At 38.3% G+C, this 248168-nt stretch overlaps 1 protein-coding gene across 3 annotated transcripts; it reads right to left on the bottom strand.

Annotated features, from left to right (window-relative positions):
- Positions 1-11987: 11987 nt before the first annotated feature.
- Positions 11988-232357, bottom strand: VPS13A (vacuolar protein sorting 13 homolog A). Of its 3 annotated transcripts, XM_008142061.3 has the most exons (72): positions 232107-232357; positions 198829-198872; positions 197888-197930; positions 192688-192783; positions 192313-192414; positions 184340-184449; positions 183388-183447; positions 179089-179148; positions 178834-178914; positions 170410-170467; positions 169464-169591; positions 168889-168995; positions 167262-167433; positions 165530-165592; positions 164910-165042; positions 164036-164130; positions 163579-163721; positions 161714-161903; positions 161511-161625; positions 160055-160191; positions 156328-156460; positions 153661-153778; positions 149987-150125; positions 144634-144715; positions 142258-142412; positions 141813-141969; positions 136829-136908; positions 135004-135063; positions 134640-134793; positions 133819-133932; positions 133637-133740; positions 118308-118475; positions 116448-116752; positions 113981-114128; positions 108325-108475; positions 105638-105765; positions 105115-105284; positions 103068-103285; positions 101936-102168; positions 97593-97685; positions 96457-96813; positions 94985-95086; positions 92290-92448; positions 91864-92119; positions 90304-90464; positions 80653-80756; positions 76751-77033; positions 73365-73760; positions 73000-73104; positions 72747-72893; positions 68269-68397; positions 67732-67865; positions 66661-66790; positions 64280-64512; positions 59959-60112; positions 59332-59478; positions 59041-59122; positions 58142-58211; positions 56944-57049; positions 56040-56153; positions 54841-54986; positions 53536-53617; positions 51337-51450; positions 50425-50500; positions 50174-50337; positions 48740-48785; positions 48507-48630; positions 39187-39301; positions 18490-18575; positions 17592-17715; positions 15156-15230; positions 11988-13393 (listed from the first exon to the last, which is right to left on the bottom strand). In XM_008142061.3, exons 1-72 carry the CDS (start codon positions 232204-232206, stop codon positions 13343-13345), a joined length of 9519 nt encoding a protein of 3172 aa, XP_008140283.2. In that variant the 5' UTR covers positions 232207-232357; the 3' UTR covers positions 11988-13342. The 3 variants fall into 3 exon arrangements, with proteins under 3 accessions (XP_008140283.2, XP_008140285.2, XP_008140286.2); XM_008142063.3 differs by lacking the exons at positions 11988-13393; positions 15156-15230; positions 17592-17715; positions 18490-18575 and adding an exon at positions 35992-36656; XM_008142064.3 differs by lacking the exons at positions 11988-13393; positions 15156-15230; positions 17592-17715; positions 18490-18575 and adding an exon at positions 38940-38997.
- Positions 232358-248168: the final 15811 nt, after the last annotated feature.

The raw sequence follows: 248168 nt of genomic DNA, 5'->3' as shown, positions 1-248168 counted from the left end.
GGGAAATGAGTAATTGTTTCATCTTGTTCACAAAGGTTTACTTACCAAATTGCTCTAAGTCACAGATGGTTTAGGAGAAAAGGAAGAAGTTTCCTTAAATCTGGAAAAACAAAACATTAAAAAAGTTATAAAAAATTATAATCATCCTTATTCTTTCATTCAGTCCCAGATAATAAATTCGTGTTGATCTTGATATTTTGTGAGGAGTTTTACGAATCCACTTTTTCCTTAGAGTTTTCTTGTTCAATGGTATGATCTGAAAGTTATCAGAAACCTGTACTTTTCAGAGTCCTTTCCATGAATCTCCCTGAAGAAGAAACACTTTTGCAAAAGCAAAACGATACTTTCTATAGATGGCAAAAGATTTTAAAATGTCATAGTTAAAGAGCTGAGGGCATTTGGTGGTTTCTGTGACATACATTTTATGATAATACCTGGAGTTACCAGTGATAACATTATACTAGGACATATCAGATTTCCAGGAACTTCATACAATTTCTGGAACACATTAATAACATGTTTCCCTACAAATATAACTTAAAATATTTTTGCATTACTTATTTGCCAATTCTGCCCATTTTATACAACAAAAGCCTAATTAGTTTTGTTTTTCCCCCCCCCCAAGGAGAGAGTAATCTTGAGATGTTCTAGGGATCCTTTGATATGTTCCAAGTTAGTTCAATGTAAAAAAAAACATTAATTTAGAATTTGATTTTTCAGTTTTCCTAAAATATCAAAAGTTTTGGATACTTGACACTAGGATCATAGATCATTATGAAACAACTAGAGACCCAGTGCATGAAATTTGTGCACGGGTGTGGTCCCTAGGACTGGCCTGCAATCAAAGTGCGAGTGTCTGGCATGGAAGGGCAGGCCCCAGCTGATCTCTGGGCCTGGGGCAGCACCTGGGTTCCCGGGCCCCTGCACACCCCCCTCTGCCTGAGTCACGGCACCTGAGTCTCCACGTGGAGATGTGGTGAGCGCGGCCGGACACTGCAGGCCAGGGAGTAGCGTGGGCCTCTGGGCCGCCCAGCGGTGCCACACAGAAGCCGGGTGGGCAGCGCACTCTCTCCCAGCCAGCCTCGCAGACTGGCTCCTGTGCAAACCCACAGGGAGCCCAACCGGTCCCAGTGGCTGCGGCCCAGCTCACCTGGAAGAGGCCATGTGGATGTGGGGCAGGCTCTTTGTGGGCGCCTGGCACCTGAGCCCTGGCATCTTGGGGGAGGGTAGCAGGGGGAGTGAGAGTGAGCTGGGCGGACACCCCGCATTCTCACCGCACCTCCGTCCCTGTCACCCCCACCCCCAGGTAGCCAGTGAGATGTCGCAAACCCCTGCCCGGGCACCACGGGAGGTTGGTCACCGCCATGCACCCCAGTTCCCTGTCTCAGCCTGGGGCCCGGCCCCAATCAGGCAATCAGGACCTGCTGGCCACTGCCGCTGGCTGCCATCTGCAGGGTGATTAATCGGGGCTGGGCCCCGCGCTCCCCCCTCCCCCCTCCCCCCGCCCGACTCCCTCAGCACCTGGGAGCCAGGCGGCGGCCCTGTCCCCTGCTGCCGTCTGTGGGGCAATCAGGCCCCCTCTCTCCCCCCCAACTCATACTTGCCTTGGCCTGGCGCTGCCCACTCACCTGATCCACTATCCCACCGCAGTCCCACTCTCATAGGGGCCCATCGGGGCTGGCAGCACCTCCACTGCTGCCCACTGCCAGCGCTGCGTTGCTGACGCTTGCCATGTTCCGCACTGCCCCTGGTGGTCAGCGCGCATCATAGCGAGAGGTCAAACTCCTGGTTGAGGGGACAATTTGCATATTAGACTTTTATTATATAGGATACTTAATTACCTATTTAACCAAAGTGACAATAAAAGATTTTAAAGGCAGATACAGAAAGTTACACAGTTGTGAGCAAAACTTAGCTCTTACTATTGAGAAGACTTGGTTTTCTTAAGTAACCAAAAACCGGGTGATAAAGATAACATGAAGCACACAATTATTTTAGAAAAGCACAAAATCTTTGCTTTCTTAGGCAAATTACCTAAAAGTAGAAAACCCTTCACAATCTTTTATCAGGAGCAGACCAACAGTACAAGACAATCCTGTGAGCAGATGGAAGAAAATGAAGTTTCAGTTTTACATTAAGTACAATATTGATATTAAAGCTTATCTTTAAATCCTTATAATAAATTAATCCCACTTTATCTACCTTAATAACACAAGGTTCCCTCTCTCACTTCCAAACTTTATATAATCCATTATTTTGTCATTTATTCTTTTTGCAATTTTGAAACAGCTGGTTATATTTCAGGAAAAATTACTCTCTTTCCTTAACAAAAATTCATTTCTGTACCTAGTACATTTTTTAATCAAAAACACATCTTACTTTCCATGCATAAAGAGATGTTGCCCTTACTAGTTCTACAGTTTTAATTACATATACTAATTAGAATTCCCAACCTTTGAAATCTTAATTTCTATTGAAAACCAAGAAGTTAGCAATTTTGAACTGCTACATACCAACATTATGTAGACTGGCAAATTTCTTAGCATTTCCTAATTTCTAGGAGCATGTGCTTCTTCGTAGTACAATTATTCAAGGTGGCACAAGACATGTTTACTCACAGACACAGAAAGGTTTAGTTTCTTTGTAATAAGAAGCCAAGAGTAGATGAAACTATATTCAGTAATTCATGTTTCAGTACTTTATCTTATTTGAAAGTGATCTACATATTGAATGAATTTCCATCACTTAACTTAGCAAAATTTTAAGGGTTCAAGTTACCAGAAAGATTTGGAAGCTATTTTAAAGTAGACATGTGTTTTGAAACTTCCTAATTATTTGAAGTTCATTGCACTTAACATCTATTTAATTCACTTGGTCTTAAAAATCATATTTAGATTACTCCTGAAAATTTCTAAATAGTTTTTTTCCCTTCAGATGAAAAGAAAATTTGTATTTCAAAGAGTTGGTTCTCAGGTCCTAAAGAAGATGGGGGTAGAAAATTTCCATCTCAAAGCCACAAAGAAAGTATCCAGTTTTCTCTAAGGAGTTTTGGTGTATTTCCTATTGGACTAATAAACCCTGGTGGAATAAAAGTTGTATGTCTGCATTATATCCAATTCTGACAAATCTAAACACATGCTCATTTGATTTAAACCAACATAATTTATGGAATATTTCCTCAGATCATTATATTAGAAACCATTTGGGTTAGTTTCCATATTTCTGAGAGTCTAGAAATACTTATCCTATCTAATAAAAGAGTAATATGCAAATTGACTGTCACTCCAACATACAAGATGGCTGCCCCATGTGGTCAAAGATGGCTGCCCCCATGTGGACACAAGATGGCCACCATAAGATGGCCAGCAGGAGAGGGCAGTTGGGGGTGATCAGGCCGGCAGAGGAGGGAAGTTGGGGGCAACCGGGCCTGCAAGGAAGGGCAGTTGGGGGGAACCCAGGCCTGCAGGGGAGGGCAGTTAGGGGTCACCAGGCCTGCAGGGGAGGGCAGTTAGGGGTCACCAGGCCTGCAGGGGAGGGCAGTTAGGGGCAAACAGGTTGGCAGGGGAGCAGTTAGGCATCAATCAGGCTGGCAGGGGAGTGGTTAGGGGGTGATCAGACTGGCAGGCAGAAGTAGTTAGGGGCAATCAGGAAGGCAGGCAGGCAGGCAAGCAGTTGGGAGCCAGCAGTCCTGGATTGTGAGGGCAGTTGGACATCCCTCGAGGGGTCCTAGATTGGAGAGGGTGCAGGCTGGGCTGAAGGACACCCCCCCCATGCACGAATTTCGTGCACCAGGCCTCTAGTCTATATATATAAAAGCCTAAGTGACTGTTATGACCAAATGACTGGTTGACCAGTTGCTATGACGTACACTGACCAACAGGGGGCAGACGCTTAACGCAGGAGCTGCCCCCTGGTGGTCAGTGCATTCCCACAGCCAATCTCCTGTGGCCCCTCCCCCCTTTCTCCCACCCAGCCACCTCTCGTGGTCCCTCCCCCTGGGCCCTGATAGGGGGAGCTGGCAGGCCAACCTCCCGTGGTCCCTCCCCCGAGCCGGCCCTGAATGGGGGGCCAGCCAGTCAACCTCCCGCGGCTCTACCTCCCTTTCCCCCCTGGCCTGGCCGGCTGGCCCCCAGATAGGCTTTGATTGCCGGCCAGGCTGAGGGACCCTACCCATGCACGAATTCGTGCACCGGGCCTCTAGTTTCATATAAGTGCACATTTCTATGCCAAATGAATTGGACTTTTTTACAAATTAATTTTGCCATACCATCTGGAGGTAGAAAAATATCACACATTGACAATATACATATATAGACATACATGAATGTATAGACAGAGACAAACACAAAGACCTTACTGCTACTGTTACAAAATTTTAACCATAAATCAGGTGTATTTCCATGTATTAGATATTTCCATGTATTTAATTTTTTCCTCTTCATAAGGGCAGGACAATTCTGTTAGCAGTGACCCAATCTTTTACAATGTCTACAAACATTTTGAGATGGAGAGTTTTTGGAATTGGTAAGGATAGGTGGGCTTTGTATTGCTTATAGAATTGCCTTTCTGGTTTGGTAAAGATTTGTAAGACAAATACAGTTGCTTCCAATTCCTCAAAAAATTGGGTGAGCCTGAAAAATATCTTGGGGCTGACCTGCCCATCCAGCTACATAACGTCGGAATTGGCTTCTTTATGTGGGGAGAAGATTTTCATTCTAAGATGGAAATAAAGAGTCCTATGTTCTGAAATTTCAGGGTGTAATGTAGTATGACTACATAGGGTTTGTATAAAGCATTCAAGAAAGGCCTTCAAATGCTCTCCTTTTTGAGTGTACAAATTCAACCTTGGACCAACTCACTTTAGGGGGAAAAGCCTGTTATTGTTTCTACCAGTTCCTGAACATTGCCTTCCAGCTGATCCATTTCCTGATGATTTGTAGGAGGGCCTAGGAGACATTCTAGTCCTGTTTCCTCTGTGAGGTCGTTTCCCTAGGAGCTGCCTGGCTTGTGTGATACCTGCAGTATAATCATAGGTGGGATGAACACCCCTGAGCAGCCCATCAAGGCTCCTGTGAGTGGGCTTGTGAATGGCCACTGATCTCTCTCTTTTCTAAATCTCATAGGCTCTCCTAAAAGTGTAATTTCATCTTGTTATGAAAGTCCTTAAAGCTGGATGCCATACTCTTTCATGTCCTCTTTTCAACTTGTTCATTCCATAGGAACTTGTACGACAAATGCTTAGAAAGTGAGCTAAAATGTTTTTTAGAAGTTTCTTCAATTTAAAGGATCCATCGCCTAGCCACTGATAAATAGGATCTTCAATGGTATATTAATTTCAATAGCAATTCAAACCAATAAGCCTTTTTATGACTTAACCATGGACACAAGAGGCATCCCTAAAGAGGTTGCAAAGATTACAGCCCTCACAAGATCCAGAAAGTTCACGCCCAGAGACAAAAAGGCCCATTGTGGACCGGGACCCCATAAGACGTTGTAAACTCTCCTGAGAGCTGGCACTGTGGGACCAAGAGGATGCTGCTTACCATGTTGTGTGTGTGATTCTCAGCCTATTCGATTGGCTGCCAGAGACAAGCCCATTCTGACATCTTCTGGCTGGTGGAGACCACAGAGTATTCTTGAACTGGTCAAAACGCCAAGCTCTTAACACATAGATTAAGACAGGAGGAAAACCTCGTCTGGCCTATGGTTTTCCTCCTTATGACAAACAACACGAAAGACAGAGATAACAGAAAACATCTCTGGGAGGAGAGGGATCAATAGAAAACAAGAGTATAATACAATCTTTACCAGAATTTATACCCAAGGGACTAGTACACACAAATATTGTTTCCTGCTTACCTAAATTATGGGAAGGAACAGGCAGATGATTTTTTCCGACCTCTCTCCATGGGGCAGTAGAGAGATTCAGGAGAGCGGACTTGAAGAATTCTTATCTCGGGCTGCTTCTGCCAGTGTTCCAGGGTCCTATCTGCAGGCTCCAGAGCAAGAGTGGCATCTCAGCGGGTCCCATCATGAGTTGCCAAACTGTGAGGAAAAATGATTCCCCCCCTACCCTTTTAGGTCTTGACTGAGACCCCATCCCTGCCTAATAAAAGATAGATTATCCTTAAATACTTTCTTCAGCTGAAGACACAAGAAAGATGTTGGGGGTGGGGTGGGGAGGAGGCCAGTTAAGGGAGGTTACTGGGAAAAGCACAGTAAACAAGGGTGAGGTTGTCACGCAGATTTAAATTGGAGCCTTCTCCACTGGTAAGAGTTTGATTTACAGTCATCTTCCTCCAGGTCCAGAGAGGGAGACACCTTTATAAATGAGATTTTTCTTATAAATGTAAATTTCTCTTACAAAAAGATAACATCTACTAGGTTTTCAAAGCTGTGTTTACTGTTTCTCAAAAATAATCAGCTCAAAAAATCCTTAGTCCAAAGAGGCATATTTTGGGCTGGCGTATTCTGCTCCTTTTCAGGGCAAGCCTGTATTCATTCATCATGTAAACGTCGGAATTCCCTGAGTAGCTGGCTCAGAAAAGAAGCAGCAGAATCGCCTGGAAAGTGACGAGTACTTCACACCAAAGGCCCAAGATATTTCTGCTTTTTTACTTTGAAGGTGTGCACACACACACAAGCACATCAGGTGGGGTTTAGGGTATCACACGTACTATCTCCAATCCGTCTACAAGACATACCCAGATTAGTGAGGTGTGCTATGGAACAGTGTGTCGGTGTTCCCAGAACAGTACTAAGCCTTCCATCAGCAGTTAGGACAGCCGGGTTCTCATTCTGCTGGAGCTCTTCCAAGTGTGAGGCTATTAAAGGCAAGAGCATCAATGTTGGGAGAGACAGGAATTATGCTGATAGCAAGCGATTCTACTGTTGCAACATTAAGCTTTATAAACTTCAGGAAATGAATGCAAATGCAACAGTTTTTGTGAAGCCTGAGACACTGATGTAAAAGTTTTATCTGGAATAGTAAAGGCCCAGAAATAACCAGGAAAATTTGCATGAGAGAACAAAGATGGGAAAGTAGCTCTTAAAAATATCTAGAAACATAAACAAGAAGCAAGACAACACTGGGTACAGGGAGGGGGGTGGGCACCATGCACTAAACATCATGAACTGCTTCTGATCGCCCAACTAACAGGAAAAGGGCTCAAGAGAATCAGTAATGAGGGGAATTAAAAAATTTAAGGCACTTTCTAGCATCAAGTTATTGTTATTTTAAACTTACCTTTGGCTGACAAAGCATGCAAGAAGATGATGGCTTTCGATCACTTCTAATTGCAGGAGGGCTGTCAAATAAATCGTAACCAAAGGGAGTGAAGAATTTTCTTTAAGTAAGGGAAAGGCTGAACTCTCCAGATGGAGGTGAATTAACTATTTCTGTCAATATTAATTCTGCAGGAAGAAAATTCCCTCCTAGCCCTTCTTTCAGAAGATATTCAATACTTACTGCGGAAATGAGCCATTTGAAGTTTTCTGAGGCTGAGAGGCACAGTCTTGATGCTTTCAAGCTTTTAGTCAGCAACAATCATGCTGGGCTGGATGCTGTCACTGGCTTTGACTGAAAAATCAGGACCTTGGCAATCTAGTATATGTCCACTCTTATTTAGGCCCCCAAAAGGGTAGAGTTTAGGTAGGCGAGGAAAAGATTATTAGTAATTTTTCTAGTTTGATCCAGTTAACTAAAAACAGAGGACTGAAAAATCAGAAATCTTTATTTGACTTAATTTATTTAAAAATGATATACATAATTAAACCAGGCAATCACCTGACCAAGCAATTTAATTATGCCAATAGCAAGAAATAATGATTGTTTAGAAAAATTAGTCATTAGTGAGCAAAGCCAACCAAAGGGGAGGGGGGGAAGACATCAATTTCAAAAGGAAGAACTTCACTGTAAACATTTGTGTTTATAAACTATCTTATCAGAATACACAAAAGCAAAGAAGAGACTGTGTAACAGGCAACTGGGCCAGGAGCCCACATAAAAGGGATAAGGAACACAAGAGTGGAGGAAATACTGCAGATACAGAAATAGCCATTTAATAAACAAATTATCATCATCAATGACCATATTTTTACCAAAGAATAAGCATTCCAAAGAAGCACTAATTAATACAAAAATTAATAAGAAAGTTTTGAAGTGCACATTCCCTGAAAAATTCATTTTTATATGTAATACACATATTTACATCCAAAGATGACTATTTTAAAAAGTCTATGACAATCAATCTATCTGACCTTGCAACAAGCCCCAGATACAGTTTGTGATAGTTTTTGAGTGTGGATATGAAATTATTGCCAGTGAGAACATTTCAATGTCATCTACATTTTCACTTGGATGTTTTTCAGTCCCCAAATTTGTAACCTTGGGGTAGCCAATGGGATGCTGGTGGTATGATAGCATATTAAGAAATGTTGGGGTTTTCCAACATGTTCTACTTTAAGTACAGTTATGATTATTAGACTTTTTATTATACTACTCACACAGGGTTTCTTGTTGCAAGGACACCCTTAGGAGGAACATATTATTAAGGGAGCAGAGCAATACTAAATGAATGGTGTTCAGTGGCAGGTTGACAGAAGTCTATCATAGCAGATGTTAAACTATAATATAAATTAATTTGTATAAAATAAAAAGAATTTAAACACACTCATTTCAACTGATAAAATTTGAAGTTACACCTCTCATATAGCTCTTTGGGTAACTCAAATTATATTTTTTGGAAAATGTCATAATGCTTTTAAAAAAGAACGAATCTGTAATTCTAAAGTAAAACTTTAAAAAATGATATAGAACAATTTATTTTACAAAGGAGGCAATAAAGTTGTTTCAAGTAAAGAAACATGAAGGAGGTTTGTAATAGTGTAGGACTGTCCTACTTTGGGCACATCACGAGAAGGCAGGATTCTTTGGAAAAAACAATGATGCTGGGAAAAACAGAAGGCAACAGGAAAAGAGGAAGAACAAGTAGGTGGATTGACTGCACAAAAGAAGCCATAGGCAGGAGTCTACAGGAGCTGAGCACGGCTGCCGAGGCTGTGGACATCACTCATTCAGAGTCGCCATGAGGCAGAGCCAACTCAAGGGCAAGTAACACTCACATAAGATCCAGCACTTTCTCAGTACGTGTGCTGAGCTGCTTTCAGGAGAGCCCTGAAACAAGTACTACTTTATACCAATTGTGGCAGAAAAGTGGCGGGGGGGGGGGGGGGGGCAGGGGGGAAGTCTGCACTAATAGCTGCACTAACAGCCAATTATAAAAAATGTAGATAATAATCATAAAACATTTAACGAATTAACACCCACTTGATTAGGTTAGCACTAGCAGGAAGGCATCATCTCAAAGGCGTGGCCAAGAGGGTAAATGATTCCCTTGAGAATAAGGAGAGGAGCTCTAAGTGATAACAGGGTAGCACCGAAGAAAATCAGGATGAATAAATTTTGTATTGAATACTGCGTAAGGAATGCAGGTTATCTACATTTCCTACTTGAATCCTACAGAAATGAGGAAATCCAATTATTTTCAGCTAAATTGCATTGGCATTTTTATAGCACCCTCCAATGAATGAGCAGTTTGGCCCCAGAAGAATGTAACCTATGTATAAACTCCTTATTTTTAAGGGCTTTTGCTACCTGTATGATGAATCAGAGAGAAGGTACTAGTAGATGAAGCAAATTCAAAGGAGAACCTCTGTCCCCACTCCTAGTAAAATGCTTGGTAGGAGAGGCTGAAATGCATAAAGTTAATATCCTGTGGCCTTTTTGGGTGCTATTTGTGGATCAAACTTTTCTATGCTTTTTCTGGTCCCACTGATGCCTGGTTTTACACACGATGGAAGGAAAACATTTTATAAACCAAAACAAGAGCTATCCTATCTTCTCACTCTAGAGATCAAGAGCGCTCACAATCTGCAGACTCCCTGAGTTGTGGCTCTCTGAGCCTATCTGAGCTCAGGCTCCACACAGTCTGAATGTTTCAACCATCACTGGCCGGCCCGCACCTCCTACAGCAATGGCCTCCAAGGTTTTCATTTTTTAGTGTTGTTGTTTTTTAAACTGCAATTCACAATAGGAAATAACATTTTATATTGTGACCTAGTATACACAGTATATAGAGTATTTAACCAAAACAATATTTTGGAAACAATGTTTGATCTTGCTCCATACACTGCTCTCTTTTCTTTTCTATTCCACTTTTGAAATATTCAGGGCTTGAGCTGTTAAATTGATTTCATGAACCACTAATGGGTTAAGACTTGTAGTTTAAAAAACAGTGCCCTTGAGGATGTTGGTTGATCTTGAGAAAAGGTAAAAAGTAATGGCCCTGGAACCTGAACAGATTTCTCTGAGTGGTGTTGGCTGGCACACAAAACACCCGTCCCACATGGCTACTTCCATTTTCAGGGTGTGCAGCACACACCTTCCAACTCCTACCGGCAAACTGACCCAGTACCTTCTCCCAGTCTTCCTTGTACAGGGGCTCTGGCTTGGCCTGAAGGGTCAGTGGACTGGATGACAAGGTACAGAAAAGTCAGCACTGTGTCTCCTCATTGTTTACCAGACAGAAATAGGACACTATGTAGAGGATATTTCTATGGGTGCATATGTGTTCATGGGGATAATATCACTGCTACTCCCATCAGAAAAAAATGAAAGAATTATGATAGAAAAAGTTAAAAAAATTTCTTACTAATTTGAGGCCACAGGATAGTTGGAATGGATTAGGACTGTAGAGGAGAAAGGGCCAGGGAAGGGACCAGAAAATAATTCAGCTGTATTACACAGATGATGGGAACATCCCCCCCTCCCCCAATCTCACTTGGGAAGGAGCAGCTGACACTCCCACTGTAATAGGGGAGCCTTTGGAGACGTGCACATGTTCTTTGGTTCAGAAAGTATTTTGTAGAAGTGAGGAAATCACAAGCTTCTTTGTGTACCAGAAATCAACATTTTTATCTCTAGTAATCACAGCTTTCTGGAGGAGAGTTGGCAGGGAACCGAACTCTGCCTTGGGTATCATACAACAACCATGGACCAGAATATATGCTGGACTAGAACTGAGGTCCTGGAGCCACAGCTGACACATAATACAAAGAAAGAACTGACCTAAAACTCAGGACCTCATTCCATAGCAACTACTCAACAACAAGCTTAACATTCTCAACAAGTTTATAGAACTCAAACTACCAAACAACAAGCTTAAAGTTTTCAAATAGAAAGACATTAAGTGTAGTAAAGTATAATTCAGGGCATTGTTTTCAAATATAATAAGATTATAGACTCTATAACATTCAAGAAAAAAGAATATAGAAATAAATCCATAATTGTAAAGTGTTAAAAATGCTAAAAAGACAATGCATCAGATCTACTGTTTCAATAAGAACAACCTAAGACAATTGGAAAACTACTGCTCTTGACATTGTAGGTCTTTCTACTTTAGGAACAGAAGAAGGGCCAGGAGGTGGTGACAGGTAGAGGACTGGTGAGAAAGAGTAAGAAAAGACATTTGGAGATTCCTCTTGGTGAGGGAACAGAAGAGGCGTACTGGCTCTGCAAAGGGTGACAGTTATAGGACCCACTCCTGCTGTCCTCCTGAGGGCACCAGAAGACTCTCGCTGCTAGTCTTTCAGGCTTCTCTCCTTTATCATGGGGCAACCAAGGAGTTATGGGCCTGATTTTTATTTTTCTGAGAATAAAATCATGAAACTGGAGTAGGTAATGAGGAACTTGGCTAATGGCACTGAATGGAACTCGGGGAGAGCAGCACTGCGCAGGACAACCTGCTGGGATTTCTGACTACCCTCTGCTCTCGGGTTTAATTCTAATGTCTGCAGAATCGGAAGAGCTCAGCAACAGAGAAAATGTGTCATCAAGGGATTGCACAGTATCATGTGACTTGAAATTTGTCATCTTTCGATTCAATTTATGTTCAGCAAAGAAAAAGAAAACATTCTGGAGGAAACTATTGATAATAAACAATGCATTTTTATAATAAGAGGGAAATCAATAGTAGTGAGTAGCAGGATTTGGTCAGGGATACATATAATTACGGTCTGGCATGCTGTTTATTTTAGCTTTTACAACAAAGCAAAGGGTTTGAGGAACCTGAGGAGCATTTCACAAGTCTCTAATCCAAAAAACAGTTTATAACAATTTCATGGCACATACAACATGCATCAAATACTCTGTAATATTTAATAACTAAATAAGACACTATGTCATTCTTTTCATGGTTCATGATTACACATTCATCTTCTTTCACTTGAGAAAGCCCATTAATATTATTTTCACTAGTGATTTTTGTTCTGACGAGCTATACATTTGAAAGAATGATTCTCATTTGAGTAACTGTAGAGAAAGCAAACTGTAAATTTCCAATCTGTTACCAACAGGACAGGTTCCTGGGTTAGACTGTAGGGTGCATACCTACATTGTGAGAGGGGTTATCTGGTCTGAAGCATAACTCCTATTTAAGATGGTGGGATTTTTGTTTATTTCATCATTACCAGTGAGTAGAAAGTGGGTGTTGCTAAGGCTTCAGGAATTTTCCTTTAAAGTGGCAATCTATCAAAAATATGAGCTGGGTACACCATCTCCTAAGGAGATGGCATGAGGAACTATTTCTAAGGCGTCAGAGTTCTGAGGAGGGTTTTCTCTTTTGGGGTATGACACTCATTTTACAAGCCTTTCTTAAGATGAGGCTTGAAAGGATATTATTCAATCTGGATTAGATATAAAACGATTTGTTTTTTTTTATATTCATGCTGTGTATTTGAAGTACAGTTCAAACCTATCCTTTATAAAAATAAGGAAAATATTATCAAAATATTTATCTGTAAAAAGAACTACATGTTTCTAAAGAAATCACCACTAAAGTTCTCTTGATACTACTGAGGCAATGTTTGATTTGATCATTGATTTGATCACTCCCATCACTTATTCAGAGAGTTGGAAGTAAGCATGAGAGAAGTTTAAAGTGTAAACTCGGAACATTAATCTTAGCTCCATATGAAGGCTAACTATAGGCAATTTCTCCACCAGTGCAGAGAATCACCTAGAGCAAATATTTAAGATTTATTTTTAAAATGTTTCTCTTATAAAATAATTAGAATTTTAACCCAATGCATGATTCAAGTTAGAAAACCAGATAAGTTGAAATATTTTAATCACATAGCTGTTTTACCTGATTATAACCGATATACACATATATATTTTATGTACTTAAAATTACTTCTGTACTATGATTCCCAAACAGGTTTAGGAAGGTACATGGTAGAAGCTGTTAGGATTAATCACTGTGTCTTCGGGCAGTGTTCTCCGTCAGAGGGTCGGGGAAGGCTCTCTTGCTTCTTCTAGCTTTGTGAGGATCCACTGTTGTGAGGAAATAAACCAACATATGCTTACTTCTATGAACTTGTAATGAAACTCAAAATGTACTGAATGAAAATATAGAAGTGGGCTTTCCAGTTTCGTTAGGTATATTATCATAGCCAATAATTCAATTTATCTTGTGTAAGAGATCATTTACTCACTTAAATGGCCCAGATGGCTCAGGGTCAATGGCACTGACTTTTATTTAACAGTAATAATAATATTGTTTTAAGGTCACTGAACTGGAATGTTCATCTTTAGAATAAGAAAAGTAAAATAAACCATCCTGAGAGAAAGGGTAATTTTGCAAAATTCCTTCCAACCTATCCCAATTCTATGCCACAAACCTTCATGATTCCATATACAGGATTCTACTGATTAAGAATAATTACATATTCTACAGTGGGTAGGAGGATCATAGCAACATTCTTGAGCACTTTAGTAGTTAGTAGTTTTGAAAGGTTTGAAATGACAAACATAAAACACATATATAATGCAAACCTTTCTATCAATAATGTCTATAATCACTGGGCTTCAGTGACAGATAAAAGCCTTGGAGGTGACATGGGTCATCCCACTACAGTATCTGTGCTTCTTTACCTTAAGAAGAACCTAGTGGAAATAGCTCTAGGATAAGGAGAGAAAGAGAACTGAGCTCAGTAGCCTTTTCTGGATGTTTCCAGCAGAGCAGGAAGATTAAAAACACATGGTGACAGAGATTACATGGAAAACTTATTGCAGAAAAACTGAAATAGGAGGTAATGCTCTTCAGCAATGCGAAAAAGATGGACTCAAAGTCACACTGTTATCATTCTCTATTCTGTCTCCCTGTTCCAGGCAACAAACATATCGAGGCTCTAGTCACTTTCTTCCTTTCTTTGTAACTTGACCCCCTTTCAGCTATCTACTGGTAGTATGCCAGTGTAGCCTTGTATCCCAATGTCTGGATAGAAAATTGTGCGGCACATGCTAAATGGTCCAAGGTTCCTAGTTTGGGGCCCAGATGTGAGAGTGAACTGGTAAGTAGTCACACCCAATCAGGACCAATACACTATGAGGTCAGGAGGCCCAGGGATTCAGTAAAGGAGCCTTGTGTTCTTATTATAAATTTCATGATAAGAGAGAGTACAAATCAGTATCAGAAATAGCAACTTCGTTTGATTAACAAGGTAGATAATCAGTCCGTAATCTTCCTTTTCTTGACAGTACACCTCCTTGTAACTGCCCAAACCCCTAACGTATGCACAGGGCTTTTCAGCTCACATCATTCCTATGTTTTGGCAACTAAGGTTAAACGACTTCCCCAAGGTGCCACGGTCAAGAAGGATCAGAACCTGTATTCAGACCTGGATTTTCTGACTACAGGCGTGGCTCCTTCTGCTATGTGCCAGGCTATAGTAATTGTTTTTAAATCACCATAGCTACACAGAGGAGAAATCTACAATGTGGGGCATCCTTTCCTGCTGGAGCTGGTAGATTAGCATTAGAATTAAATAACTTCTTTTGTTTGACTTTCACAAGTATTACAGTTAGGATTTAAAATCAGATGGCGCCATTTGACACAAAAAACAAGTAGGTGTGTTGAATTCAATCTAATGAAAAGCAGCGTTGGGGAAATATTATCTAGTCACATATATTAAAACAGTCAAAGCAGAAGAACATAACTAAAAACAAACAAAACTTGTCTGCCTTAAAAACAGTCCAGCTTCCAGGACTATGAAAAGCAAAGCTGCTGTTTATGTAAAAGATCTGTTATATTTACCCTAGCATCCTCTGCGGTCTTGAAGTTAATTATTTTTCCAAACTCTTTGGCATGGAATACAGACTTCACCCGTTCCTATAAACAGAGTAAGTGACTTCATTAAAAATGAAAAACCAGTTGTAGAAATATGATAAAGAAATGGCATGTAGTTTTAAAAATTGTTGCTTCAAGCGTCCATTTTACACAAATCACACACCTTAAAAAAAAAGTCAAGAATGGGAAATCAAGAAGATTCAAAGACAAATGGAAAAAAGAAAAGGCTAAGCATTAACACATCCATTATCACCAAACCTAAGTTAAAAAGCCTTAGGTACAATGTTATAGCTAAAGCCATAAAGGGTTAAAACAAAGGATGGGAAGGAGGTAAGTCTGGGAGGAGTGCCACTGTTATTCCCTTCCAAAAAACTTTTAGGTGATTCTTGATATCTGGCCATGGAATAATGATGATTTTAGCTCAAAAATGATATACACATATGTTTACATACATACATGCATGCATGTTTATGGGGGTGTGTGCATGTTTATATGTATCCATGTAACTTCTGACATTTTAAACCACTCATTGAGTAAGAATGTAGCTAAAGATAAAAGAAATCAGGGTGGGTCCAAGATCATATATGACAGTCTTCCAAATTTTGCACTCCTTCAGTATTCTGTTCAGTGTCTGTAGGGAGAACTGCCTCATGTACATACTAAATATTAGAGGGACAAACAGAAGAAATGGAATTCTTGAGGTAATAGTGCTATTTACCGCTATTAACTAAGCGTAGGGTCATAGAAGATGCAATGTGGAGGTTTTTACTAGTCTAACAATTCCTATAAGTCATTCCAACAGCCATGCAAATATAGACTCCAAAAGAAATCAGATTCTTTTATTAAAAAAAAAAAGGATGACTGCTAATACAATGTTTCAAGAATAGGTAGAAGGGGGGAGAAATCAAGGAGATAAGAAGTTCATTCTTGGAAAGAGAAAAAAAAATATGGGAAAAAGCCAGAAAAGCAGTATAGGCTAGAACAGAAGCTAACAGCCACTCTTTGTTATTTCATAGGTGGCCACAGGGCCTTTCATTTTCTGAATGAATCAGAGAAATTCTCAAGGGGAAAAGTTGGTCTAACATCCCCTGGAACTAATGTCTGGTCCACTCCCCCACTCTCTGGACTGAGTGGTAAGATTGGAGAAACGCTCTTCACTGGCTATGTATAGGGAAGGGCAGTTTTGCTCTGGAGGCCAGCCCAGAAGACATCTGCTGCTTCTGCCTGCCTGCGCCCAGTGCCACTAATGCATTAAGCACTTTCTGAATCTCGTCTGGGTAACTATTTCTCACCTTCTCTCACACCAACACTTCAGACAGAGATGACCCTTCCTTCCTGGGATTGATTTAGAAATAAGCAAGTGACCAAAGGTGCCCCAGTGTGAAGCTTTCATTCTGCTGAGCTGCCAGGATAGAAGCCTGGAGCTTCCCTGCCATCTTGCCATGAAAAGATAGCCAGCTCGAGAATGAAGCTGCCACTGAAGAAAGCAGAACCTAGAGATGAGGGTGGCGCAGAAGGGGAGCAGGAAGGAGGAGCGGAAGGCAGGGAGAATAATTACTAATGACATCATTTGAGCATATCTAAGTTATGATATAGACTTAGACTTTTCACTTTACATGAGTCAATTAAGTCCCTCAAAATCAAAACAAAAATAACAAAGAAAAAACTTACCTCGGTTGAGTCACAATATTTCCTAACACAGTCAGTGCCAAAGTGGCCCTACACATACGTATTCAGTCAAATACCTTGAGGTCAAATGCATTATTTTTTATCACACATACCTACTATATTATTATACCTATATACTACTATATCCTACAATGCCTAGTGCAATCATTACAACTTACAATGGAGTCTCTATTGATTTACCAAATTACTACAAATTCACTGTATTGTACATCAACATCCAATGCCAGGCACCGTGCTAGCTGCTGGAAATCAAAACAGAGAAAGAAATGGTCTCTGCCTTCAAGATTATGACTGAATTGGGATAGGAATGGGCTAAGAATATCTATAAAAAGAGAAGGAACTATCAATTATCATCTGTTACTTTGCAAGTGTCCTTTTGTGAGATTTTCAAGGAAAACTATTCTCCATGGCACTGCTAGGGATTTTGAGGTATGCAAATGATTTTCTCATTTTGGTGTCTTGGACAGCAGTGAGAGGGTAACGTTCTATTACTGAATATAAAATAAGGACCAGGGAATGTTGTCAACGTAATAGCATGCAACGTAGCATATTTCTTTCTTTTCTTTAAACCTGTGTAAGACAGCAGGTATAAAGGAAAGCCATAGGAAGACAAAGCAACATCTATAAAAGAGAGGAAACTTACAAAAGTAAAGAGGACTATTTTAATATGCTATGTTCAGTTCCAAGTTAAAAAAAAAAATCTATTCCAAGTACCTTTGCTTCAATTCGCAATCTTCTTCCATGAACAATGAATGGCTCTTTGGTAAACTCATCAAAACTGTACTGCCACTCACATGTAAGCTGTCCAAATGTTCCTTTTGTTACAAACAATACCCCACTGCAAAAAAAATCACTTTGAAAATCGATACACTTATATCCAACAATATAATAATATCAGGATACACATTCTTTTCAAGTGCACACAGAACATTCACTGAGATTATATTCTGGGTCATAAAAAACCTTAATGAATTTAAAAGAACTGAAATCTTATGAAGTTTGTTCTCAGATCATGATGAAATTAGAAACCAATTAACAGAAAAATAAGAATATTTTTAAATGCTTGAAATTAGCATACTTCTAAATAATCCAGGGGTCAAAGAATCTCAAACAAAATTGAAAAATATTTTTAACTGAATGAGAATGAAAATAGATTATAACCAAATTTATGGGCTGCAGCTTAAGCAATATTAGTGGGGAATTTATAGCATAACATACTTATATTAGAAAAAATAAAGTAGATATAAAGTCAAATATATAAGGTACTTTATAAGAAAAAAATTTTTGTGCAGAACCTATTATCAACCAATATTTTGGGGAACTTTCATGTCATTAATACTTTAGAATAAACACTTGTATTACTCAGGCTCCATGTAATATGTTTACCAACCTACAAGAGAAAGAGACTTTTAAAATTATACTTGTTTTCCCTCTTTGGAGGGGAAAAATAAAGCAATGAAAATGCATTCTATGATAATCCTATTTAATCCTCCCTTCAAAGGCTTTTCTTCCCCAATTCTTCCTTCTGGTTGAGACATCAATTACAGGTACAATCAGAGGTTTCTTTAAGTAACATACACATTAAGGAATTGAGTTAAAGAAAGAAATTTACCTTCTGGTTATCATTAACATATCTGTTTTATTAATCATGACATGGGTAAAATATTTGTATTTTGCAAATCTTCCATTTTCTATGACCTAGAAAAGGTGAGAGAAAAATCAGTAATTATTCCTATTGTAATGTAAGAAATCCCTTATGATCTTCTAAAACCATTTCTTAATGGGGTCAAGTCATTAACATATTTATACAATAATTATATCATCAGAAAACTGAATATTCACAAAATAATTGCTCCTACTTGTTTAAAAACACCTAGGTTCAATGCTTTATTCAAGATTACTCAATTGTAGCTATACCAATCTTTAATGCTGAATTTTCAAAAGAAGTCTTAATACCTTACAAACTCACTGAGACAGTAAGTTTACTATTAAACTATCACATTCATTTTATCTTGGGAACTATATTAGTATTTGATCACATCTATACAAAAACACACGTAAACACACGTATTTAAATATATGTATCACATAAATTACTATTAACTCTCATCTTGCCTCTTCCCTGGAATTTTCCTACCTGCCTTATATATATGCTTTTCTTTCTCAATCTCACAACTCATCTCTCTATATAAAAGGCTAATATGCTAAGTGTCCCTCTGACCGTCCGACCGGTCACTATGATGCGCACTGACCACCAGAGGGCAGATGCTTAAAGCAGGAGTTGCTGGCCATTTACAAAGAAACAACACTGTGGAACTGGTGCTGACAAAGAAACACTCAGCTTCCCCCAAGTGGGACACAGGCCCCACCACCACCCCAGAGTGACAGCCCACCAAATCGCAACCAATGCTGCCAAGACCTGATGGCGCAAAATGTGGCACACAACCCAGCCCAGCCCGGTGACTGTGGGTGCCAGGTAATGATGTCACATAGCAACGCCCAGCTTCCTCTCTCTAGTGAGTAGCCTCCTTAGAGTTTCTTCAGCCCAGGAACATGACTTTATAGCCATGTGCAAACATTTCACACTTTAACCAAATGTCTGTGAAGCATTTTCACGTGCCTCATCTCATTTGATCCTCACAGAAGTCCTGGAGTAGGTTGATAGGAGACTCGATAGAATCCTATTTTCTTTTCATTAGCCGGAAAATGGAGATTTAGAAAGTTTAGAAACTTAACCCAACTGAAAAGAAATGGTGGACCTTAAAAATGACTTCAGGTTTTCTCACTGTGCAGAATATAGTCAAACACTGCTGCAGTTAAATATTTTACCCTTTCTTCTCTCTGTGTGATCTACAATAATAATCTGCTTCATGTTGATATTTACTGCTGTGTTGCTGACAATTACCCAAAAGAGAAGTTGGGGTGCTTCACTGGGCTGGAAAAAGTTTAGCTAAATCAGAAAGCAGGTCTAATTAAGCAAGTTTATTCTAGATCTATAAAAGGCTAAGTTGACTTGAGCATGTGCGATACATAGAAAGCTCTTGCTGGCACCAATCGCATGCGTGTGTTTCAATCTGTCATTGTTGAACGTGAATTTGATTGACACTTCCATTATAGAGAAAGGGCGAATAGCAATATTAAAGTATTTCTTCTAAATAATTTTCTTTCAATGTGCACAAATCTGTGCACTGGTCCACTAGTTAAAAAATAAGGAGTAGAGTATTTCTGGACAAACAGGGAACCCCAGGACCTAGTTAACCTATGCACTGGCCTTTAAGTTTATTTTCAAGACTGATTAAACACTATCTATCCATGACATTGTCAACAATCCTCTGTTAGAAAATTATGTTCCATAAGGCTATATATATATTTAAAAAACTAAAAGTATTTAGCCTACAAGAAAGGTAATGAGTGACTTCTTAATAATTTTGGTTGAGAAGCCTGATAGAATAGTTTTCATTTCTATTAGAGACAGAAGTTAAAACGACGACAAACAAACAAACAAACAATAAAATAAAGCCCCAACTACAACATCAGGGTGAGGCATACAAATGAATTAAATGGAAAAACTTTCTAACTTTAAATTTTATAATATTGAGGAAAGAGCATCTTTACTATTACTTGTGGTAGGCAGGACACGTAAACACAAATTTCTTGAATTACAAATAAAAAAGGGACATAACCACAGATTCAGAAGAAAGTAATAAGAATTATTAGGTCACAAATTATATGAATTTGAAAACAGCTTGGTGTTGGTAGAAGTTATAAATTGACCAAAATGCATATAGGACTTTATAAAATTCTATATATACAAATATAGTAATTTATGAAATCAAAATAGCATTTTAAGTTCCTGGGCAAAAAGATGTATTATCAAATAAATGGTGTTTCAGGGTTAGGGATCCCTACTTCTCTCCATATACCAAATTAATTCCACATGGATCATTTATTTAAGCATATAAAGCAACCACATAGAGGTACTAAATAATAACACTTTAATAATCATAAAGTGGGAATGGCTTAAATATAAAATACAAAGTCCCTAAAACTTAATGTAAAAGAATTCCTGAGTACATGAAAATTAAATACCTCTAAATGGCAAAACAATAAGTAAATAAACAGAAATAAAATAACACAAAACCCAAAAAATGTTTGGAAAACATTTGTCAATACAGAGTTATAGAGCCAATTTCCAAACAAAGAGAATTCTAGGAATATGAATAAACCAATGTAAAAAAATGAGTAAACCAATAGGAAAATGTGTAAAGTCTATTAACAGGTAGGTCAGCAAAACACAAACAAAATGTGACCAATAAACATATGAGAAAATCTTCAACTAATTTCAAAATAAAAAAATGCAAATCAATTAAATATATTCTTTGAGTCTCATTTTATATAAAATTATCCCAAGATATATATATATATATATAAATCTTCATGGCAATATTGTGTTAAAAGCAAAAAAACATAAATGTCAATTAGTAAGGGACTATTTAGCTCTGACTGGTTTGGCTCAGTGGATGGAGCATTGGCCTGCAGACTCAAGGGTCCCAGGTTTGATTCCAGTCAAGGGCATGTACCTTGATTGCGGGCACATTGATGTTTCTAACTCTCTATCCCTCTCCCTTCCTCTCTGTAAAAAAAAAAAATCAATAAAATATGTTAAAAACAAAAAAAAATAAACAAAAAAACACCAGTCAACATTTGCATTTGGCTCCCATATAGACAACCTTTCACATTATTTATTTTAAAAAAATAAGGGACTATTTAAGTAAATTATAGTATAGCCATATAATGGGACATTATGCAGTAAGGAGCAAGAAAAAGGTAGATGTGTGTACAGATATAGAAAAATATGTCATCTCGTGGAAATACTGAGAATGAATGGGGGGAAAGCAGGAACACATACATGTATACTTATTTATATGTGCACAGAAAATTTCTGGAGGGTTGGTAGTAATACACCAATCTGCTCTTTGCACTTATCTCTGGGCTTCCAAAGAATAGTAATGGAGGTGGAAATGAAGCTTTATTTTTTACTTTATATCCTTTTGTTTCAGTTTAGTGGTAGTTGAAAAGAAATTAGCTTAGAAGTACTTACTTTCTTTTGTTTTATATAGCCAAGTTTTAAAAGCAAGAATACAAATGTTGATCTCAAGAATATCAACTGCTACTAGGAGTCAAGAGTCTATATATCCCTATTTTAACAAAAATAATGTTATTTCATGAACAAATTTTAAAAATTAGCCAAGTTGCTAAATCTTCTTGCTATAATTATGTATTATCCATATAGCAATTCAATAAAAAGGTTTCAAACTTTTAAAAAAAGAATCTATATACCTCATTAAAAGATCTAAACCTTTAAATCAATTAAAAGCAATTGTTCAACTCTGACCTCAGTACCTAGCTTCTATTTCTTTTTTTTCTTTTTTAATTCTTTATTGTTTAAAGTATTACATGAGTCTCCTTTTTCCCCCATTGACCTCTCCCCGGCCGCTCCCACTCACCAGCACATGCTCTCACCCTGCTACTGTCTGTGTCCATTGGTTATGCTCATACGCATGCATACAAGTCCTTTGGTTGATCTCTTATTTCAACACTAGAGGCCTGATGCACGAAATTTGAAATTCGTGCACTTGGGGAGTCCATCAGCCCGGCCTGCACCCTCTCACAGCCCGGGAGCCCTCAGGGGATGTCCAACTAATGGCTTAGGCCCACTCCCTGCTTAAGCCGGCAGTCAGACATCCTTAGCGCTGCCATGGATGTCCCGATACCACCGCTGTGCTCGCTAGTCATGAGCTGGGCTCAGGGCTTCTGGCTGAGCGGGGCTCCCCCTGTGGGAGCGCACTGACCACCAGGGAGCAGCTCCTGCACTGAACGTCTGCTCCCAGGTGGTCAGTATGCGTCATTGTGACCCATCAGTCTGCCATTTGGTCGACTTGCACATTAGCCTCTTATTATATAGGATTGTGTTAAGTTTGGGCACTGCAGTTGAGCCTGCCTCACATCACTTTCCACTTTTCAGACCCAATGTAAATCAAATCTAACATGCGCATATATGCAATTAAACCAATTTCAATAGTCACAATAGCATCTAGTATAAATAAAAATTATAAAGTCCAAAAAAGTCGTTCATGCGATGTTTTTCTGGAGTTCATGAAAAACTTGAGCTATTACACTTGAAAGACGAATGGACATTATAATCCAGTCTACTCTGAAACATAAAATGAACTGTATTCTTTGTTATTAAAATGGATATACAGGTGTTCAAAAAATGTATAGACACTGTAATAGCTGATAGTTCAATTTTGAAAATGAAATGTATTTTAATAAACACTGCCTTTATTCAAAGTATGGTATACATTTTTTGGGACACCCTATATTTGAATATGTCAAAGGTAACTCGTTATATAGCAAAATTTTGCTGGTCAGTCTCCATTACAAATATGTGAATATGAAATAAGAACAGCACTATGAGCAGAAGATAGAACTTCAGAACTAAATCCCACAGAAACATGAGAGAGAATGGCCCCCTCTTGCTGTAGAGTCTACAAATATCATGCTTTAGTAACAATTTCCTGACTTTGTAAATTCCTTGCATATGAGGCTTTATAATTTTCAGAACGTCATTATATATTACTTTATGGGAGAAAAACAACAGAATTTTAGACCTGAAGGAATATTATTGTTCATCCAAACCAATCTTTTACTTTTAGAAATCGAGGATCAGGTGAGTGTCTTATCCGTCTAATCTTTACAACAATCTTGTATAGTTTGTAGAGTTAAGTGACTTGATTGGGGTCATAATGTCAGTTGCAAAAGTGGGCTCAGAGAAGTGGTTCCTTTATTTCTAATTCCAGTGTTTTCACTGTATTATGATGTCTCCTCTTATGGTGTCAGTCATGTTTTCCCACGGTACCTCAAAAATACCTTCAATATTCCTGGGTGCGGGGTGTTGCAGAAGCAGACTGCTAAAGCCACTTAGGCTGCCAGGTTTTTGTTTGTTTTAGGTTAACAGGGTCCAAACAGTTTAGTGTTAATATACTACCTTTCTCCATCCCAAACAGATGTTATGTAAGAATTTTACTACTACAATAATTTGTGATACCCTTTAAAACAAATGAACTAGCAAAACTCGGGCTAGGAATCATTATGTAGAGCCTTTGCATAAAGACCAAGATTTGGCTGAACTACCAAATGATTTGGCTGAAGTATCAAGTACTAGCCAGTACCTTAGATATGTTAGCCTCATTTAACATGATATAATGTTAAAGAAAAAACAATTTTTTCCTTATTCATAAAAATACATATGAATTACCTATCATTGTTTAAGAATCTTCTTAAAGAAATAAACAGAGAAACACCAAGGTAACTGCATTCATTACATATAACTGACAGAATCTGTAGACAACAATTCAAATGTCTGGTTATTGCTCAAAGAATCCCTTGTTTTGCATTAGGAAATATGTGTATGTAAACCTTAGTTTATTAGATATAAATACATCCAAACCAAATTGATCACAATCTTACAAATGCACACAAAGTAGGAACTTGAAAGATGGTGGTGTTAGGGTTATCTTCTGCTAATATCTGTACTTCCTGTCAGGTATGCCCCGATACTTTAGAAAGAGAACACAAGCTAGAAAGTATTATGCAGAAAATATTTCTAACTCTCAAGTCACACAAACACTATGAAGTAGCAGAGTGATACAACAAAAATATTTCTGGAAAACACAAAGTAAAATATGGATAGATATTAGCAACAAACCACTAACATGAGAGGCTTAAAATCCCAAACAATATCAAGTTGTCCCTCAGTATCCACAGGATTGGTTCGAGGACCACCTCCCTACTACCAACACCACAAAAACCTGGCAGTGCTCAAGCCCCTTAGTTGGCCTTCCATATATGTGGGGTCCACATCCAATGATTCAATTCAGTGTGCTTGGTAGAACCACCAGATACGAAGGGCTCACTGTAAAGTGCTAATATTAGTGGGAAATATATTTAAGAAAATTGGATAAGGGAGAAGGGCACATAGTTTGGCTAAAAACAAAACTAAATTTGATTAATAACTAATTTTTTAAAGATCATGGGGGATAAAAGAAAAATGAAATCCATCTAGATGAAAGATAATGCTATCAAGCAAGAAAATCTACTGGACAACATATAAATGGTTTTATAGATTGGTTAATTTAATATTCAGGATATTATGAATAAAGAGAAAAGGTTAGGAATAGATTATGCCAAAAAATTAAACTTACTTTTAAAAAACAACAGAATTCAGGCAGGTAATTATAAATTAAAATAGTAAATGCTACAATGTCTTAATTGTTTAAGAAGTAGACAACTTGTTCAAGACAATCTTATCTTTAGAGAAAAATGTAATCAATAAGTATAACTTTCTTAAGAGTTCTGTGATTAAAGGTATGGATAAAAATGGTTTACTAACTCACTTCAAATGTGAAAGACTTTGAGGACCATGGCCAGGGAAAACAGGCATTCAACCAAGCTCCATGATCAACTAGTAGAAATCCATTGCCTCAAAGTTCAATGATTTCAATATATATAATAGAATAAATGTAAACAAGAGTGAAAAGTGATATTTAGCTTATTCTAGGAAACAAGTTGGTTAAAAACAACTACAAACAAATCTCATTGACTGACATCAAATCTGAAGAGGAATTACTCCCCCATACCTTTGTCTCTTCCCATGCTAATAAGCTATTTCATTTGGCAACCAAACTATAATCTATATTGATACTTAGACAGGGCTGAAAAGCCGAGCACAACTCTGTGACATAAAATAAAATAAAATAGCCCTAACCAGTCTGGCTCAGTGGATAAAGTGTCGGCCTGCGGACTGAGAGGTCCCAGGTTCGATTCCGGTCAAGGGCATGTACCTTGGTTGCGGGCACATCCCCAGTGGGAGGTGTGCAGGAGGCAGCTGATCGATGTTTCTAACTCTCTATCCTCCTTTCCTCTCTGTAAAAAATCAATAAAATATATTTAAAAAAATAAATAAATAAAAAAAAAATAAAATAAAATAAACGATTCCTTAACAAATGTGAACTGTCATCAACTAGTCAACTAAGGCAGTCTGGAGAAAGGAGAGAATTATGTTCATGACATAATTACGTGCACTGACAATAATAAACCATTAATTAACCTACCTAATGCATTCTAGAAAAAGGGCCAAGAGGTGAGTTAGAAATAAAAATGTAAATGAGTAGTTACATTATTATCTAATGAACCTCTATGAGCATCATTATGACACATACTAAATATACTTGAAAACAATATTTCTTTTAAAATACTATATAACTCAGAGAAGTCCAAATAACTGAGGGTTTTAAAAGTTTTATTATTATTGCTCACCAATTAGTGTGTGAAGTTGTCCTGGTATTTTAACTAAAGTATTCTATTAACCTTGAAAGGAAAAAGAAGGATAATATTTAAATTACTTTTATCTTGATGAAGAGGAGACAAATGAGGAATATGGAATTATACAATGATGACCAAGAATTAGCATCAACTGGTATTCATCGGGAATAACAAAAATATAACAAGTTCTTATTAGACATTGTATTAATAATTATATACTTCATTTGTTTTAATTTCAGCAACACCACCAACGTACTCTTATCTTGGTGTTATGTATCTCAACATCAAGAGACTGTTAACTACAATAATTAATTCTATTTTACAGTCTGGAAACCGAGGTCAGACAAGCATAATAAAACATTAAGCTAATAAAAGGTTGAAATTGAACTCAAGTTTACTTGGTTCCAGAATCTAGGCCCTGAGCCATAGGTTATTGCTACAACTTAGATAATTTTACTGTCAAGATGAGCCCAGAAGAAATGTATATATTCCAGTTGATGCAGTGGGATTCCATTTTTACAACTCATTGGAATATGGGTTCAGATATCCCACGAGCTGCATCTTGTCTCTGGCAATGCTTCATTTTCATTTAATATGTAGAGATCCCTATTCTTTGGAAGATTGGGCATATCTTATGTGTCTTTTGATTCCTACAGTTCCTCAAAGCCTTACATGTAGTAGCTAATCAACAACTGGAAATGAGACCGTGAAGATCCAACATTACAGGGTTGGACCCTTAACATGGCATGTGTTATATTCCCAGTCACCAGAATTATACAGCTCATTATGATTATAATCTCATGAGACAAGCAGGAATCTTGACCACTCTCTTTAGGACTGTAATCTTAAGATCTAGAAGAGTGGCTAATACATCACTAACAGGAGCTTGACAAATACTTGTATTAAAAAAATACACAGCATTAAATTTTTTTCTTGTAATCATATAAACTGTGCTACCAAATCATCCAGCAAAAATGCAATTATACATATATAATTATAAATTTACTCTTTTGGCAATTTTAAAATTCAAAGTAGCCTGGCAATTATTTCAGAAAGATTAACTTTACATGAAATATCCAATCACTTATTTTTTGTATTCCAATACTGTAGATTCATGAGATCTCTACTAAAATACCTACCTAGACCCAAAGTACCACAAAATATCTAAATGTATCTAAATTTCTCCACATTGGTTCTTATATGTGTCTTTAAGGGTTAATTTTCACTGAAAAATGGGTGTCAAAAGTTCATTAGCGTCATCATCAATAGTAACCAGGATTGCAATTTCATTTAGATTTAAAACTAAAGACTCTTAACTGACAAAGCATACACGGTGCTTCCTTTCATAGGTAACAATAAATTTTGTTTTTAGATGAAAGAGGATTCTAATTTTGTATGAAAATAAATTGTTTTAAGTTGACAAAAGAACAACCTTTTATTATAAGACTAGAGGCCCAGTGCACGGGGAAGAGGGTGGACTGTAGATGGTTGGCTGGTTGTGGGAGGTTGGCTGTGGGAGCACACTGACCACCAGGGGGAAGCTCCTGTGTTGAGCATCTGCCCCCTGGTGTTAAGTGCATGTCATAGCGACTGGTCGACCGGTTGTTCCGGTTTTAACAGTCATTTGTCCAATAAACAGATATTTGGCCAATAATAAAATAGACTTTTCATACTTGCACTATGATAGTATTGATAGAAAAATCTGAATTAGTTTTACTTAACCTCAATTTATACTAAGAATCTCTGTGCTGTCTAAAGTAACCAGGGAAAGTTATAAGGCCCTTTCAGAGAGTTCAACACATTAGTAGCGAAGTCATGTGTTGAGTCTCAGGTTACAATTTAGCACCTTTGGTTAAATCAAGGTTAAAACTAATACTAATTCAAGACTAATACCTACTGCAGACTTCAAGCTCTACTTGCACATCCTCAATATGAAGAAAGACTCAAGTTGAATCTACTTGAGCTTAATATTTCAGAATTTCTTTTAAAGTAAAATGTGTTAGTTTATTTCAATAGTATTTAACCTTCCTTAATATATTTAAGAAATGCAATGATCATAAACTTTTGAAAAAGAACTAGGAATCAAATGAATCTCATTCAAGTTACTGAATTAAAAAAGAGAATTTAAAAAAATCATTTTACACTTGAGACAAAGAAAAACTGGAACCTCCCTTAAGTGGAACCATTGCTTCTAGAAAAAGACATGATTTCAAAGTTCTTTTAAAAATATACATATGTTTTTATCGATTTGAGAGAGGAAAGGAGGATAGATAGATGAGAATCATTGATCAGCTGCTTCCTATACACCCTCTACAGGGGATTAAGCCCACAACCCAGACATGTACTCTGAACAGGAATCAAATTGTGACCTCCTGGTTCATGGATCAACCCTTTACCATTGAGCAATACTAGCCAGGCCATCATTTCAAAGTTTTATTCAAAAAGTATTTTAATATAATTCTGGAAAGTTCAGTGGTCAAAATAAAGTTCATGGGATTTACTACTAAATATTCAAAATAATAGGCCTCCAAAAATGATGTGTCCAAGACTCCAAGAGATTTATGCCAAATGAATAAATGAGGTATCAGAATTGTACCCAAGTTGGATAAGTCATCTCTATTCCCATGTGATCTGTTTTATTGGAGATGCTAAGAACTTTAATGTGCCTGGACAACAGAATTTGGCTCTCTTCATTTTTCTCATCCCATTTAGAAGTATACTTCTACAGAGGAAGAGTTCCAAAATGAAGAGTGAAGTCCAATATGCCTTTGTGTCTCCTAGTTCTTGTGCACTTACTCAAAATCTCAGATGAAGCCAGGAAGACACTCTGGTGATCTGACTGCCTATGGTAAGCCCTTTTCCCAGATCAGTTGTAATTCTCCTCCAGAAGTAAAAGGGAAAGACCACGTTGGCTGAAGGCAGTTATCGTCCAACTGCTACTAAGGCAGTGTTTGAAGCTAATTATAAAGATCTGTCATTTCTGAAAGAAAAGAAATACACAACAAACAAAAACAGCCTCCCTTCTGTAACAACTTACATCATAGCAACTGATATATTTGTCAGAGATGTAAGAGATTCAAAGACAACATAGATCAAATTTTTAAATACCTGAAATGGTTAAGAATATACTACCCCCACAGGACAACCCAGCTGTCAATACTCATACACAATGAAGAAAGAACCCAAGGGTCGTGTGTGCATACACACACACACACACACACACACACACACACACTTATGGGCTAGAATTTTTTTTTAAAGGTATAAAAATTTTACTGGCTATTTATGTATTCTGAAAATAAAAACCAGGTTTTCCATATTAGAGATGACTCTATAAATGGGTCACTTTAAAAATCTTTGCAAATTAATAATTGTTTAAAAAATTTACAATAAAATATATGTAATAGACATTTATATATTTGGACCAGAATCACATGAATAAAAAATTTTAAAATGAAATAAACGATCAATGGTGGGGAGACAGGATAACATTTTTCTTTAACAATGTAGAAAATAATTTAATTTTTAAAAATTTTGATGTCTCCTGTAAAATACTAAAATTGTATATTGTGAATAGTATTAGTTGATTAATAAGATGAATTTAACTTTATCATGAATTATGGGTCTCTAAATTTTTAACTTAATAGAAACACCAAGAATATATTCAGAAAATCTTTGTAGACATGTAGTTAGCAGATTATTTATAAACTAGAGGCTCAATGAACGAAATTCGTGCAAGGGGCTCGGCCCTCGCAGCTGCGGCTTTGTCTGGAAGGCCGTCCAGAGGGTGTCCAGAAAGTCCTTGGGCTCTCTGGTCTAATTAGCATATTACGCTTTTATTATTATAGATGATAATTTATGGTAGAAAAAACAGCATGCCTAATTAAGAAGGGTATACTTAGCTAAATCTGTTTTTAAGCACAAACAATGATTAAAATATTTTGAATGCTCAAATATTTAAGCATCTTTAAGATCCAGAGGAATGGCATAATGCAATTTAGTAGCTATGTTACCATTTCACTGCTTAGAATATGTATATGCAATGAAAAAGGTTACATTAAAAACTAACTTTGCAACATTATTAAATATTTATTTTAAACCTGATATTTGGAAGAACACAGCTACTATATATATATATATATATATATATATATATATATATATGGGTTGATATGAAATAACTGGAAATAAATTTACACTGATTGAGAAATAATTATGGACATGAAAATGGTCTATTATATTAAAACAAACCATGAACAATTACATCTGATCATCATGAAGTATTCTAATTACCTCCCTAACACAGAAATATTTGAAATCATGTGTTTTATTTTTCTTTATTACTCAAGACTTTCTGTAATGTTTTATATAGCACTGCTTGTACTTACTGTGCTTCATGAACTCAATCATTTGTCTGCTGAAATTAAAGATTAATGATCTAAATATTTTTTAAAGTATATTTTTATTGAATTCAGAGAGAGGAAGGGAGAGGGAGAGATAGAAACATTAATGATGAGAGGGAAACATTGATTGGCTGCCTCCTGTACACTCTTTACTGGGGATTGAGCCTGCAACCCAGGCATGTGCCCTGACTGGGATTTGAACCAGGATCTCCTGGTGCATGGATCGATGCTCAACCACTGAGCCATGCTGGTTGGACTGACCTAAATATTTTTAATTGATCTCCATGTATCCCAAAGGTACAGGGAAATAATAATAAATAAAACTGAAATTCTGTTATATATGCATTCCTATGTTTGATGCAGTGTTATTTACAATAGTTAAGACATGGAAGCAACCCAAACCCATCAATAGATGAGTGGATAAAAAAGTTGTGTACATATATACAATGAACTATTTCTCAGCTATAAAAAGTAATGAAATCTTACCATTTGCAACAGTGTGGATGAACCTAGAGAGTATTATGCTAAGTGAAACAAGTCAGTCAGAGAAAGGCAAATACCATGATTTCACTCATATGTGGAATCTAAAGAACAAAATAAACAAAATAGAAACAGACTCATAAAGAGTACAGAACGGTGGTTGCCAGAGGGGATGGTGGTTGCCAGAGGGGATGGTGGTTGGGGGGTGGGTGAAAAAGGTGAAGGGACAAGTACAAAATGCAGTTACAAAACAGTCACAAGGATGTAAAGTACAGCATAGAGAACATAATCAATAATCCTATCTAATAAAAGGGTAATATGCAAATTAACCATCACTCCATCACAGATGGCAGTGGCCATAGCCACAAGATGGTGGCACCCAGTTCTCTCATCCCCACCAGAGTCCCCCAGTCCCAGTGGGGCGGCTGCTGAGAGCAGGCAGTATGAGTGTTCTGTGCCCGGCCGCAGATGGGCCTCTGGGCTGTGGAGAGCCTCTGGGCAGTGGGTGCAGAGCAGCCAGGCCCTGCAGAGAGCTACTAGTGCATGAATTCGTGCACAGGGTTACTAGTATTATAATAACTATGTATGATACCAGGTGGGTACTGGAAATATTGAGGGGAATACTTTGTAAAGTATATGATTATCTAACCACTATACTATATACCTGAAACTAATGCAAAATAATATTGAATGTAAACTATAATCTACACTAATAAAAGAGAAATATGCAAATTGACCATACCTCCGCGACACCCACCAGCCAATCAGGAGCGAGTATGCAAATTAACCTAACAAAGATGGTGGCAGCTACAGAGCTGCAGTGAGCAGGAGGCTTGGGTTGCCCCCCGGTGATGGAGGAAGCCAAGCTTCCCGCCCACCCGCCCTGGCCAGCCATGGACTCTGCTCAAGGCTACAAAGTTTCAATTATAGAAGATAAATAAATGCCAGATACCTGTTTCCAGCTGGCACTGGCCTTGGCTCAAGGAGGTGCTGAAAAAAAAAAAAAAAAAAAAAAAAAAAAAAGGGAGGGGCTGGGAGCTTGGGTCACCAGTGGGTGTGGCCAGCCTGAAAACAGCCCTCAGCCCCTCACTCAGGCTGGCTAGACACCCCAGTGGGGACCCCCACCATGAAGGGGGTGTGGCCAGCCTGCAAACAGCCATCAGCCCCTCACCCAGGCTGGCCACACCCCCATGGCCCAATCCATGTGAACGTGCAGTCAAACATCCCTCAAGGGGTTCCAGATTGGAGAAGGTGCAGGCTGGGCTGAGGGACACCACCCTACCCCCCGTGCACGAATTTCGTGCACTGGGCCTCTAGTTAAAAAATAAAAGACATTCTTTTTATATACCCATCATAAGTATTTTGTGATCTAAATGAATAATCTGTGTATCTTATTTAGACCCCATAGTATCTTTAATATTTTGGTCCTATAAATTATAAATTTGCAAGTAAATATATAAAATAAAAAACAAAGGCCTGAAGGAGCAGTCGTAAAAGGTACTCAAATAACATTTGAGATGGTTGTTTCTAGTCTTCCTCCCATCAATACAGAAAGAATAATGTAAAATTTCACCAAAGGGTTTATATCTGACAAACCAGTATAGTAGCTACTATAGCAGTCATCTGTCTTAAGTGTATATGACCTTTGGATAGAAATACAATAGCAAATATATCATGTTGAACATTGACATCCTAGTCACAGATCAACAATGGTTCCATTTGTAATTTTTAATAACATGACTTTAAAATCACTTAACATTGCATTGATGATAGGAGTTTTGAACTATTTCAAAAAGTTTGCAAAAATCCTGATTATTTTAAATAAAGAAACACATTGATATTTATTCTTACTTCCTTTTCTATAAGAAATATTCAAAGTTGGCAATATTGTTCTGGATTTATATTTCTTTTATCTATATGAAATGTGAGCACTAATTAATTTGATTTACAGGCTTGTTTTAAAAACTTATCCATGATGATAGGTATCCACAATTTCAGGTAAATTCTTCTTCCTGTCAGTTTCAATATTATTCAAGTGTCAGGTAGACACAAGCAAAATAAAAAATGGGCAATTATTCCCTTAAAAAAGAGAGAACCCTTCTCTTTTTCTACAGGTAAACCATGAAAACATAGAAATTCGGGATATAAATAAAGTTAAAGGACATGGAAAGGAATGGAATTACATACTCTTCCAAACATAGCTTTCTCAGTACACTTTCTTATTATATGGATACTTCCACTTTGTTTCTAATTATTTAGAGAACCATTAACAAACAAACAAATGACCTGTTTATCTCATTGAAGTCCCAAACTTGAACTCTTGTTAGATGAGGAATAAGAAGATATTTTTGTCTAGGCCCTATTTCTCCGTTACGAAAACACTGGTGTAAAACAAAAAACTCATTTTCTATATATTTGATAAGGAGTAAACTATATTTTGTCCAGGTCCTAAATCTCCATCAAGAATACATTGGTGTAGCCCTGGCCAGTATGGCTCAATTGGCCAAGCAACATCCCATGCACCAAATGGTGGCCAGTTTTGATTCCCAGTCAGAGCACATACCCAGGTTGCGGATTTGACCCTGGTCCGGGAGCTGCAGTAGGCAACCTATCGATGTTTCTCTCTCTGTTTCTCTGTCTCTCTCTGTCTCTCCTGCCCTCCCTCCCTCCCTCTCTCAACCTATTGATGTTTCTCTCTCTTTCTCTCTCAAATCAACAAAAACATGTAAAAAAAAAACAACAACACATCGGTGTAAAACAGGGTTGGGGAACATTCGGCCTTTAGTATAAGGCCTACTAAATCATTTGCTCTGCCCTGCCAAGGCATTAGGAGTGAGTTAAGTAAATGTCTGACCAAATATAGCAAGCTAATTTTTTAGCTGATAATCTTGTATGGCAAATTATGTTATAAATATCCAAATGGCCCTTGGCAGAAAAAAGGTTCCCCAGCCCTGGTGTAAAACATTCAAGTTATCCTTAGTCTTAAACATTTCCCTAATAAAAGGAACCTAGAGAGCATTATGCTAAGTGAAATAAGTCAGCCAGAGAAATGCAAATATCATATGATTTCACTTATATGTGGAATCTAAAGAACAAAATCAACAAAATAGAAACCGACTCATAAAGAGAACAGAACAGTGGTTGCTAGAGGGGCTGGAGGTTGTGGGGGGGTGCTGGATGTAAAAGGTGAAGGGACAAGTACAGATTGCAGTTACAAAACAGTCACAGGGATGTAAAGTACAGCATACAGAAGACAGTCAATAATACTGTAATAATTATGTGTAATATTTTTAAGAAACTATTTTTAAGAAAAATAATTAATATCTGTGGTCAACTTAAAATTATTTTTAAGAAAAATAATTAATTCAAATTATTTTTAAGAAAAATAATTAATACCTGTAGTCAACTTAAAAAGAGGATTTCTCTGTAACAGGAAAACACAACGTACAAGGGTAATTATACTATCAAAGAACATATTTCACTTCTAAGAACTAAAACTTAAGAATGATGAATCCTTAAGACCACAAGAACTAAGTTTACTAGTTGCCAGAATATTGTTTTAATCTTTTTTATTGTTTAAGACATTTTAAATAAATATACTCCTACTTCCAATTTTCTTTTCATTAAAATGGTATGTCACTGCTGAAATATCCAGAACTTATGAAACCTGTACCATAGAATTAAGTATGACAGACCAACCACATGAAGTTTAGCATTTCCTCTTTAGAAAAGCCTTATACCTAGCAAAGTTGGAATTTAAGAAGCCAATGAAGACATTCCTCAGGCATATACAATACATAACAATAGGCTGTATTCTTTATAGCTTCTAGTAGAACTAGCAGGCTTCTATTTTGGCCAAGGGTGACAGAGTAGTGAGTGTATGACAAATACAAATGGTCTCTGATACCAGTAGTGACTATTTTAATGGACACTGTTTTCACATTCAATTATTCCAAAAAAAAGGTAAGAAAATTACTCTGATGAAAACAATAATTAAATTCTTTGTTATTCACATATTTCTTAGTCCTAGTACACATGATCTTGGTTTCTATTTAATTTGAATGAAAGCTAGGCAGGTAGTAATTTCAAAAGAGCTTCCTTTTCCATGAGCTCAATATTGGAAATTTTAAATTTTTATAAAAACTTTCTAAGAAACAGAAAACAGTGATTTACAGAAAATCCTGATAAACTTAAGAATTAGAAGACATTCAGGCATTATGGGCTGAATCAAGCCCAAAGTTGAATAATTATGGTAAGTATTTACTGCAATTTAATGCAAGTCCATTATGAACAAAGTGCTTAGCATGAATCAAGGTAAATGTTCCTTTGTTGAACCAAAAGCACTGCAGTCATTAGGTATTAAACATTATACTAATAATAGTCATTCACTTTTTAGAGGATTTAAAAAATAATAATATATCTTATATACTAGGGAAACAGGACAAGACACCTTCACTAAGTTGAAATTACAAAAAAAAAAAAAAAAAGAAAAAACAACCATCCCTCAGTACACAAAACATAAAACATTTGCTCACAGGGACATAGATAACATTTCCCCAATATTATCAAGAAAAATTATGCTTACTATAAAAATATTTCTATGTCCTGAATTAATTTGTATCATTTTATAATAGGGGTATAATATATATATATATATATATATATATATATATATATATGTATATATATATATGTAAGTTAATAAATATAATGACTATAAAACCAACTTTGTTCATTGTTTCACTATATATTATATATATAAAATGAAATAAAAAGTAAACCAAAGAAAACTTTTTTCATTCTCAGACTATAAATTATCACTTCCGTGATAAATCATAAATGTTCCTTATAATAGCAGTCCAAACTATATGATTTTGGAATAGAATAACAAATTCATATTGCTTCAAGTTATATGTTTATTATTATTTTAAAATTTTGACAAAAATACTTTTAAAATGCTAAATAAATAGGAATTTTGACTAGCTATTGTTTTTCTTTCTTCCTTTTTCTTTCTTCCTTTTCTTTCTTCCTTTTTTTCACAATGGCATTACATAACAACCCAAAACATATACAAAGAACATTAAAAACAGCATTTTGCTAACAGAAATTTAAAATAAGATAAAACTAGTTAACATTAACAAAAACTTTGAGTCTAACTAAATCTTAAAGACAAACTATTACAAAACTACAAAATATATACAAACAAAATATATAGTATGCCCTACTTTGGATGTATAATACATTTTTCTGTGCTTAAATAATGAGATTATTTTACTTTTTGAAACTGTGTAGAGAAAAACGTTTTGAAAAGAAAAAATATTTTAACTTGCTAAAAATGAGCATATGGGTATTATGATAGCAGTCATACAAAACATGTTAATTAAACATTTCAAATAAAATTAACATATTAATTTTAACATTTGAGATCTGACTAATTTACATCATCATCATCATCATCATCATCTCTACTGCTACTGTGAGTCATAATCCATTCCCTGTAGACCTGAATTTTCTGTAAGCATGGTAAAGGAAAAAAGAAGCACAATGGTTAGTTAAGTATGACAAATTCCTTGGAAGACATGCAAACTTATGAAATGTTCAAGGAATCAAAATAATTTTGAAGCTGACACCAGCTCTGAGTAGGACAGTAATTATGGATATAATATTCCACATAGACTAAGACTAAACTCTACTGGTTGCTACATTTAAAATCGTTTGGTGATATCAATAAGGTAGTCTGGGGATACATTAGAATTATTCTATTTCTCTAGTAGGCAACTTCAACTTACTACTAGGAAGCACTATGATAATGTACTACTTTCCAGATAGGTACATAACAAAAGTGTGTGTGTGTGTTTATATTTAATTATTATACAGGGGCATATAGAATTTGTGAACACAGAGCACTATTTTTAGAAAATAAAAGGAGAAATATTTGATAGTATTAAACTTTTTCTAAATGCACCACTGTTAAATAGATTAGATCTAAGCTGATGAGATTTTAAATCCTGTTTCTATGACATCCAGTTCTTTACCACAGTATTTATATATTTTAAAGTGTTAGCGAATCATACAGTAGAGTTTTGATTCAAAGAAGCACTATTACCATCAAAGCAATAACCCAGTTCTTACACTTATTAAGAGAATAATGCCAACTGCAAACATCCTAAGGCATCTGGTAAATTCCTAAAGGTATTCCAGCTATACTGTGTTTACTGTTCTTGAAAAACAAGTAATGGCTGACAAGGATTGTGAGCTTTTAGACCTTTAAATAGCTCTTTTGGCAATTAATGGTAAGACTAACCTACTAAAAATAATATATTTATTTTTAAAAAATATAGTCAAAAGTAACGACCTTAAATCCCAAGTTTTAAAGCTTTATAAAACCAGGAAGGTGTAGAATAAATTTACTTGTCAGTGAAATCAAGTTATCAATCACAAGAAACATTTGGTATCTCATGGCTTTCTTATGTATTATAATCTGTTTTCTAATAATGACAATGTATTTCTAAACTCTCCTTATCATTCATCTTTATTTCCTATTAAGTTTATTAAAATAGTGTCTCAAATATTTTTAGTTTTTTAAAGATGATTTGATAACTACGCATTCAGTCTACTAAAATGTTAGTAACTTGTTGTGTTCTAAAAAGAGAAGGCAGATAGTAAATAGGAATATATGTTTCAAATGTATGAACCAGAGGTTAGTTCTGCAACATTTCCATCTTGCTGGATTTCCATCCAACATTTTCCAAAGAAGGTTAAACTGACACTGCAGAGACTGTACAAAATGCCCTTGAGAGCACAGTCTCTCACTTGATTGCCAGTTCCATCCCAATATGGTATTATTTTGATGCTTTAAAAACATTTTAAACACAATGTAAAATCACTTTACTAAATATCACACATTAATTCAATGGTTATGTTTTACTACATTAGATGAAAGCACATTTTATGCAAAAATTACATACTTTGCATGTAGTGAGCAAAATATTAAAGTTTTAAATCTTACCCTAATCACTTTAAACTTGACAGTATTTAAAATTTTAAGGCTTTATAAAGGAAGAGTCATATTCCCACAGTTCATTATTACCTTGAATATTTGCAAGTCTATACAACATAATGACTCTTTGTTTTCAAAAAATAATTTTAGTATTCCACATCTAACCCACACAAACTACTTCAAATTGGTATAATTTTTATGGTATATATTACCTACACTATCATCCAGATTTTTAATAAGTCCAACTTACTAGTAAGAAAATTATCTAACAGATAAAATATTCTACCTCCAAACTGCCTATGTTCCAAAAGCTACTTTTCTTTACTAAAAGATGTTGGCTTTCTTATGAACTACTTATCAAATTCCAAAAGATTTTAAATGGATGACACAAGCAGAAAGCAAAAAGGGGGTTTTGGCCACTTGAGCATCTATAAAAGAAAAGCACAAGAACCTAAGAATTGGAATAGCAATGGTCCTGATTTTTTCCCTACCCATGCCTAATTGGACATGAGAATTATACCTGGTATAAAAGCACCTATTTGTTTGATAAAGAAAAGGAAGTAACCTAAACAGAAATGGTTTAATTGGCTAAAAAGTACCACCAACTATGAGGGTATATAGGCACAATAGTTTTCAGCAAATCTAGCAAATCCAGCACAGAACTAGAATACCCTATAAAAAGATCAGATTCACTAAAAATCCTATACAAAAGTTACCAATACAAAAGCTTTTCTTTGTTTTCAAAACACTGAAACAGCTGTACGTAGTTTGTAAATTTTAAGACTAAAATCTACTGTTGGCTTTCAGTTGCAAAGTCATGCATTAACTGTTTTCATATCAAACTTTTTGATGCCTGTAAAAAAGAAAAAAAATCTTATAGTAAATAAATGAACAATAAAACCTAGGTAAAATAAGGAACTTATAAATGGAATTAAGCAAAACATAGAAGTTCAAATAATCTAACGTATGTTTAAAGCATTAAATATAGTTACTTTTAATAAAGCTAAATTAATCTTAACTTATAAGATACCTCTTCACCCACCTGCAACATTTGATTTCCAGTACCATCCCTCAACCTATAAGGTCTGATAACTCCATCTTCATTAAAGAACCGAGGTGGTCGCAGACTCTCCACTTCATCAGAAGTCTCTGTAGCCCTAGAGGAAAAAAATATAACTTAGTTTTTAAAAATATTCAAAAGTTGTCCTTGGCTGGTGTGCTCAGTGGTTACAGCACCAAAACATTGTGGATTTGATTCCTAATCAAGGACACAGACATGGGCCTGGATCCCTGGCCCCAGTTGGGGCACTTGCAAGAGGCAATCAATGGATGTGGTTCTCTCACACTGGTGTTTCTCCTCCCTCCTCCACCACTTCCCTTCCATTCTCTCTAAAAATAATGGAAAAATATCCTCAGGTGAGGATTAAAAAAAATTTTTTTTTCCCAAAAATTCATCGTCTTTAAAATGGAATTACTAAAAGAATCTTCTTTTGGATAAAATAAGACTGTGATACTTCTCTTTTAAAATTTATCTTTATGACACTAATAATGCAAGTTCTCTAGAAAAATGTAGTACTGTGAATAAGTTTGGTTATAGCATCTTTTGGACTTTCTTTGTAGATCAAAGAATCAGCAAATGATGAGTATTGCTGTTTCTTTTCCATTTTAAGACCTTTAAATTCTTTTTCTTTTCCTATTATACTACTTCGTTCCTCCAGTACAATGCTAAATATAAGAGAGGATATCAGGCATCCTTTCTCATTCCTAAAAGAAAGAGTTCTCCATGAATTACAGATATTAGCAACATTTTTGTTCTGTAAGAATTTGTTTTCCTGATCATTGTTGTGATCATATGGTTTATTTTCTTCAATATAAATGCTAAAAATCACATTACATGGTTTTCTAATGTTCAAATACCTTCACATCCCTCACATATCTTCTTGAGCTTGATATGTATTATTTGAAACACATATATGCATTGTTGAATTTGCTACTGTAATATTTTATTTAACATTTTGACTGTATGAACCTATGTGAGAATGGTCCATGAACTGTTCATTCATTCAGCAAATATTCACACATTCAATAAAAATTATTATATAAACATACCTTACCACACAATGTGTCTACATGTATAGATACATATATATGGATAGTATCTCCAATTTAAAGCAGAGATCGGCAGAATGGATAAAAATATGATCCAACTATATATATACATATACATATATACATACATATATATATATATATATATGAAAAAATCATCAAAAAAATTAGCAAACTAAACCCAACAGCACATAAAAAGGGTTATACATCATGACCAAGTGGAATTTATGCCAGATATGCAATGTTGGCTCAACTTATGAAAATCAATTAATGTACCACATTAATAAACCAAAGGGAAAAGCAAACAATATCAACTTAATTGAAACCGAAAAAGCATTTTATAAAATCCAACATCCTTTCATAAAATACTCAACTAATTCAAAATAGAAGGGAACTTCCTCCACCTAACAAAAGACATTACAAAAAATCCATAGCTTACGTCAGAGTTAATGGTGAAAGAATAAAAATCTTTCCCCCTAAAATTAGGAGCAAGACAGATATCTGCTCTTGGAACTCCTTTTCAATACTGTACTCGAGGTTTTAGTAAAGGCAATTAGGCAAGAAAAAGAAACACCAATGATGAGAGAGAATCATCTGTCGGCTGCCTCCCATATGCCCCTATTGGGAATCTAGCCTGCGACCTGGGCATGTGCCCTGACTGGGAATCGAACCGTGACTTCCTGGTTCATGGGTTCAATGTTCAACCACTGAGCAACACCAGATGGGCAAGTGCTATTATGTTTTCATTTCATTTTTAGGTTGTGTATTGCTAGTGTATAAAAATACATCTACTTTTTGTATATTGACCTTGTATTATGCAACCTTACCAAACTTATTTGTTATCCCTAATAGTCATTTTGTGGATTTACTAGGGGTTTTCTATATGTAAGATCATATCATCAGAATATAAAGGTAGTTTTACTTCTTTCTTTCAGTTCTGGATGCCTTTCATTTCTTTTTCTTGCCTAATTGTCTTTGCTAAAACCTCGAAATCATTAAAAACGTATTTAAAAAACACATAATAGCACCTGAAACAATAAAATACTTAGGAATAAAATTAAGAAGATGCATACTGAAAACTATGAGACATTATTGAAAGAAATCAAAGACCTAAATAAATGGAAAGACATCCATTTTCATAGATTGGGAGACTTAATGTTGTTAACATAGGATTAATCTATACATCCAATACAATCCCTATAAAAATCCCAGCTATTTTTTCGCATAAATTGATTTTGGAAAATGGTACTAAGATCAGTCAATGGGGAAAATATAGTCTTTTCCACAAATGATGTTGGGACTAGATATACACATGCAAAAGAAAAAATTTGAACTCAACCTCTCTTCATACACAAAAATTAATTGAAATGGATCAAAGACCTGAATTGAGAAGATAAAACTATTACTCAGCTAGAAGAAAATATAGGTGTAAATATTCATGACCTTGGATTAGGCAATGCTTTTTTATATATGACACCAAAAGCATAAGCAACCAACACAAATACAGATACAGATAAATTAGACTTAATAAAAAAATGCTATCAAGAAAGCTAAGCCAAGAGTGGGGAACTTTTTTTTCTGCCAACGGCCATTTGGATACTTATAACATCATTCACTTAATATAACTCACTTAATATAAATTTACTAGAGGCCCGGTGCATGAAATTTGTGCACAGAGGGGGGGGGTCCCCTCAGCTCAGCCTGCACCCTCTCCAATCCGGACCCCTTGGGGGATGTTCAACTGCCGGTTTAGGCCTGGCAGTCAGACATCCCTCTCATAATCCTAGACCACTGGCTCCTAATCACTCATCTGCCTGCCTGCCTGGTTGCCCCTAACTGCCCCCCCACTGCTGGCCTGATTGCCCCTCACTGCCTCTGCGTGCCGGCCTCATTGCCCCCAAATGCCCCCCCTGCCGGCCTGATCGCCCCTAACTGCCCCCCGCTGCTGGCCAGGGTGCCCCCAACTGCCCCCTCCCTGCCGGCCTGGTTGCTCCTAAACTGCCCCTCCCCCCGGCCTGGTTACCTCCAACTGCTCCCCTCTGCCAGCCTGGTCACCCCTAACTGCCCACCCCCTGCTGGCCTGGTGCCCCCAACTGCCCCCAACTGCCCCCCCCCAGTCTAATTGCCCCCAACTGCCCCCCCCCACTGGCCTGGTTGCCTCTTACTGCCCTCCCCCTGCCAGCCTGGTTGCTCCCAACTGCCCTCCCTGCTGGCCTAGTTGCCCCCAACTGCAAACCCCGCCGGCCTGGTTGCCCCATGCAGCCGGCTGTCCCTCACTAACCCCCCTGCCAGCCTGGTCGCCCCACGCAGCCTGCTTGTTCAGTCATTTGGTCGTCCCTCACTAAGCCCCCTGCTGGCCTGGTCATAGGCAGCCATCTTGTGAGGGTGTGAGGGTTTATTTGCATATTACCTCTTTATTATATAGGAGGATGTTGCTATGAAAAAAGCTCCTAGATTTATTGAATTTTGAGTCCCGTCAGACCAAATGATTGACAGGGCCAAACCAAATGATTTTGAGGCCCTTATATAGCCCTCTGGCCAGGCATTCCCACACCTGGTTTAAGCCATCAAGTTTGTGATAGTTTGTTACAACAGCCATAGGAAACATAATATTAGTATAGTGTATGAAGAATCTCTCTGCATTATTTCCTGCAAATGCATGTGACTTTACAATGATCTCAATTAAAAAAAAAAGACTACCACATGTCAAGCAATATTTGAAGTGCTGTGGAAACAAGAGCCACTGCATTCATAGAATTTACATACTAGCAGGAGAGACAAATAAACAAGGGAAAATGTGCTGTGTGTTAAAGAGTAATAAGAGCTAAAGAGAAAAAAAATAAAGGAGGGAAGAGAGATATGAAGTATCTGAGGTGGGGATAGGGAATAAATTGAAATTTTGGGATGGCAATGGAAGGCCCCATTGGGAAGACAACTTCTGAATTAAAAAAAGTGACCATGCTGACAACAGAGGGAAGAGTGTTCTAAGAAGAGGGGGAATAATTCCTCTAATGAATTCCAGCTTTTAAATCAATGCTCTCATATACGATGAATGGGCTGTGGTGTGGTGGCGGTAGGTGTGTTTGGGGGCGGTGTTGAGATTTCTCTTAAACAATAGGAGGAACTGGGATGGTCTATTTATTGGCTTTTGGAACACCACTTTCTTGATTATCCCCTTTACTTTAATTGCCAAATCTTTTTTGGCCTCCTTTGCTGGGCCCTCCTTATTTCCCTCACCGCTAAGTGTTGCTGTGACTGAGGGCTAAGTCCTTGGACCTTTTTTTATTTTGGTCTCTTTTTTCTATTCTCATTCCCTAGATGATCTTATCCAATTTTACGGCTTTTACCACCTTATTATGGGTACATGAATCTCAAATTTTTAACTCTAGCTAGAACCTTTCTCTTGAACTTCAAAATCAAGTACTCATTAACTACTTGATGTCCCTGTTCAGATAGTTAAACTTAATACATTTAAAACAAAACGAATTCCTTCTTTCCCTAAAAGGAGTAACAATCCCATCCTTCCAATGGTTCAGACAAAAACTTTAGAATTATCCCTGATTATTCTTTCTTTCATATCCCAGATCCATTTTATCAATTCATCCTGTTACCTTCATCAAAACACATGCAGAACATGACCCGTTATTACAACTTTCAGCTTACAGTAGTCTAATCACCATCATATTTATTGCAAAAGCCTCTTTAGTATTCCTGTATCTGCAAGTTCCGCCTATGATTTATTCTCAATATAGCACGAGTTCACGTCATTCCTCTTGTCCAAAATTTTCCAAACCTTTTTCTTTTTGTGTCTTATTTAAAAACAAATAAACAAACAAACAAAAACACCAAAGTCCTTGAGTGGCTTACCAAGCCTTATGTGACCTGATCCTCTGCTCATTTATGGTACTGTAGCACCTTTCCAACCTTCTCCTTTGCTCACTCTACTCTAGGTGTACTGGTCTAGCTGTTCCTTAAACTGGCCAAGAATACTATTGCATCAGGGCTTTTTTTTTTTTTTTAAATGGGCCTTTTTAATCCTCACCGGAGGAAATTTTTCCATTGATTTTTAGAGTGGAAAGGAGGAAGGGAGGCAGAGAGAGAGAGAGAAACACTGATGTGAGAGAGACACATTGACTGGTTGACTCCCGAAAGCACCCTGACCTGGGCCTAGGATAGAGCCATAACTGAGGTACATGCCCTTGACCACGAACTGAACCCAGGACTCTTCCGTCCATGGTCTGAAACTCTAACCACTGAGCAAAAATGGCTAGGGCCTGCATGAGGGTTTTTTATTACCTGCTGTTCCTACTGCCTTTGACATTCTTCCCACATGGTTCACTACCTTGCTTCCTTCATGTCTCTCCTCAAATTTAATCTTGCCAATGAAGCTTCCCTGAACATCATATATGTATTAGCCACCTTCCTCCCCACTACTTTGGACCTCTTTACTCTGCTTTATTTTCCTTCATAGAATTTTTCACCATTTAGTATACTATATATTTATCAGTGTACTCATTTCCATCTATTACCTTCCCACTGGAATATAAGCTGTACGAGGACTTTGCCAATTGTGTTCACTTCCTGAGTGATTAAAACAGTGTCTAGACATATAAGATGCTCTCTAAAATGTGTTCAATAAATAAATATTCATATGTGTGTATTAGATCAAGTTTAACTGTTCAATCATTTTACTTTAATTTTGTTCTCTTAATATATTAATTATTCAGAGAAATGTCATGGAAGATTTGGAAAATGTTTGTAGTTTTATCAATTTTTGCTTTATAAAGAGTGAGTCTATTGTGAGTACAAGTTCAAAATTGTTATCTTATTGGTTAACTGTTCTTTTTGTCATTAGCTCATGACCTTATCCAAAATAATGCTTCTTTTTGGCTTTAAGGTCTATTTTATCTAATTTTATATAGTAATCCTCTCCAGAGAAATAATGTATAGCTTAAAGCCAATCAGTCCCTTCTCAAATTGTATCTTATTATCCTAGCCCAGTGGTCGGCAAACTCATTAGTCAACAGAGCCAAATATCAACAGTACAACAACTGAAATTTCTTTTGAGAGCCAAATTTTTTAAACTTAAACTTCTTCTAACTCCACTTCTTCAAAATAGACTTGCCCAGGCCCTGGTATTTTGTGGAAGAGCCACACTCAACGGGCCAAAGAGTCACATGTGGCTCACGAGTCACAGTTTGCTGACCACGGTCCTAGCCTATATAATAAAGAGGTAATTTGCAAATTAACCATCACGCACATGCACAAGATGGCCACCCCCATGTGGTCACAAGATGGCTGCCACAAGATGGCCAGTAGGGGAAGGCAGTTGTGGGAGATCAGGCCAGCAGGGGAGGGCAGTTAGGGGCGACTATGTCAACAGGGGAGGGCAGTTGGGGGCGGCCAGGCCAGCAGGGGAGGGTTGTTGGGGGCAACCAGGCCTGCCAGGGAGGGAGGGCAGCTGGGGGGGGGGACCAGACTTGCAGGGGATGGCAGTTAGGGGCGACCAGGCTGGCAGAGGAGGGCAGTTGGGGGCGACCGGGCCAGCAGGAGAGGGCAGTTGGGAGCGATCGGGTTGGCAGGGGAGGGCAGTTGGGGGCAATTGGGCCAGCAGGGGAGGGCAGTTAGGCTGGCAGGGGAGTGGTTAGGGGGCGATCAGGCTGGCAGGCAGAACTGGTTAGGGGCAATCAGGCAGGCAGACAGGCGAGCGGTTGGGAGCCAGCAGTCCCAGATTGGAGAGGATGCAGGCTGAGCTGAGGGACACTACCTCTAGTGCACGAATTTCATGCACCGGGCCTCTAGTTTTTAATATTTTGATTCCAATGTTTTCATACAGTTCAATTAGATTTATCCACCAATTTATATTCTTACATTTGATTCTTGTAACTCACTTCCCCTTTCTGCTTTCAACATTCTTCTTCACAATTATATCCTTTATTAGTTTTTAGTCTTATTTTTATAAAAATGTTTTATTTTGCTGAAAGGGAATATAGCTGGGTATAGATTTTAGATTAATGTAGGAGTATTTTAGCAGTTCTGCATAGGTACCTGTATAGATCTCTATATATTTTGGATTCCTTATGTTTCACGAACTTTTGATCTTCTCTGATGATTATGACTCCACATTTTATATTTGTGAAACAAAAGTTACAGGTAGAAGAGACTGAACCCTTTTTCTCAGTCTTCTAAATTAGAAAACTGGGAACACCCACAATTGTGGTAAAGCAGTATGAAATACTGACTTAAGAGGAGCAACTCATACAATGACAATAGTTTTCTCTATACAGCAGTAAGCAAAAGAAAATACAAAAGGAAATAGATTAGAAACATATCCAGCCGTCTAATTTTCTAAATTAGGTCTCATTAAAAGGAATAAAATAGAGAACAACAAAAAATAAAAATTGTAAAGGAAAAAAATAAATTAGGTCTCATTAGCATGAATTTAATCAATTGTGATGCATACATGTGCAAATTTTTAGAATAGAGGTAACAATAATGCAAATACTAAATTTCAGTCTTAAATTACGTTTAATTTTGAGGAAGAGAAGACATATTTTAAAATTTGTACCAATGAAGAGACATAGAGAAAATAGATGCAATAACCTTTAACAAAATAATCCTACCTAATAAAAAGGTAATATGCAAATTGACCGTACCTTCGACACACCCACAAGCCACACCCACCAGTCAATCAGAGCAAGTATGCAAATTAACCCAACCAAGATGGCTACAGCCACAGAGAGCAAGGTTTCCCAGGTAACAGAGAAAGCCAAGCTTTCCGCCTGCCCTTGCCAGGCCTAAGCCTCCACTCAAGCTACAAAGTTTCAATTATAGAAGGTAAACAAATTCAAACAGAAATGGCGGTAGAATGGAGCTTGAGAGAGCAGGCCAGGGTTGCTCCCGGCAACAGGGGACACAAAGCTTTCCGCACACCCTTGCCGGGCCCACCCGCTTAAGGCAACAAAGTTTCAATTATAGAAGGTGAATTAACTGCCACAGAAATGGCTGCCGGCCACGGAGGGAAGCAACAGGCTTGGCTCCGCTCCAGGCTACAAAGTTTCAATTGTAGAAGGAAAATAAATTCCAGATACCAGGGCCTCCGCTTAGGTTGCCAGGGGGCGTGGCCGGCCTGCAAACCACCACAGGCCCCTCGCTCAGGCCACCCCACGCTCTAAGGGCACCCCCACCTGATCCGGGACACCCTTCAGGGCAAACCAGCTGGCCCCCACCCGTGCACCAGGCCTCTATCCTATCTAATAAAAGAATAATATGCAGATTGACCATCACTCCAACACACAATATGTCTGCCCCCATGTGGTGAAAGATCCTGCCCCCATGTGGACACAAGATGGCCACCACAAGATGGCCAGCAGGAGAGGGCAGTTGGGAGGCACCTGGCCTGCAAGGGAGGGCAGTTGAGAGGGACCAGGCCTGCAAGGGAGGGCAGTTGAGAGGGACCAGGCCTGCAAGGGAGGGCAGTTGGAGGTGATCAACCCTGCAGGAGAGGGCAGTTAGGGGTGACCAGGCCGGCAGAGGAGGGAAGTTGGAGGCAAACAGGCTGGCAGGGGAGCAGTTAAGCATCAACCAGGCTGGCAGCAGAGTGGTTAGGGGGTGATCAGGCTGGCAGGCCGAAGCGGTTAGGGGCAATCAGGAAGGCAAGCAGGCAAGGAGTTGGGAGCCAGCAGTCCTGGATTGTGAGAGGGATGTCCGACTGCCCGTTTAGGCCCGATCCTGGATCGGGCCTAAACGGGCAGTCGGACATCCCTCGAGGGGTCCCAGATTGGAGAGGATACAGGCTGGGCTGAGGGACAACCCCCCTCTGTGCACGAATTTCGTGCACCGGCTTCTAGTATTATAAAGAAAGGTGAACACAAATGAGTTTGAACCCAGAATAGAAAAAGCCATTCTTTGTTCCCCCTAAAAGGCAACAATATAATATTTGCTAATTTTATAACTGACATGTAGCATTACATTGTTGTAATGTATTCTGACAAAGATAATGAAAAAGCTTGCTTGTCAAACCTTTTCTGCCAAGGCTGCTGGGAATGGATGAAAAATACAAAAAAAATTCTATCAAGTTGAAGTGATGCAATGGCAACAACTTAAAAAATATATCAAAAGGAATTAGGAAGATCATATGCAACTTGTCATATTTCAGGTTTCATAACTGAGTGCCTCAAGCCAAATAGCAGATTTATTTCATTTCTGATGGTTAAAGCATTTTACTCATACCCTACATCAAAGAAAGGTTACCTTTTTATTCCCTGAAATGTACTGCTAGCCATGTCTATGATGCCTCCAGTTGGCCTTGCCACTGCTCCAACTAAACCTTTCCCAACACCTTTAAAGAAACCAGCTGCTCCTTCTTTTTGAGCTCCTGGAAATAAAAAAGACAAAGCTTTAGACAATTGAATTAAGAGTGAAAATTTAATCAACTTGTGAAACACTTGATAATATATATCACCTAAAGAAACTATTATACTTGCCTTTGATTGGCTTTGTAACAATTCCTGTTATGCCACTTACAAAACCCTAAAAGGAAAGCACAATTGAAAATTTATAATACTTTCACACAATGCCTTGACGAACCAAATCTGGTTTACAAAAAAAATAAATAAATACTGAGTTGTGCTTTCTAGATACCATAGGAAGTAGTATTTTCTAACTATTTTATTTAAACAGAATGTTTTTAGAGGTTACTGATATATTTTATATAGGCCACAACACACTACTCCTTCAACATGCAAATAATACTTGAAGGAGTGTAAGTTATATATCTATTTCCTTATTCACAGAATATGGCTTTAAAAGATATTTCTACCCAGCTGGCGTTGCTCAGCGGTTGAGTGTTGAGCCATGAACCAGGGGGTCGTGGTTTGATTCCAGTCAAGGCGCATGCCCAGGTTGTGGGCTAAATCCCCAGTAAGGCAGCCGATCAATGACTCTCTCTCATCACTGATGTTTCTCTATCTCTACTTCCCTCTCCCCCTTCCTCTCTGAAATCAACTTTAAAAACCCCACAAATCTTTAAAATAATAATCTATATCTATACTAATAATCTATACTAATAAAAGGGTAATATGCTAATTAGACTGTGCATCTTCTGGACGTCCTTCTAGACAAAGCCATGTTGGCAGGGGCCGAGACAGAGGCAGTTTAGGGGTGATCAGGCCGGCCGGGGAGAGCAATTAGGGGGCGATCAGTACTGCAGGGGAGGGCAGTTAGGGGGTGATAAGGCTGGCAGGGGAGGGCAGTTAGGGGGCAATCAGGCTGGCAGTTAGGGGCAATCAGGCCGGCAGGGGAGGGCAGTTAGGGGGCGATCAGGCTGGCAGTTAGGGGCAATCAGGCCAGCAGGGGAGGGCAGTTAGGGGCAATCAGGACAGCAGGGGAGCAGTTAGGGGGCAATCAGGCCAGCAGGGGAGCAGTTATGGGGCGATCAGGCAGGCAGGCAGGCAAGCGGGTTAGGAGCCAGCGGTCCCGGATTGTGAGAGGGATGTCCGACTGCCAGTTTAGGCCTGATCCAGACATCGAATATCCCCCGAGGGGTCCCAGATGTGAGAGGGTGCAGGCCGGGCTGAGGGACCCACCCCCATGCCCGAATTTTATGCACCTGTTCTCTAGTATATATATATAAGGCTAATATGCAAAGTGTCCCCTCGGGAGTTCAACTAGGAAACCGGGAGTTCGATTGCCTGCTATGACATACACTGACCATGAGGGGGTAGTAAGAAACAAAGGAAGGTCCCAGCCAGCAGCCAGAAGGCCCCAATAGGCTGATCACCGGCCAAGCCTAGGGACCTTACCCATGCAAGCATTTTGTGCACCAGGCCTCAAGTAATAATAATAATGACAATAATAATAATAATAATAATAAAAATAGGTATTTCCTATAATATTCACAACACCGGGAAATGTCTTACAGAAACTAAGCCTTTTCCTCCGCGAGTGATGCCTTCTCTAAGACCAGCCGGTTGCTTGTTCATGGCTTCTCTCCTCTTCTGTTGGTAGTCTTCATCCATAGTTATAGCTGCTACCCCTTTAGCCATAGCACTAGTGATTTTGGAAGCAGCACCAGCTAACCCACCTAGGAGAAATTAACATATCTTTAGTAAAAGCAAATATATCATTACTTTCCAGCATAATCATATTCACGAGGCATTCTGTTTCTTACCAACAGCTCCACCAACTAATGCCTTCAGTCCTAGTGCCATTCCCTCCACAAACTCTTCAGGACCCTGGATGGCTCCCTAAAAGGTCAAAAATAACAAATAAGATTATGTTTACTTTTAAAAGTGCACTAATTGAAATGAAGAAAATAGTAGCGACAAAAAAAAAAGATGTCCCTGAGAAAGTGACACCAGAAGAAAACTTCACATTAACAGAAGTCTCAGATATTTCATAACATTGCAAGTGAAAAGGATTAAGTGTTGCAAGTTAATTCAAACTTAGAAAGGAGAATGACTATTCATCAAAGTGTACAAAAGATGTTTGTTCTGTATGTTATATGATAAGGTGAACACACACTACTTTTGATAATTTTTATGAAATAAATAAAAACACTTTAATTCCTAATAAATCTAATGTTTTAAATTACATTGTACAAAATAAATATGTTTTGCTATTTTTTTTCATTATCATCTACTCTTTTAAATGTGAAAGTAGGAACATTTTTTAACATTCTGACAGAAATTTTTAAGGGACATAGAAAAATCATAATTTTTGCCATTGATTGAGACTGCTTTGCACAGTGCTAGCTGTGCATACTATTATGCATAGCAAAACTGCCTGTCTATAATACTCTTCCTTCTACTAGAGTGTGAAGCTTATCCACCTTTAATTTTACAACAGAACACTTAAAATTCAGTATATTTGTTTAAAGTCTTAAGTTTAAAATCTGAGGGAAAAGGTAAAAATTTTCTCTCACATTTCTCAAAAACTGTTACCACTGTTTGCTGCAAAATAATGTGCCTCTGTGAGTCGCAAAATCTATTTACATCTACAATTCAAGTTAACAATTGGAATGCATTATTTTTTCAACAGTATTAGTGTGATATGTTGCACAATGCAAGAATAACTGTTTTACCTGGTAAGGTTCATAGAAAAATGCTTCTACACCTTCAGAAAATTCTCTAATCAAGCCAAAGGGATTTCCCAAAACTTCAAGTCCAAGAATGAGTACATACATTTGCTTAATGGCCTATAAAGAAAATATAAACATTAATTAATTTGGATTATCAGACTTAATATTTTTTTCTTAAGTTTAGTACGCACATCCAATTTTTCAGACTAAATACCCTTATCATCAATTTCAACACCTAAACCATATATTACCTTATTCGTCACTAGTCACAGTTTTTAAAACATAATTCAGTGTTAGAGTATTAGAAATAATGTGAGATTTAGATAATACTTTAGAATATTCAAAATACTTGTACTTTTACAACTATGTGTGAAAGTTGTTAATACTACCATCATTTTATAGACTGGAGAAATATACAGGTCAAATGATGCCTAGGGCCAGACAAAGGTTGAATGGCAAGTCTGGGATCCAAACCCCGACCTCTTGAGTCATGCTCAGTGATCTATCCACTGCTCAACAGCTGTCTCAGATGCCCTGTAAGTTATATAAAAACTAGAGGCACGGTGCACAAAATTTGTGCATGGTGGGGGGAGGGTGTGTGACCCTCAGCCCAGCCTGCATCCTCTCTAATCTGGGAACCCTCGGGGGACATCCCTCTCACAATCCGGGACTGCTGGCTCCCAACCGCTCACCTGCCTGCCTGACTGCCCCTAACCAATTCTGCCTGGCAGCCTGATCACCCCCTAACCACTCCCCTGCCAGCCTGATCGACACCTAACTGCTCCCCTGCCAGCCCAATTGCCCCCAACTGCCCTCCCCTGCCAGCCCGGTCACCCCCAACTGCCCTCCCCTGCCGGCCTGGTTGCCCCCAACTGCCCTCCCTTGCAGGCCTGATCTCGTCCCAACTGCCCTCCCCTGCCAGCCAATTTGGTTCTGATTGATTTCTATGCCAGTTAATGTCAAAAGCTCCACCTCCTAGGCAACCATTGGCTCCTCATAGTTCACCCAGATTTGGTTCTAACTGGTCAGTTTCTATGCCAGTCAGCAACTCTGGGCCTATCAATGGAGCCTGATCAGAAAGGCGGGGGCTGATCAGCAGCCCCAGTGGAGGCCTGGAGAGAAATGGAGGCAGGGCTGCTGACCAGGCTGGGAAAGAAAGAGAAAGGCAAGTACTGATCAACAGCTGCCACAGAGACTATGGATCAGGCTTCTCTCTGGGCCTGTTTCGCAGCCCCCTCAGCAGTCAGTGTTGGGTCACCATGCCTGCAGCCGTAGCAGTCAGTGCTGGGTTGCCACGGCAACCCAGCGCTGACTGTAAGACTGACTTCCGGTTGGTCGAGCCTCCCGGTCATTGTGGATGTGACAGACCCAGGGTTTTTATATATTAGGATACTGGAGTCTTTCCAAATGTGGGAAAAAAATCCACTAAAATGACATATCTAGCAGACTTAGTAACTCAATTACATTGAAAATATCCTGTGTTCCCCTTGCCAATTTGGCTCAGTGTGATAGAGCGTTGGCCTGCGGACTGAAGGGTCCCAGATTCAATTCCAGACAAGGGCACATGCCCAAATTTTGGGCTCGATCCCCAGTTGGGGGTGTGCAGGAGGCAGCCGATCAATGATTCTCTCTCATCATTGATGCTTCTCTCTCTCTCCCTCTCCCTTCCTCTCTGAAATCAATAAAAATATATTTTAAAAAAATACTGTGTTCATCAGTTACTGTTTCCCTTGAACCTAGTTTTTTAAGTAAGTGTGGTGAATTACTTAATATTTTATGTAAAGGTTTATGTGTAGTATACATTGTTCCAGAAAAGATTTGGGTACACAGCTAAAAATTATAAGGACAGAAAATTGAAATGGCCATTCTTTTTTCTTAATTTTTACTTATTGAATTTAGCAAGAGAGAGAGAGAAACATCAATTTGTTGTTCCACTTATTTATGCATTCACTGGTTGATTCATATATGTGTCCTGACAGGGGATCAAACTTGTAACCTTGGCATATTGGGATAAAGCTCTAAAAACTGAACTACTTGGCCAGAGCCTCTTTCTACAATTCTGAAAATAAAAAAAAAACATATCTTAAATTTTTGAAAATGGCTATTAACTTCCTTGCCAAATCTACATTATATAGGTACAGACACATACAGTTTCACTATTTTATATCACTCTGCCCCTTTGTAAAATAATCTCAGACAAACCTGTTTTGAATAGTGTCTTATTACTTCAGACTGCAGTTCAGATGTTGTATGAAACTGATAGTTGAGTTCAAAAAATGCAAGCCTGAAAAAGAAACATTAAAAATGTGTAAATGTGTAGGTATGTACATGGAGAAAGGAAGAGAGGAAGAGAGGGAGAGAGTGGGAGACAGGCAGAAAGGAAGGGTTTTTAATATTAAGATTTTATTTTCTTTAGAATTTTTCTCCAAATCTTTCCTTTCAATCTTTTCCCATGCCAACCAGAAAAACCTACACTTTTACATACTTCTCTGCACATTCTGGTCGGAAAAGCTCTAAAAATCTGGTGAAAGCTATGGATCTTACCCTCAGAAAAGCCACTAACATACATACATTTTCCACATAATTTAGAGGATCAGTCAGAGAGCCCTTGGATCCATGGACATGAACTTACATTTGTCAACTTTGTCCTATCATGGCCCACATAGAAAATGTTTGACACACTGAGATAAATGTAAGTGGTTGCTCAAGAATGACCAGGCTTCATTGCTGCAGGGCCTGCCTGAACAGATGACCGTTGAGAAATGAAGATATGTTTACTTGTAACCTGTTCCCAACATACACCCAATCAACTAATTGGGAAGCTCTATGCTAGCAGATAAGATAGTAGCAAGATTAGAATTCTCACTTAATTCCTGATGTGATGTCTTCAAATCTATGTTCTTTAATTTGACTGTTACCTAACTTTACCCAGACTTAGAGATATCTCTTACTGGCCTCACTGATTCTTACTATTTTTAGTAACAGTTCTAGGTGGTAGTTAAAAAGGGCATTCTTATCTGAAGTCTCCACTCAGACTGGGACTCTCTTTGGTCAGATACTCTAATAGCTCCTACAATGACTCAAATTTAAGTTCCCGATGGTAGCATTTAAACTGATCCCTTCATTTCCCCCGTCATGACATTCACTTTTTCTAGTCACATATACTTTGAAGAGTCTTGATCTCATAGGCTTTAAAGTCACATCTTTTAAGCACCACACCTTTGGGCACACACAGCTGCTTAGGATTCTTCCCTAGACCAGACAAGCCTTAGGAGTGCACCAACATGTAATACTCCTGTCTCTATTTTAAAAGGAAATTATTTAAAATTTGTTTTTTTAAAAGTTAAGGATTAACAGGTGTATGTTACCTAAGTTATTGTACACTTAACAGCAAAACCATATTGTGCCTAAGATCCTCAGTGTAATTTACACATTTTTCACTTATAAATTTTTTGGTGAATATAAAATGGACTTTTCATCAGTTTATAGATTTGAATTTAAACATACTTAAAAACTACATCTTGTACATCTGTAAGAGTGGCGCCAATACTCTTCAGCAAGAGATTTAAAGAACTAATTGCAATGAATCCTTCATGTTGTTCTGAGTCTTTAGCTGCTTCTTTACCCGAACTCAGTGAAACACTTAAATGCAGCTAAAGAGATAGAGAAATATTTAAATCAGTACCTTCATAATGACAATATTAATTTTTAATATTCAATTTTATTTTAAAGTCACTACACCGCAAATAAAATTTCAAAATTAACAGGACTGTGCCAAATTTAATAAGTGAAAAGTTTAAAAGATTTAAAATCTAATACAGTTCTTTTAAAAATTTAAATTCAGCAATGCATAATGATATATTTAGTTCAATTCAATTCTTTTGGTAAATCTAGGAAAATATTAACTTTTATATATTTTTAGTGACAATAATCTAGAAGTTAAAGTTGTTAAATAAATATCTCCACAAGTGAATGTTTCAACTATTAGAACTAAGGTAGCAGGATGTTAAAAAGCACTTTTGTATTGTATGCATATACATGCTGTATACTCAGCTATACAATAATTCAAGTATTCTGTAAGTAACTCATAAAAACTATGTGTTAAAAACTTATATTTAGTTCCATCCAATCTTCAAATCTTAAATTAAGAATAATTTATAAATTAAAATGCATACACTATAGTTAGTACTGTACTGCATACTTGCAAGTTGCTAAACGACGAATCTTAAAAATTCTCATCCCCAAAATAAACAAACTATAATACTGTATACAGACAGATGGTAATATATTATGATGATCATTTCACAGTCTATAGAAATATCAAATCATTACATTGTACAACTGAAATAAATTTAATGTATCAATTACAACTCAATTAAAAGAAAAATTTATACATACATCATATGCAAAATTTAGAAAATTGTCATTAAACACCTTAACACTAAGGAAATCTGTTAGGTCAAGACATAAACATATAAACACATGCTATGGGTAGCTCCAGTATCAATTCCATATAGAGAAAATTATTATAAGAATAACATTTTTACAGGGTTATTGCTTTGTTATTTATATTTGCAATTGTAAAGTTACAGAATTTATAAACTATCAAAGAATATAATTTAAGTATTATGGCTACCCAACAGACCCATTAAATTTGCTATTACCTAGATTATCATAGATAATAAAAATAACTTATTTTCCCCTACCTTGATAGGAGATATATGAAAATACTCATAGAGACTGACTTGTGATGAATCTACTAATGAAACTGTTTTATATTCTTCTTGGAAAACTTCTATATCTTTATGAAAAAGTTCAACCTATAAAGGAACATAAAATATTAAAAACTTAAGGGACCTATCTTCAGGAAGTAGTTAAGCCAATAGCTCACACACTGCAGAACACTCCCCTATAATATCCAGATCCAAGATCATTCATAATTAGGATGATACTTCCTCAGGAGAGAAACCACTATTTCATTTGTTAGGAAAGTTCTGTCTGTTGTTCATAAACTAATAAGCATATCTTCTATGTTTCCATCCAATCCATTAAAAGACGCTAAGCTTTTCCTTATGCGACTATAGATTTTGTTCGAAAAGGCCACTAATCTAATCCATTTATTTTTGTAATGTAATAAATAATGTATTTGTTTTTTTTAAATAGTCAAGTATTGCACGTTTTTACAATTCTTACAGCACACCAGTGTGCCACAGTGCACCAGTTGAAAATCGCTGTTCTAAATTATTAATCTAAACAAAAGTAAACAAGAAAAGTAAAATTGGGAAGAAAAAAAAACAGTAATGTGAACGTGACTGATTATCCTCTTCCTCCTACTACTGACTTAAAACCTTTCCTCTTATTTGCTATCTCACTTTTAAAGGCTATTTTAACTTGTCTTGCGTCTATATAGTCTTGCTTAAGACTATTCGTGTCTTCTATGATCTGAAAAAATGATTTCTGCCAATGTACTCACCAGAGCAGCATAATAAAAATATTTTTTAAATGAAACAAAATGATTTTACACTTTAAGAATTTATCAGGATAGTTAACATTTTTCTCAGTTCATTGTTCCCTAATCCTTAACGTCAATGCTATTATTGTAAGTCTTACCTCCGTTTTTTCAGTTACTTCAGCTTCTGTCATAAGTTCTGCTAATGCATAGACAAACCCAAGATCTAACCTGAGATCCATTTCTTGGATCAACACTTTGAAGTATCTATATTACAAAGTAGAAAATATTAAATGTCATCAATTAACAGTATTAAGAAAATTAGATAAAGGAAAAAGTATTAAATATTAGAATGTTAAAACTTAGAACTTTCTAGAGGAATGTCATGGCAACACTATTCATAATAGCAACAAACACAAGTATGAAAATGCCTAGAGAGGAAATCTATAAGTAAACTGTAGTATACAGTCATCTAACATTATTTATTAGTATTTATAAACTCTAGCTACATACCACAAAATGAATACATTTTAGTAAAAAGCTTAATAAAAAAAAAGCAAGTCCCAGGAGTATTGTACAGTTTGAAAAAAAAATATTTATTTAGGGGGAGAAAAGGAAAACTAAAAAGCATAATGTTTAGGTACACATTAGATAGACATTATTTAAATTATAATAAAACTATAATTTGAAAAGCAAGGGAATAACCCAGGCCAGTGAGGCTCAGTTGGATGGAGCATTGTCCCATATATTGAAAGGTGGTGGGTTCAATTCCCAGTTAGGGCACATACTGAAGTTGTGGATCTGATCCCTGGTTGGGGCACTTGCAGGAGGCAACCAATAGATGTTTGTCTCTCACATCCATGTTTCTCTCAAAAAAAAAAAAAAAATCAATGAAAAAAATCCTCAGGTGAGGATTTAAAAAAGAAAAAAGCAAGAGAATAATGTTTGTCTTGGTAATAGGGCAGAGAAAACAAGAAATAAGGGACTAATACATAGATGAATGTTTCTATAAATGTTAGATTTCTTGGACTGGGTGGTGACTGAATTTGAAAATACTATTTTCTCTTTTGTTTCTAACAATATGCAGTAATTACAGAGAACTTAAGAAAACAAATAAACAAAAAGGAAAATAATAAAATGCCCATAATTTAGAAATAACTATTGTTAATACCTAGGTGTATTTCATTTAGAGCCTTCTGAAATTCCACAATTATAAAATAATTAATAGACATTTTCTATGACCTTTATAATATTGTACATTTAAATCTTTGACTTATTTGAAATTTACTTTTTTTTTAAAGAGTACAATTTAAACCAAAACATTAAATAAATACACAAGGAATGTATTAGGACACTTACTTAATACGTGATATCTGGGAATGCCCTGCAGATCTCATGACAATACTGACATCTGTAAAGGGCTTGGGTGCTGTAAGTGGTAATAAATATGATTAATCCCATGATGCTTTAAAAAAAAGATAAGCAGCATTTTCTTACCATGTAATACACATCACCATGGCTAAATTATTTACTAAATGGTGAATATCAATTAAAATTACTAATATTTGCATAATCCATTACAGTCTTAATTTCAGACTCCAGGATTGTTTTTGTAAATTATCTATACTCCCTCTAAGGATTACTAATCCTTTAAATTAGTGAGTTTAAACTAGAAGCAAGCATTAGAACCACCAGGGAAACTTTGTGGAAACACAGATTTCAGGATCTTGCCCTTGACTTCTAGGTGAAAGGGCTTGGGCAAGTATACTGGTCAATAAGCTTCTAAGCAGATTATGAATACTCCTTTAGATAGTTTAGAGTCAGTGGTATGAAAATGGCTGTGGAAAGAAAAGCGGGGGGGGGGGGGCAGGGTAGTGGGAAGGGAAGAGAAAGTGAGGGGAAGAGCAACAGCAAAGAAAGAAGAAGGTGAAGGGAAGAGAGGATGGAAGAAAGGCCTTGTAATCATTCTCATCCGGGGATCAGGACAGTTCCTGTGGTTAGAAAACAGTCTGAATTTGAACTTCCTCACAGTTTACTCAAAGATCTCAGTGGCTTTTAAATCACAGTTTTAAACACTGTAATTTTTTAAAAGTAGCATTTCTAAACATTAAAATACATATTTCTAATTAACCTTTTCTTCAGTATTCAGAGTTTTGTTGAAGTTAGCTGAGTAAAATGGTTTCATTTCATATTATTATAGTAAAATAAACCAAACAGTTAATACAACCATTTTTATAGCAATCTAAAGATATACAAACCTGAATCCATGGTGACTGACTTGGGAGGCTTAATAGGATAAAATACAAATGGAAATACAGCACCATGTATCTGGTTTTGGATCTAAAAAAAAACACCACAAAACAAAAACAAAAAAAAACCCAAATTAGTATATTCATATGTTAATTATAGAACCTGACTAGAATAACAAGATTTAAGAAGAAGAAGGAATCAAAAAGTCTAGTCCCACACTGAAATGGAAGTTTTAAAACAGACCATGGGTATAAATTAGTTTATTTTATAATATAATTTGACTATCTATTCAGACTCACCTGTATTCTATAAATTTGAATTCTAAATGATGATTGATGTGCAGATGTGTTATATTCCACGTTTAATGCTGGCAGATAATTTCTTCGTATAGCTATTATATGTGGTTGCAGAATTTTCATGTTATTGCCACTAGGTGTAAAGCGAACCTGAAAAATATGGCATTCCCCAAAAAACACATGGAATTTCTCTTTACTCAAACTGATTAAAATTAGAAATGTATACCAAAAATTTAAAAATATTAAAATAATAGGCTAAATATTCAATTAGGTTTAGAATGAGAACTTTATAGCCCATATCCATACAATTCACAAAAACATTCAGCTATTCCTTAGAGCTTGGTTGTATCACTTTTTATGTAAATTTACTAAAATTTACCCAAAACAAGTGATAAATATAAAATAACATTACAAATAATTAAAAAATAAAAAGTTACTGGCTTGTTAACCAAGGAATAGATCACTAGTATCTCAAGAGAAAGTCTGAGTTTTTAATATTTTATATTAAGTATGTATGATAGCATTCACTGTTTTGTAAGGAAATAAGACTTTCCTTAAATATTAACTAGTGATTAATCTAATTACAATAGATAAAAATTAAAACTTCATATCAGGACTTAAAAATATTACCGGAATATTAGTGTCCAACTCAATAACCTTATCTTCTGAAGGTGAAGATTCAGTATATTCCTTAAATTCTTTCTCTAACTTCTCAGTGTGCTTTATACTCATTGGCTTCCATCTTGCCTTCTTCTTGGGCTTTGTCTCCCAAACCACATCAGAACTTATATATGAAAACAAAAATCATGGTACTAATTTATATACATTTTCATTTTAACTGGTTTATTACATGAATTACAAAACCTTAAGTAAAAATTTTGCAATATCCTCAATTCAACCAATCACATTAAATTCCTACTTAGGCACCATTATAGTAGGAATACTAGCAGTGAACATTACTGCCATTCTTTAGCTTCATTTTAGCTGAGGAGTGATAGAAAGAACGTCAAATAGTAAATTAGCATATTTAATATATTAGGTGAAATGCTTTTGAAAGTAGAAAAAGTAGACAAGGTAAGGTGGATATGGAGTATTGGGATATGCAAAGTTGTGGGGTTGCAGTGTTAAAAGTGAATAGAAGTGAGATTTCAAGAACTTAGAGATCAGGGAATTTATCCAGCAAAGACTCTGTGAGCACAACGCTTCTAGTATATGAAGAAGAGCAAGGAGCCTGGCATACTTGGAACACATTAAGAGTAGAAGCTGAGCCCTAGCCAGTTTGGTTCAGTGAAGAGAGTGTGTGGGCAGAAACCCATCCACGTGTCTCTCTCACATCTATGTTTCTCTCTTTTTGTCTGTACTCCTCCCTTCCATTATCTGGAAAAGTCAATGGAAAAATATGCTCAGGTGAGGATTTTTTAAAGAAGAGTAGAAGATGAAGTAAGACAGAGGCCAAATAATGGGAAAGCCTTGTAGGATATTGTAAAGACTTTGAGTTTTACTCTGAGATGAATAACAGTTGAAAGATTATGAGATCAATGACATGATCTAACTTAAGCTTTGTTAGAAATACACTGCTGGGATAGGGGAAAGAGAAAAAGGGAATGACGTCTAGAAGCAGAAAAACTTATTAGGAGTTTAATGTAGTAAGCTGCGAGAGAAATGGTGAGGGCTCTGCCTAGGTAGTGATAACACTGAGGCAGTGAAAAGTGGTCAGATCCTATGTGTGTTTTGAAGGTAGAGCCAGTACATAGCTTCTAGATGGATCAGATGTGGGGTGTGAAATAAAGAAATGAAACAAAATTAGTCTAACACTTTTGGCCTGAGCAACTAGAAGGATGTATTGTTATTAACTTCAATAAGGAGGCAGACTTGGAATATCAGGAAATGGTGTTAAACCCATATAAAGTACTAGAGGCCTGATGCATGAAATTCATGCACTGGGGGGTCCCGGGGGGGAAGACGGAGGTGCCTCAGTCCAGCCTATACCCCTCTCGCAGTCCAGGAGCTCTTGGGGGATGTCTGCCTGCCGGCTTAGGCCTGCCTGCTGGCTGTTCCTTCATGCTCGGCTTGCTGCTCCTTAGCGCTGCCGTGGAGGTGGGAGAGGCTCCCACCACCACCACTGCGCTTGCCAGCCGTGAGCCCAGCTCCCCCTGTGGAAGTGTACTGACCATCAGGGGGCAGCTCCTGTATTGAGAGTCTGCCCCCTGGTGGTCAGTGCGCATCATAGCGACCGGTTGTTCCACCATTCAGTCGATTTGCATATTAGGGTTTTATATAGATAGATAAGTCTCTTAGATTTTAGTACGAATTTTATGTAGGCAGCTGGATATACATGCCTGGAGTTCATGAAGAAAAATCTGGCTGAAGATGTATTTCTAGAAAATTCAGCATATATGTGTTATTTGAAATCATACAACTGAAACAGAGAAGAGAATTCAGTTTGAGAGCCTCAGGGCACCCAATGGAGAAGACAAGGAACCAACAAATGAGACTGAGAATGTTGGGAGGGAAAGAAAAATCAAGGTAAGGAATCCTGGAGGTCATTCAAAGAAGGAATCTGTGTTAAATATTATGAACTTTTAAATAACAAGGGGGCTGGAAATTGTACTTCGGACCTGGCAATACACACATCCCTAGGGTGATCTTGACAACACCAGTTTCACGGTACATTGAGAGCCAAAGCCTACTGGGAGTGACAAAGAAAAAATGGGTAAAAAATAATTGAATGTAGTGAATATATTTAACTCTTGTCATGAACAACACTTTTGGGCAGTTTGGCTATAAAGGAAAGCAAAGAAATAGGCAGTAGGTAGCAGAGAAAGTAGGATCAAGAAAAAATTTTAAGTTGAGAGAAATAACACTGATGGGAACAATCCAAAATAGAGTCAGAAATTGTGGACAGGAGAAAGAAAAGAGAGAATTGTTAGATCAGTGTCTCAAGAAGTAAAAGGGAATAGAATACAATGCAAAAGCAGAAAAATTTGTTTAAATAGCACATACGATAAACCTATGATAACTGTGGGTAAGTATGTCAGCATAGTATACAGGTAATAAATGCTGGTGAGTAGGAAGTTGATATTGGGGGATGGGTCTTTGAAAATTCCTTTTTTTTTAAATATATTTTATTGACTTTTTACAGAAAGGAAGGGAGAAGGATAGAGAGTTAGAAACATCGATGAGAGAGAAACATCGATCAGCTGCCTCCTGCACACTCCCTTGACTGGAATCGAATCTGGGACCCTTGAGTCTGCAGGCGGACGCTCTAACCACTGAACCAAACTGGTTAGGGCTGAAAGTTCCTTTTTGATTGCTTCAATTTTCTCAGTAAAATGGGATGCAAGGCAGTGAGCTGAGAGAGGGAATGGGGGTTTAAAAAGAGACAGAGTGTGAAACAATCTAGGAAAATGAGAGAATTAATGAAACAAATCTATTTCAGTGAAAAATTGCCAAAAGAATTATAGAAAATCTACCCACATTCTAAAACTACTTCACTCTTTCTGTTTTAGAATATAAGTTACTAATTTTATTAAGTACTCCATTTGTTTATTCCTTCTAAAATTTATATTCACTTAATTTTAAAAAGATAGGAACCATGTGTTACTGCCACTTGCATTCACACCATAGCATAGGACATAACCTTTAACACGTTGTCCATTTGACATTTTTGTTTAAATAATAAACTTTTTTTAGAAATAAATATCTCTAAGAAAATAGTTTTTAATATTCCTTTTAGAATATATTCTAGTCCAGGCATCCTCAAACTACGGCCCGCAGGCCACATGTGGGTGTTTTAGCCGTTTTGTTTTTTTACTTCAAAATAAGATATGTGCAGTGTGCATAGGAATTTGTTCATAGTTTTTTTAAACTATAGTCCGGCCCTCCAACGGTCTGAGGGACAGTGAACTGGCCCCCTGTTTAAAAAGTTTGAGGACCCCTGTTCTAGTCAATGAAGAGTTAGGGACATTTCTAGATGCATTTATAAAAAAAAAACAAATTTAAATCTGGATTATATATCGCTTATACATTATACATCTTTTATATAAAGATATCTACACTTATAAAAGAATAAGATGTAAATTGACTGTACCTTCGCGATGCCCACCAGTCAATCAGGAGTAAGTATGCAAATTAATCCCAGGCAGCCGGGAGCGGGGCAGGATGCTTGCGTTGTCGCCATGGCGACGATGCAGGCATTCTGCCCCACCCCTGGCTACTCCAGGCCTCTGGGCAGTGTGGGAAGGCGGAAAGGTGGCTCCCGGTCAGAGCAAAAAGGTGGCTCTGGCCGGAGCAAAGGCAGCCAAGGGAAGGAAGGCCCATTCTTGCATGAATCTTCGTGCATCGGGCCTCTAGTACACATATATCTGTACATTAGTTTAAGTTAAAAGATCCGGGTTCTACAAACTAGAATCCAGCAATACTCTCAAATTAGGTACTAATACACATAAATTTATTTTACTTTAAGTATTTATAAATAGGAATATTAAGGGCATAGGGAAAACAGAGTTTTACTAATGGTGACTTATTTGGGGAATAAAAAATACAGTATTACCTTATTAGATCTTAAAGGGTTAAGGTCAAATTAGAACGTGATTGTCTTTATTCCTTGAACCACTATTTAAGGAGCATCAACATACCCTGCATTTTGGTGGGATAATATTATGGCATGTTAAATAAAGAAAGTAGACTTTTGATAAGTTGAATAAATCTAACTTTTTAGAGAGCTTAGAGAATGAACAATATAAAAAGGGATTTATAAATATGATTTTTCATATATCTTTATCTCAAGGGCAAAAAAAAATCTCACAAGCACTTTATAATTAGCATTATCTTAGTATCATGGCTAATCAAAACAAAGATGTTAAACTAAATTATTTCAGATTTTACAATCACCATTCTTGATGATAAAGAACTGATCATTTAAATTTGTCCAAATTGTAATGCATCTAACCTTGTAATGCCAATATAGGCTACTTCTTGCTTTGTGTAATTATTGACGAGAGAAAGTCCAACATCTTGTAATGCCAACACAATTTCTTGCTCTGCTAATTCTGCTTTCTCATTTTCATATGTCACTTTAAATACCTTTGGATCTTCAGTGAATAAAATAATGCGTTGTAAGCCTTCAAAGAATGAAACTAAATAAATAGTCTTTTTCCCCAAATTTATAGGTGTCATCATATCCTAAAATAAAACCACCAAAAAATAAAAAATTAAGAGTATGGTACCAACCAACATTTAAACTAATATTTAAAAAATGAGAATAGTAATGGCACCTCCTTCACAGGGTCAAACAAACTAAATGAATTAATATTTGTGTAACAATGGAAATTTACATAATTACAATAATTTTATATTTGCTTCTGCCATTATTATTATAAAGTTAGTAGCAAGGAAGACACATCAATTATTCTTTTATTTAATATCCTGATAACATCTAATTAAATAGTCTTCCTGTGTAGGCTTATCAATAACACAAAGCATTATTTTCTCTCCTTTATACTAAGACTAAACAATGTATTATTTTTAAGTCAGAAATTAATATTTTCTTACAGAGCTGAATATCTGACATCTCAATTGCATGCTCTACAAAACATGGATATTCATCACAGGTGAGTAATTCTGCAGGAAGCCCTTATATATAAGCATCGCACTGATATCATGGTCTTGAGGTTCAATGACAAGATAAATATAGCAAATTCTAATAATTAACAGAGTTACCCATGAATTTCTAGTTAAGTAAATATTCTGATTAAGAAGAAATTTTAATATATAGTACACATTTATGTTATAACCCACTGTTATTAAAACTGGAGCTGTTACCGTAAAATCAGTATCTAGGAACAATCATGTTGCTTATAATTCTTTCTAAAATAAAGTATATAGCAATAAGCTAACTTATTTTCAAATATTTATAAAGTATTTCTAATATTTTGTAGTGGATTTCAGATTTAGCTTTATAAAATTCAACTATCATTATGACATAAATATGCAAAATTACTAACCAACAGATCAAATAAGTAAGACATTGGAATAGGGGTCAAATTAAGACGTATTTTAAAAGACTAATAAAATTTTAATTATTGTTTAAAAACAATTTCTAAAAAAAAATTCTGCAGCCATTGAAAATATTACTGGAAAATGTTTATGTACAACTTTATCATTATGAAAAAACCATATCAATAATAGCTTGCTACCAGAAATAAATTCTTTAGTTAGTAGATCCTAGATGTTCCTCACAGAAGTCAAAATGATCTAAGATGACCGTCAATGAAGAGTATATCTGTTTATGAGTTGAATGCTAAAAGCCCCTCTCTAATTACAATTTACCTTTATAGCATAACTAGAGGCCCAGTACACGAAAATTTGTGCACTCGGGGGGGGGGGGGGGTGGAGGGAGGGGTACCCCAGCCCGGAGGGACCCCTCGGGGGATGTCCACCTACCAGCTTAGGTCTGCTCCCCGGGGGATCGGGCCTAAGCTGGCAGTCAGACATCCCTCTGGCAGCCCGGGAGCCCTTGGAGGATGTCCAACTGATGGCTTAGGCCCGTTTCCCATGAGGAGCGAGCTTAAGCCACAGGTGGGAGAGGCTCCTACCGCTGCGCTTACAGCTATCAGCCCACCTTGTGGCTGACGGGAGCTCCTCCTGTGGGAGCGCACTGATCACCAGGGGGCAGCTCCTGCATTGAGCATCTGCCCCCTGGTGGTCAGTGCACGTCATAGTGACCGGTCGTTCCCAGTCATTCTGCTGTTAGGGTCAATATGCATATAGTAGGTCCTCGGGTTACATTGGAGATCCATTCCTAAAGCGCGACGTAAAGTGATTTTTGCTGTAAGTTGGAACCCACCTACGTAAGCACCTACGTCACTCACATGAAGCACATACACAGCAGTAATGAAGTGGAACAGTAAAAAAAAAATTATAAGAAAGATAACAATTCCTGACCTTTACTTGTGGTAAATAAATAATAAAAAACATAAAGCACATATGTACATACGTCGAAATGACGGAACTTTTTTTAAAAAAATAAATGGGAGATGGCAATGTAACCACGAAACAACATACATCGAGTCCGATGTAACCCGAGGACTGTCTGTATTACCCTTTTATTATATAGAATGGAAGCAAATTATGATGTAGGCAAAATAAGACTACTTTCAGTTTTAAACATTTTTGGTTAAGTTAAAGTTTGAATACTTTTAAATCTTTGTCAGTTTATTTTAGTAGTGCAGACATATACATGCCTTAAAACTAGTAAGGCTCAAAGAGAATACTATTTGAAAAACAAAGAAATGCTGCTGAGGACATCATGATAATCAGCCCAAAACATACATCTTTTTGTGTTACTTCACCGTGATTTTTCCCACAACTCCACTTCAGCTTTCTAGAGCCCACTGGATCGGCCCATGTATAAAGTACTGCTTTTCCAGGAGGGAGAGAGTCTTCTATTTCACTGAGAGAACTGACACAAATAGTAAAAACAGGCATTAAATTAAGTGTAAGTAAATGAATAAAGAACCCAAAATAATACAGTTCAGTAATTCCAAGTAAATTAATTGAGATTTATAATATTTCTGATTAAGAGTAGACTGAAATTTTGTCCTTATAATATGGAAAAGAGGTTTTCTAAGAAAATAATGAGAATAGCCCAGCTGGTATGACTCAGTGGTTGAGCATAGATCTATGAACCAGAAGGTCATGGTTTGATTCCTGGTCATGGTTCGATCCCCAGTAGGGGATGTGCAGGAGGCAGCTGATAAATGATCCTCTCTCATAACTGATGTTTCTATTAAAGCATAGTAACCTCCATCTTGTATAAAAAACGGCTGTTTGAAACTCTCTGCTATTGTTAGATAGTCCCTAGTCCTATAAACTCTGTCATTATAAACTCTGTCACTTTAAGACAGTCTGTTATTCTCTAAAATGACTTTGTTTTTAGTTCAAGTAATAGAAAAAGATAAACTTAACTGTCTGACCTTGCAAGCTAACCATCCAATGTAACAGACTAATACTGATAATAATTATGCCAAGTACAAACTCATTATGTACTCAAGGTTACAACTGTTTGTAACAATAACTCACACAGAGCCCTTTGTAATATCTGCAAACAAAGAGGCTTGAAAAGTATAAATACAAAAGAACTTCCTGTATGGGTTGCTGAGAGATTTGGAAAAAGACACCTCCCTCTGGGCTGCACGCAATAAACGACTCCTAATTAATTGGCTCATTAAGGCATCTTGTATCTCATTCGATGATTTATAATATAACACTATCTCTCCCTTCCCTCTCTGAAATCAATAAAAATAAACTTAATTTAAAAAAAGAAATCATCATAAAGTCAGCGTCTCATCACCTAGTCTTTGCTCAAATCAGAGGATATTGTATTTGTGATCCTCTTCTTACCTTTGCTTATATTCAATAGTGTCATTCTTAGTGTGATTTATTAATAGGAATGTAGCTGCTCCATCATGATAATCTGAAAATGTAATAACTGTAGAATGCTCAGCCAAATTAACTTCTGCTATAATACCGCCAAGCTATAAAAAAAGTAAGAGAAAATATTCTCTAATGTGCTCATTTTCCAAAGAATATTAACTAACAACATTTAATAACAAAACTATTCATGACATTTTTATTTTATATGGCATGTCTGGGAAACCATGCTCTCAATTATTACATATAGATGGGTCAAATTCCAGATGTATATTCTAAGCACTTCTACTAACTCTGTATAACAAAATTGTTTTATGACTGTTTCCCTTTAGTACTTTTTCCCCCTCACAAAAAGAAATCTTTGTTCATTTTTGGTGAAAGGGAAAAAAATCATGATAAAATTATTTGATACAAAAAAATTAAATACTAGTAAGTAATATTAACTCCTCTAATCACACACACACACACACACACACACACACACACACACACACACAAATTAATTACCTCATTATCCAGACGCAATAAAATACAATTTTCTTGCTTGTTAAAATGTATCTTTTTGGGAGGGCCTCTACTTCTTTCAACTTGAATAAGAAGTTTATTTGACGCATCCTCAGGCCAAAAGGGGATACACTAAAACATATATTACATATATTTATTTTTTTTAGAACCCACAATATATTGCATCATAAAGACCTTTATCATTTTAATAAATCCATCAGAGTAGACAAAACAAAATGAAAATAAATCTCTTTCAACAGTGCTCTGGTTACTGGGTTATTTACGTAAACAGTTATAAACTGCCTTCTTAGAGATGGGTTGCCACTTATGGACAGTGTGAAAACAAGCAGTAATGGGTAGTAAGCCGAAAAGCTATGATAAGCAGAAATTTTAATGTGGTCCAGATCTAGAGAAGGGTTTGAAAAATCAACAAGCTGAGCAGAGAGCACAAGGGAAGCTAGTGATCAGTTATTGAAAATCAGAGTCAGCTGTGGGCAACCCTTGGTAATTAAGCAGTAGTCCAAGTACACCCAAATGTTGATTCAGGGAAGTCAAACAAGGGTACAAAAGTAAAAGATATATTCAAAGTTCAGAACAGGAAATAGTTCAAAAAATTAAAAACCACCTGGACATCGGTTATTTGAAAACCAAACTGAAAGAACAGGAGACAGTCAGTGTACCCAGAAAGAAGACTGGACTAGCAGAAGCTGAAACTAAAAGAACTAAAAGTACAGGAATGAAGATGCAAACTGTCTGTAAGCCCCGGCCAGACTGGAGATGTCACGTATTTCAGTGAGACTGTTCATGTGTGACCTCTGATTATCACCACATGACCTTGGAAAATGTAGCAGAACTGACATGTTAGAGTCAGTTTTATTCAACCATAAAAGGTGATTAACAGAACTAGATGGAACATGGTTAAGGCTATAAGAGGCTTAAAAGGTTCCCCTCAGGATTTCCTGCAACCTAGCAGAAACTAACCTGGAAGAATCAAAAGAGCAGCAATGCTAATCCACATCTACTTCCCATGAGGCACTGATGTGCTCTCTGAACTCCCCTAGCTTGCTACCTTCTCGTAGCCTTGCCTTAAAAATGCTTTTATGCTTAAAAAGATATGCTGCATATCCTTTAAAAATATTGTGTGCTCCACCGCTTGAGACTAGAGAAAGTAGAAAAGTACTTGTCTTTTGTAGTGGGAAAATAGAGATAATAGATAAGTTAAACAAATCTATATAGGTAATAATCATGAGCATAAATCTTATGGTAAGGTTGGCCATGATATGCCAAAATTAAAATATAAGACTTTTAAACTAGCAAAGAAAAGATATCTTAAGAAAGACTGAAATTGAAAATAAGACAAGATCTCTTTTAAAAAAAAGTTGTTATGCAGTTGTAATAGAAATTAATGTAAATATAAACTGTTGAAAGACACGGCTATAGAATATGTTTTTAAAAAGATAAGACCCAATAATGTTATTGGCAATAGACACATAAGTCAAGACATACAACTACTGTAAATAAAAATACAGAAAAAGTTATACCTAGAAAACCTATAAAGCAAAGCAAAGCTGCCATTTAAATCTCTGCAATTAGATATATAGATAGCCCTATATCCAACAAGCCAAGAACCCACATGAAACATTTACAAAAATAAAAACTATGTTTATTTAACAAATATTTATTGAAAGCATACTATGTTTAACTATCCAAAACCCTCCAACAGTTCTCCATTTCACTCAGAGCAAAAGCTAAAATCCTTGCAATGGCTCATAAAGTTCTGCACGATTACCCTTTATCACCATTATACCTTGTCCTCTGCTACTTTTCCTTCTTCCAGTAGTACTGGCCACTTCGCTTTCCCTCAAACATGCCAAATATTCTCCTGCCTTGGGGCACCTACCCTGGCTGATCCTTCTGTCACTAATGCTCTTTTTCAGATATCCACATTGCTGAAGTGCCCAGCTCCTGGCTTAAAAAGCTACATGTAATTCTCAGGTCAGAATATAGTTAATGCCAAAGGTGATTATTTTACCTAGCAAGCCTCACAGGGAAAAGCTGTCCTCCCCACACCAGACCAGGTGCACAGCCAGCATATTGCACTGTCAATGACTCAGCCCTACCTCCAGCCAAGCTCTTACACATACCTGCATTCCTACCCCAGGCACCTTTATTCAGAGGCTTTTTGTAGTGCTGTTGGCATAGGCTCCCCTCAGGAACCTCTGCAAAACCTCTTTATCAAGGTGAGAGGGGGAACCCTGAAGACACATATTCTCTATTCTGACTCAGATTTTTCCACTCCGAGCCTTTCCCTTTGTTCACCGCCATCTTCCAGGTCCATAAAACTGTAAAAGCCTTTTGTTCAGGGCTCCTCCGATTGTGACACAACCCCAGTGTCTTGCTGATCCACCTGACCCCTGACCAATGCTGTTCCATAGGAAAAATGGAACAGGGGAGTTGGGGCTTTCTCCAGTTTAGCTTCTTGCTTATGCAATGTCAGTAAGCAATTAAAGGTTTGACTATGTTCATTTTGGTTTGTTGTCTTAATCAGCTACCCCAATACCTGGCAGCTCAGTTCCAGCTCAGCTGAGCTCCTGACAATTGCTAACTCTCACAATGCCTCCAAGTCTTTCAAATGTGACCTCAATAAGTCCTATCCTTGACCACATTATGTAAAATTATAACTCACTCCTTATTCGCTGTGACTTTACTTTTAATCCTCACCTGAGAATATTTTTTTCCACTAATTTTTTCTTTTTTCTTATTTTTTTAGAGAGAGTGGAAGGGAGGGAGGGTAAAGGAGATAGAAAAAGAGAGAGGGAGAAAGAGAATATACTCAATGTGAGAGAGACACATTGATTGGTTGCCTCTCAGACGTGTCCAGAGCTAGGGCTAGGGATCAAACCTACAACCCAGGTACATGCCATTCACTGGGAATTGAACCCAAGACCTTTGGTCCTTTGGATGATTTTCTAACCACTGAGCACACTGGCTAGAGTATTCATTATAACTCTTAATGCTTCTTTACCTATCTTATTTCTATTCCCCCATTAGATTTGTCACCTTTAAACATATTATATATTTTACTAATTGATCATGGTATTATTCATTTAATGTTTCCCTACACCTCCACTAAAATATAAACTATACAAAGACTGGGACTTGTGGTTTCGTTAGCAGATGTAACTATCACAAGGCACATAGGAGTACACAATATAAGTATTTGCTAAAAGAATGAATTAACAGGCAGACTCGAAAAAAGTGGAGCTTCTGGGAATGAGAAATACAAATAAAAAACTCAGTTGAAGGTTTAAATAGCAGTTTCGACATAGTAAAAATAAAAAATTATGGAAAATATACATAGAATTTATCCAGATTGAAGCACAGAAAGTTATACAGATAGAAAACATAAAAAAGATATTAAAACACATAGGAAATAGAATATGAAAGACTAGAATATGTCTGATTAAAGGCTCAGAAGGAGAAAATGGATGAACAGGAGAATACTTAAAGAGACAACTGTTGCTAATTTTATAGAAAGTATGAAAAATCATTACCTCACAGATCTAGCAGTAAGGCATGTAAGGCAGGATATATAAAAGGAACCCACATGTAGACAAATAGTATGACTGCAGAATATCAAACACAAAGAGAAGTCTGAAGGCAGCTAAGGAGAAAAGAAAGATGACCTCCAAAGAAATGACAGAACCACAGCCAAATTTTCAACAAAAATGGAAACCAAAAAACAGTGGAGTAAAATATACAACATGCTGAGAAAAAATAGAATTCATTATCAAGAAAAGGCATCATAAAAGAAATATGATAAAAACTTTATGGGTAAAAACACACTGATGGTATTTTCCTCCAGAACCAGCACTAAAGCAAATTCTAAAGGAAGTAGCTCAACCAGAATGACTCCAGAGGATGGCTTAAAAGCAAGATAGAATAGTGAATAAAAATAGCAAACACTTCTCTTATAATCCTAACATATTTAGAATAAAATTTCTTCAAAGGTAAAATAGTCTATCACCCTCCCGCAGTCCCTCAGACAGCTCTTATGTAGAGGTTTAACAGCTGAAGATGGAGTAAAAGAAATATTTTACTCCTAAGTCACTACCACCTTAAAATAACTGGCTTAATCTATTCTTTAAAGGCAATACTAACAGCTTCCTGAAGAGGATAAATCATTTCCTTCTCTTTCCTGCATTAATACCTTATCTGGTCTTCTACTGCTCTATTTGACCCCATTTGGTTAGTAATTGCTAAATGTCTACCTTCCTTATCAAGAAATATATTTCTCGATGGCAAGTTTTGAATTTTAATAATTAAATATCTAGGGCTTGGTACAAATACTCAATAAATGATCTGGAAACTGAAATAAAATTGGGGGAATGGAAAGATAAAACATATAGTAATTCCAGTTATCTAACTTCTAGGAAAAATTAAATTCCTAAGAGCTACATTATTGAAATCCATCTACCCACCTGCTCCAAATCGAGAGAGAGCCATTTATCACTCCCCTCTTCAGCCACTGATATACGATACTTGCTTTTGTTTTTGATCATATAAAAAGGGGTAAATGTCACAATTCTGGTAATGTTAAAACTGCTGAGGTCTATAATGACACCAACCTAAGGAAAAACATATTAATTATTACATTATCATAACTTCCTTAATAAATTAGTCAATAGACATAGTTTAAATAAAAATTTCTTGATGAGCACAGAATGAACTCACTTGATACTCCATTTTCATGCCTTTACATTTAACAGCTCCATGACTACCAACAGTATCAATTGAAAACTGATCTGACAAGTCACTATCAGTTACCATAAGTTGAACCTAGGAAAAAATATTTCAAAGATATTACAATGTAAGTACCATTAAAAATTCCAATCTACATTCATACATTTTGCTTTTTAGCATAAATATTGTACTGTTAATGCACTAAACCTTTTCCAATATGAAATTCAAATCTTTATAACCTCAAATATTTAACAAATGTTATTTCTGCCTGTTTCATATTATTTTATTCTTCAAAATTCTAAAGTTTAAAAAGGAGTAATAAGTAGCTAAAAATAAATTTAAAAAACTTTACACACCTTATTGTTATTAAAAAAGTGCTTTGGCTGAAAAGAAAAGAGAACTGGCATTTTATAATTAGGTGGATGCTTTCGATGAATTCCATCTGCTTTATACTGTAACATTCGACCAGTTTTATTGACCATCCAGTAAGGGCTATGAAATGCCACAACTGTCTGGCCAGGATTATAAGTCACATGGATAGCAATATCTAAATCAGTCTTTTCCATTTCTGTAACACAGGTAAAATTGATGAAACTAATATCTTGTTGATTAGGTTTTATATGATATTCACTTTTCCAATCTTGATTAAGATAGTCAAGTAATTTTAAATGTAGTATGGCTTTATCCAGTTGTACGGTACAAATATGGGCAGAAGAGCCTTCATTTAGAGTAAAAACTCTATGTTCATTCCCCTGTAATAAACAAAATATAGTAAATTTTTAATGTCTTAGATTAATATGCCAAAAAATTCTATTTAAGGATTACAAATTTTATATGAACTGCTTTTGAAATATACTTCTGTCTGAACAAGTTAGAAGATATATTCAAGTTCTAACTCTGCCAACTATGTAAACTTCCACATTTCCTCCAAGTCTGTGGGTAAATTATTCAAGATATGAGTTATCGTATTTGTAAAATGGTCTAAATGATCAACTTCAAAGGATTATTGTTAGGATAAAACTAAGTAATGTAATGTAAAACTGTAATGGAACTAGTAAACATTATAATGCACTATAACTAGTAAAACATTTTTAAAAACCTTATCCATTAGTAATTTTAGTTTTAAAACTAAAACATGATGGAAAATGCATAAGAAAAAAGAAGAAATCTTATCCATTAGTAATTTTAGTTTTGAAAACTAAAAAAATTATGAAAAATATATGAGAAAAGAGATGATAATCCAAAATAAGTCCCATTCTTGATTTTTAACAATCCTTCATCACCCATTTCCAATTATCCTGTACTAGAGGCCCAATGCACGAAATTCGTGCAAGGGGTTTAGCCCTCGCAGCCCCGGCTTCATCCAGAAGGTAGGGCCGAGGGCCGGCAGCCACAGTGGCTGTGAAGGCCAATCCAGCGCCTTTGTCCCTTTTGCAGAGGCCATGGGAGAAGGTGCTGCGGGAGAAGGTGCTGCAGGAGAAGGCAGAAGGGAGAAGGCAGAAGGGAGAAAGTGGCGCCGTGGGACAAGGCCAGCACCGTGCAAGAAGGCAGAAGGGAGAAGGCCAGCACCGCGCAAGAAGGCAGAAGGGAGAAGGCCAGCGCTGTGGGAAAAGGGAGAAGGCCAGCACCGCGCAAGAAGGCAGAAGGGAGAAGGCCAGCGCTGTGGGAAAAGGGAGAAGGCCAGCACCGCGCAAGAAGGCAGAAGGAAGAAGGCCAGTGCCATGGGAAAAGGGAGAAGGCCAGCACTGTGCAAGAAGGCAGAAGGGAGAAGGCCAGTGCCATGGGAAAAGGGAGAAGGCCAGCACTGTACAAGAAGGCAGAAGGGAGAAGGCCAGCGCTGCGGGAGAAGGTGGCAGTTAGGCAATTAGGGGGATCAGGCCGATGAGGGAGAGCAGTTAGAGGTATCAGGCTGGCAGGGGAGAGCAGTTAGGGGCGATCAGGCTGGCAGGGGAGCAGTTAGAGGCATCAAGCAGGCAGGTAGGTGAGTGGTTAGGAGCCAGTGGTTCTGGATTGCAAGAGGGAGCCCGGATTGGAGAGGGTGCAGGACGGGCTGAGGGATATCCCCTGTGCACGAATTTCATGCACTGGGCCTCTAGTAGATAATAAAAGGGTAATATGCAAATTGTCCCCTTGACTGGGAGTTCAACCAGAGTTTGACCAGAAGGCAGGGCCAGCCCACCAACCGCTTGGAGCCCCTTCCCTTGGCTGGCCCCATCCCTGATCGTCCCCTCCCCACCCCAATCAGGGGCGGGGCCAGCCTGCCAACTGCCCACAGCCCCACCTCCCGGCCGACCTGGCCTGATCTGCGCTGGCCGGCCAGGCCCCACCTATGCACGAATTCATGCACCAGGCCTCTAGTTGTTTATAGTATTGTATCTATGCATCTCTCAAAACCATTTCTTTTCACCCACACTTTCATTACCTTAGTGCCTGCCACTGTGTCCTCTCACTTTAAGTATCCTAATTGCTCTTGTCTTCTTTAACCCCTTCTTCATACCACAGCTAATCTGTCTTTCTAAAAATTGGTCATACCCATTGGGAACTAGCAAACAGAATGTGATCCCTAAAAGCATCAAATTAAAAGTTCTATGAGAATGGAACATAGATAGTATGCCTGGATAAGTCACCATGTTTTCTAGCATCTCTAACCTGATTCCTTCCTGTTGTTATAACACAGGAATCTCTTCATCTTAAATTAGTTAAAGCAAAAGTAATTTAAGTTGTTGACACCTAGCATGTTAATATCCACAAAATAGAATAGTAGTGGTGGTGCTGTTAGAGAGGTAAATGAATGGTAATCATGTGCCTACTAGGCATGTGCTAAATCCTTTACATATATCATCTAGTTTGATTTCTCCATATTCCAATCATGCAAGATTTATTACTATCTCCCTTTCATAAATTAGGACAAATGATTCAGAAAGACAATATAACTTGCCTAAAGACATATAATTAGTAAGTAATACAGCTAGGATTAAATCTCCAATCTACCTGACAGCAAAGTGCAAATTCTTAACCACTAGAATATCTGCCAAATATAAAGAAAAACAGATATTCTTAAACCATAGATATTAACTTCACCCCCCCAAAAAAATTATCAAAGAAGTGCATACATATAGTAAATCCTAGTAATTAATAATTAATACACTATGACCAAAACAATACTTAATAGATTACAATACAGGAATTTCTTATATTTGATAGGCATGGCAAATATAGTATTAAAATCCTGATGAAATCAGACATAATTTGTTAAAACAGAATATTTAAAAGAAAAAGGAACATTGTAGGGCATAAAATCCTTTTAGAGACCTATCATCAGAATAATATAATGTAGCAGCATTTTCCACTTAAGTCTAGTACTTAAATATTTAACACTAATTCTCATACTTGTTTCAAAAGTTAGAATCCACATCTTAAATGTATGATATATGAAATGTACATGCATATATAGAAAAATATATATTCTAAAACTACAATATTTTCATCTGAAGGGCTACCTTCAGATGATGTGAGTCTAGGAAATTTCTATTATCTCTATTTTCTAAATGACATATCACATTTGTGTAGGTAATTTATAATCAACTTAGTAGCCAAATTTCAAAGGTGAATTAATTGAAAATATTTTTTAATCCTATTTTTACACAGCATGATTAAACATTTATTTTCCATTTGAGTATTAGTACATATCCCCAGTACCAAAACCATAGACACAAAGATATTTAATAAAATTCCAGAATACCTCTATATAATAAACAATTTTGTAAGGAAGAAGATTTCGGAGTAGGATAGGTGGCCACAAATGCATTATGTATGGTAAGTCCCAACCATCTTCTGAATATACTGACAGAGATGTCAAATTATCTTTTTCTGGGACAACATTAATAATAAATGGTTTCTTAGAAGGGTTTATAGGTTTACATTTCCTCTTTAGAAAAGTGCCTTCATTTTTTATAATTTCTTCAAAGTCAATTGCTTCACACATTTGATAGTCCTCATCTTCTGGTTTCAGAAAAAGGAATGATCTGCATAAAACATTAAAAAGGATATGTTGAAATGCTTTAAAAGAAAACATATTAAATTATATGATTACAACTTTAGAACAATGAAATTACCTCCCTCCATACTACTGTAATATATTTTTATATTTTCACATCCTTAGAGATAGGTAAGATAGACAATAGATAGATTATCTTCATCTTAATTTTCAGGAAATTAATAGTTATTTAGCTTTTAAAAGAAAAATATTTTTCTTATAAACTTACTGTCTTAAATGTGTGTTTACAATTAACCATATATAGTGTCATATGGGTACTAAACTTACTAGAGTGATCACTTCGAAAGGTATATGAGTGTCTAAACACTATGTTGTATACCTGAAACTAATATATGTCAACTGCAATTAAAAAATAAATTGTAAAAAGAATGTTTACAAGATAACAACTGGTTTCTTACAGAAAGTAAATAATCATATAGGTCACATATGCAAAGCAAACATACAACTATCTGTGAATTGTACATTTAACTTAAATAAGTTGTCTTTCCTGGCTATGTGGTCCTAATAGGAAGTACATGTCACGAATGATTTCATGAACTAAAAAATTATTTCTATTGGAAAAATTAATCACCAGTTTTTCAAGATTAATGAAATTAAAGCTATTAATAGATACTTAATTTTATTAAAATGTTGGGCATAGTTGCAGAAGTGGTTACAAGAAGATAGTGACAAAATCAATAGGCATCACATATGATTAATTCACAAATTTAAATATCACTGTCTTTGTTTACATTTCAAGTACATTTTAGGTTTAACAATTTTTCAAACCTAAGCTGTGTCCACGTATAAATACTTAAGAAATGTTTTTCTAATTGTAAAACTAATCAATTATGGTGACACTGTTCCTTACAGATGAACAACTGTCAGTACTATCTCTAGCCCTAATTATTTTCCTAAGCTTTAGTCCTAAAATTCTTAATATCTACACATATTTCTGTATTGATGTCTAATGGTGCCCTAAACTTGCTAGACTAAGTTCTGAGCCCTCCATATCCACTTCTCTGTGTTGTTTTCCAGAAACTTCCACTACTGGCACTCTGGACTCTGAAATAATATTAGACACTTCCTTCTCCCCTGCACACACAACTCTTTCTAGGGTGGCTGCAGAGTATTCTGCAGAAGTGACAATTTTCCCAAAAATCTTTGTTCTGAAGAAAAAACTTGAAGTAGAGAAATATGAAAGTTTAAGAAATAAATGAAGAGAAAACATGAGAGAAAGATGTTCAGTGGTAAGAGGCTCTGGATGAGAAGAACTGAAGTGAATGGTTTTACAATGGAAGAATGCCAAATGTTCTTAGAGGGAAAGAAAAAAACAGATGACATTACAGATGAAGATAAAATATAAATAAATGGGTGCAAAAAAGTGAAGGAGCAACTACCTCAATGTGAACTTAAAAATATCTTTCAAATTTAATCTTCCAACTTGCACACTATACTCCAATCATATAGACCTATACAAAGCCTTTGTTTTCAAGTCTCCTTATCTTTGTTCATGTAATTCCTTGCACTTAAGATTGTCCTTCTCCACATTATTATATTTTACCTATAATTCATGTAGGTAATCTCTTCTTTGTTTTTCAGTTTTCTGGAACAATAAGTCTTTCTGTAACTCTCTACAACCCATCAATTTCTACCTCTGTATTTACATAATATATCAATCTCCCAAGGGGAATAGCCAGGCCAATTCATCTTGTAATCCTACAGCAGTACCATCCTATATAATAAAAGCCTAATATGCAAATCGACTGAATGGTGGAATGACCAGTCACTATGATGCGCACTGACCACCAGGGGGCAGACACTCCACGCAGGGGCTGCCCCCAGCCCACAGACCCCAGGCAGGCCAACGCAGGTGCCAGCGGGGGGGGTGGGGGGGGGCCCTAATCGCCCCGCCAGTAGTCCCACAGATCAACCCTGATCTCCAGCAGGCCTAGGGACCCTACCTGTGCACGAATTTCGTGCATTGGGCCTCTAGTATACACAATAAAAAGATTTGCTAAATAACTGTTAAATGAATTAAATTTAAGAATCAGTATATGTAAATTCTACAATTAAAGATAGCTATTTGTTAATTTAAGAGCTCATATCTTAAATGTAAGTATACCCATGTCTAAGCATTGGAATAGGAGAATATCTAATGTGAATCCAAGCTGGTTAGTTAATAATGATTCTAATAAATATTGATTAACTTCCATGTAACAAATTAATATTTAGCTTTGAACAAAACAGTATAAAGATAGCTAATGGCTTAATTTTTCTACGAATAGTCACAAAACATAATACTAATTTATTAAAAATAAAACATAGTGCCATTAATATTTACTATCCAAAAACAAAATGAATTTAAGGTTCTTCATAGAAATTTTTAAACATACCTTACATGTTCTCTTTAGTCTTCTAACCCACCCATAATCCTCTCTAGAACATGGTCAGGTACTGTAAATAATTATTTTATTGTTGTTCTCTGAATAATATATAATTTTTCCCTCAGCAAGTCCAAATTAAGTAATAAAATACTCATTATGGTCAGAAGGTCTAAACAATAGAACGTTTATTAGGGTGAGCAGGTCTAATACCTGAAAATATATGTCTAAAACTGCTAGATTGCCTTCTAAACATTAGTGATCCAGTCTTGAACTCCTAGGCATGGGTCAGGATGAACAGAGGGAGGGGATATTTAAACACTACTTGTAATTTTGTCTCCATCCTTCTGTAGCATAGGTCTAAGTGTTTATGTCTAGTATGTGTTCTGGATAGCACCTTAGACAGCCATGATGCTTATTCTGAGGAAGAATTTATTCTCCAAAATCTCCATTTTTCCTTGCTTTAAATTTTCAATTACAAATTAAATATCCTGAACAATAATACTTGTTTGTTATGATATTAAGCCAATAATTATGAAACTAGCCCATCATTAGTATTGTTACAATTTTAATATATCCTTTCTTAATATAAAATTTTACATCAAGTTTAGTCAAGTTACTTTAAAAATTTAAGACTGATTAAAATTCTAAAATAATCAACAGATAAATGTGCAATATTTTGTTTTCTAAAGGAATTCCAAAGAAGTCTATTATATAACTTTAAAAAGTAAAAATCACTTCATAACAGTATATGTAAATCCAGAAACCACCAATTATACACAATTAGATATATTTTTTTAATTGTGAATATACAAGGTGGGGCAAAAGTAGGTTTATAGTTGTTCATATGAAAAGTAATACAATAATGAATAGGTAATAATATAAGAATGAACTCTGTATTTTGCATACTCAAAACTGTAAACCTACATTTGCCTACCCCATATATGATTATGGTTATAATGGCTATATTGCAAGCATGTAATAATTTTATTTACTGGTAAAGCATAAATAATTTATACGGTATAAAATAAATACATTAAATTAAATAATACTTATTTTAAAAACACTTCTAAGTGCCCTGAAACTTATATAAGTCATATAAGGTCAGATAATAACAGGAAAGATTTGATGAAAGTTTGATAATTTAAAGATAGATATCCCTACAAAATCAGAAACTAAAAACTATAAGAGACGTAGAGCAAACAAGTAGATAAAAAGAATCACCGGTAAGATGCTAATGGTATGTTAAATTCATTTCCAGGTGAAGCCATTCCCAATAAAGTATTCCTTTCATAAACACAAAGTGGGATTGAGAAATGATTTCTAATCTAGGAAAGAAAAAAAATAATATTTAGTATCATTAATCTAATAAACTAAAGACATTTAACTAATTAATCTAATTAAAGACATAAACACTCCAACAAAAGATCAAAGCAATATTTAACTTGCTTATATAATACAGAAAAGAAATAAACATGTAATTATTCTCCTAAAAATAGAAAAGTTCGTACAGTTTTATAGAAATCTCAAAAATAAAAATTTAAAAATTCTAGAAAGAAATAAAGTAGTATCTTCTTGACTTCCAGATAAGGAATAACTTCTTTAGACAAGAATAGTAAAAAAGTTCACAGGAAAAAATATTACATCCACGTTTTAAATGTCTAGATGACAAAGTAAAAAATAAGCCTCAGGCTGGGAAATACCTACCTTTTTATGTCTCTGTTGGATGCTATTCATTGAATGAAGAGGTATCTCATCTAATGAGTAGCATACAACAGTGATATAAAGATATCATAGTTTTCATTATTACATATTATCTGATAAACCTACAAACAGTTATATTTACCTTTGGATAGATAAAAACAAACTGGTTATTAAGACCATTTTCTTATCCTTCTATATCTTACTAATATCCTCTAATTTAAACAAATCATAAGAAAACTAAGATTAAATGGATAGTCTTAAATTTACTACATTTTATTTCTATATATATAGTTTGCTCCACCTAGTTAAAGCCATAGAAATACATTTTGATTTCTAAAAATACCTATAAGAAACTTAAAATTAATATTTAACTACTTAATGAAATTTTAAAAATCAACAATGAGGACAGCCCAACAGTCATCTTTTAAAACACTTAATTATAAATCATAAATAAAAGAAAAGGAATTTATGCTTTCAGTCATAATGGAATAATAGGGACCAGATACATCTTCTCAACCTAAAAACTAAACAATGATTTTCAGACACTGGTTAGTCAGCAGCAGAGGAAACAAAAATAAAAACAAAATTCATCAAGAAAAGCCCTAAAACTGCTCCAGCTTGCTGCCTGGATAGTTTTGAAGCTACTGTATAGGAAAGGAGAAGTCAAACAGATCTAAGTAAACTATCTAAGGCATGGTTGGGGAACCTTTTTCAGCCAAGGGCCGTTTGGATATTTATAATATCACTAGTGGCCCAGTGCACGAAATTCATGCACAGTAAAACAAGAATTAGATGAAATCCTACCTAATAAAAGAGTAATATGTAAATTGACCGCACCTTCGCTATGCTCAAGCCACGCCCACCAGCCAATCAGGGTGAGTATGCAAATTAACCCAAACAAGATGGCGGTTAATTTGCATACATAGGCGCCCTGAGCGGACCCCCTGCGAAGGGAGCTGGGGTCCGCTCTGGCCCCAGGCCGAAAGCCTCTGCTGGAGGCTTTTGGCCTGATGCCGAGCAGACCTCCTGCAATCGATCGCAGGGAGCTGGGGGTTGCTTCCACCTGGTGCACCAGTGGACCCCCTGCAATTGATTGCAGGGAGCTGGGTGTCCGCTCCGGCACCAGGCCGAAAGCTTCTGGTGCCAGAGCAGACCCCCGCAATCAATCGCCTGGGCAGGGGGCTGGGGGTCTGCTTTCGTCCTGGGCAGCAGTGGACCCCCTGCGATTGATTGTAGGGAGCTGGGGGTCCGCTCTTGCCCAAGAGGCTTTCGGTCTGGGCAGGCCTGGGCAGGGGCTGAGCCGGTGATCACAGGGAGCTGGAGGGGCCTGCCCAGGCCTAAAGCTTCGGCCAGAGGCTTTAGGCCTGGGCAGGGCCCAGCCCGAGATTGGTGTGAACTATAGAGGAAACACCTTTTCTGACTGCACATTGGCTAAGCTTCCTGTATGCCACTGGTTATATTCTTAGTAACTTGGGTATAAGAATCCAAAAAGATGATCTAGGGTATTCCCACCACACTTCTGGAGAAAAAAATGAAGGTCTGCTGCTAGAGGGCTAAGAAATGTCATATCCTGCCCTAGCCAGTTTGACTCAGTGGATAATGCCTCAGCCTGCAGACAGCAGGGTTTGGGTTCGATTCTGATCAAGGGCATGTACCTAGGTTGCAGACTCCTCCCTGGCCGGGGCCCAGATCAGGGCTCATGCAGGAGGCAACCAATCAAAGTGTTCCTCTCACTTTGATGTTTTTCTCTATCTTTCCCTTTCTCTTCCACATTCTCTAAAAGTCAATGGAAACATATCCTCAGGTGAGGAAAAAAAAAAAAAGAAAGAAATGCATATTCTCTGAAAGACACATCTTGAAAATGCCTAAAGAAAGTTGTCATTTTTTCTTGGTGAAGGGACTGGAGTCTGTGTTGATGAAAACACCTTGGTGGCTGCAGTGACTGGCAGTGGCTGCAGCAGCAGGGTGATGGGGCTGGTGCCTTCCCCTGATCAGCCTGGTTGCCTCCTACAAAGGGAGGCCAGACTGAGGCTTAGGCCCGCTCCCTGTGGGGCGAGGGCCTAAGCCGTCAGTAGGACATCCCCTGAGGGCTCCCAGTATGTGAGAGGGGACAGGTTGGGCTGAGGGACCCCTGACCCCCAGTGCACGAATTTCGTGCACTGGGCCCCTAGCCCTATCTAATAAAGAGGGACTATGCTAATTGACCATCACTCCATCACAAAGATGGCTGCACCCACAGCTGAGGCCAAGTTCCCATAAGGAGCCTCAACGAGCAATCAGCAGAGACCTGAGGCTACACGCTCACCCCCCCTGTGGGGCTTGACAGGGGACCTCAGGCCACATCCCCCACCCAACAGGGCTTGACAGGGGACCTCAGGCCATGCCCCCCCCACCCAGCAGGGCTTGACAGGGGACCTCAAGGTGCGCTTCCCGTCCTAGTGCTGGGCTAGGGGACCTCAGGCTGCTCTCCCCGCCCCACGCCAGGCCATGGGACCTCAGGCCACACCCCCCACCAGGTGGGGCTTGACAAGGGATTTCAGGCCATTGCCCCCATCCCAGCACCTGGCTGAGGGACCTCAGACCGCACCCCCCACCTGGCGGGGCTTGACGGGGAACCTCAGGCCATGCCTCCCACCCCAGCACTGGGCCAGGGGACCTAAGGCTGCACCCCGCTGCCTGGATGGACTTGACAGGGAATCTCAGGCCATACCCCCAAACCAGAGGGGCTTGACAGGGGACCTCAAGGTGCACCCCCAGTGCTGGGTCGGGGGAACTCAGGCCACGCCCCCACCCAGCGGGGCTTGATGGGGGACCTGAGGTTGTACCCCCATGCTGGTAGGGCTTGACAAGGGACCTCAGGCCATTCCCCGCACCCAGTGGGGCTTGACAGGGGATCTCAGGCCGTGTCTCTCACCTGGTGGGGCTTGACAGAGGACCTAAAGGCATGCTCCCGACCCCGGTCTGGACTGGGGGACCTCAGACCAAGCTCTCCATCCTGGCGCCGGGCCAGGGGACCTGAGGCTACACTCCCTGCCTGGCAGGGCTTGACAAGGGTGGGACTGGCCGGGTCTGGATCTACCCCAATGGGGGAGGGGGGGAGCCGGGTCTGGGTCTCACGCGATTTTGAGGTGTATGTGGATGGGCGGGCCTTGACTCTGCGTCCTGTGGTGAGCCCCAGACTCTGACAGGAGGAAGGTTTTCATATACATTTTACTAATTTTCTTTCATCTCTAACACTTCTATTATAGAGAAAGAGCAAATAGCAATATTTAATTATTTCCTCTAATTAATCCCCTTTTAATGTGCACGAATTTTGTGCACCAGATCACTAGTATTTTAATATTGCCATTTGCCCTTTCTCTATAATAGAAGTGCTCGGCCGGCCCCACCCCCATTGGACAACACCAAGACCCAGCCAATCCCACCCCTGTCAAGCCCTGCCAGGCGGGGGGCACAGCCTCAGGTCCCCCAGCCCTAGCTCATGCCACGCAGCCTTACCCAGACCCGCCACGCCATGGGACCCATCAATGCACCTCTAGGTGACCTGTCGTTTGGTCATTACGCATGAAAATAAAGTCATGCATTTAAGCATGCACATTCATTTTCAATGCCAGATTTGTCTACATTCTCTAAATTGCAAAATAAATAAGATCTTCATCCAGATAGCATCATAATGCCAAGTTCTTTATATAATGACACATACCATTCTCTCCACTCATTATGCTCCATTTGAATGGATTAAATGTATGTGACTCATATGAAACGCACTGCTGCTTGCTCTTAAAAGAGGAAGCATTAGCTCATTACCTAATGCCATGAAGTGGTTTAAATGGTATATACTGACTTGAAAACAGAAGGAAAAATAACAAAACAAAACAAAACAAAAAAAACAAAAAACAATATTCAATGCTGTGGATGGCAGAATCCTCTCCCTTTCCCTTTGTTTTTTTCTGCTTTTCCCATGAACCTCTTTGCACTCTGCCTCAAAATCAACAGAGAAGACAAAATCAGATGCTGTAACCTGCATTTTATAGTGCCATTTGAGTACAAAGAGGTGCTTTTCAATCTTTACTGTTTTGTTTTTTAAATCAATGCAGCTCAAACTTGCTCCCAACGTTCCAGGAGCCAGGCCAACATGGCTGTGCGGACACACCTTTGCTAGGTGCTGTCAGGCTTCAGGGCTGGGGCAAGGAAAACACTAGTTGTTGCTGGAAACAAATCAGCTCTCCTCTCTACATAGCAGGAGTCCTTTTCATTATAAAATGCAAAGCAGCAGCTGTTTCCCATTACCCCCTCCTCGCCTGGGGCGTAGAAAGGGGCTGGGAGGATATTTACTCTTGGATTTCTTTTAACTGAGCCCAGTGACAGCTTCTTCTCTGAGTGCAATGCCAGCAGGCTCAGGGCTAGCCGCACCTGGAAGGCAAGTGGCAGAGCTGACCAGGGGCTTTGACCAAGCCTGAGCGCGTGGGTCACAGCAACCTTGGCAGGCAGGCTGCTCCCCAAGACTCTAGGTCCCTCTCAGCTCCTTGCTCTCCTCCTTTCACCCACAGGCACCACCGGCATGGTGTTCCCCCAGACTTGGTGTGCAGATGCCAGGGTTGCAGGTTCAAGATGCTCTGCCTCCTCCTGGCACTTTGTGCCATAAGTGCCAGCAGGGACCTTTCCACTCGGTCTTAGTCTTTGGTCACTGCTGAGGTTTTCTGGACTCTCTAGGGAAGGGACAGCCAGGACCTTTGCCTCTGACCAACAACCATGCCTTCAGCCTGCCTGGGGTACCCCCAGCCCCAGGAAAGCGTGGGGGCGTGGCCAGCCTGGGTGAGCGGCCTTGAGGGTGTAGGGGGGACTGGCTAGCCACCCCACCCTCAATTGGGGTAGGAGAGGCTGATCAGGGGTGGACCAGGGGAGGGGCTGGGCAGGGCAGGCATCTTGTGACATCATTATGGCATGAGGGTCAATTTGCATATTACCTCTTTATTATATAGGATTCATGGGCCATACAAAATTATAAATTTAAAAATTAGCCTGCTGTATTTGGTCACACATTTAATTAACTCACCCCTAGTGCCTTGACAGGGCCAGACCAAATGATTTTGCAGGCCTTATATGGCCCGTGGGCCAGGCGTGCCCCACCCCTGCCTTAGACAGTTTACTCCTGTGAATGTGCTGATCAGTACCGAACTGAAGTCTTGAGAGTAGAGCACACTCTTAAATCTCGGGATTCTAAGGCTTAGTAAAGATCTACCTAAAAAGGGCAGGCAGAACAATTTCTGGTGCTGACATATAGTTCCTTTTCTCACCAATCAAAGTTGTTTGGATGTATGGATATATACTTTTTATCAAATTTAAAAAGTTTTTGACATTTTTTTTCTTCAAATGACCTTGTTTAGCATGGAAGGTATTAGTTGCAGTGACTTACTAGTGGTACAAAATTAGCCCTGAACTAAACGCTGCTTGAATCCCACCTAAAAAGTTTAAAAATAAGGACTAAGAGGATCATTTTCCAAGTAACATAACTATATTGGAGAATAAAGTTCAAGAATACAAAAAGAAATACTAATTATATTTCAAGCAAGGTAAAATTCACAATTTTAGGCATCCAATAAAAATTAACAGACATAAAAATTTTTAATAAAATAAATATTAATAAAAGGAAACAGCCCAGCTCGAGTGGCTCAGTGGTTGAGCATCAACCTATGAACTAGGAGGTCATGGTTCAATTCCTGGTCAGGATACATACTCAGGTTGTAGGCTCAATTCCCAATGTGGTGTGCAGGAGGCAGCCAATGGATGATTCTCTCTCATCATTGATGTTTCTATCTCTCTCTCTCCCTCTCCCTTCTTTCTGAAATAAAATTTTTTAAAAAAAAAAAAATAAATAAAAGCAAACAAATCAGATATAATACACATGATAGAATTAGTAGACAAGGACATTACAACATTTATATAACTATATTCAATATGTTCAAAGTTAAGGGAAATATTAATGTATGAATAAAGGAGATGGAAAATATACATAAAAATGCAAATTGAAATTCTAGAGCTAAAAACACATTGGTGTAAATGAGAAAAGATTGGACATTGAAAAAGAAAACTGAACTTAAAGATAACAATAGAAACTATCAAAATGAACACAGGGAAAAAACTAAAAAATATATGTATAGAGCATTAGTGAGTTGTGGGGCAGATTTAAACACTAACAATGGTCAGTGAAGAAGTGAAGAGAGGGGAAAGAGAGAAAAAATACTTGAAGAAAAAAAATGACAATAAAAGGTTTTCAAGTTGTTAAAAGTATATATCCATACATTCAAGAAACTTAAATCAAGTACAAGAAACAGAAAGGAAATTTCACTAAGATTCATCACAACCAAATTACTTAATAGTGATAAGGGGCAAAAATATTAAATGCATATAAAGAAAATATCAACACTTTTCATAAAACAGCAAAAATAAAAAATATCAGGGTTGGGGGGAGGAGACAGGAAGAGATTAACCAAAGAATATTTATGCATATATGCATAACCCATAGACACAGACAATAGCAGGGGAAGGCCTTGCATGGAAGTGGGATGGATGGAAGTGGGCAAAAAGGGAGAAAATGGGAGACATCTGTATTACTGTCAACAATAAAATAAAAGTTTAAAGATAAAAAATAACAGCAAATTCTGGTCAGAAACAATGTAATCCAGACAACAATCAAATAACTTCTTATTAAAAGTATGAAAAAAAAATAACCTATCAATCTGTATTTCTATACCTGGTAAAAATAAAACAAAAGTGAAGTAAAAATGGAAACAATTCATGGACAAATTTCATGAAAGAGACAAAATTACTAGAAGAGTTCACTTAAGAAGAAATAATTTGAATAGACCTTACTCATAAAATAAAGTGAAACTATATTTGAAAACCTTCACAAAAGAAAAATGTTACAAGAAAACTCTACACCAATATTCCTCATGAACATAAATGCAAAAACTATGAACATGATTTTAGCAAATCAAACGAACAATGCATCAAAGGGTTAATAATACTTCATGAATAACTGGGATTTACACTGGCAATGCAAGGTTGACTTAATATTTAAAAAACAATCAAACATTATTTAATACTAGAGGCCTGGTACATGTGGGGAGCGGGCCTCAGCCAGCAGTCAGACATCCGCCAAGGGGTCCTTAGCACTGCAGCAGAGGCGGGAGAGGCTCCCACCACCACCGCTGTGCTCACCAGCCAAGAGCCCGGCTTCTGGCTAAATTGTGCTCCCCCTGTGGGAGCGCACTGACCACCAGAGGGCAGCTCCTGCTTTGAGCGTCTGCTCCCTGGTGGTCAGTGCACATCATGGCGACTGGTTGTTCTGCCCTTTGGTCGATTTGCATATTAGCCTTTATTATATAGGATAACAATTAAAATTCAACTAACATAACTTGCCATATTAACAATTTTTTTTAAAAGATCCTCTCAATAAATACAGGAAATATTTTGACAAAATCCTGAGAAAAACTCTCACCAAAATAGAAGGAAGCATTTTCAACCTGAGAAAGGGTAACTACAACACACACACACACACACACACACACACAAAAAAAAAAAAAAAAAAAAAGCAAAACAAAACAAAATCCCTCAAAACATACTCAATGGTAAAAGAGTGGATATTTTCCCCTTAAAACTGAGAACAAAGCAAAAATGTCTGCTTTCATGATTCCTATTCAAATTGTACTGGAGGTTCTAGCCAGCACAACAGGCAAAAAAATAAAATAACATGCATCCAGGTTAGAAAGGAGAAAGTAAAAATGTCTTTAAGACACTATAAGTAAACATATTAAAAATCCACTACAACTAAAAAGTGGAAATAGTAAGTTTGCACAAGTTAATATAAAAAGCAACTGTACTTCACCTAGCAATGAAGAATCAAATTAATATGAAAAATTTCATCTTTATCCAAAATTTTGAATAAAAATTGAAAATCTGAGTCTGAAAGTAAATGGAAAAGGAAACGACTGAGAATAATCCAAACAACCTCTGAAAAGAACAAAGCGGCACAACTTGTATTACCCGATTTCAAAATTCAAAGTACTAGTATTATCAATACAGTGTGTCATTAGCATGAAGATAAACAGTGCAATAAATCAGAATAGAGAATTCAGAAATAAACCCACAAAGATTTGGTCAGTTTGTGTTTGACAAAAGTGTCAAGGCAATTTAATGTAAAAGTAATAATCTTGGTTGGAACAACTTATTAGCCAGACATATGGGAAAAAAGTGAACTTCAACTCTTTCCTCATATCATAGACAAAATGGTATGTGGTATATCAATTACTACTCAACAATATGCAACTGCATATAACAACATTAATAATAAAAGTTGATACATACAAAATTATGCCTAGTAAAAGAAGCAAGACTCCATTCTGTACTCCATTTCAGTTACATAAATTCTATATTGTGTAACTAAAATACAATGAGAACATGTCAGTGGACGCCTGGGAATGGGAAAGTGGGAAGAGAAGAAACCTTTAGGGAAGATAAATATGTTAATTACTATGACTGTGATAAAGATCTCATAGGTGTATTTTTGTGTAAAACTCAACTTTGAGTGTATGCAGCTTATTATACATCAATTTTACCTCATTAAATCTACTATAGGCCCGATGCACGAAATTCATGCCAGAGTAGGCTTTCCTTGCCCTAGCTGCCAGCACCAACTTCCCTCTTGCACCGGGACCCGGGCTTCCCTCTGGCTGCCTGCAGGCACCTGGTACCCAGGCATACCTCACAGCCCCTGCTTCGTCCAGAAGGTCGTCCGGTCTAATTAGCATATTACACTTTTATTATTATAGATATAAATTTTCTCTCACCATATTTTCTAATTAAAACAAAAGGATATATACATACTATAAAGACCCCAAACAAAATATTGATGAGTTGTTGTTTTTTACAAAATACTCCATAAAAAGATTTTACAAAATAGTCTTATACAAAAATTACAAGTATATTGAACAAAATCCTATCACTGCTCATATTAGAGTAGTACAATTACTGGTAATGATTCTTCTTTTTGATATTAGTTATACTGCTACTATAATTTGTATGCTTTTGGTAGTAATTTGCTTTATTTTACTTTTTTTTTTATTAGCACACAAATATGCATATGACCCCCAAAAAACTATCATTTCCTACCTGCACTGGGGAGCGAACTGTTACCTTCTTATTTCCTTCCACTGCATCAATTTGACAAACAATAGATCTTTCAACTCCAGATTCTCTGTGTCTTACAGTGTATAGTCGTCGTCCCACTTTTGTTAAGGGAATTTTATCAGCAGTAGAGTGGTTAGCAGGTGCTAAATTGAATATAAATGTTTGAAAAGTATTATTGTAAATCATCATATATTAATTTTAAATAGATGTTAAGTATCAAAAACATCAGATGATTTCTTAAAGTTATGAATAAAGAGTCACTCAAGTCTTTGGATTTAAGATTATACAAAGGGATTATACAAAGAGTATTTTTTTGTATTGACATAATGTATACAAAGAGATACTGTAAGAAATCACAATGCATTTCCATCACATTCATTTAAAACCTTCAAGACTTTATTAAAAATTTGTTTTAATTGAAAAAAAATCTCATTCAGTAGTTTGACCTAAGACAACACTTATGAACAAAAAGTTTCATAAGCCTTTTCAAATAATGAGAATTTTTATAAAATATAATAAAGCATCTCAAATTTGCTGTTATAATAACCAGAGCCTAATACCTTCGGGCAATCTTTGGCAATTACCAAGGTAGCTGAAATTTTTCCATTGTTAATTTTCTCATCACAAAAGTGACACTTTGTGACATGTAGGATTTGATTAAATAAAATTTTATATAAATTAATCAATCTAATATACATACATATACTGTATTGAGGGATGAATTCTTTACATTATTTACATTAATCCCCCCACATTATTCCATGAAATGTTAGTTCAAAAACAAGTAGAGGTAAAACTGACAAGAACAATTCAATGACAATGCTTGGACAACACCTGAAACCTAAACCACTGTTATGCATCATTTCTTGACTAGAAGAGCACTAGTTACCAGTTTTGGTACTCCTACCCAAAGTCTAATTAACCTTTCAAATGTGCTCCACCTTCACTATTTAAATGTAAAAGTATCAGAAAGTGGTATGGGTGAGGCTTTGGGACTATTTAGCTCACAGTGAGTATATAAGATAATAATGATAATTTAAGAATTTATTTGCTTTCACTTCTATGAAAATGAAACAGTTCTGGGAATCACAAAGGACAAAAAAATTTCCACTTCAATAAGCATAACATAAAACCACTTACAAACCCATAACCATTAAAATGTGTCATTTCCATAAATTCAAACCTTATTTTGAATTCATTCAGCAACACTGGTAGACTACTACCTAATAATACCAAACATAGTTAAAACAACAATCACCAATAGCTATAGTCTATAAAAGCTGAGTAAGAATGAGATCTGATATTTTTCTTCCCCAAAATATAAAGTAGTCAATTACCATGCTCTAAAGAAAGCAGTGAATAAAGAAAGTTAGAATTTGGAATACAAAAATAGAGTGACAACAGCAATGAAAGTCCTGCAAACAAACAAACAAAATATTAGGAAGGAGATAAAAAACGTGTAAGATATCAGAAATGAGTAAAATGGAATATAAAATATAACTTAAAAGAAATGAAAGCCCTAGGAAGCAATTTATCACTTACTAAGAAGAATGAAGAAAAGCTTGCTGCTTAGGCTGGTCATTGCATTGAAATGATCATTGTCTTTTGTTCGGACATAATCCATACTTAAACTTTCCTCATTTTTCAATATATATGACTTTGCCACTGGCACGTTGAGCACACTAAAAGAATCACTTGGTGAAACAGAGATGGTAAGTCCAAGAGAATTAAAAATCATAAATGGCGCTAGATCCCTCATGAAGACAGTTGAAGATCCAGAGGCAGCTTCTGTAAATGCCTAATAAGAAAGAGTTATCGTAAAATGAAATGTGGAAAACCAAATGACAAGCAGAACACTAATGAACATATGACAAATAACTAAGTTAATAAAAAACTTTTATTCAAGAAAAGAGAAGGGTTTAACTGAGTAGTACAGCCATATTTAAAGTTTCAAATATCTTTTCTTACCTTGACTAAATTATTTAACATTACAAGACCACATTTGGATAATGTAATGTTTAGTTGGTCTTTTGAATAGAAGCTGATGACAGTTTTATATTCTGGCACTCTGTAATGTTCTTCTTCAGTATCTGACTCAACAATAGCCTTTTTTGCTTTCTTTTTCATCTAAAATGACATGTAAATTATAGAAATATAAGGAAAATTTGTTCCTGGAAGCACAACATAACTCATTTTGCAAAGGAAAAACAAACTTTAGACAAATCCCAATAACATTAGAGAGAGCAAACATTTTTTATCATTTCTACTGTCTTATTGGAATTACTTGGAAATCAGCCAAATAAGGTCACCTAGCACAGAGCAGTATTAGGGGAAAAATTCTTCTTATCCTCAGTGATACTAAAATGACAAGCACATTTTAGGAGGGGGAAAAAACACACCAAAATTACTAAATGAATGTGGCATCAGAATGAAAATGAAAAGCACATACTTCATAGCAAATGAAAATTTAGAGTGAGAAAAGTCATTTAATCTATTGGTCATCCTATCTAATAAAGAGGGATATGCAAATTGACCATCATGCCGTCACAAAGATGGTGGCGCCCATAGCCACAAGATGGCAATGCCCAGTCCCCTCAGCCTGGCTGGAGTCCCTCAGTCCTGTCAGCCCTGCTGGGGGGGGAGCGGGTGGCAGGCATGTGGTGTGGCCAGACATGCCCTCAGGCGGGTCTGGCTGCTCCTTGCACCTGCCACGAGAGTCCCATAGTCCTTTCAGCCCAGCTTGGGGGGGGGAGGGGGAGCGCGGCAGGCACAGGGTGCGGCTGGACCCACCAGCAGCCCCCCAGTCCCCCAGGGATGGCCTGAGGCGCAGGCAAGCCTCGGATGTTGTATGCCCAGCCACCTAGGGCTGGCCCAGGGTGCAGGCAAGCCTCGGATGTCGGCTGCCCAGCCGTCCAGGGCTATCCAAGGCTCAGATAACCAGGGCTGGCCGAGGCTTGCGCTGCCAGCAGTGGCAGCAGCAGAGTTGTTATGGGGGCATTGCCTTCCCCTGATCGCTGGGTCGTCTCCCGCCCCTGAGGGCTCCCGAACTGTGAGAAGGGGCAGGCTGGGCTAAGGGACCCCCCTCCAGTGCATGAATTTTCTTGCACTAGGCCTCTAGTGCTATAAATAAAGAACAGAAAATCAGGAACTTCAGAAGTCCAACAACAGTTGCAAAACAGTGCCACTAGAACCCAGAACTCATGAAAAACAGTAACATCTACCTTTTTTTAGGATTCACAGATCCAGGGCCCATGTATATTCCAACCTAAAAACCACCAAATAAGTTCTTTTATCTACTAGTAAATCCTTTGTCTGAAATATGTGGAAAATCAAATGTAGTGATAAAAAAAAAAAAAGATGGACATGCCAAGCTAGTCACATCTGTTGTTACTTTAATTGACTTTAAACCATTGAAAATCTGTTTGGAGGTTGACTGAATTGTCATTAGGGAGGAAACATGCCAGTTATTCCACAGTCTCCTGCTTCAGAAGTACAATTTCATCCATCTAAAGGTCCTGATTTTTATGATTACGTAAACTCAATTATTTTAAACATATTTCAAACAAATAATGTTTTCTTCCATAAACATATCCTTCAGAAGACAAAGGAAACACAGGATAAATAGCAACTTATAAGAAGCTAGCAGCATTTTAATATGAGTAGGGCTTCTGCAGCCAGATTTGCACTCCATCACCTCCACTCTAAAGGTATCATTACTTTAGTGAAGCCCTTTCTAGTCTCAGTCCTTTCACATGTTACAATGAAGTTAGAAACTGTACATTCTTCAGACACTTGTTGTAAGGGTGAAAATAAAAGTACATTGCTGGGGGGAGGGGAGTGTCCCTCAGCCAAGCCTGCACCCTCTCCAATCTGGGACCCCTTGGGATCAGGCCTAAGCCGGCAGTAGGACATCCCTCTCACAATCCGGGACTGCTGGCTCCCAAACGCTCACCTGCCTGCCTGCCTGATTGCCCCTAACCATTTCTGCCTGCCAGTATGATCAACGCCTAACTGCTCCCCTGCCAGCCCAATTGCCCCCAACTGTCCTCCCCTGCCAGCCCGGTCACCCCCAACTGCCTTCCACTGCAGGCCTGGTCACCCCCAACCCAACTGCCCTCCCCTGCCAGCCCGGTCACCCCCAACTGCCCTCCCCTGCAGGCCTGGTCGCCCCCAACTGCCCTCCCCTGCCAGCCTGGTCACCCCCAACTGCCTTCCCCTGCAGGCCTGGTCGCCCCTAACTGCTCTCCCCTGCAGGCCTGGTCCCCCCCAACTGCCCTCCCTCCCCTGCAGGCCTGGTCGCCCCCAAATGCCCTCCCCTGCCAACCTGGTCACCCCCAACTGTCCTCCCTAGCTGGCCTGATCGCCCACAACTGCCAGCCATCTTGTGGCAGCCATCTTATGACCACATGGGGACGGCCATCTTGTGTGAGTGCATGATGGTCAATTTACATATTACCTCTTTATTATATAGGATTATTTGTATTTGCAAAAGCACAGGAGGGCATTGGCCTTTGGTTTGAAAATTACATTCACAGGTCAAACAGGGAAGCATACAGCAAGGCTAATAATTACAAATGTTGAACTTTGTTGAGATTGAAATTGTTATGTTTTATGTGGTGTAGATAACCTCAATTTTTAAATAATTTTTAGACTTCAAATATACCTTGATTCCAAGATTCCATGGTCTAAATTCCTCAGTCTGGTCAATTTCTAAAGGTTCAAGCAAAGGTTCCCATACACCAAACATTTCATTGTAATAATGCACCTATAAAGAGAATTTTTAATTTTTTAATAAGGCATTCTGGAATTTGCTAAAATGATCTTTCATGTTGTTTAGTACTACCATTCCTTTTGGCTATGCTATTTCTCCGATATGAAAATCATACTAAATGCCACTAATTAGTTTCCAACATTCACTCCCTCAGCACTTTCCTCACCTGGTTAACATCATAATTTAGCTTCCATAATTTAATCCAGATAAAACCCTCTTTTAATCATGTTTCCTTAACTTCCAGGCCAGACTAAACATAAAAGACTGTGTTTATCTATTATATATTATTGACATTTTTTAACATGTCTGTCTACCTCCACTGACTTTTCAAAAGACTTCGAAAGCAAGTAACATAGGATTCAATGAGTGTTTATTTATTTGAATTTTTTGAACTTTCTGGACATCCTAGATTAACCTCTGGAAAGTATACAAAATTCTAGCCAAAATTTGAACAACTGTAATCTAGTCAGTCATATCTACCTCTATTAATATATAACTGTATCAATACAAATAATATAGCAGTTTATAAATCTCCATATTTTTTTATAAGAGTAGATTATCAGATTAGTTTCCATTAGACAAACTTGATTAATAATTTGTAAACCAAAGTAGCTTTGGGGGTGATGCTATATAGATAAATTCTGAAGAAAATGTACATTTGTGCAAAGCAAATTTCTTATATAAAATACTCTCACTAGAGTATAAAGATTATGCATTATATAAATTTATATAATTATGCATTATATAAATTTAAAGATCTTAGTGGATTCTCACTAGAGTATAAAGATTGTGCATTATATAAAAGTATAAGACATATCCTTCTAATTCTTTATATTACTCTTTTAGAAGAGATTCAAAAATAGTTTACTTTTCTTTCAAAGGAAGAAAGGCATTCCATTAAATTCCTAAAAACAAGAATTTTGAATCTAATCAACAACAATCTATTAATGTATCATGTTTAACTTGATCAAATCAACTGAAATATAAACTTAGTGTGAACATGTGGCCTAAAGTTAAAGTAAAATAGGGCCTCAAATAACATTTTCTTCAACATTGTTTTGTTACAACACTGGTAAGATGTTGTAGGAATTTAACTCTTTTTCATTATCAATTAGCTACAGTAAAATTGGTTTTGTTCTATATCCTTTTGCTTAAAATGGCAAAACCTATCAATGACACTAAGTGAGGGCTTACTGTATACATAAAACTTTATCAAAGGCATTAACTTGTAAACTTTCTTCCAAAAGGTTTCTGAGCCAACATCATATTTACAATATGCTTAAATATTTAAATAAGATTCTCAAAATATTCTATATGTATCATGATTTGGTATAAAATCTAGAAAAAATAATACATTTACTTACTTCTAGCTCAAGCTGACAGTGGAGATTTATGAGGGAACTCCAGTTTTTGCCTTCCCCTGAAAAACATGATTTTGCCAAAAGCATAGGCACTGTTCTATGACCAACCCCAGCCTCAAGAACTATAAAAATAGAATCAATGTTCATTTTTATTATCTCTCCTTTGGGTACCAATTCAGTTGTGGGAGCTATGTTTTTCACTTCATTTGGTTCTTCAAGAAACCACATTTTTAAAGTCTTTGTATCCTTCTTTTCCCATAAATGTGCTGTAGAAGAAGCAGTTTCTTGTGGGATGGTTTCCTTAGTTGTATAAAGTGCTGCAGTTATGGTAATCACAGTATTTATGATAACTGGTGAAACCTAAGGAAAAAATTTTAAACTAATAAAAAATCTACTCATGCAGCTTTTAAAAATACATACTTCAAGGAAAATTAAATGTATTTGCTGAAGAATAATAATTAATGTTGAAATAATAATGTTATTACCATGAAACCGCAAATATAATTCACTGCCCACAAAAATTAATTATCATAACTAATTTCAATTAAGGTATTTACATTAATCTTATTAAAATACCAGAGGCCTGCTGCATGGATTTGTGCACAGGTGGGGTCCCATGGCCTGGCCTGTGAGGACTGGGCTGAAATCGGCTCTCTGACATCCCCCAAGGGGTCCCGGATTGCGAGAGGGCGCAGGCCAGGCCAAGGGACCCCACTAGTGCACAACTGGGGCCAGAGAGGGACCGCAGGAGGTCTCCAGGGCATGTCCGGCCCATCTTGCCCAGTCTCAATTGGGGCCTATCAGGGGCAGCCAGCTGGGGAGGAACCACGGGAGGGCTCCAGGCCATGACTGGCCAGTCTTGCCCAGTCCCGATTGGCCGGACACCAGCAGCAAGCTAACCTACTGGTCGGAGCGTCTGCCCCCTGGTGGTTAGTGCACATCACAGTGACTGGTCAAATGGTTGAACAGTTGGAGGGACAATTAGCATATTAGGCTTTTATATAGAAAGATTTTTAAAAAATAGCTTCTTTTTTGCTTACTTAACAATTAGAAGACTTGCTGTAATAACTGTTTATTTCTAGTTTTATTAATTTTTTAAAAGTTCACTAAAGATCTAAATGACTGACATTTTAACTTACCTTTAGTGTCAGAGATTTTAGTGATATATCAATCACTTGTGGATCTCTGCCTATCTGAGTAGCTTGATAGAACAAGTCACAGGGCTGCAAAACCTATGAGAAAAATCAGTAACACTAAATTACCATTGCTCTTAAAATATTTTTATTTAAAGGCTTTCCTAGTAATAGCTAACTATATTAAATAGACAAGTTATTCAAAACTGTTGAAAAATAAGAGACTCAATAACACACCTCTCTTTACTTAGTCATTATAATATCAAGTATTAACCTTTTGCACTCGGATATCGAGATTAAAATTACTCTTTGAATGTATCAATAATTTGAAATATAAAAAAATCCAAATAAATAAGTTTGTATGAAAAGAAACTCCAGTTTTTTATTCTACTGCCGCGCTTTGTAAAATCTGGGGTATTTAAAAAATTAAATCCCGAGTAGAATAAAGGAATCGAGAAAAAAGCAAGCGAGTGCAAAGGGTTAATATGAGCAGTATTAATAAAACAATATGTAGGATTTCTTAAATATGCTTAACTATAGAAATATGTAAAATGTGCATTATATATTTTATTTTACTTACTAAAACAAAAATTTTATCATGGCATCTTTTCCATTATAAAATTACAATGAAATAAATTAATCTATATAGAAAAAGCTATAAAAGATGAGATGTAAAACTTATAAATACATTAGATTTACTAAATAATTCTTAATTATAAATTAACTGAGTTTTTCCTGACTGTGGTAAGCAGGATTCTATCCTCTAGCACCCAGTGACCACATTCCTTCCAAACACAAAATATATTCACCTCCTCCTAAGGTTCCTAACAGTCTCATTCCATTATAGCTCAAAGTCCAAAATCACTTATATAAGTCTGTATCTCATCATACCTCTATCTCACCTATAGCTCTCATTGATTAAAATATACAAAATCTCATCTAGTTTTTACCAGCTCAAAGTCTAAAACTAAATCAGCTCCAGGTCCTCATGAAATTCCTGGGTATAATCTATTAAGTGTAGCTGCTAGGGCACAATTTCTCTCCCTTTATGAAATTGTGAAACTAAGATGAGTTATCTGCCCCCACCATTCCTAACATAGAATGGTGGGACAGACATAGGATAACAATAACAGACGTTCCCATTCAAGTTGGAAAAATGGAAGATAAAAAGGAGTCACTTCTCCAAAGCAGTTCTGAAATTCAGCCAAGTAAATAAGTTTCTTGATTAGGTTTCAAAGCCTAATAACAATTGACTGTGGCTCTCAGCTCCACCCTGAGTCATTCTTCCTTCTTTATAAAAGGTAGCACAAATACGAAACTGAGTAGTTGCTTTTTATCCTCCTGCTTCTTGCCAGTAGAATGTTGGGGGTTCAAGACACCATTTTTCAAAGCTTTCTGGGACTACATATCAAGCAATCCCTGTAGTTTCCAATAATATGTCTTTTACCTTCTTTCTGAGTCCTCGTTAGCAGTGTCCTCAATGACCAAGTTTCCACCAAGAGTCTGATCAACACAAGTTAGGCTTTCTCTATCCTTCTATTCAAAATTCCTCCAGCTTCTGCATACTATCCAGTTCCAAAGATGCTCCCACATTTTAAATAATTGCTACATCTTATTTCTGGTAAAAAAAAAAATCTGTATTCTTCTCCTATTGCTGTGTAACAAAGTACCATAAACTTAGTGGCTTAAAACAACACTAATTTATTTTTTCCTTATTTTCATGGGTCAGGAATCTTGCTGAAATCAGTTATCAGCTGGTTGCATCTTTATCTTGAGGCTTGACTGAGAAAGACCTGCTCCCAGGCTCATTCAGGTGGTTGGTAGAATTCATTTCTTTGTGGCCCTAAAACTGAGATCTCCACTGGCTTGTGCTGTCAGCCAGAGACTGCTTTTGACACCTACTAGTTGCTCATAGGTTCTTGCCATGCAGCCTTCCCCACAGTATGGCAGCTTGCTTCTTCAATGCCAGCATTTTAAAAATTAGATTAGGCCCATCCAGAATCTCTCTTTAATTAACTCAGTTAACTGATTAGTAACCTAATTATATTCACTGATCCTATCCACACTCAATGGAAGCAGACTATACTGTGCACATTCAACAGGAGGTAGAAATCTTTGGGGCCATTTTAGAATACTGCTTACATTAAAAATGAAAAAATAAATCAGAAAAAATATGATAAACAAATTCATTCTCCAAAGAAAGCACATTAAAATTCACTATTATTCTAATAAATCAGCAAAAGCAACTAGTACATGACTTACATATTCAATATATTATTTCTTGAAACTTCAGGGATAGGAAATTACAACCATATTACAATACATAATCCACAACTTCCAACATAAAATTTGTGTTATATCTTCATCTTAGGGAAGGCAAAAAACAAAACCAAAAAGTACTATTATAAATACATATAAAAGTTTCTAACTTGATAAATTTTGTTTTTTTACAGTCCATTCCCAAAATAAGTATGAGTGTTTGTTTTGTTCCTTATCCAACTCCTTTATTTTCAAGTCTAATTAAGTTCCCTAGGATTAAAAATGCAGCTGATCATCTGGCCAGTGAGGCTCTTTGGTTGAGCAACAACCTATGAACCAGGAGGTCACGGTTTGATTCCATGCCCGGGCTGCAGGATCGATCCCCAGTAGGGGGTATGCAGGAGGCAACCAACTGATGATTCTCTCTCATCATTGATGTTTCTGTCTCTATCTCCCTCTCTCTGAAGTCAATAAAAATGTATTTTTTTAAATGCAGCTGATCCAACATATTAGTGACAAAACTACACTACAGTCAAGTTATACACAATATATCTATAGAGATCAATTGAAGATGTAGAAACATTATCTTAAAATGGAATTATTTCCCTACTAGTATTATTCTATTATAATACATCCATTATAATTTTAGTGCTACTTTTATTTTTTTCCTTTCTACTCTAATTCTCACCATATAGCTCCTGTATTATGATTTTCACTATTAATGCATTATTTTCCTGCTGCTACTGCGTCCCCTTCAAAGAAGCAATCTTGGGCTATCCAACATCTATAGAAGCCTGTAAGAGCTCACTATACATTCCCTACTTTACAAACACTATCTTGGTGGTGGGAAGACTGCCCCAAGTTGAGAACCACAGAATAACGAGAAAAAGTCAGAGTATATAAATATAGTTGTTGGTATGTGGGTAGATATGGGGTGGGAACTTGTGCTCTCTGGAACCCAGGTTCTCTGCACGTTATACCTTCATCCTGAAACACACTCCCATGACTCCTGTTTCAGTTCTGCTGCTAATAACTACTCATCTTTCAGGCATTGGCATAAATGTCACTTCACCTGACAAGCCTCCCCTATTTACACTTCTCCAGAGAAATCACATACAGACTCAACAAAGAAAATTATCATCTAAAGATCCTGGATTGTGAGCTGTGACTGTAACCCTTGAGGTGGAGGTGAGAAAAGACAAGCATGGATTATCAGTATGGACAAAGGAATAAAACGTTTAGTGGACTGTGGGAAGAGCCTCTAGCTGTCTTGATATCCGTTCTTTTTTCCCCACAGAAATTAATACAAGATTTACCTGGGCACAAGATAACGCAAAAAAATAAAATAATAAAAGAATAAGACGACCACATTCTCCAGCTGTTTTTGCAGATAAGTATGGTCACATAGCTACATTCATGCCAAATGATGTGAATAGAAGAAATATATAAAATTTCTAAGCATTCACCTAAAAGAGAATCAATCAGTATGCCCTCAGTTTTCTATATGCTCTTTTCTTAGTGATGAGCCATCAACCTTGCAAACTAGAGAATTATAGCTTACATTTCTATGTTGATAATTTTTAGACATTTATGCTTCTATTATTCCTATAAAAGACTAAACATTTTTATAAGTGTTTTATAAGAGTACTAGGAGTCAGATAGTTAACTTGAAAATATGTCTTGGAAGAAATAAATTTTAATCAGTTAAACACATACATCAAAGCAAAAGTGTCCGGATGGGAGAGAAATATGAAAAAATGGTAAAATTGCAACAACATCTCAAACAAGTGGTAGATAGTTTTCAAGGCCTAAGAGCAGTGTGGAACTGACACGGATAGTATGTCCGAGTAAGGTCTCAAAAATGTGAAGATGAAAGCAGCTTCTTAGTGAGACTATTCCCACAAATACGTAAAACAATGAGGAACAACTGGAAGAATGAAAAAGAGTTTCAAAGTGGTATAACAGTAATCCAGGTTAGGCTCTCCAAAAAAAAAAAAATTACTTTATAAAGGAAGATTAGAAAGTCTGCAGGTAGGTTCATAAAGTGGTGTATACTAAATACAAAACAGATAATTAAATAGTAAACTCACAGTAGTGATTCTGTCTTTTCTCTTGTCAGGAAGAAATGGGCATGCTCTCATTTGGAGATCTTTAATAGCAGCAGTCATTGTGTTGTTTTCAAGGTCACCCTTCCAACAAATTCCACACTGTGTTGTAATGACTAAGGCAGGAGCATCATTTCTTGTCATATCGGCCACAAACACAATTTCAGGATTTTTAATAAGAATATTCACTTCCCACTTTTCTTGTACCTGTGCAGGTACTAAAATAGAAATAAAGATAAATAATTTAAAATATTTATAAATCTTTGCTACACATTTTATAAAAAACGTATTATTTATGGGAAAATGTTATTTTCATTCTAAGTAAAAACTAAAATAAAGGCATCTTAGATCCCAAAGAAATCTATAATGTAAGATTTGAAGAAGTTAGAGTTATAAGTACATTTTAAAATTTGGAGGGAAATCTCCACCATGGCAGAGCAGAAAACTAACCCAGTTTCGAACTCTCAACATGATACTCTTTCCACTGCACCACAATAAATGAAATATGTAAAAGACAGTAGAAAACCATATATAAAATAAAAATAAGAGTATTTTAAGTTGAAATACTATCTTTAATAATGAAAAGAAGTAGTTGGTTCATTATTTCTCCCTGCAGGTTTTCTTCCAACAAATTCTTTCAAATTATTGTCTGCAGATAAGTACAAGTAATTATTCTAATATAGGTCTCATTAATTTTTGAACCCAATATATAGTTACACCTTGAAAAATATGCAAACTGCACATCTCAGCAGAAAGCACATTTTCCTCTTACCTCTTAAAAATAAAATTTTAATTTATTAATTAATTTAACCTCATCAATTAGAACTGCTATTTTTAACCTTTTTCAACTCATAAACTGAAACAAATTCTGCAGCACATCAAATATATTTTGCCAATCTGACAAAAAAAAATGGGAATAAATTTGATTCATTCATATCGAATGGAAATTGATGTTGTCATTTTTTTACTTGCCCTGATTAAATAGTCAGGTATTTCATGTTTTAAAAATTCTTGTGGCACACAGGTTGAAAATTGCTAATCTAGAAAGCTAATCAAGGTAAGTGCTATTGTAACACTTGATTAACATAGATATTAAATATTTTATTTAATAACTAACCTTCTTCTTTAGTAGCCCATGCTTGAACATTGGTTTCTACAGCAGTGCCTGTGGTGTAGGCTTCAAGAAAGACATTTGCAACTGTCAGCAGAAATTCCACACTTGCACAAATATATGTTTCTTGAAGGACTACATCAGACATCCAACCATCTCTGATTTTCTTATACTTTACATCCATCATATCTTTTTTGTCAAATCCAACTGTCAGTCCTATCATTCTGAAAAACACCATAAAAATTCCTATGAATAGCTTACAAATAACCAAACACACCAATAAAACTCAAAGACTTCTTATCCCTTTCACTGACAGCCAACCAGCATCTGAAGCCATTTATCATAGAAAGATCTCAAAGTACTCCAAATAATAATAGATTTACAAACTTCTGGAACATAACTGTTTTATAAATTAGTTAGTGTGTTTTTAAGAAATTATCAGAATTTGGAATCTCAGCATATTTTTCATATATTTCCCATTAAATTTTGAATGAATTGATAATAATTTTGATAATATAAATTAATTTGAACAAAAAAATTAGATTATTTTTATTTAATTAATATATCAACTATCCAGCAAGAGCACATAAAACAAGACATTTTATGTCTTTAATTAATTATTTATTTATTTTTGGAGACAGAAGAAAGGAGGGCAGGCGGGAGGGAGAGAGAAAAACATCGAAGTGAGAAACATCAATCAGTTGCCTCTCAGATGCACCCTGACCTGGGATCAAACCCGCAACCTGGGTATGAGGCCTGACAGGGAATGCAATCTGCCACCTTTTGGTGTATGAGATGATGCTTCAACCAACCAAGCCACCTGGATATTTAAAATGTTGACTGTGAACCATGACTTCACTGAATTGAAGCTCTGATGATATTAAGGATGTGGCCAAAAAATGAATGTGCAACTTTGGGAATAAGTTTTATAAAATACTAGTGGCCTGGTGCATGAAATTCATGCACGGGGGGAGGGGGGGATCAGGCCTAAACTGGCAGTCGGATATCCCTCTCACAATCCAGGACTGCTGGCTCCAGCCACTCACCTGCCTGCCTGCCTGCCTGATTGCCCCTAACCACTCTGCCTGCTGACCTGCTCGCCCCAAATGCCCCCGCCGCCTGCCTGCTCGCCCCCGAATGCCTCCCCACCAGCCTGATCACCCCCAACTGCCCCCCTTGCAGGCCTGCTCACCCCCAACTGCCCCTCCTGCTGGCCTGCTCACCCCCAACTGCCCCTCCTGCTGGCCTGCTCACCCCCCACTTTCCCTCCCTACTGGCCTGCTCACCCCCAATTGCCCCCCTGCTGGCCTGCTCAATCCAAAGTGCCCCCCCCCACTGTCCTGTTAACCTCCGATCCTCACTGATGGCCTGCTCACCCCCAACTGGCCCCCCTGCTGGTCTGCTTACCCACAACGGCCCCTGCTGTCCCATCCTGGCCTGATCACCCCCTGGCGACCCAAGGTCCAAGCCCCTCCTTTTTTTATTTTTATTTTTATTTTTCAGCACCTCCTTGAGTGGAGGCGAGGGCTGGCCAGGGCAGGTGGGAAGCTTGGTTTCCTCCATCGCCGGGGGCAACCCAAGCCTCCTGCTTGCTCCAGCTCCGTGGCTGCCTCCATTTTTGTTGGGATTTATTTATCTTCTATAATGGAAACTTTGTAGCCTTGAGTGGAGGCCAGGGCCAGCCAGGAAGCTTGGCTTACTCCATCGCCAGGGGCAACCCAAGCCTCCTGCTTGCTCCAGCTCCATGGCCACCACCATTTTTGTTGGGATTTATTTATCTTCTATAATTGAAACTTTGTAGCCTTGAGCGGAGGCCAGGGCCGGCCAGGGTGGGCAGGAAGCTTGGCTTCTTCCATTGCCAGGGCAACCCAAGCCTCCTGCTTGCTCCAGCTCCATGGCCAGCTGCCATCTTGGTTGGGTTAATTTGCATACTCACTCCTTATTGGCTGGTGGGTGTGGCTTGGTGTAGCAGAGTGATGGTTAATTTGCATGTTTCTCTTTTATTAGTGTAGGTATCAACCATATTTCAAGTAAAAACGCAGAACACTATTACCTAGGAGTTGCCTTCTTGACATGAGGCCTTTTATCATCTAAAATACAGTTTTTTAATGAGAAGGCAGAAAATACTGAGTCATCTGTATACATTTTTAAAGTACTTATTATATTCTCCAACTTAAATTCAGCAAGTGTCAGAGAAGGATCACGAACATCTGTAAAGGAAGCCTGCAGAAGAGAAAATCAATATAAATTTTACACAAACACATAAATACAAAGCAATTTTTAATTATAAACTACCACATTCTCTATTTCCAAAGGACTCACTAAGAAAGGCCAAAAAATATATATTGACTTTAATTCAAAATTTATTTTTCACATCACTGACTATAGCAAAGATAACACATTTTAAAGGGGACATGGTTAAAATTATTTTATTACTAAAATGAAGAGATCAATAATTTTTCTCACAGGAACAGATACTCCAAAATGTACATAAAATATTAATGAATGGTATTTTAATAAATATTCACTATATAATTTTCATCAAGTAAAAAATGTATTTTTTCCCCTCAACTTACCTGTTCAGGACCTGGACTATAAAGTATCATGGTGAGATAATCAGTTCTGAAACTCATATTTAGTGTTGTCTTAACTTGAGCGGCACATGAATGTACTTCTACCACAGCAGCTGTCACTACAGTTGTTCCTTGGAAAAATTAAAGTTATTAGATAAAAGAAAAAAAATCAGGAAAGCCAGAACTCATTAAAATAGCATTGAAATAGATTTAACAGAATTATTAATCAAATGGGTATAGAAGAGGAGAAGAGATATAGTAGCAATAAAAGCAGCCATATTATACTAATTGTTGAAATTGAGTAATCGGTAAAAATTTCTAGAGGTGAATGATTAAAATAATATATTTAAATGTCTATTTTTCATCCTGCACATTTTAGACATTACCTTTGCACTGCCTATTATTTTAAGTCCTTACCATGTATTTCCTTTATCGGTCCCATCTTCCTCTTTTCAGCTTTGCTCAGTTAACATGGTTACTACTAGGTTAACATAGCTAATATCATGTAAATTCTTATTTACAGATTAAGTCTTCCATGTCTGATTTAATTATAGCTATGTAATAATTTTCAATGAAGAGACTAATAGTTTATTATAATACTTCCTCTGCTACTACATTACAACTAGTGCATCTCTCAAAAAAGAGAGCATCTCTTCTCACATTCTAACGATTTTTCAAAATCATGCAAAATCTCCTCCACTTCTGCACCTGACTATTTGTAGCAATTTCTCCCTTCCTAGGAACAGAAAGCATGTCTTCCTCTCCATATCACTTATGGAAGGTACTTATAGTAATCCCCCTTATCCACAGCTTCACTTTCTGTGGTATGTTACCCATAGTCGACCAAGGTCTGAAAGTGTTAAATGAAAAATGTCAAAAATAATTCATAAGTTTTAAATTGTGCACCATTCTAAGTAGCATTATAAAATCGTATGCTGACCCCTCCATCCTACCCAGGATGTGAAATCATGCCTTTATCCAGCCTATCCACTCTGTATATACTACCTGCCTATTAGTCAATTAATAGTCCTCTCAGTTATCAGATGGACTGTTGTGGTATCACAGACTTGTGTTTAAGCAACCTTTATTTTACTTAGTAATGTAAAGGTTATTAAGTAAAATAAAGGTAAAGCCATGCACATAACTGTTTTTTACAGTATATTGTTACAATTGTTCTATACTTTATTAGTTGTTGTTAATCATTTATTGTGGCTGATATATAAGTTAAATTTTATCACAGGTATGTATATACAGGAAAAATCATAATATACATAGCATTAGGTACTACTCAGCTTCAGGCATCCACTGGGTGTCTTGAAAAGTATTCCCATGGATAATGGGGAAATTACTGAAATTAATCCCTCATTCTATATATATTATGGAATTTATGCTACTTTTCTTCTTGAAGACATTCTTCCACTTTTTTTTCCTTAAGATATTCTGAATTCCTCTTTAATGATAATGAAGCATTTTTTACTACACATCCCAGTAACATATAATATTTTGGCATTCCTTTTCCTTGTAGTCCTGGTTAGGCCCATTGTTTTTGTATCCTATGTTTTCCTCTTTCCTGAATTCCTTGTTTTGCTAGAATATATTTTAAAACTAATTTATTCAAGAATGAGTATGAAAGAAGTAACTTTGTGGGACTAAACATCTGCAAATTATTGTTTTCACATTTGGATGATGGTTTGGCATTATACAGAAACCTAACTTCAAAATCATTTTCCTTAGAAATTTGACTATATGGCTCCATTGTCTTTTATCATCTATCCATTCCATCCCATTCAGTTTTATTGATGGATAAATCTAATTCTAATTATCTATTCTGTTTATGTTGGTTTCTTTCATGGTCAGGTTCTTGTGATTTTCTTCATATCTGTCCATTAATACTTAACAGTAAAGGACTGGGTTGGTTATTCTAACAAGCAAAGATGGGGTTTCCTACAATGTTATAAATGTATGGTTGTTTGTGTGTTAGGATTCTCCTTGACTGACAAAACTGTGTAAAAATCTCAGGGCTTTGCAAGGGTGGATTTTATGAGCTAGTAGGTTGCTCTTTAAGAGAGGTAGATTTGGGGATCTCCCAAAATGCCAGAATGAGGAGAACTTTGTTCCTGTGAAGCAAAATCATCCCAGCACTCCCAAGTGACCCTATTCTTTGTCTGTACTGATGCTAAACTTAGAACCCAGTCAGGTTCCACATAGTACATTATAGCCAACATTGGATAAACAGCTTTTCTGAGTGATGGTTCCCTCTGTTCTGTTCCTTCCATTTACCATTTATATATTTGTTGAAATCCATAATTCATTCACGCTCATCCTCTCTTGACACCTCTAATACTTTGATATGGCTATTATCAATATAAAATATCTCATCTGGGATAAATGCTGCTATAGGAATGAGAGAAGAGGAAGGAAGGAGAAAAAAACTGAAAAAGGGGACCTATGTTGGGATAGATAAGCATAAATACTAAGGAATTTTGTCACAATAGGACTAAGAATTTTGAATCAAAGGGAAAAATCAACAGAACAACTAATAATAAACAATTTAGAGATAGCTGAATGAGATTAAATAATTCAAAAAGATTTATAAATCTTATTTTATTGCAAAACTAGAAATAGAGAATGGAAGAAAAGAAGAAAGGAGGTGGGGTGGGAGGGGAAAGAGTTTAAGGTCAAGAACTTACCTCCTGAATGATGTGAAGCATTAGGGACTCCACTAGTAACACTACTCTGATCTTTCACTCCTGCTGGTGGGACACTGCCACCTCCTTCATACCATATATTACCATATAATGTTTTAAAGATAGTTGTTATATCTTCTTGACTAAGAATGAACTGTTAAAAAAATAAGATTTGCTTATTTTCTTATTACTACTTCATGTACTAAAAAATTCACATACAATAAAAATAATTGTTTCATTTCAATCCTCTGCAAAACCAATTTTTACACATGAGATATTTCTACTAACTGAATAATCAGTTTTAAATGACTACGTGAGTTTTAGTACCTTGTGAAATACAGAACAAAATTAAATGCCAATATCGATGAAGCTATGAATAATGAACTATTTTTATTACAATTTACCAATAAACTAGTAATTTTAAAACTTTAAAATAAACTTACTTGGTTAAATATTCATCTAGCTACTTGTAAACAAACAGCTAAATCTTTAAATATAGGATAATAAAAAATAATTCATTTGTATGATGAAAAATAGTTCACAATGTGTTTTACATGAATTACTTTATTTGAACCTCACAAGTAGTAGGTGTAAAGAATATAATCCTGACTTTATAAGAAGTTGAGGCTTAAGTAGTTTTAGTCCACTTAATAAATTTAACACAATAAGTAAAAACCTCATGTGTTGGGAATTTAGCCTAAAATCACCAGCGTAGGACCTGTCCTGCAAGTTGTGATGGTTAATTTTATGTCAATTTGGTTGGATCACAGTATCTAAATATTTGGTCAAATCTTTTCCTAGATGTTTTACACTCACACACAAACACCTTATATATACTGCAAACGATCTACAAATGCCCAAGTGCTTTTTGGGGCAGACCCACTAGAATGAAATTGAGTCCATCTCTACCACGACCCACTTAGTAGTAAGCAGCTGTTGTAGCCCACCGTGGTGACCACATACTTGACCCCTCCTAAACCTCAACCTCAGTGTCAGTCTAATGCACACAGGTCAAGTATACACACACACACACACACACACACACACACACACACATACCATATTTGTTTTATTTCTCTAGAGAACTCTAATACAAAAACCGTTTTTGTAAAAATAAAAATAAAAAGACCTATGAGTTTTAAAATAATGTTTAATTACCTCAAGGGGTTAATTTTAATTCCACAAAAATTAACAATTTTATTTTCATCAGGCTTTCTTTGACTTCATTGAAAAGACGATACAGGCATATCTTGTATTTATTGTGGGTTCGATTCCAGACAATCGCAATAAAGCGACTATCAAAATAAAGTGAGTCACACAAATTTTTTTATTTCCCAGTGCATATAAAAATTATGTTGACACTATATTATAATTTATTAAGTGAAAGCATTAAGTATAAAAAAAAAATGTACATAACTTGATTAAAAATACTTTATTGCTAGGAAGTGTTAACCATCATCTAAGCCTTCAGCGAGTCATAATTTTTTTGCTATTAGAAAGTCTTACCTCGATTTTAATGGTTGCTGACTGATAAGGGTTGTGGTTGCAGAAGGTTGGGGGAGCTATGAAATTTTCTTAAAATTAGATAACAATGAAGTTTGCCATATTAATTGATTCTTTTTCATGACCAATTTCTTTGTGGCATGCAATGCTATTTAATAACATTTCATCCACAGAATTTCTTTTAAAATTAGAGTCAATCTTCTCAAAACCTGCCACTGCTTTATCAATTAAGTTTATGTAATATTCTAAATTCTTTGTTGTCATTTCAATAATCTTCCCAGCATGTTCACTGGGAGTAGAATCCACCTCAAGGAACCCTACTTTGCTCATCCATAAGAAGCAAATCCTCATCGTGAGGTTGCAGCAATTCAGTCGTATCTTCATGCTCCACTTCTATTTCTAGTTTTCTAGCTATTTCCATCACATCTGCAGTTATTTCCTCCACTGACGTCCTGAATACCTCAAAGTCACCATGAGAGTTGGTGTCAATTTCTTCCAAATTTGTGTTAATGTTGATGTCTGATCTCTTCCCACAAGTCATGAATGTTCATAATGGCATCTAGAATGGTGAATCCTTTCCAGGAGGTTTTCAATTTACTTTGCCCAGATTCATCAGATGAATCACTATCTACTGCAGTGATAACCTTACAAAATATATTTCTTAAATAATAAGTCTTGGAAGCCAAAATTACTCCTTGATCCATGGGCTACAGAAGGTAGTACTAACAGGTCTAAAAACAACATTAATCTTATTATACCTCTCTATCAGAGGCCTTGGGTGACCACATGTATTGTCAATGAGCAGTAATATTTTAAAAGGAATCTTTTTTTTTCCTGAGCTGTAGGTCTCAACACTAGGTTTAAAATATTCAGCACACCATGTTGTAAACAGATGTACTATCACCAGGTTTTGGTGTTTCATTTATAGCGCACAGGCAGAGTAGATCTAGCATATTTCTTAAAGGCCCTAGGATTTCCAGAATGGTTCATGGGCCTTGGTTTCCATTTCAAGTCAGCAGTTGCATTATCTCCTAACAAAAGAGTCAGCCTATTTTTTGAAGCTTTAAAGGCAGGCACTGCTTCTCCTCTCCAGCTATCCAAGTCCTAGATGGTATATCTTCTTCCAATATAAGACCATATCGTCTATACTGCTGTTTAGTGTAACCACCATCATTAATTATTTTAACTAGATCTTCTGGGTAACTTGCTGCAGCTTCTACATCAGCATTTGCTGTTTTACCTTGTACTTTTATGTTTTAGAGAAAGATTTTTCCCTTAACTTCAGGAACGAACCACTGCTAGTTTCAAAATTTTCTTGTGCAACTTCCTCACCTATCTCAGCCTTCAGAGAATTGAAGAAAGTTAGGGGTTTGCTTTGGATTAGACTTTAGCTTAAGAGACTGTTGTGCCTGGTTTAATCTTCTATCCAGACCCTTAAAACTTTCTCCATATCCACAACAAGGCTGTTCTGCATTTTTACCATTTGTGTGTTCACTAAAGTAGCCCTTTTAATTTCCTCCAAGGACTTTTTCTTTGCATTCATAATTTGGCTGTTTGTTGCAAGAGGTCTAGCTTTCAGCCTAACTTAGCTTTTGACATGCCTTTCTCACTAAGCTTAATTATTTCTAGCTTTTTTTAAAAAAAAATATATTTTATTTATTTTTTACAGAGAGGAAGAGAGAGGGATAGAGAGTTAGAAACATCGATGAGAGAGAAACATCGATCAGCTGCCTCTTGCACACCCCCTACTGGGGATGTGCCCGCAACCAAGGTACATGCCCTTGACCGGAATCGAACCTGGGACCCTTGAGTCCGCAAGCCGCTGCTCTATCCACTGAGCCAAACCGGTTTCGGCTATTTCTAGCTTTTGATTTCAAGTGAGAGAAGTGCAACTTTCCTTTCACTTGAATACTTAGAGGACATTGTAGGGTTATTAATTGGCCTAATTTCAATATTATTGTGTCTAGGGGAATAGGAAGACCCAAAGAGAGGGAGAGATAGGAGAACCAGCTTGAACAGGGCAGTTGGAAGAGAGAAGTCAGAACACATACAACATTTATCTATTAAGTTTGCAGTTTTATATGGGTGTGGTTGGTGGTGCCGAAAAATAATAACAATAGTAACATCAAAGATGACTGACCAAAAATCACCATAACAAATATAATAATAGACAAGTATGAAATATTGGGAGAATTATTAAAATATGACACAGATGTGAAGTGAGCAAACATTGTTGGGGAAATGGTGGCAATAGGTTTACTGCTCGAAGCCGGTTTGCCATTCAATTTGCAAGAAATTATGAAGCACGAAAAAGCAAAGCACAATAAAACAAGATATGCCTCTATACTAACCTAGTATTTTAAGATTAAATCATGTGTACCTTACTTATGCTATTTATGTTGTTTTATTTATGCATACCTACTGCTTAGGTTTTAAAAAATATTTATTCGTGACATTTATTTTGTGATTATTATGCAGCAGTCATTGCAAAAACAGTATGTTCATATAAATTTATAAACTGAAATAAAATATTATAATTTCTAAATCAACGTTTTTCAATTAGTACATGTATATTGAATGCCTGCCAGTTCTTGACGTTAATCATCACTCTCACTCTCGCAAACAGCTCAGTGCAGAAGTTGGAAAAAAAGATAACCCCCAGATTGTTGCTCTATGGCTCCTACATGTCAGGGCAGTCTGTGTGTTATCCCCAAACATCTGACAAGTCAGAAATCACAAGCTGCAGTACTTAGTCTAAATGCATTAGGCTAGTTGATTCCAGCTTCTCTCTGATACAGAGCATGATGTCCAAGAAGGGTCAAATATGTCCACCAAGGGATGGGCTGCTGACTATTCATGTGAGTAAGGATAAGCAAAGACCCAATTTCATCTGTCTTGGAAGGCAGCCAGGCATTTGCAGATGATCTGCAATATTACCTGATACTGCATGGATTCGCCCTGGGGAAGAGTGAAGGAAAACCATGTCCTGCCACCCCACATAAATCTGCCTAATGACTGTGTCCAGTAGGAAGAGGATTTGCTCAGCATGCTACTTATCTATAATAATAAAAGGGTAATATGCTAATTAGACTGGACATCCTTCCAGACAAAGCCGCAGTGGGCTGGGGCCATGGTAGAGGCAGCAGAGGCCCGGGCGGGGGCTGGGGCCAAGGCCCTTGCACGAATTTCATGCATCGGGCCTCTATTCTTTTATAAGTTTCAATCTGTTGTCTTATCAATACAAAGAAACTTCAATTATTTATCTTAAGAGGGTACTTTCCATCTATAAGTTAAGATGCCCATATGATCTTATATACTACAAATTTAACATTTTTCTTCCAGTTGAGAGGTTTTAAATTCTAAATAGACTTTTAAGTTAAAAATCTTAAATCTTTAAAATAACTGTTTTCTTTTTTTAAATACATTTTTATAGGAAGAAGTAGGGAAACTGGGAAAAGGAACTGGGAAAAGAAACCTTCCAGACACAACAGATGTTGCTACCACTGCAGCAAAGAATGTGAAATAGTTCCATCCAGTCAAAAGGGAACAATATGAATTTGTGGATAGGTACATTAGGGATCTGTGAAGCAATGTCAACCAATAGTGAGATAAAGTTATGCCTAAGGTCCTGACCCATTTGCAATTTTCATCTTCAACCTCTATGATCTTCTCTAGGTTATTTCATATATTCCCATGGCTGATAACTTCAAATTCTATACTGCCTAGACCTCTCCACTAAATTCTATATTAATGTATCCAACTGACTACTTATACCATCCTAATATTTGTTTCCTTCATAGAATTTGCCACAATTTAAAACCATTTTAATAATGTACCTGTGTACTTTTTACTATCTATCACACCCCTGGACTACCATCACCACCAACCCCTGCATCAGACTGGTTAAGTCCACAAAGCCAGAGACAATGTCATAGCTTCTTGCCACTGTATCTCCAATATCTAATACAATAGGCATGCAAATATTTGTTGAATGAATGAATGGAGAATATTCAATGAATTCTAGGTTAATATAGCTACTATCTCAATTCTGACAAAGGAGATTAATAAAGATATAACTTCTACACCCAAGCAATATGTCCCCAAGCAATATTTTTTAACAAAAAAAAGAGGAATCAACAAGTATCTGAAAAATTACCTCCATAGGCTTTAGTTGAGCATTTATATTAAAACAAGGAACTTCCTGGAACCACTCCCAGGCTAAATTTCGCTCAACAATCACCTCAAGATTTAATGGCAGTAGTATATCCAGTACTTCCTGGTATGCATCATTACTATACTGAGACCTAAAAGGAGAGATAAAATTATTGTGAATTGTTTTATATGTACTCAGATAGTAACAAAAAATTAAAATTTCCATTTTATATATTACTAGCAGAAATCAATAATTTTGTGTGTATGAACATTTCTATTAGCTGTTTATTGGCTCCTTTAAAGAACCATCTAGCTGTGCTCTTTACCAATTTTTCAAATTATCTTGTTCTTTCTGGTTTAAAATATTTAAAGATTTTTATCCTTTGATAAAGATGCTGCTAATACCCATATTCTTTTTCTCTTATAACTTTGCTTTGGTAATTAATATTCAGAAAATTACATTCTTGTACAGTCAAACCCAATCGGTATTTTTCCCTTATCACTTTTCTTATTCCTTCAATGCTTAAATTAGAAAGTTGTGTTCTACCCTATTACTGATACTTACATATTATTTTCCTTTAGCTTTTTAAATAGTGTTATTGAGACAACTCACATCCATACAATTCATCCACTTTTAATCTTTTATGGTTGTAACTGGCACTATATGGTTGGCAGCAATTTGAACAGCAAAATCCACAACAAAAGCCCCAAAATGCAATAAACATGGCATGCATAAAGAACACTTGTTTACAATGTGTGACCTGAAATAAGGATGCTGACACTTGGCACCGGGAGCCATTTATTTAGTGCAGAGTGCCCATTTGAATCTTGAGTGAAAAAACAAAGCCTGGGAGAGAGAGTGGGGGAAAGGATAGGAGCCAATACTGAGTGCCTACAGCATCTACTTTGTCTTCACTATTAGAAGTTGTAACTGAAATATTTAAAGAAACTTATTTTAATGCAAATTAAAGGCCAAATGTTCTTAAAAAATAAAAAAATAAAAGGACATATGACATCAAGCACTGGACAGTAATTCATGAGATGGGGAAAAAACAAACGGAAAAAAAAACAACAACAAGGTGAGTCCTATTACTGCCCCAACTTCTACTGTTTTGAGATAATTTACAAGCTATGGCACTGAGAATTCTGTGACCAAGGCAGCTAGAGCTCATACAGTAAAATGCTAGAAAGAAGAGAGCTACAGAGAAAAACTCCAAAATTTTAGCCTGCAGTAAATTATAATTAAGAAATGTTCAAATCAACATTAGCTAACATGTAAAGCAAAATTAAGGAAATAATAAATATCAAAGCAGAAATCAATGAAAGAGAAAACAGAAAAATGAGAGAAAGCCAAAAGCTAATTCTTTAAAATCAATAAAACTGATAACCTCTAACCAAATTGATTATTAAAAAGGCATAAACTATAAATATCAAGAATGAGGGAGGCAAAATCCCTGTGGACATTAATAATAAGAAGGAAACATTATATACAACTTTATACCATAAAATTCTTCAATGTGGACAAAATGGAAAAATTTCTTGAAAAAAACTTAAAAAGATCACACAAGAAAAAAATAACTTGAATAGACCTAAGTTTATTAAAGGAATGGAAAATGAGTTAAAAATCTCCCACAAGTAAACCCTGGGACCAGATGGCTTCACTGGTGAATTCTACCAAATATTTAAAGAAAAAATAAAACAATGTACACAAACTTTCACAAGTGTATCCATGTCAAAACTTATCATATTATACACTTTGAAGCCATGTGATTGCTTGCCTTAGATGTCAATTATATCTCAATAAAGCTGTTATTCCTTTCTTATTTCACTGTGCTAAGTGTGTTTTTTAGAAAAGCAAGCAAGAATTTATTGACTGCAACAAAAACACACTTAGCACAGTGAAATAAGGAAGGAATAGCAATTGAGTATTTTTAAAGCAGTGGCAGGGGAGGGCAGTTGGGGGTGACCAGGCCTGCAGGGGAGGTCAGTTAGGGGCAACCAGGCTGGCAAGGGAAGGCAGTTAGGGGCGACCAGGCTGGCAAGGGAGGGAAGTTAGAGGTGATCGGGCCAGCAGGGGAGGCCAGTTGGGGGCAACCAGGCCGGCAGGGGAGGGCAGTTGGGGACGACCAGGCCAGCAGGGGAGGGCAGTTAGGGGCAATCGGGCCGGCAGGGGAGCAGTCAGGCGTCGATCAGGCTGGCAGGGAGTGGTTAGGGGGTGATCAGGCTGGCAGGGAGTGGTTAGGGGGTGATCAGGCTGTCAGGCAGAAGCGGTTAGGGGCAATCAGGCAGGTAGGCAAGCGAGCAGTTGGGAGCCAGAAGTCCTGGATTGTGAGAGGGATGTTCGACTGCCCTCGAGGGGTCCCAGAGTGGAGAGGGTGCAGGCTGGGTTGTGGGATACACATCTCCCCTCCCGCCGTGCACGAATTTCGTGCACCGGGCCTCTAGTACAAATATATTTGTGGAAAGCTTACCTGTATAGTCGCATTTCACTCAGCTTTATCGTAATCAAATCAATAATGGGTGGGGGATTGCTCTGGCTCTCTGTTATCATGTGGAATGTATTGGTCATTGTAATTAATCCAAAATCAGCAACAAGGACATTTTCAGAAATTGAAGACTGTGGGATGACCACAACTGGGGCTTTGATGTTAACATCTAATGCCATTCTAGAACTCCTTTGTGCCAGTTCTTTTACACCAGTAGCAGCCATTCCTGCTGCCTGGACAGTTGCCTCAGCCAAGGCTTCTTTAACTGCTTGAAAATTATCTATAAAAGCCTATAAAGGTAACAGAATTATATTCACAAGGTTACCATTAATGAATAAGACTTATTAAATATATATGGCAGGTAATGATTTTACCTCCATTAAGAAAAAAAATTTTCTTGGTACAACCAAGCAGTATATATTCAAAGTCTGACTGCCTATATTAAATCTTAATCTTCTGCATAAAAATTGAAAAACACAAAGATAAAGATACAAAGATATAGCAGAACATTGAAAATCTAGTCCCTGGAACAAAGTAACATGTGGATATTTCAATATTTCACTGATATCTAATTCCCTCTTGTCTCATTTTTCCTAAATGCTAACCAATTACATTGTGTTTCCCTGTACAAACTCAACTGGCAGAGAGCTTCTTTATGTTTGTAAGATAAAAAATTAAAGTATATTTCCTTAAGAATGCTAAATTTTCTAATTTCTGAATTCTGGGGGAAAAAATACCTCAATGACATAAAATATACCTAAAGTTACACTTAATTTTCATACTTAGAAAAAGATTTCATTTTCAGTAATTTTTTAGTATAAGGCTATCACATCAGTCTCAGTGACAAAATTCTTTTGAGTTCTAAAAATAAATTAGAGCCCGGCCGGCATGGCTCAGTGGTTCAGCATCGATCTATGAACCAGGAGGTCACAGTTCGATTCCCAGTAAAGGCACATGCCAGGGTTGCAGACTCAGTCCCAAGTGTGGGTGTGCAGGAGGCAGCCAATTAATGATTCTCTCATTATTGATGTTTCTCTCTCTCTCTCCCTCTCCCTTCCTCTCTGAAATCAATAAAAATATATTTTTAAAAATCATTTAGCAAATAACTAGGAATTTAAAAAAAGAAATTAGACAAGAAATAGTTGTTCATATTTATGTTTTGGTGTAAAAAAAATTTATGGGTATATGAAAAATTGCATGGTAACCTTAATTAAAAAGATCAAAAAACAGCAACATTATTTACTTAGAATCAACTAGTCATCTATTTTATACACCAACACTAAGAGATAGCATTTTAAAAGGATGAATAGTGAAGCCATAGAGAAGGGTAAGACACTCACCAGAGAAAGCATCAAGTGACAGAATGGAAAAACCACAAGGGAAAATAAACTATGAAAAGTAACTCAAATACCTTAGAGTATATCATATAGAGATTAAATCTAAAGCTCTTAAAGCCCCAGTCACAGAATTATAACATAATAGAAAATATAATTTTAAAAATAATAACCTGAGACAAAACAAACTTCAATTATATTGGAGTTGAAACTTAGGTAAAGCAAAAACGTAAACCAATGATGTATAAAATAAAAACTCAATTAATATATATGACATATAATGTACATACACTTAATATGTTAATATCTAAAATATATATTTCAATTAACTGGATATTCCATGTGAAAATAATACTAAAGTATTATACATTTCAGTCATAATAAATGGTATCCAAACAATTATGAAAAATTAGGTGATAAAAATCAAGCAATAAATTATTATTTATTCTTCATGTATGGTTGATGTACAACAATTTCCAACTAGCAGGAATGAATCAATTAAAATACTTACCAATATAGAATGTAAAAATTTTGTGACTAAAACTACTTCAATGCAACCAACAGTTAAATTAACTTGAATGTCAACCACACTCATATCTGTGTATGCAGAATCAGCAGTTGCATTCACATAAGAAAGGATTTTGAAGCTGAAAACTTCTTTTCCAGTGATATAAACAGCCTTAATGAGAAAAAATTCAAATGTCAAAATCATTTTTGAAACGATGTCTTCATTACAAAAACAAAGCAATGCACACATATTTAGAAAATCTCCCATGTAGTCAAGCCAAATAGAAATAAGGCAACAATTCTAAACCCTTTATTAGAACCTACATTGCAAGTTTTTGAAATTGGTGGTGGTAGCTCCATTTGTGGGCCATGAAATCCATTTAGTAGGTCTGGCCCAACATTTTTATCAATGGGGAGAGAAAAAAAATTATCAGAATTTACATTTTCATTTAGTGTGTTAACTTATGTAGTAAGAATTACCTGAGTGGCCAGATTATTATGATCTCTGAACGCATAATAATCTGGCCACTCAGTGAATGAATTGGTGCATGGGTGGACCGGCCAGCCTGGCCAGGGGAAGGGGACATGGGCGGTTGGCCGTCCTGCCTCCTAGTCTAACTCCTGGTCAAGGGACAAATTGCATATTAGCCTTTTATTATATAGGATATACACTGAGTGGCCAGATTATTATGGCTTCAGAGATAATAATCTGACCACTCAGTGTAAATGTTCTTTTCGTCACTATCAAACTTGGAAAAACTCTGTACCTCTACAACTTAATGAAATTTTCTGTTCCTTAATAGTTTTCTGAAGTCACTCAATTGCAAACCAAAAATTACCTACATATTAAAGTCACAAATTTTGCAATACCAGTTAAAATGGTGGAGCTAGCTTTCAGAGATGGCAGCATAGATAAACACAGTACTCGAAACCTCCCACAACCACATCAAAATTACAATGATACTACTGAACAACCATCATTCAGAACTACCTGAATTATAGCTAAATGGAAGTCCTACAACTAAGGATTTAAAGAAGCCACATTGAGACTGGCTGAAGGGTTGAAGGTGTTGGTCCCACACCCATGTAGGAGGGATAAAAATTGGGAGGAATATCTCGGCTACGGAAGTCTCCCAAGGAGCGAGGGGTCCCAGCCCCACCAGAACCCATAACTTCTGGGTGTAGAAACAGCAGGGATTGTGGCTGGATTCGATGGAGAGCTTATGGAGTCCCAGACAGTTCTTCTTCAAGGACTTACTCAGACTTGCTCCTTCTGAGTTCCAGCACTTGGGCAGCAGCTCAAAAGACATCTGGGACTAGCAGGAGGAACTGAATTGACTGACAACGGGGTGAGAACTGAAGGGGCAGGTTTCTGCCAGAAAAAAAGTGCTGGCAGAGACCATTGTTCTTTTTCTGACACACATCATATACAGAGCTGGGCAGGCAGGTGCCATCTGAGTCATCATCAACCTGGCTCACATTGTTCAGCCCACCTGGGTGGTTCTCTGAGACCCTGCCCCACGCAAGTTAGGGCCCCATCCAAGCTGTTTCCAGTGGCTTTCCCATATGAATGGCCTGTCTTGGCTTGTGCTTCAGACTTTCCTACAATCTCAAACAAGCAGCAACTGGCCTCCAGGTGCCCCATACCTTTTGCTAATGGGCCCCAAGCCTGGCGCTAGGAGCAGCCAACCTTGGTTTACAGTTTGGCTTCACCTGGGCAACTCCAAGCCCATTAAAATTAGCATCCATCTGCAGACCACTTTGTAGCTCATGCTGGGAGGCCCTGGGCAGAACATAGGCAGCAGCAGACCTGGGCCTGTACCTCCTAGGCGACCCCAGTGCCCAGTGTGGGTATCAGGGAGGCTGTGCCACTGGCCCTAGAGAAAACCTACAACATAAGACCACTCTACCAAGCCCGGAACACATAACAGCTCTCTGATACACAGAAACAAACACAGGGAGGCTATCAAAATAAGGAGACAAGGAAACATATATCAAATGACAAAACAGAACAAAATCCAGGGAAGAACTAAACAACATGGAGACAATCTACTGGATGCAGAATTCAAAATACTGTTTATAAGGATGCAAAATGAACTTAGTAGAACTTCAACAGCATTAAAAAGAAGCATGAAAACCATAAAAAAGAACCAGTCAGAAATGAAGGATACATGAGCGGAAATGAAGAATAATTTACAGGGAGATTAAATAACATTTATAAAGCACTTAGAACAGTATCTAGCATCAAATTAATACTATGTATTTGCTCCTGATGCAATGATAAACAAATAAATAGAGAGCTCAGAAACCAATCTATTCACATATCTACATCTAATATTTAATAGACATGGTACTACAGACGAGTGAGAAAAAGACAGCTATCTCAATATATGGTACTAGGAAATTCAGTGTGGAAATAGTGAAATTATAGCCTCAACCATATAAAAAAAGAAATTCCAAGTAGAATTAAAGACCTAAAAGTTTAGGGCAAAATTATCTAACTTTTAGAAAAATCACGTTTTCATCAACACGGACTCTAGTCCCTTCACCACGAAAAAATGACAACTTTCTTTAGGCATTTTCAAGTTGTCTCTTTCATAGGATATGACATTTCTTTCCTTCTTTTTTATCCTCACATGAGGATATTTTCCCATTGATTTTTCAAGAGCGTGGAAGAGAGAGGGAAAGACAGAGAGAAACATCAATGTGAGAGGCACACTTTGATTGGTTGCCTCCTGCATGAGCCCTGACCTGGACCCTGGCCAGAGAGGAGCCTGCAACCTAGGTACATGCCCTTGATCAGAATTGAACCCGGCCCCCCTGCGGGTTTGTGTCTCCACTCTGGCCCCAGCAGCCCAGTGTCGTGGCCACGGGCGGGGGACCGCCCCAACCCTCCCGCGGGTTGTTCTCTCTGGATCCAGGGCCGGGCATGGCCGGCCCTGTCTGTTGTTCTCTCAGGCTCTGGACCCATGCCAGGCCCCTCCTCCTGAGCTGGTCATGACCATTACGGCGTCCCGGCCTAATTTGCATATTACCTCTTTACATATATCGATTATCCAATAAATTAAAATGTTATTGGAACATAGCCAAATCACTTATTTACATACTAGGGGCCCAGTGCACAAATTCGTGCACCTTGAAAGGAACTGTGGGCCGAGAGGCTGAGGTGGGCACAGGTACAGGTCTTGGCCCACCCTCTGCGCCCCTGCCCAGCCCATGCCACGGCCCCCAGTCCCATTTGCCAGCAGCCCTGCTCCTGCCTCCATCGCTCCCAGGCTCTGGCGGCGCTGGCCCCGCTCATACCTGCTGACTGCACAGAGCGACTGAGGCTGGTGCCAGCAGCGGTGCAAGTGGGGCCAATGCCAAAAGCAGGTGTGAGTGATGGCTGCTGACCCAATCGCCCCTCAGGAGCAGGGGAGGTGGAGAAGCCTCAGGGGCAATTGGGGCTGGCGCTGGGTGCCAGCAGTGAGTGCGAGTGGTGGCACCGGGCACCAGCTGCGGGTGTGAGCGCAGCTCTGGTGCTGGCAGCGGATGCGAGCGGGGCCAAAGCCAGCAGTGGGTGCAAGAGGAGGCTGCTGGCCCCGATCGCCCCTCAGGAGCAAGGGTAGGTTGAGAAGCCAGAAGGGGCAAATGGGGCTGGCAGCCGCTGCTTGCACCTGCTGACAGCACTGAGTGGATTGGGGCTGGCGCTGGGTGTTGTCAGTGGGTGTGAACAGCGGCTCCAGCACTGGCAGTAGGTACAAGCGGGGCTGGCGCTGGCAGCAGGTAGAAGTCCCAGGCAGGACCAAGGCACGCAGGAGCAAAGAATTTTCAGTAACCACCAGAGGCTCGCCCCAATGACTGTGACCAGCCTTGGTCTGGTGCCCCCGCTCACCTGCTCTACCATCCTGCTGCATACGATGCCCACCATGTTCCGTGCACACCCCCTGTTGGTCAGCGCACATCATAGCAACCAGTTGTTCAGTTGTTCCACTGTTTGGTCTATTTGCATATTAGGGTTTTATATGTATAGACTATAGATAGATGCATCCACACTTCAATGACTCACATAGTTTCAACAAGAACTGCATGACCCACAAAGCCTATCATATTTGTAATCTATTTACAGAAAATGTTTGCAAACACCTTAGTTAAACTCACATGCATTTTATTGAAAAGCAAGCACAAATAGCCCACAAATATATGAAAAGACCTGTAATTTAATTAGTTAAAATGCAAATTGAAACACCATTTTATATATCCCAGATCTTCAAAAAATTTAATGACTAACAATTCCAAGCACTGAGATTGAAGCAAAACACCAAATGTCTCTTCCACTGCTCCTGAGAGTACATGTGCCACTAAAAATATTCTCTGGAAATGCTTGCATGAGATATGTATAAGAACATACTAACACACATGTATAAGACTAGGTATAGCAGTAATGTTCACAAAAGCAAAAGAGTAGAAAAAGTGTAAACATCCATCAATAGAATAATGAATAAATAATCAGTGGTATATTCATACAATGGAAGACTACGCAGTAATACAAATGAATAAACTATATCTATACACATCAACATGGATACGTCTGAAATATATAACAGTTGGATGAAAAAAGGAAGGCTCAAACAAATACATGATGCCCTTTTAAAAAGGGGGGTGTGGCTGAAACCAGTTTGGCTCAGTGGATAGAGCGACGGCCTGAGGACTGAAAGGTCCCAGGTTCGATTCCGGTCAAGGGCATGTACCTTAGTTGCGGGCTCATCCCTAGTAGGGGGTGTGCAGGAGGCAGCTGATCGATGTTTCTCTCTCATCGATGTTTCTAACTCTCTATCCCTCTCCCTTCCTCTCCGTAAAAAATCAATAAAATATTTTTTTTAAATAAAATAAAAGTGGGGGTGTGTGCAGGATGAAACAATGTGTTATTTAAGGATTCATACATAATTGGTAAAATTTATAGAAATGCAAAAATGAGGACATAGTTAACTCTGTGAGGAAACAATAGAATGCAGTCAGGTTAGGACATGTTGCTGACTTCTGATGTTCTATTACTTTGCTTGAGTTGGGTATAAAGGCCTTTGTTTTACAGTTGTACTTTACATTACATGCTTCTGTGTATATGCTATATTTAAAAATCAGAAAAAAAAAATATGTTTCCAAAGGACCACAAATCTGGGCAAAAATATTGTTTAAGGATACAATTATATGCGGTTAAAAACTATAAAGAAGAGCAATGGAAAAAACGGCAAGGACATAAGATTTGTATAATATTTTGTACTATCTTAATTTTTAATAAAAATGTAAATAATACTAGAAACAAAACCATATATATGCATCAAATTCCAAAATAACCACACATTAGCAAAACTGGTTCAGAAGAAAAGTTAGTTATACCTACATCAAATAATGAAATGAATAATAATTTAAAGTCTTTTCACAAAGAAAACCTGAAGGCCAAATAACTTCACTGGTAAATTCCACCAAACATTTAAGACATAATAACAACTCTACACAAATTTTTCAGAAAACAGAGAAGAAAACCCTTCCAAACTCATTTTATGAAGCCAGTATCACTAAAGTCAGAAAACTCTAGAATAGTTAGATATACTTGTGTATCTACCACCCAGAATTAACAAGCATTAATAACTGGATGATTTTTTAAATGTTCACTTTTAAAAAAAACTTTTATATAAAGAAAAGGTAAGAAAATAATTTACAATGATATCTTACCTCATATGAATGTCGATCAGGGATAGAAAAATAGTTTTAAGGCAAATGGAAATGAAAAAAAAGCTGGGGTAGCAATACCTATATCTGACAAAATAGACCTCAAAGTGAAGGCCATAACAAGAGATAAGGAAGGACACTTCATAACACTAAAAGGATTAGTACAATAAGAGGATATAACTCTGGTAAACATATATACACCCAATGCAGGAGCACCCAAATACATAAAAAAAAATTCTGGAAGATATCAAGGGAGAGATAGACAACAATATAATCACAGTAGGGGACTTTAATACCCCACTGACATCACTGGATAAATCCTCTAGACAAAAAAAATCAGCAAAGAAACAGCAATCCTAAATGGCTCACTAGGTCAGATGGACTTAATTGACACCTTTAGAATACTTCACCACAAAGCTGCAGAACATACATTCTCAAATGCATACAGGACATTTCAAATATAGACCATATATTGAGACACAGGCAAAGTCTCTTAAAATTCAAAAAGATTGAAATCATATGAAGCATCTTCTCAGATCACAATGGCATAATATTAGAAATAAACTAAAATAAAAGCAATCAAAAAATTCAAACACCTGGAGGCTAAATAGCATGCTATTAAACAATGATTGGGTTACCAAAGAGATCAAAGAAGAAATAAAAACCATCCTGGAAACAAATGACAATGAAAACACAACAATCCAAAATCTATGGGACACAGTGAAAATAGTCCTGAGAGGGAAGTTTATAGCTCTACAAGCCTATCTCAAAAAACAAGAAAAACTAGTAATAAATTATCTATCTCTACAACTTAAAGAATTAGAAAGAGAGCAACAAGAAAAGCCCAGAGTGAGCAGAAGGAAGGAGATAATAAAGATCACGCCCTAATCAGTTTGGCCCTCGAACTGAAGAAGGGTTCCGGATTTGATTCTGGTCAAGGGCATGTACCTTAGTTGAAGGCTCAGTACCCATTAGGGGGCACGCAGGAGGCAGCTGATCAATGTTTCTCTCTCATCGATGGTTCTAACTCCGATGGTTCTAACTCTCTATCCCTCTCCCTTCTTCTCTATAAAAATCAATAAAATATATTTTTAAAAAAAATAATAATAAAGATCAGAGCAGAAATAAATGACAGAGATTAAAAAAAATACAAAAAAAATCAATGAAACCAAAAGTTGGTTCTTTGAAAGGATAAACAAGATTGATGAACCTCTAGCCAGTGTCACCAAGAAGCAAAGAGAGAGAACCCAAATAAACCAAATCAGAAATGAAAGAGGCAAAATAACAACAGCCTGCACAGAAATACAAAGAATTGTAAAAAAAAAAAAAAAAAATACTATGAACAACTCTATTCCAACAAACTGATCAACCTAGATGAAATGGATATATTCCTAGAAAAATAAGACCTTCTAAAACTAAATCAGGAAAAATTTTAAAAATTTGAACAGGCTGACTGACTATGGAGGAAATTGAAGCAGTAATCAAAAAACTTTCAGCAAACAAAAGCCCCGGGCCAGATGGATTCACAGGGGAGTTTTACCAAACATTCAAAGAACTAACATCTATCCTCCTCAGATTATTCCAAAAAATTCAAGAGGAAGGAATACTTCAAGGTCTTTCTATGATGTCAGCATTACCCTAATCCCAAAACCAGATAAAGGCACTACAAAGAAAGAGAATGACAGGCCAATATCCCTGATGAACATAGATGCTAAAATCCTAACAAATTGGATCCTTCTTTACATTAGAAAGATCATACACCATGACCAAGTGGGATTTATTCTGGGGATGCAAGGATGGTACAATATCCGCAAATCAATAAACATGATACATCACATAAATAAATTGAGACAAAAATCACATAATCATATCAATTGATATACGGAAAAAGCGTGACAAAATCCAACACATTTTCTTGATAAAAAAATCTCAGCAAAGTGGGAATACAGGGATCATACCTCAACATAATAAAAGCCTTACATGACAAACCTACAGCCAACATCATAAAACTCAACAGGCAAAAACTAAAACCATTTCCCCTAAAACAGGTACAAGACAGGTATGTCCACTTTCACCACTCCTGTTCGACATAGTATTAGAAATGCTAGCCATAGTGACCAGACAAGAAGAAGAAATAAAAGGCATCCAAATTGGAAAAAAAGAAGTAAAACTGTCATTATTCGCAGATGACATGATATTGTACATAGAAAAGCCTAAAGACTCCATAAAAAAAAAAAAACTACTAGACTTAATAAATGAATTCAGCAATGTAGCAGGATACAAAATTAACACTCAGAAATCTATAGCTTTTTTATACACCCATAATGAACTCACAGAAAAAGAAACTAAAAAAACAATCCCATTTACCATTGCAACAAAAAAATTAATATACCTAGGAATACACTTAACTAAGGAGGTAAAAGGCCTGTACTCAGAAAACTACAGGACATTAAAAAAAGAGATAGAGGAAGACATAAACAAATGAAAGAATATACTGTGTTCATGGACTGGTAGAATCAACATCATTAAAATGTCCAAACTACCCAAAGCAATCTATAGATTTAATGCAATCCCTATTAAAATACCAACGGCATATTTCACAGACAGACAAACTCTCTAAAAATTCATATGGAATAAAAAAATATCCCGAATAGCCAGAGCAATCTTGAGAAAGAAGAATAAAGTTGGAGGGATCACAATACCAGATATCAAGTTATATTACAAAGCTACCGTTCTCAAAACTGCCTGGTACTGGCATAAGAACAGACATACAGAACAATGGAACAGAACAGAGAACACAGAAATCGACCCAAGCCATTACACTCAATTAATATTTGACAAAGTAGGCAAGAGTATACAATGGAATCAAGACAGTCTCTTCAATAAACGGTGTTAGAAACATTGGACAGATACATGCACAAAATGAAACCAGACAACCAACTTACACCATATGCAAAAATAAACTCAAAATGGATAAAGGACTTAAACATAAGACGGGAAACCATAAATATCTTAGAAGAATCCATAGGCAGGAAAATACCAGACATATGTGATAGCAATATCTTTACCGGTACAGCCCCTAAAGCAATGGAAACTAAGAAGAAAATAAACAAATGGGACTACATCAAAATAAAAAGCTTCTGCACAGCAAAAGAAACCATCAACAAAACAACAAAAAAGCCCACTGCATGGGAGAACATATTTGCCAATGATATTTCTGATAAGGGTTTAATCTCCAAAATTTACAGAGAACTCATACAACTTAACAAAAGGAAGTTAAACAATCCAATCAAAAAATGGGCAAAGGATCTAAATCAGGGGTCCTCAAACTTTTTAAACAGGGGGCCAGTTCACTGTCCCTCAGACCGTTGGAGGGCCAGACTATAGTTTAAAAAAAACTATGAACAAATTCCTATGCACACTGCACATATCTTATTTTGAAGTAAAAAAACAAAACGGCAAAAACACCCGCATGTGGCCTGCGGGCCGTAGTTTGAGGACGCCTGATCTAAATAGACACTTTTTGAAAGAGGACATACAGAAGGCCCAGAGACATATGAAAACATACTCAATGTCACTAATCATCTGAGAGATGCAAATCAAAATGAGAATGAGGTACCATCTCACACCTGTCAGAATGGCTATCATCAATAAATCAACAAATGACAAGTGCTGGCGAGGATGTGGAGAAAAAGGAACCCTCCTGCACTGCTGGTGGGAATGCAGACTTGTGCAGCCACTGTGGAGAACAGTATGGAGTGTCCTTAAAAAGTTAAAAATGGAACTCCCATTTGACCCAGTGATCCCACTTCTAGGAATATATCCCAAGAAAACAGAAACACCAATCAGAAAGGATATATGCACCCTATGTTCATAGCACAGTTTACAATTGCTAAGATTTGGAAACAGCCTAAGTGCCCATCAGCAGATGATTGGATTAAAAAACTGTGGTACATCTACACAATGGAATACTATACTACTATAAAAAAAGGAACTTTTACCATTTGCAACAGCATGGATGGAACTGGAGAGCATTATGCTAAGTGAAATAAGCCAGTCGGAGAAAGATAAATATTACATGATCTCACTCACATGTGGAATGATCAACATAAATTGATGAACAAGAATAGATCCAGAGACAAATGGTAGGGGAGGGGGGGTGGTTTAGAGAGCAACCAAAGGATTTGTATGCATGCATATTAGCATAACCAATGGACACAGACACTGGGGCAGTGGGGGCTTGCCCAGGATAGGAATGGCTGGGGACGGAGGGGTCAATTGGGGGGAAAGGAGACATATGTAAAACTTTAAACAATAAAAATAAAAAATAAAAAAAATGGGGCAACGGACCTAAATAGATATTTTTCAAAAGAAGACATACAGAAGGCCAAGAGACATATGAAAACATGCACAAAGTCACTAATCATCCGAGAGATGAAAATCAAAACAACAATGAGATACCATCTCACACCTGTCAGAATGGCTATCATCAATCAACAAATCGACAAAGGACAAGTGCTGGCGAGGATGCTGAGATAAAGGAACCCTAGGAGACTGCTGGTGGGAATGCAACTGGTGCAGCTACGGTGAAAAACAGTGTGGAGTTTCCTCAAAAAGTTAACCCTTTGCACTTGCTTGCTTTTTTCTCGATTCCTGCTACCGATGCTAACCATGTCGAGTCACACTCGACATCCGAGTGCAAAAGGTTAAAAATGGAACTCCCATTTGACCCAGTAATCTCACTTCTAGGAATATATCCCAAGAAATCAAAACACCAATCAGAAAGGACAAATGCACCGCTATGTTCATAACAGCACAGTTTAGAAACAGCCTAAGGGTCCATCAGCAGATGAGTGGGTTAAAAAACTGTGGTATATCTACACAATGGAATACTATGCTGCTATAAAAAAGAAAGAACTCTTTTTTTTTTTTTTTTTTTTTTTTTTAAATATATTTTATTGATTTTTTACAGAGAGGAAGAGAGAGGGATAGAGAGTTAGAAACATCAATGAGAGAGAAACATCGATCAGCTGCCTCTTGCACACTCCCTACTGGGGATGTGCCCGCAACCAAGGTACATGCCCTTGACCGGAATCGAACCTGGGACCCTTGAGTCCGCAGGCCGACGCTCTATCCACTGAGCCAAACCGGTTTCGGCAAGAAAGAACTCTTACCATTTGCTACAGCATGGATGGAACTGGAGAGCATTATGCTAAGAGAAATAGGCCAGTCAGAGAAAGATAAATATCACATGGTCTCACTCATTTGTGGAATATAATGAACAACATAAACTGATGAACAAAATTATATCAGAGTCCAAAGCATTGAACAGACCATAAAACTTCAGAGGGAAGGCAGGGGAGGGAAGGGGGCGGGTAAGAGATCAACCAAATGACTTGTATGCATGCATGTAAGCATAACCAATGGACACAGACACTAGGGGGTGAGGGCATGTGCAGGGGGGGTGGGAGGGTTGCCGGGAAGAGGTCAATGGGGGAAAAAGGAGATATTTGTAATACTATATGTAGTACTTTAAACAATAAAGAATTTTTAAAAAAAAGAATGTCAGATCTGTTAGAATCCTTTTCAGCTATGGCACAGATCAATAACAATGGTATCTGTATAATGGTACTAAGGTAAAGGGAGAATGCTTCTCTAGGACGGAGTCATATAGTCTGAGTGACCTCAGGTGTCCTTTACCTTGCTGCCCAGAAAGCTGAGGGGCTCAATATATCATTATACCTAAACCCATTCATGACATCATAGTGTGCCATGGCACAGTACCTAGGAAGCTGTGATCTAATGCAAAAAGCTTGTCCTTCTGGTTCTCTGACATGTAGTGACCTACAGAACCAGGTAGATAGTTTAAAACTCATTTACACTGGAATCAAAGGAGAGGAAAACAGAAGTGGGGCAAAAAGATAGAAGTGAGAAATTTCATTAGCAGCCTTTTTTGTAAGTTGGATTTTTAACCTTATAGATGCATTAAAAATAAAATTACAGGGGAAGAAAGAAAAGGGCATGAGTGATATTGGTTCCATTATTAACTTCTTTTATGACTTTTAGTAAATGCATTTATTTGAGCTTTACTTTCCAGATAGGGCAAATAAAATGGATGTCTTCTTCAATGCTCTAACCACTATAATCTACACTAATAAAAGAGAAAGATGCAAATTGACCGTACCTCTACGATGCCCAACAGCCAATCAGGAGTATACAAATTAACCCGACAAAGATGGCAGGTTAATTTCCATACACAGGCACTGGGTCCCAGGAACATCCTCAAGACCCAGACCATTCCAAGCCTGTAGGCCCATGTATAGGCCCTGAGCAGCCAGGGTCCCAGAATGCCCCTGGCCAGGAGGGGCCTACAGGTGCCAACACTAAGCAGCCCGGGTCCCGGGACAAAGCGGCTGGGGTGCCAAGCGGGCTGGGTCCTGGGACAAGCGGCCGGAGGCGCCAAGCGGACTGGGTCCCAGGACAAGCGGCTGGGGTCACCAAGTGGGCTGGGTCCTGGGACAAGCAGCCGGGGTGTCAAGTGCAAGCAGCCCGGGTCCATGCCCCCAGTCCAGCGGACACAGCGAACGCGCGGCTGCTGGGCTTGGGGGCATGCCCCCGGCAGCCGGGGACACGCCCCTAGCCCAATGGACACAACACAGGGGATCCTCTGCACATGGGCTGCAGAGGAAACACCTTTTTAAAAAAATATATATATATTATTGATTTTTTACAAAGAGGGGAGAGGGATAGATGTCAGAAACATCGATGAGAGAGAAACATCGATCAGCTGCCTCCTGCACACTCCCCACTGGGGATGTGCCCCCAACCAAGGTACATGTCCTTAACAGGAATCAAACCTTGGACCCTTCAGTCTGCAGGCCAACACTCTATCCACTGAGCCAAACCAGTTCGAGCGTAAACATCTCTTCCGACCGCTCATTGGCTAAGCTCCCTGTACGCCACCACTTGCAGTGTTCTTGGTAACTTGGGTAATAAGAATCCAAGAAGGTAATCTAGGGTTTTTCCACCACACTCCAGGAGGAAAAATGAAAGTCCACTGCTGGAGGGGCTAAGAAATGTCATATCCTGCCCTAGCTAGTCTGACTCAGTGGATAGAGCCTCAGCCTGCCGACCGCAGGGTCCGGGTTCGATTCTGATCAAGGGCATGTACCTAGGTTACAGGCTCTTCCCTGGCCAGGACCCAGGTCAGGGCTCGTGCAGGAGGCAGCCAATCAAAGTGTCCCTCTCACACTGATGTTTCTGTCTCTTCCACACTCTCTAAAAATCAATGGAAACATATCCTCAGGTGAGGAAAAAAAAAAAAAGAAATGTCCTATCCTATGAAAGATACATCTTGAAAATGCCTAAAATTGTTATTTTTTCATGGTGAAAGGACTGGAGTCCGTGTTGATGAAAACACCTTGGCGGCTGTGGTGGCTGTCAGTGGCTGCAGCAGCAGGGTGATGGGGCTGGCGCCTTCCCCTGATCAGCCCGGTCACCTCCCATAGAGGGAGGCCAGACTGCGGCTCCCATGGGGAGCGGGCCTAAGCCATCAGTAGGAAATCCCCTGAGGGATCCCAGTCTGTGAGAGGGGGCAGGCTGGGTTGAGGGAGCCCTCCCCCCCTCCCCCTCCCCCCAGTGCACAGATTTCATGTACCGGGCCCCTGGTTTTTAAAACAAAAGCAATAGAAGCTAACCACACCTCATTCTTATGAGTCATGTATCTTTGCTGTTTTGAAACTCTTGTTATCTCATGCTAACAAGCCATAGTTAGGATTTTTGTTTATATAAAAATCAGGTCATAACAGTATCTCATCAGTATTATTGGCGAAACCTATTCATCTATTTCTTTTCTTTCTGTCACACTCCAAACTCTGACTTCCTGACCAAGTACCTCAGCCTTTTCTTATCCTACTATTTGACACTCTTCACTACCTTAAATATACCATCTTACCTGAATGCTCCACTGTTCAAAAATTATATGTCTAACTACGCAGCAGTATCTAATTCAAGAACCTTACAGTCTTACAGTCAATAACAAAATACCCATCATTCAACTACTAGCCATCCAGTTCAATGGACTCTTAACACTATAACAGTTACACCAGTAAGCACTGATGAAAATAAACTTTTTTAAAAAGCTCATTCATGCGATATGACTTCAGACACTCTGCCTGTGAAATCTGAAATGCATTACAAAGTTCACAGTATTTGAAGAGAGAGAAAAAAAAAAAGTGAAAAGGGCATTTACTAGTTACCCATCCCTCCACAACCCCGCCCCCATTCCCCTGCAACTATGTTCTAGGAGTGATTACTTATATTTATCTTATTTTTATAAGATATTTAATCCTCATCTACACTAATAAAAGAGAAAAATGCTAATTAACCGTACCTTAACTACGCCCACACCCAATCAGAGCGAGTATACAAATTAACCCAACAAAGATGGTGGTTAATTTGCATACACTGAGGGAGGGAGGAGTGAAGACTGAAGACAGCATAGAAGGAAGAGGGAGGGAAAGTGGAAAGCAAGGCAGCTGTGGGAGGGAAAGCGTGGGCGGGGTGGGCGGCACGTGCGGCAGCAGCGGCAGGAGACTGCGGCGGGCAGCAGAAAAGTGTAGGGCAGAAGGGAAAGCATGGGGCAGCGGTGGCGGGAGGGAAAGCGCGGGGGGGGGGGCGGCGGCTGCAGGAGGGAAAGTGTGAGGTGGAGGGCAGAGACGGCGGGAGGGAAGGGAAAGCACCGGGCCGCGGCAGGAGGGAAAGTGTGGTGCAGCGGTGGCAGTGGGAGGGAAAGCGCGGGGGGGGGGGGGGGCAACGGCTGCGGGTGGGAAAACACAGAGGGTGGGGGGGGAGGCGGGAGGAAAATCGTGGGGTGGGGGGCAGAGGCGGCAGGGAAAGCACGGGGCGGGGGGGTGGGAGAGGTGGCGGTGGCAGGAGGGAAGCCCGCCAGAAGCCCTGTTCTTGCAGGAATCTTCCTGCAATGGGCCTCTAGTCTATAATAATAAAAACATAACATGCAAATTGACCAAATGACTGAACCATCCAGACGACCACTGAACGACCACGCTATGACACCCACTGGTGCCAGGCCAGCCAAGACAGGTGCGATGCGATTGATCGGGGGCCCGGCTATCACCCCATGATTGCCCTGCAGAGGGAGGCCCAGGCCACCAGCCGGCGAGGCAATCAATCAATCGGGGGGGGGGGGGGGGGGGGGGGGCTCCATGATCGCCCCAAAGAGGGAGGCCCAGGCTAATTGGCGGTGGGTGGGTGGGGCCTCCCTCTGCTGGGGCAATCCATCCCAGAGCCCCGACTGGGTGGGTAGGGCCTACCTCTTTGGGGCGATAGATCGCGGAGCTCCCAGACTGTGAGAGGGCACAGGCTGGGCTGAGGGACCCCCTCTCCCCCGCCAAGTGCACGAATTTCATGCACCAGGCCTCTAGTTTTACATATAAAGAAACAGAATTCAGGATTAGGAGTAGAGATAAGAACCCAATTATGCCTAAATCCAAAACCAAAGACATAATAAGCCACATAGCTAAAATCTGACAATTAATTTATACCCATGACTAAAGAAAATTAAATTCAAAAATGTACTATTAGTTAATAGAAATAAATTCATACCTTTTTATATACAGCTGTTATATCAGAATCCAATACAATTATATTCCTTAGCTTTGCATTTACTTCAGTTACTGAAGGCCTCATAATTATCTCAGAATCAAGCCCTACAAAAATAAAAGAATGGTTAAATGCCTTTTCTTTCATGTAACAGTTTTGGATTTATTTTTCTGAAATGTTATTACCTTCAATCTTAATTTCAGCAATGTTATGTTTCTGATCTTGAATAAAGATCCGTAAACATGATAATTCTGCTAAGATCTGCAAGGTAATATCTTCATGCCTGTATCGTCTTGAAGCTGCAATAAAGTCATATTGTAAAACATAAGGAAAAACTTGTAGCTACCTCACTACACTTTTTAAGTAAATAAAATATCACAACAAATAAAAGTAATACTAGAGAAAAACCTGATTTGCAGTTCAATTGAAAACAAGCAAGAAATTCCCTTATAAATTAGGAATTCTAAAAAACAATCAAATCTAATGAAAACAAAAAGCCAAACAAAAGCATACAAATAGACACACAAAAAAGGATGCTAGATGAGGCTAACATTTGAAACTAAGATATTGCTGGCTGCAAAATGATAAATCTTTTGAGAGTTAATAATTACTAGGTGATACCTGTTGTTATTGAACTTGCAACTTTTCCCACTTAAAAAGTATTCTAATTTAAAAATATACACTGATATTACTCAAAAATTGTTAACTCTGTTTTGTTCATTTAAAGTAATGATATTAAATGCATAAATTTTAATATAAACCAAATACTTTCATAGTATAATCTTCAACTTAAAAGAATGATAGAATAAATAAAAGCCACATTTTCTTCAGCAGTAATCATTTTCCTTTACTATTATTTTCTAAAATTAGCCTGGTATATAATGAATCTTTCTAGATTTTAAGTTAGGCAATAAGATTCTGAAGACAATATTGTAAGTTAACAGAGCCAAAGCCAAATTTATTAATCTACTTGGTTAAAAAAAAAAAGAATTTTAAAGAAACATACCTATTTTTTTAATGACCTCTCCCTTGTCTTCTGTCTCTGCAACATGCACTGAGGCTGACTTTTCCTCCAATTGTGGAAGGAAATTATTAAAATAGTTTATTGTATTCAGGAGTGCTTCCGTATGCAAATGAATATCCAAAGAGGAAAAATTCACCTAAAGAACAAAGTTGGTTTTAGTACTCTGTGAATATTTATTTGACTGCCCTGTTATAAGGCACTAGGCTTTGTGGTACAAAGGATCCAATTTATAATATTCCATTTTTATCCTCAAGGATCTTAGAGTTCTAGCTATAAAATAATTTTCATAATATATTATTCACTTAGAAATACTGTACCTAATTTAAAAATTATTATTCACTTATACCTTAATCAGTTGTTCAACATTGTTATAGGCACTTTTCAAGTTGGGTACATTCTTTTCAGCCTACCCAAAGAGAATAAAAGAAATCTGTTAGAAATCTTTAAAAAACATATGTAAATACAGTTATATAATGGTCCTAATAGACATATATAGAAAACTTCCAGCTATTTATAAATATAATTATCTAAATGAACAACTGCTTCCACAGAGCAAAAGAAATTTGGCAGATGGCAAGTATTAAATTATCAAGAGTAAAAAATTAAATATTATCAAGTATGGAGAACAATCATTGTCATCAACAACTATATAAGGTCCTTCCTAATTCTTCCTGTATGTGAAAACAAAATTTGTGACAGAATTGTCCACCAAATATCTAAATATTCTGCGTTAATTACTCTTTCAGCATTATCTTACTATGAAGTAATTATTAAAATAACTAGAGGCCCGGTGCACAAAAATTCATGCACTCGGGGGTGGGGGGTCCCTCAGCCTGGCCTGTGCCCTCTCCAGTATGGGACCCCTTAGGGGATGTCCACCTGCCAGCTTAGGCCCGCTCCCCTTAGAATCAGGCCTAAGCTGGCAGTCAGACATTCCTCTGGCAACCTGGAAGCCCTTGGGGGATGTCAATTGGACATCCTTCGCATTGCCAAGGAGGTGGGAGAGGCTCCCGCCACTGCCGCTGTGCTCACAGCTGTCAGCCCAGCTTGTGGCTGAGCGGAGCTCCCGCTGTGGGAGTGCACTGACAACCAAGGGGCAGCTCCTATGTTGAGCATCTGCCCCTGGTGGTCAGTGCATGTCACAGCAACCAGTCTTTCCCAATTGTTCCACCTTTAGGGTCAATTTGCATATTACCCTTTTATTATATAGGATTATATAGGACTAGAGGCCCGGTGCACGAAATTCGTGCATGGGGGAGGGTCCCCTCAGCCCAGACTGCACCCTCTTCAATCCAGGACCCCTCGGGAGATGTCCGACTGCCAGTTTAGGGCCTGATCCCACAGGCCCTAAACTGGCAGTCAGACATCCCTCTCACAATCCAGGACCAATGGCTCCTAACTGCTCACCTGTCTGCCTGCTTGATCACCCCTAACTGCCCCCCCAATGGCCTGGTCACCCCCAACTGCCCCCCACCAGCCTGGTCGCCCCTCACTGTTCCCCCCGCCCCCGCTGGCCTGGTCACCCCACACAGCTCACTGCTCAGTCATTTGGTCGGCCCTCACTAATCCCCGCCCCCCCCCCCCCCCCGCTGGTCTGGTCACCCCATGCAGCCTGTTCGGTCATCCATTCGGTTGTTTCGGTTGTGACGGTCGCTTAGGCTTTTATATATATAGATATGGCACTTACATAAAAATAGGTCAATGAAAACATGGACTAAATCGTAAGTATACCACAGTATATATAAAAACACACATGATAAAATAGATATCATAAGTCAATAGAAAAGAGATGACACCAGGAGTCACTGACACCAGGAAAATTAGGTGATTTCAGAACAATTGTAGGAAATATATGATGTGAGATGAAGTGAAAGCATTTCACATCATATATCACAACAAATAGGATCAAGATTAAAGAGTTTCTTTCTTTTTGATACCCTGATGGGGGAAAAAAACTGCAGATTATTTCTACTTAGATGAAGACTTCTCATTTTCTATATGAAGTGTTCTATTTAATAGAGCACAAAACAAAACACTCTTAAAGTTTTAAGCATTATAGAGATTTCAATAGAATCATGATTAAACTGAATATCACTAAACTTACAAAATTTGATTATAACATTTCAGCTGCACATTTACCACAGCAAGCAGATATAAATGGTACTGCTTACCTTCACATACTCCAGTGTTAACAGATCTTCCATTGTGTTATCCAGTGTTGTAATCAAATAAACTGGCTTTTCGTTTACATCTAAAAATAATTTTTAAAATTATTCTCTCATAGTAAAACTAAGTGAGTATAAATGCAGGCAATGATATTAAATATAAAATTGGAAAAGAAGAATTTTCTATATCAGTTCTGAGCTTTGGATTCTATCTTACCCAGCTCAGGTCTATTGTCCTTTATTTTAAACTCTAAAAACATAATTCTCCTCAATTTATTTCCCTTCTCTTATGCAAAATGCTAAAATCTCTATCCTGCCAAACACAGTTAGGAGGTAAGCTTTAAAAAAAAAAAGTAGCAATCAGTTTAAATTAAAAAAAAAAAGCATAATGGCTAATGTGAACAATGAAAAGATATGAAGAGAATTCTGATCCTGAGCTACTGAAATAGCTTCAAAAAAATTTATCAGACTCCCGGAAAACCTAATTGTTGAGAAGAAATCAACTAGGTATGTTATGAGAAACTAAGTTTTTATTAGTTTCCGTATATTAATATAGATTAAAATAAACCCTATAGCATATAATCAGATGTTACTAGTTGTATTATTGCTTCTGTTCAAAATCTATTAAGTGGGAAACTGCTATAGAAGAGTATTATATATAAAGCCCATAAAATTATCATCACCATATTACTTATGCTGTAAGTAATATATTATACAATAGTATCTAGAGACTGGAAGGAAGGATTAAAACAATCATACTACTCTTGAGGAAAAAATGCAACATAATCCACAGAATCCTCCAAATTTAAATAGATTAAATTGGCAAACCTTTAGCTAGATTCACCAAGAAGAAAAGAGAGGACTCAAATAAGTAAAATAAAAGAGGAGACATTATAAGAGATAGCTCATAAATACAAAGGATCATGAGACTTTGTATTCATGAAAAATTATACACCACCAAACTGGACATCTATAAGAAATGGACAAATTCCCAAAACATACAATCTTCCAAATCTAAATCATCAAGAAACAGAAAATAGCCCGAATAGTGTTGCTCAGTGGTGAGCGTCAACCTAAGTAACAGGAGGTCAGGGTTTGATTCCTGGTCGGGCACATGCCCAGGTTGTGGGCTTGATCCACAGTAGGGGGCATGTAGGTGGCAACTGATCAATGATTTTCATCATTGCTGTTTCTCTCTCTCTCCCCCTTCCTCTCTTAAATCAATATAAATATATTTTTTAAAAGAAACATAAAATAGTAAACCAATTACTAATAAGGAGATTCAATCAACAGTCAAAAACCTCCCAACAAACAAAAGCCCAGGACTAGACGACCTCACTGGTGAATTCTACCAAACATCAGAGGAGAATTAGCACCAAATATTTACCAAACTGAAATAAAGCTGAAAAGGGGGGAAAAACGTTCAACTCATTTTAAGAGGCCAGCATTCCCCTGATATCAAAACCACACAAGGATGCCACAATAAAAATTATAAGCAGTATTCCTAATGAACATCAATGCAAAATTTCTCACTAAAATATTAGCAAAGCGAATTCAACAATACGTTAAGATCATACACCATGATCAAGTAGGATTCATTCTAAGGATGTAAAGATGGTTCACTATCCACAAATCAATTAATCAATGTGATCCACCACATTAACAAAATAAAGGATAAAAAGCATATGAACATCTCAATAGAAGCAGAAAAAGCCTATGACAAAATCCAACATCCATTTATGGCAAAACTCTCAACAAAGTGAGTACAGAGAAAATATTTCTCAACATAATAAATGCTATATATGACATGACCCCAGTTAACATCATACATACTAAAAGCTTTTCCTCTAAGATCAGGAACAAGACAAAGAAGTCCACTCTCACCACCTTTATTGAACATGGTATCAGAAGTCCTCGCCAGACTATTTAGTAAAGAAAAGTAAGTAAAAAGCATCAACATTATAAATAAATAGTTTGTCTTGATCATCAACCATTCAGAATTATCTTTTAGGGGAAAACACAAAATTATAAGGAGGAAATATGAATAATACCCTCCTAAATGCCTAACGTAGGCAATGGAAATATTTTCTAAGGTATCATGTAATTTATCCATTATGATTATGGAACATAAAATGTTTGTGGTAGGTAAAATGATGCCATGCTCCCCTCTCCAAGGATGTCTGTGCTCTAATTGCCCAAAACCTAAAAATATCTCAAATGACAAAATGGACTTTGAAAGGTAAAGTTAAGGAGAAATTATCCTGGATGGTCCACATATGCCCAACTAATCACCTTAGTTTTTAAGAGTGGAATCAAAAGCCAAAAGAAGAGGTTAGAGAGATGACAGCATAAGAAAGATCTAATACCCTTTGCTTGTTCTGAGATGTAGGGGATTATGTGCAAGAACCCAGAGATTCCACTAGGAGTTAAGGACAGCCTTTGCCCAACAGTCAGCAGGGGAAAAGACTTAAACCACATGAATTGAATTCTGTCAAAGCCTGAGTGAGAAAGGAAATGAAACTTCCCTAGAGCAGGGGGTGGGGAATATCCAGCTCAAAGACCATATAAGGCCCTTCCAAGGCATTAGGGGTGAGTTAAATGTTTGACCAAATATAGCAGGCTAATTTTTAAGTTGATAATTTTGTATGGCCCACAAATCCTATATAATAAAAGCATAGTATGCAAATTGTCCCCTCAACTGGGAGTTCTTCCGGCAATTTGACCAGGGGGCGGGGCCGGCCGGGGGAAGGGAGGGAGTACCCCGGCCAGCTGCCGCCAGCCACTAGGGACTCTACCAGTGCATGAGTTTCATGCACTGGGCCTCTAGTGATGTTATAAATATCCAATTGGCCCTTTGCAGATAAAGGGTTCCCCACCCCTGTCCTAGAGGCTCCAAAAAAGGAATTCCTTTTGACACCTTGATTTAAGCTTGTTGAGACTCATGTCAGGCTTCTGATCTAAAGATATTCTATATAATAAAGAGGTAATATGCAAATTGACCATCACTCCAACATACAAGATGGCCACCCCCATGTGGACACAAGATGGCCACCACAAGATGGCCAGCAGGGGAGGGCAGCTGTGGGCGATCAGGCCAGCAGGGGAGGGCATTTGGGAGGAACCAGACCTACAAGGGAGGGCAGTTAGGGGCAATCAGGCCTGCAGGTGAGGGCAGTTAGAGGTGACCGGGCCAGCAGAGGAGGGCAGTTGGGGGCGACCAGGCCTACAGGGGAGGATAGTTGTGGGGGACCCAGGCCTACAGGGGAGGATAGTTGTGGGGGACCCAGGCCAGCAAGGGAGGGCAGTTGGGGGGGACCAGGCCTGCAGGGGAGAGGGCAGTTGGGAGAAACCAGGCCTACAGGAAGGGCAGTTGGGGGCGACTAGGCCTGCAGGAGAGGGCAGTTGGGGGAGATCAGGCCTGCAGGGGAGGGCAGTTGGGGGGAACCAGGCCTGCAGGGAGGGGAGTTTGGGGGGACCAGGCCAGCAGGGGAGGGCAGTTAGGGGTGACCAGGCAAGCAGGGAGAGCAGTTAGGAGTGACCAGGCTGGCATGGGAGGGCAGTTAGGGGCAACCAGGCCTGCACGGGAGGGCAATTGGGGGGGAACCAGGCCTTCAGGGGAGGGCAGTTGGGGGGAACCAGGCCTGCAAGGAGGACAGTTAGGAGTGACCAGGCCGGCAGGGGAGGGCAGTTAGGGGCAATCGGGCCAGCTGGGGAGGAGTTAGGTGTTGATCAGGCTGGCAAAGAAGTGGTTAGGGTCAGGTTGGCAGGCAGAAGCAGTTAGGGGCAATCAGGCAGGCAGGCAGGCAGGCAGGCAGGCAGGCGAGTGGTTGGGAGCCAGCAGCCTAGATTGTGAGAGGGATGTCCGACTGCCCGTTTAGGCCCGATCCCACCTGGATCGGGCCTAAATGGGCAGTCGGACATTCCTCGAGGGGTCCCAGATTGGAGAGGGTGCAGGCTGGGCGGAGGGACACACAATTCCCCCACCCCCCATGCACGAATTTCATGCACCGGCCTCTGGTTTAAGATAATAAATTTGTATTTTTAAAATATATTTTATTGATTTTTTACAGAGAGGAAGGGAGAGAGATAGTTAGAAACATCGATCAGCTGCCTCCTGCACATCCCCTACTGGGGATGTGCCCACAACCAAGGTACATGCCCTTGCCTGGAATCAAACCTGGGACCCTTCAGTCCACAGGCCGATGCTCTATTCACTGAACCAAACCAGTTAGGGCAAATTTGTATTAAGACACTGAGTTTGTGGTAATATGTTACAGTATCAACTAGACACCCGGTGCATTGGAATCGGGCCTAAGCTGACATTCAGACATCTCTCTCACAGTCTGGGACTCTCACAGTCCAGGACCCCTTGCTCCTTACTGCCCGCCTACAGCAGAGGTGAGAGAGGCTCCCACCACCAGTGCTGCGCTTGCCAGCCAGAAGCCAGGCTTGCTGCTCCTTAACGCTGCCGTAGAGGTGGGAGAGGCTCCTGTCACCACCGCTGTGCTTGCCAGCCATGAGCCCGGCTTCTGGCTGAGCAGTGCTCCCCCTGCAGGAGCGCACTGACCTGCTTTGAGCGTCTGCCCCCTGGTGGTCAATGTGCATCATAGTGACCAGTTGTTCCGCAGTTCGGTAGATTTGCATATTAGTGTTTTATTATATTGGATAGGAAACAAATTCAGTGTTGAAGGATTAAGTTTAAAAGATTTAAAATGTAACCATGACTATTTTATTGTCCATAATAATAAAAAATAATCTTCATTTTCTATCTGGTCTACCTAGATTCCCAAGTGAAAGATAAAAGATATATATAGATAGATAGATAGATTGCTAGATAGATAGATAGAGATAGAGATATATATTAATTCATAATATAATATTTTTCTGAGAATGTTTTAGCGAATATACTTATTTAATGCCTAGAGTAATAAAAACTCTACAGTAGGAAGTCAATTACTAAAATTACTTATTTTAAAAGAGAGATTCTTACCCAAGTATTCTGGGCATTTTAAGCAGAATTCTTTCAAAAAGGCATTGGCTTTCAAATCAAATGTTCTAAGTTCTACTTCTGTGCCCAATCCTAAGACAACAATTTCTACCACAGGTAGTTCACAATCCTCAACGAGGTGATAAAATTGAACCGATACCTGGAGAAAAGAAACGATCATTATTTAAATCAAACAACTGCTTATGTAGATGATGGTTATATATGGATTTATGAGGTATACATATGACATAAATATGTATTTAAAATTTAGGAAAGATTTTATAAGCACACAAACATACATATACACACACAAAAAGGAAGGACAACACAATAACATCTGGATTCGGGTAAACAGAATGAAAGCAACAGTGCCTATTAGTAATAACACTATATAAATAAGTTGTGAATAGAAATAAGAAACAAATATCAAATTTACAATGGTGCATACCTCTGGCACTTCAAATCTTATTTTATACTGAATCATATTTTTTGAACAATCCAGTTCTGGAAGCTTATTTTGTTGATAACTTTTAACACTAGCTGTTGACTGAAAATATTCTTCCACGGGACTACATGGTGCATCATAAAATTCCTCCTCTGACTCTAAATATCAGAGAACATTGTTTAAGTCAATAACAATGATTTACTTAATAACATTTATAATTTTTCTAAAGTAAATATGAGCACTAATACACTAGGGTTTATTTTTTTATTAATATAAAGATAAAAAAGAAATCTTAAAAATACAGAGATTATATCTGAACAAATAACATTCTTAATGACAAGAAAGTATTGAAAATTATAAAATGCAATGTTTACCTTAATGAACATCACCTTTTAAAATCATTGGTCTATCTAAAACTGGTTAAATTTTATAGCAAATGACAATGCGAGTGATTACCACATTATAAATATGCAAAGGAACACACCAACATGCTCATTCTACCTGGAGCAAAAAAGGACTTAGTTACAAACTCTGCAATACTAAAAGCAGAAGGCAGGTCTGGAAGTTTGAATGAATAAACTGAGATGGAATACTATGTCATACACACACACACACACACACACACACACACACACACACACACACACACACACACACACACACACACGAGGCCCAATACACAACATTCGTGCACTGGGGCGGGGGAGGGGGGGGTTCCCTCAGCCCAGCCTGCATCCTCTCCCAGTCGGGACCCCTTGGGCGATGTCTGCCTGCCAGCTTAAGCCAGCAGGCGGACATGCCCCGAGGGGTCCATAGCGCTGCTGCGGAGGCAGGAGAAGCTCCCACCTCCACCACTGTGCTTACCAGCCATGAGCCAGGCTCAGGACTTCTGGCTGAGCAGTGCTCCCCGTGTGGGAGCACACTGACCACCAGGGGGCAGCTCCTGTGCTGAGCATCTGCCCCCTGGTGGTCAGTGCACGTCATAGCGACCAGTCGTTCTGCTGTTCAATCAATTTGCATATTAGGGTTTTATTATATAGGATATATATATATCCTATCTAATAATAGAGTAACATGTAAATTACCATCACTCCACTACGCCCACGATTGGGCGGCGGGAGGCTGGGGGGCGGGACTCGGGGTGGCCTATCCGGCCATTGAGAGGCACGGATCCGCTGCCACTGAGGGGGCTACCCTGCTGTTGAGAGACGCAGGGCGCGGAACTCCTGCCCCCTGCGCCTCTCAACGGCCAGATCCGTGGCCGCTGAGAGGGCCTGCCGCAGACACCCAGCTGCGCCTCTCAATGGCAGGGTAGCCAGGTGTCTGCGGCAGCCCCCCTCAGCGGCCATTGAGAGGCGCAGGGGGCGGGAGTCCCGCCCCCTGCGCCTCTCAACAGCAGGGTAGCCCCCCTCAGCGGCCGCGGACCATCAAAAGTGGGGGAGCTGGGTGCCTGTCTGCTCGGGCACCAGGCCTTTCAGAAGCCTCCACTGAGCCAGAGGCTTCGGAAAGGCCTGGTGCACCAGCGGACAGGCACCCAGCTCCACCGCGAAAAGCGAAAGCGTGTAGGGGACCCTACACGTATATGATTCAATCATGCACTGGGCCTCTAGTATAGATTATAAATTTCTAGAATTGGTTATTGAAAAAGAACTCAAAAACTAGTAAAACCATTAAAAGAAAGTTTAAAGGAAGCTAAAACCAGCTCAAGTATATCCCTAATAACCTAAGACTGAATTTAGAGTAGATAATCTCACGAACATCCCCTCCCTCCTCAAACCTCCCTCCCCTTCCCTCCTTGTCACCACACACAAAGGAAAACATTCTCTAGAAACCTGAGAATCAACATAGCAATTTCTGTTATTTAACACTTAGCAATTTTAAAAGTCTTAAAAACTGAAAAATACATTTATTTTTATTTCCAATGTAGCCAAGAAAAAGCCGTTTTTTTGATGTCAAAATATTTAGCAGTTTTCATGCGTTAAGTATATATTAAGATTTGATTTTATTCCTTTAATAAAAAAGGAAAATATAAAAACTAAAAACTTACAATAACAAAATTCTCCACATAACTAAGTAACACATTATCAATAGACATCTACAAAGTTTCATGGGATCTCTTAGCTCACAGCAGAATTAAGATAATTTAATTACCAGTGGTCCTTGCAATTGAGTTCAACTTTTATGTACCAAAATTCTCACTGGAAAAGTAACTTTAAGGAACACCCAAATTATACTGTTTTAAAGAAATTTTAGTAAAATTTCTGGAAAACATACAAATATCTGCTATTGCCTGAAATTTTTATATGGTTTCAAAATAAAAATTATTCCCGTAAAGATAATTATAATAAGGAAAATTTCCTAAAGTGGTTTTCATTTTACCATATTCAACACCTGCAAGTTCCAAGAGAGGAATCACTTTCTGTGAAATCTGTGGTGCTCCCAATGAAGTGGACCTCTGCATCTGAAAGAAAAGGAATTCACTGTTTATTAGCACAAAGATTTTTTTTATTCAAAATTCTAAGACAATTGTGATGCCCGGGGAAAAAAAAAAGAGAGAAATCCAGTCTGAATTAGACAACTAAATTATAAAATGTATATTTAAAGAAGTGTTTTTACAGTATCAGAGCTAAATATAAACTGCAGAACTACTTTAATTTTTTTTGAGAGGCTTTGAATAGAAAGAGATCTTAAATATATCTAAACTCAGCATCTTACAAAATAAGAAAGCCACCTTTATGACATCCATCAGAAACAAACGAAAGTCTCAATATTTAAAGCCTTACTAGTTGAGGAGTTGCAGTTTTATTTTTAACTTTTAAAAGATATTTCAGTAAATATCTTTACTGTTCTGGGAAATATAGCATACAAAAACATGTAATACAGTTTAAAAATCATAATAAAAGACACCCCTGAATCTTCCTACCCAGGCCAAGAAACAAAACAATACCATACCTCACCTAGGAGCACTTGATGTGCTCCTTGATCAAATTCCCTACCACTAATCATGATCTTGCTTTTATTTAGTTTATGTGTTTTTTAACCTATGAATGATTTTCTAAATAATGCATTTTACCTCTGCATCTTTCTATACTGCAGAAGAAGAAAATATTGGCACATATTTTCCTGTGCATTACTCTACAAAATAATCTCTAATTTTATCTACATTGAATCTCATTATTGTTGCTATACTATATCCCATTAATGAATACACCATTAATTCTTTGTCCTGATTACACTAACATCAGCAGCAGATTAAAATTTATATGGCTCCATAACCTCACAAATGCTTAACATTTTCAAACATTTTAAATGTTGCCAATGTCACTGCCAATTTCATCCTAGTTTTAATTACAATTTCACAAGAAATAGTTACACATCATAATATAGGTTCATGGGTTATTTGTGTTTGTCCTCTGAATCCTGTTCATTTTGGGAAAACATTTTTATTAAAATGTAAACTACTACATAGGAATACATAACTCTAAGTATAAAATTCAATAAATTTTCAAGAATTAAACACACTCACGCACCCAAAATCCAGATCCATAACATTACCAACAACTCAGTAGCTCCCTCATGCTCTCCAGAATCATTACACATACTCCCAAAAGGTAATGACCATGATGCCCTAATTTTAATTTTTAATGTACTAAAATTTTTGACATCTAAAGTCCAAAAAGAATCGTTTTATTGTGCATTTTCCTGATGAGTAACAAAGGCACACCTAGTCATGTGTCTGTCTGCTCATTTCTTATTTGGCTGTTGGCTTCCTTATACATGTTGGATAAGTCTTTTAAGTTATATGTGTTGCAAACATTTTTTCCCGACTGATCAGTTTGCCTTTTTCATTTTTAAGTGTCTTTCAAAAATCAGAAAATTTTAATTTTCATGAACTGTAATTAATTTTTTTCTTCTTCTATATTTGCATTTTTTTAAAACCCAAGATATCTTTACTTACCACAAGGACTCAAAGGTTTTCTCTTCCATTTTTTTGTTAAAGAAACTTTATACCCTTAGCCCTTTATGTTTAGGACTATGTTCCATTTCAAGCTAAATTTCATTTACCATTTAAGGTTAAGTGTTGATTCTCCCCCGCCCCCCCACACACACACATAATAATTAGTTATTTCAGAACCATTTGTTGTAAGGACTATTCTTCCCCCTACTTAACTGGACTTAACTTTGTAAGAAAACAAATATATATTAACTATATATTACTCGGTGAATTTATTTCTGGACTCTATTTTACCTTATTTACTTATATGACTACTAGAGGCCCAGTGCATGAAATTCCGGCATGTGTGGGGTCGCTAGGCCTGACCTGCAATCAGGGACAATCAGGTTCCCCACCTCCCCGCCTCCTCCTTCCCTCGCTGCCCACACACCACCACCTCGCGATTCCCTGCCTCCCTGCATCCTCCTTCCCTCGCCCCCACACACCACCACTGCACAGTTCCCCACCTTCCCCCATCCTCCTACCCTCGCCACCTGCATCTGCTGCCACCCACTCCTGGTTCCCCATCCCAGCCTGGGGCCCAGCCCCGATAGGGCGATCAGGACCTGCTGGCCGCGGGGAGGGACTGGGAAGTTGGCCAGCTGGCCTCAATCAGGTGATTAGGGCCTGCCAGCTGGGGGAGGGACCAGGAGGTTAACCTCCAGGCCCCATCAGCTATCAGGGCCTGTGGGCTGGGGGGCAGCTCCTGTGTTAAGAGTCTGCCTCCTGGTGGTCAGTGCGCGTCACAACGACCAGTCGTTCCAGGCATTACGTCCTAATGGTCGCTTGGCTTTTATATAATAGTAGCCCTGTGCACAAATCCATGCACCAGCTCACCAGTAGCTCACTGCTGCCCTCCTGTAGCCCCTCTCCCCCTCCTTCCCCCCGCCACCCCCCTCATAGCTTGCTGCCCTGTCCCTTCCTGTAGTTCTCTGCTGCGCTTGTAGTCAGTAGCTCGCTGCCACCCTCCTATAGCTCTCCGCCCGCTGTCCTGCCCTCCTGTAGCTCCCTCCACCCGCCTGCCCCCCTCATAGCTTGCTGCCCTGCCCCCTCCTGTAGCTCTCCACCGCCCGCTTGTAGCTCGCTGCCCCACCTCCCTGCTTTCTTAGAGTAAATGCATTTGGTTATAGTATAATATACATTTTACATATCATAATATTTGATTGTACTATTTGTTAAGGATTTTTACATCTGTGTTAATGAACACATTAGTCTATAGTTTTCTTTTCTCATAATTCCTTTGTCAGGTTACAATAATGCATGCAAAGAAGCAAGAAAGTATGACCCATGCACAGTAAAAAAAAAAAAAAAATAGCAGAAAACAGTGTAAGAGAAATCACAGGTATTGGACTTAACTGCAAAAACTTTAAACTGTCTTAAATACTCTCAGCTAGAAAGAACTGTGAAGAATTAAAGACAAATAAAATAGTGAGGTCACAATAAGTAGAAAATATCAATAAGAAGATAGGAACTATAAAAAGAAATCAAACAAAAATTCTAGATCTGAAAAGTACAATAACTAAAAAAATGCATTAGAGAATTTCAGTAAGATATTTGAGCTAGTAGAAGAAAGAATCAGAAAATTAAGATAGGTCAATCAAAATTAACAGGAAGGAATAAAGAAAAGTGAACAAGCCTATGAGACCGTGGAGTAAATATATACATTATGAAAATCCCAGGGGAACAGAAATGGGACCGAAGAAAAATTCTTCAAAAATAATAGTCAAAAAATAACAGCCAAATATGATAAAACACATGAATCTAAAAAAAAACAAACAAGTTTACTAAAATCAAAGTAACATACACTCAAACAGACCCATACCAAAACATAATCAGTTAAATGACACTCAAAGAGGGAAGAAGCCAGTCTCCTTGTACTAGGTATCATTAAATTAACAGATTTCTCATCAGAAACCAGGACGGACAAAATGTAATGGAATGACAATTAAAGGACTTTTTGGCCATATGTTAGGCAAAGGTTTCAGATGAGATAAAAAGCTTCATCCATTAAAAATATATATATTGTATAAATTAAGTTTCATCAAATTTAAAACCTCTGCTCTTAAGAAGAGATTTATAACCTCTTAAAAAAATAAGCTCAGCAACAGACTATGAAAAAATATAGCAACACACTAAAGTGTTTAGGGTAATGGTACAACATATCAGTAACTTACTCTCAAATGGTTTGAGAAAAAAACTTCTTTACACTACTTTTACAACATTTCTATAAGTTTGAAATTATTTTAAAGAAAAATGTTAAACATAAAAAAATCAGAATGTTAAAAAGACAAAAAAGCAAATGATATTTTCTTTTTGAAATTCATGTGTAAGGAGAAGTAAGGCATATAATATAAAACCCAGAAATCATGAAGGAAAAATCTAATAACTTTGACTATATAAAATATAAAAAGTTTGGCATGGCAAAAATAAATGTATCAGATTTTAAAAAATAACACACTTTTTAAAAAGTGTTAATTTCCTTAGCTAGAAAACCATAACTCAACAAAAGACACAAACAGCTGTTTTCAAAAATAGAAATTCTTATACCCAATATACTTATGAAAATAGGTTCCATATTATTTATAAAGAAATGTGAATCAAAACGACAAGATAACATTTTTTCATTTAACGGAATTTAACATTTGTTAATAGTTAAGATTAATGAGAATGGATAAACATTTACTATTTACTATTGGTGGGACTATAAATAATTACTCAAATTAGAAAAGAAATTTGGCAAAGTTCATAACATTATAAAATTTATAGTTTTTTACTCAACAATTCTACTTCTAGGAATTTATATAATAATTAAAAATATACCCAAAAATATGTACAAGGAAGTTCAAAACCATTATTTTTATAACTATGAACACTCATAACAATACGAATGCCCATCAAAATGGGATTATGTTAGTAAAAGGATAGTATACTCACATAATTCAATACTAAAGGCTGGGGCAAAAGTAGGTTCATATGGAAAATACCAAAATAAACTCTGTGCTCACAACTGTAAGTCTACTTTTGCCCCATCCTGTATATCACAATAAAAAAGAATAAGGTAGATCTGTGCTAACATGAAAATATATTTAAGGTGTGTAACATAGATAATTATGGTTAAAGAATACAGATTCAGAACAGTAAGTGTATTCCCACTTACATAAATTTTAAGAGCACAATATATATACCGTATTTTCTGGCATATAAAACGACTGGGCGTATAAGATTTTCCTGGGTTAAAAAGTCATCTTATATGCCGGAAAATACGGTACCTTATAATTCTTTTGATGTATGTATTGAGACCATATTATCAGCAACATGTACTGTATTTTCCAGCGTATAAGATGACTTTTTAACCCAGGAAAATCTTATACGCCCAGTCGTCTTATACGCCGGAAAATACGGTACTTGTATGCACACATACACACAGGTGCATATGTTTGTATGTGTGTGTACTAGCATATGCCATAAACATTTTAAGAAAACTAGACATGCAGTGGTTAATAGTGTTATCACTGAGGAGAAAAATTAAAGGCTGGAAAAGTGAAGATAGGTAGACATCACTTTTCTTTACGATATGTATCTTTTACTTCATCATTTGCTCTTTTAAAATGTAGTTATTTTTAAAGGTCTATTCATAATTAATTGAGTTATTTTTACCCTAAATTTCTGTGGCTGTTAAAATACTATTTGTGAATTCTTTTTAATTTTTGCTTTTGTTAATTTTGTAAATAACATTACCTGAAATGGCTTGACAGGGGCATGTACTTCAGTTGCAGGTGTGGGTTTTGGAATGCTTTCAATCAATTCCAAAATTCCTTGCAGTTTTTTATCTGAGATTCGCAAAGAAATCAGTGGTAACTTTCCAAAAATCTTGAATCTATTTCAAAAAGAGAGGAATCACTATAAAGCAATTTTCATTCCGATTTAAGTGAATTAATTAAAAAGATGACTATTTCCCTTAAATTATCTAAAAATAATCAAATGTGATTTTACCACTAAAAATTATCCACAGTCCATGGACAAACTATCCCATAATCTCCACTCAAATTTACATTTGACATTATTGACCAGTCTCATTAGATAAAATAATCTCATTATTTTTCAGAAGCTTATTTTTTAATGTTATTATGTTTATTATCTCTTTACTATTTGCCAAGGACAGTTATCAGTGACTATTTATCAAGCGTTAATTACATGATAGGCATTAAGGAAAGCACTTCATATGCATTATGCTAAATAGTCTCACAACCCAAGAGGGAGTCAACTTATTTCTGTTCCCTATTTCTTATAAGTTCCCATATGTACATAGTTCCTATCAGGAAACTAAGGCTTTAGCAAGTTCAAATAACTTGTCCAAGAGATTATATATCTAAAACCAATTTTAAAAATCTGACCTGACCGAAAAGGAAAAATTACATGATCATATAAATAGATCCATGTGACAAAATCCAACATACATTCATAATAAAAGAAAAGGAACTCTCAGTCAACTAGACTAATGGAGAACTTCCTCAACTTGAAAAACCTACAGTTAACATTATACTTAGTAGTGAAGAAACTCAATGTTTTCCAACTAAGATTAGGTATAAAGCAAAGATATCCCTCTCATCACTCCTTTTCAAGATGGTACTGAAAGACCTAGCCAATGCAATAAGGCAAGAAAAGGAAATAAAAGCCATATAGATTGGAAAAGAAAACATAAAACTGTCTTTGTTCAATGATGAAATGTGGTCTATGTATAAAAACAAAATAATAAAACAAAAGCAAAATTAAATAAAACAAAAAACTGGAACTAATAGCCGTTATTGTAAGGTTGCAAGAAACAAACTTAACACACAATAGTCAATCCCTTTCCTATAAACCAACAACAAAAAAGTGGAATTTGAAATTAAAAACACAATATTATTTATATTAGTACCCCCTAAAAGAAATACTTAGGTACAAATCTAACAAAATATATACAAGATCTACATGAGAAAAACTGCAAAACTCTGAAGAATGAAATCAAAGAACTACATAAATACAGATATTCCATTTTCATGAGTAGGAAGATTCAAGATTGTTAAAATGTCAGTTCTTCCCAAATTGATCTATAGATTCAATGCAATTAAGAACAAAATCCCAGCAACTTATTTAATGAATATTAACAAAATAATTCTAAAATTTGTATGAAGAGGCAAAAGAACAAAATAGCGAACATAATATTAGAGGAAAAGAACAAGGTTGGAAGACTGATACTCCTGACTTCAAGACTTACTATAAAGCTACAGTAAATAAGACATTGATACTGGTGAAAGAATAAACAAATAGATCAATCAGCCAGAATAGAAGGCCCTGGAAAAGAACTCCATAAATACAGTCAACTAATCTTGGACCAGGCTCCAAACGCAATACAATGGAGCAAAGACATTCACTTCAACAAATGGTGGTGGACACCTACATGCAAGAAAAATGAATCTAGACAACAGACCTTAACCCTTCAAAAACTCAAAATGGATCACAGACCTAAATGTAAAACAAAAAACGATAGAATTCCAAAAGATAAATCAATAAAACCTATATGACTTTAGTCATGGTCATGACCTCTTTTTATACAAAGGCACAATTCATGAAAATATAAAGATTGATAAGCTGGACCTCATTAAAATTAAAACTTCTGCTCTACAACAGACAATGAGATACCACAAAGGCACTTATTAGAATGACCAAAATCTGGAATATTGATAATACCAAATAATGGCAATGGTGTGGAACAGCAGGAACTCTCATTCGTTGCTGTTGGAAATGCAAAAAGGGGCAGCCACTTTGGAAGAAGTTTGGTGGCTTCTCACAGAAGTAAACATTATTTAAGAATAGATCCAGCTTCTGAGCTCCTTGGTATATACCCAAAGGAGTTGAAACTTATGTCCCCACAAAAACCAGCACACAACTGTTTATAACATCTTAACTCATAATTTTATATGAATGAAGCTTATCCACATAAACTTTATATTCCAACTGTATAGTCAAAACCTGGAAGCAACCAAGATGTCTGTCAATAGGTGACTGGATAAACTATGGTACATCAGACAATTGGAATATTATTCAGAACTAAAAAGAAATGAGCTATAAAGTCACGAGAAGACATGGAAGAACTTTAAATGCATGTTACTAAGTGAAAGATGCCAATCAGAAAAGGCAACATATTGGCCTTAGCTGGTTTGGCTCAGTTGGTAAAGCGTCAGCCTATGGACTGAAGGGTCCCAGGTTCAATTCCAGTCAAGGGCACATGCCGGGTTGCGGGATCAATCCCCAATAGGGGGCATGCAGGAGGCAGCCGATTCATGATTCTCTCTCATCATTTGTTTCTATCTCTCTCTCCCTCCTCCTTCCTCTCTGAAATCAATAAAAATATTTTTTTTTAAAAAGGCAACATATTGTGTGACTCCAACTACAGAAAATTCTGGAAAAGGCAAAACTATGGACACAGTAAAATAGTGTCTGCCAGGGCTTAAGGATGGCAGAAGAATAAACAGGTGGATCACAAAAGATTTTTAGGACAGTGAAAATACTCTATGTGATACACTCTATATGACACCAAAAAGATGAATACATATCTTTAGGCATGTGTCCAAACCCATAGGATGTACCTTAAGAGTGAACTGCAGTGTAAACTATGGACATGGAGTGATTATGATATGTTACTGTAGGTTCATCAACTGTAACAAATGTACCACTCTGGTGGAGGATGTTGTTGATAGGGGAAGCTATGTATAAGTGGATGCAGCGGGTATATGTGAGATCTCTGTATCTTCCTGTCAATTTTTCTGTGACCTTAGAACTGCTCTAAAATAAAGTCTTTAAAAAACAACAATAAATAAAAGAGACTGACTTCAAGGAGAGTAAATTTTCATCCACTGAACAATTTCTTAGCCCTGTACTTTTCCTAAAACTCACCTTTTTCAATTCACGCACATTGATTGCTAAGGTTATCATTCTAAAAATATATATGAATTCCTAGAGAAAATTATAAGCTTTCTTTTACTACTAACAGACTACATGTTTGTAATTAATTCCACACAGACTAGTTTAACTTAGGGACATATTATAGAATAGTCTCATTAATGTACCTAAACTTTTCAGTTTCTTTAAATATGCCTGTACAACTTGAAGATGATGGGGGAGAAGGGAACATTAATGTTTAATATGTATATATTTCAGTTTGTGAAAATAAAGTTCTAGAAATGGATAGTGGTGAAGGTTGCACAACAATATGAATTACTTAATGTCAATGAATTATACAATTAAAAATGGTAAATTTTATGTTATTTATATTTTACCACACACACACAAAGAATCAATGAAATATGGTATTGCCTTAGCTACAGAATTACTGAGAAAATCTATTACCACATGAAACAGATAATACATACTTAGGCATCCTTATATCCATGAAAACCATGGCCTTAGAGAATTCCACATTGAAGTGCAAAGGTACCAAAACATGCTGTGTAGACACATTGAGTTTTCGTGCTTCTTTCCAATTATCACCTAATTATAGAAAACAGTACATTTAACACATGTGTAATTTGAAAGACACTAAACTTAAAATTATTTTTAATACTTCACAGTCACACACTGCATGATATGGATAATCTTTAATTCCACATGCCCAGATACACACACACAACAATTGGAAGGTAAATTCTTTCCCTTTCACATTTTATGTCTGCTACTTCACAAGACTGTTTTTTAATAGGAAAAATGCTTATTAAAAACAACAACATAGTTTTAATCAAATCTACTGTGCATTCACTGGTAATCACTGTAACCAGATACCTTACCAAAAAACCCAACATGGCTCTAAGGCAATAATGCCTAAAGTAGGGAAGATTGCAGTTTTTCAGTATTAACTCACAAAAGCTGCCATTTATTCAAGAGTTATAACTGGTACTGTTCTAGGCAATGTTTAAACTTTCATTTAATTCTCACAATGATGTATAACCATCTCATATTAGAAAACCGGGACACAGAGGAATTTATAACTTGCTTATGGCCAAAAAGCTAGGGAGTGACAAAAGCTGAAATTTACATCCAGGTCTGGCAACATGCATTGCAGTGTTACAAGCCTACATTTTCAGTAAGGCAATGCTAAGTAACTGACAGCATAGTCTTAGAACATTGGATAAAATCATGGACTCAGACCCGGCTGGCATGGATCAGTGGTTAAGTGTTGTCCTATGAACCAGGAGATCACGGTTGGATTCTGTCAGGGCACATGCCCAGGTTGCGGGCTCAATCCCCAGTGTGAGGCATGCAGGAGGCAGTTGATCAATGATTCTCTCTCATCAATGATGTTTCTATCTCTCTCTCCCTCTCACTTCCTCTCTGAAATCAATAAAAAAAAATATATATATATTTTTTAAAAATCATGGATTCAAGTGCCCAAAATATTACTGGTAAGTGAAAGAAAAAACAGGATATAATACTACATGTCATGTTAAAAATGCATTCAAAATACTCTCACTCATAAGCAACACACAAGCATATTCCATATACTCATAGGTACATACATTGAAAAAAACAGCAAAAGAATATGAGGTGAAATACATTACATACAATATCTCATTTGAAACTACTAATTCCATAAGTCAGATAAAATCCTCAGTCAAGAAAAACCAAGTCAACAAAAGATTAGATTCTTGGAGATAGGTAATAAAATGGGTTTTATGACAATTTTTAAATTCTAAACATATTGAGATAAAAGACATATTTCTTCACTTCTCAATTTACAGGTAAAAAATAAGATATTCAGAGCCTGTATTTTAGTATTTATCAAAAGAATTTATGACAATTACAGAAAGTAACCTAATGTCAAAAAACTTTGCTCAAAAAAAAGACTTATTTTTTTAAGAATAGTTAATGCTTCTCAAAAACATTCCAAGGAATTCCAATACTTTCCAGACAATAATGATGTATTTTAATTTTTTTTCACAAGTATCACAATATCTTAAATATAAATATAAGCTAATGGGCTTCAAAAACTAGTGATCAAGATGTATCAAACATACCAAAATTTAGTAATTTATTTACTGAAAAAAATTTATGAATTTTCTATAAATAATTTACATGTGCCACCCCTATACTCCTTTTACACCAACTGGAATACAATAAAAACAAAAACCAATTTCATTACCCTAAAGCAAATATAGTCAGACAAATAAAACAAAAATGTCCCAGTCCTATATAAACTAACATTTTTAAAAACCATTACTTTGGGTTCTCTATTGCTTCTCCTTTCATTAGTTAGCTCAGTTAATTAAAATCTAACCATATATACACAGAGAGATCGCTAAAAACAGTCACCAATCCACCTTTTTTGAATTATCTGAATGTTTACTAACACCAAGGAATTCAAAATCAATATAACACAGTGGAAAAAGGGCTCAAATTCTCCGGGCTCTCTCACTATTCTTTAGTGGCTCCTGACAAGTGAATTTTTGGCTCTGTTGACTAGGTCTCCATCAGAGACTCCTGATTAGTACAACAGAATGAATGGGGTAATTTATGCTTAAGATAGGGATCCTCCTCCATCTTGCAGTAGCTATTTATGGCTGGGGATGCCTAGGCTGATTGCATCCACCCTTGAGCAGTTTCTTCTGATTATCCCACTGTGTAATACAAATGTTTTTAAAAATGTGTCAATGTTTTCTAATCTTATGCAAATGTTGGAGAACACTTGTCTAGATCAGGATTTGTCAATATCAGCACTACTGGAATTTGGGCCAAATTTAGTCTTTGTTGACAGTTCCTTCCTCTACATTCTATGTTTACTAGCATCCCTAACCTTCATCCACTAAATACTAGTGGTGCCCCAACTATCCAAGTGTTACAATCAAAAATGTCTCCAGACACTGACAGTATCTTTGGTGAGGTAAAATCACTCCCAGTTTAGGCATTTCTCTTATCTACTATGTAATTCTAATTAAAAAATATGGAAGCTCTAACATATTTAGAAGGAAGGTCTTCGGAGAAACTGTCTAAACACCTAATTAATCACCGCAGCAAAATGAACAATACATAATGCACTATATACTTACCAACTCTGCTGTAAAGCAGCTGAATGCTTGTAAGGTGAATATCAAAGGAATCATAAGCTCTACGCATTATCTCTTCAAGTCTGGCCCCACCTTGCTTCATATCTGGTAATTGTGAACGACTTTTACTCGTCACCTTGAAGTTAATTTTAATAGTTTAGACTATGCAAAATACTCCAAAATGAAAAGATAAGGTTTTTATCTTTCAGAATATAAAAAGCTAACTGGAGAGGATAAACTCACAAGCTGACATATAAGGCTATTAGAAATGTCTTTAGCCAAGGCCGGTGTGCTCAGTGAGTAGAGTGTTGGTCCACCCACTGAAGGATCACAGATTTGATTCCCCATCAAGGGCACATAATACCTGGTTTGCAGGTTGGACCCCAGCCCCAGTTGGAGCACCTGCGGGAGGCATCCAGTGGATGTCAACTCTCTCTCACGTCAATGTTCCTCTCTCTCTCTCTTCCCCATTCCTCCCTTCTCTCTCCCTCACTTCTACTCTCTCTAAAAATCAATGAAAAAAATATCTTGGGTGAGAATTAATGAAACAAAAAAATAATCTTTACCCATGACACGTGTAAGGAGAAGGTTAGATATACTGTAAAATGAATTTTAATATATTGTTATATTTCCTAATTCTTTATATTAAAAGAAGGGAACCAAGTTAGTCCTGGAGAATAATACATCTAAATTATTTTAAAATCTGATAAGAAACCTTTTTATTAAAAAGAAAAAGGATTATAAAACATTTCTTTGGCATGATGACAGGTATTTAAATAGTTTTATAATAAGAATTAAAAGTCCAGGATTAAATATTAGGACAGCTGAATTTTATTGCCAACTCTGCCATTTATGTAACCCCAAGCAAGTTATAATTGTATCTTATTTATATCTCCCCTTTATTGGTGTACTATGCACACTACTTTTCTTTTTTCACATAAATATCCTGGAAATCACTCCAGAGCAGTATATCAAGATCTTACTTATATATACACTGGTATATACACACATAAATATGTATATAGGTTTTTAAATAAATTTATATACATACTAGAGGCCCGGTGCACGAAATTCATGCACTGGGGGTTGGGGGTCCCTCATCCCAACCTGCCCCCTCTCACATACTGGGAGTCCTCAGGGGATGTCCTACTGATGGCTTAGGCCCAATCCCCACGGGAAGCGGGCCTAAGCCGAAGTCTGGCCTCCCTTTGTGGGAGGCAACCGGGCTGGTCATGGGAAGGCACCAGCCCCATCACCCTGCTGCTGCAGCCAATGTCAGTCACCACAGCCACCAAGGTGTTTTCATCAACACGACTCCAGTCCCTTCACCAAGAAAATAATGACAACTTTCTTTAGGCATTTTCAAGGTGTGTCTTTCAGAGGATATGCATTTCTTTCTTTCTTTTTTTTTTTTATCCTCGCCTAAGGATATGTTTCCATTGACTTTTAGAGAATGTGGAAGAGAAAGGGAAAGACAGAGAGAAACATCAAAGTGAGAGAAACACTTTGATTGGTTGCCTCCTACATGAGCCCTGATCTGGGCCCTGGCCAGGGAGGAGCCTACAACCTAGGTACATGCCCTTGATCAGAATCGAACCCAGACCCTGCTGTGGGCAGGCTGAGGCATTATCCACTAAGTCAAACCGGCTAGGGCAGGATATGACATTTCTTAGCCCTCCAGCAGCAGACCTTCATTTTTTTCTCCAGAAGTGTGGTGGAAAAACCCTAGATCACCTTTTTGGATTCTTATTACCCAAGTTACTAAGAATATTACCAGTGGCATACAGGAAGCTTAGCCAATGTGCAGTCAGAAAAGGTGTTTCCTCTATAGTTCACACCAATCGCGGGCTGGGCCCTGCCCAGGCCTAAAGCCACTGGCCAAAGCTTTAGGCCTGGGCAGGGGCCCTCCAGCTCCCTCTGATCGCAGACACCGCCCATTGGGCAGGGGACCCCAGCTCCCTGCAATCCACCACAGGAGCAGATCCCCTCGCAGGAGCGAACCCCCAGTTGCCTGCGATCCATCACAGGCTCCCCGCTGGTACGCAAGGCCAGACCCCAGCCTCCCTGTGACGGATCGCAGGAGCCAACCCCCAGTTGCCTGTGATCCTGGTGGGCGTGGCTTGTGGGTGTAGCGGAGTGATGGTTAATTTGCATATTACTCTTTTATTAGGTAGGATACATTTTATATAGCTCATGTGTACACGATCAAATTATCTCTTTGAAAGCAAAAGATTAAGCAAATTGCCTAAGATCACAAAACAAGATTAATACCCTTACACCTGACCTTATGCTCGCTCAACTATACCAGACTGCCTTGAACCAATTCCATAACCATATTAAAATATGAATAATTAGCTGTATAAATATTATAACTGTAAATTCAGCAGTTGTCTATATAATTATCAACTGAAAAATAAAACATAGAAAAATGGAGAATGTCAAGAAAAGGCACATATCTGTTAGAAAGCCAGAATGAGCATTCTAATATTATCCATCCCTCTTGGGTCTTTAAATAGTTACAGCTATTCCTCTACATTTAATGATATAGAGCAGTGCTATCCAATAGAACTTTCTACAATGATGAATTTGTTCTCCATCTGTGCTGTTTAATACAGTAGCTATTAGCCACTTGTGACTATTAAACCCTTGAATGTGGCTAATGTGACTAAGACACTAAATTTTTATCTTACTTTATTTTAATCAACTTAATCAACTGTAAATAGTCAGTGGGTACTAAATAAACCAGAGGTGGGGAACATCCAGCCCGCTGGCCACATAAGGCCCATGAAATCATATGATCCAGCCCTGTCAAGGCATTTGGGGTGACTTAATTGAATATTTGATCAAATATAGCAGGCCAATTTTAAGTTGATAATTTTGTATGGCCCACAAATTATGTTATAAATATACAAATGGCTCTTGGCAAAAAAAAAAAAAAAAAAAAAAGGTTCCCATCCCTGAACAGTGCAAATCTGGAAATATGAAAAAAAAAACAAGTATTCTCTATTTAAAACTCAGGAAGGCCCAGCCTGTGTGGATCAGTGGTTGAGCATGGTCCTATGCACCAGGAGATCGCAGGTTCAATTCCAGGTCAGGACACATGCCCAGACTGCAGAATTGATCCCCAGTATGGGGCATGCAGGAGGCAACCAATCAATGTTTCTCATCGACGTTTCTCTCTCTCTATTCCTCTCCTTTCCTCTCCCTAAAATCAATCAAAACATATTTTAAAAAACTAAGGAAGAAAAATATACATAAGTGAATAGAGCTATGTAAATTGGGTAAATGCAAGACAACCATCTCTCAATTTAGGATTATTTAATAGAAATTGAAATATCAATATCTAAAGTTATACACACAAAAAAATTCAGAAGGACGAAGATATATGTGATTACTTCCAGAACTCCCTCAAACTCTATATATTGTAATTAATCTAGTAATAAACTTAAATTGAAAAGGAAATCAACTCCTTAAGCATTACTCTCAAATTCTACATATAATTGTAATTCTTTGGTTTCACCTCTGACCTGCAGAGTTCAATTGATCATTTTGCTTTTTGAAATGTAGGAAAACTACCTAATTAAATGAAATAACTTTATTCACCAGAAAAGATTTCTCATAAGTCTAAAAACCAATATACCAAATAAAACTTACTTAAAAAATAAAACATATTTTAAACAAAGAAATACCTTAAGTACCATATTCCAATATAAATATTATTACTATATACCTTTAAATGACCAAGATCCAAAAGAAGCAGATTTGATGTAGGGCTAAAAATTCCATCTTGTGGGATAATAACATATGAAGCTTTCAAATTAATTCTGAGATCAAGAACTTTCTGTGTTTCAATAATATACAGTAGACCTGCAGAAAATTTAAATCTTCACAATGAATATTTTTCACAAATTATTCAAAAAATTATTTATTAAATGTATGAACTGACAGCACAAACTTAAAATAATGTGAAATAAGAATTCATTTTAAAATGACTGAGCAAATTATTTTCAATATCAAGTAAATGTTAGTTAATATGTACACTCTAATTAAACATAACTAAGTACAAAATTAAAATGATTCTTCAAATTAATGTTTTTAACCCAAAAAAATCAATTTAGGTAATATTCAGGAGATAATATATCTAAAAAATTAAGTTTTATGAAACATTTATTCATAACCCCTATAGTAGGATCTATATAATTCTTTCCAAATCATGAACTTAATACAACTACATCTACCATACTGAACAATAATTCTTTATCCTTATGACATTACTGAGACATGAAAAAATCCTGGATAATTAAATCACCTTCAATAAAACCATATGTAAACCAGAAAAGGCGACAAAACAGAGTTCTTCATTCCTCAGGTATTTCATTCACTTGAGGTGTTTTATTCTAATAAATTCAATCCATTCACTTTCATGTAATTTATATACCAAACTAATCTATTTTATGGTCTCAAATCCAGCACTGGCTTTTAAATCTAAAATTATTATCAACTATCAAATTATAATGACCCCATGAGATGAAATTCTGTAAGCAGCAATACATCAATTTGAATCAATAAACAATGTTAATTTATAAAGTTTAGGACATCTGATATTCAAGAAGAAAGGTACCTTAATTCTCAAAAGACAACAACAACCAAACCCACACAATAACTATCATGAGGACCAGATATTTTTAACATGAATTCTGAGAAAATAAAAATGACAATAGCACACTAATAGGTAAAATTCTGAATAGCTGGATTGAAAAAATTTAAGTGATGTAGTTTATTTAATGTGTATAACCTTATGCTTCAATCAAAAGCATTTTGTTCAGAACAGGTAGTGGTTAGAAAACGTCACAAGAGAGCTGAAAGGCAAAGGGGCAGTAATTAAAACAAAAAGACCATTGCATGAAGCCCTATGATTTTATAAAAGAATTCAAAAGCCAGTTTCTGTCAAACACAATTTCAAAAATCCTAACAAAATTTTGTAATTAACTTGAATGTAGTTAATGGGTTTGACTTGAGTGTAAGGAATAATTATTGTTATATCTGCATTTAAATGTAAGTACAAAATTAGTTTCAATTAAACTGTATCTAGTCTAGAAAGAAACTTAAGAAATACATTACTAAAATCAGCTTTAAATGCCTAAAAGTTTGGTACAGGATTCAATATTTAATACTGGTATTTTTACCTGTTGCTGTCTTATCACGAAATTCTTCAAGTTTTGTCAAAGTCGCTGAAGTGAGCTGTGCTAGATTTACCTCTTTTGGAGGTCTGAAGAATTCCACTATACTATTCACTGTTCTCTGGTAAAAATAAGTATCATTAAAATTAGGCACAAAATCAAACCAAATTGAAATATATTAAAATTAAGAAATTTTAAAAAATGCTTACTGCATCATATATTATTTCTAAAGGTTCAGCTTCTATGATACACCTTTGAGCAACAGTTTCATCTAATGGATTTGTCTCAAATGTAATCTGGAAAAGTGATGCAGTATTATCCAATGAGGACAGGAGGCGGGGTTTTGTTGAATTATCTGGTAGGCCAGTAACATGAAAGGAATCTATTTTGGTTTCAAATCTGCATGAAAAAAAAAAAAAGTATTAGCAATAGATATACTTTGTGCTTAAAAGACTACCATTAAAAATTAAAAGAAAACAATGAATGGGAAAAATTAATTGAAAATCTTTTATGTGATGAGACTTATATAAATAATATAAAAAGAACTCTTACAACTCAGTAATAAGACAATCTAATTTGAAAATGAGCAAAAGAATAGACATTTTTCCAAAAAAATATAGTGACTAAGCATATGAAAAGATGTTCAACTTCATTAGTAATCAGGGAAATAGAAATGCAAATCAAACCAATGAGAGACTAGTTTATACCCACGAAGATGGCTATAATCAAATGGAAAAATTAGTGTTGCCAATGATACAGATAAATTAAAGACCTAATATACTACTGGTAGTAATGAAAAAGTCTGGCAATTCCTCCAAAGGTTAAGCAGTGTTACCATATGAGACAATTCTACTCCTAGATATATACTCAAGATAATTTAAAACTTAATGACCACACAAAATATTGTCTGTGAATATTCATAGCAGCATTATGCATAATACCCAATAAATGAAAATAATCCATTACCCATCATCTGATGAATGGACAAACAAAATGTGGTATATCCATATACTGGAATATTATTAGGGATTAAAAATGAATGCAGCACTAACTCATGCTATACCATGGATGAACCTTGAAATACCATGGTAAGTGAAAGCAGACAGACAGAAAGGCCATATTACATGATTCTGTGCATATTAAATGCCCAAAACAAAGTCTTAGGAATAAGGTAAATTAGTTATTGCTGACACAAGGGAGGGGGGCAATGAGGAGTGACAACTAATGAGTATTAGGGTTTCTTTTTTAGGGTGTAAAAATGTTCTGGAATTACCTGATAAACATAATGTAATGTGGCATACAGTGTCACAAACAAATGAAATGTACACTTTAAATAGATGAATTGTATATGTGAATTATATCTCAGTAAAGCTATTTTTGAAAATCTTTATTGTTGAAAGTATTACATGTTCCCCTTTTTCCCCATTGACCTATCCTAGCCCACTCCCGGCCCCCCACCCTATTGTCTGTGTTCCTGGTTGTTGTTTTAAATTAATCTTTATTGTTTAAAGTATTGCAGATGTACCCTCCCCCCCCCCAAGTAAAGCCATTTTTAAAAACAAAAGTGAAATACATTTCCAGATAAACACCAAACTATTAATGTTGTTTTTTCTTTGTATAGTGTGGCTTACTGAGATTTTTGTATTATTCTTTAGTGTCTTTCTATGTTTCCTGAGCATGCAGTGTTCTATTAATATGCATTATTTTAATAATTATAAAAATACAAAAGGATATATTAAGCCATAGTACTCTTTGGAAAATATGGTAAAATTGTAATCTACCTTCCAATTTCACAGTGAATTTTTTTCTTACAGATAAAAAATAATAGCGCAGCCAGCGTGGCTCAGTGATTGAGCGTCGACCTATGAACCAGGAGGTCATGGTTCAATTCTGGGTCTGGGCACATGCCCAGATTGCAGGCTCAATCCCCAGGATGGGGCATGCAGGAGACAGCTGATAGATGATTCTCTCTCATCATTAATATTTCTATCACTCTCTCCCTCTCCCTTCCTGTTTGAAATCAATAAAAAAAATATTTTTTAAAAAAGATAAAATAAAATAAATGAATACTTACTTCATTGCTTGTGCTCCTGGTCTTTGTACAACCCAAGTGCTAAATTCTTCTACTACAATATTTAATAGCTCACGTTTTCGTTGTTCTTCTCTTAGAACAATAGACATACTTTTCAAGTGCATGTACAACTTCATGGCTTCAAACTAGAGTATATTCAGATGAATGAAATTAAATACACACACACATATGTATGTATATCAAACACTCTTATTCATATCCTATTCACATAATTTATTCTTTCCAAAAACCAGAAAACAATTTAAAAGCAACCCTTATATCTTAAAGAATCACCCCGTAATACTACAAAGTATGGCACAATATTTATCCATACCTTGGAAATTAAAGTAAAAACAATATTTACAGACCCAGAAGAAAATCACAGAACAAATCAGTAATGTAATTCCTAAAGGATTAAAAACATCATTCAACAGTGAGATATAAGGCATGAAAACCTTACTGATTTTGGCAAGGTTGGGTCAACTGCTGTTTCACTATAGCCAATTGCTTCATAGAGTAAAGTTTTTTCTTCAGGTGTCAAGATTTCTTCAAGACCTACAAATTATAAACAAAGTGTTCTATGCTTTTAACTGATAACAAGATAAAACTAACCCATAATTTATTTGTTAAATAAATTAAATGTAAATTTTACTCTCTTTTGATAATACTTTTAAGAAATTATAATCACAATGTTAGAATGGCACTAGCAATTTTAGAAGGATTATTCTCCAAAAATATAAATTTATAAATACTGGTATCAACCAAGAGCTTACAAAATGGCTAACTGTATTTGGCACTGTGCTAGGCAACACACCTAGCACAAAAAGTAAGTAGTACAAGTATCATAATTTCCCCCAGTTTTACAATTAATAAAACTGAGATTCAAAGAGCTAAATAATTGACCAGAGCCACAGTGCTAATAAGTGATAGATTCAGTAAGTAAACCTAAGCCCCTAAGACTCCAAAGCTTTAATCTTAAGCATTTGGTTAGGAAAATCTTTACAAGAAATCATTTAAATAAAAATTTACAATGGTTTATACACTTTTGAAATCTTTATTTATCTGTTATTGTGCTATATGCATTTACCAAATCCCCTGGGCATAAAACTCTTTTGTAAAATAATAAAATTATTTAATTTTTACTTGTCATATATTTACAATGTTTTAATAGTAATTTTATTGATAACAAGAATAAAGTACATATTATATGCATATATACTTACAATATTTATTTAATTAGAGAATTTTCTGCAAAACAATTTTCATACCTGATGATTAGCTACATTACTATATCTGATGATTAACTGCACCACTAAAAAATAAAATGAACATACTTCCAGGTTTAACATCGGGCTGTTGTTCTTTAGTTTTTGGTTCTGACCAAGTCCACAACCAGTTAAACCATCCTTTATTTTCCTCTGAATCTTTTGTTCCTTCTTTGTATATCCTGTACCCAGCTTTTTTTACCTAAAATATATAAATTTTCAAATAAATGACAAATTATCCTTTATTTAACAATCTAAAGAACTATAAGCCTAACATTTCCAAAAGTTGTTTATTTGAGTAAATAAATGTAAACATTATACAAACTGACAACAGAATAAAGTAACTGCAATATTAGCCAAACATAAGAATTTAGTATTACAAGGCAGTTAATCCCACTGTCTTACATGGAAAGGTAATTTAAAAAAAATCAAATTGGCTTTTCATCTTCACATTTACTCTGAGTATAAATCCAATAACCTACAAAGAATATTTTTCCAACAGAATCTGATTTAAATGGATGCGGCAAAACATTAAATCAAATTTTCTTATAACAAACACAAAAAAGCAAATTTGAACCCATTTTAGGAAACAGTATATTACAGCACAATACTAATAATATCACAGCACCTTTCAAATCTATATGGACTCTAGATTTGTTTTTACTAACTGAAAGATAATTTGGAATTACCTCAACTTCTGCCTGTTGTCTCACTATAGTTATATTAAATACATCCAGAGTCTTCTCCAACTCCTAAAAATATATAGGAAATTGTGTTTACATAAACAATTATAAAACAATTATAAATAACTTTAGTATATATAAGCTGTCAAATTGCTGCACTAAAGATATGATAGAAAGCAGAAAACAGATCACCCATCAACATAATATTCCTGGTTAAATTCTGAGAAACAATGTCAGCTTGGAAATTAGTAATGATGAAAAACTTTCTGAACAAAGAAATCTTACATCATGCATATGAGTTACAACTCTATAAGATTTACAGATACATACTAAAAGATACCAAACATGCACTGTTTAAAATGATTTTTATCTGGGTTTTAACTATAGGTAAGGGTAAACAGTGTCACTGTCAACTAAAAATACAATTTATAAAACCTTCATATAATGTGCACAGTTCCTATGCCATCATCAAGATGCTCCAAGTAGATCTAGACACACTTAAAACTTGTTTTTAAATTTTACACTTTCAAAGCTGTTATGGCTATTAAAATAAGTTGATAAAAGCTAAATCTCTCATCACATCTTCATACATTATTTCCATGATTACATTTGGGAGTTTCACGTGCAAAGCACTTTTTCTCCTAAAGACAAGCAACCATGGCCCACTATTATCTAGAAAACAACTTAGGGTGCTACTGTCCAGCAGACTTGGAGGATTTAGGTTAAGGTAAAAATGGCTTAAGTATGGAAATCCGTAACCAACCCAAAGGCCTCTAAAAATTAAGCATTTATATTAGCCTAGGTCTTGAGAAAGTCTCCTACCTCAAAAACAAAAATAAAACTCAATATTTAGAAGTTACAAATTGGAAATTGGCCTGGATCAGAACAGTTACATTAATTTCAAGAAGTTAACTCCTCTTAGTGTCCTTAAGCTGTACTTCATCCATCTGTAAAATAGTCCCTTCTAGAATATACCACTATAATGCTAAAAGATAAGGTCACTAATATTTAGAGAACTCTCAAGATAAATAATTAAAGGTAAAGTTGCTGGTAAAGACTAGAAATGCCACAGGAATTAAAAGAAAAAGAGCTCTATCTGGGCAGAAAATTCAGGAAAGTTCATATAAGAGATGGGACTGAGGCAGAACTTGAGGGATAAGTAAAACTGGAATAAGCAGAGATGAGGAAAGGCAAATGAAATATATGAGTACAGACTTGGCTGTAAGCATAAGCAAAATGTATAGAAGATAGGAAACTGTATTTGATTAATGCACAGTTAGATGGTTTACACAGGGGAAATGCAGTCGTGACATAAAGTAAGGCTTAGGAAACAACACAGAGAACTTGGAATCAATATACAAAAACTTTTTAGCCTTTGAGGTTAAAAATGTCTTAATAATTTAAGGCTTTAAGTTATTATTTGCATGAACCCAAATCTCTCCAGATTCAGAATAATCTCATCTTCCAAAAGCTCCCAGGAGAATAACACCAAAGCTTGTATCACCCAAATGAGTTTAAAGAGGATAAGAAAAACATCTAAGTAAAAGAGAGACAGAGAATGGTTTTTGAGGTAGGAGACTTTCTCAAGACCTAGGCTAATATAAATGCTTAATTTTTAGAGGCCTTTAGGTTGATTACAGATTTCCACAATTAGAACAAATAATTAGGCAGTGTTAGTCCCTAAAGACTTAGAAGTTATAAGGCACAAAATATTCAACTATTTTTTTAAAATGCTAACCTCCAAACAGCTGAGAAGTTCAACAGCTGGCTTCTTATTTATTAGTTTTTTCTTATAGAGTTCTTTATATTGCTTCATTTGTTGCCGATGATCGCTAATATGTTTCCATGACCACATCCGTAAGTGGGGGCAAACATTTACTTCAAGAATACCATGTATAGCATAAGCCCACCTAGTTAAAAAAACAAAAACAAAAACCCTACACTTAACACCCTCAAACCAACAGTATGAAATATAATTGATATTGCTTCTACTCTTAACATACGTAACTATCATTCAAAGAATATGAAAATGGTATGTAATTTGAGCACCTGCTTTTTCCCATATTTGTTTTTATAGTAATTAATATTATCTTTCCTAAGTGAAAATAAGCAAAATCCTTAAATTTTGTTGCAATAAATATAGGTCTCCAGAAAAAGTATTGAAGTATTAATGGGCAAACAGCACTTTAGTCTCATGAATAATAATTAAAATAGTCAACTGAAAGAGTGATTGCAATATCTAGAAACTATGCAAGAGCTTAATAACTGGAATGACAAGACTTTGAATTTCAAAAAGGGGTAGTACTTTATATACGCCCATAACCTTTACAGGTTTAATAACATGCTTCATGTGTATAATACAAAAATTTGAAACTTTTAAAGAAGACAATGCTAGACAAAAAATTGGAATATGGTTCAATAATTCAAAAAATACAGTGAATAAATGTTATTCTAGTACTCCAGTTATAAATTCCATTATAAAGAATCCCTTAACCCTTTGCACTTGCTTGCTTTTTTCTCGATTCCTGCTACCGATGCTAACCGTGTCGAGTCACACTCGACATCCGAGTGCAAAAGGTTAAGTAATTTCTAATTGCAAATTAAACTATAGTTTGTGTCAGCCTTTAGAGTATCTTAAAAAAGTCAAGAAATTCACTTTTATGCTATATTTTTAAAATCTTAAAAAAAGTTTTAGTTTGAGCAAATCCACTTATGGAAATTTACCTGAAGAAAATGAAAAGACTACATCAAAAAGATATATGCACCCCCACATTCACTGCCACATTATCTACAATAGCCAAGACATGAAGACAACCTAAGTATCCACTGATGAAAGAATGAATAAAGAAAATGTGGTAATATATACACAATAATGGAATATTATGTAGCCATAAAAAAGTCTTACCACTTATGACAACATGAATGAACCCTGAGAACATTATGCTAAGTGAAGTGAGTAAAAAAGAGACAAATAATATATGATTTCACTTATATATAGAATCTTTAGGGGATAGGAAATGAGCTCATAGGTAAAGAAAATAGATTGGTGGTTGCCAGAAGCAGGAGTTTGGGGTGAGCAAAATGGGTTGAAGGGGGTCAACAGTTACAAACTTTCAGTTATAAAATAAATAAGGCATGGGAATATGATGTACAGCATGGCGACTAAACTTAATAATATTGCACTGAATATTTAAAAGTTGCTGAGAGTAGATTTTTAAAGTTTTTATCACAAGAAAAATTTTGTAGCTCTATATGGTAGGAATGGTAACTAATGGTGATAATTTGAATCATTATGTTGTACACCTGAAACTAATTTAACATTGTATATCAATTATACTTCAATTTAAAAATTTAAGACATTTTACCATTCTCTGGCATGGCCGTGAACAGGTACATCAGGTTTGAATTTCCTATATGGCAGATTTTGCGTCATCATATCAACTGATTCAAGAAGCTCCATAAGACTGAAATACTGAAAGATGAAAAACATAAAGCTCTTACATGTTTCAGATGTTTTCCAATTATTGAAGCTAAGTTAAACTTTTTAAAGGAAATTTTACCATGTAACTATGAATACTTTAAAAACATGAATAAATTGACAAATAAAAGGGAACCAGAAGCATAAATATCAAATACATGCAACAGACTGGCCTTTGCCCCAAGGGGAGGGCGGTGGGGATGACTGGACAAAGAAGGTGAAGGTAATAGCTAAAGAACACATATGCATACCCCATGGACACAGACAATAATTTGGTAAAGGCCAAGGAAGGGATAGGCATGGAAGGATAGAGGGGGGCAAAGGTGGAGGAAAGGAGTAATGTCAACATTAAAAATTTTTTAACAAAAAAAAAAAAATTATAAAAAGAAAAACATTTAAAATTTTAGTTCTATTTTTATCAAACTATAACTCACAATTTAAAATACCATTTAAAAAAATCACCTGTGGTTTATTAAATTCAATCGCTATGTCATGTAATTCAACATCCAGTTTTATCTTGGGGGCGGAAAAGTCAAAATCAGATCGGCGATTCATCTGAAGTTTGGCTTTAGCAGATATGGGGCGAAATACTGGAAAATAATATAAATTTTAATAAATTAAACTGAGTTACATTTCAAGAGTTTCATAGTACTAAAAGGATAGAGTTGAAAATACTGATTTTCATGTCTTATATATTCCTTTTACAGTTCCATATTTCCACAATGCTATGATTTGGTCAGATGAACTGTCATTTAATTGGTGAAAAAGTTTCTGTTATCTTTTTTCTATCTATAATTCATATTGTTGTCTATAAGCCAAAAAAAGAAATAATTTCAGGAAGGATAGTCTATGGTTAACAACATTGTCAGCCAAGTTATCCATCACCAATCAATATTTATTGAGTGCCTTCAGGATAAAAGAAACAGCACTCTTTTTCACTGCATATTTTAATAACTTATTTCTGATTATTAAAATACATGTTCATTAAAAAAAATACTACATGTTCATTTCAGACTATTTAAAATTTAAAAAATAAAGAAAAAATTTAAGTACACATTTTTAAAATAGTAAGTTCACACTATAGACTGCAGCATCTAGCCTTATTAAATTGTATTTGCCATGTTAAAATGTCTTTAAAAATTATCATAACTATTATTAAATAGAGAACTCACAATTTATTAACAACTACTCTTATTGGACATTTTTCTTTCCTGGTTTTGATATATAACCAAAAGCTCCCCAACAATGAATGACATATATGGGTTTGCTTTTGCATTTATACATTTAATTACATGAGAAATTAACATGAAAAGGCACAGTTATATCAACAATATTCATTTAAAATTTATTTAAAATATTAATAAAATAAAATAAAAATTGCAATTTTTACTTTAGGAAACATACTTACCAAAATCATAACCTTCTGGAACAATATTTTCATCAACAATGCCATTCCTCAAGCTGTCCTATTAAAAGATAAATTGCTTTTATTTATATTAATGACAATATACCTTTATCTGACAAAATCCTATTGTATGCAAATGAAAAAAGTTTAAAAGCAATTTATAAAAAATAAATAACTCAAACTTAGGAGGATTTTGATATAAGAAAATATTAAAGTGGTTAGGATAATAGTTCATTAAAGACAATTATCTCATAAAAGAATACCTTAGAAATATTAAGATATATATTTAAACATGTTTATATATAGACACCTATACAAAATATGACAAAATTCAATACCCATTTATGATTAAAACTCTCTATACCAAATGGATATAGAGGTACAATTACACTTGAACATAGTAAAGGGAATATATGACAAACCCACAGCTCATATAACATTCAACAGTGAAAAGTTCAGTTTTCCTCTAACGTCAGGAACAAGACAAGGATAACCATTGTCACTACTTTTATTTAACACTAGAGGCCCTGTGCAGGTATTCGTGCACGGGTGGGGTCCCTTGGCCTGGATGGCGATCGGGGCCGAATGGGGCCGGCCAGCTCGGGGGAAGGGAGCAGGGGAGGTTGGCCAGCCACAGGAGGCTGGCTGTGGGAGCACACTGACCACCAGGGAAGATCCTGTGTTGAGCGTCTGGCCCCTGGTGGTCAGTGCGCGTCACAGCAATGGCCAGTCATCAAGTCATAATGGTCGCTTATTTTATGTATATATAGATAGTAGTGAAAGCACTAGCCAGAGCAATTAGGCAAGAAAAAGAAATAAAACCCATCCAAATTGGAAAGGAGGAAATAAAACTGTCACTATTTGTAGATGATATGGTATTATTTATAGCAAATCCTAAAGACCCCAACCAAAAAAAAATGTTAGAATAAGCAAATTCAGTAAAGATGCAGGATACAAAAATCAATATACAGAAATCGGATGCATTTCTTATACACTGGTAACAACCTATCAGAAAGCAAAATTAAGGAAATAATTCCATTTAGAACTAAATCAAAAAGAAAAAAAAATACTTAGAAATAAATTTAACTAAGAAAGTGAAAGACCTGTACACTGAAAACTATAAGACGTTCCTAAAAGAAACTGAAGACACAAGTAAGTGGAAAGATATTTCACACTCAAGACTGTAAGAATTAATATTGTTTTAAAAAATCCATACTACCCAAAGCGATATACAGATTCAATACAATCCCTATCCAAATTCCAATGGCATTTTTCACAGAAAAAGCACAATCATAAAATATGTATGAAATCACAAAAGATCCCAAATAGCCAAAGCAATCTTGAGAAATAAGAACAAAGCTAGAAGCATCACACTCCTTGATCTCAAGCTCTATTACAAAACTGTAGTAACCAAAACTATACAGTACTAGAATAAACACAGACACATAGACCAGTGAAACAGAATAGGGAGCCCAGAAATAAGCCCATACGCATATGGCCAATTAATTTACAACAAAGATTAAATTTGGGAAAACTGGATAGACACATGCAAAATAATAAAACTGTACCAATATCTTACACCATAAACAAAAATTAACTCAAAACGGATTCAAATTTCAATGTAAGACTTGAGACCATAAAAATCCTAGAAGTAAATATACATGGTAACCTCCATGATGTTAGTCTTAGTGATGATTTTTTTAGATCTGACATCAAAATTAAAAATGCAACAAAAGCAAAAACAAGTGAGACTACATCAAACTAAAAAGCCTCTACACAGCAAAGGAAACTATCAACAAAATAAAAAAGCAATCGACTGAATAGGAAAAAATATTTACTATTCATATATCTAATAAGGGGTCAATATCCAATATATATAAAGAACTTACACAACTAATAAGTAAAAAAATAAACAACCTGATTACAAAATGAGCAGAAGTTCTGAATAAACATTTTTCCAAAGAAAACATATAGATGACGAACAGGTACATTAAAAAAAAATCCAACCTCACTAATCATCAGGGTAATGCAAATCAGATGACAATATAATATCACCTAATACCTCTTAGAAAGAGTATTATAAAAAAGACAAAATATAACAAGTATTTGAAAGGATACGGAAAAAAGGAAAACCTTGTGCAATGTTAATGGGTGCAACCACTATGGAAAACAGTATGGAGATTCCACATAAAATTTAAAATAGAACTACGATATGACCCAACAATTTTAACTCTGGATACTTACCAAATAAAACAAAAACACTAACTCAAACAGATATGTGCATCCATGTTCACTGCAGCATTATTTACAAGAGTCAAGATATGGGAACAACCTAAACATCCATCAACAGATGAATAAAGAAAACGTGGTGTGTATATATATGTAAGAAAATATCATTCAGCCATTAAAAAAAGGAAATCTTGCTATTTGAGACAACACAGGTGGACTTTGAGGGCAGTACAATAAGTAAAATAGATGAAGACAAATATTTTATCTAATATGTTATGTGGAACCTAAAAAAAAAAAATGAACCAAAAAAAAAACAGACAAACAAGCTCATAAATAAGAGAACAGACTGGTGGTTGCCAGAGGCAGGGGGTGGGTGGTGGCAAAATGGGTGATAGAAGTCAGAATGTACAATCTTCTAGTTATAAAATAAGAATTTATTTTACATACAACATGGTGATCTAACATACAACATGGTGACTCTAGTTAATAATACTGCATTGCATATTTGAAAGTTACTAAGGGAATCTTAAAAGTTCTCTTCCCATGGAAAAAAAAAACATTTTTTAACTGTGTATGGTGAGAGATGTTAACTAGAATTATACTGGAAATCATTTTGTAATATATACAAATATCGAATTGTTGTACACCTGAAACTAATATAATGTTTTATGTCAATTATTAAAAAAGAAGGGGAGAAACCAAGATGGCGGCATAGGTTAAACACCTAACCTGCAGCCGGGCACAACAATTTCAAAAATACAACTAGAGGTCAGAACGGACATCGTCCAGAACCACAGGAAAGTTGGTGGACTGAAATGCCCACAGCTGGGGGGAAGGAGAAGGCCACGGGGACAGTCGGGGAAGCCGTAAAAGCCTGAGGTATGGAGAAACGGGCGGAGACACGAGCACACGCGCCTGCGGGGAGGATGGAACCGGAGAGGAGGGGGCGGCTGATGACCTGGCCGGAGTTCACTGGCAGGAAGGAGATAAAGGCTCCGGAGTGCGCTGAGCACCGGCTCCGATTGCACTGAACCCCATTCCGGGCGAAACCCTGGGAAACTCACTCACTTTCGCAACTCCGCCGCCCCCGCAGGCCGCCCGGCCCGGGACGCTGGGGACGCCGCCGCCGCGGCGGCGCCCGGAGCCCTTTGGCCTCCCAGCACCCGTCCCCGCCGCGCAGCCCCCGCGCGCCTGGTCCCGCGGGCCGCGCGCCCCACACACCGGACGGAGGCCCGGGCGCCCTCTCCGTGCACCTCCCGGCGGCGCTAGACTTCAGTAGAGTTGACTGAATTCAAGGGATTAAAAAGTATAAATTGGGGGGACGCCGCGGCGGCGACATCCGGAACACGGTGATGGCGGTGCATGGAGCTCGGCGGCCGCCCAGCGCCCGTCCCAGACGCGCAGCCCTCGCGCGCCTGGTTCCGCGGGACGCGCGCACCGGACGGAGGCCCGGGCGCCCTTTCCGTGCACCTCCCGGCAGCGCTAGACTTCAGTAGAGTTGACTGAAATGAAGGGATTAAGAAGTACAAATTGAGAAGTTTGAAAAAGATGGCGGCGGAGGTTAAAGGCTGTTCTGTTGCCTCGCACCCAGCGAAATCGGAGGGGATGAGGTGTGGAGGTGCGTGGGTCTGGCTGGTGGCGGGGGAAAGGGGCTTTTGTTCCAAACCTAAGGGAGATTAGCTCTCCATCACCCTGAAACCCATCTTCTGGCGAACCCCGGGAGACCCAGATGCCTGCGGGGAGAGGCGGGACTCTTGCAGAGGTGCGCCCAGCAATCAGTGTTTGCTGCGCTGGAGTGCGGAACGAGGGGACTTAGATACATGGAAGGCAGAAGGACCAGACTCACAGCCATCCAGGCTCGCCGCACCATGGCCTGTTGGCGCCCTGAGACCCCGCCCCGCCCTGGGACCCGCCCCGCATGTTTTGAAGACCTGCCCCGCAAGTCTTGCAGGCACACCTGCGCCCCAAGCAACGGCTTATGCATGTGGGTGGCCTGCCCTCTGGCAGCGGACCAGATGATCTGCTGTTCTAGTCGGACTGCTCCAGGGCCACTCAGACAGGAGGAAGAAACTACAGTTTTTGCTGTAATCCTTGCTGAGTGCCTAAGGCAGTAGCTGATCTACACCCCATTGGAGACCCAGAAACGAGGGCATCTAGTGGTCTGTGGGAGATGACACCAGATTTCAACCACGTGCATAAGGGACACATTCAACGGGAATATTCAGTGAGCGCCAAAGCTTTGCTGCACCAAGACCCGGCCAATAAACGTGTCTCCTGCACAGCAACTCTTCCTTTATAGACAAAGAGAGCCCCCCCAGTGACACCAACAACAATCAAGACTTAACTATACAAAGGAGGACCAAGATAGAGGCATAGGGCGGAAGCCTGATTGTTGCCTACCACAACAACTTTGAGACTACGACAAGAGAGCAGAGCAGACACCATCCAAGACCACCATAGGGCTGGCTGAGTAGATGCTCTACAACTAGAATAAAAGAGGGGTATGTGGGATGATGCTGATGCCGGTGACCCAAAGACCACACTTTAAGAACTACAGCTCAGGCGACACAAAAGAACTATGGCTCAGGCGATACAACAGCGGCCTGGAACGTGCTCGGCGCAGTTCCCCCGGCGGTCTCCGGCTGAGGGGACGGCTCCACTGGCAGCCAAGCACGGACAGACGAGCCCCTATGAGACATGGGGTGGGAGACTCCGCGCTTGCTGACCTCTGAGTCCGTCAAGAATCTCAACGCCCCGGAAGCGGCCAGGTGCGCATGCTCGGCGACCGGCCACCGATGCAGACCCAAGGGCCGACGCAGCGACGCCAGTCTGGCCCACCGCCATGCACCGGGTGCACCGGAGCTTCGCCGAGCCGCCGCCCGACGAGTTCTGCAGCAGCCATACTGGAGCTCTGGAAGGATGGCCAGGGGAATTGCTGAGGGGGGATTGACCGGCAGGAATTGGGATCGGGAAGACGGGGCCCCGCTGAGACCCGGGTGCGGGCGGGGTTGCGCGCCTCTGGACTCAGGTGTGGTCACACGCCTCTGGGTATAAGTGAGGCCTCACGTCCCTGGGTCTAGGTGAGGCCACATGCCCCTGGGTCCAGGTGAGGCCGGACTCTGGGTCCGGGTGAGGCCAAGTGCCCCTGGACCCGGATGACGCTGGATCCCGTGCCCGGGCGAGGCCAAGCGCCCCTGGGTCTGGGAGAGCCCACACACCCCTGGGTCCAGGCGAGACCATGTGTCCCTGGATCCGGGTGAGGCTGCGTGCACATAGGCCCGGGTGAGCCCAAGTGGCCCTGGGTCTGGGAGAGGCCAAGCGTCCCTGGGTCCGGGTGAGACCATGTGTCCCTGGATCCGGGTGATGCCTTGTGCACCTAGGCCCGGGTGAGCCCAAGTGGCCCTGGGTCTGGGAGAGGCCAAGCGTCCCTGGGTCCGGGTGAGACCATGTGTCCCTGGATCCGGATGAGGCCTCATGCACCTAGGCCCGGGTGAGCCCAAGTGGCCCTGGGTCTGGGAGAGGCCAAGCGTCCCTGGGTCCGGGTGAGACCATGCGTCCCTGGATCGGGATGAGGCCTAGTGCACCTAGGCCCGGGTGAGCCCAAGTGGCCCTGGGTCGGGGAGAGGCCAAGCGTCCCTGGGTCCGGGTGAGACCATGTGTCCCAGGATCTGGGTGAGGCCTCGTGCACCTAGGCCCGGGTGAGCCCAAGTGGCCCTGGGTCGGGGAGAGGCCAAGCGTCCCTGGGTCCGGGTGAGACCATGTGTCCCTGGATCCGGATGAGGTCTCGTGCACCTAGGCCCGGGTGAGCCCAAGTGGCCCTGGGTCTGGGAGAGGCCAAGCATCCCTGGGTCCGGGTGAGACCATGTGTCCCAGGATCCGGGTGAGCCCTCGTGCACCTAGGCCCGGGTGAGCCCAAGTGGCCCTGGGTCTGGGAGAGGCCAAGCATCCCTGGGTCCGGGTGAGACCATGTGTCCCTGGATCCGGGTGAGGCATCGTGCACCTAGGCCCGGGTGAGCCCAAGTGGCCCTGGGTCGGGGAGAGGCCAAGCGTCCCTGGGTCCGGGTGAGACCATGTGTCCCTGGATCCGGGTGAGGCCTCGTGCACCTAGGCCCGGGTGAGCCCAAGTGGCCCTGGGTCTGGGAGAGGCCAAGCGTCCCTGGGTCTGGGTGAGACCATGTGTCCCTGGATCCGGGTGAGGCCTCGTGCACCTAGGCCCGGGTGAGCCCAAGTGGCCCTGGGTCTGGGAGAGGCCAAGCGTCCCTGGGTCCGGGTGAGACCATGCGTCCCTGGATCTGGGTGAGGCCTCGTGCACCTAGGCCCGGGTGAGCCCAAGTGGCCCTGGGTCTGGGAGTGGCCAAACGTTCCTGGGTCTGGGTGAGACCATGTGTCCCTGGATCCGGGTGAAGCCTCGTGCACCTAGGCCCGGGTGAGCCCAAGTGGCCCTGGGTCTGGGAGAGGCCAAGCGTCCCTGGGTCCGGGTGAGACCATGTGTCCCTGGATCCGGGTGAGGCCTCGTGCACCTAGGCCCGGGTGAGCCCAAGTGGCCCTGGGTCTGGGAGAGGCCAAGCGTCCCTGGGTCCGGGTGAGACCATATGTCCCTGGATCCGGGTGAGGCCTCATGCACCTAGGCCCGGGTGAGCCCAAGTGGCCCTGGGTCTGGGAGAGGCCAAGCATCCCTGGGTCCGGGTGAGACCATGTGTCCCAGGATCCGGGTGAGGCCTCGTGCACCTAGGCCCGGGTGAGCCCAAGTGGCCCTGGGTCTGGGAGAGGCCAAGCGTCCCTGGGTCCGGGTGAGACCATGCGTCCCTGGATCCGGGTGAGGCCTCGTGCACCTAGGCCCGGGTGAGCCCAAGAGGCCCTGGGTCTGGGAGAGGCCAAGCGTCCCTGGGTCCGGGTGAGACCATGTGTCCCTGGATCCGGATGAGGTCTTGTGCACCTAGGCCCGGGTTAGCCCAAGTGGCCCTGGGTCTGGGAGTGGCCAAACGTTCCTGGGTCTGGGTGTGACCATGTGTCCCTGGATCCGAGTGAGGCCTCGTGAACCTAGGCCCGGGTGAGGCCACGTGCCCCTGGGTCTGGGAGAGGCCAAGCGTCCCTGGGTCCGGGTGAGACCATGCGTCCCTGGATCCGGATGAGGCCTCGTGCACCTAGGCCCGGGTGAGCCCAAGTGGCCCTGGGTCTGGGAGAGGCCAAGCGTCCCTGGGTCCGGGAGAGACCATGTGTCCCTGGATCCAGGTGAGGCCTTGTGCAACTAAGCCCGGGTGAGGCCACGTGCCCCTGGGTCTGGGAGAGGCCAAGCGTCCTTGGGTACGGGTGAAGCCAGATCCTGGGTCCGGGTGAGGCCGTGCGCCCCTGGATCCATCCGGGTGAGGCTGGGTCCCAGGCCCGGGTGAGACCACGCGCCCCTTGGGTATGGGTGAGGCCACGTGCCCCTTAGTCCGGGTGACGCCGTGCCCCTGGGATCGGCCGAGACCAAACCAGAGGGAGTCAGACCTCCATTACCACCATTTGTCCACCATCCAGAGCTGAGGGGTCAGTGCTGACATGTACACATAAGGAACTACTGGACATCGAAATTGGGTCTCAAAAGAACTGTTGGTCCAGGGGGAAGCTCGCTACAGATTGATTCATTTGCCTGTCAGCATAAATATTATTGCTCGTCTCACATTCAGTTCTTATTAGTATATATCTAGTGACATTTGATCTCGTTCATCTAGAGGAAATGAGGAACAACATAGACTGAGGAACAAGAACAGAACCAGAAGCAAGGAGGCATCGATCGGACTATCGGGCCTCAGAGGGAGGATAGGGGAGGGTAGGGGAAGGGTGAGGGGAGGGGGAGAGTTCAACCAAAGGACCTGTATGCATGCATATAAGCCTATCCAACGGTTAAGTTCAACAGGGGATTGGGGCATGCGTGGGGAGAGGGGTGGGATGGGAATGGGGGGATGAGGACAAATATGTGACACCTTAATCAATAAAGAAATTTAAAAAAAAAAAAAAAAAAAGAAGGTGTGTGTTTATACATGGTTGTATACAGGTACATATATTCACCTATTTTCTGTAAATTCTGCTAATTGATTTTGCCTGAAAAAAATGACCACTGACTACAGTATGTTAGGTAAATGACAATGAATAAAATGTTATGCAAAATATATCAACAAATGTGTATATACACATATTTAAAAAAAAGTTACTTACCAATGAATCATCATAACTAGTAAGATAAAACATCCGGGACTTCACATTCCAATAAGCAAAAAGGTTATCCAATCGGATTAACTGAAAGATGGTAAACATATGATAGTTTCAGAAGCCTCAAATAATTGAGTTATATAACAGTTAAGCAAGTAAACACAATTTGCACAAAACCATATTATATATTACATTAGCTTTCCTAAAAGTCCCTTTTGTCAACTCAATGAGTTGACAAAATATAGTATTTGTTTATTTTACCTTACGAAATAGTTTCTCAGTTTCATCATGTAAACATGGAACCCAGTTATGATCAGTTGTCTGGAATAAAAAAGGCAATAATGTGTCATTTCCATGTGCTATGTGGCAGAGTGATAAATCCTATCCATTACTCCCTAGACCAATTTCCCATGAAAATGTCTTTGAAAACATAACATTCAAAAAATAACTGAACCACAAGAAAGTCTCTACTTTCAATGAGCTCATTATTGATTAAAAAGCAAACAGATAAAGAAACAATTACAGTCTAGTAAGTGCCACTATAGAGGTTGAATATACAATACTGGGAGAATACAGTAGAAGCCCCAAACCATTATTTTAAAAAATGGAGAAAGTGGTGTCTAACCTAATATATAACATATGAATAGAAATTATTTATTCTAAGGTCAGAGGGAATATTATTCATTCTAGAAAGATATGCGAACATTTGATATGTTCAGAGAACTAAAATGGCCCAGTATGGCCTGAAAACATAATGTAAAACAAAGAAAAGAGTTGAAATCAAATATCTTACCTGGTATCAGATTACAAAAGGATTATAAACGACTTGAAGGCAAAACTATGGACTTTATTATAAAAGCAATAAAAAGCCACTGAGGAGAATAAAGATGCTTATTTAAAAAGATGGGTTTCATTTTTTTTGTACAGAACTAAATGGATTAGAACAGTAGTTCTCAAACATTATTATGCAATAGTATCACATAGAGGGCTTTTTAAAACATGGATTGCTGGGCCCATTCCTAAGTTTCTAATTGAATACCTCTGGGCTAAGGGACAAGTTTCCAAGGCCCTGCAAAGGTGATGGTCAAAATCACTGCTGTCACAGTCACCAATGGACTTCACAATGCTAACTACAACAGCTAATTCTCCATCCTTATTTTCCAACAGAGCATTTGACATTTTACCCCACCCAACACTACTGAGTAACTTTGCATTTGGCATTTCTTAGAGTAGACCATGTTGTTTTTAAAAAGTCACACACAAAAAACTAGTAAATATAACAAAAGCAAGCATGTAATGGAAATACTATACAGCAGTTAAATGGAATGAATTAAATTACATGTGGCAGCATAGATGTTAAACACATTGTGAGGAGAAAAGGGGAAATTATAGAACAAACACATAAAATATTTATCTAACTTCAAAACCTACCAAATATTATATATAATTTTAATGGCTATATTATATAAAAGTTTAAAAACTTAGGGTGTTTATCTCTGAAGCTAGAGGAAAGCATAGCAGTATTCATAACAGTTTATTCTTTTAAAGTATTAAAACTTACATAAATTGACAATTTTACCAATTTTTCTTTTCATTAAAAGCGAATGTTTAATAATTCTGTGTGCTCCTAGACTTGTAAAATTCCTCAATTTGAAAAATTAGACATAAAGTATGCCACATCTTTTATTGTTTTTTATAAAAATTAACTCCCCTGGTATCTATTTTTTATGTTCCACTAGAAATCTTTTATTTTTATTATTATTGTTTAAAGTTATTACATATGTCTCCTTTTTCCCAACTGACCCCTCCCTGGCCACTCCCACCCCCCAGGACGAGCCCCCACTGTCCCAGAGTCCATGTTCATTGGTTATGCTAATATGCATGTATACAAGTCCTTTGGTTGATCTCTCACCCCCTATCCCTTCCCCCCGCCCCGCCCGGCCGCTCCCCCTACCTTCCCTCGGAGGTTGGACGGTCTGTAAAGTGTTTCTTTGTCTTTGGATCTATTTTTGTTCATCAGCTTATGTTGTTCTTTATATCCCACATATGAGTGAGATCATGTAATATATATCTTTCTCCGACTGGCTTATTTTGCTTAGCATAATGCTCTCCAGGTCCATCCATGCTGTTGCAAATGGTAAAAGTTCCTTCTTTTCAATAGCAGCATAGTATTCCATTGTGTAGATGTACCACAGTTTTTTAATCCACTCATTTGCTGATGGGCATTTAGGCTGTTTTCAAATTTTAGCTATTGTAAATTGTGCTATGAACATAGGGGGGCATATATCCTTTCTGATTGGTGTTTCTGATTTCTTGGGATATATTCCTAGAAGTGGGTTTACAGGGTCAAATGGGAGTTCCATTTTTAACTTTTTGAGCAAACTCCATACTGTTTTCCACAGTGGCTGCACCAGTCTGCATTCCCACCAACAACGCATGAGGGTTCCTTTTTCTCCACATCCTCTCCAGCACTTGTTGATTTGTTGATAATGGCCATTATGACAGGTGTGAGATGGTATCTCATTCTCGTTTTGATATGGATCTCTTGGAAGATTAATGACTTTGAGCATGTTTTCATATGTCTCTTGGCCTTCTGTATGTCCTCTTTTCTTAGGGGTATATTTAAGTCCTTGGCACATTTTTTGATTGGATTCTCTTCCTTTTGTTAAGTTGTGTGAGTTCTGTATAAATTTTGGAGATTAAACCCTTATCAGAGATAGGTAAATATGTTCTCCCATACAGTGGGCTTTCTTGTTTTGTTGGTTTCTTTTGCTGTGCAGATGATTTTTATTTTGAAGTAGTCCCATTTGTTTATTTTCTCCTTAGTTTCCACTGTCCTAGCAGCTGTAGGAGTAAAGCTATTGCTACGACATTTGTCTGATATTTTGCTGCCTATGGATTCTTCTAAGGTTTTTATGGTTTCCCATCTTAAGTACTTTACCCATTTTGAATTTATTTTTGTGTATGGTGTAAGTTGGTAATCTAGTTTCATTTTTTTTGTATGTATCTGTCCAACTTTCCCAACACCATTTATTGAAGAGACTGTCTTGACTCCATTGTATGCTCTTGCCTCCTTTGTCAAATATTAATTGAGCATAATGGCTTGCGTCGATTTCTAGGTTCTCTGTTCTGTTCCACTGTTCTGTATGTTCTTGTGCCAGTACCAGGCAGTTTTGAGAACAGTGGCTTTGTAATATAGCTTGGTATCTGGTATTGTGATCCAACTTTGTTCTTTCTCAGGATTGCTGTGGTTATTCAGGGTATTTTTTTATTCCATGTGAATTTTGTGTTTGTTCTAGGTCTGTGAAATATGCCATTGGTATTTTAATGAGGATTGCATTGAATCTATAAATTGCTTAGGGTAGTATGGACATTTTAATGATGTTGATTCTGCCAATCCATGAACACAGAATATATTCTTCCATTTGTTTATGTCTTCCTCTATCTCTTTTTCAATGTACTGTAGTTTTCCAAGTACAAGTCTTTTACCTCTTTTGTTAAGTTTATTCCTATTTATCTTAATTTTTTTATTGCAATGGTAAATGGGATTATTTTTTTAGTTTCTTTTTCTGTGAGTTCATTATTAATGTATAAAAAAGCCATAGATTTCTGGGTGTTAATTTTGTATCCTGCTACATTGCTGAATTCATTTATTAAGTCCAGTAGATTTTATGGAGTCTTTAGGCTTTTCTATGTACAATATCATGTCATCTGCAAATAATGACAGTTTTACTTCTTCTTTTCCAATTTCGATGCCTTTTATTTCTTCTTCTTGTCTGATTGCTATGGCTAATACTTCCAGTACTATGTCGAACAGGAGTGGTAAAGTGGGCATCCCTGTCTTGTTCCTGTTCTTAGGGAAATGGTTTTAGTTTTTGCCCACTGAGTATGATATTGGCTGTATGTTTGTCATTTAAGGCTTTTATTATGTTGAGGTATAATCCCTCTATTCCCACTTTGCTGAGAGTTTTTAATCAGTATTCCACATTATTAATAATGGTGAGGCCATGATGGTTTGTTTCTTTATACTTTTCATGACTTATCAAAGTTTCTAAAAGTTTCTCAGAAATGGGCCTGGCCAACATGGGTCAGTGGTTGAGCACTGAGCGTCAACCTATGAACCTGGAGCTTACGGCTCGATTCCCAATCAGGGCACATGCCCAGGTTGTGGGCTCGATCTCCAGTGTGGGACATGCAGGAGGCAGCCGATCAATGATTCTCTCTCATCACTGATGTTTCTCTCTCTCTCTCTCCATCTCTCTTCCTCTCTAAAATCAGTAAAAAATATTTTTAAAAAACAAGAGATGGATTTTAAGTTAAAAAAAAGTATCAAATATCAATAATTAGCAAATAATAATAGGCCCTCATATTTTAACTTGAATTTGATTATCAACCATTTTTTCAAATGTGAAATTACCTATCCTCAGTTCCAATCCAATCCATGTACTATAGGTACTAATTCTATATAAACATCTATTTCTGATGCGTGCATAAATGAAGAGCAATTTGTAGTTTAACTACACAATAAAATATGGTTAAATTTATTTTTAAACCAAGTACCTGCATGCTGAGATTTTGAAGAGAAATGCCAAATGACAGTGGGTTTTCTTGATTTGTGATCTAAAGAGGAAAACACAGTACATTTGTCTCAGATTTTTAGTAGTTGAACAAAATTTACATTACAGAATGCAATTTCAAACATTCAAAAACATTTAATACTTTCCAGAACAACTTTTATTTCCATATTTTTTCCTGATACATACTAATTAAAATATTAAGCACCAATGCATTAGTGTTCTAAAATAATAATAAATCTGCATGTTTTACACTTTATAAAAAAAAAGCTTATAAAAATGATTGACCCTCATAATAGTAATATGAGAAGCTAATTATTATGTGTTTTAGAGAGAATACATGATCTATTTAAGATCAGTTAGTTAAATCTTGCTCTACTGATTCCTAGACCAGTGCTCTTTTCCAGGAGATTAATTTCATATAATTTAAAGTGTCTTAAAACCATATAATAAATTCATAATCCCAACTATCACATGTACTAAGATAGGCATTTTCTTTCATTATCTGATCTTTAAACACTTTAGGGAATTGTAACCAAGGCAGTAAAGACTGCAAATTACAACTATAGTTATAGAAAAGAAAGGTCATGTCATTTTCAGCCCTATTCCTTCACTTCCCAATATCTCAGTGGTTCTCAACCTTTCTAATGCCGCGACCCTTTAATACAGTTCCTCATGTTGTGGTGACCCCCAACCATAAAGTTATTTTTGTTGCTACTTCGTAACTGTAATTTTGCTACTGTTATGAATCGTAATGTAAATATCTGTGTTTTCCGATGGTCTTAGGCGACCCTGCTAGCGGTTCTCAACCTGTGGGTCGCAGCATTAGAAAGGTTGAGAACCACTGCTAATAGATGGGCTACTACAGAGCAGGTTTCCATAAACAGTGGAATATATATATAAATATAAAAACAAGATTCATTTGTTAAAATACTTACATCATCTTCATAACGAATATGGATGTTGGAAATTTTCACTTGAAGATTTTTTATGATCTGAGTAATTAATTTTTCTGTAAAAGTGTCTTGTTTCTCCACCAGGAGTTTTTCTAGAATTGTAAATATTCCTTTTTAAACTTGAATGAAAAATATATTCTATAAATATCCACATATTGAGGTAATATAAATGTTACCTTGTTAAAGAAAAAAATCAATATTTGTAGATTTGCTTTTCAAAAATCTTCCATACCAAAAGATTTTCAAAGGTAACTAAGTTGTTTTCAAAAACTAGTTTCTTGCCAAAACCGGTTTGGCTCACTGGATAGAGCGTCGGCCTGCGGACTGAGGAGTCCCAGGTTTGATTCCGGTCAAGGGCATGTACCTTAGTTGCGGGCACATCCCCAGTGGGGTGTGTGCAGGAGGCAGCTGATCAATGTCTCTCTCTCTCATCAATGTTTCTAACTCTCTGTCCCTCTCCCTTCCTCTCTGTAAAAAATCAATAAAATATATATTTTTTAAAAAACTAGTTTCTTGTTCAGTGAAACTAAAGCCAACCTTGCAAAATTTATTGGCATTAAATTTTATAAACTTCTCTCTGTTAATTATATCTGAGTACATAAAGATATGGACAACAATGAAGATTATTATGTAAGAATTATAATAGGCTTATATGAAAAAGCTAGAGAAAGCAGGAAAGATGGAATCTCCCTTAAAATTAGAGATAACATAAGTTGTCTGTGGTTAGGTGTATAAAATAGTTGAATATAATTCTCCTGATGAATACAAAGTAGGAAGATACAAGATATTACCCTCTCTTCTTTACAGCAAGGATGAAGGAAGTTCATCAGGTGTTTCTTTTTCTAAAACCTATTTACTATCTCTAGTTTCAATATTTTTCAGGGGAATAGAAAGAATAAAAAATTGAGGTTCCTGCCGAAACCGGTTTGGCTCAGTGGATAGAGCGTCGGCCTGCGGACTCAAGGGTTCCAGGTTCGATTCTGGTCAAGGGCATGTACCTTGGTTGCGAGCACATCCCCAGTAGGGGGTGTGCAAGAGGCAGCTGATCGATATTTCTCTCTCATCGATGTTTCTAACTCTCTATCCCTCTCTCTTCCTCTCTGTAAAAAAATCAATAAAATATATTTTTTAAAAATTGAGGTTTTTAATTTTTTAATATGCCTTTAATAACCACTAGTTACTATCCCTATTTCCTCCACTTAAAAATGCCAATAAAAGCTATCTCTTTTCCTAAAATATATATATAGATAGATAGGTAAGAAAAAAAGAGATGAAGACTGAAATTACTGAAGTCAAAAATGAGAATGGGAACATTTCTACTTATTCTACAGAAATAAAAACAATTATTATAAGATAGTACTATGAAAAATTTTTACTAACAAATTGTAATACCAGATGAAATGAACAAGTTCCTAGAAAAACGAAATCTACCAAGGCAAAGTCACAAAGAAACGAAAAATCTGAATAGTCATATAATTCATAGAAGATCAAATCAGTAATCAAAAATCTCTCGACAAAAGAAAGCTCTGGACCTCATGGCTTCACTTGTGAATTCTACCTAACATTTAAAAGAGAACATCAATGGTGTGGGGAAGTGAGTTTTTGATATCTAAATCCAGCCTTCCACCAGGAATGCTCAGGGCCTATTCAAGAAGGCAAATAATCCTTTCCACTAATATTTACAGGGTAAAATAAGATTGTTGTTAGAGTAATAAATTTGACAGTAAAATAGCAGTCAAGTTTTCAGGCAAATTTAAATTGGCTAATTTGAAATAAGTTAATATTCTAGAAAAATTAATTGTACAGGACAAAAAGGTGTTCCTAAAGTGTTAACTAAAATTTTTATTGGTAGTTCATCTCATGATAAAATTGTGTAACATGTAAGGAACCTAAAGCAGTCATATTATAGTGCAAAAAATTAAAATTTAAAAGCTATCAAGACTACATTATAAAATTTTCAAAAGCCTCCTAATACTTAAATCAAAAAAGGGGGAATAGTAGAAGAATATCATGTAAGGAAAAATATCCTGTAAGTAAATTACATCTAGAAAATTTGTACTTTAGAAAATTAATTGTAATGCTAAAAGCAAGACACCCATAAAAAACACACAAGGTGTCAAAACAAGCCAGAGGAAAATCATTAGGGCAAAAAATGAAAAAGGATCCCAAGTCAAATTTATAGAAAAGATCCCTTTATTAACTTTTGGTTTGAATATGTTTGTATATTTTCAGGAAACAACTCCGAGACCATGTGGATTCCGGCAACAGAGAGGAATTGACAGGACTACTCCAGCCATGAAGACAGAAGAGAAGCAGTCCAGAGATGGAAGACGCTGACGTCACCTTGCCATACTAGCAGTCAGCAGCTGTGCATCATTGCAGGTTGCCCAGGACCAAACCAGAGAGGGTCGGACCTCCATTACCACCATTTGTCCACCATCCAGAACTGAAATATGATTGCTGACATGTACACATAAGGAACTGTTTGACATTGAAGTTGGGTCTCAAAAGAACTGTTGGCCCAGAAAGAAACTCACTACAGACTGATTCATTTGCCTTTCAGCATAACCATTATTGCTTGTCTCATTTTCGGCTCTTATAAGTGTATTTCTAGTAGGACATGATCTCACTCATCTAGGGGAAATGATAAACAACATAGACTGATGAACAAGAACAGACCCAGAGACAAGGAGTCATGGATCAGACTGTTGGACCTCAATGGGTGGGTAGGGGAGGGTGGGGATAAAGGGGAGAGATCAACCAAAGGACTTGTGTGCATGCATGTGAGCCTAACCAGTGGTCAAGGACAACAGGGGGGAGGGGGCATGTGTAGGGAGGGGTTTGGGATGGGAATAGGGGGGATGAGGACAAATATGTGATACCTTAATCAATACAGAAATTAAAAAATAAAAAATAAATAAAAGAGAACATCAATCCTCTTCAAACTCTTCCAAAAAAACTGAAGAGAAGGGAGTATTTCCAAACTCAATATGAGATCAGCATTAATCTGACACAAAAGCAAGACAAACATACCACAAAAAAACTACAGATCAATATCCCTAATGAATACTGACACAAAAATCTTCAACAATATGTTAACAAATAAAAATTAAAAGCCCATTATAAGGATTGCACACCATGACTCAATACAATTTATTCCTGCAATGGAAGGATGGCTCTATATATGAAAATCAATCAATTTAATATACCATATCAACAAAATAAAAGAAAAAAACTCATGATCATCTCAACTGATTAAGAAAAAGCATTTGACAAACATCAATACTCTTTCATAATAAAAACACTCAATAAACTAGCAATAAAAGGAAACTAATTTAAGATAATAAAGATCACAGGTGAAAACTCACATCATATTCAATAATGTAAGTCTGAAAGCTTTACCTTTTAAGTTCAGGAAAAAAGTAAGGATGCCCACTTTTGCCACTTCCATTCAACATACTATGGGAATTCTAGTCAGAGTAATTAGCCAAGAGAAAATAAATGAAAGGCATACAAATTGGAAAGGAAAAAAATAACATTATCTCTGTTCACAGATAACATTATCTTATATAAAGAAAACCCTATATAATTCCACACACAAAAAATTGTTAGAACTAATAAACTAATTCAGCAAAGTAGAAAGGTACAAATCCAGCACAAACAAATCACTTGCATATCCATTTCCAACCATTGGATAATCTGAAAGGAAATTACAAAAATAACTCCCTTTATAATAGCATCAAAAAAATAAAATACTTAGGAAAAAATTTAAAAGACATAAATAAATGGAAGGACATCCCATCCATATCCATGGATTGGAAGATTTGATATTGTTAACATGTCAATATTGCCCAAAGGACTCTACAGATTCAAAGCAATCCGTATCAAAATATCAGTAACATTTTTTTACAGAAAAAAAAATCCATCGTAAAATTCATATGGAATCTCAAATAATCAAAACAATCTTGAAAAGGAAAAACAAAGCTAAAAGAATCACACTTCCTGATAGCAAAACTTATAACAAAAGTACAGTAACCAAAACATGGTGGTATTGGCATAAAGAACATATAGACCAATGAATAAACTAGAAAGCCCAGAAATAAATCTTCACATACCCTCAAATAACTTTTTTAGAAGAGTGCCTAGACTATTCAATGGGAAAAAACAGTATTTTTTAAGAAATGATGCTTGGAAAACTGTATATCTAGATATTCACACGCAAGAGAATGAAGTTGGACCTTTATCTAACAATATACAAAAATGAACTTAATATAAGATCAAAGATTTAACTGTAAGACCTAAAACTGTAAAACCTCTTATAAGAAAACATAGAAAACTGGATTTGACCATAATTTCTTATATATGATACCAAAGGCACAGGCAGCAGAAGAAAAGTAGACAAAATGAACTTCATGAAAACTTTAAAATTTGGGGCCTTGTAGACTATCAACAGAGTAAAGATGCTACCTATAGAAAGGAATAAAATTTGGAAATCACATATCCAATAAGAGATTAATATTCAGAATACACAGAGAACTCTGACCACATAACCTCCAAAAAAAACACACAATTAAAAAAATGGAGAAAATACTTGGATATTTCTCCACAGATATAGAAATGGCCAGTAAGCACATAAAAAGATGCTCAAATACTAGTTTTTAGGGAAGTGCAAATCTATACTACATGATACCATTTCATCCCCATTAAGATGTTACTGTTTAGAAAAAAAAACAAGATGGCGGCATAAGGTATACACCTGTACATACTGCCTCTCACAACCACACCAAAATTACAACTAAAAGACAAAACGTCTATCACCCAGAACCACGGGAAAGCTGGCTGAATAGAAATTCTACAACTATAAGGAAAGAGAAAAGAGCATTGAGACCGGGTAGGATGTGCACAGGCAGGGAAAGCAGAGGTACGGGGGCGCACGAATCGGGCTGGCGACTGGGTGTGCTTTTTTCAATCCAAAGGGAGACACAAGCTCCCGACTGCTCTGAACTCCAGTTTCCAGCGAGACTCTGGAGACTCAGACTCCTATGGGGAGAAGCAGGACTGTCTGCCATCGGGTTGGAAAGTGAGGGTGATTCTCTTGCAGAGATGCACACAATAATCATTGTTTACTGTGCTGGGGCGTGGGACACGGAAACGCAGAGACACAGAGAGGGCTGACTGGCAGCCATCGCTGTTTGCCACACCCTGGTGATTACCTGAGGCCCCGCCCCACCCAATTTACAAACCCACCCAAACTGAGCGCAGCGGCTTTTGCATATGAATGGCCTGCCCTATCACAGCTTAACCTAACAAACTGCAGCTGGGTCACCTCCAAAACTTCCAAACCCCAAGCAAAGAGGAGAAATCTGCAGATCTTGCTGTAGCTCCTGCTGGGTGGCCTCAGATAGTAACTGACCTGCACCTTCTTGGAGATCCAGGAGCCAGTGTACCTAGTGGTCAGTGAGAGATGACAACAGATTTCAACTCCTCACATCCATAAGTGACACACTCAAGAGACAGACTCAGTGAGCACCAAAGCCCCACTGAAGCAAGTCCTGCCCCATAAGGGTGTCTAGAGCACAGCAGTTCTTCCATTATAGACACAGCGGGTCCTCACAGCCAATTGGCCTGGAGGTCAATTCCTCCCAGTGTACCAACAGCAATCAAGGCTTAACTACAACAAGACTGTGCACTCCACCCCCAAAGGGGTGCACCAAGAGTGTCCACCTCAGATGATTAGGGAGGCTGAGCCACTGGGCCCTATAGGTCACCTACCACACAAAGTCACTCCATCAACACAGGGAAGCAGCCAAAATGTGGAGACAAAGAAACATGTCACAAATTAAAGAAATGGAGGAAAGCAAACTACTGGATATAGAGTTCAAAACCACAGTTATAAGGTTACTCAAGAATCTTCTAGACACCTCTGAGGAACTTAGTGAGACCTTTAAGGATCTTAATGAGAATGCCAAAAAATATGGAAAAGGACCAGTCAGAAATTAAGCATATAGTGTCTGAAATAAAGAATAATATACAGAACTTCAACAGTAGACCAAAAGACCCTAAGAATCAAACCAAAGATTTGAAATATGAGGAAGCAAAAAATACCCAACCAGGAAAACAAAAAGAAAAAAGAATCCAAAAATATGAAGATAGTGTAAGGAGCCTCTGGGACAATTTCAAGCGTACCAACATCCGAATTATGGGGGTGCCAGAAGAAGAGAGATAGCAAAATATTGAAAACCTATTAGAAGAAATAATGACAGAAAACTTTCCCTACCTGGTGAAAGAAATAGACTTACAAGTCCAGGAAGCACAGAGAACCCCAAACAAGAGGAATCCAAAGAGGACCACACCAAGACACATCATAATTAAAATGCCAAGAGCAAAAGACAAAGAGAGAATCTTGAAAGCAGCAAGAGAAAAACAGTTAGTTACCTACAAGGGAGTACCCATACAACTGTCAGCTGATTTCTCAACAGAAACTATGCAGGCCAGAAGGGAGTGGCAACAAATATTCAAAGTGATGAACAGCAAGAACCTACAACTAAGATTACTCTACTCAGCAAAGCTATCATTTAGAATTGAAGGTCAGATAAAGAGCTTCACAGACAAGAAAAAGCTAAAGGAGTTCAACACCACCAAACCAGGATTATATGAAATGCTGAAGCATATTCTTTAAGAAGAGGAAGAAGAAAAAAAAGGTAAAGATAAAAATTATGAACAACAAAGTGACAACAAATACATATCTATCAACAAGTGAATCTAAAAATCAAGTGAATAAAAAATCTGATGAACAGAATAAACTGGAGAATAGAATAGAATCAGGGGCATAGAAAGGGAGTGGACTGACAATTCTCGGGGGGTAGCGGGTGTGAGGGATGCGGGAAGAGATTGGACAAAAATCTTACAACCATGGATGAGGACAGTGGTGGGGGGTAAGGGCATTGGGGGGGGGATCGGGTGGAGGGGAGCTATGGGGGGGAAAAAGAGGAACATCTGTAATAATCTGAACAATAAAGATTTATTTTTTAAAAAAAGTTACTATTTAAAAAAACCAAAAAACACCCAGAGAATAAGTAGGTATGAATGACCACACAAGATATGAAAGAACTGTGACAGAGAAGAAAAAATAATTACAAAATGTGTTGCCAGGAATTGCGTTAAATCTCCTTTATATTTTTTACCTGTTTGTCAACAGGTAAAAATTTAATATTGGGTTATATTTTTTATTTTAAAAAATTAATGTATGGCAAGGATAGTGATATCAGTATATATCTACCTTACTTTTAAGATGCTTAACTTTTAAATGGACAGAAAAGATAAACACATGACTAGGTTAGGAAAATGACTTTATGTTAGAAGATAAGAAAGGCTACAGTATATTTGCATGTTAAGAAGAAAGATTCACTAGAGGGAGAAGTTAAGAGTCCGAGTAAAAATAGCTGCTGCTGCTTCATGCAGCGCAAGTGGAAAGGAATTCGACTTTTGCAGGACATCTCTTACACCAACAAAAGAAGGGGTTGAAGTAATGGACCATTTGGTCTAGGTTGAATAGGAAAGGATGTGAAGCCAGAGGATAAATAAACAGATTTGGGAAAGTGTAAATATATAAAGGGACTCAGCATATGCAAAAGGAGACCTGATATAAGGAGAATAAAAAGGAAAAGGTTAGGAAGGTAAGAAAACATACTTATTCCAATTAATTATTGTAGTTAAAAACTAACCTTTCCCTTAAAAGCTAGGTATATTATTTGCCCTAAGATAAATGTCTAATAGGTAAAAATTTTTATAAACATGATAAAACACATTAAATACATTAAAATGCCCCATGTAATAAGATTCTCTCATATTTGTTAAGTAATCTCAGTGCTTCCAAAGAAAAATAATATTCAAATGTGATCAATATTTTTGTCTTTTCCCCATTTCTTATTTCAATTCTTCTTTGTTTTCTTTACCTTGATCAGCTACTTTTTGTTTGGCTTCTTCTATTCTTTTTAGTTCCTGTTGCTTTGCTTCCAAAAGTTGCTTTTCTTCTTTTAAAGAATCATATTTTATTACTAAAGGAAGCATAAAAAGGGAGAATCTTAATTACCTTAAATTTAAATGTACTCATTCCAAAAAACATACAAGAAAATAATCACTAATTCCATGTCTGCAAAAATTTAGTGTGAAAACCAATTTAATTCAATTACCTACCACCAAATGTATATATTTTAAAAATCACAAAAAATTCCCCCAAAATATTTTTAATAAATACAGTAATAAAATATAAAGATTTTCCATCTACAAAAAAGAGTAATTTAAATTATAATGTTTAAAATTTGACTTACTTGAAGAAGGCACTATGAGTAAATAAATATTTTCCAGTACAGCTACAACTGGCTGAGTATAAAGATTTTTCCATGGAATTTTAAGATTAAGATTACCTACATTAAAAAAAAAAAAAACAAAAAAAATATGTATATTCATTTAAACTACATTTACTATCAGCCTATTTTCTGTCAGACATTAGAAAAGATTACAAGTTCAGTCATTTTATAGAAAGCTATTTTAAAACCAAAAATAAGGCTTTGTGGTGAAAATTTGAAATTATTTGTATCAACCAATATTGTTGGAAAGTCTACGAAATGATATATCCTAAATATTTATACGTTTCTATTTATGGCTATCTGTACCACAAACATATTAATATTCTTCTTCCATTAACCAACAATCCTTTTTATTATAACTTAGAATATCCCCATTCTTTCTCTAAATCTCTGTAAGAAGTACTTTCCTTATACTTTAAAAAAGATTATTTACTTTATGTAAGTGTTTATTTTTCACATGTAGAGATTATACACACAGTTTAACAATGGGGATATGTACTGAGAAATTCATCGTTAGGTGATTTTTGACATTGTGCTAACATCATAGAGTGCCCTTACACAAACTTCAGTGGTCTAGCCTACTATGTAGCCAGGCTATATAGTATAGCCCAGTGGTTGGCAAACCACGGCTTGCAAGCCACATGTGGCTCTTTGGCCCCTTGAGTGTGGCTCTTCCATAAAATACCACGTACCCTAATTAAGTTAATAACAATGTACCTAACTATATAGTTTAAGCTTAAAAAATTTGGCTCTCAAAAGAAATTTAAATCGTTGTACCGTTGATATTTGGCTCTGTTGACTAATGAGTTTGCTGACCACTGGTGTAGCCTAGGCTACAAACCTGTACAAAAGGTTAACATACAAAACAACACAAAATTAAATCAAGCACAAGAGAAAATGATGCAATCAGGAGCCTGAGTAATATGAGACATATGAGGCTGCTGACATATGAGCATGAGACATATGAGGCTGCTGCCAGAGTAACATAGCATGCTAATTTACAGCAAATTTTTTTTTTTAAGTAGAAAAAGTATACTCTAAAATAACAATAAAAACATAAAGTATAGCCCTGGCCAGGTGGCTCATTTGGTTTGAACATCATCCCATACACCAAAAGATTGTGGATTCGATTCCTGGTCAGGGTGTGTACGGAGGCAACTGATTGATGTTTCTCTCACACATTGATGTTTCTTTCTTCTCTCTCTCTCTCTCTCTCTCTCTCTCCCTCCCCTCTCTTCGTAAAATCAATAAAAAAGATATCCTCTCTAAAAAAAAATCAATAAAAATATATTTTTAAAACCACACAAAAAAATACACTCTCAGGTGAGAATTTAAAATTTTTTAAGTATAAAGTATCCTATCTAATAAAAGAGTAATATGCAAATTAACCATCACTCTGCTACACACAAGCCACGCCCACAAGCCATGCCCACCAGCCAATCAGGAGCAAATATGCAAATTAACCCCAACCAAGATGGCTGTGGCCTCTGAGCGAGCAGGAGGGAGGCTTGGGTTTCCCCAGCAATGGAGGAAGCCAAGCTTTCCACACACTCTGGCCGGCCGAGGCCTCCACTCAAGGCTATAAAGTTTCAGTTATAGAAGATAAATAAATCCAAACAGAAATGGCGGCATCCACAGAGCTGGAGAGAGCAGGAGGCTAGGGTTTCCCCTGGCGATGGAGGAAGCCAAGCTTTCTGCACACCTTGGCCGGCCCAGGCCTCCACTTAAGGCTACAAAGTTTCAATTATAGAAGATAAATAAATCCCAACAGAAATGGTTGCCGCCACGGAGCAAGCAGGAGGCTTGGCTCCACTCAAGGCTACAAAGTTTCAATTATAGAAGATAAATAAATCCCAGATACCAGAGCCTCCCCTTGGGTCCCTGGGGGGCGTGGCTGGCCAGCAAACCACCACAGGCCCCTAGCCCAGGCCGCCCCATGACCTAAGGGAACCCCCACCCTGATCCAGGACACCCTTCAAAGCAAACCATCCAGCTCCCACCCATGCACCAGGCCTCCATCCTATCTAATAAAAGAGTAATATGCAGATTGACCTTCACTCCAACACACAAGATGGCTGCCCCTATGTGGTCAAAGATGACTGCCCCCATGTGGACACAAGATGGCCACCACAAGATGGCCAGCAGGGAGGGCAGTGGGAGGGACCAGGCCTGCAAGGGAGGGCAGTTGTGGGTGATCAAGCCAGCAGGGGAGGGCATTTGGGAGGGACCAGGCCTGCAAGGGAGGGCAGTTGGGGGCGATCAAGCCTGCAGGGGAGGGCAGTTAGGGGTGACCAGGCCGGCAGAGGAGGGAAATTGGGGGCGACCAGGCCTGCAGTGAAGGGCAGTTGGGAGGGACCAGGCCTGCAGGGGAGGGCAATTAGGGGTGACCAGGCCTGCAGGGGAGCGCAGTTAGGGGCAAACAGGCTGGCAGGGGAGCAGTTAGGCATCAATCAGGCTGGCAGGGGAGTGGTTAGGAGGTGATCAGGCTGGCAGGCCGAAGCGGTTAGGGGCAATCAGGAAGGCAGGCAGGTGAGCAGTTGGGAGCCAGCAGTCCTGGATTGCTATTGGGATCGGGTCTAAATGGGCAGTCGGACATCCCTCAAGGGTTCCCAGATTGGAGAGGGTGCAGGCTGGGCTGAGGGACACCCTCTGCCCCCCCCCCCCGCCCGTGCATGAATTTCGTGCACCAGGCCTTTAGTCCTATATAATAAAAGGCTAATATGCAAATCGACTGAATGGTGGAACAACCAGTCGCTAAGATGTGCACTGACCACCAGGGGACAGACACTCAACACAGGAGCTGCCCCTGGTAGTCAGTGCACTCTCACAGGGGGAGCGCTGCTCAACCAGAAGCTGAGCTCACAGCTGGCAAGCACAGTGGCGGTGGCGGGAACATCTCCCGCCTCTGCGGCACTGCTAAGGTTGTCCAATTGCCAGCTTAGGCCCGCTCCCCCTGGGCCTAGGACGTCAGCTGGACATCCCCTGAGGACTCCCAGACTGCGAGAGGGCGCAGGCTGGGCTGAGGGACCCCCTGAGTATACAAACCTCATGCACCAGGCCTCTAGTATCCAATAATAGCAAGGGAACAGTATGTTCCCATAAAACTGGTTATATTGCTGTACCACTCATTTGGAAGCATTATTCTTTTCATTCAACAAATTATGTGCCTACCAAATGCTGGGTATTTTGCTAACTGGTATGAATACAATAAAAATTAAATCCACTTTTCAAAAAACTTATTGTCTAGCAGAAGAAACAATAATGATATTAAAGACAGGTGCTGTGTTAGGGGTATGCAAACAACACCTTAAATGAGTCTCAAATTTTTCTTATGTATTTGGTACTTAATGCAGTATACTTTCCACCATCTTTTTTTTTCTTTAGCTTTTTCCAGGGAACATTGCACCTAAGAACATTTCAAAACACACAAAATAGTTCTACATTACTGAACAGTTTTCCACTATCTTATATTAACACTGAAAATTACCTTATTATCATTGTTAAATATGGTGAGGCAATATGTTCACTGAAATATTTTTGTACCTTTGGAAATACAGGATTACTCTACAATTTCCAAATATGTATTCGTTAGATTATAACACTACCATAAAAAATAAATGAAGTCAAGTCAACATGGATTATGAGAAATCTTTAGTAAATGTCAACTAAAAAATAGAATATGAAATCATCCATATTCCATGATTACAAAAGGTATACATGTAAAAAATCATATAGAAATATGCAAAAATAAACATGCTAGGTGGATAATAATGGGTGACATGTTTTCCCTTCTTATACTAAAATGTCTTTAAATTAAGGGAGAAGAGAGATCCTTTGAGTCTCAGCAACATTAAAATAATGAAAATTTTCTTAGGCAAATGTCTAACACCAACCATAAATGCACAAAATTATGAAGACATTAATCATGTAATTTAGATGAGCTTTCAAAATACCTTGTTCCCCCACTGAAACCAACATGTTGCAATAACATTCTATAAATCCTACTACACAAACTTATCTGTACAACAAAGATATGTATATACTTTCAAATCTCAAATAATGACACTACCATCTTGTGTAAAATTTAAAGCAATAAAATTCACACAGTAATCCTATATAATAAAAGGCTAATATGCAAATCGACTAAACGGCAGAATAACCGGTCGCTGTGAAGTGCACTAACCACCAGGGGGCAGGTGCTCAACACAGGAGCTGCCCCCTGGTGGTAAGTGCACTCCCATAGGGGGAGCGCCGCTCAGCCAGAACCCAGGCTCACAGCTGGCCAGCACAGAGGCGATGGCAGGAGCCTCTCCCACCTCCGTGGCAGGCAGACATCCCCCAAGGGGTCCTGACTGCGAGAGGGCACAGGCCAGGCTGAGGAACCTTCCTCCCCTCCCCCAATGCACGAATCTTGTGCACTGGGCCTCTAATTTAAACAATAAAGTTAAAACAATAAACCAACATAATTTAAGAAACCAAACACACGTTTTTATTAAGCATTTTAAAACATCATATTCTAATTAGTTTTTGCTCAAGCAATACACATAAAATGTTTGACTTGACTTGTGGTGGTGAACACACAATACAGTGTACAGATGGTATGTTGTAAAATTGTGCACCGGAAATATTTATAATTTTGTTAACTAGTGTCAACCCAATAAATTCAATTTTTAAAAAGGGAAAAAATGTAAAGTATGAGCACCAGAAAAATAATACAGGTCAAGAACTAGCTCAATATTCAGGGCAACCTAGAAAAACTTCTGGAGTAGAAACTCAGTTTCTGATAGGTCCCTAGCCACACTATCTGGCTGACCCAGACCCTACTCGTTACACCACATATCCATGGGCAAAAAGAATACAGCAAAGATAACTAGTCAGAAACCTAAAAAACTGAGGGGTTATATGCTTTCCAGTAACCCACTGGCTCTCAATTAACTCATTTTTAACACCTAATAAGGCATATAATTTCATACATATTAGACAAAGTATATATAGACCGCACAGTATTTTTTTCATAAAATTAAGCTCCATCTAGATAAAAACACATGATTATTTTCAATTAATGCTCAAAAACGTTAAAAATATCACATTATAAGGATACTAAGCATATTATTCTGGTTGCATGTCCAGCAAGGGAAACATACAAATAAACAAAGCTTACCTATATAACCAACTTTAATTTTAAATGGTACATCCAGTTGACTCTACAAAAAATACACAGATGTAAAATATTAGTACACAACAGATGACTACTTTTTTCTTCCTAGAATTATTTAAAGGGTTTAAAGTTAACGTACACCTTCCCTTTACCTTCAATGCTTATTTAAATTTATAGATATATATATATGTCAATTTTATACCAGCATTGTTCATAAGAGCCAAAGACAGAAACAATCCAAGTGACCATCAACAGATGAAAAAAAATGTTGCATATACATACAGAATATTACTAAGCCATAAAAAGGAAAGATGTTCTGAAACATGCTACAACATGAATAAACCTTGAAGGAATTACAATGAGTAAAACAAGACAGACAAAAAAATGACAAAATAGCATGATTCCATTTATATGCGGTACCTGAAATAGGCAAATTAGTAGAAAATACATTAGTGGTTACCAGGGTCTACAGGGAAGTCTAAGAAGTTGTATCTTTTATGGTTACAGAGTTCCCTTTGGCATAAAGAAAAACTTTTAGAAACAGATACTGGTCATGGTTGCACAGCACTGTAAATGTAATTAATTGTAATTAATGCCACTCAATTCTATAGTAAAAAATTATTAAAATGATATAAAATACTGAAGATGACTGGGAAAATAAAAACATATAAAAACTAATAATAACATTATATATCAATTATACTTTAATAAATATTTCTAAAAATAACATCATATAGAAAGTAACATTAGAAGTATTTTTATATGGAGAAAATTACACTGTCAGTTTGTGCTTTTAAGAAGAGTAAGAATTCATTTTGCAAAACTCACATTTTACAAAACTTATTTTCAAAAATTTTTCTCAAAATGAAATGATTTAAAGTGAAAAAGTAAATCAGGAAAAAGTCTATAAATGCACTAACAAATTTCTTACAGTCAAAACCTACCAGGGCATTTTCTTTAATTTCAAGGTTCTTCAAGACCACAGCTCCTAAAAAAGATTATTAAAAATAAAGTTGAAATATTCAAATATTTTTCATTTTAAATGTTAGGTATACTTCATCCCTAAAATGTCATATTAAGAAAAATAATTACAAATAATGTATATAAAACAGAATTCAACTATAATTGTATTAGCTCACCTTCATTCTTCAACTAGTCTAAGATTGTATGCTTGACCAAAATGTCATTTGTTTTAAGTTATGACCTCTGAAGTTGTAGTTCCATATTTTTACACTTTAATCAGAATTATACAAATAATTAAGAAACTAGCAAGGTAATAAGATAAACAAAAAATAACACAAAAAATGAACTGAATTGTATTTAAATACACTCCCAATGAACTGGAAAGAAATTTTTAAATCCAACATCATCAAGATACAGAAACATAAACTTCCCAAACTGAAATGCAAAGAGAAAAATAAAAGAAAAAGTAATGAAACAGAATATCAAAGAATTGTAGGACAATTGTAATAGTTGTAACATATGCATAATAGGAATACCAGAAGGGGGGGGAAATGAAGTACTAATGACTGAGAAATATCCAAAATAAATAAATGATAAAGACACCAAACCATAGATCCAGGAAGCTCAAAGAACACAAAGCAAATATATATATATATCTCCAAAAAATCTACACTTAGGCATATCATAATCAAACTGAAGAAAGCCAAATACTAAGAAAAATGTTGAATATGAACCAGAAATCCCACTTCTGGGTATACATCCAAAAGAAAGAAGAACATGCTATCACAAAGATACCTGCACTCCCATGTTTATTGCAACATTATTCACAACAGCCAAATGTGTTATCAACCTAAGTGTGTACATCAACAGATGAATGAAGGTGTAATACATACACACACACACACACATACACGCAGGCACAGATATATTCAGTCACAAGAAAAAAGGAAATCCTGCCATTTTCAATAACTGGATGGATGAACTTTGGAGGGCATTATGTTTAGTAAGATAAGCCAGACACAGAAAGACAAATATTGTATGTGGGATATAAAAAAGTAGACTCAGAAACAGAGAGTAGAATGGTTGTTACTAGAGGCTGGAATGTGGGGGAATGGAATGATGTTAAAGTGTACAAACTTGCAACTAGGAAATGAGTAAGTTCTGGAGATCTAATGTACATTATAGTGATTATAGTCAACAATATTGTATTATATACTTCAAAATTGCTAAGACACTACATTTTAAATGTTCTTACCCGCCCCCCACACACACACACAAACACACACACACACAACACACACACACACACACACACACACACGATAATTATGTGGCGGGGTAAAGGTGTTAGCCAAAGCTACATACTTCAATACAGGGTGGGGCAAAAATAGGTTTACAGTTGTGAATACACAAAATCACCCACTCACAACTGTAGACCTACTTTTGCCCCACCCTGTATATAAATGTATCAAATCAACATGTTGCAAACCTTAAACTTATACCATGTAATATGTAAGTTAGATCAACAACAACAACAACAAAAATCTCAAATGAAAGCAGAGAACACACACACACAGAGACACACATCCCAGTAGAGGAACAAGGAATAACTGAATTGAAAAAATCACTAGAGGAAGTCAAAAGCTGACTCAAAGTGAAAAGAATGAATTGGCAAACTTCAAGTTATTTGAAAATACAGAAGAGCAAAAATTTTAAATAAAGAAAAGTGAACAGAGTCTAAAGGACTCAGGGAAAATTATCAAAAGAATGCATTAAGGAAGTCCAAAAGGAAGAAAAATAAAGAAAGGGGAAGAGAACTTATTTGAAGAAATAATGGCCAAAACTCCAAAATTTAAGGAAAGACATGAATATCTGAATCCAAGAATCTCAATCAAGGAACATGATAATCAAAGGCAAAGAAAGATTAAAGGCAGCAAGAAAAAAGTGACTGACATATATACAGATTCCTCAATAAGATCATCAGTAGATTCCTCTGCAGAAACCTTGCAAGTCAAAACACAGGGATGATATATTTAAAGTGCTGATGTCCACTGAGAACATTATATCCAGCAAAATATCCTATCTACTTCAAAAATGAATATAAAATTAAGTTCTCTGGAAAAATACGTCAAGGCAGAGGAGAAAAATGGCGGCAGAATAGACAGATGTGTTCCGAGTCTTGTCCCGGAGCAGAAAGAAAGAGCAGCTGAGGGTCACACGGGGAGTGTTAGTGAGTTGAGGGAGAGCTGGACTCCAGGAGAAGGTGGGGGACTACTGGACGGGGTTCCCCTGACCTGGCAGCCCACACTGCGGCTGGGTCCCCTCTAGGAGCTACGGGCTCGGACGCGGAAACCGCGCAATCTTAAAAGATAAAGTGGATCTTATCAGAAGCCTGAAAATCCACAACTGCGGCAACCACCGAACAGCTGTGAGCTTCCCCTCGATAATAACTTTAAATGTAAATGGATTACATGCCCCAATCAAAAGACATAGGGTAACAGATTGGATAAGAAAACAAGACCCATATATCTGCTGTCTACAAGAAACCCACCTCAGAAAAAAAGATGCACACAGACTGAGGTGGGATGGAAAAAAAGGTTTTCCAGGCGAATGGAAATGAAAAAAAAGCTGGGGTAGCAATACTTATATCTGACAAATTAGATCTCCAAGTGAAGGACATAACAAGAGATAAGGAAGGCCACTTCATAATACTAAAGGGAGCAATCCAACAGGAAGAAATAACTCTGGTAAACATATAGGCACCCAATACAGGAGCACCCAAATACATAAAAAAAACTCCTGGAGGATATCAAGGGAGAGATTAACAGCAATACAATCATAGTAGGAGACTTTAATACCCCACTATCACCATTGACAAATCCTCTAAACAAAAAATCAGCAAAGAAACATCATCCTAAATGACTCACTAGACCAGATGGAATTAATTGACATCTTCAGAACATTTCACCCAAAAGCCACAGAATATACATGCTTCTCAAGTGCACATGGGTCATTTTCAAAGAGAGAACATATGTTGGGACATAGGCAAAGTCTCTTCAAATTCAAGAAGACAGAAATCATACCAAGCATCTTCTCAGATTACAGTGGCATAAAACTGGAAATCAACTACAATAAAAACAATCCAAAGAAATCAAACACATGGAGACTATATAGCATGCTATTAAACAATGACTGGGTCACCAGAGAGATCAAGGAAGAAATAAAAAATATCATGGCAACAAATGACAATGAAAACACAACAATCCAAAATCTATGGGACACAGCGAAAGCAGTCTTCAGAGGGAAGTTCATAGCTCTACAAGCCTACTGGAAAAAAACAAGAAACAATGGTAATAAATTACCTAACCCTACAACTCAAAGAGTTAGAGGGAGAGCAACAAGAAAAGCCCAGTGTAAGCAGAAGGAAGGAAATAATAAAGATCAGAGCGGAGATAAACGACATAGAGACCAAAGAAACAATACAAAAGATCAACAAAACCAAGAGCTGGTTCTTTGAAAGGATAAACAAGATTGATGAACCTCTAGCCAGGCTCACCAAGAAGCAAAGAGAGAGGACCCAAATAAACAAAATCAGAAATGAAAGAGGTGAAATAACAACAGACCTCGCCGAAATACAAAGGATTGTTAAAAAAATACTACGAACAACTCTACTCCAACAAACTAGACAACCTGGAGGAAATGGACATATTCCTAGAAAAATATAACCTTCCAAAACTCAATCAGGAAAAATCTAAACAGCTCAACAGGCCAGTAACTATGGAAGAACTTGAAGCAGTCATCAAAAAGCTTCTGGCAAACAAAAGCCCGGGGCCATATGGCTTCACAGGAAAGTTTTACCAAACATTCAAGGAAGAACTAAAACCTATCCTCCTCAGACTATTCCAAAAAATTCAAGAGGAAGGAACACTTCCAAGCTCCTTTTATGAAGCCAGCATCACACTAATACCAAAACCAGATAAAGACAACACAATGAAAGAGAATTACAGGCCAATATTCCTCATGAGCATAGATGCCAAAATCCTCAACAAAATTCTAGCTAAACAGCTCCAGCAGTACATCAGAAAGATATTACACTATGACCAAGTAGGATTTATCCCAGGAATGCAAGGATGGTACTATATCCGCAAATCAATAAATGTGATACATCACATAAACAAATTGAGAGATAAAAATCACATAGTCATATCAATTGATGCAGAAAAAGCATTTTACAAAATCCAACACCCTTTCTTGATAAAAACTCTCAACAAGGCGGGAATAGAAGGATCATACCTCAACATAATAAAAGCTATATATGATACACCCACAGCAAACATCATACTCAATGGGCAAAAACTAAAACCATTTCCCCTAAGAACAGGAACAAGACAGGGATGCCCACTCTCACCACTCCTGTTTGACATAGTACTGGAAGTATTAGCCATTGCAATTAGACAAGAAGAAGAAATAAAAGGCATCCATATTGGACAAGAGGAAGTAAAGCTGTCCTTATTTGCAGATGACATGATATTGTATATAAAAAACCCAAACGACTCCATCAAAAAAACTAATAGACTTAATAAATGAATTCAGCAATGTAGCAGGATACAAAATTAATGCCAAGAAATCTATGGCCTTTCTATACACCAATAGTGAAATTACAGAAAGAGAGACTAAAAAAGCAATCCCATTTACCATCGCACCAAAAAAATTAAGATACCTAGGAATAAACTTAACTAAGGAGGTAAAAGACCTATACGCGGAAAACTACAGGACACTGAAAAAAGAGATAGAGGAAGATGTAAACAGATGGAAGAACATACCATGTTCATGGATTAGTAGAATCAACATCATTAAAATGTTCATACTACCCAAAGCAATCTACAGATTCAATGTACTCCCCATTAAAATGCCAACGGCATATTTCACAGACCTAGAAAGAACTCTCCAAAAATTCATATGGAATAAAAAAAGACCCCAAATAGCCACAGCAATCCTGAGAAAGAAGAATAAAGTAGGAGGGATCTCAATACCAGATTTCAAGCTGTATTACAAAGCCACTATTCTCAAAACAGCCTGGTACTGGCACAAACAGATCAATGGAACAGAATAGAGAATCCAGATATCAACCCAAACCACTATGCTTAATTAATATTTGACAAAGGAGTCATGAACATACAATGGAGTCAAGACAGTCTCTTCAATAAATGATGTTGGGAAAATTGGACAGATACATGCAAAAAAATGAAACTAGATCACCAACTTACACCATACACAAAAATAAACTCAAAATGGATACAGGACTTAAACATAAGACGGGAAACCATAAAAATACTAGAGGAATCCACAGGCAGTAAAATCTCAGACATATGCCGAAAGAACTTCTTCACTGATACTGCCCCTAGGGCAATGGAAGCTAAAGAGAAAATAAACAAATGGGACTACATCAAAATAAAAAGCTTTTTTACAGCAAAAGAAACCATCAACAAAACAACAAGAAAGCCCACTGTATGGGAGAACATATTTGCAAATGTTATCACTGACAAAGGTTTAATCTCCAACATCTACAGGCACCTTATACAACTTAATAAAAGGAAGATAAATGATCCAATAAAAAAATGGGCAACTGACCTAAATAGAATCTTTTTCAAAGAAGACAGAAGGAAGGCCAAGAGACACATAAAAACATGCTCAAAGTCACTAATTATCCGAGAGATGCAAATCAAAACGACAATGAGATACCATCTCACAACTGTCAGAATGGCTATCATCAACAAATCAACAAACGACAAGTGTTGGCGAGGATGTGGAGAAAAAGGAACACTCGTGCACTGCTGGTGGGAATGCAGACTGGTGCAGCCACTGTGGAGAACAGTATGGAGTTTCCTCAAAAAACTGAAAATGGAACTCCCATTTGACCCAGTAATCCCACTCCTAGGAATATATCCTAAGAAACTAGAAACACCAATCAGAAAGGATATATGCACTCCTATGTTCATAGAAGCACAATTTACAATAGCTAAGATTTGGAAACAGCCTAAGTGCCCGTCAGCAGATGACTGGATCAGAAAACTATAGTACACTACACAATGGAATACTATGCTGCCATAAAAAAAGGAATTCTTACCATTTGCAGCAACCTGGATGGAATTGGAGAACATTATGCTAAGTGAAATAAGCCAGTCAATGAAAGAAAAATACCACATGATCTCACTCATTTATGGATAATAAAGAACATTATAAACCGTTGAACAAATAGATAGAGACAGTAAAGCATCAACAGACTGTCAAATTACAGCGGGAAGGTTAGTGAGAGGTGGGGGAGATAAGAGATCAACTGAAGGACTTGTATGCATGCATATAAGCATAACCAATGGACGCAAAACGCTGGGGAGTGAGGGCATGTATGGGAGTGGGGGGGGGGGGCCAATGGTAAAATATGTACACATATAATACCTTAATAAAAAAATTAAAAAATTAAATTCTCAAAATTAAAAAAAAAAATTCTGAGGAAGTAATTACCAGTTATCTACTTTACAAGAAATTTTAAAGGGAGTCCAAGTTGAAAAAGTATTAAATAGCAACTTAAAACCATATGAAAAAATATAAAGTTCTACAGTAAAGGTAAATACATCGACAAGTATTAAAAAAAAAAGTATAATTTTACTTTATAATTCCACTTTTTGTTCTCTTACAGAAATTAAAAGACAAGGAATAAAGAATATAAGTCTATGTCAATCCTATATAATAAAAGGGTAATATGCAAATTGACCCTAATGGCGGAACGACCAGGAATGACTTGTTGCTATGACACACAGTGATCACCAGGGGGCAGATGCCCAAGGCAGGAGCTGCCCCCTGGTGGTCGATGCACTCCCACAGGGGGAGCTGCGCTCAGCCATAAGCCAAGCTGATGGCTCCAAGCACAGCGGAGGTGGCAGGAGCCTATCCTGCCCCCTTGGAAGTGCTAAGGATGTCTGACTGCCAGCTTAGGCCCAATCCCCCTGGGCGTGGGCCTAAGCTGGCAGGTGAACATCCCATAAAGTCCCAGGCTGCCAGATGGATGTCTGACTGCCAACTTAGGCACAATCCCCCAAGGAGCGGGCCTAACCTGGCAGGTGGACATCCCTCGAGGGCTCTTGGGCTGCCAGAGGGATGTCTGACTGCCAGCTTAGGCCCCATCCCCTGGGGAGCGGGCCTAAGCCGGCAGGTGGACATCCCCCTAGGGGTCCCGGACTGCGAGAGGGCACAGGCTGGGCTAAGCAACCCCCCGAGTGCACGAATTTTCGTGCACCAGGCCTCTAATAGGTACATGATATATAATGTGTCATTTGTTACATCAATAACAAAGATGGGGAGGCGAGCTGTAAAGAACTAAAGTTACTGATAAGTTAAGTTAGTATCAGGTTACAATATATTGTTATAAGCTTAAAATATATTTTATCCATATGGAACCACAAAGAAAACATTGATAGAATATACACAAAAAAATAAGGGAATCAAAACATGTCACTACAAAAAAACTGACAACACAAAGGAGTTGGGGGGAGGGGAATGACACAAAAAGTTAAAAGACATAAAGAAAACAATGAACAAAATGGCAATAAGCCCTTCCCTATCAGTAATTATTTTAAATGTAAATAAACCCCACAACCAAAAGACAAAGATAGGCAGAAATTATTTAGAAAAATAGGATTCCAATATATGCTGTCCACAGAAATTCACTTTAGCTTTAATGACACACATTGGTTGAAAGTAAACAAATGGAAAAAGATTTCCCATGCAAACAATAACCAAAAGAAGGCAGAGATGTATGAATGTGTACATGTGTGCACGTGCACCGCCATATGCCATATGGCACTGAGACGGCTCCAAATCCTGGTTACCACATGAATATGTGATATCCACTATGTCCTATCCTCAGTAGCCCTGCTCAGCTCCTGAAGACTCATGCCTATGGCTTCTTTTATGAAGTCAATCCATCTCATATGTGGTTTTTCCCTCTTCTCCTGCTGCCTTCTATTTTTCTTTCAGAATTATTGTCTTTTCCAAAGAATCCTGCCTTCTCATGATATGAGCAAAACAGAACAGCTTCAGTTTTGCCGTTTTTGCCTCCAGCAATGTTTCAGGCTTAATTTGCTCAAGGACCTACTTGTTCATCTTTCTGGTGGTTCAGGGTATCCATAGAGCTCTCCCCCAACACCGTATTTCAAATGTCATCTTTTTCCCCTATCAGCCTTCATTGTCCAGCTTTCTCATCCACACATAGTAATTTAGAATATGAGGGTGAGGATGATCTTAACCTTGGTCTCTAACGATACATCTGTGATCTTTCCTAATTCTTTCATTGCTGCCCTTCCGAATCTTGGCCTTCTCTTGATTTCTTGGGTGCTATCTCCACTTGAATTGATGACTAAACCAAAGTAAGCGAAATCTTCAACAATTTCAATATCTACACAGTCTATGTTAAAGTTGTGTATTTCTTCTGTAATCATGATTTTTGTCTTGAAGTTCAAATGCTGTCCTGCTTTGGCACTTTCTCCTTTCAATTTCATAAATCATTTCAAACCATTGCTGCTTTCAGGCAGTAAGATGTTCACCTGCATATTTTAAGTTATTGATGTTTCTTCCACCAATTTTCACTCCTTCTTACTCTAAGTCTAGGCCAGTTTTTCATATATTTTCTTGCAAAGATTTATAAAGTAGGGAGATAAAATGTACTCCTGTCTGCTAATATAGGAAATCATTCTGCCTCTCCATATTCTGTCCTGACAGTGGCTTCCTGCCCACAACAAGAGGTTATGCATCAGAACAAGCAAGTGCTGAATCATACCCATTTCTTTCAGAGAATCCACAGCTTTTCATGACCCACACAAAAGCTTTACTATAGTCTGTAAAACACAGACTAACCTTCATCTGGCAGCACTTGTTCTACATATGGTGGAAGCCTTTGCTGCATCACCTTGAGCATCACTTTATTTGTGTGGGGAAATTAGGGTAATGGTCCTATAGTTACTGTATTCCTAAGCATCTCCTTCCTTAAAAATTGGGATGTATGTTGACCATTTCCAGTCTGTAGGCCATTATTTTATTTTCCATATTTACTGACATATTCTTGTTAGGGCCTTGACAGATTCCGTCTCTGTAGCTTGAAATAATTCTATTGGTATTCCATCTAACTGGTAATTTAGTTCTTCCCAATACTTTCAGGGAAGTTTTCACTTCACTTTCTAGAATTACAGGTTCTTTCTCATAAGAATCTTCTTCAAAACTATGTCCTACTTTTCTCTTTTCTGTACATATTTTTCAATATACTGTTTCCACCTTCCCTTTAATTTCTCCTGGTCAGAATATGTGCTTCCGTGGTAACTGTTCAGCCTTACTATTCTAAATTTGAATTTTGTTTTATTTTTTTTAATCATCTGGTCACTTGTTTTTCCTTTTTTATTGTTGTCTTCTATCTTCTTACATTGACTATTGAAATAGTTCCCTTTACCTCTACGTGATAGTGGTTGAAAAACTATATTCAGGGTTTTGCCACCTTTTTACTTTTGCCTCTTGCCTGTCTTTAACAATTTTTAGTGTTTTTTCCTTCAACCATCTTGATTTTTCCTTCCAGTATTGTTTTTTCTCGTCTTCCATAATAATATTTCTAGTTTTAGTCCACACTTCTTCTGGTAGTCAGTCAATCAAGTTTAACCGTCTGTTTTTTATGTGGACTTCAAATCCATCATGAATGTTATTCACATTATATTTTGAAAGTATAATTATTTTCACGCTCTTCTTCAGCTTTATTCTAATGTTTGATATTAACAGTTGGTGGTCAGTGCCTCAATCTGCTTCTGTTCTTGTTTTAGTGGAGAGAATACAGCTTCTCCATCTCCTGCTTCCAATTACACAGTCTTTTTTATTTCTGTATTAACCATCTGGTGATGTCCATATATAGTCTTCTGTTCAGCTGTTTGAGCCATGTGTTTGTAATGAACAAGTTGCTGGGTTCACAGAAATCCACAAGCCAATTTCCTGCTTCATTTCTGATCCCTCATTTCCTACTTTTGCATTCCAATCACCTATAATTATCAGCATGTTTGTTTTTTTGAAGTGTGATCAAATTCTTCTTGGATATTGGCATGAGCTTCTGATTTCATCTTCAGCATATAATTAGGAGCACAGACTTGAGTGAGCGTTTATGTTAATAGGTTTCCCTATAAGTCTCATCAATATTACTTGGTCAGACTTTACAGTGTAGCCCCTAAATGCCTGTCCTCTAGTGAAGCCTCAGTAGTGAAGCCACTCCATTTCTTCTGAGTTTGTCTTGTCCAGAGTAGAACACTTTGTAGTTGTCTGACTGGAAATGTTGCATTCCAGTCCACTTTAGCTCACTAACTCCAAGCACTGCAATGTTTAGATGTTCCATTTCTTCCTTTATAATTTTCATTTTACCTTGGTTCATACTTGTTACATTCCATGTTCTAATTGAATGCGTTGTACAGCACTGTACTTTCCTTTTGCCTTTGTGCACATGAGCCACTAGACGTCCTTCTGGCTTTGGTCTAGCTATGTTATTAGCAACAATGCTATTCCCAAGTAATCATTTGAGTACTCTCTGACCTGGAACTCTCTACCTTTCAGCACTATCTCATATTTCATTTTGGACTGTCTCATCATAGGGTTTTCAAGGTAAGATAAAATGGAAAAACTAAGAAAATGCAGCAGTGGTTTACCATTGTCTTTTGCTGTGCAGTGTAGGAGTCCAAACCACATGTGTCTGGGTCCAGGGTGGTGTAATCACCAGACAGACTCATACAAAATGTAGGTGCCCCTGTGGGTAGCAGAGATAGCTATACTAATATTAAACAAAATAGGCTGCAAGTCAAAGCCACTATGACAGGCAAAGAAGGATAGTCTATGATGACAAAAGGGTCAATTCACTAAAAAGATACAATAATTGTAAACAAATATATATCAGAGCTCAAAAACGTATGATGCAAACATTGACAGAAATTAAAAGAGAAACAGATAGCTCTACAATAATACTAGGAGGGTTCAATATACTGGTACATCTTTAATAATGGATAGAAAAAAACAGACAGAATATTAACAAGGAAATAAGACTAATTGAAATTAATCCTATATAATAAAGAGGGAATATGCTAATTGACCATCACTCTGTCACAAAGATGGCTGCACCACAGCTGAGGCCAAGTTCTCTTAAGGAGTCCCCAGCAATCAGCAGGGACCTGAGGCTACGCCCTACCCCGCCCCAATGGGGCTTGACAGGGTACCTCAGGCCATGCCCCCCCACCCAATAAGGCTTGACAGGGGACCTCAGGCCTCGCCCTCCACCCGGCAGAGTTTGACAGGGGACCTCAGGCCGTGACCCCCACCCGGCAGGGCTTGACAAGGGACCTCAGGCCATGCCCCTCACCTGGCAGGGCTTGACAGGGACCTCAGGCCTCAATCCCTGCCCCGGCACCAGGCCAGGGGACCTCAGGCTGCACCCCCACCCCAGCACTGGGCCAGGGGACCTGAGGCCGTGCCCCCCTGCCTGGCAGGGCTTGACAGGGGTCCTCAGGCCATGCTCCCCACCGCGCCCCCAGCTCAGTGAGACTTGACGGGGGACCTGAGACTACGCCCCCCTGCCAGTGGGGCTTGACTGGGGACCTCAGGCCATGGCCCCCACCCGGCAGGGCTTGACAGGGGACCTCAAGGCACACCCCCTCCACCCCATCTGGGGGACCTCAGGCCACACTCCCATCCTGGCACCAGGCCAGGGGCCCTGAGGCTATGCCCCCTGCCCAACGGGGCTTGACAAGGGTAGGACTGGCCGGGTCTGGATCTAGCCCAATGGGGGTAGGCAGCCAGGTCTGGGTCTCACGCGATTTTGAGGCACATATGGGTAGGCAGGGACTTGACTCTGGGTCCCCCTTTTAATGTGCACGAATTTCGCACACCAGGCCACCAGTATATATATAAAACATTCTACTCGACAACAGCAGAATACACAATTTTCTCAAGTGCACATGGAACTTTCTATAGGATAGGTCACATATTAGATGACAAATCTGAATAAATATTAAAAGATTAAAATCATATAAGGTATCTTTTCTGATAACAATGGAATGATTCTAGAAATTAATAGAAGGAAAACTAAAAATTCCAAAAACTTAACACCTTTTTAAAAACATGATTTTAGTAATTTCAGAGAAGAAGGGAGAGGGAGAGAGAAATAGAAACATCAATGATGAGAGAGAATCATTGACTGGCTGCCTTCTGCATGCCCCACACTGGGGATCAAGCCTGCAACCAGGGCATGTGCCCTGACCAGGAATTGAAATGTGACCTCCTGATTCACAGCTTGATGCCCAACCACTAAATCATGCCAGCAGGGCAACACACTTTTTTTGTTGTTGTTGTTAATCCTAATCTGAGGATATTTTTCCATTGATTTTTAGAGAGAATGGAAGAGAGAGGGAAAGACAGAGAGAAACATCGATGTGAAAGAAACACATCAATTGGTTGCCTTCTGCATGAGCCTCGACCAGGGCCCAGGCCGAGGAGGAACCTCCAATTGAGGTACATGCCCTTGACTGGAATTGAACCCAGGATCCTTAGGTCCACAAGCCGATGCTCTATACACTGAGCCAAATCAGCTAAGGCCAAGCAACACACTTTTAAACAAGCAATGAGTCAAAGAAGAAATCACAAGAAAAATGTAAAAGCAAGAAAAATTAAAATGAAAACACAACATACCAAAATTTGTAGGATACAGCAAAAGCTGCCCTGGGAAAGAAATTTATAGCTATGTCTATGTTAAAAAAAGAATACATAACCCAAATCAACAACCTAAATCTGCACCTTAAAGAAATAGAAAAGTATTAAACCCAAAGCTACCAGAGACCAAAATAATAAAGAATATAATAGAGATAAGCAAAATAGCAATAAGAAAACCAATAGAAAAATTGATGAAATCAAAAGTGGGTCTTCAAATAAAGCAACAAAATTGACAAATCTTTAGATAGGCTAAGAAGAAAGGAAAGAAGAGTCAAATAACTAAGATAAAAAAATGGGACACTACTACCAATTCTACAGATATAAAAAAAGATTATAAGAGAGCAGTATTAACCCTTTGCACTCACTTGCTTTTTTCTTGATTCCTTTATTCTAATGCTAACCGTGTCAAGTCACACTCGACATCGGAGTGCAAAAGGTTAAGTACCGTATTTTCCGGCGTATAAGACGACTTTTTAACACAGGAAAATCTTCTATATGCCCAGTCATCATATACGCCAGAAAATACGGTACTATTATGTCAATAAGTTGGATAACCTATATGAAATGGATACAACCCTGGAAACACAACTTTAAAACTAATAAATCTTAAAAATATTGATAGAAAGCTATAATTAGTAAGAAGATTTTTACCAATAATCAAGAACCTCACAACAACAACAAAAAGCCCAAGAACAGATGGATTCACTATGAATTCTACCAAACATCCTATATAATAAAAGCCTAATATGCAAATTGTTCAACCGGGAGTTCAACCGCTTGCTATGATGAGCGCTGACCACCAAGGGGTGGCACGGAACATGGTGGGCATCGGTGGAGGCGCTGCTGGCCCTGACCAGAGTGGGACCAGGGTGAGATGGTGAGCAGGTGGCACCAGGCCAAGGTGGGTGAAAGTGGGAGCCCGGTTGCCCTGCTGACTGATTGCCCTGCAGATGGCAACCAGTGGCGGTGGCAGGGGGAGGAGGGGGGCAGGGCTGCTGTCTGTCTCCCAGACACTGAGGGAGCCGGGCAGGCGTGAGGAGGGCCCAGCCCCATTGATCACCCTGCAGGTGGGATGGTAGAGCAGGTGAGGGGGTGGTGCCAGGCCACGGCGGGGGGCCAGGCAGGGCCGCAAAGTTTTGAGGCTGGGGGCACGAGCTGGGGCTGCAAGCTTGGAGGCATGAGTGGGGCCCGATCCCCACAGGCCACCCTGAGGGACCCTGCCAGTGCATTAATTCGTGCACCAAACCTCTAGTGTAAAAAAAAACACACCAATCTTCTGCAAACTTCCAAAAAAACTGAAGTGAAAGAAATACTTCCCAACTCAATCTATGAGGGCAGCATTAATTTAATACCAAAGCCACATAACATATCCAAAAATTAACTCAAAATGGATCAAAGATTTAAATGTCAGGCCTTCAAATTATAAAACTCTTAGAAGAAAGCATAGGTAAAAAGTTCCATGACACTGGATTTGGCAATGATTTCTTTGATATGACACCAAAAGCACAAGAAATAATACCAAAAAAATAGATGATTTGGATTTCAACTTTTGTGCATCATAGGAAATTATTAACAGCACAAAGGTAACACATGGAATGGGAGAAATATTTACAAATCATATATCCAGAATATATAAAGAACTCCTATAACTCAACAACAACGAAAAGCAATTAAAGAATGGCCAAAGGTCCTGAATAGACATTTGTCCAAAGAAGAGATACAAATGGCCAATAAACACAGGAAAAGATGTTCAACATCACTAATCATTAGGGAAATGTGAACCTCACACTCATTAGGATGGCTTTTATCAACAAAACAGAAAATAAACATTTCCGAACATGTGAAGAAATTAGAACCCTGTGCACTGTTGGTAAGAATATAGTAAAATGGCGCAGCCTCTATGGAAAGTAGTATGCAGTTTCTCAAAAATAAAAATAAAATTACCAGCAATTCCACTGGGAGGTATATACCCAAAATATTTCAAAACAGGGACTTAAAAAGGTATTTGTATACTTAAGTCTATAGCAGCATTATTCACAATAGCCAAAAGATGGAAGCAACCCATGTATCCATTGACAGATGGACTGAGAAACAAAATGTGGTATATACATACAATGGAATATTATTCAGCCTTAAAAATAACTGAAACTCTGACTCAGGCAACAACAAAAATGAACCTTGAAGAGGTTAAGTGAAATAAACCAGACACAAAAGGACAAATATTGTATGGTAACACTTATATGAAGTACCTATCCCAGTCAAACACAGAGAGACAGAAAATATCATGGTAGTAATAGGGGTGAAGGAAAATATGAAGTTACTGCTTAACTAGAGGCCCAATGCACAAAATTCATGCATGGGAAGGGTCCCTAGGCCTGGCCGGCAATCAGGGCCGATCTGTGGGGCAACCGGTGGGGTGATCGGCGGGGAGTCCCCGCTGATACCCGCCTTGGCAGGCCTGGAGCCGCCCACTCGCTGGCCCTGCCCCGCACCGCCACTGCCGGTCACTTCCCTCTGCAGGGTGACTAGTGGGGTGATTGGGGGTCCCACACTGGCACCCGCCTTGGCTAGCCTGGGGCCTGCAGGCTTGCAGCAGCTCCTGCATTGAGCATCTGCCCCCTGGCAGTCACTGCACATCATAGTGACCGGTCGTTCCGCCATTTGGTCAATTTGCTTATTAGGCTTTTATTACATAGGATGGGTGTAATATTTCAGTGTTGTGAAATAAAGAGTTCTAAAGATAGATGGTGGTGATGGTTATAGAATAATGTGAATATACTCAATGCCAGTGAACTATACTAGTAGACTTAAAAATGGTTAAGATGACAAATTTTATGTTGTATCTTAGCACATTTTTTGAAAGGGGGAGAGGGTAAAAAGAAATACTTTCTAGGCACAAAAACTAATGGAATTTTTGCTAGTAGACCTCCCTTACAAGAAGTGTTAATAGTTTTCAGATTAAAAAAAAAAATGACATAGGTCAGAAACTCTGATCCATAAGAACATGAGAAAAGAAATAAAGAAAAATAAAGTTAAGCCTTTTGTTTCCTTATTCTGAATAATTTAATGAAAAATTGTTCAAAACAATAACAGCATCAGTGAACTGAGTATAACTTATGAATAACTGAAATAAATGACAGCAACATTATAATGGGCAGAAGGAATAGATTGGGTTGCTCTATCATAAGGTACCTCCAATTATTTGTGAAGCAGTATAGTGTTATTAAAAGTGGAATTAGATTAAATGTATAATGCAATTCTAGGCCAACCATTCAAAAAATTTAAATAAGTATAACTGATATGCTAAGAGAATAAAAAAATTAACTCATACAAAATGCTCAATTAAAACCAGAGAAAGCAGGAAAAAAAAGAGGAAGATTTTAAAAGCAAAGACATGCAACAAATAGAAGAGCTACAAATATGATAGCTATAAATCCATTAATCTAACTATAATCACTTTAGAGAAAATAATGATCTTAACATAATAATTAAGAAACAGAGATTTGACAGAGTGGATAAGAAAACATAACTCAACTATAGCCCTGGCCAGGTAGCTCTGTTGGTTAGAGCGTATTCCCCATTATCCAAGATTGTCTGTGGGTTCAATCCCTGGTCAGGGCACATACAAGAATTAACCAATGAATTCATAAATAAGTGGGTCAGTAGTTCAATGTTTCTCTCCTCCTTCCTCTCTCTCTAAAAATCAATAAATAAAATTTTAAAAAGATTTTAAACACCAACTATAAGGTATCTACTAGAAATCACTCTAAATATAAACACTAAATTAAAAATAAAGGGAGGGATCTAATTGAAACTTACAGAGTATTTCATCCAAACAGCAGCAGAATACATATTCTTCTCAAGTTCACATGGAGTATTCACCAAGATAGACCACACTCTGGGCCATAAAACATACCTTAACAAATTTAAATGAATAGTCATACAAAGTTTGCTTTCAGACCACAACAGAATTGAATTAGAAATTGGTAACAGAAAAAAGATGAAAAATCCTAAAATATGTGAATATTATTAAATAAACATTAGTTTTAAATAACACATAGATCAGAGAAGACATTTTTAAAAAAAAAGGCTGGTACAATACTTGTAAATAAATAAATGTGATACATCACATAAATAAATTGAAAGACAAAAACCATATCATATAAATAGACACAGAAAAAGCATTCAATAAAATTCAACACCCATTTCTGATAAAAACTCTCAGGAAAGTGGGAATAGAAGAATCATACCTCAACATAATAAAGGCCATATATGACAAACCTACAGCCAGCATTATTCGCAATGGGCAAAAACTAAAAGCATTCCCCCTAAGAACAGGAACAAGACAGGGAAGTCCGCTTTCACAACTTATTCAAAATAATACTGGAAATCTTAGCCACAGCTATCAGACAAGACGAAAACCTAAATAAGGCATCCAACTTGGAAAGAGGCAGTAAAACTGTCATTATTCGCTGATGACATGATATCATGATATTGTACATTAAAAAAAAACACAAAAAAACAAAGACTCCACCAAACTACTAGATTTAATAAATGAATTTGGCAACGTAGCAGGATACAAAATTAACACCTAGATATCTATGGCATTTTTATACACCAATAATAAATTCCCACAAAGAGAAACTAAAAAAATATTTAAAATCCCATTTACCACTACAACAAAAAAATTAAGATACTTAGGAATAAATCTAACCAAGGAGGTAAAAGACCTGTACTCAGAAAACTACAGGACACTGAAAAAAAGAGATAGAGGAAGATATAAACAAGAGGAAGAATATATGATCTTCATGGATTGGTAGAATTAACATCACTTAAATGTCCATACTACCCAAAGCAATCTATAGATTTAATGGACTCTATTAAAATACCAATGGCATATTTCACAGATCTAAAACAAATACTCCAAAAATTATATAGAACTAAAAAAGACCCCGAATAGCCACAGCAATCTGGAGAAAGAAGAACAAAGTTGGAGGATTCACAATACCAGATATCAAGTTATACTACAAAGCCACTCTACTCAAAACAGCCTGGTACTTGCACAAGAACAGGCATATAGACCAATGGAACAGAGAACCCAGAAATTGACCCAAACCATTATGCTCAATTAATAGTTGATAAAGGAGGCAAAGGCATACACTGGAGTCAAGATAGTCTCTTCAATTAATGGTATTGATAAAATTGAACAGGTACATGCAAAAAATGAAACTAGACTACCAACTTACACAATACACAAGAATAAACTCAAAATAGATAAAAGACGTAACTGTAAATCATGAAACCATAAAAATCCTTGAAGAAAAGATAGCAAAATATCAGACATCTCACATAGCAAAATTTTCACTGATACAACACCTAGGGCAAGAGAAACAAAAAATAAACAAATGGGACTATCCTATCTAATAAAGAGGTTATATGCTAACTGACCCTCACACTGTCACAAAGATGGCGGCACCCACAGCCAATAAGGAGGGAATGTGCTAATTGACTGCCACACCCTCAAAGATGGCGGCAACCACAGCCACAAGATGGCAGTGCCCAGTCCCCTCAGCCCGGCTGGGGCGGCAGGCGCACGGCAAGGCAGGGCCCGCCACTCCGCGTGCCTGTCTCTGGAGTCCCCCAGTCCCCTCAGCCACCCCCCAGCCGCCCAGGGCCGGCCCGAGGCGCAGGCAAGCCTTGGATGGTGGCTGCCCAGCCACCCAGGGCTGCCCGAGGCTCAGGTAACCAGGGCTGGCTGAGGCTTGCGCTGCTGGCAGTGGCAGCAGCAGAGGTGTGATGAAGCATCACCTTCCCCTGATCGCTGGGTCGCCTCCCGCCTCTGAGGACTCCTGGACTATGAGAGGGGGCAGGCCGGGCTGAGGGAACTCCCCCCTCCGGTGCATGAATTTTCATGCACCGGGCCTCTAGTATCAAAATAAAAAGCTTCTGCACAGCAAAAGAAACCAGCATCAAAATTAAAAGGGAATCCATTGTATAGGAGAAAATATTTGCCAATGATACGTTTTGATAAGGGATTATTTTCTGAAATATATAAAATACTCATACAACTCAATAAAAGGGAGACAAATCCTATATAATAAAGAGATAATATGCAAATTGACCCTCGTGCCCTCACACAAGATGGCCGACCCATGTGGTCAAAGATGGCCACCACAAGATGGCAGGCAGGGGAGGGCAGTTGGGGGCGACCAGGCCTGCAGGGGAGGGCAGTTGGGGGAGACCAGGCTTGAAGGGGAGGCAGTTGGGAACAACCAGGCCTGCAGAGGAGGGAAGTTGGGGGGGACCAGGCCTGCAGAGAAGGCAGGTGGGGGGGAACCAGGCCTGCAGGGGAGGGAAGTTGGGGGGGACCAGGCCTGAAGAGAAGGCAGGTGGGGGGGAACCAGGCCTGCAGGGGAGGGCAGTTGGGGGAGACCAAGCCTGCAGGGGAGGGCAGTTAAGGGCAACCAGCCCTGCAGGGAGGGCAGTTGGGGGTGAACAGGCCCATAGGGGAGAGCAGTTAGGGGTGACCAGCCTGTAGGGGAGGGCAGTTAGGGGCAACCAGGCCAGCAGGGGAGGGCAGTTGAGGGTTACCAGGCCTGCAGTGGAGGGCAGTTGTGGGGGACCAGGCCAGCAGGGGAGGGTAGTTGGGGGTGACCGGGCTGGCAGGGGAGGGAAGTTGGGGGCAACTGGACTGGCAGGGCAGGGCAGTTGGGGGTTACCAGGCCAGCAGGGGAGGGCAGTTGGGAGCAATCGGGCCGGCAGGGGAGGGCAGTTGGGGGTTACCAGGCCTGCAGGGGAGGGCAGTTGGGGGTGACCGGGCTAACAGGGAAGGGAAGTTGGGGGCAACTGGGCCGGCAGGGTAGGGCAGTTGGGGTTACCGGGCCAGCAGGGGAGGCAAGTTGGGGGCAATCGGGTCAGCAGGGGAGGGCATCTGGGGGCAATCGGGTGAGCAGGAGAGCAGTTAGGTGTCAATTAGGCTGGCAGGGAGGTGAGCGGTTGGGAGCCAGCAGTCCTGGATTGTGAGAAGGATGTTCCAGATTGGAGGGGGTACAGGCTGCGCTGAGGGACACCCTCCCCCCCAGTGCACGAATTTCGTGCAACAGGCCTCTAGTAATCCAATAAAAAAAATGGACAGAGGACCTAAATAGACAACTTCTCCAAAAAGGACATACAAATGGCCAAGAGACATGAAAAAATGTTCAAAATCATTAATCATCAGAGAGATGCAAACTAAAATGACAGAGGTACCACCATCTCACACCCGTCAGAATGGCTATCATCAATAAATCAACAAGCAACAAGTGCTGGCGAGGATGTGGAGAAAAAGGAACCCTAGTGTACTGCTGGTGGGAATGTAGACTAGTACATCCACTGTGGAAAACAGTGTCGAGTTTCCTCAAAAAAATTAAAAATGGAACTGCTGCCCTCCCTGGAGAAGAAACCCGGGTTCCCCAAGATATGTGATCAGTGCTGGGGCCCCGCCAGCAGGCGAGGGGATCCCAAGGCAGGTGCTGGGCATGGAGGCCATGGGGGCATAGGCTACCAAGGAGACAGAACTGAACCTCACATCACCCTGCTTGGCCCCGGAGGATGGCTGGTTAGCCAGAGACGGGTAAGATTCCTCAAGGAAGGAACAACCTAAGACAGGCACAGTCACAGAGGGGCCATCAGGAGAGAACCTGGGGGTCAACAGAGGTGGGGCACAGACCCTCACCCCCCAACTTTGCAGGGGCCTGAACACTCACCCCTTCTGAAGGAAGTCTCCTGCCCCCAGGGCTGCTTAACGTCCCATGCCCAGCTCAAATCGGGACCCGGGTTACAGACAAAGACTTGGCCGACAGCAGCTGCCCACTCACTCCAACAAGAATTGTTTGAGTTGTCTTGTACCCATGGTGTGGGGAAGTGGGTTTATGATATCTAAATCCAGCCTACCACCAGGAATGCTCAGGACCTACTCAAGAAGGCAAATAATCCTTTCCACTAATATTTACATGGTAAAATAAGATTGTTGTTAGAGTAATAAATATGACAGTAAAATAGTAGTCAAGTTTTCAGGCAAATTTAAATTGGCTAGTTGAAATAAGCGAATATTCTAGAAAAATTGTACTGGACAAAAAGGTGTTCCTAAAGTGTTAACTAAAATTTTTATTGGTTAATGGTTAATTAATTGGTTAATTTTTATTGTTAACTAAAATTTTTAATGGTAGTTCATCTCATGATAAAATTGTGCACCATGTAATGAACCTAAAACAGTAATATTATAGTGCAAAAAATTAAAATTTAAAAGCCATCCTGCACGCCCCCGGGTCCGGGTGAGGCCGCGCGCCCCTAGGTCCAGGGGAGGCTGCGCGCTCCTGGATCCGGGTGAAGCCACGCGCCCCCGGGACCGGGTGAGGCCATGCGCCCCTGAGTCCGGGTAAGGCCGCGCCCCTGGGTCCGGGCGAGACCAAACCAGAGGGAGTCGGACCTGCATTACCACCATTTGTCCACCATCCAGAACTGAAAAGTCAGTGCTGACATGTACACATAAGGAACTGGTGGACATTGAAATTGGGTCTCAAAAGAACTGTTGGTCCAGAAAGAAACTCACTACAGACTGATTCATTTGTCTGTCAGCATAACTATTATTGCTCGTCTCACATTCGGTTCTTATAAGTATATTTCTAGTAACACAAGATCTCACTCATCTAGGGGAAATGATGAACAACATAGACTGATGAACAAGAACAGACCCAGAAACAAGGAGGCATCGATCGGACTGTCGGGCCTCAGAGGGAGGGTAGGGGAGGGTGGGAGTAGGGGGGAGAGATCAACCAAAGGACTTGTGTGCATGCATATGAGCCTAACCAATGGTTAAGGACAACAGGGGGGTGGGGGCATCCGTGGGGAGGGGTGTGGGATGGGAATGGGGGGATGGGGACAAATATGTGACACCTTAATCAATAAAGAAATTAAAAAAAAATAAAAATAAAAAAAATAAAAAATAAAACAAAAGCCATCAAGACTACATTATAAAATTTTCAAAAGCCTCCTAATACTTAAATCAAAAAAGGAGGGATAGTAGAAGAATATCATGTAAGGAAAAATATCCTGAAAGTAAATTACATCTAGAAAATTAATACTTTAGAAAATTAATTGTAAGGCTAAAAGCAAGACACCCATGAAAAACACACAAGGTGTCAAAACAAGCCAGAGGAAAATCATTTGGGCAAAAAATGAAATAGGATCCCAAGTCAAATTTATAGAAAAGATTCCTTTATTAACTTTTGGTCGAGAATATGTTTGTATATTTTCAGAAAACAACTCCGAGACCATGTGGATTCCAGCAACAGAGAGGAATCGACAGGACTACTCCAGCCATGAAGACAGAAGAGAAGTAGTCCAGAGATGGAAGACGCTGACGTCGCCTTGCCATACTAGCAGTCAGCAGCTGTGCGTCACTGCAGGTTGCCCAGGACCAAACCAGAGAGAGTCGGACCTGCATTACCACCATTTGTCCACCATCCAGAACTGAAATGTCATTGCTGACATGTACACATAAGGAACTGTTTGACATTGAAATTGGGTCTCAAAAGAACTGTTGGCCCAGAAAGAAACTCACTACAGACTGATTCATTTGCCTCTCAGCATAACCATTATTGCCTGTCTCATTTTCGGTTCATATAAGTGTATTTCTAATAGCACATGATCTCACTCATCTAGGGGAAATAATGAACAACATAGACTGATGAACAAGAACAGACCCAGAAACAAGGAGGCATGGATCAGACTGTCGGGCCTCAGAGGGAGGGTAGGGGAAGGTGGGGGTAAAGGGGAGAGATCAACCAAAGGACTTGTGTGCATGCATATGAGCCTAACTAGTGGTTAAGGACAACAGGAGGGTGGGGGTATGCGTGGGGAGGGGTGTGGGATGGGAATGGGGGATGAGGACAAATATGTGATACCTTAATCAATAAAGAAATTAATTTTTAAAAAATAAAAAATAAATTTAAAAAATGGAACTATTATTTGACCCAGTGACCCCACTTCTAAGAATATATCCTAAGAAACCCAAAACACCAATCAGAAATAATATATGCACACATATGTTCAAAGCAGCGTTATTACAATAGCTAAGATTTGGAAACAGCCCAAGTGCCCATCAGTAGATGAAATGGGTAAAAAACAAACAAACTGTGGTACATTTCCAAAATGGAATATTATGCTGCTGTAAAAAAGGTTCTCTTACCTTTTGAGACAGCATGAAAGGGCCTGGAGAATATTATGCTAATGAAACTAGTCAGTTAGAGAAAGACAAGTATCACATGATTTCACTTATATGTGAAAACTTATGAACAAAATAAATTGACAAACACAATAGATTCAGAGACATGGAAGCATGCAACAGACTGAGGTTCCTGAGGAAGGGGGGCGAGGGAGGGAAGAGATCTACTAAAGAATTTATATGCATATATGCATAACCCATGGACACAGACAATAGTGGGGTGAAGGCCTGGGAAGGGAATGGGAGTAGAGAGGAGAGGGGTCAATGAGGAAAAAAAGGGGGGCATCTGTAATACTTCCAACAATAAAGATAAATTTAAAAAAAAATCTTGGGCATTGAAGTCAGATTAATCTGCGCTCAAATTCCAGCTTTGCTACTTACTATCTGTGTAATTTGGTTGCTTAACGTTTCTGAGCCTCCTTTTTTGTGTCTTTAAATTGAGGTAAAATATATCAATTGGGGAGGAAAAGACTATTATAAAAATAACACAAAAAGATTAACGTTTCAAAAACAGACTATGCAAATTAGTTAAAAACAAATCTGAGCTTCTAATGTTACATAAATGTCAGGCATAATAACAAAAAAATTGCAAATTTGTCCACGTATTTTAATTTTAGAAAAAAACAAGAGAAAGAGGGAGAAGGAATCCCCCTTTATCCTAGGTTTCGCTTTCCTGAATTTCATTTAACTGGGGTCCCAGTTACCAGTGTTCAACCACGATCTGAAAATAATCAGTGGAAAATTCCAGAAATAAGCAATTCATAAGTTATAAATTGTGCACTGTCCTGAGTAGCATCATGAGATCTCATACCATCTTGCTCCAACTCTCTTGGTACCATCCCTTTTCTCAGTGTATCCATGCTGTGTATGCTCCTGGCCCATTATTGTCTCTTGGTAGCCAGCTAGGTTATCAAATTGACTGTCAGGATTGCAGTATTTTACTTAATATCAGCCCCAAAGTGCAAGAGTAGTGACACTTGTTTTGCCAAAAAGAAGCAGTGAAGATCTTCCTTTAAGTGAAAAGGTATGCATGTACAGGAAAAAAAAAAAAAAAAAAAACACAGAGTATATATAAGATCGGTACAATCTGTGGTTTCTGGCACCCACTGGGGATCTTGGAATATATACCTTGTGGACACAGGGAAACTACTGTAATAAGAGGAGGCTATAAAGTATAGGTACTCCATGTTACAAATGATAATTCTATCACACAAGCCACCCTTACTACTGCTTCTGCCTCTGAATTTCTAATACTTTTCCCTAAAGTACTTTTAAAAGGCACCTAGTAGTGCCTATGTTATTTGTTAAACAAAACGAAAGGAAGAAAATATTTTGCTGTCCTATACCACAGAAGTGAGTTATATATAATCTCTGCAAAGTATTCAAAAATCTGCATTTATAAGAAGCACCTATGACTGATTTTGTTGCAGCCTAGCTCTTGAAAGAAATGTGAAATGCTAAAATTGTTTTTGGAAAGTTGGACGATGAATCTCAGATGAGTCTATGAAGCACTGCCACCTCCCTAAAAAGTTGATATAAGAAGAGTGGAGATTTGTAAATAGTAGTATAGAAAAAGTACTTTATCAACATCAAAATTGCCTAAAGTTGAGATAGAGCTCAATTTCTCTTTCCCTCCCCCAAAAACTACTTAGATGACTCCAGCATTTGATATACTTACTCTATAGGATCCAGTAGAGTAGCACTGTTCAGCTACATTGTAATTAAATAGGTTTTTGGAAACTCTTCACTCATACGTAACAACGTTTCTAAGGAAAAAATGGATTCTAATTTCCAAAGAAAAATCTCAGAAACAAATTTTCAAAGTACTACCTACCCATTATTAAGTTTGGAATCATCCATATAACTCCTGAGTACTAATTTATACTATTATTATACTAACAGTGAAATTAGCTGAATTACTACATAGAATTCTACCAAAGCATATATTTATAACTAATAGGTCTTTCTGACATTAGATCCTAAAATATTAAGTCAATAACATTAACATTTTTCCTATGCAGCATCTAGTTCCTATTATCGAAATTTTCAAAGAATGTTCTTTAAAATCCTCTAAGTTTATAAAATATTACTTTATAAATTTTCAATTTCTTTTTAATTTCCAGCTTTTATTAAAAGCTTCTATACAGAAAACACTGACATGTTATTTTAAAATCTTAAAAGTACCCAAGGTCGAGGAATCACACTACCTGATTTCAAGACTACTACTAAGCTAGTTATCAAGACAAGTGTGGTATTGGTAAAAAGACAGACACACCAATCACTGAAACAATTACAATCCAAAAATAAACCCACACAATATAAAGTCTACTGATACTTACAAAAGTACAAAGATATTGAATAGACAAAGGATATTCTTTTCAGTAAAAGATACTAGAACAATTGGATATTTGCAACCACATGCAAACAAATGAATCTCAACCTTTAATCTATACCATATCTTATACAAAAATAGATCAGAATTCTAAATGTAAAATATAAAATTATAAAGTTCTAAAAGAAAATGTAGGAGAAAATCTTTGTGACTTCAGGTTAGGCAAAGATCTCATAGATACAACATCAAAAGAATGACTCAAAAATTTTTAATGAACTAGACTTGATCAAAATTTAACACTTTTGCTTTGCAGAGACAAACCTGGAAAAAGAGTGGGAGAACTTATTTTCAAATCACATATCTGGAAAAGAGCTTGTATTCATAATATCTAAAGAACTCTCAATACCAGACAATAAGAAAACAAACACTTTGGACAGTCTTTGCAGAGTGGCCATGGTTTCCTGCTTCAACAGTGCTTAGACAGAACCCAGGGCTCAACCATCCCAGCCTGCTGCCCAGATCCAGCTTCTGCCATCTCCTCTCAGTGCCCTTGGACATCCCAAGGTGCCCACCACCACTCCAGCGCTGCACAGCCACCTCTCCTTAACTGCCGGAAGCTAATTCCAGCAGGTCATAAATGCAAGAAGTTCAGCAAAAGGTTGGTGGACCTTGAGCCTTCAGCAAGGGCTGAAAAATACATATTATTACCTATTGGAAATGGCTAAGGCCATTTCCCAAAACCTGAAAAGTATGCATAAATGATTGCTTGCTGCCAGACAGCTGAGGGCATTTCAATCTACATGTTATTGCCTCCTGCTGCCTAACACCTGAACAGCTGTAGGCAATTCCTCCAATCTGACAATGGATTCTGTATACTAAACCTTGCCTTTGATATGTATATCTACCTTTCTTTAGGACAATTTGTGTTAATAAAAAGCAAGGGGTCCAGAGAGACAGGAGAACTTGGTTCCTACAGCCAAGCTCCTCTGGCTCCCCAAAATGCCTTCCAAATTTATGTTTCATCTCTGTACTCTTTAATAATTTACACGCAGCCCTTCTCCAGATTCCTAAACCCTTCCAGATACTGGACAAGACCTCTGGCATTACTTAGTTGCCTACCATGACAACGACCAAGTCCACCTCCCAGGTGAGCCAGAACTACCACCAGAACTCGGAGGCCGCCATCAACCACCGGATCAACCTGTACCTCTACGCTTCCTATGTCTACCTGTCCATGTCTTGCTACTTTGACCAGGATGATGTGGCTTTGAAGAATTTTGCCAAATGTTTTCTTCACCAATCTCATGAGAGGGAACATGCTGAGAAACTGATGAAGCTGCAGAACCAACAAGGTGGCTGAATCTTCCTTCAGGATATCAAGAAACCAAACCGTGCGTGATGCCTGGGAGGATGGGCTGAATTGCAATGGAGTGTGCGTTACACTTGGAAAGAAAGTGAATCAGTCACTACTGTACTTGCACCAACTGGCCACTGACAACAATGACCCTCATTTGTGTGACTTCATTGAGACTCACTACAGAATGAGCAGGTGAAATCCATCAAAGAATTGTGTGACCACATAACCAACTTACACAGGGAGGCCTCTAAATCTGACGTGGCAGAATATCTCTTTGACAAGCACACCTTGGGAAAGTGATGAGAGCTAAGCCTTAGGCTGACTTCCCATAGCCAAGGCGTTGACTTCCCTGGTAATCAAAGCAATATGTGCATGTTGGAGTTGCCTTTACCTTTTCCATAACTGGTACCACAACATCCACTCATGTCTTTCATTTATATCATTCCTTCAAATAAAGTAATTTGGTACCCTTCCCCAAAAAAAGAAAACAAACACTTTGGAAAAGAGTTTGGCAGTTCCTTAAAAAGTAATATGACTACAATTCCACTTCTAGGTATATACCCAAGAGAATTTAAAACATATGCCCACAAAATACTTATATATGAACTATAGGACTGGTGCATGAAATTCGTGTTGGGAGGGGGAGGTCCCTCAGCCCAGCCTGCACCCTCTCGCAATCTGGGACCACTCGGGGGATAGCTGACTGCCCCTGCGCGATCGGGCCTAAACTGGCAGCCGGACATCCCTCTCTCAATCTGGTACGGCTGGCTCCTAACTGCTCACCTGCCTGCCTGCCTAATCACCCCTAACCACTCTGCCTGCCTGATCACCCCTAACCACTCACCTGCCTGCCTGATCACCCCTAACTGCTCGCCTGCCTGCCTGCCTGATCACCCCTAACCACTTGCCTGCCTGCCTGATCGCCTCTAACCGCCTTTGCCTGCCTGCCTGATCACCCCTAACTGCTCGCCTGCCTGCCTGATCACCCCTAACTGCTCGCCTGCCTGCCTGATTGTCCCTAGCCGCCTCTGCCTCAGCCACCACTGCAGCGGCTTTGTCCGGGACATCCAGAATGACATCCAGAAGGTTGTTCGCCTGTCCGATCTAATTAGCATATTACACTTTTATTATTATATTCATAGCAGCATTACCCATAAAAGCCAAAAAGTAGGAATAACTTAAATGTCCATCAACTGAATAAAGGATAAACAAATGTGATGTATTCATAAAATGGAATATTCTTAAGTCATAAAAAGTAATGAATACTGACACATGCTACAACATGGATGAACCTCAAAAATATGTTAAGTGAAAAAAAAAAAACAGGAATGAAAGGCCTTGTATATTGTGTGAATCCATTTAAATGAAATATTCAGAACTGGCAAATCCATGGAAACAAAGTAGATTAGTGGTTGCCAGAGGTGGAGTGGAGGAAGATTAAGAATTTATAGTGACTATTAATGGGTATGAGGTTTATCTTGTGCGTGTTGAAAATGTTCTAGAATTATTTTGTTTTGTATGTATCTGTCCAATTTTCCCAACACTATTCACTGAAGAGACTGTCTTGACTCCAATGTATGATCTTGCCTCCTTTGTCAAATATTAATTGAGCATAATGGCTTGTGTCAATTTCTGGATTCTCTGTTCTGTTCCATTGGTCTATATGTCTGTTCTTGTGCCAGTACCAGGCAGTTTTGAGAACAGTGGCTTTGTAATATAGCTTGATATCTGGTATTGTGATCCTTCCAACTTTGTTCTTCTTTCTCAGGATTGCTGCAGCTATTCGGGGTCTTTTTTTACTCCATATGAATTTTTGGAGAGTTTGTCTATATCTGTGAAGTATGTCATTGGTATTTTAATGTGGATTACATTGAATCTATAGATTGCTTTCATAGTATGGACATTTTAATGATATTGATTCTACCAATCCATGAACATGATATATTCTTCCATTTATTTATGTCTTCCTCTCTCTCTTTTTTCACTGCCCTTACTTTTCCAAGTACAGGTCTTTTACCTCTTTAGTTAAATTTATACCTAGGTATCTTAATTTTTTTGTTGCAATGGTAAATAGAATTGTTTTGTTTTGTTTTTAGTTTCTCTTTCTCTGAGTTCATTATTGGTATATAAAAAAGCCAAAGATTTCTGGGTGTTAATTTTGTATCCTGCTACATTGCTGAATTCATTTATTAAGTATAGTAGTTTTTTTATGAAGTCTTTAGGGTTTTCTATGTACAATATCATGTCATCTGTGAATAATGAGTTTTATTCTTCTTTTCCAATTTGGATGCCTTTTATTTCTTCTTCTTGTCTGATCACTATGGCTAGCACTTCCAGTATTAAGTCAAACAAAAGTGGTGAAAGTGGGCATCCCTGTCTTGTTCCTGTTCTTAAGGGAAATGGTTTTAGTTTTTGCCCGTTGAGTATGATGTTAGCTGTAGGTCTGTCATGTAAGGCTTTTATTATGTTGAGGTATGATCCCTCTAGTCCCACTTTGGTGAGTTTTTATCAGGAATGGGTGTTGGATTTTGTCAAATGCTTTTTCTGCATCAATTGATATGATTGTGATTTCTGTCTCTCAATTTGTTTATGTGATGTGTCACATTTATTGATTTGCGAATATTGTACCAGCCTTGCATCCCCAGAATAAATCCCACTTGGTCATGGTGTATGATCTTTCTAATGAAACTAGACCACCAACTTACAACATACACAAAAATAAACTCAAAATGGATAAAGGACTTAAACGTAAGATGAGAAACCATAAAAATCTTAGAAGAATCCATAGGGAGCAAAATATCAGACATATGTCGTTGCAATATCTTTACCCATACAGCAGCTCCTAGGACAATGGTAACTAAGGAGAAAATAAACAAATGGGACTACATAAAAATAAAAATCATCTGCACAGCAAAAGAAACCATCAATAAAACAACAAGAAAGCCCATTGCATGGGAGAACATATTTGCCAATGTTATATCTGATAAGGCCTAATCTCCAAAATTTACAGGGAACTCGTATAACTTAACAAAAGAAAGATAAACAATCCAATCAAAAAATGGGCAAAGGACTTAAATAGACACTTTTCAAAAGTGGACGTACAAAAGGCCAAGAGATATATGAAAACATGCTCAAAGTCACTAATCATCCAAGAGATGCAAATCAAAACAATAATGCGATACCATCTCACACCTGTCAGAATGGCTATCATCAACAAATCAACAAATGACAAGTGCTGGCAAGGATGTGGAGAAAAAAGAACCCTTATGCACTGCTGGTGGGAATGCAGACTGATGCAGCCACTGTGGAAAACAGAATGGAGTTTCCTCAAAAAATTAAAAGTGGAACTACCATTCAAGCCAGTAATCCCACTTCTAGGAGTATATCCCAAGAAATCAGAAACACCAATCAGAAAGGATATATGCACCCCTATGTTCATAGCAGCATAATTTACAATAGCTAAGATTTGGAAACAGCCTAAGTGCCCATCAGCAGATGAGTGGATTAAAAAACTGTGGTATATCTACACAATGGAATACTACGCTGCTGTTAAAAAAAAAATGAAGAAGAAGAAGGAATTCTTACCATGTGCAACAGCATGGATGGACCTGGAGAGCATTATACTAGGCAAAATGAGCCAGTCGGAGAAAGATAAATATCACATGATCTTACTCATTTGTGGAATATAATGAACAACATAAACTGATCAACTAAAATAGATCCAGAGACATAGAAGCATGAACAGACCATGGAGCCTCAGAGGGAAGACAGGGGTTAAGAGATCAACCAGCCCTGGCTGCTTTGGCTCAATGGATGGAGCGTTGACCTGCAGACCAAAGGGTCCCGGATTCGATTCCAGTCAGAGGCGCGTATCTCGGTTGCAGGCTCATCCCTGGCCTGGGCCCTGGTCAGGGCTCCTGCGGGAGGCAACCAATCAATGTGTCTCTCTCACATCGATGTTTCTCTCTGGCTTACCCTCTCTCTTCCACTCTCTAAAGGTCAATGGAAAGGTATCCTCGGGTGAAGATTAAAAAAAAAAAAAAAGAGATCAACCAAGACTCACATACATATAAGCGTAACCAAACGACAGACAGTAGGGTGGTGGGGACATGTGCTGGGGGGGAGCAGGTATGGAGAGATCAACTGGGGGAAAAGGAGACGTGTAATACTTTCAATAATAAATAATTTTTTAAATGTTCTAGAATTAGACATTGTTGATAGTTGCACAATGTTATGACTATACTAAAAAACACTTTGCATGTTAAAAGGGTGAATTTAAAATGTGAATTAATATCAATAGAAATAGAAAAAAATTTAAATAAGCAAAAGACGAACAGACACTTCAACAGAATATAGAAACAGCAAAGAACAAGAAGTTCAACAACTTCAATTACTAAGGAAATAAAAATTAAAACCATTAAAACCATAACACTTTATCACTATGTACCTATTAGAATGGCAAAAAAAAAAAAATTTTTTTTAAGTGACACTACTAAGTGCTAGAAAGGGTACAGAACAATTAAGCACTTGTACAATGCTGGGGAGACTGCAAAATGTAAAGCTACTCTGAAAAGCAGTTTCATTGCTTCTCATAAACTATACACTTACCATATGACCTTGAAATCCCACTTTTAGGTATTTATCCAATGAAATAAAAATTTATGATCACAGGAAAACCAGTACATGAATATTTATGGCAGCTCTTCATAATTACCAAAAATTGAAATGTCCTTCAACCCATGAAGAGATAAACATTTATAGTACAATCATACAATGAAAATACTACTAAATAGTGTAAGAATGAAATGCTGATGGCATGCAACACATGGGTGATTCTCAAATTCATTTTACATAAGAAGTTAAGTGAAAGGAGAGAAACTAAAAGATGCCAGACCCCAAAAGCCACATCAGGTAATTCCATTTACATGGCACTCTAGAAAAAAACAAAACTGTAGGGATAGAGACAGAACAGTGGTTCCCAGAGGAGGGGTGGGGGCTGGGTGCAATGGATTGCAAAAGGGCAGCAGAGGGAATTTGGGAGTCTTGTTGGAACTCTTCCCTATCATGACAGATGGTGTATACACGTCTTTGCATTTGTCAAGACACACAGTACTGAACATCACAAGAGTGAATTGTAATGTATGTAAATTTTAAATAATCAAATCCCACGTCAAATCACACTCCACACAAACCTCCACCTTGTATGTAGAATCAGACTTCCACTATAAATCAAAGTACACCACAAAATGTTCTTATGGCTTCCTTCTGAGGTAGGTGGAGACACGTTTTATTATTTTAACTTTGCAAATGAGAAGCAGCACAGATGAAACTATATGCAAGTTTCTGTTGCTAATCAGTGATGCTGACCTAGCACTTCGTCCCTCGTTCTTGTAGTCTATTATGGTACGAGGTACCAAGATTAGTAACAAGAGGTCTTCTTTATGATTACACTATGTCATAAAGGGGGGAAAAAAATCAAGATTAAAAAGTATTTTAGAAGAAGTCTGAAAGTGTGTGCATATTCAAGAATCGTTAATTTATTAAATACACACACACACACACTATTCACAAACACACACACACAAATAATAATAACCCTAACCTTGGTCTGGGAGATTCGTTTCATAAAGAAAAGGAATCTTGATTTCTAAGGGCATATTACAAAAACGAAAGCACTAAAAATGAGGCTTTCAATAAGGTAGAGCTCTAGAGTAGACAGATGCGAAGTACAGCTTCATCCTTCACGATCTCAGCAACAACGTTAAGCGCAGGTTCATCTTTTGCAGAGCTGAGAGGTTGCACAGCTGCACCTCGTTTCTTTAAAAAGTCCGTCATTCTCTCCACAACCCCCAAAGCCTCACGAACCCACTAGTACGACATTCCTGGGTCCGATTGTGAATTGAAAACACACAACCACCCCCCCTTTGAGTGATTACGCACAGGAGTTTCGCTTTTTCTTATCAGCCGAATCCAGCCGAGCAACCCGGGTTGAGTGGCCCGAGCACGCACACACCCCGGCCAGGCAACACCCAGAGGCTGGGGCAGGAAGGAAGAGGGCGTCTTTGGTCACAGCGTGTTGCCTTCACGTGCGAGGCGGCGTGCGACACTCGCGGGCCCTCCGTCGCGGCCCAAGGGGGGGAATGACAGGGATGGGACCGCGCACAGGTGCGCCCGGCTGCCTCCCCTCACCCAGCTCCGCTGCAGCCGGGCCACGAGAGGAGGAATCTGAACTTCCAGACCCACAGAGTCCCAACTACGGGACCCTCGGCCACACGGCTCGGAAAAAAGAGGGCCTTTCCACCCAGCACCCACGACCCCTTCCCCTGCTGCCCCCCAAAAATAAACAACTCGTGGGCGAAGGCCTGGAACGGTCGCCCGGCTTGACGTAATTTGACCCCGGAGGGCGGTGGCAGGTGGCGACGCCGGGCAAGCCGAGGGGGCCCCCGAGGACCCAAAAAGGCAGGGCCCCGCTCGCGCATGGAGAGGCCAGGAGGGAGGCAGGGCGGAGGGACTCGGGCGACCGTCTCGTTACCTCCCCAGATGCCCAGAGTGAGCTGGGACGTGTCCAGGTTCACCACGTAGTCCCCCAAGAACCGGTTCAACACATCCACGACCACCGACTCGAACACCATCTTCCTCCGCCGCGGTGGACACGGAGGCCGCCCCCCAGCGCGCCTGCTTCTGGCGAGGGTCCTCCCGCACCCCTTCCTCGAGGCCGCTCGGTTCACCCGCTCCCGGGCAGCTCCGACCCGAGAGTAGCCCGTGCGGGACGCGCAGCCCCGCCTCCAGGCGGGCAGGGGCGGAGGCGGCCGCTCGGCGACGCGTGCGCAGCGCGGAGGGAGGGCGGGGGCGGAGCGAGGTGCGGGCGGGACGGGGAGCCAGCGCGGCTGCGCCGCCGCCTCTCCTCCGAGCTCCTCTTCCGTCTCCTCCCCCATCGCCTGGCAACGGGGCGGAGTTTTCCCGGCCCCGCCCCCACCTGGAAACTAGTGTCTAGGGAGGCGGTCTTGGTGGGCGGGGGCGGGGCGGTTCGCCCTGCAGGGAAAGGCCCACCCCCTATCTCGGAGACGAAACCCCTTCCCCCTCCGCCCCCCAAGCACTTGGACCTGGAGGTCCTGCACTTAAAAAGTAAGGCGGGATGGATTCCAGCACGTTCGCTGTTAGGTATCTTGATGGTTGTTCTGGGCAACGCCCCTGCCGTTGTTACAGGTTCCGAGGCAGGGGCTCCTGGCTTTGCTGGCTTCCTGTGTCCCACCAGCCTAAATGTCTGCAGGCCTGTAACTGCCTTCCTCCAATCTCCCAGCGCAAGGCGAGGACGTGCCGCAGCTCACTGAACTTACCCGGCTGCAAATCGTGAATAAACTCGCGTTTGCAAGTCTGCGCCCCTGTCCCTGCATCTGAGATGGCACTCTTTTTTTTGTTAAAAAAATGCAGAGCCGCCTTTCATCCCATAGAGAGTGCCTTCAGATTCAGAGTTAAAGAACTCAGCCAAGAATTAGAGCTAAGTGAAGTTTGTGAGCAAGGTCCCAACCTTGATGGAGAATCGATGCAGAGATGGATAGCAGGGAGGAGCCTTGTGTTTATGGAACATTTCCGTATCTTGATTGTGGTAATGGTTACATAAAATTGCATAACACTACACACACACACACACACACACACACACACACACACAAATGAGTGCCTATAAAATTGGTGAAATCTGAATAAGCTCCACGGATGATACCCATGTCTTTATTTCCTGGTTTTGATACTGCACTATAGTTATGCAAGGTGTTATCGTTGGGGGAAACTGGATTAAAGGTACATGGGACCTCCCTCAACATTTTTTTTTGCAACTTTCTATGAATCTCTAGTTATTTTGAAATAACTTTTTAAAGGCTCTGCTACCTTGGGGCCTAGTAGGGGCTGCCCCAGAGCATGATGTGAGCCTGAGAGCTAAGAGATTCTACATGATGCTTTGCTTTGCTTTTTTGTCCCTGTGCATGGTGCTTGGTAAAATATTCAAAAAGGAAAAGTATCTGTATGTGATACCTTATCAGAACACATTAAAATATCAATTACTCCGTGGTCCCCAGTAAAATATTAGAGAGAGAGAGAGAGAGAGAGAGAGAGAGAGAGAGAGATGTATAATAAGGGATTTTCAAGCACCTTCCTCTGACTCTAAGAAAATGACGGAGCACTTCCCCACATGAAGAGGAGTCCCAAGTGCTGATGTCCATCAGTGTTGGCCGATCCCAGATTTTCACATGACTGATTCTTATCATTCAGGTGTCTACCCAAATGTCACCTAATTATAAAGGTGGGCCCTGCCTGCTCAGTCTCAGGCAGCCAGCAGTCACACTGTCCTATTCACCTTATTTATCACTCTCTGAAATTATCTTCCATATAGGGTTTTTAAATTTCTGCATCACCCACCATTGCCACTTCTAGAACAGGGAACTAATGTGTCTAGTTCACTGTTGTATCACCACACCTGCGTGAACACTCGACACGTAATAGGTTTTCAATACATATTTGTTGAAAGAGTGAACAAATGTTGGATATGAAGCCACCACCAACTCTCACAAGACCAAACATACCACCAGAGAAGTAGACTGTAGAGGGCCACCTGGGAAGACACGAGGGCATTTTCCTTAATTATCGTCAGCTGAACTCAGGGTGTAGGCAGAGACACGCCCTGGGAACATGCTTTCCCAATGAGGCTGGACATGTTAATCAGTTCTGACTTCATAGCAGCCCAGGTATCAGCAGGGGCGGGACTAGATATGTAAATCTAGGCCTATTAAATAAACTCGCTGCGTGGCTCGGGTAGTCCTCGTTGCAGCCTCTCCATCAGAGAGGAAAGATGGTGTCCCACCCAGCCCCAGCTTTATGAATCTATTTTGCCTCTTGGTCTCTTTCTTTCTTTAATTTCTTAATCCCCAGCTCCTCCACTCAGCAACCGGACCAGTACCTTTTCCGTGATGACGCGGAAAAGAGAGAAATACCACTACAGTAGACTGACTGGAGGAGAGACTATTCAATTCAGTGGGTACAAAAGCAAACAAGAAGGCAGGTTGTGATTGTGGAGTGAAGTTGCAGCCCAGGAGCAGGGCCATTGGAGCCTGGCTGGGGCCTACCTACCACTGCAGTGGGAGAGAGAAATGATGTATGTGGCAAGCAAGACCCTAGATCCAGAATTAAGGTCCTGTTGGCAGGACCGAGGTGAATGAATCCAAGGAGGCCAATCTAATCTCCAAAGAGCACCCTGAAGGATCCTTCAAAACATAAGTCAGATCATATCACTTCTGTGCTCCATAACTACCCACGTCACCATGGTAACGGCCACAGCCCTTACAATGGTAGATAAGGCCCTACCTAGGCGGCCTTCCCCTCTACCCTGCCCTTATCTAGAATGCTCTTTCCTCAAATATTTGCATAACTCACTCCCTGTGTCTTTGCTCTCTTGTCTTTTTTTATTTTTTCAGCCCTTTCCTGAACAGTCGGGTTAAAATTGATACCTGTTCTCTTCCCCTGTCACCTTCACTGCTTTTATCTTTCCTGAGAGCACTTACCACCTAACATGCTATTTTTTTTTTACTTATTTTTTTTCTTGTCCATCTCTCTCTCCCCACTGTAGTGTATATAATATAATGTAAGCTACTCAGGGGGAAATTAATATTATTGTTTTACTCGTGGTTCTATCTTCTATGCCTAGAATAGAGTAAGCACTCAGATATTTGTGGAAGGCAGGAACAGCCTTCCTGCCAGATATTGAATTATTGTCAATCAGTGTAAAACCTATCTCTTCTATATCTGCTCTGTGATGCCGGGGCAAACCACATGCATCTTCCACAGCTGACTCCAGGTCAGGCTCTGCCAAGAGCGGGCTCTAGAGGGGCTGGAGGAGGAAAAAGGGCCGTGCTTCTTTCTGTTTGTTCCTTATGGGACTTCCTGTCTACTTCCTTTTCTTGTGAGCATCACCCCAGTAACCCTTCTTCACTCAGGCCCCAGCAGTTCCTTAGCAGCACCGGCATCTGACTGACATTTTACACAGTTTGCATCATTTTGCACCATCTCAGAGACAGCAGAACCAACCTCATCATTTTCCCTAACAGAGACACCTAGCCAAGCAGACCCCTCCTTAGAGGTCTGCGTTTCAGCCCGTGGGCTCCTCTTCTAAGTTTCTACCTCTTTCCCTTTGCTCATTCAACCCTTCAAGTTCTATTCACTTCCTGCTGTAACTACCTGGGCGATACATTAAACCACTCTTTTAGTTAACAGTCCCTCGTACGTATTTCTCTCTATGGGAGCCGAGTCAGGACCTGCAGTTGAGTATGAGCAGTAAGAGTGAGGGGAGATATTGGACTGAGAGAGGGAAGCAGCAGCATTAAAGGGAGTAAATACAAATTGTGGGTGAGGACGGAAGCCAGCCTCAGGGTCAGAGATAGTGTCAGGACTGCAACTGCCAGTCTATAAATAGGCAGTGAGTCCAAGGATCAAGGGCTGGGATAATCAAGAGCAGGCCAGGCAGCAAAGTGTGAGGAGGACACAATGAAGGCTGCAGGGGATAGATAGGCCACCCATATGAAGTGCTGGGGATCTGTGCTTGATGGTCCTGTGACCCAGGAGCAGTGTGGGGTTAGGTTGTTCACTACAGACTGAATCCACTGATACCAGCCTCTTCCTTGTTTCTTCAGTCCAGCTCCCAATTCCTGAGCCACTCTTGATTTAGACAGAATTTGGAAGTCCTTGCAGATATGAACCCTCAGCCTATCTGAACTTTTGAATATTGACCACTATCTCTATTTCCTGCTTCTATTCTCTGCCTCCCTAGGTGAACCATTGATTAAACTGGAGGCTGTATGATCCTGTGTGTGTGTGTGTGTGCTCGCGCACACGTGCTTCCCACAGAGGCTGGGCATTTCAGTATATACTTCTAAGGCCAGCCCCATCTGTTCGTGCAAATAATCTGAAACATACCGATAGGAGGCACTGACTAGTGGGAAAGTGACGTAAGTGGAGCCATTTTAAAATGAATCCAGAGCAGCCATTCCAGACGAACAGTTTTGCATGTCCTGTTCCTTGACTCTCCGGACTGTTTGAATCAGACCCGACCTTTGAAATGACCCAAACCAACATTGTCTTATCACAATTGTTTGTAAAGCCAGCAGGAAAGCAGATATCCTGACCATACGGATCGATGGTTATGGATTCTCTATCTGATGATAGAATCAGTATCCAACCATTTATAGCTAAAGAGGAACTGAGCTTATTAGTACAATAGGAATTTCTTCTCTTCATGTAATTAGTTCTTTCCTTTTCTCATAAAAGCCCTTTGTCTTCACCCTTGGGACACTATTTGGGTTTCTGCCAGAATTTGTGCTTCCAGAATTGCAATTCTTTAATCTCAAAGAATATAAAATGAATATAACTCTAAAGGTTTAATGAGCAAATGGGCCGACCAGGATGGAGTGTGGTGGGAAAGTTCAGAGTTAGAGAACAGCCAGGAGATTTAGGCAGGGGGTAATTGTAGAACTCAACTAGGTCATGGCAATTTAAGTGAATAGAAAGGCATAAATGAAATGGAGGTCATAAAGGTAGAATTTATGAGCCTTGGAAACTGATTAGATAAATAAAATAATCCCAAGATTATTTTTAGTAACTGGAATGTAAAAACAAGGCCTCGGTTTTATAGGAGATGAAGAAGAGTTCAGACTTTGATTGGCTCCATGAGGTTTAAAATCTAGGGGAAAATATCTAGGACACAGTGTAATTTGTCTAGTGAGAGAAATTAAGATATGGGGTCCCAGTGAGAGTTCAGAACAAGAGATAGACTCCTGAGACCTCCCTACCACAAAGCAATTATCCGTACTCAATGTGTGGATGACACTTGGGAGTAAAGGAATGTAGAGAAAGAAAAGCAGACCAAAGGTTGAACAGTGAAGAAACATTCTCATGTAGGGGAGAGTCAAATGGACATGACAGAGAAGGCCTAGTACAAGAGTCGGTGTACTTGGAGTGGGATGACCCAGAAACCCAAGAAGGATTTATCGAAAGAAGGAGTGGGTAACAACAGCAAAATTGTAGAGATGTCAAGAAAAACACTGAGAAAATTCAACCAAATTTAGCTATTGTGAGTACTTGCAAAATCTTTTGATTCCACACCTAAGCGATGTCTAACCAGTTATTTTAAAAGAGTAGATTTTAATATCCAAGGGTTACTAGCAAATTTGAACCTTATGTTTACCAGTAGTGTGTGTGTGTTTTTAAAGAAAATTAAATTCATGTTGCACTTACCAAGTACTTACATACACACCGTTCCTTTGATATTAAAATGCTCATTGTCAATGAGGGTTCATTAACTCAGTGTATGTCCACATTATTTTTTTTTATTTTTATACTATTTAAGCTCTTCTTGTCCTAGTGTATATGCTTTTATCATCACAATATAACATTATAACTGGTAAGAATCTTAAGTGATCCAGAAATAAACCAAACAGTCACCTCCACACATTCTGGCTGCTTTAATCATAGTTTGTCTCTGAATTCTTTATTTAACTTGCCCAGAAATATGCTAACCCATAAATAGATATTGAAGAAACTATATGTAAAACTATTTCCTAACTTCATGTACTTTTATAAATCTCTGCAAGATATACCCTTACTAACACCATAAGCATGTGTGTGGGGTTGTAAGAGAACAAATCCCTGACTCCCCTGTCTATATACATGTGCACAACAGATGTGATGTAGAAGATGTAATATGCTCTAATATTTTAATAATTTTGTCCATGTCATGTATAGCTTACGTACTTTATATATTTAGTTCATATAGATATGCATATATAAAACTCACATGTAGTATCACAGACTGATTCAAACTTCTGCAGTTTTCCTTTAGAGGAAGCTATAAGAGCACCATCTAGTGGAATTTTTGACATAAAATTTTTCCAAATTAGTCTTTAAATTGATGTAATCAATTTTTAAACAATTGTTTTAAATGATAGTGATTATAAATTAATTCTTATATATTTTCTAAAATAAATCCTAAATATATTTCAATTAAACTTCATATTAGAAAATCATAATAAATAATTCATTTATGAAATTTAAACCACATATTTTAACTATTGAATTGGTTTTTCTCCCATTTGAGTGTTAATTATGACATACTAAAGATTTTCATACAGATTCATATCTGTTCTAAAAATATTGAATGATTGTAATTTTATTTTATTTATTATATATTTGGCTTTGTTTTGCCAAAATTTATTTTTTTAAATATATTTTTATTGATTTCAGAGAGGAAAGGAAAGGAAGAGAGAGATAGAAGCATTAGTGATGGGAGAGAATCACTGATCGGCTGATTCCTGCATGCCCCACACTGGGGATCGAGCCCATAATGCAGGCATGTGCCCTGACCAGGAACTGAACTGTGACCTCCTGGTTTATAGGTTGATGCTCAACCACTGAGCCATGCTGAGGGGAAGTGGAGGCTGTTTTCCCAACATTTATTGGTAATAGATCAGTTCCTAAACAAAGGTTTAATTCTCACTAGCTATGTCAAGAATTTGAGCTGCACTTTAAAGAGGTTTAAAAAGACTTAGGTATAGAATTATAATTTATCTTTTAGTGGCAATGCCCAATATAAGCTATTTGACTTTTTCCTTAGTTACATAAAGTTCAACGTTACATTTGGTATGAAAAGACAAACACAGTGACTGCCTCAGCTTGAAACACTGATTTCATCATCAGATCAGAGGTCCTTTAAACAATGGGAGCAGCAAATGAAGTTCATGTGTCTTTCTAATGTTGGAAACACATTAAATAAATGCATAAAAGTGGCCATGCAACCATATGGCTGATGGGAATACAAGTTTATATCTTCCAGCTGAGTTTCCTTTTCACTTTAGTTTTATTCCCTTATTTCATTAATATTTTTGTTCCTATAACCTCTATTCCTCAAATTTCCTAAATGATTCTTTCTCACGTTAAGGTCTCTCTTCAAATATCTCCTAATCAAAGGGGTTTTCCTTGACCATTCTATCAAAAATAGTACCTGTGAAAAGCCACATCCTGCATGGCTTGGGTTCAGTACCTAGAGAAGGGCCACGTGCAAATGACGAGACTAGACAAGAAATATGAATTTGGAAACGGGGGCCAGGCAGAGAACCCAACTCTAGTGGGAGGGCTTCACTGGTGCCCAGGCCCTGCCAGCCTTTTATTCAATTCTAGATACACATATTGCCATTAGGCAGGCAATTAAGGTAGCAGACAGACTATCTTAAAGGTCAGTAAATATTAGTAAAGATTTAATTTGAGACTATTAGGTCAGGAAATTGCTTGAGCCACCATTGTCTCCACTAAACAATCAGTGCATAGCTTTGGTCCTTGCCAGAGCTCAAGGTCCATCAGCATTCTGGGTTCCTTGTTTACACTTTCCTGATAGCGTAGACAATGGGCAGCTTCCAACAAGTACTAACCACCCCTCCACCCATACCTCACCTCTTCTCATCATTCCCATACTCTGCTTTCTGTATTTTTTTCTTACAGTACTTATCACTACCTCTCATAATATATATTTGTTTATTTTCTGTCTCTCTCTGTAATAATTTCAACATTGACTCCATTATTTTACCCATCTCTAGCTTGTCATTAAACTTTGTATTAAGGGTGTTGCATCCAACCCAAATCTTTGACTCTTATGTTCGGTTGTGTCCTTTCCTTAGGTCAATGATATATTAGCAGATATGATACAAGAAGAACCTGAAAAGCATTTGCATAGTTAGGCTTGCTCTCTCCCTCATGGTCACTGCAATGAAAACACACATGGACTAGACTACTAGGGGATGAACAATACAGGGGGCAGTGCCAAATCACCAGAGTTACCTCAGTAGCCCCAACTGACTTAGTTGGGCTATCTCTCAACTTTGTGTTTGGAAAGCTCTGATGATGATGATAATAATAATAATAATAATAATAATAATAATATAATAATAATAATAATAATTGTTTTTTAAGATAATGTGTTTAGGGGTGGCTTGTTATACAGCAATAACTAATTAATACACTCTTCCCTAGAATGCAAACTCCCTGAACATAGGAAACTCATATGTTCTGTTCACTGCCACATCTCTAGCATCCAGCACTGTACCTGGCAAGTAAATATTTGTTGAATAAATGAATATGGTGGAGATAGGTAGGCCATATATTACCGCTTAAGTAATAACCTTTATGATGATCTATATCTTACATATGAATAGATTCAATAACATGGGAAGAAATAGGTAGGTTAGTTATCCTATAGGCAAGTCTCAAAATTATTATTTCTTTCAATCAAGCTTTTGATAAGTATTAAGGAATAGTGAGTTCAAGATTATGCATCTGAGTTCATGATAATATATCTTACCAAGCATTTTAAGTGTAACTATTTTAAGTGCATAGTAAAATTCTATCATAACCAACTCTAATGAAGTGGTGTTATGACTGGCTTCCTTTAAAGATCATTGAGTAACCTAACAATGAAATATAAGAAAGCTATTTCACCTCCACATAGAGGTGGGCTCAGAGTACACCCTCTGATCAGGAATTGTTCTGAGCTAGCTTTAAAACAAAGATTATTGCATAAGCGAGCTACCCAAATTCTGTGTCAAAGAGCATGGCTGTCATACTTTTAACCTGAAATGTGTTCTTTAAAGAAGTATTACCAAACTGTCACCCAAGCTGTTTTTTAACAATACAATAATTAAATGTCTAATTTTAAGAATCGTTACCCTTAAACCAAGGTAAATAAAATAATTGCTTTGTATTACAAAATTATTAACTAAGAGAGAGAGAGAGAGAAATATCTTGTACATTAAGAAACAATTGGAGCATATTCATATTGTTTTGATACACACAAGAGCCAGGAGAGTGTGCTATGCTTCCATCTTCCTAAATCTTCTACTGTTTTTTTACTAGAGTACTACATTTTCAAAGATGGTCATCATATCTTTATTGTAGATTATTGAATAAAGACTTTGTAGTCATGTTTAGTTTTCAAAACGTTTGAAATATTTCAGAAGACCGCAAGATGAAATAAAAGCAAACAGGAGGTTTCTGATGTTTCTAGTAGATTTACACTTGTAACTTGTGAGTCTTCATTTTCCTTCTTCCTGGATTATGGATACAGCCCAAAGGATGTAGGATAGTCTCTTTTGAGCCCTCCCCTGCTAAATCCTGATATCCCAGCACATCAGTGCCTCCTTAGCCCTGGCAGGGTCTTCAACAGCTTGATTGCCTAAGACCTAAATCCTGGCACTGAGCCCTTGTATCCTGCCCCTTGCTTTGCCTGTCATTGTCTGCAGGATGTAGTTTCTTGTGGAAGGATGTGTCTTTGAGGTTCATGAGTGAGCCAAACACGTAATATTTTCATGCTTTCCTTTGCCACTATCAGTTGGTCACTTCAGAGAGGTGAGTGGAATTGCTGACAGCTTTCTCTCAAGGGATCCTAGCAGATACTCAGGTGCATTAAATGTGAATATAGAGATTTTAAAAAAATGTAATAAAAGGATTCTTGCGGATTCTTTTTTCTTCTCTTTTTTGTTAGTAAAGTTCATTGTAAAATAAATTACAATTGCAGAAGTTATAAAATAGAAAATTGAAGTACACACACACACATACATAATGCTTTAGTGTTTTATAATGTCCTAATGTGACAATATTAATTACTATTTCTCCCACATATGTTCATCAGATTAGGAATGGTAGCAGTCCCCTGACATCAACTTCCCTATCTTTTAAACAAATTCACCAAGGGGATAATCTGCATTTTTCTTTGTTTCAGTATATTTAACTTTCATCTTTCCCCTTGTAATCTTGGTAATCTACTGATATATTACAATAAGAGGAAACCCAAGTGATCTTGGTGCAAAGATGCTGAGGAAAAACCTGAGTCTTATGGAAACTTTTCAGTTCTGAGGGAAAGGCTCTGTAGATCAGAAGATACCAAAAGCTCACAAGATTAGATGGTATCTCTGAAGATATTAGATGTGCTGACAAGTTTATATCTCCTATCTTTCCTGATGCTATTAGGTTGATCAATATGGGGCATTCTTCAGCATTATGTTCATGGGTCATATGCAGCTGACCTTGTTGGCAGTTGTATCATGAGTGGATGAAATGGCAAGAAGGGATTTGATCCCTAACAAAGGAAACACAAAAGGACTTCACTGGGATTCCAGCAGTGAGATATCCTATCCAGATAGGGGGAAACCTGAATTCAATGTTAAGTTATCCTATCTAATAAAGAGGGAATATGCAAATTGACTGTCACACCATCACGAAGACAGCTGCGCCCATAGTGGAGGCGGGGTTTCTGTAACACAAGATGGCTGCACCCACAGTGGAGGCCGAGTTCCCTTAACTGCCTTAATGGAGCAATCAGCAGGGACCTGAGGCTGCATGGCGCTGGGCCAGGCCCGGGGACCTCAAGCTGCGCCACCCACCCTGGCACCGGGCCAAAGGAACTTAGGCCATGCCCCCTGCCCTGGCGCTGGGCTGGGGGACCTGAGGGTGCACTGGGGGACCTGAGGCTGTGCCCCCCCACCCAGCATGCACTGGGGGACCTGAGGCTGCGCCCCCCACCTGGCGCCAGGCCGGGGGACCTGAGCCTGTGCCCCCCGCCCAGTGGAGCTTGATGGGGGACCTGAGGCTGTGCCCTCCCCCCACCTGGCAGGGCTTGACAAGGGTGGGGCTGGCCGGGGCTGGGTCTCGCGCGATTCTGAGGCGCTGCGGGTGGGCGGGGACTTGACTCGGGGTCCCAGGGCACACCCCAGACTCTGACAGGAGGAGATTTTCATATACATTTTACTAATTTTCTTTCATCTCTGACACTTCTATTATAGAGAAAGAGCAAATAGCAATATTAAAATATTTCCTCTAATTAATCCCCTTTTAATGTGCACAAATTTCGTGCACCAGGCCACTAGTTTGGATATAAAAGTCAAGTTCTTAAAAAATAAAAGCAAGCTCTGTTTTGATGATTGGATTAACTGAGAGGACTCAAGCATTTTTGGATTAAATGGCTTCTTTCATCTTGCTTTGTGAATATGTCTCTCTCGGAGACATATTCAATGTCTTTGGGGCCAGGACTGATTATACTCAAAAAAGAAAACCTTCCCTATGCCTCAGCCTTCTTGGTACTCTTTTCAGTTTCTTGCACTTTGTGTTTTAATTAGCATCTCATGAGCCATCCTGGCTTCAACTTTCACTGCCATTCCTATGCTGTAAGCCCTATGAGATATTTTCAAATGGTTTTGGTCCCCATGTAGCTGATTTCACCATCCATCTATTATTCATTCAACAAATATTTATTGCTACCTATAGCTATGTGTCAGACACTGTTCTAGGTGCTGAGTATACACATCAAAGTCCAACAATTTTCACTCAATTCTATGGAGTGTATTATCCTGATTTCACTTAGAGGAGACACACAACTGTCCTTGCACATTTAACTGTCATGCATTCCTGTATGTTTTAAACAATACCTGAAAAGCATCAATAAAGACAATGCATGCTGTCAGAATTATGATGATTTTAATGTATCTTAAGCCATCTGGATATTTACTCCCTCAAGCATTTCACTCAGCACCATGTGAATCTGAGAAAGTGTTTGCACTTGGTTGGTACAAAGGAACCCTATTAACTAAGTGCATATTTCAGACTTACTAGAGGCTGATCTTTGTAAAGGATTAAATTATGTGTATGTAGTGTATGTATACACACATTTTAATGTATGAATAATTTTGAAAGTTTCCTTTTCAATATGATTTAAGAAAATGGTACTTAACAACTATGAACTCAACCATAATTTCCTCCTCAGTCTTTACATTCCTATTCTCCCAGATGACCTATTTAAGGGTTTATTTTCAGCATTACAGAGCCATTAAAAGGGGCTGTGCAAGCAATTAAAGAGCATTGTGTAGGAACAGCAGAAAGCATAGACATAGTCAATTGCCCTCGCCTTAAATCAGTGAACTAACACAGATCTGTGATTAACACCCACATGGTAGACAGGCTCACCTGGATTAAAAAACAAGCTACTTCTGTTAGCTCTGATCTCAAAACTAACAAAAGTCAATAGTGATTTTTATCTTGATATCAGAATCATTAGGGCATCAGGACGGCAGGGCAGCTGAGAGCATTGCAAGGAGAGCCTGAGGGGTGCACACCAGTCATCATTGATGGGAGGCAAGGGATGTGTCAAGGATTAGGAAGGTCTTATGAAAACTGCAGGGAGGCAACGGGGAGGCACCTGCCTTGAGAAAAGATGCCGTCCCCCCTCCCCCCGCTTTGTTTCCTATTACTGCTATCTGTTTGCCCTGAAACCTGCCCCTCCAATACAGTACTTAGAATGATCTTTGTTTATTCACGCCTACAGTCATCATTCTCTTCACCTAAAAGAACAGCACACATTGAGCTTCCCGTATTTCTCAACTTGGCTGTTCATGGCTACTAATCTTAGCAATGGTGTAAACCTGCTCTATCTTTGATCCAAGAATACACAGCGAAAGGCCAGGACTATTTTTAGTTCTGACTCACTGAGTAATGACAATAATAAGAATAATATGTAAAACTTAAAATGCATAAACTACACTGTGATATGTATATAGGAGGCTATAGGGCACCTTCCTGCCTCTCTTCAGAACCACAGCTCATTCCCTCAACGTCTGCTAGCTGCTGATGGTTCAGGACTTGGTCCATCTCTGAGCATAGCCCTGGGCAAGAGAATGTTCCCTCCTGCAAGCATATGTCTCCTCTTCAGGGGCAGCCCACCTCCAGTGACTGGTTCATGTATGGGTACAAAGACTCAGTCCCCTTGTCTTGATAGAGGACATCTGCTAAAAGGCCATCTCAGCTCCAGACATTTCTACAGGATGGGCAGAGCCCTCTGCTGCAACGGCTCTGCCACTCAGCTTCTCTCTGCCCAGTCCTGTGTCCTCAGCTCCCTTGCAGGGATTCTTCCCAAGAGCCTCCCTGTGAATTTCCTGCTTTCAAATCTCCACTTCAAACTCTGTTTTCCAGGAGAACTGAACTGTCCAAAAGGAGCAAAAGGTGTACATTGAAGATAAGTTTATTGAGCTAATTTTCATACTCCTTCTGTCAATAGTATAGTAAACCCTACTGATCAGAAAACTGGGGTACCAAGTGTGAAAAGATTTGATGGATATGGAGTCCAATGTTGTCTAATGTTCCAATTTTCCAAGCGAAGTTGAAAATCCAGATTTTTATGTGAACTCACCCATTTTAAATTCAACACCCACATTTTAATAAAATGCTATGTTTATATTTTGTAATTTGTATCTAGTTTCCAGCTTGCAATCTCTGACCAAGATGAACTATTTTTCCCGGGGTGTAACTTTATAGGAAATATGCCATGCAATAAGAAATGGACTCCATTGCTTTGCAATCAAAGTTGAGGGAGGAACTTGAAATGAAGGTTTAGGTAACCAGATCCATGGGCCAGGGCAAATACTTATACCCTGTGGGAAGGCTGCCCACCAGCCATCTGGCCCTCTTTTCCCCTCTGCCATTCAGAAAGGGATGGCCCTGAAGCCAGAATATACAGTATTTTCACAAGCACAAACCTGGTCAAATTCCCTCCACACATTTGTCTGTTTCTTGCATCTTTCTCTTTTGACCAGTAGATGGCAGCAAATATTGACCGGCCTTGGGCACTAATTTACATCTATAGACTTGTTCTTTTTGATGCATTTTCCTTCCCTCGTGTCAAAAAAAACACACAATTAACATAATTTACATTTGTCTCACCCTTTACTTCTCACATTGAGAAGCAAAAAGGGCTAATCCATTTTAGACCTGGTTTATCTTTTTGAAAGGGTTGTAATAAAAGTGTGACTATATGAAATAGTGAACCAAAGGTCTTAATTTATTCCTTGATAACACAAGGATATAAAATTTAATGTGTATCACCAAACAAGGATTATTTATTTAATTTTAGCTTTGAGGGCTGCTCTGAGTAAAAGACTATAGATATTTTTTATGTCTAAATAAAATACAATGACTTCAGGACATAAACAAAATGGTAAACACTCACTATTATTATTTTATGATAACTCTCACATTTAAGCAGACCCATCTCTTTTTAAATGTATTGCATCCTTTTAATTACCTGGAGATGAAAATAATGAGACACAAGTCAGGAAAAGTTGCTAAGAAAATCTCCTGTATGTCATTAAATTAAACTCTTGTCAAACCGTTTTTTGTGTTTTTGTGTTGTTTTTTTTTTTAATTTTGGAGAGTAGCAATTTATAAATATTTTTGAGAGATTTTTCTCTGTCATCAGTGATTATGGAATAAATAAATGTCTTTGAGGAGAAAAGAAAACCATACTCAATAAAGTAAGTCAGGTATTGGAAGGAATTAGGTCTACAGAACAATTATTTTCACACTTTATGTTCAAAGTTCTATACAATGTAAACTAATATCTCAAGAACCTAGGAAGCAAAAATATGACAAATGAGCAATCAGACTACACAACAAGTTATAAGGAGATCAGACATGAAAAGTAGGAATTATCAGTGCTTGCAGATGTCAACAGAATTTACATATAAGAGGGGGAGGACAGGAGCAGGCTGGAAGAGGCTAATGAGGGAAAAAGGAGGACCTATGTAATACTTACAACAATAAAGATTTAAAAAAGAGAATTTACATATAAGTTGTTGGGTTTGAGAAATGTAGCCCTGGCTGGTGTTACTAAGTGGTTAGAGCAGCAGCCTGGACATCAAAGGGTCTTGGGTTCAATTTCCAGTCAAGGGCATGTACCTAGGTTGCATGTTCAATCCCAGGCCTGTTTGGGGTGCGTGCAGGAGGCAAACAATCCATGTGTCTCTCACATCGATGTCTCTCTCTCTCTCTCTCTCTCTCTCTCTCTCTCTCTCTCTCCCCTCATCTCTCCCTCAAAAATCAATGGAAAAATATCCTTGGGTCAGGATTAATAACAACAACAGAAATCTAAAGATGATTGTTAAAGATAATTTCATGAAAACGTAATAGATTAAGAAAGATGCTGTGATAGTTCTGAATCAAAATCTTTGAAAGAAAGAAAGAAAGAAAGGAAGGAAGGAAGGAAGGAAGGAAGGAAGGAAGGAAGGAAGAAAGAGAGAAAGAAAGAAAGAAAGAAAGAAAGAAAGAAAGAAAGAAAGAAAGAAAGAAAGAAAGAAAGAAAGAAAGGTGTAATGGGTTGCATCTTGGAATTACAGAATCATAGAGGTTGAAAGAAGTGTGGAAATTTTTCTAGGGTAGTCTTCAGCCTGCCAAAATTCTGAGGATTCCTTTCTCTGTATCTTTGGACATGTTTATCTGGCCTCTGATCCTCGCTTTTGACATCTTGCTGTAAAGATTTTTCTTTTCAAACAGCTCTCCTTGTTATAAATGTCTTCTTTGCAGAGATCTGAAACTGGTCTCCGTGTAACATCTACTCATTAGTTCTCCTCTGGAGAAATAGTTCTAGACATTATTATTTTGGATCACAGGCAGCTTTGTGAGATTTATGAAAGTTATGGACTCTCATCTTAGAAAAGAGCATTCCCTAACCTCATTCATGAGTCAG

The sequence above is a fragment of the Eptesicus fuscus genome, chromosome 15, assembly GCF_027574615.1.
Source record: "Eptesicus fuscus isolate TK198812 chromosome 15, DD_ASM_mEF_20220401, whole genome shotgun sequence".
NCBI classification, from domain to species: domain Eukaryota; kingdom Metazoa; phylum Chordata; class Mammalia; order Chiroptera; family Vespertilionidae; genus Eptesicus; species Eptesicus fuscus.
This window is presented reverse-complemented; position numbering and strand designations above follow the sequence as displayed.

What these genes read in the sequence shown, in the direction of transcription:
- VPS13A (XM_008142061.3), bottom strand. Translation starts at nt 232,206, where the DNA reads ATGGTGTTCGAGTCGGTGGTCGTGGATGTGTTGAACCGGTTCTTGGGG. An exon ending in GACAACAGGCAGAAGTTGAG is followed by an intron (nt 165,043 to 165,529) that starts GTAATTCCAAAT and finishes TATATATTTTAG; the next exon opens with GTAAAAAAAGCTGGGTACAG. An exon ending in TGCTTCACATCATTCAGGAG is followed by an intron (nt 105,766 to 108,324) that starts GTAAGTTCTTGA and finishes AATTTTTCCAAG; the next exon opens with GAACAACTGTAGTGACAGCT.